Source organism: Pseudophryne corroboree, chromosome 2, assembly GCF_028390025.1.
Source record: "Pseudophryne corroboree isolate aPseCor3 chromosome 2, aPseCor3.hap2, whole genome shotgun sequence".
Lineage (NCBI taxonomy): Eukaryota > Metazoa > Chordata > Amphibia > Anura > Myobatrachidae > Pseudophryne > Pseudophryne corroboree.
This window is the reverse complement of record NC_086445.1, coordinates 520643116-520931473: the sequence shown is the minus strand read 5'-3', so window position 1 is coordinate 520931473 and position 288358 is coordinate 520643116. Positions and strand designations below refer to the sequence as shown.

At 45.9% G+C, this 288358-nt stretch overlaps 4 protein-coding genes across 8 annotated transcripts in view; 1 reads left to right on the top strand and 3 right to left on the bottom strand.

Annotated features, from left to right (window-relative positions):
* Nucleotides 1-41829, bottom strand: part of MACO1 (macoilin 1) — a 137328-nt gene extending 95499 nt beyond the window's left edge. The window contains exon 1 of one of the 2 annotated variants that reach the window (XM_063954170.1): nt 41514-41829. In XM_063954170.1, coding sequence (XP_063810240.1) covers nt 41514-41593 — 80 coding nt within the window. In that variant the 5' untranslated portion in view covers nt 41594-41829. The remainder of the gene's footprint in view (nt 1-41513) is intronic. The other variant, XM_063954169.1, reaches the window with a different exon arrangement.
* A 29499-nt stretch (nt 41830-71328) lies between these two features.
* On the top strand, nt 71329-229131 carry RHCE (Rh blood group CcEe antigens). Of its 3 annotated transcripts, none has more exons than XM_063954166.1 (11): nt 71329-71671; nt 97606-98006; nt 166570-166756; nt 176560-176710; nt 181205-181358; nt 188204-188370; nt 210484-210621; nt 211843-211973; nt 214892-214971; nt 226241-226314; nt 227820-229131. In XM_063954166.1, exons 2-11 carry the CDS (start codon nt 97868-97870, stop codon nt 227844-227846), a joined length of 1248 nt encoding a protein of 415 aa, XP_063810236.1. In that variant the 5' UTR covers nt 71329-71671; nt 97606-97867; the 3' UTR covers nt 227847-229131. The 3 variants fall into 3 exon arrangements, with proteins under 3 accessions (XP_063810236.1, XP_063810238.1, XP_063810237.1); XM_063954168.1 differs by lacking the exon at nt 71329-71671 and adding an exon at nt 99256-99306 and having other exon boundaries at nt 97919-98006; XM_063954167.1 differs by lacking the exon at nt 71329-71671 and adding an exon at nt 99256-99333 and having other exon boundaries at nt 97919-98006.
* A 1826-nt stretch (nt 229132-230957) lies between these two features.
* Nucleotides 230958-240570, bottom strand: LOC134999491 (uncharacterized). Its single transcript, XM_063951429.1, has 3 exons — nt 239811-240570; nt 231829-232232; nt 230958-231749 (listed from the first exon to the last, which is right to left on the bottom strand). The coding sequence occupies exons 1-3, from the start codon at nt 240568-240570 to the stop codon at nt 231174-231176; spliced, it is 1740 nt and encodes a 579-aa protein (XP_063807499.1). The 3' UTR covers nt 230958-231173.
* Nucleotides 240571-258847: 18277 nt separating this feature from the next.
* TMEM50A (transmembrane protein 50A) lies at nt 258848-283028 on the bottom strand. 2 transcript variants are annotated; one of them, XM_063954163.1, is made up of 7 exons: nt 282880-283028; nt 280370-280473; nt 269684-269796; nt 269374-269441; nt 262305-262397; nt 261887-261947; nt 258848-259139 (listed from the first exon to the last, which is right to left on the bottom strand). In XM_063954163.1, exons 2-7 carry the CDS (start codon nt 280460-280462, stop codon nt 259094-259096), a joined length of 474 nt encoding a protein of 157 aa, XP_063810233.1. In that variant the 5' UTR covers nt 280463-280473; nt 282880-283028; the 3' UTR covers nt 258848-259093. The 2 variants fall into 2 exon arrangements, with proteins under 2 accessions (XP_063810233.1, XP_063810234.1); XM_063954164.1 differs by lacking the exon at nt 282880-283028 and adding an exon at nt 281809-281881.
* Nucleotides 283029-288358: the final 5330 nt, after the last annotated feature.

The window sequence follows — 288358 nt, the reverse complement described above, 5'->3', positions numbered from 1 at the left end:
GCCAGAATAAGGTATTATACATTGCTGCCCAGGGCGCCCCCAGCAACGCCCTGCACCCTCCGTGACCGTTGGTGTGAAGTGTGTGACAACAATGGCGCACAGCTGCAGTGCTGTGCGCTACCTTCATGAAGACTGAAAAGCCTTCTGCCGCCGGTTTCTGGACCTTCAATCTTCAGCATCTGCAAGGGGGGTCGGCGGCGCGGCTCCGGGACGAACCCCAGGGTGAGACCTGTGTTCCGACTCCCTCTGGAGCTAATGGTGTCCAGTAGCCTAAGAAGCCAATCCATCCTGCACGCAGGTGAGTTGAACTTCTCTCCCCTAAGTCCCTCGATGCAGTGAGCCTGTTGCCAGCAGGACTCACTGAAAATAAGAAACCTAAAAACTTTTTCTAAGCAGCTCCTTAAGAGAGCCACCTAGATTGCACCCTGCTCGGACGGGCACAAAAACCTAACTGAGGCTTGGAGGAGGGTCATAGGGGGAGGAGCCAGTTCACACCACCTGATCCTAAAGCTTTAGTTTTGTGCCCTGTCTCCTGCGGAGCCGCTAATCCCCATGGTCCTGACGGAGTCCCCAGCATCCACTTAGGACGTCAGAGAAACACAGATAGTGGCGAGATTCATACCAGCTCACACAACACGGCAAATCCGGCCAACATGCTGGAAAACTCAGCAACAACTGAAACAGTAAAGAATGCAGAACTTACCTAGGAACCAGGCAGTACTGAACCAAACAACCACTGCTGGATAAAGAAGTGCTGGGCAGGCGCCCAGCATCCTCTACGGACTACGAGAAAAGGATCTACTGGTAGGCAATTAAAATCCTATTTATTCTTACGTCCTAGAGGATGCTGGGGTCCATATTAGTACCATGGGGATGTACCAAAGCTCCCAGAACAGGAGGGAGAGCACGCAGGCTCCTGCAGAACTGCTTGACCAAACGTGAGGTCAGAGGCCAAAGTATCAAACTGGTAAAACTTAAACGTGTTCAATCCAGACCAAGTAGCTGCTCAGCAAAGCTGTACAGCAGAGAAACCCTGGGCAGCCGCCCAGGAAGAACCCACCTTATAAGTAGAGTGGGCCTTAACAGATTTTGGACACGGTAATCCTGCCGTAGAATATGCATGCTGGATGGTGAACCTGATCCAGCGAGAAATCGACTGCTTAGAAGCAGGACACCCAAGTTTCTTGGGATCATAGAGGACAGTCCGATTTTCTGTGACGTGCCATCCTCTTCACATAAATCTTCAAAGCCCTCACAACATCCAAGGCCTTTGAAGCAACTTAGGAGTCAGTAGCCACTGGCACCACAAAAAGGTTGGTTGATATGAAAAGCCAACACAACCTTAGGAAGGAACTGTTGACGAGTCCAGAGTTCCACCTTACCTCATGGAAGGCCAGATGGGGGCTTTGTCCTGTAAAAGTCCCTAATTCCGACACACGTGGAGCCGAAGCCAAGGCCAACAAAGTTACCTTCCACGTGAGAAACTTTATTTCAGCCTCCTGTACAGGCTCAAACCAATCCGATTGTGGGAAATGCAACACCACATCAAGATCCCAGGGTGCCGTTGGCACCACAAAGGGAGGCTGGATGTGCAGAACCCTTTTCAAAAAGGTCTGAACCTCAGGGAGGACAGCCAATTGTTTCTTAAAGAAAATGGACAAAGCTGAGATCTAGACCTTGATGGAGCTCAATCTCAGGCCCATATCCACACCTGCTTGCAGGAAAAGGAGAACACGTCCAAGTTGAAACTCCACCACAGGAAATTTCTTAGATTCCCACCAAGACACATTTTTCCAAATTTGATGGTAATGTTTAGAAGTTACCCCCTTCCTAGCCTGTATCAGGGTAGGAATAACCTCGCTTGGAACACCCTTCAGAGCCAAGACCTGGCGCTCAACTGCCGTGCCGTCAAACGTAGCCGTGGTAAGTCTTGATAAGCGAATGGCCCCTGCAGTAGAAGATCCTCCCGAAGAGGTAGGGGCCTTGGATCTTCCAGCAGATCTGCGTACCAAGCCATCCCTGGCCAGTCTGGAGCAATGAGGATTGCCAGAACTTTTGTTTTTTTACAAGTTGTAGAACTCCTGGAATAAGAGGAAGTGGAGGAAATACATACACGGACGTGAACACCCACGGCGTTACTAGTGCGTCCACCGCCACTGCCTGTGGATCCCTCGACCTGGAACAGTACCTCCGCAGCTTCTTATTGAGTCGGGAGGCCATCATGTCTATGTGAGGTAAACTCCACCAACCGGTTACCTCCTCGAACACCTCTGGGTGGAGGCCCCACTCTCCTGGATGGAGATCGTGTCTGCTGAGGAAGTCCGCTTCCCAGTTGTCTACTCCTGATTGCAGACATCGTTACAGCGTGCCATTCTGCCCAGAGGAGGATTTTTGTCACCTCTGACATTGCAGCCCTGCTCTTCGTTCCGCCTTGTCGGTTTATGTAGGCCACTGTGGTCAAGTTGTCCGACTGCACCTGAACAGCCCGATCCTGTAGTAGGTGTGCTGCTTGAAGAAGGCCGTTGTATACGGCTCTTCGCTCCAGGATGTTTATCGGAAGAAGGGACTCCTGACTCGACCACCTTCCTTGGAAGGTCTCCCCTTGAGCGACTGCTCCCCAACCTCTTAGACTTGCATCCATGGTTAGAAGGATTCAGTCCTGAACTCCGAACCTTCGGCCCTCCAGAAGGTGTGGTAGTTGTAGCCACCAGGAGCGAAATCCTGGCTTCCGGAGACAAACATATCCTCTGGTGCATGTGTAGGTGAGATCTCGACCACAGGTCCAAGAGATCCAGTTGAAAGGATTGAGCATGAAACCTTCCGTACTGCAGAGCCTCGTAGGAGGCAACCATCTTCCCCAGAAGGCAGATGCACTGATGAACCGACACCCTGGCAGGCTTCAAAACATCCCGAACCATGGTTTGAATCACCAACGCTTTTTCCACCAGTAGAAACACCCTCTGCACCTCCATGTCGAGGATCATCCCCAGGAAAGACAGCCTCCTTGTCGGCTCCAGATGAGACTTTGGAAGGTTCAGAATCCAACCGTGCTCCTTGAGCAGATGCGCCGTGAGGGCAATGGATCTTAACAACTTCTCCTTGGACGATGCCTTGATCAGCAGATCGTCCAGATATGGAATTATGTTCACCCCCTGCTTGCGGAGGAGAACCATCATCTCTGCCATCACCTTGGTGAAGACCCTCGGTGCCGTGGAGAGACCGAATGACAGTGCCTGAAACGGATAGTGATCGTTTAACAGTGCAAACCTGAGATAAGCCTGATGCAGCGACCAAATAGGAATGTGGAGGTATGCATCCTTGTTGTCCAGGGACACCAGGAACTCCCCCCTCCATCAGTCCTGAGATAACTGCCCACAGAGACTCCATCTTGAATTTGAAGTCCCTGAGATAACGGTTCAAAGATTTCATGTTCAGAATTGGCCTTACTGAACCATCCGGCTTCAGAACCACAAAAAGGTTAGAATAGTAACCTTTGGTCAACTGATGAGGTGGAACTGGAACAATGACCTCGGACACTATCAATTTTCGGATAGCGTCCAGTATAATAGCTCTGTCTGCCGGCAAAGCCGGCATGCCCGATTTGAGGAATCTGTGAGGTGGGAGAGTTTGAAACTCCAGCCTGTACCCCCGGGACACAATATCCTGTATCCAGGGGTCCAGGCCAGACGACACCCCGACGTGGCTGAAATACCAGAGTGTTGCTCCCACCTGACCTTCCTCCAGGCTTTGCGGTCCACCGTCATGCTGAGGACTTTGGGAGGTACCAGAAGCAAGCTTCTGGTCCTGGGAACCTGCGGGAGCAGGCTTTTTGGATTTGGCACAACCACCTCTAAAGAAGGTGTGAGAGGGCTTGTTCTTTCTAGGCCTAGTGGGCCGAAAGGACTGACGTGTTGGGAGTAAAAGGCTTCTTCGTAGCCGGTGCAGCTGTGGGGAGAAAAGGAGACTTACCCGCAGTAGCCGTGGCAATCCACGCATCCAGCACCTTCCCAAACAGAGCCTGACCTGTATAGGGTAGGCTCTCCACACTTTGTGGATTCCGCATCCGCAGACCATTGGCGCAGCCATGGACCCCTGCGAGCCGAGACGGCCATGGATGAGAACCCCGCAGCCATGAAACCCAGATCCTTCATGGATTCTACCAGGAACCCTGCAGAATCCTGTATGTTACGTAAAAATAAATCAACGTCACCTTTATCCATCGTAGTCAAGTCCTCCTGCAGAGTGACTGACCACTTTGTTATAGCTTTTGAAATCCATGCACAGGCAATAGTAGGCCACAGTATAGCCCCTGAAGCAGTGTATATGGATTTGAGCGTAGCATCCACTGCTATCTGCCAGGTCTTTCAACACGGTAGATCCCAGGACTGGTAAGACCACCTGTTTTGACAGCCTAGAGACAGGCGTCAACTATAGGCGGGGACTCCCATTTTTTTTTATCATCTTCTGGGAAGGGAAAAGCAACCAGAACCATTTTAGGGATCTGGAATTTTTTCTCCGGGTTTTCCCAAATATAGCATTTAATGCCAGGAATGTGAGAGGGGCTTTCTTACCGTCTGTGAAAAAGGCCTCCTCAACATGCTCAGGAGGTGTGTCAGAAATATGTAACACATCCCACATGGCCTCGATCATCAACTGCACCCCCTTAGCAAGTGATGCCGTCCCCCTCGACACATCCCCATCACAGTCTGCTGTGTCAGAATCGGTATCCGTGTCATCCTGCATAATTTGCGCAAGAGCACGTTTGTGAGAATGTACCGCAGGGGGTGCAGAGGGAGCTGTATCGGACCATACTGCCATAGAGGACTGCAATACCCGAGTTGCTTGCTCAGTCCTTGCAACCCTTTCTGAAATCGGAGAAATAGCACCCCTAAGAGAGGCTAACCACTCTGGTTCTCTAGCTGGGATCTGCGCTACAACAGTGCAATCCTGATTACATGGGATGGGATCTTCCTGTGAAGATAAATCCTCTGCAGCATATGAGACAGTCTCTAGACATGTTTGCTTGTATACCCCACACACACAGGGTACAGGGCAGACAGTTCCCCCCCCCCCCCCCCACCCACCCACCCAAAGAATAGCAGAAAGAGACAGATTAGAGCCAACCCACACACAGCGCTATATAGGTATAGGGAGAGCCTTAACCAGCGTTGACTGTGTCCCTTAATAGGTGACAGTCTTTACACAGCCTCCCCTGCCTTCTACAACCCACTGGTACCGTACAGATAGCTGGAGGTGCTCTGGAGGGACTGCTCTTCCACTGGCAGCGTGTCTGCAGGCAGGAAAATGGCGCTGAACGCTGCTGGGGCCGCTCTGAGAAGCTCCGCCCCCTTAATGGCATCGCCTTCACGCTCTTCCTAGATTATACTGGCCTGAGGATTTTGTGCTGGCTGAGATCCGCGGACCCAGACAGGCTTTCTGGTCAGTGTACAGTTAGGGTGCCCCACCAAGTACCGCTGAGTTCCCCGGAGCGCAGTTAGTACTGCGCTCCTACCCTGTAGCCGCCATCTTCACATCGGCTCCCTGCTTGTTAGGAAGCCAATGACTCACTCGCCACACTTCAGCTCTGTAATGGGGTGGCGGCATGCTGCTGGGGTGAGCATTCCCCTGTGGCGGGGAGCCATCTATCCCCTCTGGAGCTCAGTGTCCAGTCAGCGGAGACAGTGGCTCAGACCCCACAGGGCGGACACTGCTCAAACCCCCCCTCTCTCAGTTCCTCGATGCAGGGAGGCTGTTGCCAGCAACCTCACTGTAAAATAAACTCTAAAATAAACTTTTCTAAAGAAGCTCTGTAGAGCTCCCCTAGCTGTGACCGGCTCTTCTGGTCACATTTTCTAAACGGAGTCTGGTAGGAGGGGTATAGAGGGAGGAGCCAGCCCACACTGTTTAACTCTTAAAGTGCCAATGGCTCCTGGTGAACCGTCTATACCCCATGGTACCAATATGGACACCAGCATCCTCTAGGACGTAAGAGAAACTGCCGTCTTTTCGACAGACGGCAGCTTTCGACTTCAGTTGAATATTCCCCATATAGTGAAAACTCAGAGCTGATAATGGCAGCATAAACACAGGGCAAGCTGATGTTAATAGCTTCACTCAAATAGACTTTTTAACCATGCAAATAAAATAATAAGAATTTACTTACCGATAATTCTATTTCTCGTAGTCCGTAGTGGATGCTGGGGACTCCGTCAGGACCATGGGGAATAGCGGGCTCCGCAGGAGACAGGGATAGCGGCTCCGCAGGAGACAGGGCACAAAAAGTAAAGCTTTAGGATCAGGTGGTGTGCACTGGCTCCTCCCCCTATGACCCTCCTCCAAGCCAGTTAGGTACTGTGCCCGGACGAGCGTACACAATAAGGGAGGAATTTTGAATCCCGGGTAAGACTCATACCAGCCACACCAATCACACCGTACAACTTGTGATCTAAACCCAGTTAACAGTATGATAACAGCGGAGCCTCTGAAAAGATGGCTCACAACAATAATAACCCGATTTTTGTAACTATGTACAAGTATTGCAGATAATCCGCACTTGGGATGGGCGCCCAGCATCCACTACGGACTCCGAGAAATAGAATTATCGGTAAGTAAATTCTTATTTTCTCTATCGTCCTAGTGGATGCTGGGGTTCCTGAAAGGACCATGGGGATTATACCAAAGCTCCCAAACGGGCGGGAGAGTGCGGATGACTCTGCAGCACCGAATGAGAGAACTCCAGGTCCTCTTTTGCCAGGATATCAAATTTGTAGAATTTTACAAACGTGTTCTCCCCTGACCACGTAGCTGCTCGGCAGAGTTGTAATGCCGAGACCTCTCGGGCAGCCGCCCAAGATGAGCCCACCTTCCTTGTGGAATGGGCCTTAACCGATTTAGACTGTGGCAGGCCTGCCTCAGAATGTGCAAGTTGAATTGTGTTACAAATCCAACGAGCAATCGACTGCTTAGAAGCAGGCGCACCCAACTTGTTGGGTGCATACAGTATAAACAGCGAGTCAGATTTTCTGACTCCAGCTGTCCTGGAATATATTTTCAGGGCCCTGACAACTTCTAGCAACTTGGAGTCCTCCAAGTCCCTAGTAGGTGCAAGGCACCACAATAAGCTGGTTCAGGTGAAACACTGACACCACCTTAGGGAGAGAACTGGGGACGAGTCCGCAGCTCTGCCCTGTCCGAATGGACAAACAGATATGGGCTTTTTTGAGAAAAAACCACCAATTTGACACTCGCCTGGTCCAGGCCAGGGCCAAGAGCATGGTCACTTTTTATGTGAGATGCTGCAAATCCACATATTTGACTGGTTTTAAACCAATGTGATTTGAGAAATCCCAGAACTACGTTGAGATCCCACAGTGCCACTGGAGGCACAAAAAAGGGGTTTGTATATGCAATACTCCCTTGACAAACTTCTGGACTTCAGGAACTGAAGCCAATTCTTTCTGGAAGAAAATTTACAGGGCCGAATTTGAACCTTAATGGACCCCAATTTGAGGCCCATAGACACTCCTGTTTGCAGGAAATGCAGGAAACGACCGAGTTGAAATTTCTTTGTGGGGCCTTCCTGGCCTCACACCACGCAACAAATTTTCGCCACACGTAGTGATAATGTTGTGCGGTCACCTCCTTTCTGGCTTTGACCAGGGTAGGAATGACCTCTTCCGGAATGCCTTTCCCTTAGGATCCGGCTTTCCATCGCCATGCCGACAAACGCAGCTGCGGTAAGTCTTGGAACAGACATGGTACTTGCTGAAGCAAGTCCCTTCTTAGCGGGAGAGGCCATAAGACCTCTGTAAGCATCTCTTGAAGTTCCGGGTACCAAGTCCTTCTTGGCCAATCCGGAGCCATGAGTATAGTTCTTATTCCTCTACGTCTTATAATTCTCAGCACCTTAGGTATGAGAAGCAGAGGAGGGAACACATACACCGACTGGTACACCCACGGTGTTACCAGAACGTCCACATCTATTGCCTGAGGGTCCCTTGACCTGGCGCAATACCTGTCCCGTTTTTTGTTCAGACGGGACGCCATCATGTCCACCTTTGGTATTTCCCAACGGTTTACAATCATGTGGAAAAAACTTCTCAATGAAGTTTCCACTCTCCCGGGTGGAGGTCGTGCTGAGGAAGTCTGCTTCCCAGTTTCCATTCCCGGGATGAAAAACTGCTGACAGTGTTATCACATGATTTTCCGCCCAGCGAAAAGTCCTTGCAGTTTCTGCCATTGCCCTCCTGCTTCTTGTGTCGCCCTGTCTGTTTACGTGGGCGACTGCCGTGATGTTTTTCCCACTGGATCAATACCGGCTGACCTTGAAGCAGAGGTCTTGCTAAGCTTAGAGCATTATAAATTTACCCTTAGCTCCAGTATATTTATGTGGAGAAAAGTCTCCATACTTGATCACACTCCCTGGAAATTTTTCCCTTGTGTGACTGCTCCCCAGCCTCTCAGGCTGGGCTCCGTGGTTACCAGCATCCAATCCTGAATGCCGAATCTGCGGCCCTCTAGAAGATGAGCACTCTATAACCACCACAGGAGAGACACCCTTGTCCTTGGATATTGGGTTATCCGCTGATGCATCTGAAGATGCGATCCGGACCATTTGTCCAGCAGATCCCACTGAAAAGTTCTTACGTGAAATCTGCCGAATGGAATTGCTTCGTAGGAAGCCACCATTTTTACCAGGACCCTTGTGCAATGATGCACTGTTTTTAGGAGGTTCCTGACTTGCTCGGATAACTCCCTGGCTTTCTCTTCCGGGAGAAACACCTTTTTCTGGACTGTGTCCAGAATCATCCCTAGGCACAGCAGACGTGTCGTCGGGATCAGCTGCGATTTTGGAATATTTAGAATCCACCCGTGCTGATTGTAGCAGTATCCGAGATAGTGCTACTCCGACCTCCAACTGTTCCCTGGACTATGCCCCTATCAGGAGATCGTCCAAGTAAGGGATAATTAAGACGCCTTTTCTTCGAAGAAGAATCATCAATTCGGCCATTACCTTGGTAAAGACCCCGGGGTGCCGTGGACAATCCAAACGGCAGCGTCTGAAACTGATAGTGACAGTTCTGCACCACGAACCTGAGGTACCCTTAGTGAGAAGGGCAAATTTGGGACATAGAGGTAAGCATCCCTGATGTCCCGGGACACTATATAGTCCCCTTCTTCCTGGTTCGTTATCACTGCTCTGAGTGACTTCATCTTAATTTGAACCTTTGTAAGTGTTCAAAAAAAAATTATTTTTTTTTTAGAATAAGTCTCACCTAGCCTTCTGGCTTCAGTACCACAATATAGTGTGGAATAATACCCTTTTCTGTAGTAGGAGGGGTAATTTAATTGTCACCTGCTGGGAACACAGCTTGTGAATTTTTTCCCATACTACCTCCTTGTCGGAGGGAGACTTGGTAAAGCAGACTTCAGGAGCCTGCGAAGGGGAAACGTCTCGACATTCCCATCTGTACCCCCGGGATACTACTTGTAGGATCCAGGGGTCCTGTACGGTCTCAGCGCCATGCTGAGAACTTGTCAGACGCGGTGGAACGCTTCTGTTCCTGGGAATAGGCTGCCTGTTGCAGTCTTCTTCCCTTTCCTCTATCCCTGGGCAGATATGATCTTATAGGGACGAGAGGACTGAGGCTGAAAAGACGGTGTCTTTTTCTGCAGAGATGTGACTTAGGGTAAAAAACTGTGGATTTTCCAGCAGTTGCCGTGACCACCAGGTCCGATGGACCGACCCCAAACAAGTCCTCTTCCTTTATACGGCCATACTGTGCCGTTTGGAATCTGCATCACCTGACCACTGTCGTGTCCATAACATCTTCTGGCAGTTATGGACATCGCGTTTATTCATGATGCCAGAGTGCAAATATCCCTCTGTGCATCTCGCATATATAGAAATGCTCTATAGTCAATAAAATACTGTCCCTGTCAAGGGTATCAATATTTTTAGTCAGGGAATCCGACCAAGCCACCCTAGCTCTGCACATCCAGGCTGAGGCGATCGCTGGCCGCAGTATAACACCAGTATGTGTGTATATACTTTTTATTATATTTTCCAGCCTTGTCAGCTGGTCCTTGAGGACGGCCCTATCTATAGACGGTACCGCCACTTGTTTTGATAAGCGTGTGAGCGCCTTATCCACCTTAAGGGGTGTTTCCCAACGCGCCCTAACTTCTGGCGGGAAGGGGTATACCGCCCATAATTTTCTATCGGGGGGAACCCACGCATCATCACACACTTTATTTAATTTATCTGATTCAGGAAAAACTACGGTAGTTTTTTCACATCCCACATAATACCCTCTTTTGTGGTACTTGTAGTATCAGAAATACGTAACACCTCCTTCATTGCCTTTAACGTGTGGCCCTAATAAGGAATACGTTTGTTTATTCACCGTCGACACTGGATTCAGTGTCCCTGTCTGTGTCTGTGTCGACCGACTAAAGTAAACGGGCGTTTTAAAACCCTTGACGGTGTTTTTGAGACGTCTGGACCGTACTAATTGTTTGTCGGCCGTCTCATGTCGTCAACCGACCTTGCAGCGTGTTGACATTATCACGTAATTTCCTAAATAAGCCATCCATTCCGGTGTCGACTCCCTAGAGAGTGACATCACCATTACAGGCAATTGCTCCGCCTCCTCACCAACATCGTCCTCCTACCTGTCGACACACACGTACCGACACAGCACACACACAGGGAATGCTCTGATAGAGGACAGGACCCACTAGCTCTTTGGAGAGACAGAGGGAGAGTTTGCCAGCACACACCAAAAACGCTATAATTATATAGGGACAACCTTATATAAGTGTTTTCCCTTATAGCATCTTAATATATATATAAGCATATCGCCAAATTAGTGCCCCCCCTCTCTGTTTTAACCCTGTTTCTGTAGTGCAGTGCAGGGGAGAGCCTGGGAGCCTTCCCTCCAGCCTTTCTGTGAGGGAAAATGGCGCTGTGTGCTGAGGAGATAGGCCCCGCCCCTTTTTCGGCGGCCTCGTCTCCCGCTCTTAACGGATTCTGGCAGGGGTTAAATATCTCCATATAGCCTCCGGAGGCTATATGTGAGGTATTTTTAGCCAAAATAGGTATTCATTTGCCTCCCAGGGCGCCCCCCTCCCAGCGCCCTGCACCCTCAGTGACTGCCGTGTGAAGTGTGCTGAGAGGAAAATGGCGCACAGCTGCAGTGCTGTGCGCTACCTTTAGAAGACTGAGGAGTCTTCTGCCGCCGATTCTGGACCTCTTCTTACTTCAGCATCTGCAAGGGGGCCGGCGGCAAGGCTCCGGTGACCATCCAGGCTGTACCTGTGATCGTCCCTCTGGAGCTGATGTCCAGTAGCCAAGAAGCCAATCCATCCTGCACGCAGGTGAGTTCACTTCTTCTCCCCTAAGTCCCTCGTTGCAGTGATCCTGTTGCCAGCAGGACTCACTGTAAAATAAAAAACCTAAGCTAAACTTTCCTAAGCAGCTCTTTAGGAGAGCCACCTAGATTGCACCCTTCTCGGCCGGGCACAAAATCTAACTGGCTTGGAGGAGGGTCATAGGGGGAGGAGCCAGTGCACACCACCTGATCCTAAAGCTTTACTTTTTGTGCCCTGTCTCCTGCGGAGCCGCTATCCCTGTCTCCTGCGGAGCCCGCTATTCCCCATGGTCCTGACGGAGTCCCCAGCATCCACTAGGACGTTAGAGAAATATATTTGCACCCACTCTCTCAAAAGTGCTCGCTACTCTATGGGGTAGCAAACACTTTTGAGCAAGATCCTGCAGGTGGCATGGAAATACGGCCAAGCAAACAAATCGCTGGCCTTTAAATTCCCCCATAATATTTTAACTTTCTGCCCCATTAAGCAACTGAAGCACATCCAACATCTTTAGCATACTGATCTCATGGGCTCTCAAACCATCTAGCAGCTGCAGCTAGGTAAGAGTGCCTTGTCTGGGGCAAGGACATCTATCGAAATTTATAGCTGCAGGCGTCAGAATGGTTAAGGCCCATACACACTTGACGATAAAATGAACGACGTCGTTCATTTCAGCCCTCATCAACGACGTCGCTCATTATATCGTCAAGTGTGTATGCATCAGACGACCACCGATGCGCGGCCCCGCGGGACGTTAACGACCCTCGCTTATCTGTGGAGCATGTATGCTCAATTTCCACTATGGTCGTTACTGACCAGAGACGTCGTTGAATGTGTATGGTGTGAAAGACCAACGACCAAGCCACTGTTCACCAGCCCTGTTCCCAGCTCATTATTTTAATAAACTGTCTTGGTCTTTCGTCTTTGGTCGTTGGTAGTTTGTATGCTCATGTCGTTTGCTCAGCTGTTCAAGGGAAGTTCAAGGGAAGTCGTTAACGATGTGTGCATCGTCAAGTGTGTATGGGCCTTAATGCCACTGACCATACTTACATTGCCTTGCACACTGGCGCACTCTTACAGACTGCAGCCCCAATAATTACAGGGTTTGATTGGCACATGTGCGTAACCAGAAGCTCCGTGTTTAGTAGCGCAGAGTGAGCACTCAAAGTTCCGACTTATCGCAAATTTCAGCTCGCCACCTCAGGAGGCTGCAAGCTGAAATGCACTTTACCCAGGCCTGCTGAAGGCGCCCTGGGTCCCGCTGCCCCACTCCCCCCCATTATACACAGCGCCGACAGCTGGAGCAGGAAGAGAGAGGAGTGACGCTGCTATGTGCTTTGCTTGGGAAAGAGGTAGCTACAGAAGCAGTATCCCCTCTCTCCCTGTGTGATGTGCAGGGGTGGAGGGGGAGGAGAGGGGTGATCGATGCACCTGCCCGCTGCCCTCTTGGCTCCAAGTCAGACCCCAGTGTGGTGCCGATGGCCGCACAAAACGGATACTTTTTAGTACTTCTAATGGAGGGGGGCTGACAACACCCCCTCCCATTACCTTAACCCAGCACAACTGTCGGCACCCTGCCCACAGCTATTCTCACCTGAATGGAGCAACAATTGAATCGCTCTGTCAGGTGCCATATTTAACTACCAAATGTTCTTATTTCTTAGCTTTAGTTGCATTGCATAACTATTATGTATAAATATGTATTATTTAAAAAGGATTCAGATGGTTCAAAGTTCTATTCTAATGTAGAACTGGCAAATCCATGAACAAAGTATGATGAGGCATGCTCCAGCAATCTTCAACATAAGATTTAAAATGATCCTTCTGCAGTTGTGGGCAGGACAGGATGTTACATTGGAACCCACAGGCTGAAGTAGCTCAGTGACAGTGGATTTCAGACCACAAATGCTATTCTACTTGAAGAAAGTATTGTGAAACATTATATCATTAGTATGGGTAGTACCAGCATTAAAGTCAACTATTAGAACAATTTCAAATTCAGATCATTATGTTCTCAGAGAAATCTGTTAAAGTTATTGTAAAATTGATAGCAGAATAAGAATTTCTGCACGCATATTCATGCACGGTTTACTACTATATAGTCCATACCGGTAGTAAACATATCACATCGTGTGTATACAGCTTGCGTTGCCGATGCGCGCTCCCGCAGGGTCGGCATCGCAAGTAAAAATAGACTGTGCAGGTAGGTCAATTTTGACTAGAAAGTGTACAATCTAGTACATTGTATAGGCAAAATTGACCGTAGCAGAGCCAAAATCGTACCGTGTGTATAGTCAATGTCGGATTTTGGCTCTGGGGTGATGAAGGTAAATCATAGTATAAATCTGCCTATAGGCAGAATCGCACTGTGTGTATGCCCGTTTACAAAACACATTGTTAAAATATTATACACATAACAAAAATGATCTTGTGTTACTCACTTTAATAAACACTCTGGTTCCTGATTAGATTTGTAGGATTATTTCAACCCTGCCATGGATTAAAAAAAAAATAAAAAAAAAAATAAGATTTTAAACCTACCGGTAAATCTATTTCTCCTAGTCCGTAGAGGATGCTGGGGACTCCGTAAGGACCATGGGGTATAGACGGGCTCTGCAGGAGATAGGGCACCTAAAAAGAACTTTGACTATGGGTGTGCACTGGCTCCTCCCTCTATGCCCCTCCTCCAGACCTCAGTTAGAGAACTGTGCCCAGAGGAGATGGACAATACAAGGCAGGATTTAGAAATCCAAGGGCTAGATTCATACCAGCCCACACCAATCATACCATGTAACCAGGATCATACATAACCAGTTAACCATATGAACAACAACAGTAACGGTCCAAGACCGATTTCAACTGTAACATAACCCTTATGTAAGCAACAACTATATACAAGTCTTGCAGAGTTTCCGCACTGGGACGGGCGCCCAGCATCCTCTACGGACTAGGAGAAATAGATTTACCGGTAGGTTTAAAATCTTATTTTCTCTTACGTCTTAGAGGATGCTGGTGACTCCGTAAGGACCATGGGGTTTATACCAAAGCATCCAATCGGGCGGGAGAGTGCGTATGACTCTGCAGCACCGACTGAGCAAACGCTAGGTCCTCATCAGCCAGGGTATCAAACTTGTAGAATTTAGCAAAAGTGTTTGACCCCGACCAAGTCGCCGCTCGGCAAAGTTGTAATGCCGAGACGCCTCGGGCAGCCGCCCAAGAAGAGCCCACCTTCCTAGTGGAATGGGCCTTAACCGAATTTGGTACCGGCAATCCAGCCGTAGAGTGAGCCTGCTGAATCGTATTACAGATCCAGCGAGCAATAGTCTGCTTCGAAGCAGGTGCGCCAATCTTATTGGCCGCATACAGGACAAACAGAGCCTCTGTTTTCCTAATTCTAGCCGTCCTGGCTACATAAATCTTTAAGGCCCCGACTACGTCCAGGGATCTGGAATCCTCCAGGTCACTTGTAGCCACAGGCACCACAATAGGTTGAATCACATGGAATGCAGAAACCACCTTAGGCAAAAATTGCGGACGTGTCCTCAATTCAGCTCGATCCACATGAAAAATCAAGTAAGGGCTTTTGTGTGACAAAGCCGCCAATTCTGATACTCGCCTTGCCGATGCCAAGGCCAACAACATGACCACCTTCCAAGTAAGAAATTTCAACTCAACCTTGTTAAGCGGTTCAAACCAGTGTGATTTTAGAAACTGCAACACCACGTTGAGGTCCCACTGGAGGCACAAAAGGAGGCTGGATGTGTAGCACTCCCTTTACAAACGTCTGGACTTCTGGAAGAGAAGCCAATTCCTTCTGAAAGAAAATCGAGAGGGCCGAAATGTGAACCTTAACAGAGCCTAATTTCAGGCCCATATCCACTCCTGTCTGTAGGAAGTGGAGAAAACGACCCAGATGAAAATCTTCCGTAGGTGCATTCTTGGTCTCACACAGACACATACTTTCGCCAGATACGGTGATAATGTTTAACCGTCACCTCCTTCCTAGCCTTTATTAAAGTAGGGATGACCTCTTCCGGAATCCCCTTTTTCGCTAGGATTTGGCGTTCAACCGCCATGCAGTCAAACGTAACCGCGGTAAGTCCTGAAATACACAGGGCCCCTGTTGCAACAGGTCTTCCCTCAGAGGAAGAGGCCAGGGATCTCCTGTGAGCATCTCTTGTAGATCCGAGTACCAGGCCCTTCGAGGCCAGTCTGGGACAACGAGTATCGTTGTACTCTTCTTTGCCTTATGATCCTCAACACCTTTGTGATGAGAGGAAGAGGAGGAAACACGTAGACCGATTTGAACACCCACGGTGTTATCAGAGCGTCTACTGCCACTGCCTGAGGGTCCCGAGACCTGGCACAATACCTCCGAAGCTTTTTGTTGAGGCGTGACGCCATCATGTCTATTTGAGGAGTTCCCCAAAGACGTGTTATGTCTGCAAAGACTTCTTGATGAAGTCCCCACTCTCCTGGATGGAGATAGTGTCTGCTGAGGAAGTCTGCTTCCCAGTTGTCCACTCCCGGAATGAAGACAGCCGACAGAGCGCTTACATGATTTTCCGCCCAGCGAAGAATCCTTGTGGTTTCCGCCATCACGACTGCTTCTTGTCCCGCCTTGGCGGTTCACATGAGCCACTGCTGTGACATTGTCTAACTGAATCAGAACCGGTAGGTTTCGAAGAAGACTCTCCGCTTGTCAAAGGCCGTTGTAAATGGCCCTGAGTTCCAACACATTGATGTGTAGACCAGACTCCTGGTCTGACCAAAGTCCCTGAAATTTTTTTCCCTGTGTGACCGCTCCCCATCCTCGGAGGCTCGCGTCCGTGGTAACCAGGATCCAGTCCTGAATCCCGAACCGGCGACCCTCCAGCAGGTGAGCACTTTGCAACCACCACAGGAGAGACACTCTGGCCCCTGGGGACAGAGTTATTTTCCGATGTAAGTGCAGATGGGACCCGGACCACTTGTCCAGAAGGTCCCATTGAAAAGTCCTTGCATGGAACCTTCCGAAGGGAATGGCCTCGTAGGCCGCCACCATTTTTCCCAGAACTCGAGTGCATTGGTGAACTGACACCCTTTTCGTTTTAGCAGGTCTCTGACCATGTTCTGGATGTCCTGGGCTCTCTCTATTGGGGGGAAGACCTTCATTTGTTCCATATCCAGTATCATACCTAGGAACGGTAGTCGAGTTGTCGGAATCAACTGTGACTTCGGTAGATTTAGAATCCAACCGTGATGCTGGAGCACTCTCAGAGAGAGTGCCACACTGCTCAGCAATTTCTCCCTTGATCTCGCTTTTATCAGGAGATCGTCCAAGTATAGGATAATTGTGACTCCATGCTTGCGCAGGACCACCATAATTTCTGCCATTATCTTGGTGAAAATCCTCGGGGCCGTGGAAAGTCCAAACGGCAACGTCTGAAATTGGTAATGACAATCCTGTACAGCGAATCTCAGGTATTCCTGATGGGGGGCATATATGGGGACATGAAGGTACACATCCTTTATGTCCAGAGACACCATAAACTCCCCCTCCTCCATGTTGGCTATTATCGCTCCGAGTGATTCCATTTTGAATTTGAATCTTTTTATGTACAGGTTTAGGGATTTCAGATTCAAAATAGGTCTGACCGAACAGTCCGGTTTCGGGACCACAAATAGGGTTGAGTAGTAATAGTAGTAGTAGGGTTGAGTAGTAGGGTTGAGCTGGTGCAGGGGAACCTTGATTATCACTTGCTGTATACACAGCGTTTGAATTGCAGCTAACACTACATCCCTTTCCGATGTGGAAGCTGGTAGGGCCGATTTGAAAAATCAGCACGGGGGCACCTCCTCGAATTCCAGTTTGTACCCCTGGGAAACTATTTCCAACACCCAGGGATTCAGGTCTGATCTGACCCAGGCCTGACTGAAAAGTCGAAGACGTGCCCCCACCGGTGCGGACTCCCTCAGGGGAGCCCCAGCGTCATGCTGTGGGTTTTGGAGCAGCCGGGGAGGACTTTTGTTCCTGGGCACCTGCCGAAGCAGGTGCTCTTTTGCCTCTGCCCTTACCTCTGACGAGGAAAGAGGATCCCCGACCTCTTTTGGACTTGTGCGAATGAAAGGACTGCAACTGATAGGGTGTTACTTTCTTTTGCTGTTGGGGAATATAAGATAAAAAATTTGATTTACCTGCTGTAGCTGTGGAAACCAGGTCCGTCAGCCCATCCCCAAACAATACATCACCCTTATAGGGTAGTACTTCCATATGTTTTTTGGAATCCGCATCACCCGTCCATTGGCGAGTCCATAAGGATCTTCTCGCTGAGATAGACATGGCATTGGCCCTAGAAGCTAGCAATCCAATGTCCCTTTGAGCATCCCTCATAAATAAGACTGAGTCTTTTATATGGGCTAGAGTTAAAAATATAGTATCCTTATCCATATTATCAAATTGATCTGTCAGCTCATCTGTCCAAGCTGCAATTGCGCTACACACCCATGCCGACGCAATTGTCGGTCTTAGCACAGCCCCCGTATGAGAATAAATACACTTTAAGGTAGTTTCTTGCCTGCGATCTGCAGGGTCCTTAAGGGCCGTTGTGTCAGGAGACTGTAGCGCCACTTTCTTGGACAAGCGCGTCAGGGCCTTGTCCACAGTGGGGGATGATTCCCAAATCTCCCTGTCCTGCTTAGGGAAGGGGTATGCCATATAAATTCTTTTGGGGATCTGTGGTCTCTTTTCCGGAGTCTCCCAAGCTTTTCCAAAGAAATAATTTAATTCATGAGATGTGGGAAAATTAATAATCCGTTTCTTTTCCTTAAACATGTGTACCCTTGTGTCGGGGACCAAGAGTTCATCCTCAATATGCAACACATCACTTATTGCCACAATCATACACTGAATGGTTTTAGTCACCCTAGGGTGCAATTTTACTTCGTCGTAGTCGACACTGGAGTCAGAATCTGTGCCGGTAGTAGTGTCTTGTGTTAAGGGACGCTTTTGAGACCCCAACGGGCCCTGTGAGTCGGTCCAATCCGAGGATTGACCCCCTGATGTCCCCCCTAATTCAGCCTTATCAAGCCTTTTATGTAGAGATGCCACACTTGAATTCAACATATGCCACATGTCCATCCAATCCGGAGTCTGCACAACCGACGGGGACACACCACTCATTTGCTCCACCGCCTCCTTGGAGAAGCCTTCCGCCTCAGACATGTCGACACACACGTACCGACACCCCACACACACACAGGGATTAACCTATAAGAGGACAAAACCCCAACCAGGCCCTTAGGAGAGAGACAGAGAGAGAGTATGCCAGCACACACCAGCGCTTAAAAACACTGGAATATATATACCAGATAGCGCTTTTTATATATATAGCCTTAAATTCCCACTCACTGCGTCTCCAAAGTGCCCCCCTCCTCTTTTTTCCAGCCTGTGAAGTTCAGCAGGGGAGAGATCAGGGAGCCAGCTTTTCCTCGTGCAGTTTCTGTGGAGAAAATGGCGCTGGTTAGTGCTGAGGATCAAGCCCCGCCCACCCAACGGCGGGCTTCGGTCCCAGTAAACTTATATAAAAAATGGCGGGGGATTTGTGGATTTACTGTGCCACAGCCTAATCCTGCTTATATTGCCACAAAATGGGGAATATTGCTGCCCAGGACGCCCCCCCCCTGCACCCTTCAGTGCCTGCTTGTGTGTGTGTACTGGGAGCAATTGCACGCAGCGGCTTACCTAATGAAGATCTGATGTCTTCTTGCCTTCTCATACTCCGGGACGAACCCCAGGTGAGACCTGTGTTCCAACTCCCTCTGAAGCTAATGGTGTCCAGTACCCTTAGAAACAGTGCCCAACTTGACAAGCCAGCTCTGTTTCTCTCTCCTCAGTCCCACGATGCAGGGAGCCTGTTGCCAACAGGACTCCCTGAAAATAAAAAACCTAACAAAATTCTTTAAAACAGAAAACTCTGGAGAGCTCTCTGCATTGTACCCTTTCTCCTCTGGGCACAAGATCTAACGGAGGTCTGGAGGAGGGGCATAGAGGGAGGAGCCAGTGCACACCCATAGTCAAAGTTCTTTTTAGGTGCCCTATCTCCTGCGGAGCCCGTCTATACCCCATGGTCCTTACGGAGTCCCCAGCATCCTCTAGGACGTAAGAAAAATTTTTATCTGAGCTCTCTTGGGAGACGTGCTAATCAAAAAGGTTGGCAAGTAACGATGTAAACATTCAGTAAGCCAATACACTACAAATGTGGGGGGCGGGGGGAGATAAACTGTAGAAAACCTGAATTTTCTGATTCTAAAGACTATTTAGATAAGCTGTACTTTGTATGACCCGGAATAGCAGGCAACAATGAGACGAGTCTGGTGCATCACAGCTAGAGTATCTCAACAAATCCTAAAAGGAGACAAAGTGGTACTGGACCTCCTTGGTTTGATGAAGTCATTTAATAAAAATGTATTCGTAGCGCATACAAAAAAAAATAAGAATTTACTTACCGATAATTCTATTTCTCGTAGTCCTAAGTGGATGCTGGGGACTCCGTAAGGACCATGGGGAATAGCGGCTCCGCAGGAGACTGTGTGCCCAGTCTCCTGCAGAGCCGCTATTCCCCATGGTCCTTACGGAGTCCCCAGCATCCACTTAGGACGTTAGAGAAAAAAAGATGAATAATGGGCCCTACACACACCCCGCCGAGTTGCCGTCGGAAGATATGGCCAACCCGGCGGTGGGGGGCAAGTGGGTGATGGGGAAAGTGAAGTTTCTTCACTCCCCCCGTCACCACTGCCCTGCAACCAATATGGACGAGATTGTCCATATGGCATGCATGTATAAGCGACCCGGTACCAGTGATGAACGAGTGCGGGGCCGTGCATCGTTCAACGTTGGTGCCTACACACTGAACAATATGAACGAGAACGTTAGATCTTTAAGTGTGTAGGGCCCATAAGAACGGTTTTGTGAAAATGATAGAAACTGATTTTGTTTCCTCAGCCTTATAAAACCGAAAGCAAAGGTTTGCACAAGAACACTAAGGACCCGATTCAGAGATGGACAAAGATCGCTGCTAACATGCTGGGGGGCGTGCCCAGCACAGGGCAAGGCCGCCTCTTGATGCTTCCGCAATGCTGAATTAAGGTTGACCCCTGGCAGTGCCGACAGGTCATTTTTTTATTTATTTATTTTTAAATCGGAGCGGACGCCCCTAAAACGCTCCCGGATCACTAATTCCCCCCCCCCCTCCATCTCTGCGTCGCTTTCCCGTGAACGCCCGCCGCTGTCATCCTCCCCGGATGCAGCTGCAATGGGAAGTTATGCGCACGCGCATTGTGGCCAGTGCACAGACCAAATGGTCACGCGGCTGCAACCATCTCTGAATCGGCCCCTATGTACCGATTAAACTTTCATACAGTAGTCAAATCACTTGTTCACTCATAGGGGGAAATGCAATTCTGCGTAAGTGACACCTGGCATCACCACAATGCCTGGCTGCGCACATAATGGGCAATTACGGTAGAGCAGATATTGCAAGTATTTCCTCATTCCTCTACAGCAGGGCTTCCAAACTTCGGTCCTCAAGGACACCCAACAGTTCACATTTCCCAGATATCCTCATAGAATCACAAGTGAAATAATTAGCACAATCTGTGGATCTTTTAAAATGTGTGAGTAATGACTACACCTGTGCACCTGCTAGGTGACCTGGAAAACAAACTGTTGGGGGTCCTGGAGGATAGAGTTTGGGAAATACGGCACTACAGGTTGAAAGGGAAAACACAATGCGGTGTGCCTTTCCGGAACTGCACTATAGAAGTAAATGTTTATAAATTATTTCACAGTAAAATAAATAAATATACTCTTATTACTTATCAGTTTTTATTGTCAAGCTGGGGAGCAGGTAGGGCAATGATGTCATTGCATTGCCACACGACAAAAGGCATAATTCAGACCTGACCGCTCCTCTGTGTATTTGCAGAGGTCTGCTATCAGATAGCCTCCGCCCATTGAGTGAAAAACCGCCCTGTGCAAGTGTGCGAATGCATGCGTACGCCGTGCGAAAATTTCAGACAACTGATATCTGCAGATCCGTTCGCAACTGGCTATCTAATGATTTTTCCATTCTGTGCAAAAGAAACCGGCTGATCGGTGCCTGCACTGAAAACACTTGCCTGCGTTTTTCCCTGACACTCCCAGAAAACAGCCAGTTACCACCACCACCAAACGTCTGCTCCCTGTCAACTTTCGTACGTTTAGCAATCTAAATTATCGCACCATTCTATTGCTCTTTGGGCTCCCGCGTGCGCATTGTGGTGCATACGGAATCACTCAATCGCCCGCTGTGCGATTTCGCACAACAGCGACCAAGTCTGAATTAGGCCCAAAGTTAACAAGCTCCGCCACTTCTTGACCACTAAACCCAGAAAATTCTCTCGATACAGGTCATGGATGAGAGCACAGTGTCCCACCTCCCCTATACTGGTACCTAGAAACTCAAGCCACACTGTTTTTATAGAGGGTAGTTCCCTCTTTCAAATGAAGTGCCCAGCTTATTCGTTATTGTCTGGTGTAATCAGACAATATCTACCTTCAGAAACATTATGTCCATGGCTGTGAAACATTTAAAAACAATATTCAAACAGCAAGATGAATTTGCATACCAGATATAAAGAATAAGTTGCTCTAATAACACACAAGTTCCGGACATCTGCAGATGGCAAGCACAATGTTCTTTTGGTGCAGATGTCATTTAATATTTGTGTCATGATGTTTTAGGTTAGATACTTTGATCCTTTGCATGCATCAAAACATGTTTGAATATAGGTTTTTACATATTGAATTTGCCAAACTTCAACGTGTATTAAAAAGAAAGTACTTTTCATTCAATACTAAACATTTGTATTTGATTTTTTTACGCAAGTGACTGGTTCTGGTTGAAGAAAAAGTGTATAACAAAGATGTTGTTAAGTGTCTTAATGCCATAAATCTGGTCCTGTACAGAAAATAACACTAAGGGTATTCCATTGTGTTGGTGTCAGTTTGTGAATTCCAAAGAAGTTTGATCCTGACCACTACTTTTTCACCTGTGTACAAGGATGTTTTGTTCTAGGTTTACAGACTATACTATATTCTTACTGTTTTTTGCCATTTTCTTTTATATTTAGTGAATAACGACCAGTGACGTGCGGTCAGGTGAGGCAGAGCCTTTCCTGTCATATTCCAGTATAAGCCAGTTTTGACTACATATATTATACTGAAAACACAAAAAAATATATTATAAATATCTTTAGTATTATTCTAATTATTTTTATAGTAAAAATCTGAAGTAAGAAGTCAATGGGAACTATTCAATTCACAGAGAGTTACATAGTGCTGGGAATTAGCTCCAAGGGCTATTTAATACTGGTCTAAACAGGGTGTTTTGTTGGGAGAACCAGCATTCTCAGACTTAGGTGCCCGGCGCGATGCAATTCCCGCCGCGCTAAGGACAAATCAGCATTGCGCCGGCACTTTCAGCGGATTTCTACTAGCACCCCTCTGGGGGGTACGAGACGAAATCCCGTTGTCTGGCGTCACAGGGCGCTGTATTGAATAGCCCCCGGAAGCTAATTCCCGATGCTATTAAACTCTGAATTGAATCGTGCCCTATGACCGGTGAGGCTGTGCCTCTCCTGCCTACCTTTACTGTACATCTCTGATCATAAACTCACCACATTTCCAGCAGTATATACTGCTGCACGTGTATAATGCCCATATGAAGCCTCTGGCTTATAAAGGGGTATATTCAATAAGAGTCAGATCCATTCCGACATGCAGTTGTCGGAATGGATCCGACAACCCCTACTCAGTGGATGGTCAGATCGGCGGCCGGAGCTGGTTGTGGAGAGACACGTCTGCGGTGGCGGGGTGGGGAGGCGCTGCAGGGTGAGAAGTGCCTGGCCTTTCTCCCTGCAGCGCCTCCCACACCGGCCGCCAATCTCTGCTCCCTCCCCACCACGCCGGCAGCACCGCTAGTCTTCTCACCTCAATCCGACTGGTTTTCAAGTCGGATTGAGTTTGTTGGAAGGGGGGCCAAAACCTGTCGGATTTGGACCCATTTCCGACAGAATCTATTCCGCCGATCCACGTGTTTTCCGACAAGTCGGGTATTCCAGACTTGTTGGGGGAAAAAAAAAAAATCAGCCCCTATTGAATAGGTCAGAACCCCATCCGACCTATTTCTGTCAGAAGAAGCAGTCTTTCCGACAAGAGGGCAGCTTCCAACAGTTATTGAATACACCCCATACCGTGTAAATCTGGCTCTGGTACTAGCCAGTGCCTCTCCAGCAATTTACCTCACCACATGTCCCTGATAAACATGAAGGTAAGGAAAATAATTTTTGACCAGAGCACAGTGGAATATCACTTAACAGTGTTGCCATGAAAAAAAAAAAAAAAAAAAAAAATTTATATATATATATATATATATATATATATATATATATATATATATATATATATATATATATATATATATATATATAAACAGAAAGTATGAGCGCAAACAAACGGTAATATACTTTCTTATATATATGTATACATATATATATAAACACACATAGAAAGTCCCGTAGAACTGAAATGTCCACAGAATTGAATGAGAAGCAATGTTCCTTAGGTTCACTGACAGCCAATATCGTTTGGAAAGGAAGATTTGTCAGTGTGCACTTCTGGAGCTTCCAGCTGTCGCCTCCCCAATGTTACCCGATCCCGAACGGGTGATAGTCCTGACAAAAGATTGAAGAAGCAGGGAGCGCCAATAGTGCATTAAAAGAGTACAATGGTTTTTATTTTTTAAAAATCCAGATCGGTCACAAGTAAAAAACCCGTACCATAAAAGGCGGTCAAACCACCGCTTGTATAACCAGCATAAGATTTTACCCCACTGTGCGAAGCAGTATTCTCGATTTCAGATCCACAACGTCAGACCACGCCCAATAAATTATATATATATATATATATATATATATATATATATATATATATATATATATATATATATATATATATATATATATATATATATATATAAAGAATTTACTTACCGATAATTCTATTTCTCGTAGTCCGTAGTGGATGCTGGAAACTCCGTAAGGACCATGGGGAATAGCGGCTCCGCAGGAGACTGGGCACAAAAGTAAAGCTTTAGAACTACCTGGTGTGCACTGGCTCCTCCCCCTATGACCCTCCTCCAAGCCTCAGTTAGGATACTGTGCCCGGACGAGCGTACACAATAAGGAAGGATTTTGAATCCCGGGTGAGACTCATACCAGCCACACCAATCACACCGTACAACTCGTGATCTAAACCCAGTTAACAGCATAACAGAGGAGCCTCTAGAAAAGATGGCTCACTACAGCAATAACCCGATTTTTTTTTTGGTAACAATAACTATGTACCAGTATTGCAGACAATCCGCACTTGGGATGGGCGCCCAGCATCCACTACGGACTACGAGAAATAGAATTATCGGTAAGTAAATTCTTATTTTCTCTAACGTCCTAAGTGGATGCTGGGGACTACGTAAGGACCATGGGGATTATACCAAAGCTCCCAAACGGGCGGGAGAGTGCGGATGACTCTGCAGCACCAAATGAGAGAACTCCAGGTCCTCCTCAGCCAGGGTATCAATTTTGGAGAATTTTACAAACGTATTTGCTCCTGACCAAGTAGCTGCTCGGCAAAGTTGTAAAGCCGAGACCCCTCGGGCAGCCGCCCAAGATGAGCCCATCTTCCTTGTGGAGTGGGCATTTACAGATTTTTGGCTATGGCAGGCCTGCCACAGAATGTGCAAGCTGAATTGTACTACAAATCCAATGAGCAATAGTCTGCTTAGAAGCAGGAGCACCCAGCTTGTTGGGTGCATACAGGATAAACAGCGAGTCAGATTTTCTGACTCCAGCCGTCCTGGAAATATATTTTCAGGGCCCTGACAACGTCTAGCAACTTGGAGTCCTCCAAGTCCCTAGTAGCCGCAGGCACCACAATAGGTTGGTTCAGGTGAAACGCTGAAACCACCTTAGGGAGAAACGGAGGACGAGTCCTCAATTCCGCCCTGTCCGAATGGAAAATCAGATAAGGGCTTTTACAGGATAAAGCCGCCAATTCTGACACGCGCCTGGCCCAGGCCAGGGCCAACAGCATGACCACTTTCCATGTGAGATATTTTAACTCCACAGATTTAAGTGGTTCAAACCAATGTGACTTTTTGGAACCCAAAAACTACATTGAGATCCCAAGGTGCCACTGGAGGCACAAAAGGAGGCTGTATATGCAGTACCCCTTTTACAACGTCTGAACTTCAGGGACTGAAGCTAGTTCTTTTTGGAAGAAAATTGACAGGTCCGAAATTTGAACCTTAATGGACCCCAATTTCAGGCCCATAGACACTCCTGTTTGCAGGAAATGTAGGAATCGACCCAGTTGAATTTCCTCCGTCGGGCCTTACTGGCCTCGCACCACATTTTCGCCAAATGCGGTGATAATGTTTTGCGGTTACATCCTTCCTGGCTTTGATCAGGATAGGGATGACTTCATCCGGAATGCCTTTTTTCCTTCAGGATCCGGCGTTCAACCGCCATGCCGTCAAACGCAGCCGCGGTAAGTCTTGGAACAGACAGGGTCCTTGCTGGAGCAAGTCCCTTCTTAGAGGTAGAGGCCACGGATCCTCCGTGAGCATCTCTTGAAGTTCCGGTTACCAAGTCCTTCTTGGCCAATCCGGAGCCACGAATATAGTGCTTACTCCTCTCCATCTTATCAATCTCAGTACCTTGGGTATGAGAGGCAGAGGAGGGAACACATACACTGACTGGTACACCCACGGTGTTACCAGAGCGTCTACAGCTATTGCCTGAGGGTCCCTTGACCTGGCGCAATACCTGTCGAGTTTTTCCCAACGGTTTATACTAATGTGGAAGACTTCTGGGTGAAGTCCCCACTCTCCCGGGTGGAGGTCGTGTCTGCTGAGGAAGTCTGCTTCCCAGTTGTCCACTCCCGGAATTGCTGACAGTGCTATCACATGATTTTCCGCCCAGCGAAGAATCCTTGCAGCTTCTGCCATTGCCCTCCTGCTTCTTGTTCCACCCTGTCTGTTTACGTGGGTGACTGCCGTGATGTTGTCCGACTGGATCAACACCGGCTGACCTTGAAGCAGAGGTCTTGCTAAGCTTAGAGCATTGTAAATGGCCCTTAGCTTCAGGATATTTATGTGAAGTGATGTCTCCAGGCTTGACCATAAGCCCTGGAAATTCCTTCCCTGTGTGACTGCTCCCCAGCCTCGCAGGCTAGCATCCGTGGTCACCAGGACCCAGTCCTGAATGCCGAATCTGCGGCCCTCTAGAAGATGAGCACTCTGCAACCACCACAGGAGGGTCACCCTTGTTCTTGGTGACATGGTTATCCGCTGATGCATCTGAAGATGCGACCCGGACCATTTGTCCAGCAGGTCCCACTGGAAAGTTCTTGCGTGGAATCTGCCGAATGGGATTGCTTCGTAGGAAGCCACCATTTTACCCAGAACTCTTGTGTATTGATGCCCTGAGACTTGGCTCGGTTTTAGGAGGTTCCTGACTAGCTCGGATAACTCCCTGGCTTTCTCCTCCGGGAGAAACACCTTTATCTGGACTGTGTCCAGGATCATCCCTAGGAACAGAAGACGAGTCGTCGGAACCAGCTGCGATTTTGGAATATTGAGAATCCAATCGTGCTGCCGCAACACTACCTGAGATAGTGCTACACCGACCTCCAACTGTTCCCTGGATCTTACCCTTATCAGGGAATCGTCCAAGTAAGGGATAACTAAAATTCCCTTCCTTCGAAGGAATATCATCATTTCGGCCATTACCTTGGTAAAGACCCGGGGTGCCGTGGACCATCCATACGGCAGCGTCTGAACTGATAGTGACAGTTCTGTACCATAAACCTGAGGTACCCTTGGTGAGAAGGGTAAATTTGGACATGAATGTAAGCATCCTTGATGTCCCGAGACATCATGTAGTCCCCTTCTTCCAGGTTCGCAATCACTGCTCTGAGTAACTCAATCTTGAATTTGAACCTCTGTATGTAAGTGTTCAAAGATTTTAGATTTAGAAGAATCGGTCTCACCGAGCCGTCCGGCTTCGGTACCACAACAGTGTGGAATAATACCCCGTTCCCTGTTGCAGGAGGGGTACCTTGATTATCACCTGCTGGGAATACAGCTCGTGAATGGCTTCCAAAACTGTCTCCCTGTCAGAAGGAGACATCGGTAAAGCAGACTTTAGGAAACGGCGAGGGAGAGACGTCTCGAATTCCAATTTGTACCCCTGAGATATCACCTGAAGGATCCAGGGGTCTACTTGCGAGTGAGCCCACTGCGCGCTGAAATTCATTGAGACGGGCCCCCCACCGTGCCCGATTCTGCTTGTAAAGCCCCAGCGTCATACTGAGGGCTTGGCAGAGGCGGGAGAGGGTTTCTGTTCCTGGGAACTGGCTGATTTCTGCAGCCTTTTTTCCTCTCCCTCTGTCACGGGGCAGAAATGAGGAACCTTTTGCCCGCTTGTCCACGAAAAGACCGCCTGATAATACGGCGTCTTCTCATGTTGAGAGGCGACCTGGGGTACAAACGTGGATTTCCCAGCTGTTGCCGTGGCCACCAGGTCTGAAAGACAAACCCCAAATAACTCCTCCCCTTAATAAGGCAATACTTCCAAATGCCGTTTGAAATCCGCATCACCTGACCACTGTCGTGTCCATAACCCTCTACTGGTAGAAATGGACAACGCACTTAGACTTGATGCCAGTCGGCAAATATTCCGCTGTGCATCACGCATATATAGAAATGCATCTTTTAAATGCTCTATAGGCAAAAATATATTGTCCCTATCTAGGGTATCAATATTTTCAGTCAGGGAATCCGACCACGCCAACCCAGCACTGCACATCCAGGCTGAGGCGATTTCTGGTCGCAGTATAACACCAGTATGTGTGTAAATACATTTTAGGATACCCTCCTGCTTTCTATCAGCAGGATCCTTAAGGGCGGCCATCTCAGGAGAGGGTAGAGCCCTTACAAGCGTGTGAGCGCTTTATCCACCCTAGGGGGTGTTTCCCAACGCACCCTAACCTCTGGCGGGAAAGGATATAATGCCAATAACATTTTAGAAATCAGTTATCGGGGGAAACCCACGCATCATCACACACCTCATTTAATTTCTCAGATTCAGGAAAACTACAGGTAGTTTTTCCTCACCGAACATAATACCCCTTTTTGGTGGTACTCGTATTATCAGAAATGTGTAAAACATTTTTCATTGCCTCAATCATGTAACGTGTGGCCCTACTGGAAGTCACATTTGTCTCTTCACCGTCGACACTGGAGTCAGTATCCGTGTCGGCGTCTATATCCGCCATCTGAGGTAACGGGCGCTTTAGAGCCCCTGACGGCCTATGAGACGTCTGGACAGGCCCAAGCTGAGTAGCCGGCTGTCTCATGTCAACCACTGTCTTTTATACAGAGCTGACACTGTCACGTAATTCCTTCCAACAGTTCATCCACTCAGGTGTCGACCCCCTAGGGGGTGACATCACTATTACAGGCAATCTGCTCCGTCTCCACATAATTTTTCTCCTCATACATGTCGACACAAACGTACCGACATACAGCACACACACAGGGAATGCTCTGATAGAGGACAGGACCCCACTAGCCCTTTGGGGAGACAGAGGGAGAGTTTGCCAGCACACACCAGAGCGCTATATATATATATATATATATATATATATATATATATATATATATATATATATATATATATATACACAGGGATAACCTTATATAAGTGTTTTTCCCCTTATAGCTGCTGTATCTTTAATACTGCGCATAATTAGTGCCCCCCCTCTCTTTTATAACCCTTTCTGTAGTGTAGTGACTGCAGGGGAGAGACAGGGAGCTTCCCTCCAACGAAGCTGTGAGGGAAAATGGCGCCAGTGTGCTGAGGAGATAAGGCCGCCGATAAGGGGGCGGAGCCTATCTCCCATTTTTCTATGTATTTTGGCAGGGGTTAAATGCATCCATATAGCCCAGGAGCTATATGTGATGCATTCTTTTGCCATCCAAGGTGTTTATTATTGCGTCTCAGGGCGCTCCCCCCCCAGCGCCCTGCACCCTCAGTGACCGGAGTGTGAAGTGTGCTGAGAGCAATGGCGCACAGCTGCAGTGCTGTGCGCTACCTTGTTGAAGACAGGACGTCTTCTGCCGCCGATTTTCCGGACCTCTTCTGCCTTCTGGCTCTGTAAGGGGGCCGGCGGCGCGGCTCTGGGACCCATCCAAGCTGGGCCTGTGATCGTCCCTCTGGAGCTAATGTCCAGTAGCCTAAGAAGCCCAATCCACTCTGCACGCAGGTGAGTTCGCTTCTTCTCCCCTTAGTCCCTCGATGCAGTGAGCCTGTTGCCAGCAGGTCTCACTGAAAATAAAAAACCTAAACTAAAACTTTCACTAAGAAGCTCAGGAGAGCCCCTAGTGTGCACCCTTCTCGTTCGGGCACAGAGATCTAACTGAGGCTTGGAGGAGGGTCATAGGGGGAGGAGCCAGTGCACACCACATAGTCCTAAAGCTTTCTTTAGATGTGCCCAGTCTCCTGCAGAGCTGCTATTCCCCATGGTCCTTACAGAGTCCCCAGCATCCACTTAGGACGTTAGAGAAATTATATATATATATATATATATATATATATATATATATATATATATATATATATATATATAATGTAGAAGTGGCACACATAGTTGAGGGCAAATCAATTGTTTATGCACCCGATCTCCCATCTACAGCAGAGTTGGCCGTTTTAAACACCTTGGTTTAAAAAATAAAAAACAAAACACTTATTATGCTGTCATGGTCTATTTGGATGGTATCTGGAACCCAGCATGGCAGAACACCGGAAGCAACATCCTGACGTGCAGAACTCAGATGTCTGCTAGGCGAGTATTCTAACCCTTCCCCCTCTACCCGCCTTACCCTCGCAGCAGCCTAAACCTAACTACCCACCCCTTCCACAGCCTAACCCTAACCTTCCCTGAGGTCTATCCCTTACCAGCCGAAGCATAATTATGCTCGGAACGCTGGCGCCGGCATTGTGATTGATGTCCGGGATCCCGGAGAGACAGTGCTCTGACCAATGTCAGGATTCCGGCATCGGTATTCAGACTGTCGGCATCCCAAACGCAGGTATGTTAACCAAATCCCGTGTATCTACATATATTCAGATGCAATAGGAATAAAAAGCTGTAAAAATGTGTTTTATTAAAAGATGTAAAATATTCAAATCAAAGCTAATAACATTGTTAATGTTAGGAAGCATTAAAGCATGGTTGATCAAGGTTTCTAATACATGATTCATAAAAAATTAAATAAAACAAAAATAAAAAAAAATAAGCTGGTTTAAACCAAAGAAAAAGTTTTTTTTTTTCGTTTAAACCTGTATATTATTTCCTGCCCTGGACTAAAGCGATGGAAGATTGCGTAAAACATCTAAACCCGACAAGTGCTGGGCACAATGCAAAAAGTACCATTTGGGTCACTTTTCTACTCACAAATCCAGTGAGGGAGGGAGTAAGAGGCATTGAGGCTGCCAGTAGAAAAGCCGGCGATAGCTGCTGCCTCAACAGCCTAATTGCTTCATCAGGCACCCGGCATTGGCAGCTATGGCCAAACAATTCACCCCCCCCCCCCCCCCCCCAAAAAAAAAATCACTGCAACATTGTCTCTAGTGGCTTTTTCAAAAGGTTAGCGCTACAGTACACTGGGTGCACAGTAGCACACTGCTCATGAAGCAGTTTTTGAGTGTGATGCGCAGGCATTTCACCAACTAGACCTTTACTTTGTGTACAGTGCCTGTGTCACCACAGTTGACAATGCTGACATCGATCAAAATCCAACAGAGTCCTGTGTGCCATTCTCATGCCAAACCTGCACTGCAAGTTGCATTTGCAATCCAATTCCAAACGTACATAGCTTTATAGATCAAATCTGCATTTTTGCCTTCTGAGCAAATTAAAAGGGAGAGAGAGGGGGAGAGAGAGAGAGAGAGAGAGGGAGAGAGAGGGGGAGAGAGAGAGAGAGAGAGAGAGAGAGAGAGAGGGAGAGAGAGAGAGGGAGAGAGAGAGAGGGGGAGAGACGGAGAGGGGGGGAGAGAGAGAGAGAGAGAGAGAGAGGGAGAGGGAGAGGGAGAGGGAGAGGGAGAGGGAGAGGGAGAGGGAGAGGGAGAGGGAGAGGGAGAGGGAGAGGGAGAGGGAGAGGGAGAGGGAGAGGGAGAGGGAGAGGGAGAGGGAGAGGGAGAGGGAGAGGGAGAGGGAGAGGGAGAGGGAGAGGGAGAGGGAGAGGGAGAGGGAGAGGGAGAGAGAGAGAGAGAAAAGAGTCTTTATCTTAAGGTAGAAGTGTCAGGACAAAATGCAGAACTACATTCCTAAAAAATAATAATGCACTTGGAGAGGTTTAAATACAATCATTTGGCCATTAAAGATGTCAGTTTTCTTTTGGATTTCTATAAAAACTAAAATAAGAATTTACTTACCGATAATTCTATTTCTCGGAGTCCGTAGTGGATGCTGGGGTTCCTGAAAGGACCATGGGGAATAGCGGCTCCGCAGGAGACAGGGCACAAAAAGTAAAGCTTTAGGATCAGGTGGTGTGCACTGGCTCCTCCCCCTATGACCCTCCTCCAAGCCTCAGTTAGGATACTGTGCCCGGACGAGCGTACACAATAAGGAAGGATTTATGAATCCCGGGTAAGACTCATACCAGCCACACCAATCACACTGTACAACCTGTGATCTGAACCCAGTTAACAGTATGATAACAGCGGAGCCTCTGAAAGATGGCTCACAACAATAATAACCCGATTTTTGTAACTATGTACAAGTATTGCAGATAATCCGCACTTGGGATGGGCGCCCAGCATCCACTACGGACTCCGAGAAATAGAATTATCGGTAAGTAAATTCTTATTTTCTCTATCGTCCTAGTGGATGCTGGGGTTCCTGAAAGGACCATGGGGATTATACCAAAGCTCCCAAACGGGCGGGAGAGTGCGGATGACTCTGCAGCACCGAATGAGAGAACTCCAGGTCCTCCTTAGCCAGGTTATCAAATTTGTAGGATTTTACAAACGTGTTTGCCCCTGACTAAATAGCCGCTCGGCAAAGTTGTAAAGCCGAGACCCCTCGGGCAGCCGCCCAAGATGAGCCCACCTTCCTTGTGGAATGGGCATTTACATATTTTGGCTGTGGCAGGCCTGCCACAGAATGTGCAAGCTGAATTGTATTACACATCCAACTAGCAAAAGTCTGCTTAGAAGCAAGAGCACCCAGTTTGTTGGGTGCATACAGGATAACAGCAAGTCAGTTTTCCTGACTCCAGCCGTCCTGGAACCTATATTTTCAGGGCCCTGACCACATCTAGCAACTTGGAGTCCTCCAAGTCCCTAGTAGGCGCAAGACACCACAATAAGCTGGTTCAGGTGAAACACTGACACCACCTTAGGGAGAGAACTGGGGACGAGTCCGCAGCTCTGCCCTGTCCGAATGGACAAACAGATATGGGCTTTTTTTGAGAAAAAAAAACCCACCAATTTGACACTCGCCTGGTCCAGGCCAGGTCCAAGAGCATGTTCACTTTTCATGTGAGATGCTTCAAATCCACAGATTTGACTGGTTTTAAACCAATGTGTTTTGAGGAATCCCAGAACTACGTTGAGATCCCACAGTGCCACTGGAGGCACAAAAGGGGGTTGTATATGCAATACTCCCTTGACAAACTTCTGGACTTCAGGAACTGAAACCAATTCTTTCTGGAAGAAAAATCGACAGGGCCGAAATTTGAACCTTAATGGACCCCAATTTGAGGCCCATAGACACTCCTGTTTGCAGGAAATGCAGGAATCGACCGAGTTGAAATTTCTTCGTGGGGCCTTCCTGGCCTCACACCACGCAACATATTTTCGCCACATGTGGTGATAATGTTGTGCGGTCACCTCCTTTCTGGCTTTGACCAGGGTAGGAATGACCTCTTCCTGAATGCCTTTTCCCTTAGGATCCGGCGTTCAACCGCCATGCCGTCAAACGCAGCTGCGGTAAGTCTTGGAACAGACATGGTACTTGCTGAAACAAGTCCCTTCTTAGCGGCAGAGGCCATAAGTCCTCTGTGAGCATCTCTTGAAGTTCCGGGTACCAAGTCCTTCTTGGCCAATCCGGAGCCATGAGTATAGTTCTTACTCCTCTACGTCTTATAATTCTCAGTACCTTAGGTATGAAAAGCAGAGGATGGAACACATACACCGACTGGTACACCCACGGTGTTACCAGAACGTCCACAGCTATTGCCTGAGGGTCTCTTAACCTGGCGCAATACCTGTCCCGTTTTTTGTTCAGACGGGACGCCATCATGTCCACCTTTGGTAATTCCCAACGGTTTACAATCATGTGGAAAACTTCCCCATGAAGTTCCCACTCTGCCGGGTGGAGGTCGTGCCTACTGAGGAAGTCTGCTTCCCAGTTTCCATTCCCGGAATGAAACACTGCTGACAGTGCTATCACATGATTTTCCGCCCAGCGAAAAGTCCTTGCAGTTTTTGCCACTGCCCTCCTGCTTCTTGTGCCGCCCTGTCTGTTTACGTGGGCGACTGCCGTGATGTTTTATCCCACTGGATCAATACCGGCTGACCTTGAAGTAGAGGTCTTGCTAAGCTTAGAGCATTATAAATTTACCCTTAGCTATATTTATGTGGAGAAAAGTCTCCAGACTTGATCACACTCCCTGGAAATTTTTTCCTTGTGTGACTGCTCCCCAGCCTCTCGGGCTGGCCTCCGTGGTCACCAACATCCAAAACTGAATGCCGAATCTGCGGCCCTCTAGAAGATGAGCACTCTGTAACCACCACAGGAGAGACACCCTTGTCCTTGGATATAGGGTTATCCGCTGATGCATCTGAAGATGCGATCCGGACCATTTGTCCAGCAGATCCCACTGAAAAGTTCTTGCATGAAATCTGCCGACTGGAATTGCTTCGAAGGAAGTCACCATTTTTTTTACCATGGCCCTTGTGCAATGATGCACTGATTTTAGGAGGTTCCTGACTAGCTCGGATAACTCCCTGGCTTTCTCTTCCGGGAGAAACACCTTTTTCTGGACTGTGTCCAGAATCATCCCTAAGCACAGGAGACTTGTTGTCGGGATCAGCTGCGATTTTGGAATATTTAGAATCCACCCCTGCTGTTGTAACAGTATCCGAGATAGTGCTACTCCGACCTCCAACTGTTCCCTGGACTTTGCCCTTATCAGGAGATCGTCCAAGTAAGGGATAATTAAGACGCCTTTTCTTCGAAGAAGAACCATCATTTCGGCCATTACCTTGGTAAAGACCCGGGGTGCCGTGGACAATCCAAACGGCAGCGTCTGAAACTGATAGTGACAGTTCTGTACCACGAACCTGAGGTACCCTTAGTGATAAGGGCAAATTTGGGACATGGAGGTAAGCATCCCTGATGTCTCGGGACACCATATAGTCCCCTTCTTCCCGGTTCGTTATCACTGCTCTGAGTGACTCCATCTTGATTTGAACCTTTGTAAGTGTTCAAATTTTTTAAGATTTAGAATAGGTCTCACCTAGCCTTCTGGCTTCAGTACCACAATATAGTGTGGAATAATACCCCTTTTCTTGTTGTAGGAGGGGTAATTTAATTATCACCTGCTGGGAATACAGCTCGTGAATTTTTTCCCATACTGCCTCCTTGTCGGAGGGAGACCTTGGTAAAGCAGACTTCAGGAGCCTGCGCAGGGGAAACGTCTCGACATTCCAATCTGTACCCCTGGGATACTACTTGTAGGATCCAGGGGTCCTGTACGGTCTCAGCGTCATGCTGAGAGCTTGTCAGAAGCGGTGGAACGCTTCTGTTCCTGGGAATGGGCTGCCTGCTGCAGTCTTCTTCCCTTTCCTCTATCCCTGGGCAGATATGACTCTTATAGGGACGAAAGGACTGAAGCTGAAAAGACGGTGTCTTTTTCTGCAGAGATGTGACTTAGGGTAAAAAACGGTGGATTTTCCAGCAGTTGCCGTGGCCACCAGGTCCGATGGACCGACCCCAAATAACTCCTCTTCCTTTATACGGCAATACACCTTTGTGCCGTTTGGAATCTGCATCACCTGACCACTGTCGTGTCCATAAACATCTTCTGGCAGATATGGACATCGCACTTACTCTTGATGCCAGAGTGCAAATATCCCTCTGTGCATCTCGCATATATAGAAATGCATCCTTTAAATGCTCTATAGTCAATAAAATACTGTCCCTGTCAAGGGTATCAATATTTTTAGTCAGGGAATCCGACCAAGCCACCCCAGCTCTGCACATCCAGGCTGAGGCGATCGCTGGTCGCAGTATAACACCAGTATGTGTGTATATACTTTTTATGATATTTTCCAGCCTCCTGTCAGCTGGCTCCTTGAGGACGGCCCTATCTATAGACGGTACCGCCACTTGTTCTGATAAGCGTGTGAGCGCCTTATCCACCCTAAGGGGTGTTTCCCAACGCGCCCTAACTTCTGGCGGGAAAGGGTATACCGCCCATATTTTCTATCGGGGGGAACCCACGCATCATCACACACTTCATTTAATTTATCTGATTCAGGAAAAACTACGGTAGTTTTTTCACATCCCACATAATACCCTCTTTTGTGGTACTTGTAGTATCAGAAATATGTAACACCTCCTTCATTGCCCTTAACGTGTGGCCCTAATAAGGAATACGTTTGTTTATTCACCGTCGACACTGGATTCAGTGTCCCTGTCTGTGTCTGTGTCGACCGACTAAAGTAAACGGGCGTTTTAAAACCCCTGACGGTGTTTTTGAGACGTCTGGACCGGTACTAATTGTTTGTCGGCCGTCTCATGTCGTCAACCGACCTTGCCGCGTGTTGACATTATCACGTAATTCCCTAAATAAGCCATCCATTCCGGTGTCGACTCCCTAGAGAGTGACATCACCATTACAGGCAATTGCTCCGCCTCCTCACCAACATCGTCCTCATACATGTCGACACACACGTACCGACACACAGCACACACACAGGGAATGCTCTGATAGAGGACAGGACCTACTAGCCCTTTGGAGAGACAGAGGGAGAGTTTGTCAGCACACACCAAAAACGCTATAATTATATAGGGACAACCTTATATAAGTGTTTTCCCTTATAGCATCTTTTTTATATATTTCTAACGCCAAATTAGTGCCCCCCCTCTCTGTTTTAACCCTGTTTCTGTAGTGCAGTGCAGGGGAGAGCCTGGGAGACTTCCCTCCAGCCTTTCTGTGAGGGAAAATGGCGCTGTGTGCTGAGGAGATAGGCCCCGCCCCTTTTTCGGCGGCCTCGTTTCCCGCTCTTAACGGATTCTGGCAGGGGTTAAATATCTCCATATAGCCCCCGGAGGCTATATGCGAGGTATTTTTAGCCAAAAATAGGTTTTCATTGCCTCCCAGGGCGCCCCCCTTCCAGCGCCCTGCACCCTCAGTGACTGCCGTGTGAAGTGTGCTGAGAGGAAATGGCGCACAGCTGCAGTGCTGTGCGCTACCTTAAGAAGACTGAGGAGTCTTCATGCCGCCGATTCTGGACCTCTTCTTGTTTCAGCATCTGCAAGGGGGCCGGCGGCGAGGCTCCGGTGACCATCCAGGCTGTACCTGTGATCGTCCCTCTGGAGCTAATGTCCAGTAGCCAAAGAAGCCAATCCATCCTGCACGCAGGTGAGTTCACTTCTTCTCCCCTAAGTCCCTCGTTGCAGTGATCCTGTTGCCAGCAGGACTCACTGTAAAATAAAAAACCTAAGCTAAACTTTTCTAAGCAGCTCTTTAGGAGAGCCACCTAGATTGCACCCTTCTCGGCCGGGCACAAAAATCTAACTGAGGCTTGGAGGAGGGTCATAGGGGGAGGAGCCAGTGCACACCACCTGATCCTAAAGCTTTACTTTTTGTGCCCTGTCTCCTGCGGAGCCGCTATTCCCCATGGTCCTTTCAGGAACCCCAGCATCCACTAGGACGATAGAGAAATGGGTTAAACTATAGAGGACAGGTATTGTATTGACATGTGTTGTATTGACAGTAGGAGAGTTTTAGAAAAAAAAATAAAAAAAAGTGTTCATTCCAAGTTTATAAAAACTTTTTTTTTTTTTTAAACACTCAAAAATTACTATAGACATTTTTCTGAATCTCAAAATGCCGCAGAGACTTTAATTTGATCAGAAAACACTTGCTTACTATCATTCTTCAGCCAGTTATAAAAAAGGGCAGAAATCATCCATTTATAATCTTTTTAAAAACCTCCAATACTTACCTTATGATCCTGTTATCTCAGTTGTTACCTTTTGGGGGCCCATAATGGTTTCCACACTTTCATGCACTTCTGAGATTGCATTACGCAACCTCACAATGACTACCACAAATTATCATTTCTAGTTGGGTTTTGTAGCAATTATCTCACGTTGCTAATAGCAGTACTTTAAAGAGAGTCTAAAACACAATAATACTCTTCAGCTGCTGAGTGTTAATATGCTTGTGTAGGCATAAATTAACCGGGTCTCCAACCACATAGGAGAGCCAATTGAACAAAATCTTACAAGACACTCTGCGCTAATCTGATCTAACAGGCTTAAGAAATTAGAGTGAATTCACATGTGTATAAAAAACATTTATTCAATTAATTAATCATATATACCTTTAAATAAATATGTGTACACAAATACAAATAATTAAAAACTGTATACATGCACCATTAACCATATATGAGAACCTAATTGGATCCCGTTTCTAATAGCCGGCTATATAATGAAGATCTGTATGCAAGAGGATCAGATATTAAATATTAGATATAAACCATGTCCACAGTCTCAAGTGAAAAATATCCTCATCACTGATGTATTTTGTAAATGACCACAGATAATTCACTTTTCAATTGAGCAGAGACCATATATTAAGATAAAAAGTTCATCAATTGATATTTAAAAAGTCTCAAATTCCTTGTGAATGACAACAGGCTTCAAATAGTCTAGGCAGGCTTAGCTACAATGCGCTCACCCTCCGTCTCAATTTAGAAGACGGATCCAGCTGGACACTCACTGTGGGCGCCGTGCGGGTTCGGCTAGGAGGCTCCGGACGTCTCCGACCTTCCACATGAAATGAGCCGCTGCAGTTCCCAAGAATCTCACTGGTGAATTACCGCTGGTGTCAATTGTTTCTCTAACGCGTTTCGCTTGTTCCTGGAGCTTCCTCAAAGAGTGATTTTACAATAACTGACATCCTTTATACCTGCTCAAAATCTCCTATTGGTCTCTTTAATTGGCCCACCTGTTGGTGATTTTCACCTGTTTCTGTGAATCTGATCCACCTCCATTCCTCCATCCAAATCAACATGTTTATGCTGCTAGATATCTCTTTATATTACTCAGAAATCTAATATTATTCCTTGGTTAATCCATAATAAACTTACAAATCTTCATATATGTCTATCTCTCTATGTATAAATACAAAAGGATAATGCAACAATAAAATATAATCATTAAATGTTAATTCATCAAATACATGGATCCCTATTCGAATCTACAGACCCACAACCAATTCTAGACCAGAAGCCAATTAATATGGCCCTTTCCCTTATCATTTCTTGGAATTATTAAATAGAGACAAGATGTTTATTTTTATTTTAAAAATATGTTGGGTTTTGTATCAGGTGCACGCATTTCTGCAGTGTTTCATGACTTGCTTTCGCAAACTCGTCCCCAAATGGATTGACCCCACAGTATAGAAATGGCTTCAATGTAATTACAGGTTGAGTATCCCATATCCAAATATTCCGAAATACGGAATATTCCGAATTACGGAATTTTTTTCGTGAGAGTGAGATAGTGAAACCTTTGTTTTCTGAAGCTCAATGTCCACAAACTTTGTTTAATACACAAAGTTATTAAAAATATTGTATTAAATGACCTTCAGGCTGTGTGTATAAGGTGTATATGAAACATAAATGAATTGTGTGAATGTAGACACACTTTGTTTAATGCACAAAGTTATAAAAAAATATTGGCTAAAACTACCTTCAGGCTGTGTGTATAAGGTGTATATGAAACATAAATGCATTCTGTGCTTAGACTTGGGTCCCATCACCATGATATCTCATTATGGTATGCAATTATTCCAAAATACGGAAAAATCCGATATCCAAAATACCTCTGGTCCCAAGCATTTTGGATAAGGGATACTCAACCTGTAATACTTAATATTTGCTGTTCACACACTAGTTCATGTTTAACATTCATCGTACTGAGAATGCAACATACAAGTTTTAAATTGATGAGAAGCACTCAATTCAGTTTGTAATGATTTTTATTTATTTATTTTTTTGCTCCGTTACCTACTCCACCTATTTCATGTAGATATGAAAAATGCCGTTGTGTCCCTTATTTTGTCAATAAATATTCTCAACAGAAATTTTCTGCACTATACAATGCACTGCCAAACTAGCACGGCACATGACTTGTATGAATAAACACGTCTTACAAGGTATATTTACTTAAAAGGTAGTGAAAATAGGTGCAACTTTAAAGATGTTAGAAAATACCTCTATCTAGTATGTCTTATTTCCATATACCATATTACTCAAAATGACATTTTTACCAATTTTGTGAAATGTTACTACAGTGTACATCGTACAGCAGAATGGCCAGATAGAGTAGCTTTTGGTGGAGTATTATTCTCTGTACTGCAAACTAAAATGTATAAGCTAACAATATTTTAATGCCAGCTTTAAACACCTGCAAAACATTGCAACTACAATTACAAACAAATTAGGGAGAAATGTATAAAATCTTAGATAAAGAGGTATATTCAGTATTCTATTGCGGGCCGTTTCCCCGCTGATTCCGACAGCGGTGGGGTCGAAAACACATTGAGCAGAGATTCTACTGATCCGTGTGTTTTTCGGCATTTGGGAATTTGACAGGGCGGAAAACCCAGAACTTCAATTAAATACAGAAATGTTTAATAGTGCTGATTATCGGCGGAAAGTGATGTCTTTCCCCTGTCGAAAAATTCCTAAAATAATTGAATATTGCCCGAAGTGGAGTAGTTGCCAATAGCAACCTAGCAGCTTCTGACATTATTTTTCTAGTACAGCCTGTAAAATTACATTTAGGAGGTGAACACTTGGTACTCTTAAATCTCTTGAAGATTCGATAAATCTCCCTAATCAGGACATTGTTGTAAGACTCTTTTAACCACTGGTATTAAACCTAAGCATTTATGCCTATGGAAAAATAAAAGTTAAATCAGATAAGAGCAGTTTATATATTCCCTACTCACACATTACATTATAATGAATTACTTTGACTGTCCATCAGAGTTTCTTTGTTGTACATCAAAGCATATGGATAACCACATGTACAAACCCTGTCCATGAACACTGACAGGCTTATATTGCAGGTACGTATGCGCACCCATAGATTGCTACAAACCAATAAAACAGAGCAGGCTGTAACTTACACCAAGATGCGCACTGGATATTAAAGTCCCCTGTTGCAACCCTTCAAGTTAGTAAGTTTCAAAACTAGCAGCAACGAGCTGTGTAACTGTATGACAGCACTGGCTGAGGCACCATATGACAGCTACATGCTCAGGAAAGTGCACTGGAGTAGGCCACAAAGTGCCACCAGCTGTGACAAGTGACAGAAGATGACATCTTCCCCTGACCACAAGGAGACCTGAGGGAAAGGGAACCTCACACTGACAGAGGCATGCAATGCAAGTACTGTGCAGCCGGGCTAGGACGCTCTGTAGCCCAACAACAGGTCTCACTAAATGCCCCTAACACCTGTGCAACTGTGGTGTAACCGGAGGCCGGGCACATTGCACACGGACACCCCAGGCAACACATAGCAGACCACTGCAGCACTGCGAGTAGGAGGAGCAGCAGCTGCGGGGAGTACAGGCCTCTCACTGACACATAGCTGCAGCACAAGCAGGAAAGGCCGCGGCTTCATTTCCGGCCTATGTCTCCCGGATCTCGCCTGTGTACTCCGGGAAGCAGGTCTTGGCACTCACCTGCCGTAGATCCCATCCGTGATTCGGTTCCGTTTTAACGGGCGCCGGAGTTTGCTGCAGTCAGCATTCCGCCGCTTCATTCTCCCGGTGTCCGCCTCCTCCCGCCGCCTGAGGCCTTCCCCGTCCACCGAGGCACCACTCGCACCTGCTCCGGTGATCACCAGGGGCCGCCCGCCCGGAAGTACACCGGTACACACATGAAATGAATGGGGTTGTAACGAGTTTGAAGGATTTGAAACAAAGAAATAAAGATGGAGGCCCCTCCTCCTCCTCCCCTCAGCAGCGGCGCAGCCAGGGGCGGACAGCGCGCAGCCACGCCCACTCCCTGAATGATGGCACGTACAGCCAACCAGGGCTTGGGATACGTTAAGGGACAACTATAAGAGCCAATGGGAGACAAGGGCAAGCTGCCAATAATGACGCAGGGAGTTTTGGGGAGCTTTGCTGGCCTTAGAAAGAAAAGCCTAAAGAGTAGGCGCGGCCCTGTGATGAATGACAGGATGGACGACCAATAGGAGCAATCAGAAAGGGAATAGGGCAGAGGAAAGCTGTTGGCAAGTGCGGCGCGCGGGAAAGGGTGACAGCGGCGTAACCAATAAGGAGATGGGAGTGGAGGGGCGGAGCCAGTGCTGACCCTGCAAGCGTAGCATTGGGCGGGTTTGTTTTGGGTTCCACGTCCGCAGGATGGAGGGCCGGACCGAGGAGCCCGCCCACTGCGAGATCGGGGCCGAGCCTGGAGGATGCTCCTGGCAGCGGCGCAGCTGCGGCAGCCATGCCATTCGGCGCTGTCAGTGTCAGCAGCAGCCTGCCAGTGTGTCATCCGCAGCAGCTTGTCCCAGGCCTAGGCACTCTTGAGGAGGCGGCGACGTGTGAGGGCAGTGTGGGAGATAGGAGGAAGGCTGCACTAGGGCACTCTGTGTAGTGCGCACGTGCAGATGCAGCGCCGTAGGAAAGAGATGAAATTGATTAGAGCAATAGTCCCCTGTAATTGTCCCATACATGTGAGCACTGGGTGTCCTGGCTGTGCGTGCTGCAGATTTGGGTGTCATTTTGAGAAATAATGTTGGCATATGGGTGTGTCCTGCTCCGCAAGGGCTATGACCTGCACTGCGTGGGGGGTGGGTCACACAGCAGGTGGAAGCAATACCGCACACCACATACTGTAGCTGGGCTGAAGATTAGCTATGTTATTGCATAAGTTATGGGAGCTGGCAATGCTCCTGATTACTGAGCAGCACAGCAGTAGCATAGTTACTGTCTGATATAATGAGGTCTCCTGAATAATAAGGTCTCCTATACAGAAGCCAAGTAGCACAATGCAATAAAATAAACACAGTTCTAAACCTTTTATTGTATTGTCTTTATCGAAATATGGATTACCGATAAATTAAAATCTACTGGGTTTTTCTCTTTGCTGGATCAACCTGATGTGAGAAACTATTCAGTTTGTGTATATATGGAGATATATATATATTTATTTATTTATTCATATATATCTCTGGCATAAAGCACTCCCATTGTCCGTGACTTGGATGTTACTGTAAGGGCTCATTCCTGATATTGGCTCAAAATCTATCCATCACCTTTCACACAAGTCAGATTTAGCTGAAAAACATGCTATCTGCATACAACTTTAAAGCTGCACCCAACTATTGTTTTCAGAGTAGTAGGATTAAAACACACTCATACAAATGTACTTTGCACATACTCTGATATAAGAATTCACACACTAGCATTCAAAGGATTAACAGCCTTCTCTAACATGACACAGTCAAACTATGACAGGATTAGGACATTCAAGGCTTACAGATTTGTTAGAGTAACTAGGACAAAACCTATTACATTTCAGATTTATGATAGCTCTAGAAATGCTTCATATGGTCCACACTTATAGCAAGCTAAAAGGTTCGACGTCATTGAAAAATTGAGATTGGTTTCCGCCATCGACTAACCATATGGTAACTAACCATTGCATCAAAAGCATTCAATGTGAAATACATCATGATGGCTTGCGCATGTGCAATTAACCAGATTCGCCCATGCGCAATACTCCCACAGCGTGCAGCGTGGCTGGCTTGAGTGTGTGTAGTCATACTGTCTCACTGGAGGAGGTAGAGCAGGACTGGACAACAACTAGGGTTGTCACCTCATGCATCTTCAATTCCTGGAGATCCACCCCCCCCAATCCCAACCCCCCCCCCCCCGCTCTCCGCATTGCCCCTGCCCGGCCGGGGGGCACCTGTTGTCCTGGCTGTCAGTGCCTGTCACGTCAGTGACCTCCTTCAGAAATAACTTTTTCAATGCATTTATTAATTACATCACAGTTATTATTTAAATGTACTCACCTAGGCTAGTGCGGCACTAGTAGTGCCCAGTGTCACTCTCTGTCGTGCTGAGCGGCACTGGGCACTACTAGTGCCGCACTAGCCTAGGTGAGTACATTTAAATAATCTACTTAGTTTACAAATAACCCCCTTTAGAATACCTCCACAAGAGAGCACAAACAACAAATCCAAAACACACAAAATGTATCCCACTACACCAACACAAATGGTATAACCTTCCATAATCCAACTCCATGGGAGCAGCGAAATTAAGCCATTCACAACGGTCCCGCACACACCGCCGCTGCCCCCAGCAGTCCCACTGGTTTGTGGGCTGGTGGAGGCGGAGCTCTGCTAAGACTGACAGGTCTGTGTCAGAGCTTCGCCTCCACCAGCCCACAACCAGTGGGACTGCTGGGGGCGGTGCGTGCGGCTCACACATAGGGGACGGGACGATCGTGACTGACACAGACCTGCCTTCGCTCCCAGGTCCCCTTATTCCGCTCCCAGACCCGCCTCCGCTCCCAGGTCCCCTAATTTCGGGAGAATCCCGGAAGCCGGGTGAGGGGAAAAGCCTCCTGGAGGGTTGCCACCAAATCCTAGAGAATCCCAGAAATCCGGGAGAGGTGGCAACCATAACAACAACCCCGCCTCTCCTCCACTACACACATACATACATTATGTTTTATCCCAGTATGTGTATTGCATGGTAGGGATTCATATTTGTGCATCAGAGTAATCAGATATATGCTTACTAGTACTTTATGAGATGGGGGTTTGGTTGGAAACTAATTTCCTGATGCTGTAGACATAGGGGGTAATTCAGGCCTGAATGCTCGCTAGCGTTTTTTACAGCGCTGCGATCAGGTCAGAACTGCGCATGCATATGCACCGCAATGCGCATCGCATGGGTACAAAGTAGATCATTGCTGTGCGATGGGTTTTACGAAGAATCCATTCGCACAGCCGATCGCAAGGAGATTGACAGGAAGAAGGCGTTTGTGGGTGTCAACTGACCGTTTTCTGGGAGTGGTTGGAAAAACGCAGGCATGTCCAAGCATTTGCAGGGCGGGTGTTTGACGTCAATTCCGGCCCCGAACAGGCAAGTGATCGCAGAGGCTGAGTAAGCCCTGGGCAACTCAGAAACTGCACAAAACTTTTTTGTAGCGCTTGGCTGCACATGCGATCGCACACTTGCAAAGCAAAAATACAGTCCTCTATGGGTGGCAACTATCTGCTCGCAGCAGTGCAAAAAACCCCTAGCGAGCGATCAGGTCTGAATTAGGCCCATACTGTGACAGTATAGCTGGCTGCTGCTGCTGCAGGACTGAGGGCCTAATTCAGATCTGTTCGCTCGCTAGCTATTTTTTGCAGCGCTGCGAACAGATAGACACTGCCTATAGGGGAGTGTATTTAAGCTTTGCAAGTGTGCGAACGCATGTGCAGCCGCCCTGTACAAAAACAGCTCGTGCAGTTTCTGAGTAGCTCTGATCTTACTCAACCGCTGCGATCACTTCAGCCTATTTGAGCCCGGAATTGACGTCAGACACCCGCCTTCAAACGCATGGACACGCCTGCGTTTTTCCAACCACTCCCAGAAAATGGTCAGTTGCCACCCACAAACGCCCTCTTCCTGTCAATCTCCTTGCGAACGGCTGTGCGAATGGTATCTTCGCTAGAACCAGTGCACAACAACGATCCGCTTTGTAACCGTACGGTGCGCCTGCGCATCGTGGTGCATGCGCAGTAGTTACCTAACGCTAGCAAGCAAACAGATATGAATTAGGCTCTGAGAGCTGTGCTTTGATTGGCTTTCTGAGACAGTGAGAACCATCCAGAGCTAGCAATGTGCTCAGTTGCCTAGCAGCAGCACAGAGAGTGAAGGGACAGAGCAGGTCTTGTCTATTAAGGCAGAGACCACACACCCAAGGTTCCCTATACACACCTACTAGTACTTACTGTTGATGCCCCCCTCCAAGTCAATGTAGTAAAGTCTCATCACCACATTGTATTGTCTCTGGTTTATGCTGGCCATCACACTATGCTGGATCATATAATGCAGAGCAGATATAATGTGTCACTGGACCAATACGGTATATGAGGGTCTGTGTGATATATGTCTGTATTGAGAGGTCTGTACTACCTGCAGGCAAATAAGATAAATAACAAGCATACACTCTGATAAGGGCTGTCTGCAGACAATGGCCCTCATTCCGAGTTGTTCGCTCGGTATTTTTCATCGCATCGCAGTGAAAATCCGCTTAGTACGCATGCGCAATGTTCGCACTGCGACTGCGTCAATTAACTTTACTATGAAGAAAGTAATTTTACTCACGGCTTTTTCTTCGCTCCGGCGATCGTAATGTGATTGACAGGAAATGGGTGTTACTGGGCGGAAACACGGCGTTTCAGGGGCGTGTGGCTGAAAACGCTACCGTTTCCGGAAAAAACGCAGGAGTGGCCGGAGAAACGGTGGGAGTGCCTGGGCGAACGCTGGGTGTGTTTGTGACGTCAACCAGGAACGACAAGCACTGAAATGATCGCACAGGCAGAGTAAGTCTGGAGCTACTCAGAAACTGCTAAGTAGTTAGTAATCGCAATATTGCGAATACATCGGTCGCAATTTTAAGAAGCTAAGATTCACTCCCAGTAGGCGGCGGCTTAGCGTGTGTAACTCTGCTAAATTCGCCTTGCGACCGATCAACTCGGAATGAGGGCCAATATTGGTACACTGAGGTCAGGACTGCTTGCAAACATGCAATGGTGGTATACATTATATGGCCGGGGCTGGCAGCAGACAAGACCTTGTAATCAGAAACAGGTGATAACTAACAATAACAAGTTATAGGGCATTTAAAATATAAAATAACGTATAATGTATTCATAATGGACATTTGGGGAGGTCTGATAGCATGTATGGGGCATTTAATTCACCCTGAGTATACTCATGAAAATGAACCTGCCCTCTCCTGGGTCACTTCAGCCACCTGCTCATCTGACACTACAAAAAGACAAGCAGTCAGTTTCCTTTCCTATCCTGACCCACAGTCTACCCATGCAAATAATTCAGAACTCTCCCAGATTTCTACTACAAGCAGACTGCACTATCAGAAGGCACTTTAAATATACATTTGAATTTAATGCAGTTGCAGGGGCTCCAGAAGTGTTGTAATGAATCTTGCAAAAGCATTGCCTAGGGGGGTAGCAGGAAACTTAAGTTCTGGTGCTGTACTCTGATGATACATGATAATACATCATAGCTGCATCCCCAATGTCAACATTGAGGTGTGTGGTGAATCCGAGTTGTGAAATAAGGAGTCGGTGGTGCTTTTAAACAATAGCCGAGTCGGTCGTATAAAAGTCCTTTTCATAGGTTTATTAACAAGAAATACAATAGCCAGGCACAACTGAAAAGCCCCCGAAGGTCTACAGGCTGGGACGCTTGTGGCGTCACAAATACAGAGATCCAGTCTGTTACAGGAGTCTGGAGGGTGCAAGCGGTGTGGCAACGAGATGGAAGGTGTAGGTCTCACAGCAAGACGGAATTCACTCAAGAAGTTAGGCTGGACTAAGATCTCTGGAAGTTGTATCAGCTGCTGGGATGAGCTTTGAAGCACAGGACTGCAAAGGGACTAGGACACAGCTCCTTAAGGTAGACGATTGTCACGATCCGGGTATCTGGACGCCATTTCTTACCCATCAGATGCCTCCTAAGGCTGGCTCAGCGCTCCAGGACCGGATCCCATCTGTTATTCTAATGTTCACATTCCTGCATCCTCTCCTGTCTCTCTGAGACGCTGTCACAGTAACGCCTTATTACATCTGGCATGGCGTCTCCCGCGGCCTCCGCCGCCGTCCCTGAGCTTCTGCATGCAGAGTGTCAGAGTGGCGATTACGTCAGCCGCGGCCTCCGCTGTGTCCGCGTGGTTGGATGTGCACTTGTCAGCCTGGCGTCTCCTGTCTCCAGTGGCCGGCGCCGCCATTACTGTTTTCATTACCACATGGATTACAAACCAAACTTCCCTCCAAGTGTCTGCATGGGCGCAGCCATCTTGGATTCTGTCAGCTGATCATTTCCTCCAATCTGTTGTCAGTATTGTTAATCTGCATAATTGCCTAGCCAATCCCTTCCTTGCTGCAGGTATAAATACACTGTGCCTGAGCAAGGAAGGCGTCAGTGCTTTGGTTGTCAAACCTAGTTCCTGTTTGTCTCTCTCCTGTGATTGTCTTCCAGGTTCCAGCTCCTGTCTCAAGACTTCCACCATAGAGACCCGCACCAGCATTCCACCTGCGGTGTAGCCTGACTCTCCAATCCATTGTGGATTCATCTGTTTCCAGCTACAACATTACCTGCTTCCAGCTCAGCTTCCAGCAGAGTACAGCTTCCCTTAAAGGGCCGGTGTCCTTTCTACACTTTACCACTCTCCACCGGTATTATTATTTCTCCGCTCTCAAGTTCTACATTTCAGTTCATATTTCATCGCTCCCAAGTTCATTTATTATTTAACTGGTTCCAGCCAGTATCCACTCCGTGCTAACAACAGTCTGGTTCCAGCCAGTATCCACAGCAGCTGTTTTACCTTCAGCAACCCAGCTTTTCCTGGAACACCAGCTGGCACAATCCTGGGTTATCTCCATTGCTGCAGTCGGGCCTGGTAAGGACTTTCCATCTAGAAGATCATAAGAACTATCTCACACTACCAGTGCCCTGTGGCTCCTGCCATCCTGTAGTACCCAGGAACTGTATTTATTATTTGCTGACTTTTACGTTTTCTTTTACTGCTGCTGTGTTGCGGAGTTGTCATAATAAACATCATTGACTTTTATCTAAGTTGTCGTGGTCACGCCTTCGGGCAGTTATTATTCATGTTACTTACATGTCCAGGGGTCTGATACAACCTCCCAGGTTCCGGTACATCTCAGCCCCTACAACTGAGGCTGCCTCCCGTCAGATCAGGCCCTCAGTTGTGACAACGATGCAATAGTACTTGCTGCTTGAGCAGAGGCCAGCAAAATACCCCCTGATGTCTCCTGATTGGCCGGTGGCAGCTGCAGTCAACAGACAATTGGAGCAAACAAGTCACCTGAGGAAAATACAAAATAGCGGCAGCGGCACTTCCGGTTTTCAAACGGACCCCCTTCTTAGTCCAGAGACCCCTGACAGGCACTCTCGCCCGTTGCCAGTACCCCATGCCACCTCCAGATGGCCCCCGCTAGAGCATGCAAACCGGTAAGTCCATACACCGGAGCGTCCCTGCATCCTGGACCATGACACCCAGGATCTGATTCTCAACTTTCCGGTGCTGAATTTGGCACAGCAGTGACAGTAAACACCAGTGACAAAAAAATCCTGGGAGTAAATTAGGGCCGGGGCTAGGATGTACAGCGCCCCCCTGCAAACTGTAAATTTGCGCCTTACTATAGTCCACAAAGGATGGGGGGGGGGGGGGGGGGGGGGCGGACAATGACTGGGACAGAACAAAGGGGGGGGGTAAGGAACAGTGACAGAACACGGGGAGGGAGGTGAAATAGTAACAGAACTCATAGGGGGGAACAGTGGCAGAACACAGAGGGGAAGGGTGACACATTGGCTGCAACAGAACACAGAGGAGAGTATGAAATAGTGACAGAACACTGGTGGGGGGGGCGGTGACACAATGGCTGGGACAGCGCAAAGGGGGGTGAAATAGTAATAGAACACGGGGGGAGGGTAAAATAGTGACTGAACACAGGGGGGGGTTAAACAGCAACAGAACACGGGGGAGGTGAAATAGTGACAGAACACGGGGGAGGCGAAATAGTGACAGAACACTGGGAGGGTGAAATAGTGACAGAACACAGAGGGGGGGGAGTGAAATAGTGACATAACACAGGGGGGGGGGATAAATAGTGAGACAGAGGGTGGGTAAAACTAACAGAACACAGGGGGGGTGAAACAGTGACAACATGGGGGGATGACACAATGGCTGGGACAAAACACAAAGGAGGGGTGAAACAGTGACAGAACACAGATGTGGGGGTGACACAATGGCTGGGACAGAACACAGAAAAAGGTATGAAATAGTGACAAAACACGGGGGGGGGGGGGGTGACACAATGGTTGGGACAGTAGAAAGGGGGGTGAAATAGTGACAGAACACGGGGGGAGGGTAAAATAATGACTGTACACAGGTGGGGGTGAAATAGCGATAGAACACAGGGGGGAGGTGGAATAGTGACAGAACACAGGGGAGAGGCGAAATAGTGACAGAACACGGGGGAAGCAAAACAGTGACAGAACACAGGGGGGAGGCGAAAATAAGATTTTAAACCTACCGGTAAATCTTTTTCTCGTAGTCCGTAGAGGATGCTGGGGACTCCGTAAGGACCATGGGGATAGACGGGCTCCGCAGGAGACATGGGCACTTTAAGAAAGACTTTAGGTATGGGTGTGCACTGGCTCCTCCCTCTATGCCCCTCCTCCACACCTCAGTTAGAGAAACTGTGCCCAGAGGAGACGGACAGTACGAGGAAAGGATTTTTGTTAATCCAAGGGCAAGATTCATACCAGCCACACCAATCACACCGTATAACTTGTGATATACTAACCAGTTAACAGTATGAAAACAACATAGCATCAGTCCAAGACCGATGAAAACTATAACATAACCCTTATGTAAGCAAAACTATATACAAGTCTTGCAGAAGTAGTCCGCACTTGGGACGGGCGCCCAGCATCCTCTACGGACTACGAGAAAAGATTTACCGGTAGGTTTAAAATCTTATTTTCTCTAACGTCCTAGAGGATGCTGGGGACTCCATAAGGACCATGGGGATTATACCAAAGCTCCCAAACGGGCGGGAGAGTGCGGATGACTCTGCAGCACCGATTGAGCAAACAGGAGGTCCTCCTCAGCCGGGGTATCAAACTTATAGAACTTTGCAAAGGTGTTTGAACCCGACCAAGTAGCAGCTCGGCATAGTTGTAGTGCCGAGACCCCTCGGGCAGCCGCCCAAGACGAGCCCACCTTCCTAGTGGAATGGGCCTTAACAGATTTTGGTAACGGCAATCCAGCCGTAGAATGCGCCTTCTGAATCGTGTTACAGATCCAGCGAGCAATAGTCTGCTTTGAAGCAGGGACGCCAACCTTGTTGGCCGCATATAGGACAAACAGTGCTTCTGTTTTTCTGACTCTAGCCGTTCTGGCCACGTAAATTTTCAAAGCCCTGACTACATCAAGGGACTCGGAATCCTCCAAGTCTAGCGTAGCCACAGGCACCACAATAGGTTGGTTCATATGAAAAGATGACACCACCTTAGGCAAGAATTGAGGACGGGTCCGCAATTCTGCTCTATCCATATGGAAAACCAGATAGGGGCTTTTATGAGACAAAGCCGCCAATTCCGACACTCGCCTAGCCGAAGCCAAGGCTAATAACATGACCACCTTCCAAGTGAGATATTTTAACTCCACTGTTTGAAGTGGTTCAAACCAGTGCGACTTAAGGAAACTCAACACCACGTTAAGGTCCCAAGGCACCACCGGAGGTATAAAAGGATGCTGAATATGCAGCACTCCCTTCACAAAAGTTTGTACTTCTGGGAGAGAAGCCAATTCTTTTTGAAAGAAAATGGATAAGGCCGAAATCTGAACCTTAATGGAGCCTAATTTTAGGCCCAAATTCACTCCAGTCTGTAGGAAGTGAAGGAAACGGCCCAGATGGAATTCTTCCGTAGGAACATTCCTGGCCTCACACCAAGAAACATATTTTCGCCATATACGGTGATAATGTTTAGCTGTCACGTCCTTCCTAGCCTTTATCAGTGTAGGAATGACCTCATCCGGAATGCCTTTTTCCGCTAGGATCCTGCGTTCAACCGCCATGCCGTCAAACGCAGCCGTGGTTAGTCTTGGAACAGACAGGGCCCCTGTTGCAACAGGTCCTGTCATAGAGGAAGAGGCCACGGATCTTCTGTGAGCATTTCCAGCAGATCCGGATACCAGGTCCTTCGTGGCCAATCTGGAACAATGAGAATTGTTCTCACTCCTCTTTTTCTTATTATTCTCAACACCTTGGGTATGAGAGGAAGAGGAGAAAACATATAGACCGACTGGAACACCTACGGTGTCACTAGGGCGTCTACAGCTACCGCCTGAGGGTCTTTTGATCTGGCGCAATACCTCTGTAGCTTTCTGTTGAGGCGGGACGCCATCATGTCTATCTGGGGCAGTCCCCACTGACTTGCAATCTGTGCGAAGACTTCCTGATGAAGTCCCCACTCTCCTGGATGCAGGTCGTGTCTGCTGAGGAAGTCTGCTTCCCAGTTGTCCACTCCCGGAATGAACACTGCTGACAGTGCGCTTACATGATTTTCCGCCCAGCAAAGAATCCTGGCGGCTTCCGCCATTGCCACTCTGCTCCTTGTGCCGCCTCGGCGGTTTACATGAGCCACTGCGGTGATGTTGTCTGACTGGAACAGAACTGGTTGGTCGCGAAGTAAGGTCTCCGCTTGACGTAGGGCGTTGTATATGGCCCTCTGTTCCAGGATGTTGATGTGAAGACAAGTCTCTTGACTTGACCAAAGACCTTGGAAGTTTCTTCCCTGTGTGACTGCTCCCCAACCTCGGAGGCTCGCGTCCGTGGTCACCAGGATCCAGTCCTGAATGCCGAACCTGCGGCCTTCTAGAAGGTGAGCACTCTGCAGCCACCACAGGAGAGATACCCTGGCTCTGGGGTACAGGGTGATCAACTGATGAATTTGTAGATGTGACCCGGACCACTTGTCCAGTAGGTCCCATTGGAAAGTCCTCGCATGGAACCTGCCGAAGGGAAGGCTTCGTATGATGCCACCATCTTTCCCAGGACTCGAGTGCAGTGATGCACTGACACCTGTTTTGGCTTCAATAGGTTCCTGACCAGATTCATGAGTTCCTGAGCTTTTTCTATCGGAAGATAAACTCTTTTCTGGTCTGTATCCAGAATCATGCCCAAGAAGGTCAGACGAGTCATAGGAACCAACTGCTACTTCGGGATATTGAGAATCCAGCCGTGTTGCTGTAACACCTTCAGTGAAAGTGAGACGCTGTTCAGCAACTGCTTTTTTGATCTCGCTTTTATGAGCAGATCGTCCAAGTACGGGATAATTGTGACACCTTGCTTGCGCAGGAGCACCATCATTTCCGCCATCACCTTGGTGAAAATTCTCGGGGCCGTGGAAAGCCCAAACGGCAACGTCTGAAATTGGTAATGACAATCCTGTACCGCAAATCTCAGGTATGCCTGATGAGGTGGATAAATGGGAACATGAAGGTATGCATCCTTTATGTCCAGAGATACCATAAAATCCTCCCCTTCCAGGCTGGCGATGACCGCTCTTAGCGATTCCATCTTGAACTTGAACCTTTTCAAGTATAGGTTCAGGGATTTTAAATTTAAAATGGGTCGGGACTACAAACAGGGTTGAGTAATATCCCCTCCCTTGTTGAAGCAGGGGAACCTTGACCACCACCTGTTGAAGATACAATTTGTGAATTGCATTTAACACTATCGCCCTTTCCGGGGGAGAAGCTGGTAGAGCCAATTTGAAAAACCGGCGAGGAGGCACCTCTTCGAATTCCAGCTTGTAACCCTGGGAAACAATTTCTATTGCCCAGGGATCCACCTGTGAGTGAACCCAGATGTGGCTGAAAACTCGAAGACGTGCCCCCACTGGGGCGGACTCCTGTAGCGGAGCCCCAACGTCATGCGGTGGATTTTGTAGAGGCCGGGGAGGACTTCTGTTCCTGGGAACTAGCTGTTTTGTGCAGCTTTTTTCCTCTGCCCTTACCTCTAGCAAGAAAGGACCACCTCGTACTTTCTTGCTTCTTTGTGATCGAAAGGACTGCATTTGATAATGTGGCGCTTTCTTAGGCTGTGAGGGAATATAAGGCAAAAAATTTGATTTACCAGCCGTAGCTGTGGAGACCAGGTCTGAGAGACCTTCCACAAAAATTCCTCGCCCTTGTAAGGTAAAACCTCCATATGCTTCTTTGAGTCGGGATCACCTGTCCATTGCCGGGTCCATAGGACTCGTCTAGCAGAAATTGACATAGCGTTGATTCTAGAACCCAGTAGACTAATGTCTCTTTGAGCATCTCTCATATATAAGACAGCATCTTTTATATGCCCTAGGGTCAATAAAATGGTATCCTTATCTAGGGTCTCAATTTCCGCTGATAAGGTATCTGTCCAATCTGCTACAGCGCTACAAACCCAGGCCGACACAATCGCCGGTCTGAGTAAGGTACCAGAATGTGTGTAAATGGACTTCAAGATAACCTCCTGCTTGCGGTCAGCAGGATCCCTGAGGGTAGCCATATCTTGGGATGGCAGCGCTACCTTTTTGGATAAGCGTGCCAATGCTTTGTCCACCCTAGGGGAGGATTCCCACCGTATCTTGTCCGTTGGCGGGAAAGTATACGTCATAAGAATCCTTTTGGGAATCTGCAGTTTTTTGTCTGGAGATTCCCAAGCTTTTTCACATAATTCGTTCAACTCATGTGAGGGGGGAAAGGTTACCTCAGGTTTCTTTCCCTTATACATGTGTACCCTCGTGTCAGGGACAGGGGGTTCCTCTGTGATATGCAAAACATCTTTTATTGCAATAATCATATGTCGAATACATTTAGCCAATTTTGGCTGTAACTTTGCATCATCGTAGTCGACACTGGAGTCAGAATCCGTGTCGGTATCTGTGTCTACTATTTGGGATAGTGGGCGCTTTTGAGACCCCAAAGGTCCCTGCGACATAGGGACAGACATGGGTTGACTCCCTGGCTGTTCCCTAGCTTCAGCTTTGTCTAATCTTTTGTGCAATAAATTTACATTAGCACTTAAAACATTCCACATATCCATCCAGTCAGGTGTCAGCGTTGTTGATGGAGACACCACATTCATTTTCTCCTCTTCCTCCCCCTGAAAGCCTTCTACCTCAGACATGTCAACACACGCGTACCGACACACCACACACTCAGGGAATCCTCTTATCTGAAGACAGTTCCCCCACAAGGCCCTTTGGAGAGACAGAGAGAGAGTATGCCAGCACACACCCAGCGCTATATGACCCAGGAAAAAACACTATATAAATATATGTTTACCCAGTAGCGCTGTTTGTACATATATATGCGCCAAATTATGTGCCCCCCCCTTCTTCAAAACCTTCACTATGGAATAAGCAGGGGAGAGTCTGGGGAGCTTCCTCTCAGCGCTGTGCTGTGGAGAAAATGGTGCTGGTGAGTGCTGAGGGAGAAGCCCCGCCCCCTCGGCGGCGGGCTTCTGTCCCGCTCAAATATACTAAAAACTGGCGGGGGCTCTTTATATATACAGTGCCCAGCTGTATATATATATATTATTTTTTTTGCCAGAGAGAGGTTTATATACTGCCCAGGGCGCCCCCCTGCGCCCTACACCCTTACAGTGACTGCCGTGTGTGAGGTGTATGGGAGCAATGGCGCACAGCTTCACCGCTGTGCGTTACCTCAGTGAAGATCATGAAGTCTTCTGCCGCCTCTGAAGTCTTCTTTTCTTCTCATACTTACCCGGCTTCTACCTTCCGGCTCTGTGAGGAGGACGGCGGCGCGGATCTGGGACGGACGGCGAGGGTGAGACCTGCGTACCGATCCCTCTGGAGCTAATGGTGTCCAGTAGCCTAAGAAGGAGAGCCTTGAAACTCACAGAAGTAGGTCTGCTTCTCTCTCCTCAGTCCCTCGATGCAGGGAGTCTGTTGCCAGCAGGCTCCCTGAAAATAAGAAACCTAAGAAATATACTTTCTGACAGGAAACTCAGGAGAGCTCCCTGTAATGCACCCAGTCTCCTCTGGGCACAGTAGTAAAACAGAGGTCTGGAGGAGGGGCATAGAGGGAGGAGCCAGTGCACACCCATACCTAAAGTCTTTCTTAAAGTGCCCATGTCTCCTGCGGAGCCCGTCTATCCCCATGGTCCTTACGGAGTCCCCAGCATCCTCTAGGACGTAAGAGAAATAGTAACAGAACATGGGGGGGGGGGGGGTGAAATAGTGACAGAACACTGGGAGGGTGAAATAGTGATAGCATACAGAGGGGGCGGAGTGAAGTAGTGACAGAACACAGGGATAGGGGGTTTAAATAGTAACAGAACATGGGGAGGGTGAAATAGTTACAGAACACGGGGGGGGGGTGAAACTGACAACACAGGAGGGATGACACAATGGCTGGGACAAAACACAAAGGGGGGGTGAAACAGTGACAGAACACAGATGTGGGGGTGACACAATGGCTGGGACAGAACACAAAGGGCGGTGTAATAGTGACAGAACACGGAGTGGGGGTTAAAGTGACTGAACAAAGAGGGGGGGGGGATAAAAGTGACAGAACATGGGGGGGGTGACACAATGGCTGGGACAGAACACGGGGGGGGGATAGGGACAGAACACAGGGGGGTTTGAATAGTGACAGAACATGGGGTGGGGTTTATACAATAGCTGGGACAGAACATGGGTGAGGGGGGTTTGAAACAGTGACAGAACACAGAAACCACTGATGACAGTCACAGTGGTTATGCTAACCATTGCGGCTCCGTGCCCTCCCACAGCCCAGTGACCTGAAGTGCTGCACAGCTCAAAGCTGCGTCACCCACTCGGGATGCTGAGTTACTGGCTCCGGCGCTGCCTGTCTCACTGGGGCCCAGGAGAGCACGCTTCTTCTTATGCGCTGCTGATGAGGGACTCTGGGGGCTTCATGGTGACCGTCGCAGTGCAAGGCGTGGGTTGCCGCAGCAGCAATATGAGACGCTGCGGGGAATAAGGGGGCGGATCTTACTGGCATACCGCACTCTCCAGGGGGAGAGGAGGGGGTTTGCTGAAACCTGGGCCGCTCCACTGTAAGTGCTGGAGAGGAGCTGCAACTTTATATACACACAGCTGCCGGCATCCTGCACTCTCTGGGGGAAGATAAGGGTAGGGAGCTTGCTGAAGCCTGGGCCGATCCACTGTAGTTCCAGAGAGGAGCGGCAATTTGTATACACATAGCTACTGGCGCCGTTGCCTTTCATACAGGCTTAGCGGCAGCTGGCAGCATCAGTCATGTACAGCAGCAGGGTTGCAGAGCAGGGAGATCGCCTCTCCACCCTGGCGCCTACCAGAGACGTATCTAGGGTAGGGCGAGTGGGGCACGTGCCCTGGGCGCCTTGGCAAGCATAGGAGAGGGGGGCGCCGCCGGCGACCAGGGCATCATGCCCCACTCGCCCCCATCACGCCGAAATGTGAGGGGAGGAGAGCGCAGCGTCTCTCCCTCCCCTCACCGCCGCTGCCAGTACTAGCAGAGCTGCCAGCAGCGCTGCTGTGTCCGGTCTCCGGCGCTAGCCAATCAGAGCTTGCGGACCGGCTCCCGATTGGCTGCCGATCCGCGAGCTCTGATTGGCTAGCGAACCGGCGCCAGACAGCCGCCGGAGACCTGGAGCGGTGAGGGGAAGGAGAGGCGCTGCGCTGTGCTCTCCTCCCCTCACATAACAACAAGCGGTGCGGGGGTGGCGGCGGGCTTGGTGGCACAGTGGGGCATGTATCTGGCACCAAATGGGGCATATGTAACTAGCACTGAGTGGGGCCTGGCACTGTGGGGCATGTAACTGGCACTGTGGGGCATGTAACTGGCATTGTGGGGCATGTAACTGGCACTGTGAGGCATGTAACTGGCACTGTGGGGCAATGTAACTGGCACTGTGGGGCATGTATCTGGCACTGTGGGGCAATGTAACTGGCACTGTGGGGCATGTAACTGGCACTGTGGGGCAATGTAACTGGCATTGTGGGGCATGTATCTGGCACTGTGGGGCAATGTAACTGGCACTGTGGGGCAATGTAACTGGCACTGTGGGGCATGTAACTGGCACTGTGGGGCAATGTAACTGGCACTGTGGGGCATGTATCTGGCACTGTGTGGCATGTATCTGGCACTATGGGGCAATGTAACTGGCACTGTGGGGCAATGTAACTGGCACTGTGGGGCATGTAACTGGCACTGTGGGGCAATGGAACTGGCACTGTGGGGCATGTATCTGGCACTGTGGGGCATGTATCTGGCACTGTGGGGCATGTATCTGGCACTGTGGGGCAATGTAACTGGCACTGTGGGGCAATGTAACTGGCACTGTGGGGCAATGTATCCGGCACTGTGGGGCAATGTATCCGGCACTGTGTGGCATGTATCTGGCACTGTGGGGCAATGTATCTGGCACTGTGGGGCATGTAACTGGCACTGTGGGGCATGTAACTGGCACTGTGGGGCAATGTATCCGGCACTGTGGGGCAATGTATCCGGCACTGTGTGGCATGTATCCGGCACTGTGTGGCATGTATCCGGCACTGTGTGGCAATGTAACTGGCACTGTGGGGCAATGTAACTGGCACTGAGTAAGGCATGTATCTGGCACTGTGGGGCAATGTATCTGGCACTGTGGGGGCAATGTATCTGGCACTGTGGGGCATGTATCCAGCACTGTGGGGCATTGTATCTGGCACTGTGGGGCAATGTAACTGGCACTGTGGGCCATTTTCAGTAGCCACACCCCTTCTGGAGTGTGCATGCTTCTTTTTGTGTGTGTGTGTGTTTTTTTTTTGGTTTTTTTTTTTGGGGGGGGCACCATTTTCCAGCTTGCCCTGGGCTCCGAAAACCCTAGCTACGCCTCTGGCGCCTACCTGGTCTGCATCCCTTTGCTGAGCGGGATATTCCGGGCCTGGTCAGGGTTGTATTATCCATCAGGCTGGCTGAAGCCTAGGGGTCAGTCAGGTTTTTTTGCTGAGGCACTTACCTGCGCCCAGTGCCAGATTAAGGTCCAAATGGGCCTGGAGCTGAAATTTCCAAAGGGCCTATTATGCGCTGCTGCTGGGGGTGTGACTTATGATGTGGCGGCATGACCAGTGGTTTGGGGGAGTGGTCTGCGTCAATGGGCTGTGGCACGTGCCTTCCTTCAATCACCTTAATTGCCCTCTGTGCATCCATTAACCCATCTCTAACCAATTCATTATCAATCCCTTCTCACAGTAGCCATTAGCACATTCATCCACCCTATAAGCTCCCCACACACAGCAGCATCCATTACTACCACACTGCAGAAGCCATTACTACACACACCGCAGAACCCCTTACTACACACACCGCAGAACCTCAAACTATGCACATTGCAGCACCCCTTACTACATACACCGCAGAACCCCTTACTACACACACAGCTGCATCCCTTACTACACACCACAGCACCCGTTACTACACGCACACAGGGCCGGTGCAAGGTTTCGTGTCACCCTAGGCAAAACTTCAGCCTACTGCCCCCCCCCCCCCCACCCCAGGTGGCATCTAATAAGTACAGCTGCCGCTTGCTTGCATGGAATACATCAATACCCTTTTTTTTTTATTGCATTTTTTTTATTACCTAAATATAAATAAATGAGGGCAGTCTGGATACATCTTTTCTATGTGTGTAAATTGTGTCCAGTTCTATGAGTCCTGCTTAGGGGTTAATCCAATTAGCCACGATGATATCGCAGGAACAAATCATCACGGCAGCGGCCGCACTTTACAGTGGACCAAACTCGCTGAAAAGTGCTCGCTGTCCCATACGGTAACGAGCAATATATGCCTTAAATTTGATAATTTATGTGAGCATATTCGATTGGGTGTGCAAATTTTGCGTTAAAAATTACCACGGCTATCGCAACCTTTTTTTCGTTGCCGCAGGTATGAAAAACCTTGATACCTGTGGTATCCAATTGAAAAAAAAACTTGTGGTAATATTTACAGCAAAGATCCATGGGGGAATTTTTATTTTTTGAAGTCAGCCTGTACTTTCCCCACCCCAAAATAAATGAATAAAGAAAACATTGCTGCCCTCTCCTTGCTGACCCAGCTCCGTTTCATTCAATAATCAGATGCAGCACTGCCGGACCTGGAGAGGACCAATGCTGAATCCACCTGAGAGAGGAGGAATAGGGGAAGACAGTTGAGAGAGAGAGCAGGAATAGGGGGAGATGGGAGAGAGAGCGGAAAAATAGGGGGAGACAGGGAAGAGAGGAGGAATAGGGTGAGAACGGAAAGAGAGGAGGATGGGGGAAATAAGAAAGAGAGGAGGAACAGGGGGACAAAGGAAAGAGGAGAAATAGGGGGAGAAGGGAAAGAGAGGAGGATGGGGGAAATTAGAAAGAGAGGAGGAATAGGGGGAGAAGGGAAAGAGAGGAGGATGGGGGAAATAAGAAAGAGGAAAAATAGGGGGAGACAGGGAAGAGAGGAGGAATAGGGTGAGAAAGGAAAGAGAGGAGGATGGGGAAATAGGAAAGAGAGGAAAAATAGGGGGAGACAAGGAAGAGAGGAGGAATAGGGTGAGAATGTAAAGAGAGGAGGATGGGGGAAATAAGAAAGAGAGGAGGAACAGGAGGACAAAGGAAAGAGGAGAAATAGGGGGAGAAGGGAAAGAGAGGAGGAATAGGGGGAGAAAGGAGAGGAGAAATAGGGGGAGAAAGGAAAGAGAGGAGGAATAGGGGGAGAAGGGAGAGGAGAAATAGGGGGAGAAAGGAAAGAGAGGAGGAATAGGGGGAGTAGGGAGAGGAGAAATAGGGGGAGAAAGGAAAGAGAGGAGGAATAGGGGGAGTAGGGAGAGGAGGAATAGGGGGAGAAGGGAAAGAGAGGAGGAATAGGGGGAGAAGGGAGAGGAGGAATAGGGGGAGAAAGGAGAGGAGAAATAGGGGGAGAAAGGAAAGAGAGGAGGAATAGGGGGGAGAAGGGAGAGGAGAAATAGGGGGAGAAAGGAAAGAGGAGGAATAGGGGGAGAAGGGAGAGGAGAAATAGGGGGAGAAAGGAAAGAGGAGGAATAGGGGGAGAAGGGAGAGGAGAAATAGGGGGAGAAAGGAAAGAGAGGAGGAATAGGGGGAGTAGGGAGAGGAGGAATAGGGGGAGAAGGGAAAGAGAGGAGGAATAGGGGGAGAAGGGAGAGGAGGAATAGGGGGAGAAGGGAAAGAAAGGAGGAATAGGGGGAGAAGGGAGAGGAGGAATAGGGGGGAGAAGGGAGAGGAGAAATAGGGGGAGAAAGGAAAGAGAGGAGGAATAGGGGGAGAAGGGAGAGGAGGAATAGGGGGAGAAAGGAAAGAGAGGAGGAATAGGGGGAGTAGGGAGAGGAGGAATAGGGGGAGAAGGGAAAGAGAGGAGGAATAGGGGGAGAAGGGAGAGGAGGAATAGGGGGAGAAGGGAAAGAAAGGAGGAATAGGGGGAGAAGGGAGAGGAGGAATAGGGGGGAGAAGGGAGAGGAGAAATAGGGGGAGAAAGGAAAGAGAGGAGGAATAGGGGGAGAAGGGAGAGGAGGAATAGGGGGAGAAGGGAAAGAGAGGAGGAATAGGGGGAGAAGGGAGAGGAGGAATAGGGGGGAGAAGGGAGAGGAGGAATAGGGGGAGATGGGAAAGAGAGGAGGAATAGGGGGAGATGGGAAAGAGAGGAGGAATAGGGGGAGATGGGAAAGAGAGGAGGAATAGGGGGAAATAGGAAAGAGAGGAGGAATAGGGGGAGATGGGAGAGAAGTACAAGGAGGAGATGGCAGAGAGAGATACCAAGTCAGAGTAGAAGACAGGAAGCTATTTCTGTACCTTCCTGTCTTCTGTCTGTAGTGTATTTCTGTTTGAATGTAATGCACAGATAATGAAGTTACTTATAGTACAGAGATGAGTCCCTAGGTAGCAGATGCTATCTGGGATCCAAAACTTTCCTCCCTGCAGCTGCAGCCCCATCACTGCTGGGTGGAAATGTCCAGAAATTTGTGGAGCATCGATGGCTGTAACAGACGCAGTCGTGCTGGCCTCGGCAGCCATGTTTCAAAGGACATTCTGCTCTGCCATAGGGGGTGTCCGATAGTTGGACTGATGGTACATTGATACTGCAATTTGCATTGCGGGTGGGTCTCGCAGTAGGAAACTATAGATTGTGTCATTGGCATAATGTTGCAGTGTATACATATGTACAGTACATATATGTATATAAGGCCATAGTATGTAAAAAACAAACAAATTCTATATCCGCACAAGAAGGCCGGTCAATGAATGAATATATATATACACACACATACACCCCCCCCCCCCCAAATACATATGAGCGGCGGGAACCCCCCTTTTCCCATCCACAACAGTGGCAAGAGACATCCCACATTACACAGGAGTGGCGGCAACCCCCCCCCCCTCACCTTCCAGCAGCGGAAGTGGCCGGTGAATCTCCCTTGTCCCACCACACATGGAACATGAGCAGCAACGCCCAGGCACCCCCTCTCTCCATAGCTGCAGCAGCGGTGGCCAGTGCATCCCCCGTACCTGACAATACACATGAGTACCCGGCGCCGGCACACTCCTCCGTCCCCAGGGACACACTCAGCGGCATCTCTCTCCTATCCCGTCCGACAAGAGACACAGCAGATGGCATTTTCCCCTTACTTTCCTGCCCCGCAGCACACACTTACTTTGGCAGTCATCAGTAACCCCGCCTCCGAAGTAGTAGCTGGCCTCTCCCCCCTCCAGAGGAGAGCAGCGGTAGGTGAGCGGACACCCGCCGTCGCTCCCTTCTCCCTCCATCTCACTCGGCGGTAGCAGCCGTCAGTAACCCAAACCCCCCCCCCCCGCAACACTCTCCAAAAGCAGGGATCTAGTGACAGCGTGGCTGTGGATGGTTAGACCCACAGCCGTCGCTGGCAAGCGCAATCTGTGAAAGAAAGATTAATTTTTCAGTATGAAAGTTGTAGCGGCGCCCTCAAGTGGCCGGCGCCCATAGGCAGCTACCTAAATCTGCCTAGTGGTGGCGCCGGCCCTGCACGCACAGCACCTGTTAACTACCCCCACCTAGAACTCATTAACCATTCATTAATCAATTTCAACATCCCAGTGCCCACATATATACAGGTTGAGTATCCCTTATCCAAAATGCTTGGGACCAGAAGTATTTTGGATATGGGATTTTCTGTATTTTGGAATAATTGCATACTATAATGACATATCATGGTGATGGGGCCCAAGTGTAAGCACAGAATGCATTTATGTTTCATATACACCTTATACACACAGCCTGAAGGTCATTTAATACAATATTTTTAATTACTTTATGTATAAAACAAAGTTTGTGTACATTGAGTCATCAGAAAACAAAGGTTTCACTATCTCGCTCTCACTCAAAAAATTCCGTATTTCAGAATATTCCGTATTTCGGAAGATTTGGATATGGGATACTCAATATATATATATATATATATATATATATATATCTGGGTGGTCTTCAGTATGCCGGATCCCGCATGCCGACACATTTTCTCCCTCTTGTGGGGGTACTCGACCCCCCTGGAGGGAGAATAAATAGTGTGGCGCGCCTAGCGCATCACCGTGCCCGCAGCGCTTGCCACCTGGTTCTTATACATCGTGAGGAGGGAAGCGACAGCCCCACTCCAGAGGACCTTTTGCATTTGTGTGTGTGTGTATATATATATATATATATATATATATACACGCACACACACAAATAAAGTACACACACTCACCCACCACCACACACACACACACACACACACACACACACACACACACACACACACACACACTACATACACCACACATACAGTACATACACCACACATACAGTACACACACGCACACGCACACAGTATACACACATACAGTAGACACACACACACACACAGTACACACACTAATTGATTCCACTAAACAAGAAGCCATTAACCACTTGCCTGACATGGTGACATCAGATGCGACCATGCCTGCAACTGCTCTATCTGACCTGGAGGCACAGGATGCGACTAGTCAGATAGAGAGTGTTAGTAGCGGCAGGGAAGATAAACTTTCCTCCGCTGCTGCTGTCAGAGGGACCGGAAGGTCCCTCTGCCTCCCTCCACTCTGCCCCTGTGTCTGCCGTGCTGCCGATCACTGCAGGATCCCCCCCCCCCCCTTCCAGCGGCTGCAGACAATGGCAGCCACTGGGGAGAGTAAATTAACCCTCCCAAGCCACCCCCTGACCCCTCCCTGCATACCTGCAGGCTGCCTCAGCTTTCAGGACTGTGACAGGCTCAGGTCCGAGTGAGGGAGACACGATTTTGGCGGGACAGTCCCGTTTCTCACGGTCTGTCCCGCTGTCCCACCGTGGTGAAGGGGGGGCAGTTGAGAGATCCCCCCATGAAGGTCCCTATCCCTCTGTATTACGCTATATGCAGGTCCCTATCTCTCTGTATTACGCCGCACGCAGGATCCCCATCCCTCTATATTACAACACACGAAGGTCCCTGTGCCCACTTTTCTTCATTCTCTCTGCTCTTTGAAGCCCCTTTAGTCTTTATACTTTATTCTATTTAAACTTTATTCTTCCTTTCTTTTCTCTATATCTTACTCACATGGTTTCATTTCTTGTCTCTCACATAAGTGACTTCCTTTCTTATCTCTCACATAGAGCATCTTTACCTGCCATTTTCTCTCTATTACTTACTTTTCTTTGCTGCCTCAGGATCCTTACTCTTTCTTCTCACTCCACTCTGTTTCTCATTACTAGCCCACATTCATCTCTTTTCTCTCCCTCACCCCTTGCTCTACTTCATGTTTTACTACCTTGCACTGGTTTACCAGAGGCTGCTACTGTACCTCTTCTTCCTTCCTCTTCAGTCTGTGTTGTCAGTCACAGGCTCACAGCTCATGCAGGCTTCCAGCAGTGCCGAGAGATGGCCCCGCCCCCGCATGACGTCACGCAGGGCGGAGCTTGTAGAGTGAGGAAGTGCTGCGCGGACCTTACAGGTTGATTCTATTTCGGAGTGGGAGAAGGGACCTTCTGACGTATCTAGGGGAGGAGACACGTCACCAGGGGGAGGAGCTACGTGCGAACAGGGTACCCGAAAAGTACGCTCGCCACGCTTCGGGCTCGGTGGCTCGCTCCGCTTCGCTCACCACCTGATTACTAAAGGTAATAGTTGGTGGCGTGGACAGTAGAGGAACTATCCCGCTGGCCTAGCTCCTCCCCCTTATGTCGTAACTCCTCCCCCTTACGAAAAAGGTCCCTTAGCCCACTTGATTCTAGCATCTACCCTCCTGTGGGCCTATTTTCAATGAGGGGCCTGGAGCTGCAGCTCCATCCGCCCCATTGTTAATGCGGCCATGCCTGCGCCCTATGGCTACACTGGTTAAAGGCACTTTACACTGTGTTGTAGCAAGGCGCACTCATAGTCATCTGTGATTTGTTTTGAGACAATTGGATGGGGGGGGCAGCTGATCAATAGCACTCTGTTTCAAAAGAGAAAAGGAAGAATGCACTGTGAGAAAATAGATGAGCAGACTTTATTATAACTTGGTATCTGCGTCAGTGTGAATAGTGAAAGTGTAAATGATGGCATACAGTGCATCCAGAAAGTATTCACAGCGCTTAACTTTTTTCACATTTTGTTATGTTACAGCCCTATTCCAAACTGGAATACATTTTTTTCCCTCAAAATTTTACACACAATACCCCATAATGACAGCGTGAAAAAAAATTTTGTTTAGATTTTTGCAAATTTATAGAAAAAACAACAACTAAGAAATCACATGTACATAAGTATTCACAGCCTTTGTTCAATACTTTGTTGATGCACCTTTGGCAGCAATTACAGCCTCAAGTCTTTTTGAATATGATGCCACAAGCTTGGCATACCTATCTTTGGGCAGTTTCGCCCATTCCTCTTTGCAGCACCTCTCAATATCTATCAGGTTTGATGGGAAGCGTTGGTGCACAACCATTTTCAGATCTCTCCAGAGGTGTTCAATCGAATTCAAGTCTGGGCTCTGGCTGGGCCACTCAAGGACATTCAGAGTTGTCCTGAAGCCACTCCTTTGCTATCTTGGCTGTGTGCTTAGGGTCATTGTCCTGCTGAAAGCTGAACCGTCGCCCCAGTCTGAGGTCAAGAGCGCTCTGGAGCAGGTTTTCATCCAGGATGTCTCTGTACATTGCTGCATTCATCTTTCCATCTATCCTGACTAGTCTCCCTGTTCCTGTCACTGAAAAACATCCCCACAACATGATGCTGCCACCACCATGCTTCACTGTAGGGATGGTATTGGCCTGGTGATGAGCGATGCCTGGTTTCCTACAAACATGATGCCTGGCATTCACACCAAAGAGTTCAATCTTTGTCTCATCAGACCAGAGAATTTTGTTTCTCGTGGTCTGAGTCTCCTTTAGATGCATTTTGGCAAACTCCAGGTATTGTGTGTAGAATTTTGAGGGGAAAAAATAATTTATACCATTTTGGAATAAGGCTGTAACATAACAAAATGTGGAAAAAGTGAAGCACTGTGAATACTTTCCGGAGGCACTGTAAGTGCTGCTTCCAAAAACAGCTGCAGTGGGGTGAAAGATTAAAGTTTGGATGGGGGCACAGAATACCTGAATGCCTAGGGGCCCGTCCATCAGTTATTGTGGCCCTGATTGAGGTGCAGAATTTTAAGATTCGATTTCCCAGACTAAAGCTAGGTACGCACTATGGTCCTCATTCCGAGTTGATCGCTAGCTGCTTTCGTTCGCAGCGCAGCGATCCGGCTAAAAATAGGCACTTCTGCGCATGCGTATGCAGCTCATTGCGCACGCGCAACGTACTTTCACAAAAGCCGATGCAGTTTTACACAAGCTCTAGCGACGCTTTTCAGTCGCACTGCTGGCTGCAGAGTGATTGACAGAAAGTGGGTGTTTCTGGGAGGTAACTGACCATTTTCGGGGAGTGTGTGTAAAAACGCAGGCATGTCAGATAAAAGTGCAGGAGTGGCTGGGGAAACGTAGGCGTGGCTGGGCGGATGCAGGGCGTGTTTGTGATGTCAAAACAGGAACTAAACAGTCTGAAGTGATCGCTAGCTAGGAGTAGGTCTCGAGCTACTCAGAAACTGCACAATCTTTTTTTTTAACAGCGCTGCGAACCTTTCGTTCGCACTTCTGCTAAGCTAAGATACACTCCCAGAGGGCGGCGGCTTAGCGTTTGCACGGAACTCGGAATGAGGGTTTATATAATTATCTGGCAGATGATCTGCCAGATCTGGCTGGTTGTAATTAAAATCTGGTAATGGATGAGAGCAAATGACAATCGACCATTTGCTCCCAAACACTGGGAAAAAAAAAAAACCTGTCGTTCAGACATATTAGTTAAACGCAGATTTAACCAACTTATATGAACAACTGTTTTTGTCAGTTTTGCACTGTTTGGGAGCAAATGGTCGATTGTCATTTGCTCACATCCATTACCAGATTTCCATTCCAACTAGCTAGATCTGGCAGATAATCTGCCAGATAATTGTATAGTGTGTACCTAGCTTGAAGATGCATACACACACGGTGAGATATTAACTATAGTATGTGCCGATTTTGACTATGCGATTTCCCTTGAACTCCCCGAAGCCCAGAATCACTAATATTAACGGTCTTTACTTTTTACTATATACAATTTTGATACTAGAAACTAGATTGTACACAATATAACCAAAATTGCCTTGCCTGCAAAGTCTATTTTTCCTTGCAATATCGAACCCACGGGCGCGTGCATCGGTATCCCAAGCTGTGTACACACGGTGCGATATGTGCTAACTTTTATTACGATTTTGACTACATAGTCAAAATCGTAAGCAAACATTGCACCGTGTGTTTGCACCTTAATCAGTGCCAGCAGGAGACTGAGACCCCTGGGTTCTAGCATTAAAATAAAATGTATAAAAGGAGAGCTAGTAGCCCATTTAATCACATTTTTATGGTATATCTATATAGACTTCTAAGAGTTTATTATGAATTTAAATGCAATTATTATAAAGTTCCTTGTTCTTTTTAATCCCAGCGTACCTGAAACAGCATTCTTCAAGTTACATGACCTTACACAATAGGCACCACCTGCATATTGGGGATTATTCAGTAACGTGCAGAGAGATTTAGATTTGGGTGATTTATATTCTTTCTGTGCAGGGTAAATACTGGCTGCTTTATTTTTACGCTGGAATTTAGATTTCAGTATGAACACACTACATCCAAATCTAGCTCTCTCTGCACATGTTACATCTGGCCCACCTGCAGTGCAACATGGTTTTGCCCATTAGTGTGCTTTTTGGTTTGCTAACAAACCTGAATAAGGCTCTTTGGGTGTAATTCAGACCTGATCGCTAGGGTGCGTTTTTTGCAGCCCTGCGATCAGGTCGTCACCGCCTACAGGGGGAGGGAAAATGTTCTGTGCAGGTGTGGGTTCGCATTTGTAGCAGAGCTGCACAAACATCAGTTTGTGCAGTCTCTGCTCAGCCCAGGACTTACCCTGCCACTGCGATAGATTGCTGGTGATCGGGGCCGGAGCTGACGTCAGACACACTCAGACAGTCCTACAATATAGGAACAAGGGTGCAGGTGCACCATACACCATTAAAATTATTACAACCATAATATAATATTCGAGGTTCTTGGCATATATTGGCTAGTATATGAACCTGCCCACCTACTTCACAGTGACCTCATCAGACAGGTCCCTAACACTATAGGGGTTCACCTCTGGGGCACAGAGCACCCCCAGACTACCCCAGCCACACCACCCCAGGGCACCACACAGCAAAAGGATAGGAGTGAAAGATCAGTGTTAAGCAAACGAAAGTGGTTGCTGAATGTAAAAAAAAAAAAGAGGACAGCAGTAAAGTGTCAGAGTGTTAGAAAGTGAGGTTTAGCTGAGCAGTGTTACAAGTGTAAAAGATATTTGGGGTGTGGAGCTACCTGTATTGCTCTAGCTTGGCCACTTTGGGGCATCACCCCCTTGCATTTACTTTTAACACTTATATATCACATTGTGTTTGTTTTATATCTATGTAGCATTTTTCACATATCTTTTACACTTGTAACACTGCTCAGCTAAACCTCACTTTCTAACACTCTGACACCTTATTGCTGTCCTCCTTTTTTCTTTTTCTTTTACATTCAGCAACCACTTTCATTTGCTTAACACTGTGGTGGAATTGGAATTGTTTGTTAAAGATACTACAGCAGTGTTGCATAGTATAAAGGATTTAAGTTGGGAAGATGATTTTCTCTTGGTCACCGTAGATGTTCAATCCCTTTATACCTCTATAATGTATGAGAAAGAAATAAATTCATGTAGGGAATTTCTAAATAAAAATGACCCGATTTTGGAGAATGGACACAATGATTGTATTTGCCTTTTAATACACTTCATTCTTACTCACAATTATTTTAAGTTTTTAAATGATTTCTTTCTTCAAATTTGCAGAACCGAGTTGGGATCTGTTTTTGCACTCAGCTTCTCCAATTTACACATGGGGAGCTGGGAACAGAAATATATTTATAATAATAACATTTATCGCTCTAACATCGTCATATATCGTAGATACATTGACGATATTCTAATTGTTTGGAAAGGCAGTAAGGAATCTTTTTTAGACTTTTTTAAACTAATATCTATGAATGATTTTAATTTATCCTTTACTTATAAGATTGATGAAAAGGAAATAGAGTATCTTCATTCGATTCTGTTGTCGGAAGGAGGAAACATTTCCACTAAAAATTATATAAAAGATGTTGACTAGAACAGCTACCTCCATTTTAATAGTGGACACTTAGCCAAGTGGAAAATTAACATACCATTTTCACAGTTCTGTAGATTAAAAAGGAATTGTAATAAAGATAAAGACTTTCATGAACAGTTAAATATTTATTTGGGTAGATTTTTGGAAAGACGATATCCTCCTAAAATGGTAGAAACAGCAAGAATGAAAACTATTAATACCAAAAGAGATGATCTACTGACATATAGAGTGAAAAACTAAGAGGCTAATCAACATCTCAACTTTATTACCACCTATAAAGCAGGGGGATTATAAAATAGATGAAACTTTGAGGAGACATTGGCACATTTTAAAGTTAGATACTGTACTAGGTCCAATACTACCAGATCGACCGAACACAATTTACAGGAAGGCAAGGAACCTGAAGGATATTTTAGCTCCCAGTATGCTGCGACCCATTCAAATGCAAGAATCAGAAGGCTGGCTCAAAACTAGTGTTTTTTCAAATGTAATCATTGCTGCATCTGTAGGTATGTCCATAAAGATGGCAAACAATTCAGCACTTCTAACCACTCAAAGACATACAAAATCAAGGATTTGATAAATTGCTCCACTTACTATGTGGTTTACTGTTTGGAATGTATTGTGGGTACAAATACATAGGGAAAACCAAAAGGTCCCTTAGGTTAAGAATACAAGAACATATTAGAGCAATAAAAAACAAGTTGGAAAATCATTCAGTCGCCAAACATTTTAATACATTTCATAACTCCAATCCTGATCATTTAACCTTTAAAGCGATCGAACATGTGAAAGTAGGACACTTAGTACCCTCATTCCTGAAGGTCTTAAGTATTATGAGTTAGCCCCATTCCTGTAATTTTATTTATATATTTTACTTATTCTGCATAGTACAAATTGTATTACAGTATTAGGTATATTACGTGTTACCTTCTTCTGTAATATAATTTGTAGAACCTACCTGTAGAACCTATTTACTGATTCTAATTTCTTATAATTAATTTTAGAATTTATATAATTGATTTATGATTAATTTCTTATAATTAATTTATTTTAACAATGCTATGTAATTAATTTGATATATCTATTCTTATATATTATCTTATGTGTTCATGTTTATGTTTTTGTACCTGTTTATTTGTTTATTTATGTGGGAAGCTATGCATTAATTTATATTTTATCTCCGATGGGACTAATAAAAAATGGCCGCTGTATATTGAGACGTCTCAAATATGGCGACTGAGGAATGCCCTATGTGGCTGAAAAATGCTGAGACCCATTGCTTTGGTATGGTGGTGCTCTGTAACTCTAGCATCCCATGATGTCGTAGTGCTTTTATGCGTGCACGGTCCGTGCGCGTGCGCAATATAGTTTTTTTATCCATATTATTAACTATGGTCCTGCGAGAGTCCCCGCGAGACTTCCCGCACATGCGCAATACGGATGACCGAGTGCGCATGCGTGATGCAGACTTGTAGTTTATACTATCACTTGCGGTCATGCGAGATTACCGGAGTTCCCGCACATGCGCGGTGTGAATTTCTGGACGCCAGCCGCTATTCAGTTCTATTTTGAGTCCTCTCATTCTTTATAAATATTTTGTTAGTGCATAGCTTGCCATTATTAACCCCTGAGGAAGTCCCAATAAGTGTGACAGGATGAAACGCATTGGGTACCAATCTCTGGCTCTCCACTCTGACATATGATATGCAGATAAGCCTGTTTATTTTTCTAAAATTGTACGAGTCCATTTTAATGTCTATGTTTTGTTGTGTTCAATAAATGTGTAAAACATTATTACACTATCAGAAGCTTCTTCCCCTTTGGGAGCTTTTTTTTGTTTGTTTTAAGGGTCCCTGGTTGATAGATAGCTCTGAGGACTCCTTTTGGTCGTATGATACTCCTAAAAAGTGAGTGGTACCTCAGAGTTTTACCAGTTAAATTGTGGAGTGTTGTGTTTCACCTTATTGCTTGGTAAATAAATATACTACCACAAGGAGGCACCCATAACCCCCTTTGTTGCACTTTTTTGCACTATTGAGCACTTTAGCACATTTTTTTTGCACAATTTTGTTGCATGAAAGCACAGTCACTTTATATTACGAAGTGCACTTTATTGATACACTGTCTCCATCACCCTCCTATGTGAAATTTCACACAACGTCTGAATTATTATGGGAGGAGGAAGCCACTAAGGAAGATTATAAAGAAACTTCTACAAGCTATTACTCTTCCTCTGTCAGGTACGCATATTTGAATGTTACTACTGGATAGTATGAACAGTCACATTTCTTGATTTGTAAACACTGAAGGCGCAGCTGATTTACCACTAAAGAATATTTTAAATCTGTCTTATTGGTAATTGGACAAACTTGAAATCTGGCTGCTGCCACTATATACTATTGGAGTGTTTTATTGGTTAGCCACGATTAAGTGGTTGCCATCTATTTCACCTTGTTTGTTTTCTATATCATTTCATTCATTGAATTATTAGGTTTGAGCGCTAATTCCACCCCAAATACAATATATATATATATATATATATATATATATGACAAAAGATTGAAGAAGCAGGGAGCGCCAATAGTGCATTAAAAGAGTACAATGGTTTTTATTTTTTAAAAATCCAGATCGGTCACAAGTAAAAAACCCGTACCATAAAAGGCGGTCAAACCACCGCTTGTATAACCAGCATAAGATTTTACCCCACTGTGCGAAGCAGTATTCTCGATTTCAGATCCACAACGTCAGACCACGCCCATACGCGTTTCGTCATTCGACTTCGTCAGTAGGCTTGGTCTTTGTTAGTCACAGCACTCGCAATCACTTTAGCGGCCGACAATGGATGTCTCTCCCTCCGCTCTCTTCAGCGTTGACGAAACGCGTATGGGCGTGGTCTGATGTTGTGGATCTGAAATCGAGAATACTGCTTCGCACAGTGGGGTAAAATCTTATGCTGGTTATACAAGCGGTGGTTTGACCGCCTTTTATGGTACGGGTTTTTTACTTGTGACCGATCTGGATTTTTAAAAAATAAAAACCATTGTACTCTTTTAATGCACTATTGGCGCTCCCTGCTTCTTCAATCTTTTGTCAGGACTATCACCCGTTCGGGATCGGGTAACATTGGGGAGGCGACAGCTGGAAGCTCCAGAAGTGCACACTGACAAATCTTCCTTTCCAAACGATATTGGCTGTCAGTGAACCTAAGGAACATTGCTTCTCATTCAATTCTGTGGACATTTCAGTTCTACGGGACTTTCTATGTGTGTTTATATATATGTATACATATATATAAGAAAGTATATTACCGTTTGTTTGCGCTCATACTTTCTGTTCATATATATATATATATATATAATTTGCAGAGGTGCGGCACTCGTACCAAATAACCAGACTTCAGAAGCAAAGAAGCTATTGCATCAACGTTTCAATATTTATATATTGTCTTCAGGATACATAGTAAAAATACAACATACCTTATATACATGTCCACCACAAGTGAAATGCTGGCGTCAGGGCCGGGATTGCACACCCTCCCCGCCGTCGCACTGATTGGTGACGTCATCCCAAACGGGCCGTACACCTGTGAGTAAAGGCTTAACCGTTCACCATACAAAAAGAATCAAAGAGCAGCTACGGAAGTTTATAATGTAAATCATTATAGAAAAAACAAGTTATTATAACAGAGGCATAAGCAGCAGACGAATGCATGTGCAAAACAGCAAATAAATATAAAATATATTCTTAGTTAACTTAGCAATAAATCCTGACATAATATATACTTAGTTATCTAAACCATATGAGGGGTGATGTTATTTTAACACAATTAAAGAACAAAACTAGTTAAAGATATAAATCTAACGGAGTGCTGCATAAGAAATAGTGTCATTCAGCCCTTTGGGGTAGATGACATTTAAACGGTGGATCCATCGTGCTTCGCATCTTAATAACTGTAGCGATCGGTTCCCACCTCGTCTATTCAGTGGGACCGTATCGATCATCCTATATCTTATTGATTTATGGAATCATATTTATGAATATTAATATTTAATATATCATATATGGTATTTAATATATGGATATATTTCAATTAATATGCATTTATCATATATATCTGCAAATATATTATGTCAGGCTTACAAACTAATTGGCTGATACATATATGCAGTCCTTATACATATGACTTATGAAGTTATTAAGTTAAGATTCCTTAAAGAGAGTTCAAGCTTGAATATTACCGCTCTTTTTATATGATTCTTTATTTACAGGCAGATCAAATCGTACAGAATAAGATATACACAGTAGTGATATATATACTAATTATAATTATATATGCTTCCTTCGTTACATAACATAAAACAACATGACATAAGTTTCACAAACAGTTTCAATTGCTAACATAAAATGTATACTTGCAAGTTAAAGATTGCCATCCCAAGAATCATTCCTTCTGCATGTTCTCCATGACTTCTCCTCCTGACTGACTTCCTTCCTTCTAACTCCTAACTACAAGTCTGGTCCTTTTATCTCATATTTTACCAATTCAAACTATCATATTCTCATAGTTTCCAATGGAATAGGTAATTATAGGTTTGTCAGATTCCAAGGTGTAATAAAACAAACATTGAACTGGGCTGTCGTGTCCTGTTCACGGAGGCATGGTGTCATAAAAGTGTGGTGTCCACACTGCCTTAAGCAAGTATAGTATTGTAAAATCTGGAATGTCTTTTCATCCAAAGTTCTGTTGTATTGACAAGTTTTCCTGGGGTCGGTTACACAATGTTTTATCAATGGATGTGATCTCTTTTCATAGTAGTTAATTTATACTCCCTAGCTTTTAACCTTCACTGGACAATAGACAAACCAGTAGATTCTGATCTACTGTAAGCACACCTGTGAATTCCAATGACCAACAGAGCTCTGTCACATACCTATTATCATTTATGGCCTAATACCTTTTCTCTACAATGACTCTTGATCTTACTGTAACCTCTCTGGCCTTATTTATGACTAGAGCAGAATAAACCTGTTCCCTACACTATTTTTTACCATCTTGCTGTAAAACACAAATATACAGTATATCTATATAAACACATACACAAACCTAATCTCTTAAATCAGCTAAACATTACCTCATACATTCAAACTTATTTCATATCTATTCCTTACTATATATATCCAGTATACTGTCCACTATGGTAACATCGCCTATTTATAATGAATTATATTTTGATTCAGACAATATCCATTGCCCTAATATTATACTAAGTGCAGACAATTACCTATAAGGCAACAGTCGCCCCCTTGTGGCCATGAGAAATTCTTTTGATTGGCCACACATTAAACTAGCGTAATTGCTTCCAAATACATTTCAAAATATTCCTTCAAACATAACTTTCGTTGTAACCATAATATATACCATAAGTGTAATAATAATAACCATTATGATTTTAAAAATCTCTAAAAATTCTTAGCTTACCTAACCTTATTCTACTTTTAACTAAAGCAGACAAAACTGAGGTTTTTATTCAGTATTCATGAGGAAAACTAATTTCTACAGACATTTGGAATACCATAGCCCAATTGTAGACCTTTTTTCTGTATCTGGATCAGTACGTTTGGACATTTTTGCTGTTCTTGTATGTAGCAATTTACTGGGATAAGACTGTCATCTGCGTGGTTTGCTTGCAATTGGAGATGCCTTGCGTTTGCATTATGGCCTTGCGTTTGCAACATTTGCACCATTACTAGAAGTAGAATTCTTCGTAGCAGCTGCTCCTTTGCTTGCCATTTCGCTGTTTGAGGCAGAGGGCTGTGTACGTCGAGTGCTGTGTCTTGAACATTCAGTACTTGTGACGACCCTCAGTAATAGTAATAGTCTTTATACAGTCTTTAGCAGTTCTGTTTCCTTTGCGTTTATCCAATGCCGCAGTTGTGACCAGTGTCCATATTGCTTTTGCACAAACAGGTTGTGATTTTGAATAGAACAGGCATATATGAAACAGTCTTTTTTTTTTTTTTTCTTTCTTTCTTTCTTTCCTTGCTTGTTAATAGTAGGTCTTAATTGTCTTCGGGCAATAGTACCACAAATGGCTGTGAGTAGTACACCTACTCTGTTCTGTATTTCCTCACTGAATAAATTACCATGCAGTCTTAAATCTCCTTATTCTACCTTGTACCTATTTATACATCTCAATCTTACATAAACTTATACCAGTTTAACCCATATAAAGGCGTTTTCTATCCTACCTATATTTTGACTAATAATTATTTAAAATGCTTTTGATGTGTATATAGTAACATCCTATCAATACAATAAATGAATATAATTTTGCTTCAAACAGATATTAAATATCATTTAGGAATGGCTTTAAATATATCTAATTCCATCCAATATTATTTTATATGCAGCCATGTGCATATACAGTGACCCTGTTATGCTACAAATAATTATCTTAGACTTGTGACAGTCTTTATTAAGAGAATTATTCATCCCACTTAATAATCTCGGCCCAATTTGTTATAACGTGGTATACCATCCTGTATTAGATATTTAATTACTTTTGAAGCTTTTACGAAGGAAGCATAGGTAGTATCTATTGTGTAATATATAAAAAAAACATAAAATATTTACAAGGTATATATGCAATGATATAAAATATATCTCAGACAAATGTTTACATATATGTGATTAAGGTATATGAAGGGATGAGACAGTTCTGTATAATCACAGTGATGAGATGTGCTGTACACTGTTGTGGGAGTGTACATGTAGTTTGAAAGACAAGTAATGATTACTTGTGATGAAAGGGTTAATGAAAACCTTCCCCTTTCTTGTGAAACTGGAAAACTCCTTGAGGATTTGTCCATATATCAGTCTTTAGGGATGCTATGTAGATTTTGCTGGATAGCAGCGATGAAAGGGTTAATGAAGACCTTTTCCCTTGTAAATTGGAGTCTTTTTGGAGTCTTGCACCATTCTGTATACAGGTTGCCAGGATTACTATGAATCAAACAAAAATACATACAATGACTATCACAGATATTTATACAGTGATTTAACATAGCTTGCTATGCATTCTGTCCTATCTGCTGCATGTTATCAGGTACAGAATTTACAAATGTGTCTTTTAACGATTGAATAACAAACAAACAATTGTTTCTGGCCTGTGCCAATCTTTCCTGTCACATTGTGTGTCAATGACAGCACAATTGTCGCTGCAGATATGATGCAGGTTTAATTTGGAAACTGTGGCTGTTTGAACATCAAAGCAAACAATGGCTTCATTGGATCTAACAAGTAAAGGAATGATACTACCGTATTCACTTGTGACCATACTCCCTTGTGATGCAGCCTGGTCCCAGACTGTCTTTAACCATAGCGTTTGCTGCTTGGTGTGGCTCCTTAGTTTGGAAGAATCTTGGAGCTTCTGAAAAAACCTACTTTTGTGGGGAGAGAAACTTGTTAAACTTTGCCAAATATGTATTGCAGGTCCCAGGGCTTTCTGTCTTTCCACACCTGTAATAAAATGGTTATGGCACCAGGGCATAAAAACATTTTCATCCTGGTGATCCTTTTTGTCATTGTTAATTGGTGTGTGGTTTGCAGAATGACACTCTGCATGTGGTCTCTCTGAGAGCATGCAAACATTTGCACCATCACTAGAAGTCTCTGAGTGCTCTGTGGGGGTTACATAAGTTTGGGAACTTTGTTTGTAAACATGCATTCCTGAATTAATTTCATGGATTTTCCCTTTAAACATGTTTCCAGGTGAATACATTTCAAGGTTTGCAACTCTGGTTGCCATGGGAGTTTTCACCATGGGGAACTTCCCCACCCCTGTGTGCACTGTACTGCTGCTATCAGTGTTTAAATCTGCTGACAATTCACCTTTGCCTAAGGGCATAACAAATTCTTCATTTACATTGGGAACTCTGAGAGTGTATTCAGCAGAATACTCATAATCTGAGTTACAATGATCTTCCCCCTTACTAGACACAGTATAGGGGACATCTCCTATTGCTGCTACCTCCTTTACATTAATGTGCTGTCTGATGATAGACACATCCGGCACATTGCTACTTTCTTCCTTTACCACAGAGGCTGTTCTGCTGGTGGTCTGTGTGACCATAGCAGACTCCATGCGCTGCACATTGATGCAGTCCTGCAACATGTAACTTTCCTTAATTTTAGGATCTTGACTGATTAAGTCATTTCTGACTCCTGTAGACTCTGTGTACAGAGTTTCACATACCTCAACACTATTCCTGTTTGGTGTTTCTATCTCAGCTTGCTTGCTGGATGTTATCTCTTCATCAGAGATCTTGACAATTTGATTACAAACTGTCAGGCTTTTCGCTTCTGCCCCAAACTTTTTCTGTTTATTTTTCTGTTTAAGGGACTTAAATAACGAATGCATTTTTGCATTAATGGTCAGGCACGCCTTACGAAGACGTGAACCTGATTCTTCTTTACATTTCTGTTTGGCTTCTAGAGCCGCAGTTCTGCGCATTTTTCTAAATGCTACAGAAAACTTTTGCATTTTTAACATTTCAATGCTAAATTTATATATTCTTTGTTTTTAGTACTGAAGGTATCCTCTCCTTAAGATTGACCGGTGTCTTAAGGTTAAACTCTAATACCTGGTACATTTATACATTTATTTGGAAATACTCTTTTCCACTGTGCACATTTTCTATTCTAGGCCTTTAAATTCTTTATTCTCATTTGTAACCTATTCCACTGTGATCTTGTATTTTGCCAGCAGGCTTATAGCCTTTGGTGCTGCTTCCTAATAGATATTATGTTAGTTAAAATAACGTATATTGCACTAACACATTTATCCTAGGTTATACAGAATACAAAATTGACATTACACAATGGTAATAAATTTTCATAGATACATCCCCACCGTGATTCTGCAGATTTGGTAGCCAGCTTATAGCATCTGCTACTCCTCATAAATATTATAGATCAGATAATCAGATTCAGTAATAACAAGTCCAATTCGTGGTCGCCAATATTGATTTATGGAATCATATTTATGAATATTAATATTTAATATATCATATATGGTATTTAATATATGGATATATTTCAATTAATATGCATTTATCATATATATCTGCAAATATATTATGTCAGGCTTACAAACTAATTGGCTGATACATATATGCAGTCCTTATACATATGACTTATGAAGTTATTAAGTTAAGATTCCTTAAAGAGAGTTCAAGCTTGAATATTACCGCTCTTTTTATATGATTCTTTATTTACAGGCAGATCAAATCGTACAGAATAAGATATACACAGTAGTGATATATATACTAATTATAATTATATATGCTTCCTTCGTTACATAACATAAAACAACATGACATAAGTTTCACAAACAGTTTCAATTGCTAACATAAAATGTATACTTGCAAGTTAAAGATTGCCATCCCAAGAATCATTCCTTCTGCATGTTCTCCATGACTTCTCCTCCTGACTGACTTCCTTCCTTCTAACTCCTAACTACAAGTCTGGTCCTTTTATCTCATATTTTACCAATTCAAACTATCATATTCTCATAGTTTCCAATGGAATAGGTAATTATAGGTTTGTCAGATTCCAAGGTGTAATAAAACAAACATTGAACTGGGCTGTCGTGTCCTGTTCACGGAGGCATGGTGTCATAAAAGTGTGGTGTCCACACTGCCTTAAGCAAGTATAGTATTGTAAAATCTGGAATGTCTTTTCATCCAAAGTTCTGTTGTATTGACAAGTTTTCCTGGGGTCGGTTACACAATGTTTTATCAATGGATGTGATCTCTTTTCATAGTAGTTAATTTATACTCCCTAGCTTTTAACCTTCACTGGACAATAGACAAACCAGTAGATTCTGATCTACTGTAAGCACACCTGTGAATTCCAATGACCAACAGAGCTCTGTCACATACCTATTATCATTTATGGCCTAATACCTTTTCTCTACAATGACTCTTGATCTTACTGTAACCTCTCTGGAATCAATATTTATGAATATTAATATTTAATATATCATATATGGTATTTAATATATGGATATATTTCAATTAATATGCATTTATCATATATATCTGCAAATATATTATGTCAGGCTTACAAACTAATTGGCTGATACATATATGCAGTCCTTATACATATGACTTATGAAGTTATTAAGTTAAGATTCCTTAAAGAGAGTTCAAGCTTGAATATTACCGCTCTTTTTATATGATTCTTTATTTACAGGCAGATCAAATCGTACAGAATAAGATATACACAGTAGTGATATATATACTAATTATAATTATATATGCTTCCTTCGTTACATAACATAAAACAACATGACATAAGTTTCACAAACAGTTTCAATTGCTAACATAAAATGTATACTTGCAAGTTAAAGATTGCCATCCCAAGAATCATTCCTTCTGCATGTTCTCCATGACTTCTCCTCCTGACTGACTTCCTTCCTTCTAACTCCTAACTACAAGTCTGGTCCTTTTATCTCATATTTTACCAATTCAAACTATCATATTCTCATAGTTTCCAATGGAATAGGTAATTATAGGTTTGTCAGATTCCAAGGTGTAATAAAACAAACATTGAACTGGGCTGTCGTGTCCTGTTCACGGAGGCATGGTGTCATAAAAGTGTGGTGTCCACACTGCCTTAAGCAAGTATAGTATTGTAAAATCTGGAATGTCTTTTCATCCAAAGTTCTGTTGTATTGACAAGTTTTCCTGGGGTCGGTTACACAATGTTTTATCAATGGATGTGATCTCTTTTCATAGTAGTTAATTTATACTCCCTAGCTTTTAACCTTCACTGGACAATAGACAAACCAGTAGATTCTGATCTACTGTAAGCACACCTGTGAATTCCAATGACCAACAGAGCTCTGTCACATACCTATTATCATTTATGGCCTAATACCTTTTCTCTACAATGACTCTTGATCTTACTGTAACCTCTCTGGCCTTATTTATGACTAGAGCAGAATAAACCTGTTCCCTACACTATTTTTTACCATCTTGCTGTAAAACACAAATATACAGTATATCTATATAAACACATACACAAACCTAATCTCTTAAATCAGCTAAACATTACCTCATACATTCAAACTTATTTCATATCTATTCCTTACTATATATATCCAGTATACTGTCCACTATGGTAACATCGCCTATTTATAATGAATTATATTTTGATTCAGACAATATCCATTGCCCTAATATTATACTAAGTGCAGACAATTACCTATAAGGCAACAATCTAAGGCTTGTCAAGGGATGTCTAGCCTCTGCGAAGTGTCGTGCGACAGGCTGATCGCTGGTGCCCGACACTAAAGCTGCACGTATGGCAGCTCGATGGTTACCCATACGCTCCTTAAATTTAGATTCGGTCTTGCCGATATAGCAAAGACCACAGGGGCAGAGAATTTGGTAAACAACAAAGGACGAGTTACAGGTGAAATAATGTAAAATTTTATATTTTTTCCCTGAATGAGGGTGGTTAAAGAAATCACCTGTAAGCATGAATTGGCACGTAGTGCAAGTGCATTTAAAGCAGCCTACCCGATTGCTACTCAAAAAAGTGGCCTGTTTTAAAGATTTTCGTGTGGTATCAGTTTTGACCAAAATATCTTTTAAGTTGCGGCTGCGTGCATAGCTAGGTAACAGTCTGTAATCTTTCAAATTCAGTTTGGGGTCGCTCTGTAACATTGGCCATAGTGTTTTAGCTGTAGAAATAATAGCTGGAGTCGCCACATTAAACTTGTTCACCCATGGCAACACTTTAGGATTCCTATTATTAGTGGATTGAGCATTATTCACCAGCGAATCCCTGTTCAAAGATAGCACTTTTTGTTTACAAATAGCCAAGGTATGGGCATTATAGCCACGATCCAAAAATTTTTGAACCATCAAGTCAATCTGTTCGATGGCCTTGACGGGGTCACTATTTATGCGGAAAGCTCGCAACATTTGGGAATAGGGGAGGCCATTAATCAGAGACCTCGGGTGGCAGCTTTGTGCTTTCAATAGAGTATTTCTATCGGTGACCTTTGAGAACAGGCTAGTGTGTAAAACCTGATCTGAGACCGAAATGTGTACATCTAAAAAATCCAATGTGTCCTTGCTAAACATATAGGTAAACTTAATTGGATGGTCAGTTGCATTATGTGTCTCGAGTAGTGAGCGGAGGATGTTAATATCGCTCCTCCAAATCAAAAAAAGGTCGTCTATATACCTCAAAAACAAAATGATATGTTCACTAATCATAGCATCAGCAAAAAACAGCAGCTGTTCAACAGAAAACATTACTATGTTTGCATAGGCCGGTGCCATGGAGCTGCCCATGGCACAGCCTTGTACCTGCAGTTAAATGTCAGTTTCATACAGGAAAAAATTGTTATGCAAAATCAAATCAAACAGTTGTATGATATTATCAATTTTGTCACCAGAAAAAACACTTTTAGATTCTAAGAAACTACGTAGACTATGTAAACCGAATTGGTGTGGAATTGAAGTATACAGATTTATAACATCTATGCCTACCAACCAATAATCGTTACCAAATGTAGGGACAGTCTGCAATTTCCTCAAAAAGGTGGTAGTGTCCAATAGGAATGTCCTTTCGTTTTGGATTAGAGGTTGCAGGATGGAGTCCAAGAATGTGGCAACCGGCTGGAACAATGAACCCTGTGCCGACACAATGGGGCGTCCCGGAGGAGGGTCCAATCCCTTGTGTACTTTAGGGATTGTATAGAAAGTTGGCATGATGGGATCATCTGGATAGAGCACATCCTTCAATTTCTCTGTTATTAATCCCGTGTCCATGGCAGATAATAAAAGATTGCACAATTCCTTTCTACAGCTTTTGGTCGGATCTTTAGCTAATTTAACATACACTGTAGTGTCAGACAGTTGTCTTACAGCTTCTTGATGATAACTGAGATAGTCCTGGAGGACAATTGCTCCTCCCTTATCCGCCTGGCGGATTATTAAATCTTTGTTATTTGCTAAAGATTTTAATGCTTGCCGTTCCACTTGAGACAGGTTCGGATGAAATCGATCTTTATTCTTAATAGAAGAGTTTACCCCTTCATCTAGTAAACGTAGATAGGTCTTAATGGTAGAGTTATTGGAAGGAGGATCAAAATGGGAACGGGGGCAGAATTTCTTCAACTGTGGAGGTATCGGGGAGGTTATCCCGTCATCATCATTGCCAAAGTATTCTTTAAGTCTAAGACTTCTGGCTAACTCATATTTTTCAGATCCCCAAAGGAAACTGTCAAACCGTGAAGTAGGGACGAATGATAACCCCTTCGATAGGAGGCTAATTTCTCCATCCGATAAATCATGGGACGAGAGATTAAAAATTAGGTTTTTCTGGACAGAGGGGGACGACCCACTCTGCGTCTGCCTGTTTGACTGGCGGCCCCTCCGCGTGCGTCGCCTTTTTGACTTTCTTGGGGGTTGCCTTTGTTGGTTTTGGGGCGAGCCCCTAAAGGGGCCGACGCCGTATCTGATTTCTCCTGCTCGCTATTAGAACTATTATAATCATTAGAAGATTCTGTTTCAAAACGGGTGGTATTACGTTTGAAATGGTGTTTATTTCTCCTGAAAAACGGTTGATTGCGTTCTTGCGAAGGGTTTCCTGACAACCATTTGTATACGGTATGTTTCTCATAGTCGCCTTCCACCTTTATCAACTTCTCCTTCTTGAATTGAAGAAGCTCTCTTTTGTATGTGGCTAATTGTTGCTTTAATCGTTCCAACCAATCAGTACTCTCATCAAGAGTTAAGGTGGTAAGGTGAATAGCTTCAAATTGTGCAATCTTATCTTTAATCAGCAAAAATTCTTTATTGGCTTGTTCTATTACCAAAATCATGAGGTCAAATGAACAGCGGTTTAAAATACCTATCCATTTTTTGCAAAAGGAAGGATCGAATCTCCCTATTGTGGGGCAGTTACGTACGCGGAAACCGCGTGGAATTTTTTTGGCCTTATAATAATCACTTAAAGACAGGCCATGTAAGTGATAATCAATTTCCTTTTTTCTTAATCGCAAAAGATCTCTATAGATAATATCTGGTGCTGCAGCTTCAGCTTCATCACGCATCCCTTTATCATGTAGGATGGCCTCCACCTCAGATTCTGAAAAGGTGTGTGTATCCCCCACGGGGAAATGGAATAGTGCTGCCGCATCTTCAGCGTTCGTCACTGCATCCACCATAATAAAACACTGGGGTTGCCTATAGCAATAACCACCAAGTGCAAATATTCAACTCCCGTAGCAGGGAAAAAGTCCAGAACAGATACTGTTAAAAAAATTGTTTGCTATAAAAAGCAATACAAAGTCACTTCCACTGTGATAGACAATAATTGAAAGTTGCAGGGTGCCCTGACAGAGTACTCACTCCATGGTGTCTACTCTATGTAGGAATCGCAGGTCCGGCACTCCATGCTTGAATCAGCAGCTGCGGCGGTGCCCTCACAGGGAAAACAGTATAATTTGCAGAGGTGCGGCACTCGTACCAAATAACCAGACTTCAGAAGCAAAGAAGCTATTGCATCAACGTTTCAATATTTATATATTGTCTTCAGGATACATAGTAAAAATACAACATACCTTATATACATGTCCACCACAAGTGAAATGCTGGCGTCAGGGCCGGGATTGCACACCCTCCCCGCCGTCGCACTGATTGGTGACGTCATCCCAAACGGGCCGTACACCTGTGAGTAAAGGCTTAACCGTTCACCATACAAAAAGAATCAAAGAGCAGCTACGGAAGTTTATAATGTAAATCATTATAGAAAAAACAAGTTATTATAACAGAGGCATAAGCAGCAGACGAATGCATGTGCAAAACAGCAAATAAATATAAAATATATTCTTAGTTAACTTAGCAATAAATCCTGACATAATATATACTTATTTCTTATGCAGCACTCCGTTAGATTTATATCTTTAACTAGTTTTGTTCTTTAATTGTGTTAAAATAACATCACCCCTCATATGGTTTAGATAACTAAGTATATATTATGTCAGGATTTATTGCTAAGTTAACTAAGAATATATTTTATATTTATTTGCTGTTTTGCACATGCATTCGTCTGCTGCTTATGCCTCTGTTATAATAACTTGTTTTTTCTATAATGATTTACATTATAAACTTCCGTAGCTGCTCTTTGATTCTTTTTGTATGGTGAACGGTTAAGCCTTTACTCACAGGTGTACGGCCCGTTTGGGATGACGTCACCAATCAGTGCGACGGCGGGGAGGGTGTGCAATCCCGGCCCTGACGCCAGCATTTCACTTGTGGTGGACATGTATATAAGGTATGTTGTATTTTTACTATGTATCCTGAAGACAATATATAAATATTGAAACGTTGATGCAATAGCTTCTTTGCTTCTGAAGTCTGGTTATTTGGTACGAGTGCCGCACCTCTGCAAATTATACTGTTTTCCCTGTGAGGGCACCGCCGCAGCTGCTGATTCAAGCATGGAGTGCCGGACCTGCGATTCCTACATAGAGTAGACACCATGGAGTGAGTACTCTGTCAGGGCACCCTGCAACTTTCAATTATTGTCTATCACAGTGGAAGTGACTTTGTATTGCTTTTTAGAGCAAACAATTTTTTTAACAGTATCTGTTCTGGACTTTTTCCCTGCTACGGGAGTTGAATATTTGCACTTGGTGGTTGTTGCTATAGGCAACCCCAGTGTTTTATTATGGTGGATGCAGTGACGAACGCTGAAGATGCGGCAGCACTATTCCATTTCCCCGTGGGGGATACACACACCTTTTCAGAATCTGAGGTGGAGGCCATCCTACATGATAAAGGGATGCGTGATGAAGCTGAAGCTGCAGCACCAGATATTATCTATAGAGATCTTTTGCGATTAAGAAAAAAGGAAATTGATTATCACTTACATGGCCTGTCTTTAAGTGATTATTATAAGGCCAAAAAAATTCCACGCGGTTTCCGCGTACGTAACTGCCCCACAATAGGGAGATTCGATCCTTCCTTTTGCAAAAAATGGATAGGTATTTTAAACCGCTGTTCATTTGACCTCATGATTTTGGTAATAGAACAAGCCAATAAAGAATTTTTGCTGATTAAAGATAAGATTGCACAATTTGAAGCTATTCACCTTACCACCTTAACTCTTGATGAGAGTACTGATTGGTTGGAACGATTAAAGCAACAATTAGCCACATACAAAAGAGAGCTTCTTCAATTCAAGAAGGAGAAGCTGATAAAGGTGGAAGGCGACTATGAGAAACATACCGTATACAAATGGTTGTCAGGAAACCCTTCGCAAGAACGCAATCAACCGTTTTTCAGGAGAAATAAACACCATTTCAAACGTAATACCACCCGTTTTGAAACAGAATCTTCTAATGATTATAATAGTTCTAATAGCGGGCAGGAGAAATCAGATACGGCGTCGGCCCCTTTAGGGGCTCGCCCCAAAACCAACAAAGGCAACCCCCCAGAAAGTCAAAAAGGCGACGCACGCGGAGGGGCCGCCAGTCAAACAGGCAGACGCAGAGTGGGTCGTCCCCCTCTGTCCAGAAAAACCTAATTTTTAATCTCTCGTCCCATGATTTATCGGATGGAGAAATTAGCCTCCTATCGAAGGGGTTATCATTCGTCCCTACTTCACGGTTTGACAGTTTCCTTTGGGGATCTGAAAAATATGAGTTAGCCAGAAGTCTTAGACTTAAAGAATACTTTGGCAATGATGATGACGGGATAACCTCCCCGATACCTCCACAGTTGAAGAAATTCTGCCCCCGTTCCCATTTTGATCCTCCTTCCAATAACTCTACCATTAAGACCTATCTACGTTTACTAGATGAAGGGGTAAACTCTTCTATTAAGAATAAAGATCGATTTCATCCGAACCTGTCTCAAGTGGAACGGCAAGCATTAAAATCTTTAGCAAATAACAAAGATTTAATAATCCGCCAGGCGGATAAGGGAGGAGCAATTGTCCTCCAGGACTATCTCAGTTATCATCAAGAAGCTGTAAGACAACTGTCTGACACTACAGTGTATGTTAAATTAGCTAAAGATCCGACCAAAAGCTGTAGAAAGGAATTGTGCAATCTTTTATTATCTGCCATGGACACGGGATTAATAACAGAGAAATTGAAGGATGTGCTCTATCCAGATTATCCCATCATGCCAACTTTCTATACAATCCCTAAAGTACACAAGGGATTGGACCCTCCTCCGGGACGCCCCATTGTGTCGGCACAGGGTTCATTGTTCCAGCCGGTTGCCACATTCTTGGACTCCATCCTGCAACCTCTAATCCAAAACGAAAGGACATTCCTATTGGACACTACCACCTTTTTGAGGAAATTGCAGACTGTCCCTACATTTGGTAACGATTATTGGTTGGTAGGCATAGATGTTATAAATCTGTATACTTCAATTCCACACCAATTCGGTTTACATAGTCTACGTAGTTTCTTAGAATCTAAAAGTGTTTTTTCTGGTGACAAAATTGATAATATCATACAACTGTTTGATTTGATTTTGCATAACAATTTTTTCCTGTATGAAACTGACATTTACCTGCAGGTACAAGGCTGTGCCATGGGCAGCTCCATGGCACCGGCCTATGCAAACATAGTAATGTTTTCTGTTGAACAGCTGCTGTTTTTTGCTGATGCTATGATTAGTGAACATATCATTTTGTTTTTGAGGTATATAGACGACCTTTTTTTGATTTGGAGGGGCGATATTAACATCCTCCGCTCACTACTCGAGACACATAATGCAACTGACCATCCAATTAAGTTTACCTATATGTTTAGCAAGGACACATTGGATTTTTTAGATGTACACATTTCGGTCTCAGATCAGGTTTTACACACTAGCCTGTTCTCAAAGGTCACCGATAGAAATACTCTATTGAAAGCACAAAGCTGCCACCCGAGGTCTCTGATTAATGGCCTCCCCTATTCCCAAATGTTGCGAGCTTTCCGCATAAATAGTGACCCCGTCAAGGCCATCGAACAGATTGACTTGATGGTTCAAAAATTTTTGGATCGTGGCTATAATGCCCATACCTTGGCTATTTGTAAACAAAAAGTGCTATCTTTGAACAGGGATTCGCTGGTGAATAATGCTCAATCCACTAATAATAGGAATCCTAAAGTGTTGCCATGGGTGAACAAGTTTAATGTGGCGACTCCAGCTATTATTTCTACAGCTAAAACACTATGGCCAATGTTACAGAGCGACCCCAAACTGAATTTGAAAGATTACAGACTGTTACCTAGCTATGCACGCAGCCGCAACTTAAAAGATATTTTGGTCAAAACTGATACCACACGAAAATCTTTAAAACAGGCCACTTTTTTGAGTAGCAATCGGGTAGGCTGCTTTAAATGCACTTGCACTACGTGCCAATTCATGCTTACAGGTGATTTCTTTAACCACCCTCATTCAGGGAAAAAATATAAAATTTTACATTATTTCACCTGTAACTCGTCCTTTGTTGTTTACCAAATTCTCTGCCCCTGTGGTCTTTGCTATATCGGCAAGACCGAATCTAAATTTAAGGAGCGTATGGGTAACCATCGAGCTGCCATACGTGCAGCTTTAGTGTCGGGCACCAGCGATCAGCCTGTCGCACGACACTTCGCAGAGGCTAGACATCCCTTGACAAGCCTTAGATATAGGATGATCGATACGGTCCCACTGAATAGACGAGGTGGGAACCGATCGCTACAGTTATTAAGATGCGAAGCACGATGGATCCACCGTTTAAATGTCATCTACCCCAAAGGGCTGAATGACACTATTTCTTATGCAGCACTCCGTTAGATTTATATCTTTAACTAGTTTTGTTCTTTAATTGTGTTAAAATAACATCACCCCTCATATGGTTTAGATAACTAAGTATATATTATGTCAGGATTTATTGCTAAGTTAACTAAGAATATATTTTATATTTATTTGCTGTTTTGCACATGCATTCGTCTGCTGCTTATGCCTCTGTTATAATAACTTGTTTTTTCTATAATGATTTACATTATAAACTTCCGTAGCTGCTCTTTGATTCTTTTTGTATGGTGAACGGTTAAGCCTTTACTCACAGGTGTACGGCCCGTTTGGGATGACGTCACCAATCACTGCGACGGCGGGGAGGGTGTGCAATCCCGGCCCTGACGCCAGCATTTCACTTGTGGTGGACATGTATATAAGGTATGTTGTATTTTTACTATGTATCCTGAAGACAATATATAAATATTGAAACGTTGATGCAATAGCTTCTTTGCTTCTGAAGTCTGGTTATTTGGTACGAGTGCCGCACCTCTGCAAATTATACTGTTTTCCCTGTGAGGGCACCGCCGCAGCTGCTGATTCAAGCATGGAGTGCCGGACCTGCGATTCCTATATATATATATATATATATATATATAATGTGGGAAGGGGCATCATAGCATGGGCTCTCTCTGGGGTCAATCTTGTTATACCCTTTCCCACGAGGCATGTGCCTTATGTCACTATTGAAAAAAAGGGGGGGAGGGGGAGAGGAGGGGGGACAATCATAGCCAGATTAAGAGGGGGATGCAGGGCATACTGTACCCCAGGCCCCCCTTTGTCAGGGGGTCCCCCGGCCAGAGCACATTGACATCACTAGCTTTCCCTCTTAAGCAGCAGCAGAACCAGCAGCTAGAATGCGAGCAGTGCAGGCAAAGACACAGGTATATCATGATCACATTTCTTGATTTGTAAACGCTGAAGGCGCAGCTGATTTACCACTAAAATATATATATGTATATATATATACATACATTATTTATGCACACAAATCATCTATATACTTCATCATGCACGTAACTTGAGAGCTTGTTGTTATTCAGTTACAATACCCTTTATTAAAAAACACATTTCAATATACTTCTTTACCCAGGATTCAAACCTATAACCTGTTGAATTCTAATCAATTACCCTACTCATTGAGCTATTTGATCCTGCATAGAAACTATGAACACTATATGAAGCTACTGGTACTTTGTAAAAAAAATAATCATCATTGCAATTGAGCAGATCTATGTAGTGTGCAGCCAAACATCCAATCCCTTGCAGACACACACTACATAGTTCTCCTCAGCTGCAATGCTGATCATTTTTTCACAAAGTACAAGTTAGCTTCAAATAGAATTCTCTAGCTTAGAATTATCTACCTTGTCTGACTGCTATACTACAGTTAATGGGTTTGAATCCTGGGTATGTCAGCATCTTCAAATGTAATAAAGGACAGTGTGACTGAAAAACAAACCAAAAAATCTCAAGCTGAGTTCATGAATGTTTTATAGGTATTAGCGATGGAAAGGGTGAGAGTTTTAGACAGGGGCGGTCATGAGATGCTGGGCTTCAAAGAGGGGGAAAGCTGCAAGTGAAAGTAATTAAAACAGATCATTGACAAGTATCGCCAACAGTGCCCCCTAGCCTGCAGCTCTATGTGTGGTGCCCCCTCCACACACACCTAGCTATGGCCCTGCCACCAGAGTATGCCAAGGCACACACACAGATAAGTGGAGCTGGACCGCCAACCCAGTATGTGTGACACCCAGCATATAACAACAAGCAGTGTACACTCCTGATACATGAACAGTGATTATTTCTATGAAAGGTTGTAGCATTCACAGAGCAAAGTAGTGCTTGTGTCTCAGGAATTAAATGATTATTTTGCCGCAGTGGCGAAACTACTGCCGATGCAGCTGGTGCATTGCACTTGAGCCCGCGGCAGTGAGAGGGCCAACAACCGGTGATATTAGCAGTACTAATAAGTGTAAGTGTGTCATTATAGTATGCTGACCAGTTGCTGTGGGCCTGTAACCACGGAGGCGGAAGTCTGGTCGTAGCAGGGGGGAAGTGGGGTGGCGCGCCTTGGACAGATATTGCAGTACTAGGCACGACCTGTTATTTCCCTCTACGTTGCTTCCTCCCGTCCACACGGCCAGGCCCGCCCCTTTCTTCCCCTCAGCCCGCCCCCTTCTACCTTGCTCTCTCCTGTTTTTAAGACCAGACCCACCCCCTTCATTCCCTTACTTAGCCCACCCTCTTCTTCCCCTCTACCCTCCTCTCTCCTGACCAGTGGGCCAAGCCCGCCTCCTCCTTCCACTCCATGCGGCTGCCTGCTCAATCTGGTGATCCATTGCACTGAGATGTTTTAATTTTATTGGGAGGAATGTAGTGCAGTGTAGTAATGTGGTATGTCGTATTGGGGGGAGGGGTATAGTGTAGGTATGTAGTGCAGCATATGGGGGGGCTGTAGCATAGTGATGTAGTGTGGTATGTCTGTGGGATGTAGTGTAGTTACAGTATCTAGTGGGGACAGTGTATTTATGTAGTGCGGAGTATTGGGATGATGTAGTGCAGAGTGTAGGAGGATGCAGTGTAGTGATGTAGTGCTGCATGTAGGGGGGATGTAGTATAGTGATGTGATGTTCTGCGGCATGTAGGGGGTTGTGATGTAATGCGTTGTGTAGGGGTTGCAGTGTAGTTCAAAATACCAGGATCTCAGCACTTACACTGTCAGACATCATCACAAAAATGTGTGGTTAAAAAACAAGTTACTTTATTATGATATATATATTCTCAATTACTGCTAACAAGTGTTAAAATAATTCCTTAAGTTAAATGAGACTTCTAAATAAAGTCTTGTACCTAATACGGGTATACAACATGAATACAATAAAGACTTACAATGACAGCATATAACAGATCGGGGCAGTACAGATGGTGTAATGGTTAGCATTACTGCCTCACAGCACTGAGATATGGGTTCGATTCCCCCCATGGCCCTAATTGTGTGGAGTTTGTATATTCTCCCTGTACTTGCGTGGGTTTCCTCTGGGTACTCTGGTTTCCTCCCACAATCCAAAATATACTGGTAAGTTAATTGGATCCCAACAAAATTAACCCTAGTGTGAATGTGTGTGTGTGCACATCTGGTAGAGGACAATTCAGAGTTGATCGCAGCAGCAAATTTGTTAGCAGTTGGGTAAAAGTAAAACCATGTGTACTGCAGGTGGGGCAGATATAACATTTGCAGAGAGAATTAGATTTGGGTGGGATATATTGTTTCTGTGCAGAGTAAATACTGGCTGCTTTATTTTTACACTGCAATTTAGATTTCAGTTTGAACACACCCCACCCAAATCTAACTCTCTCTGCACATGCTGCATCTGCCCCCCCCCCCCCCCCCCTGCAGTGCACATGTTTTTGCCCAACTGCTAACAAATTTGCTGCTGTGATCAACTCTGAATTAGGCCCCAAGGTGGTCATTCCGAGTTGTTCGCTCGCTAGCAGTTTTTAGCAGCCGTGCAAACGCTATTCCGCTTCCCACTGGGAGTGTATTTTAGCTTAGCAGAAGTGCGAACGAAAGGATAGCAGCGCGGCTACAAAATAATTTTGTGCAGTTTCAGAGTAGCTTCAGACCTACTCAGCGCTTGTGATCACTTCAGACTATTCAGTTCCTGTTTTGACGTCACAAACACGCCCTGCGTTCGCCCAGCCACGCCTGCGTGTTTCCTGGCAGGCCTGCGTTTTTCCAAACACTCCCTGAAAACGGTCAGTTGACACCCAGAAACGCCCTCTTCCTGTCAATCACTCTGCGGCCAGCAGTGCGACTGAAAAGCTACGCTAGACCTTGTGTGAAATGACATCTTTCGTTGTAATAGTACGACGCGCGTGTGCATTGCGCCGCATGCGCAGAAGTGCCTTTTTTTTGCCTGATCGCTGTGCAGCGAATGAAAGCAGCTAGCGATCAACTCGGAAGACCCCCATAGATTGTAAGCTCTACTGGGGAAGGGACTGATGTGAATGGCCAAATATTCTCTCTGTTTATTACTAGCAATTTCTATAAAATAAAACTGGTAATATAAAACACAGCCTGTAACATAAATAACTGGTATAAATCATAAATAATAACATAGAGCAAACAGAAAGTCCTTATTCCAATGGGCGGCTGATAAAATGTCACTCTATATACAAGGTATGAGCCTAAGCGTATTACTCTCCATGCATCCATTCAGAGGGGTAGCTAGGTGCCATGGTGCCCGGAGCAAGGGTATGTCTTCGCGCCCCCTCCCCTATACTGATTTGGGGGCCTGGCCAACGTGTGATGGTAGGTTACATTTGAAAAGAAACAATATTTAAATTGGTGACAGGGTCAGTTCTAGACCTTGTAGAGCTTATTCCGAAAGTTACCTTTGGGTGCCCCCATGTACCAAATATGGATCGTGTGCGCCGAATGCGAGCAACTAAAATTTTGGGCGTGGCCACAGAATAGTACCAATTCACATTACACCGCACAGTACTGTCCGCTATTCACTTTACACCGCACATTAGTGTCCGCTATTCACATTACACCGCACAGTAGAGCCGCTTACACATGTTACGCCGCACAGTAGAGCCGCTTAAACACATTATGCCACAGTAGAGCCTCTTATACACGTTACACCATGGTAAAGCCCCTTATGCATGTATGCATGTTACACCACAGAAGAGCCCCTTATACATGTTACACCATGGTAAAGCCCCTTATACATGTTACACCACAGAAGAGCCACTATGGAAGAAGCTATATTCAATTATTTACTTTTTTAATTTAAATAAATTAAAAACATTGTGTATGCCCCTTGACTGACCTGATCTCAAAACCCCCCAATCCCTTAATGAAAATAATGCCCCAAATGTGACCTCCCACAGACCTGATAACCCCCCCAATCTCTCAATGAAAATAATGCCCCTAAACTGACCCCCTTCCCAGATCTGATAATCTCCCAATTTCTCAATGAAAATAATGTTCCAGAATTGCCTGAGGGGCAGAAATAGCCTCTCTGCAACAGCTTGAGGGGCAGAGAGAGCTCCAGCATGTGCCGGCTGTCATTGTCTCCTGCTGTCGCCTCTGCCTGTGCTGTTCACTACCTAGAATCAGAGTCCGAGCCAGTATGCACCTCCTCTGCTCCTCCTCCTCCTGCTCTGTGGTGCGCCCTCTAACTTTTCCGGCGCCTGGAGCTCGTGCTCCACCGAAGCCACCCTCGCTACACCCCTGCATCCAATAATAATGGTGAGTGTTTCCACATGCAAATTCAATGTCCTAATGATTAAAAGTCCCCCTGATAAGTTGTAGGTCAGAAGGTGATGAATATTTAAATCCGCCACCTGAGCTTATCATACAGTAACACGTCCTTCGTGGGTTCTACTTATAGGTGTACAAAGCTGTATGCGCTGATGTATATGTCCCACTGGATTGCATGTACATCAAGCAATCAATAGCGCAGGAAGCTTCTGCCAATGCATCTGAAGGGTATATGTGCACAGCGGGGCGATTACTTCTCTGTAGTGCCAGCTGCTCCGAGAGATGTCCAGGAGGCTCTGTCCAGTTCCCAGATGCTAGTCAGACACAGGCTAAAGGTCTGTCAGAAGACTCCCGTCGTATCGCTGGATGACTCACCAGAGTGGTGGATGACATTTTATCAACCGCCCATTGGAACAAGGACTTTCTATGGGCTTGCTCTATGTTATGTGCTGTCATTATAAGTCCTTATTGTAGTCCTATTGTATACCAGTATTAGGGTGATCCTTATACAAGACTGTATTTAGAGGTTTCATTTAACTTAAGGAATTATTTTACCACATAGCAGTGATTAAAAATATATAACTGTAGAATATAGTAACGTGTTTTTTAAATATATATATTTTTGTGAATTTTATTATTTCTGCAACTGTAAGCGCTAAGATCCTGGTATTTTTAATGTACACGATCTGTTGTGGAGCCACTTTGTGCATCCACTTTCTTATCAGCGATGTGCTAGAAGCATTTGACCCCTAGTGTGGATCAGTTAGGGGATTTATTGGGTTGTAGTGTAGTAATGTAGTGCATTGTGTAGTGAAGAGGCAGTGTAGTGATGTAGTGCGGCGTGTAGGGGGGTTGTAGTGTAGTGATGTTGTGCAGTGCGTAGGGGGGGTTGTAGTGTAGTGATATTGGACCTAATTCAAGGTTGATTGCAAAACAACATTTTCCTCTAATGGGCAAAACCATGTGCACCCAAATCTAACTCTCTCTGTACATGTTATATCTGCCCCACCTGCAGTGCACATGGTTTTGCCCATTAGAGGAAAATGTTGTTTTAGGCCTTGAATTAGGCCCATAGTACAGCATATAGGGGGGATGCATTGTAGTGATATAGTGTGGCATATAGGGGGGTTGTAGTGTGAAGTAGTGCAGCATGTAGGGGGGATGTTATGTAGTGATGTAGTGCAGGGTGTAGGGGGGATGTAGTGAAGGGGTGATATAGTGTAGTGCAGCATGCAGGAGGTTGTAGTGTAGTGATGGAGTGTACCGTGCAGGGTGTTGTAGTGTAGTGATATAGTGCAGCGTATTGGGGGTTGTAGAGCAGTGATGTAGTGCAGCATATAGATGTATGTAGTGTAGTGATGTAGTGTTGCCTATAGGGGGGTTGCAGTGTAGTGATGTAGGTCGGCGTGTATTGGGGTTGTAGTGGGGAGTTAGAGGGGATGTTGTGTAATGATGTTGTGCAGCATATGAAGGGGATGTAGTGCAGTGATGTACTTTTGTAACTTAGTACAGCATATTGGGGGATGTAGTGTAGTGTAGTGTAGTGTAGCCCTTCACTGGCTTCCCTTCCCTTTCAGAATCCATTTCAAACTTCTCACACTCACTTACAAAGCCCTCACCCACTTCTCTCCCATTTACATCTCTGACCTTATCTCCCTTTACTCTCCCACCCGTCCTCTTCGCTCTGCTAATGCACGTCGACTCTCCTGTCTTCTGATTACTTCCTCCCACTCCTATCTCCAATATTTTTCACGTGCTGCTACCTTTGTCTAGAATTCTTTACCTCTCCCCCTCAGACTCTCCACCTCTCTACAAAACTTCAAACGGGCTCTTAAGACCCACTTCTTGACCAAACCCAGCCAAATCTCATCCTAACCCTCTGTTCCACACTCTCTATGTATCCCATCTGTGTCACCCCTGTCTGTCTACCCCTCCCCTTAGAATGTAAGCTCTCATGAGTAGGGCCCTCTTCCCTCATGTGCTTATCCTTTTGTTACTTTAATAATCCTCAACTGCCCAAATCATGCAGTTTTTTGGCCACCTTGGAACTTATCTCTATGTCATTTACTGGTGTAGTTATGCTTAGTTACCCTGTACTTGTCCTTTATTGTCTTCAACTGTAAGTCACTGTTTTCCTGTTTTGATTATGTGCACATGTACTCTGTAATTGGGCGCTGCGGAACCCTTATGGCGCCATATAAATAAAGGATAATAATAATAATGTGGGGAACACACTGGTGCAGAGGGGGATTGTGAGGAAGATAATGGGGCACACAAGGAGGCTTGTGGGAAAAACGCTGCTGTGGAGGGGCACAACCTGATAGCAACGTGTTACTAACTGTCTCCTTTTCTTTAGGGAGCATATTTTTACACCTGGGTCCACCACTCACTAGTTCCGCCACTGTGTTGTGGGTAATTTACAGAGAAACAACTTAAAAACAGAGAGCCTAATTGCAATTTGTACTTTATTGCACTGCCTCAGGGAATATGCTGTGCAGTACACAACTAAAGTGCAAAGGGCGTCATTCCGAGTTGATCGCTAGCTGCCGTTGTTCGCAGTGCAGCGAACAGGCTAAAAATCGGCATTTCTGCGCATGAGTATGCACCGCACGGGTACAAAGACCTTTGTGGTTTTGCACAGGTTCTAGCGAAGCTTTAAGTCGCATGGCACAACGCAAGAAGACTGGCAGGAAGGGGGCAATTCTGGGTGTCAACTGACCGTTTTCAGGGAGTGTTTGGAAAAACGCAGGCGTGCCGGGGAAAACGCAGGCGTGGCTGGGCATACGCTGGGCGGGTGTGTGACGTCAAAAGCCAACCCTCCAACGTTAGAATCAACGCACACGAAGAGTAAGTCCAGGACTGGTCTTGTTTTGCACAAAATGTGTTTGCAGGCGCTCTGCTGCACAAGCGTTCGCACTTCTGCAAAGTGAAAATACACTCTCCGGTGGGCGGCGACAATGCGTTTGCACGGCTGCTAAAAACTGCTAGTGAGCGATCAACTCGAAATGACCCCAAAAATCAGTAGGAGGCAGGAGGAGCAGGGGACGCAGCATTGGATCTCCATCGCGACCATCAGTTGCAATGGTCGCAGCCCTCGGCCAGTCTGCATAAGCTAAAAGTTACACAGAATGGGCATTGGAAACTGGCCAGCCGGCTCCAGAAAGCCTGAGCTAAATGATGCAAACACTGGGCTTGGCATGCCTACAAAACGTGGGCGACATGTCCCTTTTTTGTACAATGGTCCCGGTAGCCCCCCTGTTAATCATGCTGCGGCGAAGGGGTGACTGCAAGCGATCATGCAGTACCTGTTCAGCACATGCGCAGTACCCGCACCATCGGATTTGTATGTAAACCTGAATTAGGCCCAGAGTTCCCTAGATTCATATTTATGGGTACATAATGTGCCTATATGCCATAAGCTTTATGGTATTGAATTTCACGGGGCCCCCACAGTAGTGGCATGGCTTGCTGTTGTGAGTATTCTTATGCTGCATTGGTGATACACGTAATAACCACAGCCCTCAGGCGCTCTTACAATTATGGCTTAATTAAGGCCATACTTCTGGATAGGCCCGAAGCCATGGCCTGGATTTCCAGATTCCCGAAACATCCTCTGCTGTGACCACACCAATGCTGCCGCCTGCTGGGCCTGTCTACTCCCCCCAGCCCCCTGCCTGCCGCTTCCCCCTTCCCCACTATCTGCTGCTTCTCCGAGGAGGCTCCTCTGTCGTTGTGGTCTGACTGTGGAGGTTGGTGTCCCTGCGGGTACCTCTTAGTGTATCTTTCACCTGGGAATGCCTCTGGATAGCATTCTGTACAGCTCCCGCCTCATCTTTTATTTTATGCTGTCATACTCCCTGTAAGATATGCCTAATACAATGACTATCTTTCTGCCTGTCTGTCTCCAAAACAATGATCTCCACAGTGACAATATCCTATCCAAAGATATGTAAAATAAATTATACTTTCCTGAAATATTATGTTGTTCTTCTGTTATTAATTACCACAATTTGTTTCTTTCATGCACTGCAGACTGCAGAAAAGACAGAAAAATGAAAGGGAACTACGAGCATCAATTTCTGGGTTAACAAGACACATTCTTCAATTGCTCTTCTTCGTTCCCAAGACTATCTAATACATTCAGTTGTTGACAAAGTATGGCACACTGATAACTGTAAAGCCTGCAACAAGATAAGCGCTCTCATCATTTGGTTAACACCCATCAGCCTCACTCCTCATATGTTCTTTATTATGCAGAGCAAAGGAACTTTTTTGTCCTGTGACAAACTGAAAAATGCCACCAAGATACTCAACCAGCTTGAGAGGACGCCTGCCATGGGTGCTTCTTATACTGGAGACAACATTTATATTGCTCTTTATGTTCTTTTTTTCACAAAACTACAAATTTGAAAATAATCTTCAGTGGTACCCAGGTAAGACTCTGTTCTCATATTGCATAAAATGTTACATTATACAGAAGCAGGATAGTGTGTTCATGTTTTAGCGGACGTCAATTTTTCCTGTTTTGTGTTAATTACCACATTTCTCAACTTCTAAAGATAGATAGATAGATAGATAGATAGATAGATAGATAGATAGATAGATAGATAGATAGATATACTGTAGTTTTCCGCTTGTCATGCTTTTTGATATTTGTTCATAGTAAGACTTTGAATTTATTATGAGCCCCTTCTTCTGTTGAGGTCTCTGTATTGCTTTATGTTAAATGAGAATATAGCTCAATGTACATTTGCCTTCTGTGTCCATTCAGGATCATGTACTATTGGAGCATATTTTAAAAACACGTTATATTTGTAGAGCCCTTTTTCTGTATATAATAATAAAGTGATCCTTATTTATTTGCAGAATAATTTTATGATATTATTACTGTGATTAACATTTGTTGAAAAATGAAGCGAATATACACACGCAAATAAACACACACATACACATATATTTATAATATAGTCAGAAATTTGTGATAGATTTGGATAAAGTTCTTTTGTGAGTCCATGACCCAGTATTTCCCAGCCAGATATGTTGGAGTGCCCTCAACAAGCCTGAAGAGACCTGTGAACTGACAGTGGTGTAGGCTAGTAATGACCGTTTTGCCTGGAATTAGGAGGAAGCCATTACAGCAGAGTGGCACTTATATTAGGTGTGGGGGTGGGGCGGAAGTCTCTATGTAATGTGTTGTTACAATCATCTTAGTTATTAGTAGTGTGGAGAGAATGAAATTATGCTAGGATGAAAAGAAAAAACGAAAATAACATTTTCAGGGGGTTGTTTTATTAGGTCAGAGCGCCATGGTTAAATACGGTAATTGTGGTTGCATTGATGTTAGTCAGGGGTCTATGGCCACATGCAGTATTTACCATCTTTGTCATGTCTGTCCTTTGGCAACACTTCTTTAGCATTTTCAGACATGCATGATAAAAAATAGTCTGGAAATCCATTATAAGCATAGAGCTTCATGGAAATTTTTTCAAAGCTTATTATAAAATTCCGGCCAGTTAATAGCTAAAAACAAAATTAAGAAAATATGTCCAGTCCTTCACTGTGCATTTAAAATGTATTTTACCATCTAACAAGCTGGCTGTGGTGTTTGATGCTTATGGAGATACTTATTTTATTAATTAATTAATTAATTACGTTATTTAATTTATCTCTTCCTGTTTCCAGAAGGAATTCTGAGAATTAAAATGTTTCAAAGCGTAACTGAATAAGCTGGAGGTATATAAGTAAATACACAAATGAAAGGTACCACTACTGCATACCACTGAATACACAAGAAAAAAAGCACTGGTCTTCTACCAGCTACCAGCTAGGGAAACTTCTTAGCTCCTGCACATCTTGCAGTTACACTGAAGAGCATGGACAGCAGGTGTGGTAGTACTGTACATGGGGCCTAATTCAGACTTGATCGTAGCCATGCAAAATTTTGCACAGCAACGATCAGTTACTCAGACATGTGGGGGGGGGGGGACCCAGCACAGGGCTAGTCCGCCCCGCATGTCATGCCCTACCCTGCCGCACAAGTACAAAAGCATCGCACAGCGGTGATGCTTTTGTACCTGAAGAGTAGCTCCCTACTAGCGCAGCTCTCTGGGTCGCATCGGCTGCGTGTGATGTCACAAAGCCGCCGCGGCCCGCCCCCTGCACGGTTCGGGCACGCCTGTGTTGCCCGTACCGTGCCTCTAAAACGGCGGGCAAACGCCGCCGGCCCGCCCCCTCCCGCCCAGCGACCGCCTCTGCCTGTCAACCAGGCAGAGGCGATCACAGGGCTAAGATGGCCGTTGGCATCTGGCATGCGCCGGCGTATGCGCAGTTCAGACCCGATCAGCTCTGAATTAGGCGTATTGCCTCCATCAGTTCCCTGCCTCCTTCCTATCATAAGTCATTACTGTTTACAGCTGGAATAGAGGGTCGGATTCAGCACGGATCGCTATTGCTACTAAAAGTGCAATGTTTTGCAATCTCAATTGCAAAGAATCGCACAGGTGGTTTTCACCCAGAAATGGTAAAAGACCCACTGCAGTGTTTGCGATGCACCGCAATCCATATGCAAAATCGGGCACATCGAAAAGGTAAATTCAATCTGTGCCAAGCCAGAGCATCCACAAATCTGCACATGCTGGGGGTAATTCCAAGTTGATCGCAGCAGGAAATTTTTTAGCAGTTGGGCAAAACCATGTGCACTGCAGGGGGGCAGATTTAACATGTGCAGAGAGAGTTAGATTTGGGTGGGGTGTGTTCTATCTGCAATCTAAATTGCAGTGTAAAAATAAAGCAGACAGTATTTACCCTGCACAGAAACAAAATAACCCACCCAAATCTCTCTCCGCACATGTTATATCTGCCTCCCCTGCAGTGCACATGGGGGGTAATTCCAAGTTGATCGCAGCAGGAATTCTATTAGCAATTGGGCAAAACCATGTGCACTGCAGGGGGGGCAGATATAACATGTGCAGAGAGAGTTAGATTTGGGTGTGGTGTGTTCAATCTGCAATCTAATTTGCAGTGTAAAAATAAAGCAGCCAGTATTTACCCTGCACAGAAACAATATAACCCACCCAAATCTAACTCTCTCTGCACATGTTATATCTGCCTCCCCTGCAGTGCACATGGTTTTGCCCAACTGCTAAAAATTTCCTGCTGTGATCAACTTGGAATTACCCCCATGATTTTGCTCAATTGCTAAAAATTTCCTGCTGTGATCAACTTGGAATTACCCCCATGATTTTGCTCAATTGCTATCCAAAATCCTGCTGCGATCAACTCAGAATTCCCCCCGCTATTGCATGCAAGTGAACACATATAATGTCAGAGACCCACCCGCCGAACTGCCATGACATGCCTGAATTTTTGCCACCACTCCTACAAAACGCCATATTACCACCCCTAACCGCCCACTTCCTGTCAATCACTGTGTGTTCGCCTCACTTTAATATTGTGAACGCACTGCAAAAGCAGTGCGGCTCTGGCACATGCGCATTGCGCACTTAGCGCATGTGCAGTCTTTCTATAATCAGCCAAATTGCGAAAAAGCACAATTGCAATCCATGCTGAATGAGGGCCAGTGTACTGTATATACTAGCTGCTCCCTTGTCCCTATGTTTTGCATTATCTAGGTCTAAGGGGACTATTTATTAATAGGGCTGTTTTTTTTACAGTTTATCCAGTAAAATATTGCTGCTACAGCTGGTCAATACTCAGGTGCCAGGGCACTATAAGCTTGGCATGGTATGCGTTAAGTCAGCCTTTCACCTGGCCAGTCTTTGCAAATATATTCAGCTTCAAAAATAGCTGAAACTTATTGAAATATTGAAAAACCTTTTAACATTAACATTTGTTATAATGGTTTTCATCTATTTTCAGCATCCTGAGCTGGCGATAACAATGATACAAGGTACCGCAGATAATGGCAAAGGGCCTGATTTCAGATGTGGTTGGAGTTGCTATCACTGCTGCTTACATGGAAGCAGCAGCAATGGCACTATTATGGTAATGCAGCAGGAGCCATCACACTTCCTGCATGCATTACTGATCCGAGCTAAGATCATCTGCGACACCATCAGCCGGCTGCGTGACCCGTTGGAGTCATGCAAGCTGCCCGCTGCAGCAGCAACAAAGAGGCCAGGAATTCTCCATCCCCAGACAGAGATTCTGGCCTTGTCCCTCCCACGCAACGTCTGCAACGCACCTCTGTTTTGAGAAATGGAGGCCGTTGCCGCCCCCTCCCCGCCCCCTAACACCATCTCACTGTCAATTACTGACAGTCTGATGCCGTAGTGCTACCGGCGTCACAGACCCATGCTGCAGATGTAACGAATATCAGTACTTTGCGGCATGTGCCACTACAACAACCCGATCTGAATCAGGCCCAATGTTTTTAATGGTGGTACCCCTTTGTTGTATAGAGTGAAGCAAGAAAAATCCCATGGCAACCATTTTTTTCATTGGCAATTATAGAAGGCTTTTGCCTTTTCATAAATCATCCCGCAAATACCTAATCGGTAGAGTAAACTAATGGGCCCTACACACTTGGCGATGTGTGCGGCCGATAAGAACAATCTCGTTCATTAATGAACGAGAAATTGTTCATATCGCTCAGTGTGTAGGGACCAACGATGAATGATGCGCGGCCCCGCAGTCGTTGATCGTTGGTGCCGGGTAGTTTATGCCTGCAAGCCAATATGGACATTATCGTCCATATTAGCATGCAGGGCTATGGGACCGGGTGACGTCAGAGAGTGAAGAAACTTCACTCCTTCAGTGAAACTACCGACCCCTCCCTCCCCCTGTGCCGCCGGGTCGTCCGACGCCCATATCGGCCGTCGGGCACCTCGGCGGCAAATTGTCAAATGTGTAGGGACTATATGGCAACAGTCTCAGCTAGCAAGATTTGGAAGATAGAAAAAACTTTACGGAATTAAAAATGTATAACTTTCAGGCTGTTTTACTGTAAAATAGTAGTTTCTTCCTTGTTTGTATATATTATTATGATGGAACTATTTTATGTCTTACAGAACACATTTCTCAAATATAAATGTTTTTGTTAATTTGTATAATGGAAAAGCGCTATTTCAATTGCAACCTTAATCAATGGTTCAACTCACCTTGAGGCTAACAAAATCCTCACTGATCTTATAGGGTATGGAGCAATGGGTCGGCAGTCAGAAGGCGACATTGTCTAGTTCGACACCAAATGGTCAACAGGGTTGACATGAAAAGGTCGCCATGAGTTTTAAATATTTTTTGGGGCGTCAAAATGTTCCTTTCAGCACTTTAGTGGTGCAATTAGTGCACCATGTTCCTTCGCATGGCCTGCTTTGCTCGGTTACTATTACCAATGTAGGTGGTTATTCCAAGTTGTTCGCTCGTTGACGTTTTTCGCAACGCAGCGATTAGGTGGAAAATGCGCATGCGCATGGTACGCAGCACGCATGCGCTAAGTTATTTAACACAAAACTTTGTAGATTTGCTGGTGTTCGTGCGACGCTTTTCAGTCGCACTGCTGATCGGTGAGTGATTGACAGGAAAGTGGCGTTTCAGGGAGGTAACTGAGCGTTTTCCGGGAGTGTGCTAAAAAACCCAGGCGTGCCAGGTAAAAACGCAGGAGTGGCTGGAGAAACGGGGGAGTGGCTGGCTGAACGCAGGGCGTGTTTGTGACGTCAAACCAGGAACTAAACGGACTGAGGTGATCGCAGTCTAGGAGTAGGTCTGGAGCTACTCAGAAACTGCAAGGAATTATTTGATAGCAGTTCTGCTAATCTTTCGTTCGCTATTCTGCTAAGCTAAGATACACTCCCAGAGGGCGGCAGCCTAGTGTTTGCAATGCTGCTAAAAGCAGCTAGCGAGCGAACAACTCGGAATGAGGGCCATAGTCCACGTAGATAGTAAGTCTGACCATATGCATGTCGACCATTTGCTGTCGACCTATTGCTAGTTGACTTTATCACTGTCGGCCTATCATCCAGATACCGATTATATAGATTAATTTATTTTATTATCAATGTTGATTTTTACAAGCATATCTTATTTGACTGGATTCTGAACCTACATAATGATTTTTTAAGTGCCAGCTTAGTGTTTTATTGTGCTGCATGTGTTTAAGCATGCAGTAATAAAAATATGTACTCTTACAATTTGTAAGGAGCATAGTAATTCAATTTAAGTATAAATTACCATATGATGTTCAAAACTCACCAAATATGCAGGAGAACCTAGTAACTTAGAACTATGCTGTCAAAGATAACCATATAATGCTATGCCGTGTTTGGTGTTGAACTCCAATGGCAGAGACTCGTTCTCCAATATGGCAATTTAGGAGAGTAACCTCAATATTAACAGTAAGGATATAACGCTCACCTGTCTAGGGGCTTTATTTACTAAGTGTCGTTTCTAAAACCTGTCGCTTCCTATCGTGTTTATGCCCGAATTTTAAAAGGCAATGATTTTACTAGCAAAACACAGCTATTAAAAGTATTGCTCTTTCAAACACAATTGGAAACACTGGTCTTAGAACCCAATGCTCAGAAAATAAACTCCTAGGAGTAAGTTGCATGTGGTCAGAAAGTCCAGGAATAGTACACAGAGGGGGTACCAGCAGACAAGGGGTTGGGTAAAGAGTTTAGTCTAGTAACAAGGGCAGGTATAGTATACAGAGAGAAGATTAGTTTACAGGGAGCTGGCAGAAGGGTAATCCAGTAACAAGGCAAAGTGTGATACACAGCACATAATAGCAACACTCTTTCCTTGGGTTCGATATGCTGGTGTTTGCAATGCCGGAGGTCAAAATACCAACTGCGGCATCCCGATGGTGAGAATCCTGACAGGGGCAAGGTACTTACCTTTCCTTGATGACCACCTAACCCTCCCTGGGGGTGCCTAAACCTAACCGCCTCCCTCCTCCCCACAGCCTAACCCTCCCCCTGCGGCCTAATCCTCCCCCTGCGGCCTAATCCTAACCTTCCCATCCCCCCCGTGGTTTACCTGTCCAGCGGCCCGGCAAACACTTGTAAGGGATTCTGGTGCCGGGATTGTGTCCCTAGTCGAGATGCCAGTGCCAGCATTGGGATTCTGGCGTCGGTATTTTGACTGCCGGGATCCTGACTGGATCCCCTTTCCTCTGGGAGAAGCCCAGAGGAGAGATGCAGCTGAATGGAGGTGGTGGTGGTGCCCAGCACTACGCATCTATAAGCCTTGCCCACTCACAGGGAATGCCACGAATCATGGTTTGATAGAAAGGGGATGGGGCCAAGAGGACATGATTTATATAGAAATGTCATATTGGCCCCACTTACCTACGATTCGCTGCATTATCATCATAGTGGTAATTTGCCAGGAAGTGTGCAGGATTCGGGAGGACTGCCTACTCTTCTGGAGGTCTGGGGGAATACCCAAATATATGAGTCTCCCGCACATATCATGAGAATAGGCAACTATAATCAGACAAGGATTAGTCACAAGGGTAATCCAGTAAACATGAATTTTCATCCAAAGCATAAATTCAACCTAGGATAATAATAATAATAATAATAATAATAATAATAATAAAAAGTAGCTGCAACAACAATAAATGTTACATAAATGAATGAATATTGATTCACTCATATCAGACAGTCACATGTCACATTAACTAGATTAGCAGATTACCTGAAAGTCAAATACTTTGGATGACCACACAGTAATAAAACATACCAGTGTTTATATTAGCGGACAAACTGCAGTGTGTCTATGAATTCCAAGAGCACTTGGGCATATTGAGGTGTATTGGTAAAGGAGGTTAGAAACAATAATATTCTGGCCAATATATTACTCATGTACAGGGCCAGACTGGCCATCGGGCAATTCGGGCCAGGACTGTCATCAGAAATTGTGGGGCCCAGGAGTGACAAGATTAGCAGAGACCCCCTTCCTGGGTGGCAATGCATTGCAGGAAGGTTGTTACACTAACTAGAGCAGGCATTCCATGCCTCCCAACATTCTGGATGACTAACTCAGGACTCCTGCCTGCCCGAAAAGTGGGCTTAGCCTCAAAAAAAGGGAGCATGGCTTTGCGGGGATGCCAATATTGTGAGCCACCCATTCTGTTTGTCGTCACTGTGGGGGCATGGCCAATGATCTGTAAGCTTCTGGAATGCCTCCTATCCCTCTTGCCCGTGAATAGATGCTGTGCGCATGTACACAGCCTCTATTCACAACTGCTCTGCTAAGCAGGGCAGCTAGTGACAAAGAGCCTCCCAACTTGCCTCCCACTGTGGGACACTGCGGCCCATGGGTGGGACAGCAGGACAGTGGCCAAAAATGGGACTGTCCTGTGAAAATCAGTACAGTTGGGATGTATGTGCATTCCCAACCTCGGTACTCATACATCAACAGTCTATCTATTGTGTCCCTTAACAATATTTTGAAGAGGATTTTCAAAACACTAAACACCTAGAATATCTGAAAATGGTGATGGGGCATCTGCATATGGGAGTGGTGGTCCACAACCAGCACACACTGCTTATTATTTCTCTGTAGTATAATACAGTATATAATATAATTATACATTATAATTCATAATGTATAGTTAACAATACTTGTGCTTATACAGAAACTTATTTTACAGATTATAATATATAAATATACATAAACAAGCTTATGTATTGTGGCAAGGTAACAGTGACTATCATATAAATTATAATATATAACATTATAAATTGATATAGACTCAGATTTCAGATTCAATAGAAACCATTAACATGGTATACGTGCTTGGGATGGAGGGGTTTAGTGGTAACCCCTGAACTTCCATCCATGCTGGAGTGATTCATGTCTCTAGCAGTACCTAGAATCTCCCGTAAATTCATATGGGGTGGTCGAGCTTTTAGCCATGCGGCTCCAACTCTGTGGAACTCACTTCCCCGCACTATTTGAGAGGCCCCCACTCTAGAATCCTTCAATAATAGACTCAAGACTTTCCTGTTTACTCAAACATTTCTGTAATGTTCCTTTAGTATCTCCATACTCTCTGTATTTTATGAAAAGATTTTCTGTACATCATTGTTAATGTACTGTATTATGTTCATTCTATCTGAGTCCTATTGGAGAAAGAGCGCTATGTAAATAAAATTATTATTAGGAGGCAATTGCACTGCAGGACCGTGTCAGAGAGGGGTCAGAAAGGAGGAGCCTGGGGTGAGACATGGAGAGGGGAGGAAAGGGCCCCTTCATCTCCTCTGCCCCTGGTGAACCACCTCCTCCCTCTTTATTACGGCCTGCGACGGTGTACTACAATTAGTCATTCTGATTCATTATAGTACCTGCTGATAATGCCGCTAGCTCCAGGCCCCTTCATTGCGGTGGGCACTGGTGCAATGCACCAGCTACACTGCTGCTAGTTCTACCCCTGTATGGTCAGGGCCCAGGACTCCAAACCCAGCAGTCCCCCGCTGATGGCGGCCCTGCTTCTGGCAACTGTCAGAAGGTCTGATGGGCACACAGAGAGCAGCTTCACCTTTCAGTGCTCTGCTTGGCTGACCAGCACACTGAGACATGGGCTGGCCGAGCAACTCTGCCTCCCGGGCTCTGTTTGGCTACCTGGCCCATTGAGACAGGGGCTGACCGAGCCGCTCTGCCTCCCGGTGCTCTGCTTGGCTACCCGGTGCACTGAGATAGGGGCAGGCCGAGCAGCTCCGCCTGCCAGTGCTTTGCTTGGCTGTTCAGCTCACTGAGACAGGGGCTTGGCGAGCAGCTCCACCTCCCGTTGCTCTGATTGGCCACCCGGTATACAGACACACGAGGGAGTGCCATGAGTCCCCCCCCCCCCCCCCCGAGACATGACCACACCCCCTTGTTTTGCGCACAGCCTCTGGTATTGCAGGGCTCTTTTAGAGCCACAGTCCGTCCCTGCTCATGTAGTAGGTGTGGAGTTCATGGTTTAGAAATGCAATATCTGATCGCCTAACAGGAGTGAATCAACATCAGTGCCGGTTTAAGGGCCACATGGACCAGGGAGTGAACATGTTCAAGGGTCTGTACTGAGAAGGGGAGGAGCAGCGACCAGTGTTGTGAGTTTAACCAGTGCCATGTGGTCCTGTACACACCTTACACTATCAAGCCACTGTCTCCCAAATATATGATAATAGAAAAATTACGTATTGTTGTGAGAAAACTAGAAAAACTATCGTAATATTTATTTACTTCTTGATATAATTCTTGATACATTATTGCTTCTCAATTATATTATTCTTGGTCTTCAGTGTCACAGTTATATCACTGTGACCTTCTGCACAACTTGCTTGTGTCATGTGTCAGTCTTTGACTGCATTGATACGGCCTTAATCGTAACCAGCAACAGAGCTGGGGCATTATAAGAATTTTATATGTTGCTCTTAGGGTGTGTGTATGCCTGTGCGTTTATCTTGTATTACATCATTGCTTGGCACTTTGGGGGTAATTCAGACAGGATCGCTGCAGGGGCAGGCTGATTGACAGGCAGAGGCGGTCGCGGGGTGGGAGGGGACGTGCCAATGGCATTAGAACGCCATTGCCGGGGTGCGGTCCAGACAATGAAGGCGTATTCGGACCGTTGGGGGGCAGGCGGCGACAGCTGCGTGATGTCACACGCAGCTGCTGCGACCCGAGATGTGACAAGTAGCTCCCTGCCAGAGCGCAGGAGCTGCGCAGGTGTGGAGCTACTTGTCAAGTACAAAAGCATCTCCCCAGTGCGATGCTTTTGTACTTGTGCGGGGGCGTGGAATGGGGGGTAGGGCCTGACATTCGGGGCGGACTAGCCCTGTGCTGTGCGTCACCCCGCATGTCAGAGTAATTGAGTGTAGATGTGCTGAATGTAGCACATCTACAACCATCTCTGAATTACCCCCTTTGTTTCTAAGCTTTGAGATGCGGTATAACCAGACTATACTTGTTTATTATTACAGTGACCTATTTGACTCTTTACTGGTTTAACCATTAGTTTTGCATACCCAGTTTATAATGCCAATCTTGCACACTGACACCCGTTACTCTCTTGCTGGGGCGCATATTGCACACTTAATTAGTGCATCGCCTGCCTTGCAGTCTAGTACAATGGGGTGATCGCAATATTCTGTGCTTGATACCTCTCAAGTTTCTCTTCTTTCAAGCCTGTTACCGGCTCCTCACTCTCTCATTCGCCGTCCTGCACTTTTGGCATCACAGACGAACAGCAGAGGTGAGAGGTCTTTCAGACACAGGGGCTAATTCAGTAAGGATAGCAAATTCTGCTAATCTGCAGAATTTGCTATCCTTTGGATCGCATGCTGGGGGCCATCCATCGCTGGGCAAGGCCGCACAGCATGCTGACCGCCGCCTTCCCTCCTTGATGAAGCAGAAATTGCAAGCGCCTCGCAATTTCTGCTTCATTGTAAAAAATCTTGGTGCCTTCTGCCAGCGCAGGAGACCCGGCGCCATCTTACCCATTGCGGCAGCTGCGTGTGATTTCACGCAGCTGCCGCGATCACGCCCATGACATGCCCCAATTTGTGACACCCCGCCTACCATTCGCGCCGCCCCCGCAACACTCCGTCTCCTTCCTGGAAATAGCGTTGCCAACCACTCTCCGCACCGCAACCACCTCTGCCTGATTGACAGGCAGAGGCGATCGCTTTTTCTGCGCACCCCCCACAGAAAGTGTGGGCGCATGCGCAGGACGGGCGTTGTGCATGTGCCCACAGGGCCATCGTAAAAATTCCGGTTGGATCGCGATTTACAATCCAACCTGAATTAGCCCCACAAGCTCTGTTGACACACCGTCTCTATTGCAAATCTCAGTGTCGCTCTCAGGGGGTAATTGAGAGTTGATCGCAGCAGCAAATTTGTTAGCAGTTGGGCAAAACCATGTGCACTGCAGGTGTGGCAGATATAACATGTGCAGAGAGAGTTAGATTGGGTGGGTTATTTTGTTTCTGTGCAGGGTACATACTGGCTGATTTATTGTTACACTGCAATTTAGATTTCAGTTTGAACACACCCCACCCAAATCTAACTCTCTCTGCACATGTGATATCTGCCCCCCCCTTCCCAGAGTGCACATGGGGGGTCATTCCGAGTTGTTCGCTCGCAAGTGAATTTTAGCAGATTTGCTCATACTAAGCCGCCGCCTACTGGGAGTGAATCTTAGCATCTTAAAATTGCGAACGATGTATTCGCAATATTGCGATTACACACCTCGTAGCAGTTTCTGAGTAGCTTCAGACTTACTCGGCATCTGCGATCATTTCTCTGCTTGTCGTTCCTGGTTTGACATCACAAACACACCCAGCGTTCGCCCAGACACTCCCCCGTTTCTCCAGCCACTCCTGCGTTTTTTCCGGAAACGGTAGCGTTTTTTCCCACACGCCCATAAAACGGCCTGTTTCCGCCCAGTAACACCCATTTCCTGTCAATCACATTACGATCGCCAGAACGATGAAAATGCCGTGAGTAAAATTCCTAAGTGCATAGCAAATTTACTTGGTGCAGTCGCAGTGCGGACATTGCGCATGCGCATTAAGCGGAAAATCGCTGCGATGCGAAGATTTTTACCGAGCGAACAACTCGGAATGACCCCCATGGTTTTGCTCAACTGCTAACACATTTGCTGCAGTGATCAACTCTGAATTACCCCCTCAATCTGTTTAAATGTGTGTCGTATACTTTGTGTGACTAACCAGCCACTGACATTACATACTAATTGGGGATATCTATTAGTATAGCGGGTATTTTCTATCTACCAGGGATAAGCTTTATTAGTTATAGCCATTATTTTGGACTTGTTAAAAGCCCGTCAAATTGACGGACACCAGGGCCGGATTTTATTGGGAGGGCGGTCGCTACTCACACAGGAGTTGCTGGGTTTCTGGAAGTGCTGCTGCTGGGAGCCGGGGCTATGTCATGCTAAGTGTAGGAGGTAAATGGCTCAGGAGGCACTGGCTAGTACCAGAGCCAGATTTACACACAATATATGAGCCCAAGGGTGCATGCGGGTATTATACACAGGTGCAGCAGTATATACTGCTGGAAATTTGGTGAGTTTTGATCAGAGATGTGCAGAAAAGATATAGACTACGTCAGAGTTTTGACTATAAAAATGGTAAGAATAATACAAAGAATATATTTCCAATATAATCTTTGTATTTTTCATATACTTTATATAGTCAAATCTCTGGCGTATACATTAGTACGACAGGAAAGACTCTGCCTCACCTCAATGCACGTCACTGGTGTGTGTAGCATTAACCTTTTTATAAATAGATGCTGTATATCTGTAATGTGCAGGCTATAATGATGCTGCACTATATACACCAGTACTGGCAAGTGTAAAGCCCAGTACCCACGGGCCGATGCAGGAGAGATGTGTGCTGAGCGAACCGCTCAGCACTCATCTCTCCTGCCGCTCAGCACAGTGCGATCTGTGCTGAGCGTGCGGGGGGAGACGGGGGGGGGGCGCTCACTTCACCCAGCGGGTGAAGTGAGCGACCCGCTAGATTGGCCTGCATGCAGGCCAATCTAGCAGCAGCGATAGCGATGTGCGGGGCCGCGCATCGCTATCGCTGAGGGGGCTACACACGGAGCGATCATGCTTATATTCTAAGCAATCTAGTCAGATTGCTTAGAATATCGCTCCGTGAGTACCCCCCTTAAGCTCATCAGTCCCCGCACAGCTCCCGGCCGGTCTGGGGGGTAGAGGACACCAGTAGCCACCAGCAGGTGGCGGAGGGATCTGGGCATGGCCTGTGCAGTACTTCGCCCCTCCATAGGCACGCTATATATATAAAGCAGCTGAGCTGGTTATCTGCCTCCTCACCCGTAGCAGCCACAGCACCGACCCTCTCCTCCTCTCGGTCACTGCACTAATTACCTGACACAGCATCTGACCTTTTCCTGCCAGACTGATTCACCTTCTCCCCCCACCGGTAAGTGGCCACACGTGTCCCTAAAGCCTCCGCTCTCTCCCCAGTCCACCCTCCCCCTCCTCCTAGTCCCTATCTGAGACAACCCTCCTGCCCTCTTTCTTTCTCCCCAGTCCCTATCAGCCGATACCCTACTCTCCATCCCCCAGTCCCTATCTGCCCCTACCCTCACTCTCTCTCACCAGCCCCCTTTTTCCATTTACAGCAAGTGTGAAACAGTCAGATCAGTATTATTAATATTACCAGCAGCAGGTTAGGAGGCTGTAACATCTCCCTGCAGTTTCACTTTCAGTATGAGCTGTGTCAGATTCTGGCACTCAAAGAAATAATTTGGTCTCTAGTGGCCGCCAGCTCACATAACAGAGGTGGGTAGCAGACTTGGCTTTTATTGTATAGGATAGTATTTATTTTATATAGACCCATAGACAGGATCAGGTACATTTTTTCTATATCAAATCTTTGTACTTGCAATTAGCACTGTGGATAAGGCTAAGAATTAAGACTTTAAATGTGACCCATGATTCAACGTCCACATATGTCCACATATCACTGAGCTACGTGTGGAATCGATGATGGTCATTTTGACAGGTTAGTGTCGTTAGAATAATTAGCAGGTTGTTGCCAGTACATTGAATTTTAGTCCTAGAACATTGTGGGTGTCCTTTTTTATTTTGCCTTATTGCAGGCAATACGTTTATGGTTGTGTCTATGTTTCCCTCGTGAAAAGGAACAGGAAGTGACAGCACAAGAGGGCAGAAGAGAACTTTTGCCCTTACAGCACGTTAATGTTTTATCCATTCTCCATTTGTTTTAGGTTATTTTGTTTTATTGCTGCACCATTGTCCCCTCACGCTCTTGCTTCGCTTGCCACGCTTTGGGCTCAGTGTCTCGCTCTGCTTCGCTCGCCACAGGTTACTATTCCAATAAGTTGGTGACATGGACCCATGGGATTATTGGAAAGGTCCTCTCCACAAAGGGTAACTAGACGCTACCATATACTTATTAGCTGCTGACTGATTGTTTTTTTGCACTTATCCAATTTCTGATATATCATAGCACTTTGCTATATAAACCTGATACATTGGTATTATTATTTGTGGGCTTTTTTGTGTTTTTAGAGCATAACTAATAAATTATTATGTTTTAGACAGTTCCCTTTGCTTTTTTGATGGCATCTCTGTTGAATAAGAGTGCCCCAAACAGAATCTCCATATAGAACTATAAACTTGTGTGGTAAGAGGTTTTGCTACAATTGGCTGGTATCTAGAATGTTGAGAGACACTTGAACTGACACTGAAAACAAATGGTTCCTGCTGTGTGTAGTAAAAGCACTGTAATGATCTGTTTGCAAGATAAGGGGTTCTCCCCTCAAGCACGCTGACACTGATCCATTGCCAGTGCTAGGAAGTTTGGAGCCCCCCTGCAAACTATACATTTGTGCACTCTCTGCAATACTTTACAAAGGGATAGTGTGCACCGAAGGCACAAAAATAGTACCCACTTTTCAAATTATGCCACACAGTAGCACAATCATATTCACATTACACCACACATAGTGCCCGATTCATATTACACCACATAGTAGTGTTCCTTATTCACATTACAACTAGTGATGTGCACCGGACATTTTTCGGGTTTTGTGTTTTGGTTTTGGATTCGGTTCCGCGGCCGTGTTTTGGATTCGGACGCATTTTGGCCAAACCTCACCGAAAATTTTTTGTCGGATTCGGGTGTGTTTTGGATTCTGGTGTTTTTTACAAAAAACCCTAAAAAACAGCTTAAATCATAGAATTTGGGGGTCATTTTGATCCCATAGTTTTATTAACCTCAATAACCATAATTTCCACTCATTTCCAGTCTATTCTGAACACCTCACACCTCACAATATTATTTTTAGTCCTAAAATTTGCACCGAGGTCGCTGGATGGCTAAGCTAAGCGACACAAGTGGCCGACACAAACACCTGGCCCATCTACGAGTGGCACTGCAGTGTCAGGCAGGATGGCACTTCAAAAAAATTGTCCCCAAACAGCACATGATGCAAAGAAAAAAAAGAGGCGCACCAAGGTCGCTGTGTGATTAAGCTAAGCGACACAAGTGGCCGACACAAACACCTGGCCCATCTAGGAGTGGCACTGCAGTGTCAGGCAGGATGGCACTTCAAAAAAATTGTCCCCAAACAGCACATGATGCAAAGAAAAAAAGAGGCGCACCAAGGTCGCTGTGTGACTAAGCTAAGCGACACATGTGGCCAACACAAACACCTGGCCCATCTAGGAGTGGCACTGCAGTGTCAGGCAGGATGGCACTTCAAAAAAATTGTCCCCAAACAGCACATGATGCAAAGAAAAATGAAAGAAAAAAGAGGTGCAAGATGGAATTGTCCTTGGGCCCTCCCACCCACCCTTATGTTGTATAAACAGGACATGCACACTTTAACGAACCCATCATTTCAGCGACAGGGTCTGCCACACGACTGTGACTGAAATGACTGGTTGGTTTGGGCCCCCACCAAAAAAAGAAGCAATCAATCTCTCCTTGCACAAACTGGCTCTACAGAGGCAAGATGTCCACCTCATCATCATCCTCCGATTCCTCACTCCTTTCATTGTGTACATCCCCCTCCTCACAGATTATTAATTCGTCCCCACTGGAATCCACCATCTCAGGTCCCTGTGTACTTTGTGGAGGCAATTGCTGCTGGTGAATGTCTCCACAGAGGAATTGATTATAATTCATTTTGATGAACATCATCTTCTCCACATTTTCTGGAAGTAACCTCGTACGCCGATTGCTGACAAGGTGAGCGGCTGCACTAAACACTCTTTCGGAGTACACACTGGAGGGAGGGCAATTTAGGTAGAATAAAGCCAGTTTGTGCAAGGGCCTCCAAATTGCCTCTTTTTCCTGCCAGTATACGTACGGACTGTCTGACGTGCCTACTTGGATGCGGTCACTCATATAATCCTCCACCATTCTTTCAATGGTGAGAGAATCATATGAAGTGACAGTAGACGACATGTCAGTAATCGTTGGCAGGTCCTTCAGTCCGGACCAGATGTCAGCACTCGCTCCAGACTGCCCTGCATCACCGCCAGCGGGTGGGCTCGGAATTCTTAGCCTTTTCCTCGCACCCCCAGTTGCGGGAGAATGTGAAGGAGGAGATGTTGATGGGTCACGTTCCGCTTGACTTGACAATTTTCTCACCAGCAGGTCTTTGAACCTCTGCAGACTTGTGTCTGCCGGAAAGAGAGATACAACGTAGGTTTTAAATCTAGGATCGAGCACGGTGGCCAAAATGTAGTGCTCTGATTTCAACAGATTGACCACCCGTGAATCCTGGTTAAGCGAATTAAAGGCTCCATCCACAAGTCCCACATGCCTAGCGGAATCGCTCTGTTTTAGCTCCTCCTTCAATGTCTCCAGCTTCTTCTGCAAAAGCCTGATGAGGGGAATTACCTGACTCAGGCTGGCAGTGTCTGAACTGACTTCACGTGTGGCAAGTTCAAAGGGTTGCAGAACCTTGCACAACGTTGAAATCATTCTCCACTGCGCTTGAGTCAGGTGCATTCCCCCTCCTTTGCCTATATCGTGGGCAGATGAATAGGCTTGAATGGCCTTTTGCTGCTCCTCCATCCTCTGAAGCATATAGAGGGTTGAATTCCACCTCGTTACCACCTCTTGCTTCAGATGATGGCAGGGCAGGTTCAGGCGTGTTTGGTGGTGCTCCAGTCTTCTGTACGCGGTGGCTGAACGCCGAAAGTGGCCCGCAATTTTTCGGGCCACCGACAGCATCTCTTGCACGCCCCTGTCGTTTTTTAAATAATTCTGCACCACCAAATTCAATGTATGTGCAAAACATGGGACGTGCTGGAATTTGACTAGATGTAATGCACGCACAATATTGCTGGCGTTGTCCGATGTCACAAATCCCCAGGAGAGTCCAATTGGGGTAAGCCATTCTGCGATGATCTTCCTCAGTTTCCGTAAGAGGTTGTCAGCTGTGTGCCTATTCTGGAAAGCGGTGATACAAAGCGTAGCCTGCCTAGGAACGAGTTGGCGTTTGCGAGATGCTGCTACTGGTGCCGCCGCTGCTGTTCTTGCTGCGGGAGGCAATACATCTACCCAGTGGGCTGTCACAGTCATATAGTCCTGAGTCTGCCCTGCTAAACTTGTCCACATGTCCGTGGTTAAGTGGACATTGGGTACAACTGCATTTTTTAGGACACTGGTGAGTCTTTTTCTGAGGTCTGTGTACATTTTCGGTATCGCCTGCCTAGAGAAATGGAACCTAGATGGTATTTGGTACCGGGGACACAGTACCTCAATCAAGTCTCTAGTTGGCTCTGAATTAACGGTGGATACCGGAACCACGTTTCTCACCGCCCAGGCTGCCAAGGCCTGAGTTATCTGCTTTGCAGCAGGATGACTGCTGTGATATTTCATCTTCCTCGCAAAGGACTGTTGGACAGTCAATTGCTTACTGGAAGTAGTACAAGTGGTCTTCCAACTTCCCCTCTGGGATGACGATCGACTCCCAGCAGCTACAACAGCAGCGCCAGCAGCAGTAGGCGTTACACTCAAGGATGCATCGGAGGAATCCCAGGCAGGAGAGGACTCGTCAGACTTGCCAGTGACATGGCCTGCAGGACTATTGGCTTTCCTGGGTAAGGAGGAAATTGACACTGAGGGAGTTGGTGGTGTGGTTTGCAGGAGCTTGGTTACAAGAGGAAGGGATTTAGTGGTCAGTGGACTGCTTCCGCTGTCACCCAAAGTTTTTGAACTTGTCACTGACTTATGATGAATGCGCTGCAGGTGACGCATAAGGGAGGATGTTCCGAGGTGGTTAACATCCTTACCCCTACTTATTACAGCTTGACAAAGGCAACACACGGCTTTGCACCTGTTGTCCGCATTTGTGTTGAAATAATTCCACACCGAAGAGCTGATTTTTTTTGTATTTTGACCAGGCATGTCAATGGCCATATTCGTCCCACGGACAACAGGTGTCTCCCCGGGTGCCTGACTTAAACAAACTACCTCACCATCAGAATCCTCCTTGTCAATTTCCTCCCCAGCGCCAGCAACACCCATATCCTCCTCATCCTGGTGTACTTCAACACTGACATCTTCAATTTGACTATCAGGAACTGGACTGCGGGTGCTCCTTCGAGCACTTGCAGGGGGCGTGCAAATGGTGGAAGGCGCAAGCTCTTCCCGTCCAGTGTTGTGAAGGTCAGGCATCGCAACCGACACAATTGGACTCTCCTTGGGTATTTGTGATTTAGAAGAACGCACAGTTCTTTGCTGTGCTTTTGCCAGCTTAAGTCTTTTCATTTTTCTAGCGAGAGGATGAGTGCTTCTATCCTCATGTGAAGCTGAACCACTAGCCATGAACATAGGCCAGGGCCTCAGCCGTTCCTTGCCACTCCGTGTCGTAAATGGCATATTGGCAAGTTTACGCTTCTCCTCAGATGCTTTTAATTTTGATTTTTGGGTCATTTTACTGAACTTTTGTTTTTTTGGATTTTACATGCTCTCTACTATGACATTGGGCATCGGCCTTGGCAGACGACGTTGATGGCATTTCATCGTCTCGGCCATGACTAGTGGCAGCAGCTTCAGCACGAGGTGGTAGTGGATCTTGATCTTTCCCTATTTTAACCTCCACATTTTTGTTCTCCATTTTTTAATGTGTGGAATTATATGCCAGTATCAATAGCAATGGCCTACTACTATATATACTGCGCACAACTGAAATGCACCACAGGTATGGATGGATAGTATACTTGACGACACAGAGGTAGGTAGAGCAGTGGCCTTCCGTACCGTACTGCTATATATAGTATACTGGTGGTCACTGTGTCAGCAAACTGCAAAACTAAAATGCACCACAGGTATAGAATGTAGATGGATAGTATACTTAATGACGACACAGAGGTAGGTACAGCAGTGGCCTTCCGTACTGCTATATATAGTATACTGGTGGTCACTGTGTCAGCAAACTGCAAAACTAAAATGCACCACAGGTATAGAATGTAGATGGATAGTATACTTAATGACGACACAGAGGTAGGTACAGCAGTGGCCTTCCGTACCGTACTGCTATATATAGTATACTGGTGGTCACTGTGTCAGCAAACTGCAAAACTAAAATGCACCACAGGTATAGAATGTAGATGGATAGTATACTTAATGACGACATAGAGGTAGGTACAGCAGTGGCCTTCCGTACTGCTATATATAGTATACTGGTGGTCACTGTGTCAGCAAACTGCAAAACTAAAATGCACCACAGGTATAGAATGTAGATGGATAGTATACTTAATGACGACACAGAGGTAGGTACAGCAGTGGCCTTCCGTACCGTACTGCTATATATAGTATACTGGTGGTCACTGTGTCAGCAAACTGCAAAACTAAAATGCACCACAGGTATAGAATGTAGATGGATAGTATACTTAATGACGACACAGAGGTAGGTACAGCAGTGGCCTTCCGTACTGCTATATATAGTATACTGGTGGTCACTGTGTCAGCAAACTGCAAAACTAAAATGCACCACAGGTATAGAATGTAGATGGATAGTATACTTAATGACGACACAGAGGTAGGTACAGCAGTGGCCTTCCGTACCGTACTGCTATATATAGTATACTGGTGGTCACTGTGTCAGCAAACTGCACAACTGAAATGCACCACAGGTATAGAATGTAGATGGATAGTATACTAAATGACGACACAGAGGTAGGTACAGCAGTGGCCTTCCGTACCGTACTGCTATATATAGTATACTGGTGGTCACTGTGTCAGCAAACTGCAAAACTAAAATGCACCACAGGTATAGAATGTAGATGGATAGTATACTTAATGACGACACAGAGGTAGGTACAGCAGTGGCCTTCCGTACTGGTATATATAGTATACTATATATATAGTATAGTATACTGTGTCAGCAAACTGCAAAACTAAAATGCACCACAGGTATAGAATGTAGATGGATAGTATACTTAATGACGACACAGAGGTAGGTACAGCAGTGGCCTTCCGTACCGTACTGCTATATATAGTATACTGGTGGTCACTGTGTCAGCAAACTGCAAAACTAAAATGCACCACAGGTATAGAATGTAGATGGATAGTATACTTAATGACGACACAGAGGTAGGTACAGCAGTGGCCTTCCGTACTGCTATATATAGTATACTGGTGGTCACTGTGTCAGCAAACTGCAAAACTAAAATGCACCACAGGTATAGAATGTAGATGGATAGTATACTTAATGACGACACAGAGGTAGGTACAGCAGTGGCCTTCCGTACCGTACTGCTATATATAGTATACTGGTGGTCACTGTGTCAGCAAACTGCACAACTGAAATGCACCACAGGTATAGAATCTAGATGGATAGTATACTTAATGACGACACAGAGGTAGGTACAGCAGTGGCCTTCCGTACCGTACTGCTATATATAGTATACTGGTGGTCACTGTGTCAGCAAACTGCAAAACTAAAATGCACCACAGGTATAGAATGTAGATGGATAGTATACTTAATGACGACACAGAGGTAGGTACAGCAGTGGCCTTCCGTACTGCTATATATAGTATACTGGTGGTCACTGTGTCAGCAAACTGCAAAACTAAAATGCACCACAGGTATAGAATGTAGATGGATAGTATACTTAATGACGACACAGAGGTAGGTACAGCAGTGGCCTTCCGTACCGTACTGCTATATATAGTATACTGGTGGTCACTGTGTCAGCAAACTGCAAAACTAAAATGCACCACAGGTATAGAATGTAGATGGATAGTATACTTAATGACGACACAGAGGTAGGTACAGCAGTGGCCTTCCGTACCGTACTGCTATATATAGTATACTGGTGGTCACTGTGTCAGCAAACTGCAAAACTAAAATGCACCACAGGTATAGAATGTAGATGGATAGTATACTTAATGACGACACAGAGGTAGGTACAGCAGTGGCCTTCCGTACTGCTATATATAGTATACTGGTGGTCACTGTGTCAGCAAACTGCAAAACTAAAATGCACCACAGGTATAGAATGTAGATGGATAGTATACTTAATGACGACACAGAGGTAGGTACAGCAGTGGCCTTCCGTACTGGTATATATAGTATACTATATATGTAGTATAGTATACTGTGTCAGCAAACTGCAAAACTAAAATGCACCACAGGTATAGAATGTAGATGGATAGTATACTTAATGACGACACAGAGGTAGGTACAGCAGTGGCCTTCCGTACCGTACTGCTATATATAGTATACTGGTGGTCACTGTGTCAGCAAACTGCAAAACTAAAATGCACCACAGGTATAGAATGTAGATGGATAGTATACTTAATGACGACACAGAGGTAGGTACAGCAGTGGCCTTCCGTACTGCTATATATAGTATACTGGTGGTCACTGTGTCAGCAAACTGCAAAACTAAAATGCACCACAGGTATAGAATGTAGATGGATAGTATACTTAATGACGACACAGAGGTAGGTACAGCAGTGGCCTTCCGTACCGTACTGCTATATATAGTATACTGGTGGTCACTGTGTCAGCAAACTGCACAACTGAAATGCACCACAGGTATAGAATCTAGATGGATAGTATACTTAATGACGACACAGAGGTAGGTACAGCAGTGGCCTTCCGTACCGTACTGCTATATATAGTATACTGGTGGTCACTGTGTCAGCAAACTGCAAAACTAAAATGCACCACAGGTATAGAATGTAGATGGATAGTATACTTAATGACGACACAGAGGTAGGTACAGCAGTGGCCTTCCGTACTGCTATATATAGTATACTGGTGGTCACTGTGTCAGCAAACTGCAAAACTAAAATGCACCACAGGTATAGAATGTAGATGGATAGTATACTTAATGATGACACAGAGGTAGGTACAGCAGTGGCCTTCCGTACCGTACTGCTATATATAGTATACTGGTGGTCACTGTGTCAGCAAACTGCAAAACTAAAATGCACCACAGGTATAGAATGTAGATGGATAGTATACTTAATGACGACACAGAGGTAGGTACAGCAGTGGCCTTCCGTACCGTACTGCTATATATAGTATACTGGTGGTCACTGTGTCAGCAAACTGCAAAACTAAAATGCACCACAGGTATAGAATGTAGATGGATAGTATACTTAATGACGACACAGAGGTAGGTACAGCAGTGGCCTTCCGTACTGCTATATATAGTATACTGGTGGTCACTGTGTCAGCAAACTGCACAACTGAAATGCACCACAGGTATAGAATCTAGATGGATAGTATACTTAATGACGACACAGAGGTAGGTACAGCAGTGGCCTACTGTACCGTAATGCTATACATTATATACTGGTGGTCACTGGTCAGCAAAACTCTGCACTGTACTCCTCCTATATAATATTATACTGGTGGTCCCCAGTCCCCACAATAAAGCAGCACACTGAGCACAGATATGGAGTTTTTCAGGCAGACAACGTATACTGGTGGTCACTGTCAGCAAAACTCTGCACTGTACTCCTGCTATATAATACAGCTGCTCCCCAGTCCCCACAGTTAAGCAGTGTGAGCACAGATATATGCAGCACACTGAGCACAGATATAGAGCGTTTTTTTTCAGGCAGAGAACGGATAACTGGTGGTCACTGATCAGCAAAACTCTGCACTGTACTCCTCCTATATTATACAGCTGCTCCCCAGCCCTCCCCACAATTAAGCAATAGTGCACAATCAAGTTCAACAATAACGGAGAGGACGCCAGCCACGTCCTCTCCCTAACATTTCCAATGCACGAGTGAAAATGGCGGCGACGCGCGGCTGCTTATATAGAATCCGAATCTCGCGAGAATCCGACAGCGGGATGATGACGTTCGGGCGCGCTCGGGTTACCCGAGCCATACGGGAGAATCCGAGTATGGCTCGGACCCGTGTAAAAAGGGTGATGTTCGGGGGGGGTTCGGTTTCCGAGAAACCGAACCCGCTCATCACTAATTACAACGTACAGTAATGTCCCTTATTCATGTTATGCTACACAGTAGTGCCCCTTATACACTTTATGCTACACGGTAGTAACTCTTATACGCATTATGCCACACAGTTGTGCCCCTTATACACATAATGCCCACAGTAGTAGTGCCCCTTATACAAGGCACTACACATGGCTCCTCTTCGGCTGCAGTGGGAGTGGACAGATGGAGGAAAGGGGAGAAACTGGAGTGTGTTCAGTGACATAAGGGGGGGGGGGGGGGTGCTTCCTTAGCCTGCTGCTGCTGCTGCCTGTCATAAAGCTTGACAGGTACAGTGGGGAGAAAAGGGGAGGGAGCGAGGGCCTTACTTGACACAGGAGATCAGCGTGACTGGAGACTGAATAGCACTTCATGTTGCTGCCGGCACCGCTGCCTGTCATACACTTTGACAGGCACAGCAGCAGCCAGTAGCAACAGTGAACAGCAGCATAGTAGCAGACCCGGGATAGTGCCTCTCCAGCCTGGCACCTCCCTGCTTTGCAGACTTTGCTGAGCGTGTTGCACTAGCAGCTTCTCTGATATAAGTCACAGTCTTTGACAGGTTATTGTGGCAGTTGTTCTGCCAATAGCTATTGAGAGGACATGAGATTCAAAATTCAGTCCCACTAGCCATTGACAGACTGGGAAAGAGAGTGCATGCCCTCCCAACCACCCTCTACCCCCTAATGGCATAAAACACCTCTCTCTCTCTCTCTCTCTCTCTCTCTCTCGACTTATGTCCCCTGATCTGACTTTTGCACAAATTTTTTAAGCTGTTTTTCAGCTTCAAACACTTCAACGCTCCTGTAAACACACTATACAATTATCAGACATTATAAGCTGATCGGCCTGTTAATGCCCAAAAATTGCATAGTGTATAACTAGTTTAACATCTCCCAGTGACCAGGATCCAAATCCCAGGCAGATGGGCTAGTTCTTTACCAGCTCTAAGGGACTGGCTCCATAATCCAGCATTCTCCTCTCAGCTCTCCTTACCCAGATAACAGGATGGGTTCTCCTCTTGAGTCTCCTCAATGTTTTAGCTGCCTTCTCTAGCAAGCATCTCTCAGCATCCTTTCTTCTGCATCTCATGAACTCGAAAGAGTTCAAAGGTGAGCTACTAAATTGATTAAAGGATTAGAGACACTGGAGTACGAGGAGAGGCTTACTAGGTTAAATATGTATCTAAGAGGAGACATTATTAATATCTTCAACTATGTAAAGGGTCATTACAAGGTGTTAGCAGGGGATTTGTTTATTAAAAGAACTCTGTATAGGACTAGAGATGTGCACCGGAAATTTTTCGGGTTTTGTGTTTTGGTTTTGGGTTCGGTTCCGTGGCCGTGTTTTGGGTTCGAACGCGTTTTGGCAAAACCTCACCGAATTTTTTTTGTCGGATTCGGGTGTGTTTTGGATTCGGGTGTTTTTTTCAAAAAAACCTAAAAAACAGCTTAAATCATAGAATTTGGGGGTCATTTTGATCCCAAAGTATTATTAACCTCAATAACCATAATTTCCACTCATTTTCAGTCTATTCTGAACACCTCACACCTCACAATATTATTTTTAGTCCTAAAATTTGCACCGAGGTCGCTGGATGACTAAGCTCAGCGACCCAAGTGGCCGACACAAACACCTGGCCCATCTAGGAGTGGCACTGCAGTGTCACGCAGGATGGCCCTTCCAAAAAACACTCCCCAAACAGCACATGACGCAAAGAAAAAAAGAGGCGCAATGAGGTAGCTGTGTGACTAAGCTCAGCGACCCAAGTGGCCGACACAAACACCTGGCCCATCTAGGAGTGGCACTGCAGTGTCACGCAGGATGGCCCTTCCAAAAAACACTCCCCAAACAGCACATGACGCAAAGAAAAAAAGAGGCGCAATGAGGTAGCTGTGTGAGTAAGCTAAGCGACCCTAGTGGCCGACACAAACACCTGGCCCATCTAGGAGTGGCACTGCAGTGTCAGGCCGGATGGCCCTTCCAAAAAATACTCCCCAAACAGCACATGACGCAAAGAAGAAAAAAAAGAGGCGCAATGAGGTAGCTGTGTGACTAAGATAAGTGACCCTAGTGGCCGACACAAACACCTGGCCCATCTAGGAGTGGCACTGCAGTGTCACGCAGGATGGCACTTCCAAAAAATACTCCCCAAACAGCACATGACGCAAAGAAGAAAAAAAAGAGGCGCAATGAGGTAGCTGTGTGACTAAGATAAGCGACCCTAGTGGCCGACACAAACACCTGGCCCATCTAGGAGTGGCACTGCAGTGTCACGCAGGATGGCCCTTCCAAAAAACACTCCCCAAACAGCACATGACGCAAAGAAAAATGAAAGAAAAAAGAGGTGCAAGATGGAATTGTCCTTGGGCCCTCCCACCCACCCTTATGTTGTATAAACAGGACATGCACACTTTAACCAACCCATCATTTCAGTGACAGGGTCTGCCACACGACTGTGACTGAAATGACGGGTTGGTTTGGACCCCCACCAAAAAAGAAGCAATTAATCTCTCCTTGCACAAACTGGCTCTACAGAGGCAAGATGTCCACCTCATCATCATCCTCCGATTCATCACCGTGTACATCCCCCTCCTCACAGATTATCAATTCGTCCCCACTGGAATCCACCATCACAGCTCCCTGTGTACTTTGTGGAGGCAATTGCTGCTGGTGAATGTCTCCATGGAGGAATTGATTATAATTCATTTTAATGAACATCATCTTCTCCACATTTTCTGGAAGTAACCTCGTACGCCGATTGCTGACAAGGTGAGCGGCGGCACTAAACACTCTTTCGGAGTACACACTTGTGGGAGGGCAACTTTGGTAGAATAAAGCCAGTTTGTGCAAGGGCCTCCAAATTGCCTCTTTTTCCTGCCAGTATACGTACGGACTGTCTGACGTGCCTACTTGGATGCGGTCACTCATATAATCCTCCACCATTCTTTCAATGGTGAGAGAATCATATGCAGTGACAGTAGACGACATGTCAGTAATCGTTGGCAGGTCCTTCAGTCCGGACCAGATGTCAGCATCAGCAGTCGCTCCAGACTGCCCTGCATCACCGCCAGCGGGTGGGCTCGGAATTCTGAGCCTTTTCCTCGCACCCCCAGTTGCGGGAGAATGTGAAGGAGGAGATGTTGACAGGTCGCGTTCCGCTTGACTTGACAATTTTCTCACCAGCAGTTCTTTGAACCCCTGCAGACTTGTGTCTGCCGGAAAGAGAGATACAAGGTAGGTTTTAAATCTAGGATCGAGCACGGTGGCCAAAATGTAGTGCTCTGATTTCAACAGATTGACCACCCGTGAATCCTTGTTAAGCGAATTAAGGGCTCCATCCACAAGTCCCACATGCCTAGCGGAATCGCTCAGTGTTAGCTCCTCCTTCAATGTCTCCAGTTTCTTCTGCAAAAGCCTGATGAGGGGAATGACCTGACTCAGGCTGGCAGTGTCTGAACTGACTTCACGTGTGGCAAGTTCAAAAGGTTGCAGAACCTTGCACAACGTTGAAATCATTCTCCACTGCGCTTCAGACAGGTGCATTCCACCTCCTATATCGTGGTCAGTTGTATAGGCTTGAATGGCCTTTTGCTGCTCCTCCAACCTCTGAAGCATATAGAGGGTTGAATTCCACCTCGTTACCACTTCTTGCTTCAGATGATGGCAGGGCAGGTTCAGGCGTTTTTGGTGTTGCTCCAGTCTTCTGTACGTGGTGCCTGTACGCCGAAAGTGTCCCGCAATTCTTCTGGCCACCGACAGCATCTCTTGCACGCCCCTGTCGTTTTTTAAATAATTCTGCACCACCAAATTCAAGGTATGTGCAAAACATGGGACGTGCTGGAATTTGCCCAGATTTAATGCACACACAATATTGCTGGTGTTGTCCGATGCCACAAATCCACAGGAGAGTCCAATTGGGGTAAGCCATTCTGCGATGATCTTCCTCAGTTGCCGTAAGAGGTTTTCAGCTGTGTGCGTATTCTGGAAAGCGGTGATACAAAGCGTAGCCTGCCTAGGAAAGAGTTGGCGTTTGCGAGATGCTGCTACTGGTGCCGCCGCTGCTGTTCTTGCGGCGGGAGTCAATACATCTACCCAGTGGGCTGTCACAGTCATATAGTCCTGAGTCTGCCCTGCTCCACTTGTCCACATGTCCGTGGTTAAGTGGACATTGGGTACAACTGCATTTTTTAGGACACTGGTGAGTCTTTTTCTGAGGTCTGTGTACATTTTCGGTATCGCCTGCCTAGAGAAATGGAACCTAGATGGTATTTGGTACCGGGGACACAGTACCTCAAACAAGTCTATAGTTGGCTCTGCAGTAATGATGGATACCGGAACCACGTTTCTCACCGCCCAGGATGCCAAGGCCTCAGTTATCCGCTTTGCAGCAGGATGACTGCTGTGATATTTCATCTTCCTCGCAAAGGACTGTTGGACAGTCAATTGCTTGGTGGAAGTAGTAAAAGTGGTCTTACGACTTCCCCTCTGGGATGACCATCGACTCCCAGCAGCAACAACAGCAGCGCCAGCAGCAGTAGGCGTTACACTCAAGGATGCATCGGAGGAATCCCAGGCAGGAGAGGACTCGTCAGAATTGCCAGTGACATGGCCTGCAGGACTATTGGCATTCCTGGGGAAGGAGGAAATTGACACTGAGGGAGTTGGTGGTGTGGTTTGCTTGAGCTTGGTTACAAGAGGAAGGGATTTACTGATCAGTGGACTGCTTCCGCTGTCGCCCAAAGTTTTTGAACTTGTCACTGACTTATGATGAATGCGCTGCAGGTGACGCATAAGGGAGGATGTTCCGAGGTGGTTAACGTCCTTACCCCTACTTATTACAGCTTGACAAAGGCAACACACGGCTTGACACCTGTTGTCCGCATTTCTGTTGAAATACTTCCACACCGAAGAGCTGATTTTTTTGGTATTTTCACCAGGCATGTCAATGGCCATATTCCTCCCACGGACAACAGGTGTCTCCCCGGGTGCCTGACTTAAACAAACCACCTCACCATCAGAATCCTCCTTGTCAATTTCCTCCCCAGTGCCAGCAACACCCATATCCTCCTCATCCTGGTGTACTTCAACACTGACATCTTCAATCTGACTATCAGGAACTGGACTGCGGGTACTCCTTCCAGCACTTGCAGGGGGCGTGCAAATGGTGGAAGGCGCATGCTCTTCACGTCCAGTGTTGGGAAGGTCAGGCATCGCAACCGACACAATTGGACTCTCCTTGTGGATTTGTGATTTCGAAGAACGCACAGTTCTTTGCTGTGCTTTTGCCAGCTTAAGTCTTTTTATTTTTCTAGCGAGAGGCTGAGTGCTTCCATCCTCATGTGAAGCTGAACCACTAGCCATGAACATAGGCCAGGGCCTCAGCCGTTCCTTGCCACTCCGTGTGGTAAATGGCATATTGGCAAGTTTACGCTTCTCCTCCGACGATTTTATTTTAGATTTTTGAGTCCTTTTTTTACTGATATTTTGTGTTTTGGATTTTACATGCTCTGTACTATGACATTGGGCATCGGCCTTGGCAGATGACGTTGATGGAATTTCATCGTCTCGGCCATGACTAGTGGCAGCAGCTTCAGCACGAGGTGGAAGTGGATCTTGATCTTTCCCTATTTTTGGAACCTCAACATTTTTGTTCTCCATATTTTAATAGGCACAACTAAAAGGCACCTCAGGTAAACAATGGAGATGGATGGATACTAGTATACTTATGGATGACGAGTGACTGACGACACAGAGGTAGCTACTGTTATGATTCCTGAACTCCAGACCGGAGGAGATCTTATGACAGGGATCTGAGTTCAGGAAAATAAGCTGGTTGTAGGAGCTGGAAGGCCTAGTAACCCCTGGCGCCCTAACTCCGTTGTCTCGCCCGTGTTATCAGAAATCCCCTGCGAGACTATGGTTGCTTGAGCCCATGGCAGCCGCGTTCGAAGGGCGGATTATGTCTGCCCAACCCCGATGCCCCCGCAGGTCTTAATGGGAGACAAGGGGAAGTCCGAGACAGGGTGATAACAAGGGGCCCTCTAACTAAGCAACACGGCCAGGGGTTACAAGCTGACTTAACTAAATCAAAAGGTATGTGCGGATTTGCCGCCAGGGAAAAGGACAACCAAAGATCCACTGATCCGACACTCCTATCCGGCACCGCTGGACACCAGAGTGGATCTGTGGAAGCGGAATCCTCCGCAAAACTCCAGAACACAATATAAACAAAATAATAAATAGTAGCGGACTAGCCGCAACACACGGCTGCGCCGCGACTCACGAACACCACCAGATGTTAAAGGTGCTCGGTCAGACTCCAGGAACAGATGGTAACTTCCGAGTACAGGATCTCTGAGAACAGGAACAACCAAATAGACCGGGACTGGGAACTCTCTGCAGCAGACAAGGCAAACAGGAAACTATCACCGGCGTCTGTAGGAAGTCCTGAGGATGCCTTTATTCAGGCACCCTCCAATCAAGATCCAGACAGGACAATCAAAAGAAATGCCGTGCAGCTTGCATGCTGCACGGCCAGTACATAATCAGGGCAATAGGATAGACCCAGCAACGGGGAACGCGGCTGCACGTGGCGTCCCCGTTGCTAAGGCCAGAGGCGGCTCCGTGCGCCCAGCGTCTCAGCGTTGCCAGGGAGCCGGCGGCTGAACGCGCCCGGCGTCCCTGGTTGCTAGGCGCCGGGCCGCACGGCCGAGCGGACCCCGGCGCCTAACAGTACCCCCCCCCTTGAGGAGAGGTCAAGGAACCCCCAAGGCCCGGTTTCCGAGGAAATTCATGAAAAAATGCCCTTTTCAGCCTCGGGGCATGAAGGTCTTCATCCAGGACCCACGACCTTTCCTCTGGCCCATAACCTCTCCAATGCACCAAAAAATAAAGCCGACCCCGGGACAACTTGGAATCGAGAACCTTCTCAACCAAGAACTCTTGCTGACCCTGTACATTAACTGGTGATCTCCCCTGAGATTTTTTACGAGGAAATCTGCTGGACGAAACATATGGTTTAAGCAAAGAGCAATGGAAGGTATTTCCGATCCGTAAAGTCTTTGGTAAACGTAACCGGAAAGCAACTGGATTGACTTTTTTGATAATGAGAAATGGTCCAATAAATCTAGGACCCAATCTGGCTGAAGTTTGTCGAAGTTTGATGTTGCGAGTCGACAACCACACCCTGTCTCCTACTTTAAAAGTGCACGGCCGCCGGAGCCTGTCAGAAAATTTCTTTTCCCGGAAAGCTGCTTTTCTGAGAGCCAGGTGCACTTTTTTCCAAATAAGTTTAAGATGAGAGGTCAGGGCCAGAGAGGAGACAGAGGAATGTTGAAAAAATGAATTAGCTCTGGGGTGGAAACCAAAAACTGCAAATAATGGAGACACATTGGTGGAGGAATGACAGGCATTATTATAAGCAAACTCCGCCAATGGAAGAAACTCAGACCAGTCATTTTGGAGTTTGGCCGAGTACAAACGCAAATATTGTTTTAGAGATTGGTTAACTCTCTCAGTCTGTCCATTGGATTGTGGATGATAGCCGGAGGTTAATGATAATTTCATCTTTAACGAAGCACAAAAAGATTTCCAAAATTGCGCAATGAATTGTGGACCCCTGTCAGAAACAATATCGGTGGGTAACCCATGGAGTCTGAAAACATGACGGAGGAATAAGACTGCCAATCCCTGGGCAGATGGCAATCGGGGAAGAGCGATGAAATGGGCCATTTTGCTAAAACGGTCCACTACTACCCATATGACTCGGCATCCTGCTGACAGAGGGAGGTCCACCACAAAATCCATGGAGATATGCGACCATGGCCTAAGGGGAACATTCAAGGGCATAAGTTGACCAATGGGCAAAGAACGAGGAACTTTATGCTGTGCACAGACCTGACATGAAAAAACAAACTCTTTAATGTCTTTGGAAAGACCAGGCCACCATACTGAGCGGGATACCAATTCCAAAGTCTTGGCGATTCCAGGATGCCCGGCAACTTTGCTATCATGGAACTCTGCCAAAACAGTTGCTCTCAAAAATTCAGGGACAAAAAGACGACCAGCAGGAGTATTTCCAGGAGCTTGATGCTGAAGCAGCTTTAATTGGGAAAATACATCCTGTGTGAGACCTGCCTGAATGACTGAAGACGGAAGTATGGGGGTAACAGGACTGTTGTCTTGAACCGGAAGGAAACTGCGTGACAGGGCATCTGCCTTGGTATTCTTGGAACCTGGTCTGAAGGTGATAATGAATTTGAAACGAGTAAAAAATAAAGCCCAACGAGCCTGTCGGGCATTCAGTCGTTTAGCCGATTCAATGTATTGAAGATTTTTGTGATCAGTCAAAACTGAAATGGTATGGGTCGCTCCTTCAAGCCAATGTCTCCACTCCTCGAAAGCCCATTTAATAGCCAGCAATTCCCGGTTACCAACGTCGTAGTTGGATTCTGCAGATGAGAATTTCCTGGACATATAGGCACAAGGATGTAACTCAAGGGAATCTGGATCCTTCTGAGACAGGATAGCCCCTACTCCAACCTCCGAGGCATCAACCTCAACAATGAAAGGTAATTCTGGGTTGGGATGTCTAAGGACAGGGGCTGAGACAAAGGCTTGTTTTAAGGCCTGAAAAGATAACTCAGCTTCACATGACCAATTGGTAGGATCTGCTCCCTTCTTAGTAAGTGCCACAATAGGAGCAACTAGGTCAGAGAAAGAGTGAATAAATCTTCTATAGTAGTTCGCAAACCCTAAAAAGCGCTGAATTGCTTTTAAATTGGTGGGTTGCGCCCAACTAAGGATGGCCTGGAGCTTTTTTGGTTCCATTCGGAATCCCCGAGGGGAAATAATGTACCCTAAAAAGGATACTTCTGTGACATGAAATTCACACTTTTCCAGCTTGGCATATAAGTGATTTTCACGAAATTTCTTTAGCACCTGACGCACCTGGGTAACATGCTGTTCCACGGAGTCAGAATATATCAAAATATCGTCTAAATAGACCACGACGAATCTTCCCAGAAACTCACGAAGCACATCATTAATGAGATCCTGGAAAACTGCCGGAGCGTTAGATAGGCCGAATGGCATGACCAGATACTCATAGTGGCCTGACTGAGTACTAAATGCCGTTTTCCATTCATCCCCTGACTTGATTCTGATGAGGTTATATGCTCCTCTCAGATCAATCTTAGAGAAAATAACAGCCGAACGTAGCTGATCAAAGATGACAGAGATCAGCGGCAGAGGGTAAGTATTCTTTACTGAGATTTTATTCAGAGCTCTAAAGTCAATGCAGGGTCTGAGTGAACCATCCTTCTTCTCTACGAAGAAGAACCCTGCACTTAAAGGGGATTTAGATGGCCTGATAAACCCTTTCCCAAGGCTTTCTTTCACATACTCATTCATGGCCACAGTTTCAGGACCAGACAATGCATATAACCTTCCTTTAGGCAACGTGGCACCAGGAATTAACTCAATGGTACAATCATAAGGCCTATGGGGAGGCAAAATATCTGCATTGCCCTTAGAAAACACATCAACAAAATCCTGGTATTCCCCAGGAATATGTGCGGAACCGGCGGCAGCTACTCGGATAGGAAGCGTAATACATTCTTTATCACAGATGGTACCCCATTGTAGGATCTCCCCGGACTGCCAATCTATGATGGGATTATGAAAGGCCAGCCAAGGGTGACCCAGAACCACAGGAACTGCTGGACAATGGGTAAGGAAAAACTCAATCTTTTCAGAATGCAAAGCTCCCACCGAGAGCAAAACTGGAGGTGTACATAGAGAAATAACCCCATTGGACAAGGGACTCCCGTCTAAACCATGCATGGTGATACACCTATTCAAGGTTAGCTGAGGAATACCTAAGGCCTTGGCCCATGTTAAATCCATAAAGTTTCCTGCAGCTCCACTGTCCACAAAAGCAGAGACCGAGGAACAGAGGCTGCCATAGGAAACTTTAACAGGAACCAACAGTGAATTATTTGAGGAGATGAGCTGCAGACCAAAGTGAACCCCCTCACAACTCACTTGGTCAGGAAGTTTCCCGACTTGTTTGGACAACTACGGGCAAAATGTCCCTTACCTCCGCAGTATAAACACAGACCAGAATTTTGCCTCCTGGTTCTTTCTTCCGGAGACAATTTGGAGAGACCTATCTGCATAGGCTCCTCTATGTCTACAGGAATGGAAGGAACCCAGGAAGAGGACCCGACAGATGCCCCTTTTTCAGCCCTCCGCTCTCTGAGCCGACGATCTATCTTAATAGAGAGCTCCATGAGGTTATCGAGGGTCGCAGGAGCGGGATACTGGAGGAGACTGTCTTTTATAGATTCAGATAAGCCGAGGCGAAACTGACTGCGCAGGGCTGGGTCATTCCAGCCACAGTCGTTCGACCAACGGCGAAACTCCGTACAATAATTCTCTGCGGGATTCCTACCCTGTCTAAGAGCACGCAACTGACTTTCTGCGGATGCCTCTCTATCAGGGTCGTCATACAATAGCCCTAAAGATTTCAAAAAGGCGTCTACAGACGATAAGGCCGGATCGTCTGTCTTTAAACCAAAAGCCCAGGTCTGAGGATCCCCCTGGAGCAGAGAAATAATAATCCCAACCCGCTGAGCCTCTGTACCTGAGGTAACTGGTCTTAAACGAAAATACAGTTTGCAAGATTCTTTAAAATTAAAAAACTGCTTTCTATCCCCAGAAAAACGGTCAGGCAGATGCATTTTTGGTTCAGGGACGACCCTCGGGGAGGTCCGTAACAGATCTTCCTGTGAGCTCACCCGGAGGGACAGATCCTGAACCATCTGAGTAAGTTCCTGAATCTGACTAACTAGAAACTGGCCAGGATTTGGCCCAACACCGGTGGGATTCATGAGGCCGACAAAAATTCTCCCAACTGAATAAGTGAAAAAATTAACTCTTGTTCAAATTTTTTCTTTTGTCTGGCCGGTGATAATGTTATGATTCCTGAACTCCAGACCGGAGGAGATCTTATGACAGGGATCTGAGTTCAGGAAAATAAGCTGGTTGTGGGAGCTGGAAGGCCTAGTAACCCCTGGCGCCCTAACTCCGTTGTCTCGCCCGTGTTATCAGAAATCCCCTGCGAGACTATGGTTGCTTGAGCCCATGGCAGCCGCGTTCGAAGGGCGGATTATGTCTGCCCAACCCCGATGCCCCCGCAGGTCTTAATGGGAGACAAGGGGAAGTCCGAGACAGGGTGATAACAAGGGGCCCTCTAACTAAGCAACACGGCCAGGGGTTACAAGCTGACTTAACTAAATCAAAAGGTATGTGCGGATTTGCCGCCAGGGAAAAGGACAACCAAAGATCCACTGATCCGACACTCCTATCCGGCACCGCTGGACACCAGAGTGGATCTGTGGAAGCGGAATCCTCCGCAAAACTCCAGAACACAATATAAACAAAATAATAAATAGTAGCGGACTAGCCGCAACACACGGCTGCGCCGCGACTCACGAACACCACCAGATGTTAAAGGTGCTCGGTCAGACTCCAGGAACAGATGGTAACTTCCGAGTACAGGATCTCTGAGAACAGGAACAACCAAATAGACCGGGACTGGGAACTCTCTGCAGCAGACAAGGCAAACAGGAAACTATCACCGGCGTCTGTAGGAAGTCCTGAGGATGCCTTTATTCAGGCACCCTCCAATCAAGATCCAGACAGGACAATCAAAAGAAATGCCGTGCAGCTTGCATGCTGCACGGCCAGTACATAATCAGGGCAATAGGATAGACCCAGCAACGGGGAACGCGGCTGCACGTGGCGTCCCCGTTGCTAAGGCCAGAGGCGGCTCCGTGCGCTCAGCGTTGCCAGGGAGCCGGCGGCTGAACGCGCCCGGCGTCCCTGGTTGCTAGCCGCCGGGCCGCACGTCCGAGCGGACCCCGGCGCCTAACAGCTACAGCCGTGGACTACCGTACTGCGTCTGCTAGTATAGAGATGGTAATGATATAAAAAATATATATATATATATATCATTACTGCAGGTATATATAATATAATGACGGACCTGCTGGACACTGTCAGCAGACTCCTAAACTACTAGTATGAAGAAGATAGAAAAAAAAACCCCACCACAGGTAGGTATACAATTATGGATGAGCACTGACGACACAGAGGTAGCTACAGCCGTGGACTACCGTACTGCGTCTGCTAGTATAGAGATGATAATGATATAAAAAATATATATATATCACTACTGCAGGTATATATAATATAATGACGGACCTGCTGGACACTGTCAGCAGACTCCTAAACTACTAGTATGAAGAAGATAGAAAAAAAAAACCCACCACAGGTAGGTATACAATTATGGACGAGCACTGACGACACAGAGGTAGCTACAGCCGTGGACTACCGTACTGCGTCTGCTAGTATAGAGATGATAATGATATAAAAAATATATATATATCACTACTGCAGGTATATATAATATAATGACGGACCTGCTGGACACTGTCAGCAGACTCCTAAACTACTAGTATGAAGAAGATAGAAAAAAAAACCCCACCACAGGTAGGTATACAATTATGGACGAGCTCTGACGACACAGAGGTAGCTACAACCGTGGACTACCGTACTGCGTCAGCTAGTATAGAGATGATAATGATATAAAAAATATATATATATCACTACTGCAGGTATATATAATATAATGACGGACCTGCTGGACACTGTCAGCAGACTCCTACACTACTAGTATGAAGAAGATAGAAAAAAAAACCCCACCACAGGTAGGTATACAATTATGGACGAGCACTGACGACACAGAGGTAGCTACAGCCGTGGACTACCGTACTGCGTCTGCTAGTATAGAGATGATAATGATATAAAAAATATATATATATATCACTACTGCAGGTATATATAATATAATGACGGACCTGCTGGACACTGTCAGCAGACTCCTAAACTACTAGTATGAAGAAGATAGAAAAAAAAAACCCACCACAGGTAGGTATACAATTATGGACGAGCACTGACGACACAGAGGTAGCTACAGCCGTGGACTACCGTACTGCGTCTGCTAGTATAGAGATGATAATGATATAAAAAATATATATATATCACTACTGCAGGTATATATAATATAATGACGGACCTGCTGGACACTGTCAGCAGACTCCTAAACTACTAGTATGAAGAAGATAGAAAAAAAAACCCCACCACAGGTAGGTATACAATTATGGACGAGCACTGATGACACAGAGGTAGCCACAGCCGTGGACTACCGTACTGCGTCTGCTAATATAGAGATGATAAAGATGATAGAGATGAACAAAAAAAATATAACACTACTGCAGGTAAATATTTATATAATATAATGAATGACGGACCTGCTGGACACTGTCAGCAGAATGCGTTTATAGAATAAAAAAAAAAAACACCACAGGAGTGTTTAACTTTTTCAGGCAGACAATATACTGGTGGTCACTGGTCAGTCACACTGGCAGCAAAAGTGTGCACTGTACTCCTGCTATAACTGCACCCCAGTCTCCCCCACAATTCAGCTGTGTGAGCAGTGAGCACTCAGCACAGTCAGATATACATAGATGATATTATCATGCAGCACACTGAGGCTGAACACAGATATGGTATGTGACTGTGTATCGTTTTTTTTCAGGCAGAGAACGGATTATATTAAATAATAAATAAAACTGGTGGTGGTCACTAGTAACTATCAGCAAAACTCTGCACTCTGAGTACTCCTAATGCTCCCCAAAATTACTAAGTTAGTAGTAAATCAACTCAAGTGTCTCTATCTATTCTAACGGAGAGGACGCCAGCCACGTCCTCTCCCTATCAATCTCAATGCACGTGTGAAAATGGCGGCGACGCGCGGCTCCTTATATAGAATCCGAGTCTCGCGATAGAATACGAGCCTCGCGAGAATCCGACAGCGGGATGATGACGTTCGGGCGCGCTCGGGTTAACCGAGCAAGGCGGGAGGGTTCGGATTCCGAGGAACCGAACCCGCTCATCTCTATATAGGACACGTGGGCACTCGCTGAGGCTAGAGGAGAGAAAATTCCGTATACAACGTAGGAAAGGGTTCTTCACAGTAAGGGCAATAAAGATTTGGGACTCCCTGCCGGAGAAGGTAATAATGGCGGACTCTGTAAATGCATTTAAAAACGGATTGGACAAATTTCTAACTGGAAAAAGTATCCAGGGCTATAGCATTTAACATACTGACATTAAATATCTGGGAGTGGTAAGAATCAAAGTTGTCAAATGGTACTAAACCAGGTGCAGTATAATATACATAGCTTAACACAGTATACAGGTTGAACCCGATGGGCATTTTGCATCTTTTCAACCTCACTAACTATGTAACTATGTAACTATGTCCTTTATCTTCTTTGAGGCACTGTTCAGCACACGCTAGCTCTCGCTCCCCATCAGCTTTACCCTGTGCCTCTCTCCTGGTGTTCACTGACTTACCTGGAGTTGGCTCCAGATCGCGGACTCCCTCCATATTGGTAGCGCATCCGATGTTTGTGGGCTGTCTGAGCTCCTGGGTTTCTAGGAGTTGTAGTTTTGAGACACCTGTGCATGCACGACCTGACTTCTGCACTAACAGCTTGGCCTCATCTTTCTATAGGCGGCTGTCACTCTCCTTCTGTTCTCATCTCTGACCTCCCTGCAGCTGCACGCAGTTCCAGCAGCGCCAGAGGTTACATCTTTTATACAGGCAAATGCAGGGGGTTTACAGTTTCCCATTAAACCCCCAGTTCAGCCAGAGGCTCAAATCATGACCACAGTAGCAGTAGTATATAGGACCACATTTATCAAGCCTTGGAGAGTGATAAATAGCACGGTAATAAAGTACCAGCCAATCAGCTCCTGTCATTTTTCAAACACAGCCTGTAACATGGCAGTTAGGAGCTGATTGGTTGGTACTTTATCACCATGCTATTTATCACTCTTTAAGGCTTGATAAATGGGGGCCATAATATGATCTCAGTAGAGCAGTGGTCGGGGAACAGGGGTAAATTACCCCAAATGGGGTAAAATTTAAATTCCTAGGGGTAATGGACGGTCGCGCTGCCAAGACACAGCCCCGTCCAGCACTGTCCGGTTCACACACCGCTCCCTCCTGCCCGCCCTGCGCTATACTCCTGGCCGCTCTGTGCTGTGGTCCTAGCCATGGTGTGACGTGCTGACGTCACACCGCGCTCCCTCACGCCTGCCCAACCTGCGCTGTCCTGTCCTCCCACTCACGGCCCGCTAACTCACACACAGAACTTGAAGTGTTCTGTGGCTGACCGCTGATGGAGTTCCGCAGGATCAGACAGTGGCCCACATAACAGTGGGAAATTCCCACTGACATTACTGAGGTGAGGATGTGACCATCTGTCTCCTAAAAGTCGGGCCCCTTCTCCCCCCCTTCCCCCCTCATTCATCTTTCTTACATTCATTCTGGTGTTTTGGGGAGAAAGTGTAAATTAACCCATTCATTGCCAAAAAATAATTGGCAAAATAATAAAAAACAAAACAAAAATAAATAAATAAATAAATATACAGTATATATATACATACATATATATATATATATATATATATACACAGTATCTCAGAAATGCCATATAAACAGTGATAACCAGTATATATGCACAATAATATATGATTTCCTTACTTTCAAATCAAGGGGGTAACATCGGCGTATCTAAATATATTTTGAGGTAAAAGGTAAAAAAGTTCCCTGACCCCTGCAGTAGGGTTGCCACCTCTCCCTGATTTCCTGGATTCTCCAGGATTTGGTGGCAACCCTCCAAGAGGCTTTTCCCTTCACCCAGATTCCTGGATTCTCCAGGAATAAGGGGACCCTGGGAGCACCAGCAGTGCTCCTTGGCAGCCGAGGAACTCTGTGAACTACAGTGACCAGTGGCGTAACTAGAAATTTTTCTCCCCCAAGCCAAAATTTTTTTCGCTCCCCCCCCCCCATATCCCCAATAATTGGCACTAGTAAAGGGACAAACATGCGCGCGCAGAAGTCGCGCGCCGCATGAAAGGGGTGTGGCTTTGTTGAAATGGGCGTGGCTTCACATAAAGGGGCGTGGCATTGCAGGAAAATACTTCCTTATACCCCAGTTTTGCAACCTGCACGCCCAGACGTTAGCCACCACAGGAAAGAAAAATAATCCTGATTCATGCCCCTTACATTATTTGTCATTTTTCCTCCTTATAGTAATGCCCAGTATACATTATGCCACATACTGCAAAGGCCCTTAGACATTATGCCATACACAATAATGCACATGACACAATATGCACACACCGTAATGCCCCCGACACATTATGCCACACACCGTAATGCCTGTGACACATTATGACAGGCATCGTAATGCCCGTTATATATTATGCTACACACTGCAATGCCCCTGATACATTATAGCACATACAATGCCTGTGACACATTGACACACACCGCAATGACCCTGAGACATTATACCACATACCACAATGCCCGTGATATAGTATACAACACACCGTAATGCCTGACACATTATGACACACACCGCAATGTCCGTGATACATTATGCCACACACTGCAATGTCCCTGAGACATTATACCACATATCACAATGCCCGTGATATAGTATACCATACACCATAATGCCTATGACACATACCGCAATGCCCGTTATACCCTATGCCACACACCGCAATGCCCGTTATACATTATGCCACACTGCAATACCCCTGAGACATTATACCACATACCACAATGCCCGTGATATAGTATGCCACACACCGTAATGCCTGTGACACATTATGACACACACCGCAATGTCCGTGATACATTATGCCACACACTGCAATGACCCTGAGACATTATACCACATATCACAATGCCCGTGATATAGTATACCATACACCATAATGCCTATGACACATACCGCAATGCCCGTTATACCCTATGCCACACACCGCAATGCCCGTTATACATTATGCCACACTGCAATACCCCTGAGACATTATACCACATACCACAATGCCCGTGATATAGTATGCCACACACCGTAATGCCTGTGACACATTATGACACACACCGCAATGTCCGTGATACATTATGCCACACACCGTAATGCCCATTACACATTAAGTTCTACAGTAAGGCTTCTAATTACTTTTAAATTACCTGCTCGTTGCCAGGGGTTTCATGCTCTTGGTTCCATGCACGGTGCCAGGGATTTTCATGCTCAGGGTGTCATGCTTGTTGCCAGGGGTTTCATGCACTGGGTGTCATGCTCGTTGCTAGGGGGTAGTGCATGTTGCTAGGGCCGTGCTCCCAGTGTCACATATGCCCCCAGTGCCAGGTATTCCCCCACAGTGCCAGGTACTCACATGCCCCCAGTGCCAAATATAGCCCCCCCATGTGCCAGGTACACATATACCCCCCCCCCCCAGTGCCACATATGCCCCCAGTGCCAGATAGTCCCCCACAGTGCCAGGTACTCACATGCCCCCAGTGCCAAATATAGCCCCCCCCATGTGCCAGGTACACATATACCCCCCCAGTGCCACATATGCCCCCAGTGCCAGATATTCCCCCACAGTGCCAGGTACTCACGTGCCCCCAGTGCCAAATATACCCCCCCAGTGCCACATATGCCCCCAGTGCCAGATATTCCCCCACAGTGGCAGGTACTCACGTGCCCCAGTGCTAAATATACCCCCCCAGTGCCACATATGCCCCCTCAGTGCCTGCCACATATGCTCCCCCAGTGCCGCGCTCCCCCGCTCTCCCCCCCCCCCTGCTCCTTGGTGTTGGAGGGACACGGAGGGCACAGCGCGCGCCTCTCCTGTGTCCCTCCTGGGTCTCCGGCGGGTCTGTTAAAGGAAGTGGCGGTTCGTGAGCCAATCGGAGCTCACGAACGGCACTTCCTTTATTAGACCCGCCGGAGACCCATGAGGGACACGGGAGAGGCGCGCGCTGTGCCCTCCGTGTCCCTCCTTACAGCAGCGGAGGGAAGGAGACCGCAGATTGACATGCGGACGCTCGTCCGCATGTCAATCTGCGCTAAATCAGTGGCGGCGCCCCCGCAGCCCCTCGCCCCCAAGCCACCGCGAGGGCTGCGGGGGCAGTAGTTACGCCACTGACAGTGACTGTCTCGCGTGATGATGACATCAAATCTCGCGAGACTGTGTTCAGCCCAGACTGAGCTGAAGCTGCCATCGGCAGCTCTTTCTCAGTGTTTCCCCGGGCTGCGCCTGCGGACTGCAGACTGAGCCGAAGCTGCCATGACGCTGCCAACGGCAGCTCTTCCTCAGTGTTTCCCTGGGCTGCGGTGGTGAAGTAACGCCGACCCTTCATGTGAGAAGAGCAACGAGAGCTGACAGGCATTTCACACGTATATTTATAATATAATGATCATGCATGAAACAAATAGAGGCTCAAGTTATATATAGATATATGTAGATTTTTTAATCACTAACAGATACCTTTTAGTAGTGCATTTGTTTGTTTGACCTGTTGAAGCGTGATATTGATTAGGTTATGTGCAACACTTATACTTCCATGGTTCTTCCCTCTTTCACACAATCTAGTTTTTTAAGGCACCAAATGCCTGTATTTTATCCAAGTTTCGACTATTATATTCCTATTTATATAGATACACTGTTTCATTTAGATGGTTTGTACGTAAAATATTTTATACTGTAAATATGGTACATCATTTCATTTACGTGAACATTGCTTGGTGCCGCAGGAAGGGGTAGGGGGGTTGGGATTGGGGGTGGATCTCCAGGAATCAATGATGCATGAGGTGGCAACCCTACCCTGCAGTAGAGCAACATGCAATATAAGGGACGGAATTCCCAGTGACAGCAGAATTTCCTACTGAATGTGAGTGGATCTGAGCATTCAGTCCTTGCACCATACCAGACAGCAGCTACCAGCAAGAAGCGTCAGGAGGGTAGATTTACTAAAGCTAAGAATGAAAAATAGTTGTGTTGTCCATAGCAACCAATCAGATTTAGCTATCATCTCTCTGTTGCATCCTAGAAAATGATGGAACACCATTTTTTTTTAGAAGCTTTAGTAAATCTACCCCAGCCTGTGGAGTGCATATGGAGGGAGGGGTTCATCCATCACAGACTGGGGAACTACATTCTTTTATCCCTAGTGTTTGGTGGACTCCATTGTATTGTAATCATCCGAATATGATCTATATCATACCCTCCAACATTTTACACATAAAAATCAGTACAAATTCGAAAAGGGGGCATAGCCACGGGTAAAGGGATGTGACCACGCCCCTTTTCTTATACTTTCAATTTAAGTTTGGAGAGCCAAAACATGGTACAGACCATAAAAAAAGGTACTGTACCTGCCAAAAAGGTACAGTTGGAGGGTATGCTATATTATATACTGTAATGGTTACTTGAATGCTCTATCATGTAGCATACTGCATATCAGCAAATGGAAAGCTCTGTTTTTTTAAATAGTTTTTTGAACACTCTATTGTATATTGGTTATTAGAATTGACCTTGCATTCAGTTTCTATCAGCTATGGCTTCATTTTGTTAGGGTTGAATATAAAACATGAATGGTCAAAATTCAGATAGACCAAACTGTACCTACAGGTTCTTTTATCTGCCACACTCAACTTTGCACACTGCTTAAGCCAGAGCCTCATTAATAGTCTGCTGTGGACTGAATTTCTCCACTTTATGATAAACTCTGGTGCAGCAGTGCCTTGTGATCTATTAATTTCTAAATACATTTTTGCCTCTTCATGATAAGACCTTGGCTCAGATGTACTGTTATAGCCTGGGAGTTTCAGGTAGCAGTGAGATTTCAGCAATTTAGCCGCTAGCTTTAAAGCATTAATTTTTAAATTGAATAGCCAAGTTGGACAATTATCACTCCAAAGCAAGCCACTAAATCAACATCTTGCAGGCTGTTAAACGCTCATATTTTATTATTTGGCTGCATCAGTTTACTGCATGTGTTATGCTGCTTTCACATCTCAATGCCAGGTTACACCCGGGAATTGGAAACGGGTCTTTGCCGGGTCGTTGTGCCATCGGGGAGGGGGGACAGCAGCGGCATCGGGGGCGGAGGTGGTACTTGGAGATGAGATCATCTCCGCGCAACTTCTGCCTATACTGTGAACGGGTCCTGTGTTGCATCGACCCAGCAACCCGTTCACACTGTACCTGACCCGGTAATAATCCGGGAATAACCCTTCTTTATTCCTGGGTTGAATTACTGGGTCAGGTGACCCGGGAATTCGGCAGTGGCCCCTTTCACACTGCACAGTCGAATATACCATATCGATACCGGATTAATTGTGCGGTGTGAAAGGGGTTTAAGCCTTGCTATAAAGTTTTGGTATGGGGACCATAATTCTGTAGATGAGTTTACTAATTTCCTTAACACCAACATTGTCATTTTAAGTTTACGCGTTATTTCAGTTTGGACATGGTTAACTTTTTGGATCTTTCCCTCCTATGAAAGTGGAGGGAAGTTAGTATCTACCAATGACTACATATCGATAGACTGATGTACCTATTTACACTATCAAAGTGGACACTATCAGCCCTCGGTACAAAATATAAAATGGACAAAATCAGAAGAATTTGTATGATTCAGACCAATAAAATGATTGATGAGTTTTCAAGATGATAGAAATGAATAATAGAAACCTCAGAATATGTTTTTAAACAAACGAGTTCCCTCATGATTCACACACACAGTAGCTGTAGGTGCAGGGATCCGCAGAAGCGTGATTACTGTCTTATGCTAATGCCAGTATGTGTTCAACTAATGCAGGGGATCACATTTGTACAAGCGGAAACCTGTGCCACCCATTGATTTTACACCAGCCACTGTCACCATGTAGGATATATGGGTTGGATATGCATGACCGGCGGTCATGAGACCGGCGGTTAGCATACTTCCGCCGGTATCCTTGCAGCGGAATGCTGGTGGTGGTGGTGGGGCGAGCGCAAGAAGCCCCTTGCGGGCTCAGTGGTGACCTATGGTCGCCACAGGTTCTATTCTCACTCTATGGGAACAGTCCCTGTTGGTCAGCATGCCGACCATTGGGATTTTCAGAGGGTGGGATGTAGGGGGAGGTGTTGTGACTGGCAGTCTCCTGACCGCCGGTCACATGACTATATCCTGGATATACGTATGAAACAGGCTTCCCTTCCTCTTACACATTACTTAATCACATAGAACTTTTGATATATGCCCACCATGACACTAAAATGAGAAAGGGACAGTTATATTCAATCACATTGTCACTTCCAAATTCCCGCCCAGTGAAGACCTATTTAAAGGAAAGACAGATTCGGTGAAGTTGCAACTGACTCTGAATAGGACGGACATAGGCAAAGATCTGCACGTGATATATGTAAAAAGTTGCCATTTCTACCCTTTAAGAGCGATCCATGTGAAGCACTTACTGTGATAGACCTACCCTTGGTATTGGGGAGTAAATCACTGCTGTATGGGTCCCATGGGTCTAAGTTCAAGATTCCGGCTGTCGGAACCCCGGCAGTCAAAATACCGATGCCGAAATCCCGAACCCGATAGAACAGTGACGCCAGAATCCCGACTAGGTCAGCATCCCAACGCCGGAATACTGGGGGGAGGGGGGTTATGGTTATGCTGTGTGTGTGTGGGGGGGTGGGGGGGTTAGGGTTAGACTGTGGGGGGTTAGGTGTAGGCACTAAGGGGGGAGGTTAGGGTTAGGCTGCAGTAAGGGAAGGTTAGGGTGGTGGTGAGGGTAGAATACTTACCTCAGCTTTGTCGGGATCGTGAGCATTAAGATGCTGGCATTTGTATTTTCTCTTCCATCTGTCCTACAGCAACGATTTATGTTTAAAGCTGGGTACACAGCAAACAATCAGCGGCAGCACCAGGGTAGGCGACACCTGATGCGGCCAAAAATAACCACGAAAAAGGGGGGGAGGTGACCTCAGCTAAAGGGGTGTGACCCCTCATGAATCCCCCACTGCCCTCACGGAGGGTCATGGCTTAGCGGGAAGGGCCCAACCCCCCTCCCCCCCCAGTATCCCCGGAAATGCTAGCCTGCTCCCCAGAGACTTGTGCCTGCAGTGACGCCTCAGAAGCTAGTTGCTGCAGGATAATGTCTCACTGCAGCACCCGACTCCTGTCACTGTGGAGGAGCTGGCATCCCCTACACAATCCTTGTGACGCCTGTGAATATGGTATATTGCTCTGATGCACATCAGAATAATATATCATAAGCATCGCTTAGTGTGAACCCCCAATCCGTTTTTCCCAGCTATACTTCATTGAATTGTCCCATTGAAAGTGCTGCACTTCCAAAGGGACAATTCCATGATCAACGCGGTGCAGATACATGCAGCATTCACAGTGGTTGAATTTAGATAAATTCATTTTGCAGGAGTAGTGTTTATGGTTCCTTCTCTATAAATTACAATTTGTAATTGAATATAAATTATTAGCTGCTACAGTACTAGCAATATGCCATGTTAGTTGTGATGAAAGCCATGTTGCCATGTTAGTTGTGATGAAAGCCATGTTGCCATGTTAGTTGTGATTAAATTCTTTTTTATAATGGAGAACAGCAGAAGTACATTTGGGGAGTAGGGGCCCGTAACTAGGGTAGTGTAGCCAGTGCCAGACACCTGCTGCTATGTATAATAGAAACAGTGCTCCTGGCTCCTTCACTGAGGTCCTGCAATGACCTCCACCACAGCCACCCCTGGCTTCAGTCCTGTCTTTAGAGAGAGGCGTCATATCTTTCTTCACACTCCATCAGTGATGCTGAGTGAGGAGCTGTGGCAGCAGAGTCGAAAGTCCTCCAGACACACCAGGTGAGATATGCATATAGGGTGATAGGAAGGGAGCGGGGGACAGTGGTGGGGCACCACTAATACATTGTGACATTATGTGTAAGGGGCACTACTACTACTACTACTGCTCTGTGGCATTATGTGTAAGGGGCACTACTGCTATGTGGCATTATGTGTGCTGGGAACTACTACTACTCTGTGACATTATGTGTAAGGGGCACTACTATTATTCTGTGCATTAAGGTGTAAGGGGCACTACTACTACTCTGTGGCATTATGTGCAAGGGGCACTACTGCTAAACTGTAACATTAAATGTAAGGGGCACCACTACTCATCTGTGACATTATGTGTTCTGTGGCATTATGTGTAAGGGGCACTACTACGATGTGACATTATGTGTAAGGGGCACTACTACTATTACTCTGTAGCATTAGGTGTAAGGGGCACTACTATGTGGCATTATGTGTAAGGTATAAGGGGCACTACTGCTACTCTGTGACATTATATGTTGGGGCACTACTACTATTCTGTGGCATTATGTGTAAGGCACTACTACTACTACTCTGTGGCATTAGGTGTAAGGGGTACTACTATTTTGTGGCATTATGTGTAAGAGGCACTACTACGATGTGACATTATGTGTAAGGGGCACTACTATTATTACTCTGTAGCATTAGGTGTAAGGGGCACTACTATGTGGCATTATGTGTAAGGTATAAGGGGCACTACTACTACTCTGTGACATTATATGTTGGGGCACTACTACTATTCTGTGGCATTATGTGTAAGGCACTACTACTACTACTCTGTGGCATTAGGTGTAAGGGGCACTACTATTTTGTGGCATTATGTGTAAGAGGCACTACTACTTTAATTATGTGTAAGGGGCACTACTACTCTGTGGCATTATGTTTAAGGGTCTCTACTACTACTCTGTTGAATTATGTGTAAGAGGCACTACAACTATGTGGCATTATGTTTAAGGGGCACTACTACTACTTTTATTATGTATAAGGGGCACTACTACTCTGACATTATGTTTAAGGGGCACTACAACTACTCTGTGGCATTATGTGTAAGAGGCACTACTACTAGTACTATGTGGCATTATGTGTAAGGGTCACTACTACTACTCTGGCATTATGTGTAAGGGGCACTATTATTACTGTGGCATTATGTGTAAGGGGCACTACTGCTACTCTGAGACATTATATGTAAGGGACACTACTACTACTCTATGGCATTATGTGTAAAGGGCACTACTACTATGTTGCATTATGTGTAAGGGTCAATACCACTACTTTGGCATTATGTGTAAGGGGCACTACTACTACTCTGTGGCATTATGTTTAAGGGGTACTACTACTACTCTGTGGCATAATGTGTAAGCAGCACTACTACTACTCTGTGGCATTATGTGTAAGCGGCACTACTACTACTCTGTGGCATTATGTTTAAGGGGCACTACTACTACTCTGTCGCATTATGTGTAAGGGGCACTACTACTACTATGTGGCATTATGTGTAAGGGTCACTACTACTTCTGTGGCATTATGTGTAAGGGGCCACTACTACTAGTCAGTGGCATTATATTTAAGGGACACTACTACTATTTTGCGGCATTATGTGTAAGGGATACTATTACTACTACAGTGTGGCATTATGTGTAAGGGGCACTACTACTCTGTGGCCAGATGTATAAGGGGTACCGTCAGCATTCGGAGTCTTACCTCCAGTTCTGGTCCCTGCGGCCTTCCTGTTAGCTGGCTGGTGTTTCTGCGGCAGATAGGAGCTGTGGCAGTGAGGTCCTCCGGTGCAGCTGCCAGGTGTCTGGAGGCCGAGTCCGGGTCCTCGGGAGCGGAGGATGGCAGCCGGAGGTGTCTGTTTCCAAGTGTCCTTTTCCTGGAGTGCAGTGTCTGGGAGGCTGAGGCCAGAGGTAGTGGTTGTGTGCTGGTTCCACATGTGTCCTCTGTGCAGGGAGCCACCATGTTGGAGACCAAGCCAAACTAATAGGTATCCAAGTTCGCATACAGCCAATCCAGTGCTGTTTTCCCTTATAAAAAGGGGTTGATGGTTAGCTATGGTGCAAGTGCTTCAAGTTACCAGCATCATTTACAAATCAAAAGTCATCTCCTCATCCAGTGTTCTTCAGCATCATTTACAAATCACAACTCATCTCCTCATTCAGTGTTCTTCAGCATCGTTCACAAATCACAAGTTATCTCTTCATTCAGTGTATTTCAGCATTGTTTACAAATCACAAGTCACTTCTCCATTTAGTATTCTTCAGCACTGTCTACGAGTTACGAACATTTTGATCTTCAGAACTCTCTCGGACTTATCTCCTAGTTGTGTGCATTATTGAAGTCTCATTGCTTACCCCTCTTCATCTTTGGGCCAACTCTTCAATCCATGAGTAAGAACTATATTCAGCCACTTTGTTTCCTTCCATTGCTGAAAGCTGCTCCCTCAGTCAATTGTCAGTCGTCAGATCCTCAACTGAAGCCGAGTGTGACAGTAAGCACTGGCCCCATGGATCCGTCGAGTGATCAGGCTTCTGGGGGTGACGCAGCCTCAGACATCCTGTCACATTTAAATAAGCAGGAAGCTACGCAAACTCAAATCGTGCAGTTTATGCAAAGTATGTCAGCCTGTCTCGACATGCAGTAATATCTGTACCTCAAGTGGCAGCTCCCATTCCTACCACTCCAGTTCTAGCAGCTCCTGTGCCAGTTCCTCTTCCATGGTTGCACTTACCTTCACCTAGTAAGTTTGACGGTACTTCAAAGCAATGCCACGGTTTCCTCAACCAATGTGAGACTCCGTTTGAGTTACAGTCTGTGAATTTCCCAACCGCCCGGACCAGGATAGCTTATACTATTTCTCTGCTGATCGGTCAGGCGTTAGAATGGGCATGTCCTCTGTGGGAGAGATCGGATCCCATTCTTTCAAATTACTCCAAATTTGTATTATCTTTCTGAAAGATTTTCGACGAACCAGGCAGGACTTCTTCATCTTCTTTGGAGATTCTGCGTTTGCAACAGGGAACTTGAACCGTCAGTCAATACGTAATCCAGTTTTATACCCTCTCTTCCGAACTTGGTTGGAACGAAGAAGCTCTCATAGCAGCTTTCTGGAATGGTCTTTCAGACAAGATTAAGGATGATCTAGCCACCCTAGACATTCCAGACAAGTTGGACAAACTAATCTCTCTGTGCAACAAGCTGGATCTGGGGTATAGAGACCGTTGCCTGGAAAGATCAACTGTCAGACTGTCCGAGACCTCGGGTTGCACCTCTTCCTAGACCATCTTCTCCATCCGCAGAGGAACCTATGCAGGTCCCACATCACTGATGAAGAACGACAAAGGTGGAGACGAGGAAACCTCTGTATGTATTGCGGAGCGGCTGATCACTTTGTCAAGTCCTGCAGTCATCGGCCGGGAAACTCCCGCTCCTAATTTACGCAGGAGAGGTTAAGTTAGGAGTCTCCTCGGAATTACCTTTCAGGAAATAATCTGTGCTTACCACTTGTCTAGAGCTCCCCTCTTCTTCTCTTTTTGTTTCTGCACTACTCGACTCTGGAGCAGCTGAGAGTTTTATCACCTTTGCACTAGTCAAGCGAATTGGAATTCAGACAGTGAAGTTGGATCGTCCTTTTTCAATCACTGCAGTTGATGGAAGTTACATCCCTAAAGGAATCATTACTCACCGCACTGTTCCTCTCAAATTAAAGATTGGAGCTCTTCACTCAGAAAACATCTCTTTCCTAGTAATTCCTAAAGCCTCTTAAGAATTAATTCTCAGACTCCCTTGGCTACAAAGACATAATCCCTGCATCGATTGGCAGACTATGGATGTGCTCGCTTAGGGTGAGTCTTGCTTCCATGAGTGTTTGGCGTCTGTGAAACCTCTTTGTAATTTTAATCCTGCTGAACTTCCGGTAGTCTATCGGGACTTTCAAGATGTCTTTTGCAAACAGGGAGCTGACATACTGCCTCCCCATCATAGTTGGGACTGTCCCATTGATTTGATACCTGGCAAGACTCCTCCAAGAGGTCGAATATACCTGTTATCCCTTCCAGAGACCCAGGCCATGTCAGACTACGCATTCATTCTGGAGACGAATGGACGACTGCCTTTAACACCCGGGACGGACATTACGAGTATCTAGTGATACCCTTCGGTCTCTGCAATGTCCCGGTGGTCTTCCAGAACTTTGTGAACGAGATATTCAGAGATCTTCTTTACATTTGTGTAGTGGTATACTTGGACGATATTCTCATTTTTTATAAAGATTTGAAGGTCCATCGTGAGCAAGTCAAAGAGGTCATAAGCCGTCTTAGGAAGAATCGTCCTTTGTGCAAGTTAGAAAAGTGCACCTCCGAGGTACCCTCCATCATCTTTCTCGGTTATGTCATCTCTGGACAGGAGCTACAGATAGATTCAACCAAGGTCCAAGCGATTTGTGATTGAACTCTTCCTACCACTCTAAAGAGGATCCAGCGATTTCTTGGCTTTGCCAACTTTTACAGAAATTTATCAAGAATTACTCCACTATTATCACCCCAATTACCATGTTAACCAGGAAAGGAGCCAATCCTTCTATTTGGCCACCCGAGGCTCTGAAAGCCTTCACGTACTTAAAAGAGTCCTTCATGTCCACTCCAATTCTTCACCAACCTGATCTCAATCGCCCCTTTCAGGTGGAAGTAGATGCTTCTTCGGTGGGAGTAGGGGCAGTTCTTTCTCAGCTCTTCAAAGATAAGAAAAGTCATCCTTGTGCATATTTTTTTCAAAGATTCTCCCAAGCAGAGCAAAATTATCCTATTGGGGAACAAGAACTATTGGCCATGAAATTAGCTTTTGAAGGGAGGCAATATTTATTAGATGGAGCTCAACACCCTATCTCTGTTATCAGGGATCACAAGAATCTTCTATACCTCCAGACAGCTCGTTGTTTAAACCCACGGCAAGACAGGTGGGTTCTCTTCTTCACTCGGTTCTCCTTCAAATTCCCTTACCGCCCAGGAACCTTAAATTGAAGAGCAGATGCACTTTCTCGTTCTTTTCAAATGGATGATTCACTCAACTCCTCTGAGAAACAATTTATTCTGAATCCGGCTTCATTTGCTTATACTGTTCCTCTTCCTCCTCCGGGGAGATCTTTTGTGGCACCAAAACTTCACAGGAAATTGCTTACGTGGGCTCATTCTTCACCTTTCATGGGTCGTGCTGGTGGTCTTAAGACTCTCAAGTTCATTCAACGATTCTACTGGTGGCATCATCTTAAAACGGATGTCTTAGAATTTGTAGCAGCCTGTTCCAAGTGTGCTCAACATAAAAGTCCACGAACATCTCCTTCGGGACTTCTTCATCCACTTCCAATACCTCAAAAGCCTTGGACTCACATATCTATGGATTTCATAACTGATTTGCCAGTCTGCAGAGGGCGCAACACCATTTGGGTCATTGTGGACCGATTTTCGAAGATGGCTCACTTCATACCCCTCACCGGTCTTCCCTCTACTCCTCAGCTATCCAAACTGTTTTTCTCAGAGATTTTCCGTTTGCATGGTCTCCCACAGGAAATTGTTTCTGATCAGGGTCCTCAATTCATGGCCAAGTTCTGGAAAGCTCTCAGCTCTGTACTTGGAATCAAGTTGAACTTCTCTACAGCCTATCATCCCCAGACTGACGGATAAACTGAAAGAGTCAACCAAGATCTAGAAACTTTCTTACAGATGTTCATGTTCCCTGCTCAGGATGACTGGATGGATTACCTCCCATTTGCTGAGTTCTCACACAATTACCTTTATCATTCTTCTCTCAATTCCACTCCTTTCTTCATTAACTACAGTTTTCTTCCATGAGTTCCTTCCTTCGAATTTCTCCCAGCTCTTGAGGTTCCTGCTGCTGAATCCGCTCTTCGTCAGTTCACTAAGACTTGGGGACAAATTCATAAGGCGCTACTTAAAACTTCCCAGAAATATAAGGCCTATGCCGATCGGAAACAGAGGGCTGTTCCTAGTCTCAAAGTGGGAGATCATGTTTGGATAGCCACCAGAAACCTCAGACTCAAAGTTCCTACCAAAAAGTTTGCTCCAAGATTCAGCGATCCGTATCCTATTGAAAGAGTGTTGAATCCTGTTTCTTACAAAGTGAAACTGCCTCCCTATTTGAAAATTCCCAATGCCTTTCACATTCCTCTGCTAAAGCCTCTTGTACTAAATAGTTTTCAGCAGCAGGGGGGGTACTGTCAGCATTCTTAGTCTTACCTCCGGTTCTGGTCCCTGCAGCCTTCCTGTTAGCTGGCTGGTGTGGCTGCGGCGGATAGGAGCTGTGGCAGCGAGGTTCCCCGGTGCGGCTGCCGGGCATCTGGAGGCCAGGGTCAGGGTCCTGGGGAGTGGAGCATGGCAGCCGGAGGTGTCTGTTTCCAAGTGTCCTGTTGCTGGAGTGCAGTGTCTAGGAGGCTGAGGCCAGAGGTAGTGACTGTGTGCTGGTTCCACATGTGTCCTCTGTGCAGGGAGCCACCATGTTGGAGACCAAGCCAAGCCAATAGGTATCCCAGTTCACATCCAGCCAATCCGGTGCTGTTTTCCCTTATAAAAAGGGGTTGATGGTTAGCTATGGTGCCAGTGCTTCAAGTTACTTGCTGCTGTAAGTTGCTCAAGCTCTGTGCTCCCAGGTTAACCCCTGGTATCCTGGTTCTGTGGAGGCCGCCAGGTGGTCAGTTCTATTATTGTAGTCCTTTGCTTCCAGTCCACCTTCCCTTGTGGTTTAACTGCTGGGTCCTCTATCTGGTAGAGGATCTCTGTTTGCTGTCAGTGCTCACAGTGATCCTCTCTTCAACATCGTTCTTCAAGTCATCTCTTCATCCAGTGTTCTTCAGCATTGTTTACAAACCACAACTTCTCTCCTCATTCAGTGTTCTTCAGCATCATTCACAAATCACAAGTCATCTCTTCATTCAGTATTCTTCAGCACTGTCTACGAGTCACACACATTTTGTTCTTCAGAACTCACTCGGACTTATCTCCTAGTTGTGGTGTATTATTGAAGTCTCATTGCTTGCCCCTCTTCATCTTCGGACCAACTCTTCAATCCATGAGTAAGAACTATATTCAGCCACATTGTTTCCTTCCTTTATCGAAAGCTGCTCCCTCAGTCAATTGTCAGTCGTCAGATCCTCAACTGAAGCCAAGCGTGACAGGTACTACTACTGTGTGGGCATAATGTGGAACGGGCATTACTACTGTGCTGCATAATGTGCAAGGAGAACTACCACTGTGTGGCTTTACATGCAAGGGTCACTACTACTGTGTAGCTTAACATACAAGTGCAACTACTGCTGTGTGGCTTAATGTGCATGGGGCACTACTACTGTGTAGCTTACCGTGAAAAACGGACTACTACTGTGTGATGTACCATGCAAGGAGCACTGCTTCTGTGTGGCGTACCATGCAAGGGGCACTACTACTGTGTGATGTAATATATATAAGGGACACTACTGTGTCCCTTCCCCACAAGACCATGCCCTATGGCATATCCTGTGAGGCCATATCCCTTTCTGGGAGTGAGTGCGCCAAAGACACATGCACACTATCCACCCCTCTTCCCCAATCATAGTGCCTCCCCACGCCCTCATCATTTTTTTCTGGATCTGCCCCTGTGTGTAGGTATGAACATTCTAAACAAACACTGTTAAAAAGATCAAAAACAGACAGAAAAGCTCTTCTCGATTATCAGATGGTTTAATATTTTCCAAAAGATATCTTACCAATGGTCCCTATACCATGCACTGTGTAGGCAGTGTGTAGGCATTCCAAATAATTCCTGAAAATCTACCCATATATCCTATGATATCTTGTGACTACATCCTCCTTCTGGGTAAGCTAAAGGGATTTTCTGACTTAGGACCAACTTAACGTATAGGCACACTGGACAGTTGCCCAGGGCCCCACAATTCTAGATGACTTCAAGCAGGGGCAGGTGGTGGTCACACAATCAGGCTGTGTGGGAAGCGTCGGCACAATAGATTAGGTTTCTATTTTTCACCTCTAAGCAGTGAGGGTGCCATTAATTTCTGCCATTGCCGCTCATCTTCCATAAGCTGTCATTGGGGCCGCCCCTAGTTTCAAGGGGGCAGGCCCCGTGTGTCACTAACACCCAGGCTAAGAGATGCAGGCAGCTAATAGCAGATCCAATGCTGTTAGCTGCGCTGGGTGGTTATTCCGAGTTGATCGCTCGCTAGCAGATTTTAGCAGCCGTGCAAACGCTACGCCGCCGCCCTCTGGGAGTGTATTTTTGCTTAGCAGAAGTGCAAACGAAAGGATCGCAGAGCGGCTACAAAGTTTTTTTTGTGTAGTTTCAGAGTAGCTCTAAACCTACTCAGCGCTTGCGATCACTTCATACTGTTCAGTTCCTGTTTTGACGTCACACACCCGCCCCGCGTTCACCCAGCCACGCCTGCGTTTTTCCTGGCACGCCTGCGTTTTTACGAACACTCCCTGAAAACGGTCAGTTGACACCCAGAAACGCACTCTTCCTGTCAATCACTCTGCGGCCAGCAGTGCGACTGAAAAGCTTTGCTAGACCCTGTGTGAAACTACATCGCCCGTTGTAATAGTACGTTTGTGCGTGCGCATTGCGCCGCATACGCATGCGCAGAAGTGCCATTTTTTTGCCTCATCGCTGCACACCGAACGAATGCAGCTAGCGATCAACTCGGAATGACCCCCCCTAGTGTGGTATTTACTGTCAGCTTGGTCTCGTGAGATTACCACATCTCACAAGATCAGGCTAAGCACAGAGACTGCACCTGCAGCTAACAGCATCACTTATGCTGCCGGCTGCCTGCTGTGAAGACCTACAGAAGTAAGAAGAAATACAATTTGTATCAGCAAACAATGGGGGTAATTCCAAGTTGATCGCAGCAGGATTTTTGATAGCAATTGGGCAAAACCATGGCCCTCATTCCGAGTTGTTCGCTCGTTAGTGGTTTTCGCAACGGAGCGATTTGTCGCAAACTGCGCATGTGCAATGTTCGCAGTGCGTCTGCGCCAAGTAAATTTGCCAAAAAGTTAGGTATTTTACTCACGGCTTAATGAAGAAATTTCTTCGTTCTGGTGATCGGAGTGTGATTGACAGGAAGTGGGTGTTTCTGGGCGGAAACTGGCCGTTTTATGGGTGTGTGCGGAAAAACGCTGCCGTTTCTGGGAAAAACGCGGGAGTGGCTGGAGAAACGGGGGAGTGTCTGGGCAAATGCTGGGTGTGTTTGTGACGTCAAACCAGGAACGAAACTGACTGAACTGATCGCAGTGGCAGAGTAAGTCCCGAGCTACTCAGAAACTGCAAAGAAATTTCTATTCGCAATTATGCAAATCTTTCGTTTGCAATTCTGCAAAGCTAAGATTCACTCCCAGTAGGCGGCGGCTTAGCGTGTGCAATGCTGCTGAAAGCAGCTAGCGAGCGAACAACTCGGAATGAGGGCCCATGTGCACTGCAGGGGAGGCAGATATAACATGTGCAGAGAGAGTTAGATTTGGTAGGTTAATTTATTTCTGTGCAGGGTAAATACTGGCTGCTTTATTTTTACACTGCAAATTAGATTGCAGATTGAACACACCACACCCAAATCTAACTCTCTATGCACATGTTATATCTGCCTCCCCTGCAGTGCACATGGGGGGTCATTCCGAGTTGTTCGCTCGTTATTTTTTTCTCGCAACGGAGCGAATAGTCGCTAATGCGCATGCGCAATGTCCGCAGTGCGACTGCGCCAAGTAAATTTGCTATGCAGTTAGGTTTTTTACTCACGGCATTACGAGGTATTTTCTTCGTTCTGGTGATCGTAATGTGATTGACAGGAAGTGGGTGTTTCTGGGCGGAAACTGGCCGTTTTATGGGTGTGTGTGAAAAAACGCTACCGTTTCTGGGAAAAACGCGGGAGTGGCAGGAGAAACGGAGGAGTGTCTGGGCGAACGCTGGGTGTGTTTGTGACGTCAAACCAGGAACGACAAGCACTGAACTGGTCGCAGATGCCGAGTAAGTCTGGAGCTACTCAGAAACTGCTAAGAAGTGTCTATTCGCAATTCTGCTAATCTTTCGTTCGCAATTTTGATAAGCTAAGATTCACTCCCAGTAGACGGCGGCTTAGCGTGTGCAAAGCTGCTAAAAGCAGCTTGCGAGCGAACAACTCGGAATGACCCCCATGGTTTTGCCCAACTGCTAACAAAATTCCTGCTGCGATCAACTTGGAATTACCTCCAATAACTGAATCTGTAGTACATTTTGACACATAATTACAGATTATTAGCTGAATATGAGCGAAAAAATTGGTGGGGGATAAGGGGGGGGGGGCACTTCTGTATTAGCCTAGGGCAGCTGGAACCCTTATTCAGGCCTTGCCTCTCACCTGCACCCAGACAGGGAATGGCTGTCAGCATGCTGATTGGTGGATGGCTGGAGCTATCCACCAGAGTGCTGACAGCCATGCACTGTCTGAAAGCATGTGGAGAGATAGCGTGGGACCACAGGAGGGTCAAGTGGTGATTTTTTATTAACTTGGCTCCCATAAGTGGGTGTGTAGGGGTCCCAGTTCATTGCTTTGCCCAGGGCCTACAATGCTGTTAAGATGACCCTGTTGTGACTACTTAAGAAGTATTCCAGAATTATTTATCTGTATTATTGCATAAATTGTTGTAATTTTCCTGGGAAAATAATTATGTTATGGAGAGGATTTTTAAACATCAGTTAATGAATTCAGCCCACATTACTACAATAGTAAAGTCATTGGGAAGTTCAGGAGCACAGTTGTTTCCTTGGAGTAGAGAGAGAATACCTAAGTGACTTTTATAAAATTAGCAAACTTCAACTTACAATGATATCCATGTTTTTTTTATTTAAGAAGTATGTGAGAGCCCTCCATGCTTTCCTGTGCTGTCACAATGGGGGTCATTCCGAGTTGATCGCTCGCTGCTGATTTTCGCAGCGCAGCAATTAGGTATAAAAACAGCAAAACTGCGCATGCACGGGTATAAACAGCATCGTTGCTGTGCAATGCTTCTAGCGACTATTCCATTCGCACAGTTGATCGCAAGGAGATTGACAGGAAGAAGGCGTTTATGGGTGTCAACTGACCATTTTCTGGGAGTGGTAGGAAAAACGCAGGCGTGTCCAAGTGTTTGCAGGGCGGGTATCTGATGTCAATTCCGGGACCTCCGTCGCTAGAATCATCGCGCAGGATAAGTAACTACAGGGCTGGTCTTGTTTTGCACAAAGTGTTTTTGTACCGCTCGGCTGCACATGCAATCGCACACTTGCAGAGTGAAAATACACTCCCTTGTGGGCGGCAACTATGCTTTTGCACGGCTGCAAAAAGTAGCTAGCGAGCGATCAACTCAGAATGATGTGCTTGATGTTGTTGTTGTTATTATTATTATCCTTTATTTATAGGCGCCACAAGGGTTCCGCAGCGCCCAATTATAAAGTACATATGCACATAATCAAAACAGGAAAACAGTGACTGACAGTTGAAGACAATATCGGACAAGTACAGGGTAACTAAGCATAACTAAGCATCAGTAGATGACACTGAGATAAGTATCAAGGTGGCCGAGAACTGCAGGATTTGGGCAGTTGAGAATTATTAAAGTAAGTAGGGATAATCACATGAGGGAAGAGGGCCCTACTTGTGAGAGCTTACATTCTAAAGGATTATAATATGATTATAATATGATTTTCTGTTGCTTTCCTGGCAACTTATGAATTTCAAAGTATGTTATATTTAAAAACTGTCATATTTTTTTGTTCCCCTGTACTTGTGCAAAACCTGAATATACTTTATTTTAGTAGTTTTATTACATACCGCCCAACATTGCTGGACAGTGGAGCAGGACCCTACGTGCGTCGAAGGTGCTGCTTACCCGCTGCTTTCTTGTGATCCCACCAACTTCCCCTCCCCCACCACAGGACACTGCGTCCAACAGGTGAGACAGCAGGACAGTCCTACTAAAATGGGAGTGTCCTGCAGTTGGGAGGTGTGTGATACAGGAGGCCAGTGGTTGGGATGCAGACGATCACATGACCGACACTGACATCCTGACAATTAGAATGACAACAGGGGACGGGGTAATTATTTTGACCCCGCAGCTAATGCCATCTTCGGAACCTTGCACAGCAGTGGTCGTTGCACATGCGTGGTCAGCAGACCACACATTCTTCACGATAGAGGAGTGAAGAAACCACTGATACATTCCAAACACATCACAAGGATGGGATCCTTTCCACGAATAGCAGAGCCGTAACTAGAGTTTTTGTTGCCCTGTGCCATGAAGAGAATTGGCGCCCCCCCTCATTTTTCCAATAGGGACATAAGGCACATGCCTCGAAGGGAAGAGGCATGACAAAAGTGATCCCAGAGAAAACCCATGCTATGGTGCCCCTTCCCCCCCATATATATATATATATATATATATTTATGAAACACAACAGTACCCTTATCTTGCGCCCAAACATAAGCTGCACTATGGGAGAGATCCCTGTTGACAGACCTCAATTTAATACACAATAAGACACAATTCCCAAGCGCGCTATATTAGACGTATTTATGGAGATTCTTCCAAGGAAACCCACATGAGTATGTAGTATTCTGGAGAATAGTAATAACTGGGGACCTGTAACAGATAAGCCCTCACCAAATAGTCACCCAAACAAGAGGCCAAAGGCCAATTAGTAAAATATATTGGTTTAATGTCACAAATTTGAACAGACAGATGTTATAAATAATTAATTTGCACAATATTTGCATATAAAATTATATATAATATTGTATAAAATACAATAAGACAAAGCCACAAAGACAAGTCCAGTATTTTCAATGTGTGATGTAAATTTTAGATACTCCCTCACCTTTTTCAAGGTGTGAGCTCAAGAAGGGTGTATCCTCACAAACTGGATTGATAACTTTTGACTGACAGACCCAACGCATTTCATCTTAACGACTTCATCAGGGGTAACTATACGTAAATGAAACCTATTTGAAGCTAATAAACTTTGTATATGAGGAACCAAACCTTAGGAATAAAAGTTCATAGCTTGTAAAGCTCCTAATGGGAATTTAAAATTGTAGCTCTTCTAGAGAGTATTGACAACCATGAGCCAGTGTTAAATTACGACCACCTGAGTATAGTACTCGACTCCTATAACCATAGAAATTTTGATTCAAGCTTAAATACGGAAATAAATGTGTCAAGTTAGTATAGCTGGTTTAACAGACATAAGCACTGAAACTTCCTCTATAAAGGTCACAAAAAGATCCCTAGTAAGTACAGCAGCAACCTTATGTGTGGAAGTAGCAGAATCATTCTGCTTTTAGGAGTCGAGTACTATACTCAGGTGGTCGTAATTTAACACTGGCTCATGGTTGTCAATACTCTCTAGAAGAGCTACAATTTTAAATTCCCATTAGAAGCTTTACCAGCGATAAACTTTTATTCCTAAGGTTTGATTCCTCATATACAAAGTTTATTCGCTTCAAATAGGTTTCATTTACGTATTGTTACTCCTGATGAAGTCGTTTAGACGAAATGCATTGGGTCTGTCAGTCAAAAGCTATCAATCCAGTTTGTGAGGATACTGTACTCCCTTCTTGAGCTCACACCTTGAAAAAAGTGAGGGAGTATCTAATTTACACCACACATTGAACATACTGGACTTGTCTTTTTGGATTTGTTTGTCTTATTGTATTTTATACAATTTTATATAATTTTATATGCAAATATTGTGCAAATGAATTATTTATAACATCTGTCTGTTCAAATTTGTGACATTAAACCAATATATTTTACTAATTGGCCTTTGGCCTCTTGTTTGGGTGACTATTTGGTGAGGGCTTATCTGTGACAGGTCCCCAGTTATTACTATTCTCCAGAATACTACATACTCATGTGGGTTTCCTTGGAAGAATCTCCGTAAATACGTCTCATATAGCGCGCTTGGGAATTGTGTCTTATAATATATATATATATATATATATATACTTGCTGATCTACTCATTCTTCACACGGGAGTTTCTGATTTTCACAGTTGTAAATATAAATTATAAATGAGTGTTAAAAAATTGGTAAATCTGTGGAGCTGTAAATTTGAGACGTCTTAATGTAAGTACGTATTGATCCATGGTTCGTGGCATTACCCGAGGAGCACCCATAGCAGATACAGTAAAAAGTGACAGGAGATACTGGCCTTCAAAAAGGAGGGAAGCTGCAAGTGAAAGTAATTAGATAATTCGTAAGTAACAAGTGCTGCCAACAGCACCCCCTAGCCTACAGCGCTATGTGTGGAGCACTCTCTGCACACACCTAGTTACGGCCCTGGCAAATAATGGCAATAAGAAATTACAATTATCAGTCTGAAACCCAAACACATGCCCTTTAATATGAAAGCATTAAGTGCATTTTTAAACTAGACCAGTCAATTTGGAAAATACTTTCACAGGCTGACTCTAATGATATGTGCAGCGCATATTATGTTAAAGTAAAACTCTAGCACAGTATAGAGGAAAAGTAAATTACTGGCATGGATGCTTGATAAAGTTCTGTTTTACACACAGCTCCGAAAGACCCTATTTAGCAGCTCTGCCCAGATTCCAGTGATAAGGCTAATTTATTAAACCCACTCATTGTTGCAGTTTAATAGTGTGATATATACTATATATTTTATAATTTTTCTATATTGAGAACTTTCATCCAGGTGATCAACTCAAGTGTATAAAAATAAATATCACAGTAATATTACAAGATCACAGTTGCTTCTTACATTTTATTTAGATTGGGTTAATTTTAGTTTAGTTCATTAGAAAGATGAACTGAGGTTTGTGTTGTCAATATAACTCATAACAATACAGACAAAGGAGAGAAAATGTCCTTATATACATAATTTTTGGAATGGACTTAACAGTTCTTAAACTATAATTCACTATAAGCACTTAATTCTTAGTGTCCTTTGCATACAATTTTTCCCAAATCATGTAACAATACAAGAAGTATCCTGCATATATAACCAGCAGTATCTCTTTGTATATCAACAATTCACGATATTGCATCATGTCTCATTCAGAAAAGTATGCAGTGTATGGAGTCACTTGTTTTTCATTGTACATCGCAGCAGGGATAATTATTTTTTACATGATTATCCCCACTATGTACACAGGGGCGTTTTAACAGAGAAGAGGGCCCGTGTCCAGACTCTGGGTGGGCCTCCTCATCTCCACAGAGCAGCAGGCTCTGGTAATGTGCTGTAGTCTCTGTGCAATCGCAGGTCTCCGGAAACATGGCTCCCGCCATGGTCTGGAGACTAATTATCTGCTGCGCACGCGCAGTGGCCATTTTGCACCCATGATAGAAACTCCTATGCAAGGACATGAGTAGCGATAACCTCTCTCCCTGCAAGCTACATCCCGTGGATAGCGAAAGAGTCACAGTGAGGAACCAGTCCCAGAGTGAGTAACAGGAAGAGGCCATATGGGGGAGGTAACAGGGTGCCTGAAAAAACGTAGGTGTGTTGTGACCATTTTTGGGGCTTATCACAGAGTGTGACTGCGATCGATCTCGTACACATAAAACATAGCGCCACAATTGCAGCTCGTGCGGCCATTCTGCATGGGCATTTAGACACTTAGGGAGTCACTGTTCCTCGCATCTGTGTCACTGTTCACTTGTGGACGGCTGCTACACTTGTGATGCCTCGCTGTTCTGTCACTGAAAAGATTGCGGCTGCATCAGCATTGCGACCGCATCTGAAACAGGGCCCATGTCAGTTTCTGGAGGCTGTGGGAGATGGATTGTAATAATATGCCTCCAAAGACATAAAGCAGTTTATGTCATTTAAGGATGGTGTAAACCAATAGCACCAAATTCCAAGGAGTATGGTACACTGAGGTCAGACTGCAGATGCCATTGACAATTGCTGCGTTAGTTTGCCTTTTGCAGATATCTATGATCATCTACTCTGACATGCACAGGGCTAGTCTGCCCCCCGCATGTCAGGCACTAGCCCCCCCGCACAGGTGCAAAATGCTTTTGCGGGGATGCTTTTGCACCTGGCGAGAAGCTCCCTGCCTGCGCGCTGGCAGGCTGCTACCCACTGCGTCCCGGGCTTCATCGGCTGCGTGTGACATCATACAGCTGATGCAGCTCGCCCCCAACGCCTGCATTGTCCGGACCGCACCCAGCCAACGCCCCCTCCCACCCCATGACCGCCTCTTCCTGTCAATCAGGCAGAGGCAATCGCAGCCCAGAGATGCTGTTAGCATCTAACTGGGCGCCCAGGGTGCGCACGCGGGCGCACTCCACATAGGGAATCAGGCTGCGATCGCTGCCGCTGCAGTGTTCCAGTCTGAATTAGGCCCATTATACACATATGTATATCAAATATATGTTGAGAATGTTTTATTTGCAATCTGTGATTTGAATATATTAAATTCAGAAACACAATTTGCTACTTATGTGCAAGACACTGTTTTACAATGTTCCATAGAAAGAGCCATACTGTCATATAGCGTATATGATTTAGAATGCAGGTGCAGACACAGGATTTGTCGATGGTGATTTCTAAGTAGTTCATTTTGAAAAAGTTATATAATAGGATTGACACTCGCAGTATACTTTCTGTTAAATTATATTGATTATCCAATATGGTAAATATCAATTCTCATATATTCTCATTATTTTCTAAGAGTGACTGCAATTTATTTTAACACAGGGGTAAATTTACTAAGGTGGGTTTTTTTTTTTAGAACTGGTGATATTGCCCATAGCAACCAATCAGATTCTATCTTTTATCTTCTAGAAGCAGCTAGATAAATGTTAAGTAGAATATGATTGGTTGCTATGGTCAACATTACCAGTTCTAAAAAAAAACCTCCCACTTTAGTAAATTTACCCCAATGACTGTGTGGCGAGAGTGTGTGCCCGCTCTTCCGGGTCCAGCTTTATTGCACACAGTTACAGGATATGGCAGCAGCTCCGCTGGCCAGGATTCCCGTGCCGTGCTCCGGCCTCTTCTAGTGGGGTGTGATGGCCACATGGTACTTGCTGTTTGGTGTTCGGGTCTGAGGAATTACACATGAGGAGCAGTGTAAATTGCTTCTTTTTGGATATTATTATTTATTATCTTCTAGAAGCAGCTAGATAAATGTTAAGTAGAATCTGATTGGTTGCTATGAGCAACATCACCTGTTCTAAAAGAACTCCCACCTTAGTAAATTTGCCCCATATTTTCTATTTTCTTACTGTACATTACACTACGTTTAAGGTAACTGAATTTTGTCAGCTTCCACTACTTGCTGGAATGGCAATTGCTCCAGCCATGTGTGTCAGGATGCCAGTGCAGGCCTCTGCTGACAGTAGCGGATTTACCGCTATGTTACCAAAGTGGCTGCTTATAGCACGATAGGACCTAGTGGACCCACTGACAGGGCTGATGGCGTCGGAGGAGCGGATGGGGTTTGTGCATGCAAAGTCTATCCTATAGAATAGCTAATAGTACCAGTAAGACCACCACAAAATGGTCACTGACTAATTGGAGCCAATAAGCAAAAAATATGTTACAGCGCATGAGGGTCCAATTTTAAAACAATTGATTAAAATAGATACTTGTACACATTAATACTAAAAAAGACTACCAGACGGTTTAGTTAGCATGGATTATACAATTTGTATTTTTCACACAAAACAAAACAATAAATATTAAGGATATATTCTACTTCAAAGATATATGTTGCAATATAGCAAGAAATTTCTCTCAGTCCGGATACTTAGTAGCACAGTATAAGCTGTAGAAATTGATGCAGTTGCCAATGTATCCAAAAGTTTCAATTAGCTGAACAGCCACGTGATAAAAAAAAGCTTTCCTATATAAAGTGCCTTAATTAAATCAGTGCTGTATTTTCTGCTCTGCCAACAGCAAGTTCCGTTTTTGAAATATAAATTTGTAGCTTCCAAATGACAGTGAACTGTCTATATTAATAAATAGAGTCCACACACATAGTCTGGCCGGACAGTGGGAAAATTAAACAATGCTCTCACCACTTCTTCCGTATTTCTCTAATTAGAGATAGACCTCCCCGGCTGCTGGTGCTAATCCATTTGATGCAGACATCTTTTGAAGGTGAGTATCGGGTAGCAAGGTGACGCAAGCTGTTCTTGGCACACAGCTCGTGATCCGTTCAGCCAAATGATATACAACAAATGTCCCGTGTTACATTCAATCGGACAGTAGTCAGCTATTATTTCAACACTTAATACGTTTCTCCGCCTCCGTAGGGTGTCAGCGGCTTCCGGTGACTTCCAGTGGCTTTTTATTATTATTCTATTAAATTGGGTAAATCTACTGTGCCTCTATGGCCCAGTCTGACATTGGTCCCCCTATCATGTACATTATAATGCTACTGAGTCTATAAAAAAAAGGATGATATAATAATAATAATAATAATAATAATAATAATAATACAATAATAATAATAATAATTATACTATGATTACTATTAGTACTGCTACTGATTATGCTACTACTACTACTACTACTACTAATAATAATAATAATAATAATAATAATAATTCAAAGGATACATTAATTTACTTTTAAAAATAAACACTGTAACTCACATTCTTTTGTACTGTTAATTCATCAGAAGAGTTAGTGTACTATTATTTGCTTCTCATTGTCCCATTATGAACATTGGAATTTATTTTTCAAAACAACAAATATTTTCAACATAATACTGTATGGACGTGAATCATGCTGCATAATGAAAGTTGAAAATTACCAAATGAGAAGCTATTGTTGCCTACAGTTCTAGTGCCCAAGCAGAGCCTGATATTAAGCAGCAGAACCCAGGGGCGTTTTAAGAGAGGAGGAGGCCTGTGTTCAGCCTCCTCCGTCGGGCCCCCTCCTCTCTGCCCAGAGCGCCGTAGAGTCTGAGCACTAGAGGGCTCAGACTCTACTGCGCATGCGCAGATCTCCGGGAAAATGGCGCGGTGGCCATTTTCCCTGAGATCTCTCTACTGCGCATGCGCAGAACGCTGTGAAACTGGCTGCTGGGCCATTTTCACTGTGTTCTAGCGGCGCTGCGGATGCTGGTGCTGGACTTCAGAGGGGTAAGTATTTTACAAATGGGTGCGGTGGGGGCCCCCTCTGGACTCAGGGGCCCATGTGCACCACACACACTGCACCCATTATAGAAACGACAGTGGCAGAACCCCTATTAATGCTCTGGGTGGGAGACCTAGAACTGTAGGCATCTTGCACTATCAGACAGCAACCAGCAGGAGGCGCTGTTGTCTATGGCTTGTCAACCTGTCATTTTTCCATCCGCTGACTACACTCCTTGGCTTGAGGGTGGGAGTTGGAGGCCGCTACATTTTACATCACCTCAGTGCCCATCTTCCATATAATCATCTTTCCAAAAAGACTGGGGCAGATGTACTAAGCCCTGCAGAGTAATAAAGTGGAGACAGGGGCAGATTTAGTGGTGAGGGTGCCCCGAGGCACAACTGTAACGGACGTCTGATTAATTTTATTATTTCTATTGATTTAGAATTATTATTCTGTTAATTTAACAGAATAATAATAAAAAGTCACTGACAATTTTTATTTATTTATTATGTATGCATATTTATTAAGTAGGACAGCTTATAGGGGCAGTATGTGCATATCCTACCCATTTACACCCCACTCAAGATGGCATATGTACAGTGGCAATATTTTGCAGTTATTGGTACTTTTTGGGCTGACAGTACCAACACAAGCATCCAAGTGCCACCCCTAGGCACGTGCCGCCCCTAGGCACGTGCCTTACATGACTAATGGGAAATTTGCCACTGGTGGAGGGTATTTGGCATACACTGACTGGTGGAGGGGTAGATTGTTTGAGGAAGAGGGGGTCAAAATTGGTGTCTTGCTTTGGGCCCCAGAAGGTTTAAATCCGCTTCTGTCTGCTGACACTTGCTGACACATTTCTCACCTTAATGGGCTCTACCAGCTGAGCTCAGCACTTCCCTGCATCCTCCTGAAGACTAACCCCATAGAAACACTCCCATAGTGATACTGTCCCCCACATAAATCAGGAAATGATACATGGTATAAGGGAAAGCGGCACTTTGGTGTGCCCATCAGGTAATTCAGTGTAAGGGTTTCTGGGCAACGGGAAACCTCCCCTAAGTGAATGCCCACAATTACTAGTTTTAGATACGCATCGAAATTTGCTAAGCATTAATTTGTCAGAACTACAGAACTTGTCATTTTGAATTGAGGATATTATACTGATAGATACTACTTTTGTATTTTAGCCTAATTTGGGAAAATATTATACAGTATGCACAACTGGATACTATAAATAATTTTTAATGAATTACCTATGTGCATACAAATTAAGTACTTCAACAGAATCATTGCTTTTGGACTGTTAAGTGTGCTTTACACTGAATGAGCCAGAAGAAGTGCAATGAATTTATTCATGTAAGGAAATGTTTGCCATACCCTCTTTTTAATGGACTATCTCAAAATAAACCCATTCAGTTATTTGGTAAAGCAATTAATAAAGGACAACATCAATAATAAATTACAGATCTCTTTTTTAGTTTTTTTTATTGGGGGTTTTATTTATTTTTAAACATTGGAGTTGGAGGCAGAGAAGTAGATGCAGAACCTAGCTTGATGTGCAGCTGCACACATATCATATTAATATAGGGGGAACACCTCCCTATGGGGATCCGGTCAGGATCCCGGCAGTCAAAATATTGATGCCGGATTCCCGATATTTCTTAAAATGTCAGCACCAGCATCCCAACTACGATCAAAGTCCCGGCACCGGAATCCCGACCGCCAGGATATGGAACGAGCATTTGCCGTGCCATCAGACAGGTAAGCCGGGGGAGTTAGGGTTCGGCTGCGGGGATAGGCTGGCCACCGGCATATCAATCACAACTTTGATGTCACTCCATTGCACATGAACAGAAACAAATGAGATTACCTAATATGAATGGCCATTATTATACAGATGAAACCTCCCTAGAACATGGTTGATACAAGATAAGAACATTTTTTAGATTCCCTGTTGAAGAAAAAATAAAACAGAGCAAGAAAACAGGACCATGGTTTAGTACAGGACTAATTAACTTTCCACTTTGTCTGCACTAGACACAAACACATGCATTTACTCGGATTCAGTATGATATCTCGGCTGACTAAATGCCGGCTGTCAGGATCACGCCAGCCATAATAGCGACAGAAAGGCCCTCACGAGCTTGCTGCGATTGCCACGCTGCATGGACCCACCATCCGAGTGGGAATATCGGGGAGCGGTCGGTATTCCGACCACCGGCATTTACTGGTATATTAACTACATCCCTTTTACACATACTGTATCAAAATAAACTACAGAGAATTTTCACAATATTTACCAATCTCCTGGGTCAAAACTTAAGGGCCCTACACACTTGCAGATGTGTGCGGCCGATACGAACTATCTCGTTCAGTAATGAACGATAAATTGTTCTTATTGCTCAGTCTGTATGCACCAACGATGAACGATGTGCGTCACCGTGGTCATTCATCATTGGTTTTCCCTCGTTCTGCATAGCTAGCCAATTTGGATGATGGTCGTTAATCGTTGAAATTGACCATCATCCAAACCGGAAACATCGGCAAGTGTGTAAGGTCCATTTAACTGCAGAATTACACAGATATAGCAGATATGGGTGATTTTCAGAATATAAGAGTAAAGTCCCAAATAAGAAAGGTTGTGTGTACCAGTGTAATGTGTTAATATTAATGGAATTAAAGGGGCAAATTTATGAATAAAGAAGCCCAGGTGTTCAAAAAATGTGCTGTAGACTTTTCTTTCATTTTGAAATGTGTACTACAAAGAACAACCTTATTAGTTGCTGTGTATCTCAGCACCTCTTCCCCAGTTACCTGTGCTCTCCTCCACTGTGCGTCAGCATTCATAACTGGCCCCATTCTGACAGAGAGAAATCATTCAAGAAATATATTTTGTGCATTTTCTGTTACAACACTGTAGTGCCATTTCTAACAGTAGTAATATGCTATCCATTTAATCAGTTTTATCCATTCAATGTTATGTTTGCTTTAGTGTTTCAAGAAATGATGTGTCTTTTGTCTCTTCCATTTCCAGCATTTCAAGATGTCAGCGCTATGATTGTCGTTGGATTTGGCTTCCTGTTTACATTCTTAAAAAAGTTTGGTTTTAGTGGAGTCGCTTTTAACCTTCTGATCACGGTAGTTGGACTGCAATGGGCCATCATTTTGGACTCTTTCCTATTTAATAAATCAACAGATATTCCAGTAGTTGGCATGACAAGGTATGCAGTAATTATACCTCTCCTCTCAAGGGGCCTAGGGTCTAATTTAGCAAGGATTGCAAATCATACTTGCCTACCCTCCCGGAATGGCCGGGAGGCTCCCGAAAATTGTGTGACCCTCCCGTCCCCTCAGAAAGGTGGGCAAGCCTCCCACTTTCCCTGCAGCCCCTCCATGACCCTCCTCGGCCGCCCGCAGCAGAGAACAAGTGGGCGGTCCGAGGGGGTCCGATGACGCGATTTGCGCTGTATTGCGTCATCGTAGCTCCGCCCCCACTATACAGCACCTCTTTTCTCAGCACTGCACAGCGGGGGGGCGGAGTCACGATGACGCAACCCTGATGCCGCACCCCCGGACGGTCCACTTCCCTGTCAGCCACGCCCCCGGACCGCCCGTCTTTCTGCTGGCCACGGCCCCATGCATCTACAACGCTGCTTCCTCCCGGGGGTGGGGGCAGCAAAGTAGGTAATTACGTTGCAAATTCTGCTAATTAGCAGAATTTGCCTTTTATTAGCATGCTGGGGACCGCCCATCACAGGGCAAGGCCGCCCAGCATGCTGACCACCGCCTCCCCCCCTTCAACAAGCAGAAATTGTGATTGCATCGCAATTTCTGCTTATTACCAGAAATTAAGGATGCCTCCTGCTGGCGCAGCTTGGCTGCGCCCGCAGGAGGCCAACCGCAATGTTCCCGATCGCAGCAGCTGCATGTGATGTCAGCAGCTGCGGCGATCACACCCCCGCCACGCACCATCCCGTTTGCCGGGCTCCGCCCCCGCAACGCTCCCACTCCTCCCTGGAAACGGAGCGTTGTCCGAACCCGCCCGGTGACCCAGGCAGAGCTGATTGCATTTTCTGCGCCCCCGCAGAAACAGTGCCGACGACAGGGGGGGAGGGGTCAAAAGGTACACCTGTACTGGGCCCAAAGGATCAGAGGGACCCCAAGGATATGCAGCTTAGTCCAGAAGGGATGTAAGCCATCTTGTCCAAGTAAGGCAGCGAGCTGTAGGCGATGTGGGTGCAGTCTCAGAGTGACAGGAGCCTCTCACACACAGTGACTGTGTGGTACAAGTGTGCATCCACTCTATCAAGTCCAGCTCTGTTGCAGGCATTTCCGGGACATGGCAGAAGCTCTGCTGCCGGGACTCCTGTGCCTTGGGCCGGCCTCTTCTGGTGCGGTATGAACGCCGTATGGTACCTGCTATGCGGTGTGAGGACCTGGATACTGGGGAGTGCAGCGCAGGTGTGGCTTGGTGAGGGGATACAGGGCTTTGGGATGGGGTGGGGAAGTTGTGAATGCAGCATCGAGTAATTGAGAGAGACAGACTTTGGGATGTGTGGGAGGAAGGAGAGAGGGAGACAGACTGTGGTGTGTATGGGGGATGAAGTAGAGCTATACATATTTATATATGTGTATAAATAAGTTTCTTATATAGCACAGCAAATTTAGAATTCACTATACATATATATGCCCTGACAAAAATGCTGCTGCATTGAAATGTTGGCTGAAAGTGGCTGTCATTGTGTGTTTTATTCCTGAGTGCTTCTGTTGAAACTTGTTTATTTATACTGTGTATAGAGTATTTAAAATCTAAGGGGGCTCCAGAGATATCACTGTACTGGGCCCCAAGATTTCTGTTGCCAGCCCTGGTTGCAATTACCTCTCTATCTGTCCCTACATCCCTGCTGTCTCTCTGTCTGTCCCTACATCCCTGCTGCCTCTCTATCTGTCCCTATGTACCTGCTGCCTCTCTATCTGTCCCTATGTCCCTGCTTCCTCTCTCTGTTTCTGTGCCCGCTTCCTCTTTCTGTCCCTACGTCCCTACTGCCTATCTCTGTCCCTATGTTCCTGCTGCCTCTCTATCTGTCCCTATGTCCCTGCTGCCTCTCTCTCTCTCTGTTTCTGTGCCCCTGCTTCCTCTTTCTGTCCCAAAGTCCCTGCTGCCTATCTCTGTCCCTACGTTCCTGCTGCCTCTATATCTGTCCCTACGTCCCTGCTGCCTCTCTATCTGTCCCTACGTTCCTGCTGTCTCTCTATCTGTCCCTACGTCCCTGCTGCCTCTCTATCTGTCCCTGTATCCCTGCTGCCTCTCTATCTGTCCCTACATCCCTGCTGCCTATCTGTCCCTACATCCCTGCTGCCTCTCTCTGTCCCTATGTCCCTATTGCCTCTCTATCTGTCCCTACGTCCCTGCTGCCTCTTTATATGTCCCTACTACCCTGCTGCCTCTCTGTCTGTCGCTATGTCCCTGCTGCCTCTCTTTCTGTCCCTATGTCCCTGCTGCCTCTCTCTCTGTTTCTGTGCCCCTGCTTCCTCTTTCTGTCCCAAAGTACCTGCTGCCTATCTCTGTCCTTTTGTCTTTGCCGGCACTCTCTCTCTCTGTGTCCCTTCTTCCAGTCGTTCTGTCTCTGTGTTCCTGCTGCCACTTTATCTGTCCCTATGTCCCTGCTGCCTCTTTATCTGTCCCTGCTACCCTGCTGCCTCTTTATCTGTCCATACGTCCCTGCTGCCTTTCTATCTGTCCCTTTGTCCCTGCTGCCTCTCTATCTGTCCCTATGTTTCTGCTGCCTATCTGTCCCTACATCCCTGCTGCCTCTCTATCTATCCCTATGTCCCTGCTGCCTCTCTATCTGTCCCTACGTCCATGCTGCCTCTTTATCTGTCCCTACTACCCTGCTGCCTCTATCTGTCCCTACATCCCTGCTGTCTCTCTATCTGTCCCTATGTTCCTGCTGCCTCTCTATCTGTCCCTACGTCCCTGCTGCCTCTCTATCTGTCCCTACTGCCTCTCTATCTGTCCCTATGGTCCTGCTGCCTATCTGTCCCTACATCCTTGCTGCCTCTCTGTCTGTCCCTACATCCCTGCTGCCTCTCTGTCTGTCCCTATGTCCCTGCTGCCTCTTTATCTGTCCCTACTACCCTGCTTCCTCTTTATCTGTCCCTACTACCCTGCTGCCTCTCTATCTGTCCCTGTGTCCCTGCTGCCTCTCTTTCTGTCCCTATGTCCCTGCTGCCTCTCTCTCTGTTTCTGTGCCCCTGCTTCCTCTTTCTGTCCCAAAGTCCCTGCTGCCTATCTCTGTCCCTATGTCTTTGCCGGCACTCTCTCTCTCTGTGTCCCTTCTGCCAGTCATTCTGTCTCTGTGTTCCTGCTGCCACTCTCTGTCCCTACGTCCCTGCTGCCTCTTTCTCTGTCCCTACTACCCTGCTGCCTCTTTATCTGTCCCTACTACCCTGCTGCCTCTCTATCTGTCCCCACATCCCTGCTGCCTCTGTCCCTATGTCCCTGCTGCCTCTCTCTCTCTCTGTTTCTGTGCCCCTGCTTCGTCTTTCTGTCCCAAAGTCCCTGCTTCCTATCTCTGTCCCTATGTCTTTGCCGGCTCTCTCTCTCTGTCCCTTCTGCCACTAGTTCTGTCTCTGTGTTCCTGCTGCCTCTCTATCTGTCCCTATGTCCCTGCTGCCTCTTTATCTGCCCCTACTACCCTGCTGCCTCTATCTGTCCCCACATTCCTGCTGCCTCTCTATCTCTCCCTATGTCCCTGCTGCCTCTTTGTCCCTGCTGCCTCTCTCTCTCTCTGTTTCTATGCCTCTGCTTCCTCTTTCTTTACCTAAGTCCCTGCTGCCTATCTCTGTCCCTATGTCTTTGCCGGCACTCTCTCTCTCTCTGTGTCCCTTCTGCCACTCGTTCTGTCTCTGTGTTCATGCTGCCAATCTCTCTGTCTCTATGTTCCCGTTGACTCTATTTGTTTCTACATACCTGCTGCCTCTCACTTTGTCCTAGCTGTATATCACCAAATCCCTGCTGACCCTCTATCTGTCGCTATGTCCCTGCTGCCTCTCTATCTGTCCCTATGTTCCTACTGTCTCTCAGTTTCTATGCCCTTGCTGCCTCTTCCTGTCCCTATATTCCTGCTGCCTCTCTATCTGTCTCTATGTCCCTGTTGCCTCTCTATCTGTCCCTACATCCCTGCTGTCTCTCTATCTGTCCCTTCGTCCCTGCTGCCTCTCTATCTGTCCCTGCATTTCTGCTGCCTCTCTGTCCCTGCATTCCTGCTGCCTCTCTATCTGTCCCTACGTCCCTGCTGCCTCTCTATCTGTCCCTACATTCCTACTGCCTCTCAGTTTCTATGCCCTTGCTGCCTCTTCCTGTCCCTACATTCCTGCTGCCTCTCTATCTGTCTCTATGTCCCTGTTGCCTCTCTATCTGTCCCTATGTCCCTGCTGCCTCTCTATCTATCCCTTCATCCCTGCTGCCTCTCTATCTGTCCCTGCATTTCTGCTGCCTCTCTGTCCCTGCATCCCTGCTGCCTCTCTATCTGTCCCTACGTCCCTGCTGCCTCTCTATCTGTACCTACGTCCCTGCTGCCTCTCTATCTGTCACTACTACCCTGCTGCCTCTTTATCTGTCCCTAGCACCCTGTTGCCTCTCTATCTGTCCCTATGTCCCTGCTGCCTCTCTTTCTGTCCCTATGTCCCTGCTGCCTCTCTCTCTCTGTTTCTGTGCCCCTGCTTCCTCTTTCTGTCCCAAAGTCCCAGCTGCCTATATCTGTCCCTATGTCTTTGCTGGCACTCTCTCTCTATCTCTCTCTCTGTGTCCCTTCTGCCACTTGTTCTGTCTCTGTGTTCCTGCTGCCACTCTATCTGTCCCTACTACCCTGCTGCCTCTCTATCTGTCCCTATGTCCCTGCTGCCTCTCTATCGGTCCTCACATCCCTGCTGCTTCTCTATCTGTCCTTACGTCCCTGCTGCCTCTCTAGCTGTCCCTATGTCCCTGCTGCCTCTCTTTCTCTCTCTCTCTCTCTCTCTGTTTCTATGCCTCTGCTTCCTCTTTCTGTCCCTAAGTCCCTGCTGCCTATCTCTGTCCCTATGTCTTTGCCGGCACACTCTCTCTCTCTCTGTCCCTTCTGCCACTCATTCTGTCTCTGTGTTCCTGCTGCCACTCTCTCTGTCTCTATGATCCTGTTGACTCTATTTGTTTCTACATACCTGCTGCCTCTCACTTTGTCCCAGCTGTATCTCACCAAATCCCTGCTGACCCTTTATCTGTCGCTATGTCCCTGCTGCCTCTCTATCTGTCCCTATGTTCCTGCTGCCTCTCTATTTCTATGCCTCTGCTGCCTCTTCCTGTCCCTACGTCCCTTCTGCCTCTCTCTCTCTGTTTCTATGCCCTTGCTGCCTTTTTCTGCCCCTAAGTCCCTGCTGCCTAATTATGTCCCTATGTTTTTTTGCCGGCACTCTCTCTCTCTGTGTCCCTGCTGCCACTCTCTCTGTCTCTATGTCCCTGCTGCCATTCTCTCTCTGGAGATCTGAGTTGGGGGGCCCCTTAAAAATGTTGCTATGGGACCCACAAAGTTCTAATCACGCCCCTGTCTCTATATAAATATTGGGCTGATACAGAGATGGACGCTAATGGCACCTCTGCAGAATTATGCAAAAGCTACATGAGGTGTATTAAGTAAAAAAGTAACCAAGAATTCTGTGATGCGCTGCTGCATCTGAAGGGGCAGCATGAGACCATCTGTGTGCACATAGGACATATAGTAACCCTGAGGTTACTCAGGATGTTGCGGCACCAGATCACTGCATGTGCAGTGTCATGCCTGCTCATGTGCAGATCATTAAACATCAGAGATTTATGTAAATCTCAGAATCAGGCTCTATATGTGTAACCAAATATCTACCCCTACTAGCTAATAACACTGTTCTGTAACATGAATTTTATCTTTTATCTTTGGCCTAATCTGAGCCATGCCAGGAACGCCAACGGCACATCATGTCCTACCGGCAACATGGAGGTGCGAGAGAAAACCTGAGATTTGGGCACTACCATAAGTGCCCGATATGTGCTCAGCTGGGCAAGGGAGAGATGTAGCAAACCTTCTAAAGAGTTTGTTGTCCATAGCATCCAATGAGCTTCTAGCTATCATTTATCAAATATATTCTATAAAATGATAGCTAGAACCTGGTTGGTTGCTATGGGCATTGTATGGTGGTCACTGGGGATGCTCCTTGTATTGAATATCTCTCACTGGAATGGTACACAGAGACATTGTGATTTATTTTTTATTTTACAACGCAAGGAAAAATGTAAGACCAGTGAGTGTTTAACAATGGATGAGACCCCAATCAGAATGATCTATTTTATAGTGATCTTTTACCAAGATGGTGCTAATCTTTGGAATTCCCTGCTGTTGGATTAATCATTTAATGTGTCTACTTGTCACCTTGGTGTGCTGCCTTGCAGTACAATGTCTCACCTACTGGTGTGATCACCCACTGTGACACAATCTTTCTGCTGAGGCCACTACATGAGGCCACTTTTCATATTTTTCCAGGGCCACTTTAAGTTCTCTATCTGCCCTTGTCTGGCATAGAAGAAACGTGAATGATAAATCAAAGTAAATGTACCAGGAGGGTATTGACAAGCCATTAGAAAGTTATTGGATGATGGAAACCCTTTTTAACATTATCTTAAACTGTGAATTTCTTACCCTGTTTCCAAGACAAAGACATTGGGGGTCATTCCGAGTTGATCGCTCGCTAGCAGTTTTTAGCAGTCGTGCAAACGCATTGTCGCCGCCCACTGGGGTAGTATATTTTAGCTTTGCAGAAGTGCGAACGCTTGTGCAGCAGAGCGCCTACAAAATCGTTTTGTGCAAAACAAGAGTAGCCCTGTAGTTACTCTTCGTGTGCATTTATTCTAATGACGGAGGGACGGCTTTTGATGTCACACACCCGCCCAGCGAACGCCCAGCCACGTTTGTGTTTTTTCTGCCACGCCTACGTTTTTCTAAGCACTTCCTGAAAACAGTCAGTTGACACCAAGAAAGGCCCTCTTTCTATCAATCTACTTGCGGCCGGCTGTGCGATTGGAATCGTCGCAAGAACCAGTGCAAAACCACAATGGACTTTGCACCCGTACGACGCGCATGCACATTGCGGAGCATACACATGCGCAGATTAGCCATTTTTTGGAGTGTTTGGAAAAACGCAGGCGTGACGGAGAAAACGCAGGCGTGGCTGGGCGAACGCTGGGCGGGTGTGTGACGTCAAAAGCCAACCCTCCAATGTTTAGATCAACGCACGCGAAGAGTAAGTTCAGGGCTGGTCTTGTTTTGCACAAAATGTTTTTGCAGGTGCTCTGCTGCACAAGCGTTCACACTTCTGCAAAGCGAAAATACACTCCCCGGTGGGCGGCGACAATGCGTTTGCACGGCTGCTAAAAACTGCTAGCGAGCGATCAACTCGGAATGACCCCCAAAGTTATGTATTTCCCCAAAGCAAATGATGCTTCTAACTACAGGTATAATTTCATGCACTGTGCTTGATAAGTGAGAGAAGATGATTGGGTGCTTTAGACATTTCCACTTTCTCTCTCTCCAAGTCTTGATACATCTCCTCAAGAGTGCTGTATATAAAATATATGTCTAGGAGCACCAGTGGGACAGTAGAGTAACAGTCATACCAGTAATAATTTGCAGACCCTGTGAAATCAGCATGAAATAAAGAACGGAGACTCAGTCAATATATACATAAAACATTTTTAGTTTATGCTAAAATATAAAAAATTATTAATGAAGAATATTTAACAAATAATATTTGCGAGACATCTCAGAAAACAGTACTTTTGGAGGCTGCCCACAAATATTAAACAGACCCTGAATGTATGTATTGGGGGCTGCAATAGATATTGAAGATATCTGCTGCATTCCCTTTACTGTGATTGCAAAGCAGCCACCAAAAGTTTCTACAGCAGTTGGTAAACTGCAAAACTCACCAAGCTCCAGAATGCGAAGCATTTCTGAGATTGGCCCGGCAGCTAATGCCATTTCTAAATGGCGTTTGTATCCCGTGGGCTACATTATGCAATTCTTCCCAGGAGAAGGATCCTTGGGATCCCTCTGCACTACTGTCTGCTCTCACATACGCGGTCTGACTAATGCACATGAGAAGTAGTGCAGCTGGGGTTTAAACCCAGAAGTAAAGTGATCGCATTAGCCATTATTTTACTTCTTATACATTGCAGGGACGGCATAAGATTAATACTCATTATGGCATAAAAACTACACCTCTGGATTCACAGAGTCATCCTTCAGCACTCAGTAGAGGAAAAACCCCCTTGGAGGGAAACCTCTGGGGAACCATGGCAATAGTATTGCCCTTCCCACTGGGCATTAAGAGGTGTACTAATGGGGGGATCAGTATGATAATCAGTATGATATCCCGGCACACGGGATCCTATTGGTCATTATACCGATGCTGGGATCCCGGTGCAAAAAAGGCTGACAGGGGTAAGGGGTGGTTTCCCCTCTCCCCACCCCCTTAACCCTCCCTGTCCGCAGCCTAACACTGACCTCCCTCTTTGTGCCTAACTCTAACCCTCCCGCGGAGGTGCCTAAACCTAATCTCTGTCCTCACTGCCTAACCCTAACCCAACCTACCCGCAGCCTAACCCTAACCTCACCCCACCTGCAGCCTAAATCTAACTCCCCTGGGAGCTATGGCTAATGGGAGGGTAGAATACTTAAAAAAGGGATAGAATACTTAAAAAAGGGATTTTTAATGCATAAAACGATAAAAAACACTTCACAGGACTAAGAATCCCGGCGGCTGACGGCTTCCAAAGCCGTCCTTCACTTAGATGCCAGGACTTTGAGTAACGGCGATTCGAATGCTCGGATACCTGACCTTTACCTGACTGCAGCCGGTTGTGTCACGTGCTTTTGTTCCATCAGCCGCCGGGATTCTTAGTCCTGTGAAGTGTTTTTTATCGTTTATGCATTAAAAATCCCTTTTTTGGAGACAAGTTTGCTGTAATCTCCTTACTTGGAAGCGTACCATTGAGAAAGATAAAGATACCTTTATGGGAACGCGAGAAAGAAAGTATATGTAAGTGTCCTTTATCTTAAGGGGTCTGTGTGGATGAAAATTAGAAGCCTGTTTGCTGTGTAAAGATACCTTTATGGATATGCGAGACTGAAAGATCCTGTAAGTGTTATTCTTAAGAGAGAGACAAAGCAGGAGTTCGTCTCACTAATAGCAGTTTGTCACCTTCAGCGCTGGTTCCTGGTTATATTTTGTTGTATGTGTATAGACTCCATTTGGGAAATTGTGGGTGTTTTCCCTCTACTTGGTTACCAGCAGCATTAATTAGCGCCAGGCTGCAATCTATTCCTTTTTTTTTCCTTATATTGTTGCAACGGCTTAAAATGTATTGCTTGTAATGTGTTAGCTGTTAGTGTGAAAGTGCTCCACACAGACGCAATGGTAGCAGTACTCTCAGATTGTACACTTGGAGGAACATATGACAGTAATAATGATAATAATAATAATAATAATAATAATATTCTAGATTTATTTATTACTGTTTATGCTAATTTGAGTCTAGCAATATTATTAGGAGCACATGCTTTACAATAATTTATGCCGTAACAATAACCAAAGTATTAACTTGATTATAATATTGATTCCTATATATCATGCATGTCCAAACTGCGGCCCTCCAGCTGTTGTGAAACTACATATCCCAGCATGCCCTGACACAGTTTTGCTGTCAGAGAATGCTAAAGCTGTGTCAGGGCATGCTGGGATGTGTAGTTTCTCAACAGCTGGAGGGCCGCAGTTTGGACATGCCTGCTATATATGCTTCTCCAAATGTTTATGGATACAATGTACATCTGGTGGTAATGAAAAAAGTAGAAGCAGAGTACCAACATATATGCTGCATGTACAGTGTAAAACATATTTTTATCAGATGAAAACATTGAAATGTCTGTAATTGCCACTTACTGCACCATCTTATTTTCAGCTTGAGAACAGGAATAATGAGCGTTTTTCCAGTCTTACTCTCATGTGGAGTTGTTCTAGGAAAAGTGAATCCACTACAGTTGGTAGTTATGACTGCCCTGGAATTGCCTATATTCACTGCAAACAGATACATTATGACAACGTATCTTATGGTAAGAATCAAATGAATGGTGAGAATGATAGAAAAAGCCATATTGATAAAATACACCTAACTGAAATAGTTTATTGCAATTGACAAAAGTCAAAACATTTTGGAAAGCAATTACATTTCTCTGAGAATGACGGAAGGACAGCGAGGAGGGTGAATGCAGGTGAGGCTCGGCTAGGTGACTGGTTGTTCTCGCTGTGGAATCCCGGACAGGTTCCACGGCGGCGAACCCCTTTCCCTAGATGCAAGATCAGGACGGCGCACAGAGCAGGCTCCCGGCTGGGTCCGAACAAGGACACACCGAGCGAGCAGGCCTTGACCGCTGCTTACTGGTCAGCTCAGTGCCCCTACAGATTCCCGGCGTGTACCCGCACCCGGACTTCTTTCGAACACGGCCGCAACGGTAAGAACTCAGTTATCCACTGGACCGCCCACAGAGATACGGGACGCCGGTCTCTGTCACTTGTATTAAGAATTTACGGACTCATTGGGGTATATTTACTAACATTCGTAATTCTCCCGATTTGGTGGGAGAATAATCACGAATGACATCGAAAGTGTAAAACTGCAACTTTTTGAATTTATTACGACTAATTTACTAAGCTGCCGTACTCTGCATTTTCGGGTTTTCCGATGTCGATGTCATTCGTTTTTTTAGGCAGTGTTTTACGTGAGTGACTTGTAAAACACTGCCGACTTTAATACAATGAATCTCGGCCGGATCTGAGAGATCCGTGCTGGGCTTCATTGTGCACTTTGTTTAAAAAAAAAAAAAAGTTTAAATGTTAAAAAAAATTGCGTGGGGTCCCCCCTCCTAAGGCAAACCAGCCTCGGGCTCTTTGAGCCGATCCTGGTTGCAGAAATATGGGGAAAAAATGGACAGGGGTTCCCCCATATTTAAGCAACCAGCATCGGGCTCTGCGCCTGGTCCTGGTTCCAAAAATACGGGGGACAAAAAGCGTAGGGGTCCCCCGTATTTTTAAAACCAGCACCGGGCTCCACTAGCTGGACAGATAATGCCACAGCCGGGGGTCACTTTTATACCGTGCCCTGCGGCCGTGGCATCAAATATCCAACTAGTCACCCCTGGCCGGGGTACCCTGGGGGAGTGGGGACCCCTTCAATCAAGGGGTCCCCCCCCCAGCCACCCAAGGGCCAGGGGTGAAGCCCGAGGCTGTCCCCCCCATCTAATGGGCTGCGGATGGGGGGCTGATAGCCTTTGTTGATAGTTATGAATATTGTTTTTAGTAGCAGTACTACAAGTCCCAGCAAGCCTCCCCCGCAAGCTGGTACTTGGAGAACCACAAGTACCAGCATGCGGCGGAAAAACGGGCCCGCTGGTACCTGTAGTACTACTACTAAAAAAATACCCAAAAAAAGACAATACACACACACACCTTGAAAGTAAAGTTTTATTACATCCATCCACACAAACATACATACATACTTACCTTATGTTCACACGCAGGTCGGTCCTCTTGTCCAGTAGAATCCATGGGGTACCTGTTGAATAAATTATACTCACCAGATCCAGGGTACCAGGCTCCTCGGATAATCCTTTTGTAATCCACGTACTTGATTAAAAAAATAAAACGGAGACCCGAGCCACGCACTGAAAGGGGACCCATGTTTTCACATGGGTCCCCTTTCCCCGAATGCCAGAAACCCACTCTGACTGATGTCTAAGTGGGTTTCTTCAGCCAATCAGGGAGCGCCACGTTGTAGCACCCTCCTGATCGGCTGTGTGCTCCTGTACTGTCTGACAGGCGGCACACGGCAGTGTTACAATGTAGCGCCTATGCGCTCCATTGTAACCAATGGTGGGAACTTTCTGCTCAGCGGTTGACCGAAAGTGACCTCACTGCTGACCACAAAGTTCCCACCATTGGTTACAATGGAGCGCATAGGCGCTACATTGTAACACTGCCGTGTGCCGCCTGTCAGACAGTACAGGAGCACACAGCCGATCAGGAGGGTGCTACAACGTGGCGCTCCCTGATTGGCTGAAGAAACCCACTTAGACATCAGTCAGAGTGGGTTTCTGGCATTCGGGGAAAGGGGACCCATGTGAAAACATGGGTCCCCTTTCAGTGCGTGGCTCGGGTCTCCGTTTTATTTTTTTAATCAAGTACGTGGATTACAAAAGGATTATCTGAGGAGCCTGGTACCCTGGATCTGGTGAGTATAATTTATTCAACAGGTACCCCATGGATTCTACTGGAGAAGAGGACTGACCTGCGTGTGAACATAAGGTAAGTATGTATGTATGTTTGTGTGGATGGATGTAATAAAACTTTACTTTCAAGGTGTGTGTGTATTGTCTTCTTTTGGGTATTTTTTTAGTAGTAGTACTACAGGTACCAGCGGGCCCGTTTTTCAGCCGCATGCTGGTACTTGTGGTTCTCCAAGTACCAGCATGTGGGGGAGGCTTGCTGGGCCTTGTAGTACTGCTACTAAAAACAATATCTTACACTTTTAAAAAAAGGCTATCAGCCCCCCATCCGCAGCCCATTGGATGGGGGGGACAGCCTCGGGCTTCACCCCTGGCCCTTGGGTGGCTGGGGGGGGGACCCCTTGATTGAAGGGGTCCCCACTCCCCCAGGGTACCCCGGCCAGGGGTGACTAGTTGGATATTTGATGCCACGGCCGCAGGGCACTGTATAAAAGTGACCCCCGGCTGTGGCATTATCTGTCCAGCTAGTGGAGCCCGGTGCTGGTTTTAAAAATACGGGGGACCCCTACGCTTTTTGTCCCCCGTATTTTTGGAACCAGGACCAGGCGCAGAGCCCGATGCTGGTTGCTTAAATATGGGGGAACCCCTGTCATTTTTTTCCCCATATTTCTGCAACCAGGATCGGCTCAAAGAGCCCGAGGCTGGTTATGCTTAGGAGGGGGGACCCCACGCAATTTTTTTTCAACAAATTAACACTTTCCCACCCCTTCCCACTGATATACATGCACGGATCTCATGGATCCGTGCATGCCTATCCAATCACGGCTCAAAAAAGCAGGTCTGTTTTTTTTTAGCACTTTTTTACGAGTTGTATTTTTTCACGGCAGTGTTTTTTTTTTTTTTGCTTTGCACTTCTTAGTAAATGACCGAGATTCATACTTAAACAGCCGCGTTTTGACCGATGGTGTATTCATTCGTATTTTTTTTGTGGGACTTGCAAAAAAATACGAATGGCCTCATCACTGCCGTGATTTCTGCTTAGTAAATTACCGAGATGACACTTTGATGAAAAAACGGCATCTCGGTCAAAATCGGGACCTTAGTAAATATACCCCATTGATTTTAGCATCTCCAGGATTAAGGACAGTACACAGGTATCCTACGTTCACTCCAAAAGGGCACCTCGACCCACAGGAGGCTAAAAGAACTGTATGAACTTTGCTTTTTGAAAAAGGACTGTTTAGGGTTCATATAAGGAGATACAGCTATATCTTATTGGCATTTAATAAATTAGTTGTTATTCTAATACATTTATTTATCCTAACTTTATTGACAAAAGCAAACACAAATATTACAGGCCACTGCTAGCAAATCAAGACAATTTTAGTAGGGGTTTGAGCGCAGTTAGGTACTACAATGTACTTTGCATTGTGTATCTTTATTTCTATAAGTAAAAAAAATGTCATGATAGCATGATATTGCAGGCCTGTAAGGTAAAGCTGGTAGTGGAAAAATCTGTGGAACGAAGAGCGTACGGTCCCCCCGATTTTCCACGAACCATCACTAAGCTTTGCCAGCCAGGGCTGGTGGCACTGCAGGAATGGGGGGGGGGGGGGGGGGGGGGGCACTCTGTGTGGGTCCCCCCACCATAGTGCCAATCAACACTTGGTCAGTCAGCACAAGGCTTAAATCTCTAGGAGAGTGGGGTTCAAGACAAAATGTGCCCCCTAGCACAAGGACTATTCCTCACATCCTTTGAACAGTGCTTTTGGGGTTAATATATTATAGTTAATAATAGAATTAATATTCTTCCTTACTAGCTACGGGTCCCCGCTTGCTCTGTCAGACCAATATTAAGTAATGTCATGCTGGCACGTGGAGAAACAGAAGTGCCAGCCTGCCCACTGGCACCTGTAATGCACTTGTAAAGAAAATATTACAAAATAATACAGTAAACTTCTCCAAATTGGAAAATCATTTCATAAATAATAGCACCTCAAGTCCCTTCTTTCACAAATATATTACTTAGAAATCCATTGAGAGGTCCTCTATGGTACAAAGTAGGCATTCACAAACTTGGCCAAAAAAAACCTAAACATTAGACTACACAATACCTTCGCCATGTAGGGCCCATCGCAGATGAGAGGACACTGCATTTGCAAACAATGGGAGCGATCTAATTGATAAGAGTGTAGGAGCTACCAAGATTTATGAGTGAAAAGATAACTATTCTGATATCAGATAGTAATATTGTTATGATCTTGTTGCGTCTCTGTATTAAAATAGTTTATTTTGTATTTCAATACTTTCTTTTGTATTTTGCAGATGAATGATCATGTTAGTATGATGTATGCTCATATCTTTGGGGCATATTTTGGACTGGCAGTATCATGGTCAATGATTCCACCTTTATTAGGTAACAAGGCTAGTGAGGAGAACGAGAAATCTGAAGCTACCTCAGATCTTTTTTCCATGTTAGGTAAGTGACAACCTACATATAAGAATGGGCAGCGAGGCATAACAATACCAATATAAAATGCAATTGCTGCAGTCTATGCAGGCTCAAGGGTCCTTGTGAACTACAGGCCCCTAAGACTAACCGTATATTTACATTATTCATGGGGACTATGCGGTTTTATACTGTGTTTTGCTGTACATAATGGCAGGGGCACATTAAGAGAGGAGGGGGCCCATGTGCAGTCTCCGTCTGGGCCCCCTCCTCTGTAGGCAGCAGCTCAGTAGACTCAGAGCACTGAGGTCACTGGGAGACCCTAGCACTTTACCAAAGTCTAGTGCACACATGCAGTGCTCCAGGGAATAGGGAGGGTGCCCATTTTCCTGGTGATTTTCATATTGTGTATAATGCCAGGAAAATGGTCGCTACTCCATTTTCCCGGTGCTTTGTGCAGCACTGCTGCCGCCAACATGGAACTCCGGAGGGTAAGTATTCAAGAAATGGGTTCAGCGTGTGCAGTGTGGGCCCCCCTGGACCAAGGGGCCAGGGGGGCCAGTGTGTACCACACCTTGCAACCATTTTATGTACACCACTGCACTATATCTGAATGTAAATGGTGCCAACATCATTCACAAAATGAATCAGTCAGGCTGGTTCAGAGGTGGATGCTAAAGGCACATTTCTTTGTACGCTGCAGCTGGGCTAAAATATGCAAAAGCCGCTGGAGACATCTTAAGTAGAAGGACGTCCATTGCAGGCTTCTGTGATTCGATGCTGCATCCAAATTCTTCTCATGAGACTTCCAGCGTCAGTAGCGGATTTACCGCTAAGCAATTTAAGCAGGTGCTGCCCACTGACAGGTCAGTTTATTGCCTCCTGCGGTGCAGCTAGGTGCCGGCATCCTCTCCCCTGCATACTCCCATGTATACCCGCGCATCCCTCTCCCCTCCCAGCGTCTAGAGTCAGACCCTGGCCCCGATACCGGAAGCAACGCGGACTGCTGCTTACCACGCTGGAGATGCAGGGCACACAATCAAGCACCCCGCTGATCATATGCACTTAATACCCGCACGGTACTGCAGCTCAGAGCTGTCTCACAGCCCGGGACCTGCTCAGGAGGTAGCCGGGCTGCTAGCTGCAGGAGAGGATCATGGGATGCCCAGAATGCTAGCGGCACAGTAAATTTGTGTAATCACTGGCTTCTGCAGTGATAGGAACATGCACATCGGACCTGGCGGGGGATCGCTAAGCTGGGGTGAACGGTGTGATGCAGGAGCTCCCGGCCACAGTATCCACTGCACTGCAGCACTGTAAAGTATATGGAGGAGGGAGCAGAAATTACTAAAACCCCCACAATCAATCCGCTGTGGCCAGCCAGGACAGCGCTGGGCACATGAAACACATGACAACGAGCAATACAAGGAAGTGGGGTAGTTGCACCAAAGAGCACCCAGCCCATACTTGCCTACCTGCAGGGCCGGTGCAAGGTTTCTCGGCACCCTAGGCAAAATCTCTGCCTACACCCCCCCCCCCCCGTCCTCCCGACCCTCCCCTTCCCCTGTTGCTTGGACAGTGGAGTGATCACGTTATCTAGAGGCTGTGTTAACGGTATGTTGATCCTCCTGAAGCAGCCAAATAACAGCAAAAGAAAACCTGACAAATATTATATTAAATGCACACAAGTTAAAAAGCATCCAGCCCCACATCCATATATAGTATAATACCACAGTCTGTAGTTTTATACAGTATTATAGATAGGCATCAGGGTTGTAACTAGAACTTTGTGGCAGTGACGTGCGGTGAGGTCATTGGATATATATATATATATATATATATATATATATATATAGTGTTCATTCTAGCACCCTGCACCTTTCAAATACTGTGCAGTTCCTCTTTCCTGCCCGGGGTGTCGCTCTCTGCTGTGGTGCTTCTCCGCACACTCTGATCTGTTACTCAGTGCTGTGATACAGACCTGTGTGTGCTGAGAAACACCAGAGCAGAGAGTGACACCCCAGGCAGGAAAGGGGAACTGCATGGATTTTGAAAGGTGCAGGGTGCTAGAATGAATACTATATATATATATATATATATATATACACACACACACACATACATATACAGTGGTCGAAGTAGACATTTTGAAGTGGGGGTATGGAAAAGTGAAGGTTGCAATTATGCGCGCGCCTCCGGGAGAGGGGGTGTGGCCACTCAAATGGGGACGTGTCCTTCAGTGTATTAGGACCCCTTATACTATCTAGAAATTCTTATACTATCTAGAAATTCACATTACAGCACACGGAATGAGCCGAAATTCACACTACAGCACATGGTATGAGCCAAAATTCACACTACAGCACATGGTATGAGCCAAAATTCATATTTTACCACACAGTATGAGCCAAAATTCACATTACAGCACACCGTATGAGCCGAAATTCATATTACAGCACACCGTATGAGCCGAAATTCACATTACAGCACACCGTATGATCCGAAATTCATATTTTACCACACAGTATGAGCCGAAATTCACATTACAGCACACGGTATGAGCCGAAATTCACATTACAGCGCACGGTATGAGCCGAAATTCACATTATAGCACACGGTATGAGCTGAAATTCACATTACAGCACACGGTATGAGCCGAAATTCACATTACAGCACACAGTATGAGCCAAAATTCATATTTTACTACACAGTATGAGCCGAAATTCACATTACAGCACACGGTATGAGCCGAAATTCACGTTACAGAACACGCTATGACCCAAAATTTCAGATTTTACCACACTGTATGAGCCGAAATTCACATTATAGCACACGGTATGACCCGAAATTCACATTACAGCATACTGTATGAGCCAAAATTCTGATTTTACCATATGGTATGAGACGAAATTCACATTATAGCAAACGGTATGACCCACAATTCAGGGACAGGAGAGAGAGTGACAGCAAGGACTGAGAGAGTGACAGCAGGGACTGAGAGCGTGACAGCAGGGACATAGGGTAACATTACCTGATATGTGCAGCGGAGGTGCGGAAGGGACTGTGGTTGTTGGTGGCCTATGAGCCCATGGTCTGCGGGGGATGCGGCGGTACTAAGCTGTCCTTCTTCGCTGCGGCGTTGATGTCCCTCTGACCACCGCCAGTTGTGGTCTGCGGTGGTCAGCTTTCAATGGCGGTGCAGCGTGCAGAAGTGAGCGCTGGTCAGCGGTGGGAGGCGGGCAGCTGTGATATAAATATATAATTTATTTACACTTATTTTATTTATTTTTCCCTGTCCCTGCGTCCAAGTGATCTGGGGGTGTGCTGCAGTCCAAGTGATCTTGCCCAGATCACTTGGCCTGCAGCTCACCCCCAGATCACTTGGACTGCAGCTCACCCCCAGATCACAAGGCGGGGAGCTGCAGTCCAAGTGATCTGGGGGTGAGCTGCCCAGACACTTGCCACCAAGCACAACTCCCCCACCCCTCGCCTTAGTGGTCCTGGTTCCTCAGTCCCGGAGAAAGCAGATGCTGCCGGAGATGCTGAGGGCACGGAAATAGAGGTAACAGCGCTGCCTGTTGTCTCCGGAGCTGCCGCTGCTGTAGGCAACTCCAACATCGGGAGGTGCGGGGCGGCAGGGAGGGAGGGGATAGGGAGACGTGGAGTGGGAGGGAGGGGATAGGGAGACGCAGGGCGGCAGGGAGGGAGGGGATAGGGAGACGTGGGGTGGGAGGGAGGGGATAGGGAGACGCGGGGTGGAAGGGAGGGGATAGGTAGATGCGGGGTGGGAGGGAGGAGATAGGGAGGCGCGGGGCGGCAGGGAGGGAGGGAGGGGATAGCGAGACGTGGGGCGGCAGGGAGGGGATAGCGAGACGCGGGGTGCGAGGGAGGGGATAGGGAGACGCGGGGCGGCAGGGAGTGAGGGGATAGGGAGGTGCGGGGCAGCAGGGAGGGAGGCGCGGGGAGGGAGGGGATAGCGAGACGCGGGGCGGCAGTTAGGGGATAGTGAGACGCTGGGTGGGAGAGAGAGGATAGGGAGACGCGGGGCGGCAGGGAGGGGATAGGGAGGCGCGGGGCGGCGGGGAGGGAGGGGATAGAGAGACTTCTCTTGTCTTTCAGATGTTCCAATTAAATATATTTTACACAAAAAAAAATATATTTTGATAAGTAAGCCCAGACCAGGGGCGGCCGCGGCGAGGGTCTAGCCTGTCACAGCCGTCAGTCACCTCACCTACGCCAGTGTGATTTCCCTGCGGCTGCTCCATGTCTCTAACAGAAATAGACGGAGCCGCGCGTATGAGAGAGCAGGTCAGGAGACGGGCGCCACACAAGCGCTGACGTTCGTGCTGACGGCGCCTAGCAGGATGCGTGTTAGGCTGTCAGTGTGGGCGGCGCCCGTCTCCTGACCTGCTCTCTCATACGCGCGGCTCCATCTATTTCTGTTTAGACATGGAGCAGCCGCAGGCCCGCAGGGAAAGCAATACACTGGGCTGGTGAGGTGACTGACGGCTGTGGCAGGCTAGACCCTCGCCGCGGCCGCCCCTGGTCTGGGCTTACTTATCAAAATATATATTTTTTTTTGTAAAATATATTTAATTGGAGCCTGCCGCCCTCCAGTGGCCAGCGCCCATAGGCAGCTGCCTAAAGCTGCCTAATGGTAGCGCCGGCCCTGCCTACCTGACCCTCTCCATGAGGGAGAAAATGCTCTGTTCCTGGACTTTCCTGGTAATGTATGATTGCCATCACCTGTGGTGAGCTAGGTAATTGATAAGAAAGGTGTTTCACCACAGGTGATGGCAATCATACATTACCAGGAACAGAGCATTTTCTCCCTCATGGAGAGGGTCAGGTAGGCAAGTATGACCCAGCCTGGTAACTATGAGGCTGCCATGCCTCTCTCTCTCGACATTTCTCCCCCCTCGCTTTCTCTTTTACATAACTCTTCCACCCCTCCCTCCCCATTCCTCTTCCCCACATGCCTCCCCCTCTCCCATCCTCCCCATGCCTCCCTCCCGATGCCTCTTTCTCCTCCCTCCCTCTTTCTCCCCCTCCCTCCCCATACCTCTCCCCACCCTCCCCATGCCTCTTCCCCCCTCCCTCACTCCCCATGCCTCTTTCCCCCCTCCCTCCCTATGCCTCTTTCCCCCCTCCCTCATGCCCCTTTCCCCCAATCCTCTCTTTCTCTCCATGCCTCTCCTCTCTCTCTCTCACTTTCTCCCTATACCTCTCTCTCTCAGCATGCCTCTTTCTGTCAACATGCCTCCTGATAAGTATGAGGCTGCCACGTGTAAGGGACATGATGGTGTAAGATGCAATGTGTAATAGGCATACAGTGCGGTGCGCAATGTGTAATGGACATTACAGTGTGTGGCGTAATGTGTAAAGGGCATTGCGGTGTAAGACAATGTGTAAGGGGCATTACGTGTGTGGCGTAATGTGTAAAGGTCATTGCGTTGTGAGATGTAATATGTAAAGGGCATTACTGTGCATTTTGTAATTGGCATTACGCAGTGTGCTGTATTGGGTATTACAATGTGTGGCATAATGTGTAAGGCATTACAGTGTGTATCATAAGGTGCTAGGGGCATTACAGTGTGTGGCGTAATGTATAATGGGCATTACACCATGTGTGTCATAATGTGTAAAGGGCATAAAGGTGTGAGACATAATGTGTATGGAGCATTACTGTGTGTTGCGTAATGTGTAAGGGGTATCGGTGTGTGTTGCATAATGTGTAAGGGGCATTACTGTGTGTGGTGTAAGGGGCATTACTGTGTGTGACGTAATGTGTAAAGGGCATTACAGTGTGAGACATAATGTGTAAGGCGCAATACCGTAAGGAGGAAAAATGCCAAATATAAGGGCATGAATCAGGAATGAAAATATATTGCTATAGATTGTTTGAGGGAGGGGGCCCCAAACCGGTATTATGAATTGGTATTATTTTGCGGCCACGCTACTTCCCCATGAAGCCACGCCCCTATTTTGTGGCACACGCATAAGGCGCGCACTGGCACCTCCGATTTGGGAGAGTGCTGAGGCCAAAATCTCGGTAGGCTTTCCTGACCTCTTCGTAGAAGCTGTGGAAGCCTGCTTGCATGTGTCACAGGTCTTCTGATGCTGTGTCTTAGGATGCATCACTGGATCACGAATGCATGCAGGAGTCATCTACTTATATTAGATGCTTCCTGCTGCGTTAATGCCTCCTGCTGCTTCCAAGTAAGCAGCAGAGATGCACAATCCAACCACATCTGAATTAGGTCCTAAGAGCCCAATTTCCACACCAGGGGGTAAATTTACTAAAGGCCAGTACTCACTGGCCGATGTGGGAGAGATAGATGTGTGCTGGGCGAACCGCTCAGCACACATCTTTCCCGCCGCTCAGCACAGCGCGATGTGTGCTGAGCGTGCGGGGGGAGACGGGGGGGGCGCTCATTTCACCCAGCGGGTGAAATGAGCGACCTGCTAGATTGGCACCAGCAATAGCGATGCGCGGGGCTGCGCATCGCTATCGTTGTGAGGGGTACACACGGAGAGATCATGCTTAAAATCTAAGCAATCTAGTCAGATTGCTTAGATTTTAAGCAGCGATCGCTCCGTGAGTATCCCCCTTAAAGCTTCTAAAACAAGCAATTGGTGTTGTTGTCCATGGCAACCACTCAGATTATATAATTTTTTTAGAATGCACTAGAGAAATGATAGCTCAAACCTGAATGGTTGCTCAAGGTAACACCACCGCTTGTCTGTTTTAGAAGTTTAGTAAATCCCCCCAAGTGTTAAAAGGTATTGTTGCAGTAAAATAAGTAATAGTCTTCATCACTGACTGAATTTGCAGTAACATTCTGTGGTAAAATATTGTGTTGTTTAATCTCCAGGAACGCTGTTCATGTGGATGTTTTGGCCATCCTATAACTCTGTATTGCTGAGTGATCATGCACAGTTAAGAAATGCTGTCTACAACACTTATTTTACATTGGCTGCTAGCACTGTGACTGTGTTTTCTGCATCCGCTTTCCTCAACCAGAAGGGGAAATTTAAAATGGTAAGTAGAGTTTCCAAATTGGCACAAGGTTGGACACAGGAAAGGACATAAACTTATGCATTGTACATACACAGTATATTATGATAGTGCTGGGAAATCCATACAAGGACTTAAAAAAGAAAAATGATACACATATTGCATGCTACATAAAATCACAATTGTAAGCATTAATGGAAGAAATGTTAAAATCTACAGATTTACACAGTAATACTCCTTTCACATGGCCAAAATATCCCGGGTTATATTGCTGGGTCGATTGACCCGGCATTTCAACTCGGAATTAAAAGAGGGTTATACACAGGTATGACCCTGGTTGAAGTGAAGTGTGAACGGGTACAGGGTCGATATGACCCCGGATCCATTCACACTATAGGAAAGTGCCCAGGGCCCCTCTAAGGCTCATCTCCAAGCGTCAGCCCAGGGCACGTGACCACTGACAGGGGTCTGAAATGGGCTAAAGACGAGGCTCACCTGTGTTGGTCCCGGTTACAAGGTCCTGGGTGCGTGCGTCCTGGCTTTGGCGATATGAAAGGGGTATCAGTTGCAGCAGATCACTATGACTTGACAACAATTTGCCAGTTTAATTCCCAGAGATTTACAGGATGACGCCCCAAACTAAATGCGATATTTGGCAGTATTAAACCAACACATATCCTGCTGCATCCACAGTTTATCCTAAAGGGAAGGGGGCACTATGAGGATCAACCAAAATACCAGCTACATACAATTGGCAGTACACCAACACTGACAACTGCATATTCTTTTTCACTTACTGCAATCAGCGCTTCTTCTAAAATTCAAGCCAACCAGGTTTAAGAGACCTCACCTGTATACAGCCTTTATGAATTCCTCGCTCCTGCCAATCGTTTCATGAGCAAATTTGGAATTGAATTTCTCAGCTGATGTTTCATAGGCTTGTTTTGTTGACTGTTTATCGACTTCGTACTCACGATTCTGCCTTCTCCACCCCAGCACAAAAATACAAGTTCTCTTTTAGTAGCAAACACCTCTTTTTTGTCGGAGCATAATTTATGTAGGAACTGGAGAAACCCAATGAATTTGTACAGTGCTGCCATAACTGTAGGCCTAAAGGATGACCATGAGATAGGTTGTTTTCTCCAGGTCTCATTGAGCAGTTACAAATAACACTTTCATATAATATTAGTATATGTCATTCTTTTTGAAAATTACAAAACTGATGCATTTTTTTTTACTCAGTACAGTTCCTCGGGGAGTTTTTTTTAAATGGTTATTACAAATAAATATTTTAATGTTACTATGTTACTAAAATTTAAATTAGTTGTTTTAAAATAAACTTCTCCAGCTTCATGTTTGTATAATATATTTGATCAATTATAAATGTGGTGGAAAAGCACTAGTAGTCATTTTTTAAGTGATCAGAATGATCCTTTAACGATATAAAAGAAAATAAATATATTCAGTGTCTTTAAATTATGTGATGCTGTAGAAGTTCTGGTACGAGAGGGGAAGTGTTTTAGAACATGTAAAAGCAAAACCGATGAAGTGAAATTCACTTACTGAAAGGTATAGATTTTACTCAGTTCCAACCTCATGCACCTCACTTCTGGTACCAATTTATTTGACCAGAAAAACACTTTTTTTTTTAACTTGCTAATAAATAGATTTTAACAATATTTTATTATTTACTAAATGTCATCCTTGAGTTTGCACCTTTCAATATTGCCACCTCCAGCTCCAAAACATTGGCAGAATTTTGCCCTTTCACACCACCGATGCCACCAAAACTCCCCACTTCGGTCTATTCTAAATGTTTCGGATAATCTAAATTTCCTCTCCCACATGCAGTATGTACCTCTCTACCTTTTTGCACCCTGCTTCACTGGCCTCCTGTCACTTCATTGATACAGAATTCTACTCATCCTCACTAAAACAGCCTTAAACCACTTTGTCTCTCCTGCGTCATCTCTTTCCACACTGTCTCTCTTCCGCTCTACTACTCCTCTGACAAGCACCTCTCATCTATGCTGGGCTTTGCTCAAGGTGCCCCCATCCTCTGGCACTCACTCCCTCATCCAATCATGCTCTACTACTTTCCACAGCTCTAAGTGCACCCTTAACATGCATCTTTTTATAAGAGTGCACCAGCCTTCTGGATAATTCAATACTGTTTTACTCCAATGGTTTTCCTAACTGGCATTCCCAGTTCACCTTTCCAACTGTTCACCTCTTCCTGTAAGTATGCATTGTAAACTCTTATTTACAAGGTCTCCACCCCCTTGGTCTTCCCCAGCACTATCTATGTCACCAGTATTCCACTCCCTTGTCCTTTTACCACTCAGTGGTCTATTTATCAATAATCACATCTCAATGTGACCTGGGCACCATATTAGCGCCCCAAATTCCATTGCAATATTAAATTATTCCACCCGGATGCATCACCTACACCCGCAGGGTATGGAGCCATCCCTGTGATGTGTTTGGACCTCTAGCAGGACTCTTGTGCATGCGCGGTCTGCGGACCACACATGTGAGGCGGCTAATGCTGGGGAGGGCTCCAGTTACTTTTTCAAAGTGTAGCCATAGGCTACAATGGAATACATGCATGACTGACCGTGGCATCCCGACACTGAAGATGCTGACATCGGAGGGGATAAGTATTTCTATCCCCTCATGTCCCTGACCCTAAACCTTGGTCGGTATCGGCTAGGGCTAACCCCTCGTGGGGTGTCGGCTAAAGCTACCACTTGGGAGGGTGATGGCTATTGTTAACCTCCCCAAGTGCCTAACCCTAACCCTCCTCCCAGGACCTAACCCTAAGCCTGAACCCCAATACTAACCTTCAGGATGTCGGCTGTCAGTGATCTGGCGCTGGTCTCCTGAGTGGTGTCAGGATTCCAGCGTCGGTCACATGACTGCTGGAATCCCGACGATGGGATGATCAACTCATCCCACTACAATGGGCTAATGCTATCTGAAGAGCTGCAGGGTCCAAACTTTGGAATGCTTCCGGAGCTTGGTAAATCTGACAGCACTGCATCCCCCATAGAAACCTATCAGAAATATCTGATGCGCACACTCTTTCTCCCACCTGGGTGATACTACATTTTTGCGCATATCCCCTGAAAAACAGGTGTTTTGGGGGAATATGCTTCAAATATTTAATGATAAATAGGCCCCTCAGACTGTTTGCTCGTCCTTTTGTTGCGCACGGCCTTCCCGGCTCTCTGTGTGACAGGACCAGCCCATCTGCCCTTCTGGCATTAGCCAGAAGTGCCAGATGGGCAGTCCGGCCCTGCATGTAGTTATTCTTTGATCTGCCTTTGCATATGGCTTATTGTATAAAGGCTCTATTTTCCTAATACTTCCTTTCCATGTTTACCCTGTACAGTGCTGCATACACCTTGTGCCGCCTTATAAATAAAAGTAATTGGTAATAATATTAAAGCACAATACAAATATAACAATACCAAGATTTATTTTGTGACCATGAGTAACTATATATTTTAGATTGCTTTCCCTCAGTACATAAAACAGCAGCTTATATGCATTAAAAAACATGTATTTACATAATTATTTCACAAATCCTAAACTTTATCAAAGAATAACATCATATTTTAGAAAAACATTTAATTAAAATATTAATAATTGTTGTATCAAACTCGCTTGTCTATATGAATCAATGTTGATACTACAGCACGTAGGTTAAAGAGATATATTTCTCTTACGTCCTAGAGGATGCTGGGGACTCCGTAAGGACCATGGGGATAGACGGGCTCCGCAGGAGACATGGGCACTTTAAGAAAGACTTTAGGTATGGGTGTGCACTGGCTTCTCCCTCTATGCCCCTCCTCCAGACCTCAGTTTACTACTGTGCCCAGAGGAGACTGGGTGCATTACAGGGAGCTCTCCTGAGTTTCCTGAAAGAAAGTATTTTGTTAGGTTTTTTATTTTCAGGGAGCACTGCTGGCAACAGCCTCCCTGCATCGTGGGACTGAGGAGAGAGAAGCAGACCTACTTCTGTGAGTTTCAAGGCTCTGCTTCTTAGGCTACTGGACACCATTAGCTCCAGAGGGATCGGTACGCAGGTCTCACCCTCGCCGTCCGTCGCAGAGCCGCGCCGCCGTCCTCCTCGCAGAGCCGGAAGATAGAAGCCGGGTGAGTATGAGAAGTAAGAAGACTTCAGAGGCGGCAGAAGACTTCAGATCTTCACTGAGGTAACGCACAGCAGTAAAGCTGTGCGCCATTGCTCCCACACAACACACACAGGCAGACACTGTAAGGGTGCAGGGCGCAGGGAGAGCGCCCTGGGCAGCAATAAACCTCGTTTTCTGGCAAAAGTATATATATACAGCTGGGCACTGTATATATAAAGAGCCCCAGCCAGGTTTTTTACATATTTGAGCGGGACAGAAGCCCGCCGCTGAAGGGGCGGGGCTTCTTCCTCAGCACTCACCAGCGCCATTTTCCCAACATGCACAGCGCTGAGAGGAAGCTCCCCGGACTCTTCCCTGCTTATCCACGGTGAAAGAGGGTTTTAAAGAAGGGGGGGGGGGGCACATATTTGGCGCAATATACAGATTACAGCGCTATCTAGGTCAACATATTGTGTTTTTTCCTGGGTCATATAGCGCTGGGTGTGTGCTGGCATACTCTCTCTCTGTCTCTCCAAAGGGCCTTGTGGGGGAACTGTCTTCAGATAAGAGGATTCCCTGAGTGTGTGGTGTGTCGGTACGCGTGTGTCGACATGTCTGAGGTAGTGATGAGCGGGTTCGGTTCCTCGGAAACCGAACCCCCCCGAACTTCACCCATTTTACACGGGTTCGAGGCATACTCAGATTCTCCCGTATGGCTCGGTTAATCCGAGCGCGCCCGAATGTCATCATCCCGCGGTCGGATTCTCGCGAGATTCGTATTCTATATAAGGACACCGCGCGTCGCCGCCATTTTCACTCGTGCATTGGAAATGTTAGGGAGAGGACGTGGCTGGCGTCCTCTCCGTTTATTAATGTTGCTGCAAATATTTGTGCTTATTGCTTAATTGTGGGGACTGGGGAGCAGCTGTATTATATAGGAGGAGTACAGTGCAGAGTTTTGCTGATCAGTGACCACCAGTTTTATCCGTTCTCTGCCTGAAAAACGCTCCATATCTGTGCTCAGTGTGCTGCATATATCTGTGCTCACACTGCTTTATTGTGGGGACTGGGGACCAGCAGTATTATATAGGAGGAGTACAGTGCAGAGTTTTGCTGACCAGTGACCACCAGTATTATACGTTGTCTGCCTGAAAAACGCTCCATATCTGTGCTCAGTGTGCTGCATATATCTGTGCTCACACTGCTTTATTGTGGGGACTGGGGACCAGCAGTATTATATAGGAGGAGTACAGTGCAGAGTTTTGCTGACAGTGACCACCAGTATATATAGCAGTACGGTACGGAAGGCCACTGCTCTACCTACCTCTGTGTCGTCAAGTATACTATCCATCTAGATTCTATACCTGTGGTGCATTTTAGTTTTGCAGTTTGCTGACAGTGACCACCAGTATATATAGCAGTACGGTACGGAAGGCCACTGCTCTACCTACCTCTGTGTCGTGAAGTATACTATCCATCTAGATTCTATACCTGTTGTGCATTTTAGTTTTGCAGTTTGCTGACAGTGACCATCAGTATATATAGCAGTACGGTACGGAAGGCCACTGCTCTACCTACCTCTGTGTCGTCAAGTATACTATCCATCTAGATTCTATACCTGTGGTGCATTTTAGTTTTGCAGTTTGCTGACAGTGACCACCAGTATATATAGCAGTACGGTACAGAAGGCCACTGCTCTACCTACCTCTGTGTCGTCAAGTATACTATCCATCTAGATTCTATACCTGTGGTGCATTTTAGTTTTGCAGTTTGCTGACAGTGACCACCAGTATATATAGCAGTACGGTATGGAAGGCCACTGCTCTACCTACCTCTGTGTCGTCAAGTATACTATCCATCTAGATTCTATACCTGTGGTGCATTTTAGTTTTGCAGTTTGCTGACAGTGACCACCAGTATATATAGCAGTACGGTACGGAAGGCCACTGCTCTACCTACCTCTGTGTTGTCAAGTATACTATCCATCTAGATTCTATACCTGTGCTGCATTTTAGTTTTGCAGTTTGCTGACAGTGACCACCAGTATATATAGCAGTACGGTACAGAAGGCCACTGCTCTACCTACCTCTGTGTTGTCAAGTATACTATCCATCTAGATTCTATACCTGTGGTGCATTTTAGTTTTGCAGTTTGCTGACAGTGACCACCAGTATATATAGCAGTACGGTACGGAAGGCCACTGCTCTACCTACCTCTGTGTCGTCAAGTATACTATCCATCCATACCTGTGGTGCATTTCAGTTGTGCGCAGTATATATAGTAGTAGGCCATTGCTATTGATACTGGCATATAATTCCACACATTAAAAAATGGAGAACAAAAATGTGGAGGTTAAAATAGGGAAAGATCAAGATCCACTTCCACCTCGTGCTGAAGCTGCTGCCACTAGTCATGGCCGAGACAATGAAATGCCATCAACGGCGTCTGCCAAGGCCGATGCCCAATGTCATAGTAGAGAGCATGTAAAATCCAAAAAACAAAAGTTCAGTAAAAAGACCCAAAATTGAAAGCGTCTGATGAGAAGCGTAAACTTGCCAATATGCCATTTACGACACGGAGTGGCAAGGAACGGCTGAGGCCCTGGCCTATGTTCATGGCTAGTGGTTCAGATTCACATGAGGATGGAAGCACTCATCCTCTCGCTAGAAAAATGAAAAGACTTAAGCTGGCAAAAGCACAGCAAAGAACTGTGCGTTCTTCTAAATCACAAATCCCCAAGGAGAGTCCAATTGTGTCGGTTGCGATGACTGACCTTCCCAACACTAGATGGGAAGAGCTTGCGCCTTCCACCATTTGCACGCCCCCTGCAAGTGCTGGAAGGAGCACCCGCAGTCCAGTTCCTGATAGTCAAATTGAAGATGTCACTGTTGAAGTACACCAGGATGAGGATATGGGTTTTGGTGGCGCTGGGGAGGAAATTGACAAGGAGGATTCTGATGGTGAGGTGGTTTGTTTAAGTCAGGCACCCGGGGGGACACCTGTTGTCCGTGGGATGAATATGGCCATTGTCATGCCTGGTCAAAATACAAAAAAAATCACCTCTTCGGTGTGGAATTATTTCAACACAAATGCGGACAACAGGTGTCAAGCCGTGTGTTGCCTTTGTCAAGCTGTAATAAGTAGGGGTAAGGACGTTAACCATCTAGGAACATCCTCCCTTATACGTCACCTGGACCGCATTCATCAGAAGTCAGTGACAAGTTCAAAAACTTTGGATGACAGCGGAAGCAGTCCACTGACCACTAAATCCCTTCCTCTTGTAACCAAGCTCCTGCAAACCACACCACCAACTCCCTCAGTGTCAATTTCCACCTTACACAGGAAAGCCAATAGTCCTGCAGGCCATGTCACTGGCAAGTCTGACGAGTCCTCTCCTGCCTGGGATTCCTCCGATGCATCCTTGAGTGTAACGCCTACTGCTGCTGGCGCTGCTGTTGTTGCTGCTGGGAGTCGATCGTCATCCCAGAGGAGAAGTCGGAAGACCACTTGTACTACTTCCAGTAAGCAATTGACTGTCCAACAGTCCTTTGCGAGGAAGATGAAATATCACAGCAGTCATCCTGCTGCAAAGCGGATAACTCAGGTCTTGTCAGCCTGGGTGGTGAGAAACGTGTGTCCGGTATCCACCGTTAATTCATAGGCAACTAGAGACTTGATTGAGGTACTGTGTCCCCGGTACCAAATACCATCTAGGTTCCATTTCTCTAGGCAGGCGATACCGAAAATGTACACAGACGTCAGAAAAAGAGTCACCAGTGTCCTAAAACATGCAGTTGTACCCAATGTCCACTTAACCACGGACATGTGGACAAGTGGAGCAGGGCAGACTCAGGACTATATGACTGTGACAGCCCACTGGGTAGATGTATTGCCTCCCGCAGCAAGAACAGCAGCGGCGGCACCAGTAGCAGCATCTCGCAAACGCCAACTCGTTCCTAGGCAGGCTACGCTTTTTATCACCGCTTTCCATAAGAGGCACACAGCTGACAACCTCTTACGGAAACTGAAGAACATCATCGCAGAATGGCTTACCCCAATTGGACTCTCCTGGGGATTTGTGACATCGGACAACGCCAGCAATATTGTGCGTGCATTACATCTGGGCAAATTCCAGCACGTCCCATGTTTTGCACATACATTGAATTTGGTGGTGCAGAATTATTTAAAAAACAACAGGGGCGTGCAAGAGATGCTGTCGGTGGCCCGAAGAATTGTGGGCCACTTTCGGCATTCAGCCACCGCGTGCCGAAGACTGGAGCACCAGCAAACAGTCCTGAACCTGCCCTGCCATCATCTGAAGCAAGAGGTGGTAACGAGGTGGAATTCAACCCTCTATATGCTTCAGAGGATGGAGGAGCAGCAAAAGGCCATTCAAGCCTATACATCTGGCCACGATATAGGCAAAGGAGGGGGAATGCACCTGACTCAAGCGCAGTGGAGAATGATTTCAACGTTGTGCAAGGTTCTGCAAACCTTTGAACTTGCCACACGTGAAGTCAGTTCAGACACTGGCAGCCTGAGTCAGGTCATTCCCCTCATCAGGCTTTTGCAGAAGAAGCTGGAGACATTGAAGGAGTAGCTAAAACAGAGCGATCCCGCTAGGCATGTGGGACTTGTGGATGGAGCCCTTAATTCGCTTAACCAGGATTCACGGGTGGTCAATCTGTTGAAATCAGAGCACTACATTTTGGCCACCGTGCTCGATCCTAGATTTAAAACCTACGTTGTATCTCTCTTTCCAGCAGACACAAGTCTGCAGAGGTTCAAAGACCTGCTGGTGAGAAAATTGTCAAGTCAAGCGGAACGTGACCCGTCAACAGCTCCTCCTTCACATTCTCCCGCAACTGGGGGTGAGAGGAAAAGGCTAAGAATTCCGAGCCCACCCGCTGGCGGTGATGCAGAGCAGTCTGGAGCGAGTGCTGACATCTGGTTCGGACTGAAGGACCTGCCAACGATTACTGACATGTCGTCTACTGTCACTGCATATGATTCTGTCACCATTGAAAGAATGGTGGAGGATTATATGAGTGACCGCATCCAAGTAGGCACGTCAGACAGTCCGTACGTATACTGGCAGGAAAAAGAGGCAATTTGGAGGCCCTTGCACAAACTGGCTTTATTCTACCTAAGTTGCCCTCCCTCCAGTGTGTACTCCGAAAAAGTGTTTAGTGCAGCCGCTCACCTTGTAAGCAATCGGCGTACGAGGTTACTTCCAGAAAATGTGGAGAAGATGATGTTCATCAAAATGAATTATAATCAATTCCTCCGTGGAGACATTCACCAGCAATTGCCTCCAGAAAGTACACAGGGATCTGAGATGGTGGATTCCAGTGGGGACGAATTAATAATCTGTGAGGAGGGGGATGTACACAGTGAAAGGGGTGAGGAATCGGAGGATGATGATGAGGTGGACATCTTGCCTCTGTAGAGCCAGTTTGTGCAAGGAGAGATTGATTGCTTCTTTTTTGGTGGGGGCCCAAACCAACCAGTCATTTCAGTCACAGTCGTGTGGCAGACCCTGTCGCTGAAATGATGGGTTTGTTAAAGTGTGCATGTCCTGTTTATACAACATAAGGGTGGGTGGGAGGGCCCAAGGACAATTCCATCTTGCACCTCTTTTTTCTTTCATTTTTCTTTGCATCATGTGCTGTTTGGGGACTATTTTTTTAAGTGCCATCCTGTCTGACACTGCAGTGCCACTCCTAGATGGGCCAGGTGTTTGTGTCGGCCACTTGTGTCGCTTAGCTTAGTCACACAGCGACCTTGGTGAGCCTCTTTTTTTCTTTGCATCATGTGCTGTTTGGGGACAATTTTTTTGAAGTGCCATCCTGTCTGACACTGCAGTGCCACTCCTAGATGGGCCAGGTGTTTGTGTCGGCCACTTGTGTCGCTTAGCTTAGTCACACAGCGACCTTGGTGAGCCTCTTTTTTTCTTTGCATCATGTGCTGTTTGGGGACAATTTTTTTGAAGTGCCATCCTGTCTGACACTGCAGTGCCACTCCTAGATGGGCCAGGTGTTTGTGTCGGCCACTTGTGTCGCTTAGCTTAGTCACACAGCAACCTTGGTGCGCCTCTTTTTTTCTTTGCATCATGTGCTGTTTGGGGACTACTTTTTTGAAGTGCCATCCTGTCTGACACTGCAGTGCCACTCCTAGATGGGCCAGGTGTTTGTGTCGGCCACTTGTGTCGCTTAGCTTAGTCACACAGCGACCTTGGTGCGCCTCTTTTTTTCTTTGCATCATGTGCTGTTTGGGGACTACTTTTTTGAAGTGCCATCCTGCCTGACACTGCAGTGCCACTCCTAGATGGGCCAGGTGTTTGTGTCGGCCACTTGTGTCGCTTAGCTTAGCCATCCAGCGACCTCGGTGCAAATTGTAGGACTAAAAATAATATTGTGAGGTGTGAGGTGTTCAGAATAGACTGAAAATGAGTGTAAATTATGGTTATTGAGGTTAATAATACTATGGGATCAAAATGACCCCCAAATTCTATGATTTAAGCTGTTTATGAGGGTTTTTTGTAAAAAAAAAAAACACCCGAATCCAAAACACACCCGAATCCGACAAAAAAATTTCAGGGAGGTTTTGGCAAAACGCGTCCGAATCCAAAACACGGCCGCGGAACCGAATCCAAAACCAAAACACAAAACCCAAAAAATTTCCGGTGCACATCTCTAGTCTAAGGTAGAAGGCTTTCTGGGGGAGGAGGAGGAGAAAATTAATGTGCTGTCTCCGTCGACAACGCCGACACCTGACTGGATGGATATGTGAAATGTTTTAAGTGCTAATGTAAATTTATTGCACAAAAGATTAGACAAAGCGGAAGCTAGGGAACAGCCAGGAAATCAACCCATGTCTGTCTCTATGTCGCAGGGACCTTCGGGGTCTCAAAAGCGCCCACTATCCCAAATAGTAGACACAGATACCGACACGGATTCTGACTCCAGTGTCGACTATGATGATGCAAAGTTACAGCCAAAATTGGCTAAATGTATTCGATATATGATTATTGCAATAAAAGATGTTTTGCATATCACAGAGGAAACCCCTGTCCCTGACACGAGGGTACACATGTATAAGGAAAAGAAACCTGAAGTAACCTTTCCTCCCTCACATGAGCTGAACGAGTTATGTGAAAAAGCTTGGGAATCTCCAGACAAAAAACTGCAGATTCCCAAAAGGATTCTTATGGCGTATCCTTTCCCGCCAAAGGACAGGATACGGTGGGAATCCTCCCTTACGGTAGACAAAGCGTTGACACGCTTATCCATGAAGGTAGCGCTGCCATCCCAGGATACGGCTACCCTCAGGGATCCTGTTGATCGCAAGCAGGAGGTTACCTTGAAGTCCATTTACACGCATTCCTTACTCAGACCGGCTATTGCGTCGGCCTGGGTGTGTAGCGCTGTAGCAGCATGGACGGATACCTTATCAGTGGAAATTGAAACCCTGGATAAGGATACCATCTTATTGACCCTAGGACATATAAAAGATGCTGTCTTATATATGAGAGATGCTCAAAGAGACATTGGTCTTTTGGGTTCTAGAATAAACGCTATGTCGATTTCTGCTAGACGAGTCCTATGGACCCGGCAATGGACAGGTGATGCAGACTCAAAAAGGCATATGGAGGTTTTACCTTACAAGGGTGAGGAATTGTTTGGAGAAGGTCTCTCGGACCTGGTCTCCACAGCTACAGCTGGTAAATCCAATTTTTTGCCTTATATTCCCTCACAGCCTAAGAAAGCGCCACATTATCAGATGCAGTCCTTTTGGTCACAGAGAAACAAGAAAGTACGAGGTGCGTCCTTTCTTGCCAGAGGTAAGGGCAGAGGAAAGAAGCTGCACAACACAGCTAGTTCCCAGGAACAGAAGTCCTCCCCGGCCTCTACAAAATCCACCGCATGACGCTGGGGCTCCGATACGGGAGTCCGCCCCAGTGGGGGCACGTCTTCGACTTTTCAGCCACATCTGGGTTCACTCACAGGTGGATCCCTGGGCAGTAGAAATTGTTTCTCAGGGTTACAAGCTGGAATTCGAAGAGGTGCCTCCTCGCCGGTTTTTTAAATCGGCCCTGCCAGCTTCTCCCTCAGAAAGGGAGTTAGTGTTAAATGCAATTCACAAATTGTATCTTCAACAGGTGGTGGTCAAGGTTCCCCTACTGCAACAAGGGAGGGGATATTACTCAACCCTTTTTGTAGTCCCGAAACTGGACGGTTCGGTCAGACCCATATTAAATTTAAAATCCCTGTACCTATACTTGAAGAGGTTCAAGTTCAAGATGGAATCACTCAGAGCGGTCATCGCCAGCCTGGAAGGGGGGGATTTTATGGTATCCCTAAACATAAAGGATGCATACCTTCATGTTCCAATATATCCACCTCATCAGGCGTACCTGAGATTTGCGGTACAGGATTGTCATTACCAATTTCAGACGTTGCCGTTTGGGCTTTCCACGGCCCCGAGGATTTTCACCAAGGTAATGGCGGAAATGATGGTGCTCCTGCGCAAGCAGGGGTCACAATTATCCCGTACTTGGACGATCTCCTCATAAAAGCGAGATCAAGAGAGCAGTTGCTGAGCAGCGTGTCACTTTCACTGAGAGTGTTACAGCAACATGGCTGGATTCTGAATATCCCGAAGTCGCAGCTGGTTCCTACGACTCGTCTGACCTTCTTGGGCATGATTCTAGATACGGACCAGAAAGAAAAGGGTTTATCTTCCAATGGAAAAGGCTCAAGAACTCATGACTCTGGTCAGGAACCTATTGAAACTAAAACAGATGTCAGTGCATCACTGCACTCGAGTCCTGGGAAAGATGGTGGCATCTTACGAGGCCATTCCGTTCGGCAGGTTCCATGCGAGGACCTTCCAATGGGACCTACGGGACAAGTGGTCCGGATCACATCTACAGATTCATCGGTTGATCACACTGTCCTCCAGGGCCAGGGTATCTCTCCTGTGGTGGCTGCAGAGTGCTCACCTTCTAGGGGGCCGCAGGTTCGGCATTTAGGACTGGGTTCTGGTGACCACGGACGTAAGCCTCCGAGGTTGGGGAGCAGTCACACAAGGAAGAAACTTCCAGGGTCTTTGGTCAAGTCAAGAAACTTGTCTTCACATCAACGTCTTGGAGCTGAGGGCCATATACAACGCCCTTCGTCAAGCAGAGACCTTGCTTCGCGACTTACCAGTTCTGATCCAGTCAGACAACATCACCGCAGTGGCTCATGTAAACCGCCAGGGTGGCACAAGGAGCAGAGTGGCAATGGCGGAAGCCACCAGGATTCTTCGCTGGGCGGAAAATCATGTAAGCGCACTGTCAGCAGTGTTCATTCCGGGAGTGGACAACTGGGAAGCAGACTTCCTCAGCAGACACGACCTGCACCCAGGAGAGTGGGGACTTCATCAGGAAGTCTTTGCACAGATTGCAAGTCAGTGGGGATTGCCCCAGATAGACATGATAGCGTCCCGCCTCAACAAAAAGCTGCAGAGGTATTGCGCCAGATCAAGAGACGCTCAGGCGGTAGCTGTGGACACCGTGGGTGTTCCAGTCGGTCTATGTGTTTCCTCCTCTTCCTCTCATCCCAAAGGTGTCGAGAATAATAAGACAAAGAGGAGTACAGACAATTCTCATTGTTCCAGATTGGCCACGAAGGGCCTGGTATCCGGATCTGCAGGAGATGCTCACAGAAGATCCGTGGCCTCTTCCTCTAAGACAGGACCTGTTGCAACAGGGGCCCTGTCTGTTCCAAGACTTACCGCGGCTGCGTTTGACGGCATGGCGGTTGAACGCCGGATCCTAGCGGAAAAGGGCATTCCGGATGAGGTCATTCCTACTCTGATAAAGGCTAGGAAGGACGTGACAGCTAAACATTATCACCGTATATGGCCGCAATATGTTTCTTGGTGTGAGGCCAGGAATGCTCCTACAGAAGAATTCCATCTGGGCCGTTTCCTTCACTTCCTACAGACTGGAGTGAATTTGGGCCTAAAATTAGGCTCCATTAAGGTTCAGATTTCGGCCTTATCCATTTTCTTTCAAAAAGAATTGGCTTCTCTCCCAGAAGTACAGACTTTTGTGAAGGGAGTGCTGCATATTCAGCCTCCTTTTGTACCTCCGGTGGCGCCTTGGGACCTTAACGTGGTGTTGAGTTTCCTTAAGTCGCACTGATTTGAACCACTTAAAACGGGGAATTAAAATATCTCACTTGGAAAGTGGTCATGTTGTTAGCCTTGGCTTTGGCTAGGCGAGAGTCGGAATTGGCGGCTTTGTCTCATAAAAGCCCCTATCTAGTTTTCCATATGGATAGAGCGGAATTGCGGACCCGTCCTCAATTTTTGCCTAAGGTGGTGTCATCTTTTCATATGAACCAACCTATTGTGGTGCCTGTGGCTACACGAGACTTGGAGGATTCCTAGTCCCTTGATGTGGTCAGGGCTTTGAAAATTTACGTGGCCAGAACGGCTAGAGTCAGAAAAACAGAAGCACTGTTTGTCCTGTATGCAGCCAACAAGGTTGGCACTCCTGCTTCAAAGCAGACTATTGCTAGCTGGATCTGTAACATGATTCAGCAGGCACATGCGACGGCTGGATTGCCGTTACCAGAATCGGTCAAGGCCCATTCCACTAGGAAGGTGGGCTCGTCTTGGGCGGCTGCCTGAGGGGTCTCGGCACTACAGCAGTGCCGAGCTGCTACTTGGTCGGGTTCAAACACCTTTACAAAGTTCTATAAGTTTGATACCCTGGCTGAGGAGGACCTCCTGTTTGCTCAATCGGTGCTGCAGAGTCATCCGCACTCTCCCGCCCGTTTGGGAGCTTTGGTATAATCCCCATGGTCCTTACGGAGTCCCCAGCATCCTCTAGGACGTAAGAGAAAATAAGATTTTAAACCTACCGGTAAATCTTTTTCTCGTAGTCCGTAGAGGATGCTGGGCGCCTGTCCCAAGTGCGGACTACTTCTGCAAGACTTGTATATAGTTTTGCTTACATAAGGGTTATGTTATAGTTTTCATCGGTCTCCGACTGATGCTATGTTGTTTTTTCATACTGTAAACTGGTTAGTTTATCACAAGTTATACGATATGAATGGTGTGGGCTGGTATGAATCTTGCCCTTGGTTTAACAAAAATCCTTTCCTCGTACTGTCCGTCTCCTCTGGGCACAGTTTCTCTAACTGAGGTCTGGAGGAGGGGCATAGAGGGAGGAGCCAGTGCACACCCATACCTAAAGTCTTTCTTAAAGGGCCCACTTCTCCTGCGGAGCCCGTCTATCCCCATGGTCCTTACGGAGTCCCCAGCATCCTCTACGGACTACTAGAAAAAGATTTACCGGTAGGTTTAAAATCTTATTTTTTGTATTAATACTTTTAAAGATAATATTTGCTGTATTAAAGAACGTAAGTGGCAACATATAAGAACCCCTTTCATAATAAATTAGATCAAGTGCTGTTCTTTTCTGGATTTTAGCTGAGTGGTTGCAGACTTCTCCCTACATACAGCTCCAAATCAGATGCTCATTCTCAGACATGACACATGAAAAGTGAGGTGTCAGTGTCTAGCATCATTTTGAACAGAACATTCAGTTGACTATGATAAATTCTAACCAGGGGCTGGCTGGCAACTTTTAGCCTGGGGACAAATGCAATAAAGTGGCCCCGGCTATTCTACGGTATCCGTTCACATGGTCGACCATGTTATGGTCGACAGTCATTAGGTCGACCACTATTGGTCGACATTGACATGGTCGACATGGACACATGGTCGACACATGAAAATGGTCAACGCATGAAAGGTCGACACATGAAAAGGTCGACATGAGTTTTTGAACTTTTTTTTCTTTTGGGGAACTTTTCCATACTTTACGATCCACATTGGACTACGATTGGAACGGTAATCTGTGCAAGCGAAGCGAAGGCACCATGCCCGAAGCATGGCGAGCGAAGCGAGCCATGCGAGGGGACGCGGTGCACTAATTGGGTTTCCCAGTCACTTTACGCAAAAAACGGCAAAAAAAAAGTTTTAAAACTCATGTCGACCTTTTCATGTGCCGACCTTTCATGTGTCGACCATTTTCATGTATCGACCATGTGTCCATGTCAATGTCGACCAATAGTGGTCGACCTAATGACTGTCGACCATAACATGGTCGACCATTCATACCGGAACCCTATTCTACCAGCACACGACAACGGCAAGATAGACGTGCAAAAAAAAAAAAAAAACTGCAGGAGTGGTTTCTCTAATGAGCATGTGTTTTAAAAGTGTTAAAAAAAATAATAAAAAATCATTATGTCTAAGAACTATAATTAAGTACATCACCTACATTACCTACTGTAGCAGCCTTGTATGACAAACAGGGGGGAATTCAATTGTTTTAAGCAACACATTTATTAAAGGGCTCCAACGGTGCAATTCAATTGTTGCTCCAATTAGGCGCAAATGCCACAGATGCACACATATCAGCTCACCAGAAATATGCAAAAAGTCCATAATTTTGGCTCGCTATCCGGGACTTTACGTGGCTAAACCCGGTCTATTTGAGCGCAACAAGCGCAATAATTAATGGATGGCAAAAAACAATTAAATTGGGCGCCCATGAATTAGTGTGTTGCATAAAACAATTTAATTCCCCCCCCACACACACACACACACACACACAGACTATTCTAGCGACTGATATAAAATATGGGAAGTAATCTACACCTCACAGCACCTCCTGACCTTCTCAATGTCCACCACACACCACTCCCCCTGGCCCCATTCAAGAATCACCTCACAGCACTCCCCACTTTCTCTCCACCACTGCCTGCTATTTTGAATAATGCTATGCCCAAATGCACTAATTTCTGCACTTTGGAATATTTGTAAATTACACTTGCCCACATTCAAAATTCTCAAAGCTGTATACAGGAAAGCTGCTTTGAACTGAGACCATTCTGGTTCCAAATTTTATAAGAAAATTGCTTTTGAAAACAAATGCATGATTTGATGGGGTTATTTCATAAGAAGGGCTCTGGATTATAAAGGGGGTGCACATGTAGCAATTTTGACTTAATTTCTAAGCAATCTGACTAGATTTCCTAGAAATTAAGCACACATCGCTCCGCATGTAGGGTGCCGGCAACAGTGATGCGCAGTCCCACGCTTTGCTATTGTCGGCTCTAGATTTGGCATACATGCATGCCAAATCTAGTCAGGTCGCTCACTTCACCGCTGTGTGAAGGGAGGGCCCCCCTCCTCTCCCTCGCTCAGCACACATTGCGCTGTGTGCTGGGCATCCTGAGACGTGTGCTGAGCGATCTTTGCTAGGTTGCTGAGCACACATCTCCGGGAGAAATCTCCCCGTGTGTACCCCCCTTTACTCTACAGTTCCTGTTATCATTTGAATCTAACTCAAATCTGTCTACATCCAGAGTTACTGTACTTAGAAGGAAAACAAACCTTAATACTTGGCTTTTATAAGCACACCATTGGTGGGTATCTGCTTCTGCTTGTGACAGCTTGTCAGACTGCAGACAGAGGGGGTTATTTAGAGTTGTTAGCAAACCAAAAAAGTTAGCAATTGGGCAAAACCACGTTGCACTGCAAGTGGGGCAGATATAACATGTGCAGAGAGAGTTAGATTTGGGTGGGGTGTGTTCAAACTAAAATCTAAATTGCAGTGTAAAAAAAAAACATGCAGTATTTACCATGCACAGAAACAATAAACCACAACCAAATCTAACTCTCTGCACGTTACATCTGCCCCCCGCGCAGTGCAATGTGCTTTTGCCCAGTTGCTTGATTTTTTGGGGGTTTGCCAACCACTCTGAATAACTCCTAGGGCCAGATGTACTAAGCCTGAAAAGTGATAAATATCACAGTGATAAAGTACCAGCCAATCGGCTCCTAACTGTCATTTTTCAAACACAGCCTGTGACATGACAGTTAGGAGCCGATTGGCTAGTGCTTTATCACAGTGATATTTATCACTTTTCAGGCTTAGTACATCTCCCCCCTAGTCTACTATACCACCAACAATTGTTTTATCCATCCAGTATGTGGTGTCACATACAGAGGAATAACTAGGGATGATGGAGCCCAGGGCAAAAACAAAAATGGCACCCCTTGAAAACCGTTCTTTAAAATACTGGCTAAATTCTTATATTCATACTCAAATAAACACACACTGTAAACCCAAATTAGGCGCGGGACTGCGGCCAAAAATGCCGTATTTTTAAAGCAGCAATCATTTACAAGGCAAAGCCAACCTGGTTTTGCCTTGTAAATAATTGCTACTTTATAAATATAGTCATTTTCGTCCGAAGTCCTGTACCTCCGGCAATTCGCACCCTATTACATTTACCCCTATATCACAGTGAGACAGTGAGAAAAGAGCATTATTGGGTCTAATCATGAAGCAGTGATAAGAGTGGAGAAGTGAGCCTGTGGAGAAGTTGCCCATGGCAACCAATCAGCTACTCCGCACAGTTGTATAGTATGCAAATTATAAATGTTACTTCAATGGCTCACTTCTCCACGCTTTTCACTGCTTCATGAATAGACCCCTATATATTTACAAAATAAAACTTCCTGTCTTCTTCCTGCTCTCTCCTAAGTCCCTGCTCCTATGTCAGGTTTCTCAGGCAACGTTGTGTCATCTCATCATTAGGTGTGCGATGCTGCCAGGAGCTGGGGACATCTGCTGTGTGCCTGATGCTGCTGATGCAGAGAAGACTTCAGAATAAAGTCTCAGCTGGGCATGACAGGAGGCCGCAGTGATCCGCCTCTGTACATAGAGAGTATGTGGGGGCGGCAAGGTTCCCCCGTGATCTTGTGGGCAAGGTCTCACCCACAGGGTACATGCACCGTTCGCCCCATCATTGTTACGCCACTGGTGACATGTTACATTGACAGGCCCATAGAATAGACAACTGTTCTTCAGCTGGGGGAGTCTGGCCAGGTGTGTGTATATGTGTAACGAGTTACACACAAGTCTGTCAGCTGGTCTGTCTATATTAGCACAAGAGAGACTAAGGGGCAGGGCCGGCAACAGAAATCTTGGGGCCCGGTCCAATTAGCTCTCTGGGGCCCCTCTTTCCCTCCTCCCTTAACACACACACACACACACACACACACACACACACACACACACACACACACACACACACACACACACACATATATACACACATACATATATATATATATCAGAATAAAATGAAACATACACTTACACTTAAAAACCACACAAGTGCACCCCGCCTCAGGGGTTGGAGAGGTCAACAGAGCAGACAGGTAGCTTCTTCTGCTTGCAGCCAAGTCGCGCTGCAAGCATGATCTCTCCTCCTGCTCTTTAACAGCCACAGGAGGCAGCGAGTCAGAAGAGCGGGTGCGGGCACAGTCAGCGCCGTCAGTCGTTACCATGGCGCATGTGCGGCATGTACATGGTAACGGGGGTTGTCGGGGCCGATAGGGAGGAGGTCACCGTGGGGTGATTACTTTGGCTAGATGGCTTGTTTGTTTTTTTAGGGCTGGCTGTGTAACGCTGCCCGACTTTCATGCAGGTCAAATGTAGGTGCTGCTGTCCTGTTTGGTTGTCTTTGAGCCTCGGGGCCCCTCTGAATCTCGGGGCCCAGGATGGCTGTCCCCTTTGAACCCCCCTGTCGCCGGGCCTGCTAAGGGGTACATTTACTAAGCAGTGATAAGAGCGGAGAAGTGAGCCAATGGAGAAGTTGCTCTATCAACCAATCAGCACTGAAGTAACATCTATAATTTGCATACTGTAAAATGATACAGAGCTGCTGATTGGTTGATGGGGAAATATCTCCACTGGCTCACTTTTCTGCTCTTATCACTGCTTAGTAAATGTACCCCATAGGCATACATCAGGTCCTCATTCTTATGCATGTAAAAGAGAAAACCAGCCACAACAGAGTTGTGAAGTTCAGATAATGAGCACATTTTGATGCCCCCCCTCAATGTTCACCTTACAACCCCCCACCTCAGATATTGAGCACATTTTGAGCCCCCTAAATGTCCAACTCATGGGTTTCCTGGCCCCTTCAATGTCCACCTTCCAGTTCCTCGCAGCCACCCGGCATAGCCAGCAAACTTATCTGTTACATGTCCTCCGTTCTGCAGATGTTTCATCAGTGGCTTGCTCCCCTGCACAATGGCACGCAGCCAGACGTCCTTGACATTAATGATGGGCTCATGTAGGCGGAGCTGCCTGGCCTCTTCTGCTATTGTGTAATATCACAGCAGCCAGGGAGCATCTGCTGCAGCCTCTGCTGTCCTCCTGCAGCCAGCCTAGCCAAGCCATTTACTCACAATGGGCTGCTGCAAGTGGCCCTGGATCATTAAAATTGTGCCGCCCAGGGGAAAGATGGCACCCTGCCCCCCGTCCCAGCCCGCCACTGATTCTAACATTAGTTAACTTAGGTCCTGATTCAGATACGGACGCAGCATCGCTGTTCCTGCAGTTGAGTCATTTATTTATACTGAGTATGCACGAAAAGTCTTGGAAACCCTGACAGCGCATGCATGAGCCCAAGTGCTGATGATGATTGCAAATACGTACGGTGTCCCGAACACTAATCCCTGTGCATTTCAGGGTGAAGACTGGGAGGTGACTTTAAGTGAGTGTAAATAAGGAACAATTCATGGGCATATTATGGGGGTGTCATAAGCGTGTCTGGGAACGCTGCTCTGTTCCCAGTCAGAAATCCAATGCTTCAGAGACTGTTTCCTTGTATTTCAGTAGACCAGAGATTTTCAACCTTTTACAACTCGCGGCACACTGAACAAGATTTAAATATTGCCAAGGCACATTCAAATATAATGGTGATGCATGGTGCAGTTACGTGTCCTAGGATGTCATGTCGCAGCTTCTCCCTAGGTAACGCCTGACACACATCTGAGAAAGCCAGAAGACCCCAACAATGCCCGGGCCCAAAATTAGAACTGGCTCTGCAACCACTAAACCCACCAGTATTGATCGTTCCAGGGCCTCAGCAGCGTCAAAACACTGATGGGCCTGGCTGTGCATCTATGGCGGCACACCTGGAGACTGCTCAGGGCACACTAGTGTGCCACGGCACAGTGATTTAAAAACACTAGACCCTAAGCTACTGCAAATGTCGGTGGTGTGGCCTATGTTGTGTCATTTTTTGGGGTCTTTACAATCCCCATCACAATGCATGGACCATGGAGCCTGAAAGTGGGCGTTTAGGCGCTCGTACACACCATCACACAATTTGGCAAGGTGTTGCTCTGTCGTTTTAGTTATTTATGTGATTTTACACCTTATTTGATAAGCTTGCTAAACATTCTCCACTCCCTGTAATATTACTTTAATGGGTCTCTCCTTCTGGAACTGATTATACCTTCCAATCAGATCTTCGTAACCCATGTAAAAGTACATTATTCTGAGTGGTAAATATGCAGGGGCAATCCAGCAGTTGCTAAGATTATTTGAGTTCAGATTGTAAGAGCTGACATTGATAACTGCCTGAGTAGGTTGTTGGAGCCATGAATCATGAGAAGTAGAACATCTTGGTGATGCTAACAATTGACAATGACTGATAAATGATTGAGTCAAATGCCATCTTCCCCTTGTGTAGAAGCTTGCAGTTGTCTAATAGCTAGACATTCTCTTACATTTCTATATGAAGCATTGCTCTTATCCTCTCTGAGAACACCAACTCTGGCCGGATTCCACAATGGAGTTGCTCACTTCCAAAGCAATTATTGTTGTTTTTAGTCTAAAACTAGAATTTACAAATGATGAGCCTATTATTTTCACCTTTACAGTACACTGTTTTAATATGCACTACAATATGCTGGAGCTATCTTGAGCTGAGTGGCAGGTGTCAGACTCCGTCCGCTCAGCTGCTTCTCAGCTTTAAACCTGATGTTATTCACAGGCTTAATTATGATGAGATTTACAAATGGACACTATCCAAATGTTCTATGTAATTATTTGCTGTCTTTTCAGATACATGTCCATAATGCTGTGTTGGCTGGAGGAGTTTCAGTTGGATTTACAGCTTACATGCTTCAGAATCCATGGATTGCACTGACACTGGGGTTACTGGCTGCATTAATTTCTACATGTGGTTTTGTTTACCTGCAGGTAACTTCTCTGTTCGTCTAATGGACAGTTGTTCAATATAAACCTTGATAAAACTATTACTATTATTATCCTTTATTTATTTGGCGCCACAAGGGTTCCGCATCGCCCAGTTACAGAGTACATAAACAAATCCTCAAAACTGGAAAATAGTGACTTACAGCTGAAGACAATATAGGACAAGTACAGGGGAAATAAACATAGCTACAGCAGCAGACGACACAGACATAATAATACATTGATATTTTTAGAGGAACTTAAGCACTAAACCACTTACATGAATCACTATATACATTTAATAGCCATGTTAGATGTATGATAAACATTTTATACAGCAGTACTTATCCCACATGCTGTATCTTGCAATTGAAAGTTACCTGTGTTCTTTTATGAATTGTGAACATTTGAGTACTCTGAGTGGGTTCGGTATATCTTATCAATGTGGTCACAATGCCAACAAGCAGCTTTCAGCCTAACCCTAGCGATAATCCTAATGCTAACCCTAACATCGACCTTTTTGCTATGTCGACATGCCATATGTAGTCATTTTGTTGACATGGATTTTGTCGTTTGTTACAATTCACATATTTTTTATAAAGATTATGTTTTTGTTTTATTTAAATTCTCAAAATTAAAGCGATGTATACACACAAATTTTATATTTACACAGCCAGTACAACTTTAATATATACATGGGCTGGATACAGAGACATAGGGGGTCATTCCAAGTTGATCGCTCGTAATCCTACATGTTACTAGACTGGCATATGAGTATATATATGCTACATAAAGGAGTATTGGGTGCCCGAGGCTACATTTTCACATCAACACACCCCACATAGAAAAGATGAGATCTGCACCTAAAATACTGTGACACTGCTGCCACTAGCCCTGTCAACACTGCATACTGTGTGTACAGGATGTGTCACCCTTGTGATGGTGCCAGTAAAGAAGTACATTCCTAATTGCATCCTATGAGACTATGATGACAACTGTAACCATAGCGTTGACTAGAAAATTTTAATTTACTTCAGGTATATCAGTCAGCTCTTTAATTAATACACTGCTCTTGAGATTATTTATCTTTTAGTGGAGAGATAGATAGATAGATAGATAGATAGATAGATAGATAGATAGATAGATAGATAGATAGATAGATAAGCAAGACCTTCTGCAACTACTGGAAGAGCCATAGTGTAACTAAGATACATTGTTGTTTTGCAGGGCACGTTGAATGTAACTGCGCTAGTACATGATACATGTGGCGTTCATTGTACTTTTGGGTTGCCAGGTCTTTTCGGTGGTATGGCCTACGCAATCATTATCCTTTTGGCAGATTACAGAAGCATTCACATGTAAGTATTCTCTCTAGGAAGCAGGCATCTCTAGATCATTTCTGCCAGTGTATAGATTTCCCATATAAATTATAATGTAATATGACTTGAGATTTATAAATTATTTAACATAAGAAACAATGTTCCAGGCTGATCTGCAAATCAGAGTTCTCATTCTTCTCTGGTCCTTTCCTAAACATAAGAAAGAATCCAGAACGGAATCAACGTTGATCAGTCTAAAATCTACTATTTATTAGATATGCATTAAAATAAAAGGAACAACACAGACACACATATAAATGAAAAAAGGAAAAACTATGTTCCCGTACAGCGAATAAATGCCGAATAGGTTTCAATAATTTATTGATTAAATCTGTGCAGGTACATTATAAATAATGCGTGGATTTTATGGCCCAAAATTTTATTCGGACTGTAATGAGTCTTGATAGTTAGATTAATTGCATGCACTTAGAGTGGACACTCCAATATTATGTAATAATCACTAGAACACCCATTGGGCTTGTTCAATATACACCACAGAAAAGAAGTCTCTGAAAATGCTATTTTGCAAATAAGATGCTGGCAGCGTTAAGGGGGGTACACACTGAGAGATCCGTGTTTAAAAGCTAAGCAATCTGACTTGATTGTTAGATTTTAAGCATGGATCTGTCGTGTGTATGCCCCCCAGCGATAGCAATGCGCGGCCCAGCGCATCGCTATGGCTAGTGCTAGATTGAGCCTGCATGCAGGCTCAATCTAGCGGGTCGCTCACTTCAGCACTGTGTGAAGTGAGCGGCCCCCCGTCTCCCCCCCCCCCCTCGCTCAGCACACATTGCGCTGTGCTGAGTGGGGGGAGAGATGTGTGCTGAGCGGTCTGTGATAAGATCGCTCAGCACACATCTCTCCCATCAGTACTGGCCTTTAGAGATGTGAACAAGCCCTCGGGTGAAACCGGTTATCTTACCACTAAATATGTGTTAATGCCGCTGTCAATTTGGATAAACAGGACCAGCATGCTTGAATGAAAATGCACACTCCACCAACTATTACACCCAGACAGAGGTAGCACTCCTTTCTCCTTCAGCCCTCTCTCATTTCTGAATTACTGCGTGACACCCTGCAATGTCATTTGATATCAGAGTGTCAGCCACGCTCTAACAGAAACAGCAGACGGGGCCTTTACTTTCCTTCATAAGAGCAGAGGTCCAGCTATACTCTAATCCACCCTCCGCTGATTTAACCTGATTTGTCAGGCGATCAAAAGGGTGAGAAAGCAGATATCAGCAGGGACAAGATCTGCTGGACTTTGATATTGCCTCGATTTGCATCAAGGTCGTTAAGTTTATATTGCTGGTGATATTATTTGCTGGATGCTCACATGATATTATTTGGACTATAAGCAATGCTATGAGAATTTTTTGAATTGATTAACATATGTGATACAGTGGTATTGATTTTCTACACAGCCACCAGGTTTGCAAATGATTTCTGTACTCTTTAATGCTCTATCATTCCAATTACTATTTGAGATCGCACTAGATAAGGGCCCAAAGAGGTACAGTGTCAGTTAAAGATTTTATGTTTCATACTGGTCATACTGTTCTGCTGTATCTTACATCCTGAAGGTTTATATGATACATTGCTGTTGAATTAGGAGCAGCGATTGCTCCGGATAAGTGCCTTAAGAGGTACAGTGTCAGATAAAGATTTTGTACTTTATACTGTTTTGCTGTACCTTACAACTTGATATACTTGGTATAATTGATACATTGTTATCTGATACAGGAGCAGTGATTCTGCTACTAAAGGGAATTATTCTCTGGCATTCAAAGAGTGAGACAATTTTGTCTCTGTGTTACTTATAGGGGATTTGACACTTTGTTTCTAAGCTGAATGTTGTTCTAGATGGGACCATAACAATACTCATTACATGTGTCTGATACTGGTAACGTTCCCCTATCTTATTTGCAAAATAGCAGTTTCAGGGACTTCTTTATCTGTGGTGTATATTGAACAAGCCCAATGGGCGTTCTAGTGATTATTACATAATATTGGAGTGTCCTCTCTAAGTGCATGCAATTAATCTAACAATCAGGACTCATTACAGTCTGAATAAAATTTTGGTCAATAAAATCCACTCATTACTTCATTATTTATAATGTACCTGCACAGATTTAATCAATAAATTATTGAAACCTATTCGGCATTTATTTGCTGTCCAGGAACATAGTTTCCCTTTTTTTATGTGTATGTGTGTCTGTGTTGTTCCTTTTATTTTAATGCATATCTAATAAATAGTAGATTTTAGACTGATCAACATTGATACCGTTCTGGATTTTTTTCCCCTATTATAGTTAAGAGTGACCCCAGTATAGAGTCTTCTTTTTTCCTCACACCGAAATACGTTTTTTCTGACTCTGGGGAGCACCACCAATCCCTGTATTATTGATTTTGCGTAACATCAGCCATCAAATGAAAGGAATTTGGTTATTCATTTTCATTTCTATCTCCTTATGCAATTCTAAGCATTCCTACTCACCCTAGAGGGTTAATAGGGCTAGGAGTGATCCTCTGCGGTAAAACGCACCCTGTTTTTTCTGCTCCTTTCCTAAACAGTCACCTCTGGAACATACTTGCCTACCTGACCCTCTCCATGAGGTAGAAAATGCTCTGTTCCTGGACTTTCCTGGTAATGTATGATTGCCATCACCTGTGGTGAAACACCTTTCTTATCAATTAACTAGCTCGCCACAGGTGATGGCAATCATACATTACCAGGAAAGTCCAGGAACAGAGCATTTTCTACCTCATGGAGAGGGTCAGGTAGGCAAGTATGCTCTGGAATAGTCTGCAATTTGAAGTTCTCACTCTTGTCTTATTGGTCAGGTTCTGCAGAGTGACATCTACAATGTGGATCTTCTCTTTTACTTTATTCATAGACTGAAATACCAAGCAGTTGTTGTTGTTGGATGTGTTCTTCTAACACTGACACTGAGTCTAGTTGGGGGACTTCTGACAGGTCAGTATCATTTTCAGTTCTGAAAACAGCTAAATGTCATACAAAGTTCCATAAATGGATATACAGTGCATGAATCTGAAAAAATGCAGTTTATTGAAAATCTAGTGTATGGTTTAATAAAACATTTATATATAGAACTGATTGCAAAATACTTTTCCTTGATTTATACTTTAAACACCAGTATGTCTGGTCCAAAATGTTAATTCCAAACACCTGCTATTCCTCCTGTACTTGACTATAGGCTACAATTGTCTGCAATCATGGGGACAAAAAAATGAAACAACACAGGGAGGCCATTTAGACACTACACCAGAGGTTCTCAAACTTGGCCCTCAAGGCTCCTGAACAGCCCAGATTTTAGGCATATCCATGGTTTAGCACAGATGGTTAAATCAAATTGACTGAGGGGCTAATTAAGTCAGCTGTTGCTAAGCATGGATAAACCGAAAACCTGAACATTTGAGTGCCTTGAGAACCGCGTTCGAGAACCTCTACACTACACTGATACATATACAAAAGCAGCACTATCGCAGCACATGACCCGCAATCAACATCATAATCAATTTGAAGTATAATTAGGCTTACTATACTATCCCTTTAAACCGGGATATTCATGAATTACACAGGTTCTGTGTCTGGCTTAATCCAAGACTTAATTTCACCTGGTTTTAATCAACCATTGAAACTGTGTAATTTATGAGTGTCCCATATTAAAGTGATAGTATGGTAGGCCTAAGTATAATTCCACTTTCAGACAGAAAGTGGAGAAATATAAGGAATTGTACTTGGCATTTAAGTGTTGACTTTTTTTTCCAGTCCCAGCCTTACCCACCTTTCACACAGAAAACCAAATTACTGGGTCAAGCATTTTTATCCAGTAATTTGTCGATTAACACGGGTATTTCTTTTGTGTGAAAGGGTCAACACGTGTTGCAATATCCCGGTACTTTGACCCTGCTTAAAGTTTAACCACTCGCTCAAGATCATTAACCACTTAACTAGGGCAGTACGGGTGGTGTAATCATAGGCAAACGTAGAGGGGGTTTCCGGTTGCCTGGAAATCCCCCTCCTCTTGGCAAATGCATACCTCCCAACATGACCCTCTCCAGGAGGGACAGAATGCTCTGCTCCTGGACTTCCCTATTAATTTATGATTGCCATCACCTGTGCTGAAACACCTTTCTTATCCATTAACCTGTTCAACACAGATGCTGCCAATCATACATTAAGAGTAAAGTCCAGAAGCAGAGCATTGTGTCCCTCCTGGAGAGGGTCATGTTGGGAGGTATGCAAATGTCTCAAATTATTACAAAAATAGCACTGGTATATAATACTTTTACTAAAGCTGCTGCCACATCACACAGTTTAAGGGACAGAGCATAGCTGCTGCACATGTCCGGTGGTAGCACTTTCTTTTAGCAAGTTTTCTGTGTGTGTGGATCTGAGTCCTCAATCAGTGCACTGGACCAGAGAGTAGCTACCAGGAAGAAGAGACAGGTGCCTTACCATGAGATGGGAGAATGTGTGCTTAGAATTTGCAATACTGGTTCTGTTATGTTGTGTATTTATTTATATGGTACTGTATGTTTAACATTTTCCTGACAACCATTTTATTTATATTAGTTAAATATGTTTGATACAGCCCATACCGGCCTAGACCATAAAAAAGAAGGGGCGTGGCCTTGCCGAAATGGGTGTGGCTTTGCATAAAGGGGCGTGGCATTACAGGAAAAGACTACCTTATACCCCAGTTTTGCAACCTGCACGCCCAGACGTTGGCCACCACAGGGAAAAAAATAATCCTGATTCATGCAACTTACATTATTTGTCATTTTTCCTCCTTATAGTAATGCCCAGTATACATTATGCTACACACCGCAATGGCCCTTAGACATTATGCCACACACAATAATGCCCATGACACAATATGCCACACACCATAATGCCCCCGACACATTATGCCACACACCGTAATGCCTGTGACACATTATGACAGGAATCGCAATGCCCGTTATACATTATGCTACACACTGCAATGCCCCTGAAACATTATAGCACATACAATGCCTGTGACACATTATGACACACCCCGCAATGTCCGTGATACATTATGCCACATACTGCAATGACCCTGAGACATTATACCACATACCACAATGCCAGTGATATAGTATACCACACACCGTAATGTCCGTGATACATTATGCCACACACTGCAATGACCCTGAGACATTATACCACATACCACAATGCCAGTGATATAGTATACCACACACCATAATGCCTGTGACACATACCGCAATGCCCGTTATACCCTATGCCACACAGCGCAATGCCTGTTATACATTATGCCACACACTGCAGTGCCCCTGAAACATTATACCACATAACACAATGCCAATGATATAGTATTCCACACACCGTAATGCCTGTGACACATACCGCAATGCCCGTTATACCCTATGCCACACACCACAATGCCCGTTATACATTATGCCACACACTGCAATGCCCCTGAGACATTATACCACATACCACAATGCCCGTGATATAGTATGCCACACACCATAATGCCTGTGACACATTATGACACACACCACAATGTCCGTGATACATTATGCCACACACCGCAATGCCCATTACACATTAAGTTCTACAGTAAGGCTTCTAATTACTTTTGAATTACCTGCTCGTTGCCAGGGGTTTCATGCTCTTGGTTCCATGCACGGTGCCAGGGGTTTTCATGCTCAGGGTGTCATGCTCATTGCCAGGGGTTTCATGCGGTAGGTGTTATGCTTGTTGCCAGAGGTATCATGTGCTGGGTTTCAAGCTTGTTGCTAGGGGGTAATGCTTGTTGCCATGGATTTCATGAGCTGGGCGTTGTGCTTGTAACCAGGGGTTAATGCTTATTGCTAGGGCTGTGCTCCCAGTGCCAAATATTCCCCTACAGTGCCAGGTACACATATGCCCCCAGTGCCAAATATGGCCCCCCAGTGCCAGGTACACATATTCTCACAGTGCCAAATATGCCCCCCCCCCCCCCCCCAGTGCCAGGTACACATATACCCTCCAGTGCCAAATATGCTCCCCCGTGCCAAATATGCTCCCCAAGTGCCAAATATGCCCCCCCCCAAGTGCCAAATATGCTCCCCCAGTGCCAAATATGCCCCCCCTAGTGCCAAATATGCTCCCCCAGTACCAGGTACCCCCTCCCCTGGCTCCCCAGCTGCTGTGCATTTTGGGAAGGTGGACATGGAGGGCACTGCGCATGCCTCTCCTATGTGTCCCTCCTGCGTCTCCGGCGGCAGCGGCGTGTCTGCTAAATGAAGTGTCCGTTCGTGAGCCACCAGTGACCCAATAGGGACACACAGGAGAGGCGCGCGCTGTGCCCTAGGGTACCCCACAGCCCTGCACGCCTCCAAGCGACTGCAGTGGCTGCAGACCCCTAGTTATGCCACTGCTCAGTGCACTGAGGTCCTGGTTTCGACTCTAAAAAAATTTGTTTTGATATTTATTTAAATTATTTATATTTAAATGTTTAAGTGAAATAAAAAAAAACACCTAAACACCTATAAAAAAAAAATCATCTAAAGGAGTCTAGCATCCCCCCACAGGTCCATATTTTCCCATTGAAACATTAACCCTGATTCCCCCAAGTGGCAGATTCCCAAGTAACAATAGATTCCCCAGTGGCTTTAACCCCATCCCCCTAATATTAATAGATCCTCCAGTGGTTTTGCAACCACCACCTTAGTAACTGTAGGTCCGTACGGAAGATCACCTCTTGCCCCTGTGGCAAAATTCAGGTATTAATATTAACCTCCCTCCCCATAGTGGCAATTAATTCACCACCAATGTTTTGTACCTATAAATCACCCCCTGTGGGTATGGTTGCACCCCCCACTCCAGGTTCCTATGGCAGTATTGGGTGCAAAAATCGACAGTGAGGTCTGCAGTCACAAATCACTGCCGGGAGGCCAGACCAGCAAAACATAATCTCCTTTTTAACTACATGAGATGCGACCATGCCAGTTAAGTAGTTGAAAAGGAAGGACTGTCAACTGAGGTAATCAGAAGCTCCATTTTCCAAAACCTCCCTCACAATTTCTAAGTAAAAGCAATTGTATACCACCCGCCAGAATTGTTTCCTGTGTGATATAATATCCACAAGAATTGGCGTCTTCATGAATTCACCAATTGGTATTTGCATTGTATACAATGGCTGATTACTCCCTCGTTACTTACATCTAAAGGGCCCTACACACTACCCGATCCCCGCCAACGCCGACATTGCATACACACATGCTGATGCCTGTGAGGAAGGGACCGACGATGGGATGGGGGGCTGCAGGGGGAACAACAGCTATGCTGCATCTGCAGCATGGCTGTCGTTAATGAGGACCTCTCTCGCCGCGCATCGTTAACGACATTTAGTGTACACACTGTACGAGATTGTGAAAGATCTCACTCAGATCGCCCATTCTGAGCGAGGTCTTTCAAAATCTTGTCTAGTGTGTATGGGGCTTTAGCTGTATTGTGTATTGAGAATTGTGGTGCTCTTTGTTACCTGTGTTCAATTTTTGTTATTTTTGTAAAAATTTTTTAATGTAATGTTAAGTTCTGTCTCCCTGTACTGTTCTATTGTATGCCCTTCGTGCAGCGCTGTGAAACACTTGTGGCATCTTAAAAATAAAATGTAATAATAACAGTAATATTATAGCCACTAGAAATGGGGTATGTATACCTTCTTTCACCTGAGGAACATAGCCAGAATCAAGCACTTAATTCCCTCAGATGATCTGCCAAAAGTCATCCACGCATTTGTATCATCTCGATTAGACTACTGTAATGCCCTCTACCGTGGTCTCCCAGCAAAAGAATTGCACCGCTTACAGCTGGTGCAAAACACAGCTGCCAGGCTGTTAACCAACCAGCCCCGTTCTAGCCACATAACACCCATCCTCTACTCCCTTCACTGGCTGCCTGTAAGATGGCGAATCATCTTCAAGATGGCTTACTGAGTTTCAAAACACTACATGACCAGGGCCCAAGGTACCTGAAGCAGTTTCTGACCCCATACTGCCCCACTCGATTACTGCGATCTATAGATGAAGGACTTTTAGCAGTACCTAGAATCTCCCGTAATTCATCTGGGGGTCGAGCTTTAGTCATGCGGCTCCGACTCTATGGAACTCACTTCCCCTCACAGTGCGAGAGGCCCCAACTATAGAATCCTTCAAAAGTAGACTCAAGACTTTCCTGTTTACTCAAGCATTTCCATAATGTCCCTTTAGTATCTCCATGCTTCTGTATTTTATGAAAAGCTGTTCTGTACTTCATTATTTTCTGTACTATATTATGCTATGTATCTGTTAAGTGCCTTGAGTCCTATTGGAGAAAGAGCGCTATATAAATAAAATTATTATTTCTCTGACGTCCTAGTGGATGCTGGGGACTCCGTCAGGACCAGGGGGATAGCGGCTCCGCAGGAGACAGGGCACAAAAGTAAAAGCTTTAGGATCAGGTGGTGTGCACTGGCTCCTCCCCCTATGACCCTCCTCCAAGCCTCAGTTAGATTTTTGTGCTCGGCCGAGAAGGGTGCAATCTAGGTGGCTCTCCTAAAGAGCTGCTTAGAGTAAAAGTTTTGTTAGGATTTTTATTTTCAGTGAGTCCTGCTGGCAACAGGCTCACTGCATCGAGGGACTTAGGGGAGAGAAGTGAACTCACCTGCGTGCAGGATGGATTGGCTTCTTAGGCTACTGGACACCATTAGCTCCAGAGGGAGTCGGAACACAGGTCTCACCCTGGGGTTCGTCCCGGAGCCGCGCCGCCGACCCCCTTGCAGATGCCGAAAAGTGAAGAGGTCCAGAAACCGGCGGCAGAAGACTTTTCAGTCTTCATAAGGTAGCGCACAGCACTGCAGCTGTGCGCCATTGTTGTCAGCACACTTCATAGCAACGGTCACTGAGGGTGCAGGGCGCTGGGGGGGGCGCCCTGGGCAGCAATGATAGTACCTTATTCTGGCTAAAAATACATCACATATAGCCCCTGGGGGCTATATGGATGTATTTAACCCCTGCCAGGTCTCAAAAAAACGGGAGAAGAAGCCCGCCGAAAAAGGGGCGGGGCCTATTCTCCTCAGCACACAGCGCCATTTTCCTTCACAGAAATGCTGGTGGGAAGGCTCCCAGGCTCTCCCCTGCACTGCACTACAGAAACAGGGTTAAAACAGAGAGGGGGGGCACTTATTTGGCGATATGACTATATATATTAAAATGCTATAAGGGAAAAACACTTATATAAAGGTTGTCCCTGTATAATTATAGCGTTTTTGGTGTGTGCTGGCAAACTCTCCCTCTGTCTCCCCAAAGGGCTAGTGGGGTCCTGTCCTCTATCAGAGCATTCCCTGTGTGTGTGCTGTGTGTCGGTACGTGTGTGTCGACATGTATGAGGACGATGTTGGTGAGGAGGCGGAGCAATTGCCTGTAATGGTGATGTCACTCTCTAGGGAGTCGACACCGGAATGGATGGCTTATTTAAGGAATTACGTGATAATGTCAACACGCTGCAAGGTCGGTTGACGACATGAGACGGCCGGCAAACCAATTAGTACCTGTCCAGGCGTCTCAAACACCGTCAGGGGCGTTAAAACGTCCTTTTACCTCAGTCGGTCGACACAGACACAGACACGGACACTGACTCCAGTGTCGACGGTGAAGAAACAAACGTATTTTCCTTTAGGGCCACACGTTACTTGTTAAGGGCAATGAAGGAGGTGTTACATATTTCTGATACTACAAGTACCACAAAAAAGGGTATTATGTGGAGTGTGAAAAAACTACCTGTAGTTTTTCCTGAATCAGATAAATTAAATGAAGTGTGTGATGATGCGTGGGTTTCCCCCGATAGAAAATTATTGGCGGTATACCCTTTCCCGCCAGAAGTTAGGGCGCATTGGGAAACACCCCTTAGGGTGGATAAGGCGCTCACACGCTTATCAAAACAAGTGGCGGTACCGTCTCCAGATAGGGCCGCCCTCAAGGAGCCAGCTGATAGGAGGCTGAAAAATATCCTAAAAAGTATATACACACATACTGGTGTTATACAGCGACCAGCGATCGCCTCAGCCTGGATGTGCAGCGCTGGGGTGGCTTGGTCGGATTCCCTGACTGAAAATATTGATACCCTTGACAGGGACAGTATTTTATTGACTATAGAGCATTTAAAGGATGCATTTCTATATATGCGAGATGCACAGAGGGATATTTGCACTCTGGCATCAAGAGTAAGTGCGATGTCCATATCTGCCAGAAGTTGTTTATGGACACGACAGTGGTCAGGTGATGCAGATTCCAAACGGCACATGGAAGTATTGCCGTATAAAGGAGAAAAAGACAACGTCTTTTCAGCCTCAGTCCTTTCGTCCCCATAAGGGCAAGCGGGCAAAAGGCCAGTCATATCTGCCATGGGATAGAGGAAAGGGAAGAAGACTGCAGCAGGCAGCCCATTCCCAGAAACAGAAGCCCTCCACCGCTTCTGCCAAGTCCTCAGCATGACGCTGGGGCCGTACAAGCGGACTCAGGTGCGGTGGGGGGGGTCGTCTCAAGAGTTTCAGCACGCAGTGGGCTCACTCGCAAGTGGACCCCTGGATCCTACAAGTAGTTTCCCAGGGGTACAGATTGGAAATTCGAGACGTCTCCCCCTCGCAGGTTCCTGAAGTCTGCTTTACCAACGTCTCCCTCCGACAGGGAGGCAGTAGTGGAAACAATTCACAAGCTGTATTCCCAGCAGGTGATAATCAAAGTACCCCTCCTACAACAAGGAAAGGGGTATTATTCCACACTATATTGTGGTACTGAAGCCAGACGGCTCGGTGAGACCTATTCTAAATCTGAAATAGTTGAACACTTACATACAAAGGTTCAAATCAAGATGGAGTCACTCAGAGCAGTGATAGCGAACCAGGAAGAAGGGGACTATATGGTGTCCCGGGACATCAGGGATCCTTACCTCCATGTCCCAATTTGCCCTTCTCACCAAGGGTACCTCAGGTTCGTGGTACAGAACTGTCACTATCAGTTTCAGACGCTGCCGGTTGGATTGTCCACGGCACCCCGGGTCCTTACCAAGGTAATGGCCGAAATGATGATTCTTCTTCAAAGAAAATGGACGATCTCCTGATAGGGGCAAGGTCCAGAGAACAGTTGGAGGTCGGAGTAGCACTATCTCAAGTAGTTCTACGACAGCACGGGTGGATTCTAAATATTCCAAAACCGCAGCTGTTTCCGACGACACGTCTGCTGTTCCTAGGGATGATTCTGGACACAGTCCAGAAAAAGGTGTTTTTCCCGGAGAAGAAAGCCAGGGAGTTATCCGAGCTAGTCAGGAACCTCCTAAAACCAGGAAAAGTGTCAGTGCATCATTGCACAAGGGTCGTGGGAAAAATGGTGGCTTCTTACGAAGCGATTCCATTCGGTAGATTTCACGCAAGAACTTTTCAGTGGGATCTGCTGGAAAAATGGTCCGGATCGCATCTTCAGATGCATCAGCGGATAACCCTGTCTCCAAGGACAAGGGTGTTTCTTCTGCGGTGGCTGCAGAGTGCTCATCTACTAAAGGGCCACAGATTCGGCATTCAGGACTGGGTCCTGGTGACCACGGATGCCAGCCTGAGAGGCTGGGGAGCAGTCACACCGGGAAAAAATTTCCAGGGAGTGTGATCAAGTCTGGAGACTTCTCTCCACATAAATATACTGGAGCTAAGGGCAATTTACAATGTTCTAAGCTTAGCAAGACCTCTGCTTCAAGGTCAGCCGGTATTGATCCAGTGGGACAACATCACGGCAGTCGCCCACGTAAACAGACAGGGCGGCACAAGAAGCAGGAGGGCAATGGCAGAAACTGCAAGGATTCTTCGCTGGGCGAAAAATCATGTGATAACACTGTCAGCAGTGTTCATTCCGGGAGTGAACAACTGGGAAGCAGACTTCCTCAGCAGGCACGACCTCCACCCGGGAGAGTGGGGACTTCATCGGGAAGTATTCCACATGATTGTGAACCGTTGGGAAAGACCAAAGGTGGACATGATGGCGTCCCGCCTGAACAAAAAACTGGACAGGTATTGCGCCAGGTCAAGAGACCCTCAAGCAATATCTGTGGACGTTCTGGTAACACCGTGGGTGTACCAGTTGGTGTATGTGTTCCCTCCTCTGCTTCTCATAACCAAGGTACTGAGAATTATAAGACGTAGAGGAGTAAGAACTATACTCGTGGCTCCGGATTGGCCAAGAAGGACGTGGCACCCGGAACTTCAAGAAATGCTCACAGAGGACTCATGGCCTCTGCCGCTAAGAAGGGACTTGCTTCAGCAAGTACCAGGTCTGTTCCAAGACTTACCGCGGCTGCGTTTGACGGCATGGCGGTGGAACGCCAGATCCTAAGGGAAAAAGGCATTCCGGAAGAGGTCATTCCTACCCTGGTCAAAGCCAGGAAGGAGGTGACCGCAAAACATTATCACCACATGTGGCGAAAATATGTTGCGTGGTGTGAGGCCAGGAAGGCCCCACGAAGAAATTTCAACTCGGTCGATTCCTGCATTTCCTGCAAACAGGAGTGTCTATGGGCCTCAAATTGGGGTCCATTAAGGTTCAAATTTCGGCCCTGTCAATTTTCTTCCAGAAAGAATTGGCTTCAGTTCCTGAAGTCCAGAAGTTTGTCAAGGGAGTATTGCATATACAACCCCCTTTTTGTGCCTCCAGTGGCACTGTGGGATCTCAACGTAGTTCTGGGATTCCTCAAATCACATTTTAAACCGCTCAAATCTGTGGATTTGAAATATCTCACATGAAAAGTGACCATGCTGTTGGCCCTGGCCTCGGCCAGGCGAGTGTCAGAATTGGCGGCTTTGTCTCACAAAAGCCATATCTGATTGTCCATTCGGACAGGGCAGAGCTGCGGACTCGTCCCCAGTTTCTTCCTAAGGTGGTGTCAGCGTTTCACCTGAACCAGCTTATTGTGGTACCTGCGGCTACTAGGGACTTGGAGGACTCCAAGTTGCTAGATGTTGTCAGGGCCCTGAAAATATAGGTTTCCAGGACGGCTGGAGTCAGGAAAACTGACTCGCTGTTATCCTGTATGCACCCAACAAACTGGGTGCTCTTGCTTCTAAGCAGATGATTGCTCGTTGGATTTGTAGCACATTTCAACTTGCACATTCTGTGGCAGGCCTGCCACAGCCTAAATCTGTCAAGGCCCATTCCACAAGGAAGGTGGGCTCATCCTGGGCGGCTGCCCGAGGGGTCTCGGCATTACAACTCTGCCGAGCAGCTACGTGGTCGGGGGAGAACACGTTTGTAAAATTCTACAAATTTGATACCCTGGCTAAAGAGGACCTGGAGTTCTCTCATTCGGTGCTGCAGAGTCATCCACACTCTCCCGCCCGTTTGGGAGCTTTGGTATAATCCCCATGGTCCTGACGGAGTCCCCAGCATCCACTAGGACGTCAGAGAAAATAAGATTTTACTTACCGATAAATCTATTTCTCGTAGTCCGTAGTGGATGCTGGGCGCCCATCCCAAGTGCGGATTGTCTGCAATACTTGTACATAGTTATTGTTACAAAAATCGGGTTATTATTGTTGTGAGCCATCTTTTCAGAGGCTCCGCTGTTATCATGCTGTTAACTGGGTTCAGATCACAGGTTGTACAGTGTGATTGGTGTGGCTGGTATGAGTCTTACCCGGGATTCAAAATCCTTCCTTATTGTGTACGCTCGTCCGGGCACAGTATCCTAACTGAGGCTTGGAGGAGGGTCATAGGGGGAGGAGCCAGTGCACACCACCTGATCCTAAAGCTTTTACTTTTGTGCCCTGTCTCCTGCGGAGCCGCTATCCCCCTGATCCTGACGGAGTCCCCAGCATCCACTACGGACTACGAGAAATAGATTTATCGGTAAGTAAAATCTTATTTATTCTGTAGTATACTATTCCAGAGGTTCCCAAACATGGTCCTCCAGGTTTTAGGTATATCCATGGCTCAGCACAGATGGTTAAATCATATTGACTTAGGTGCTACTTAAGACACCTGTGGCCATGTATGGATATACCGTACTTAAAACCAGGACCGTTAGGGTGCCTTGACTCAAGGCTTGAGGGCCACGTTTGAGAACATCTGTTGTACTGTCACTTACTGTAATAATCCATGTTTGTTTGTTTTTCTCAACAAACAGTAGTAACAATAGCACAGATTAACTCTGAGACCTTCTAAAACAGGTTTCCTGTTGAAATGTAAATTACTGAGGCCCCCCAAAGAATGGCATTTGTTCCATGATCAACCATACTGGGAGGTAAGATATAAAATTATCTAACTCTGTATCAATTAATTAAAAGCTCACTCTAAGATTTGTGACGTTTGTCCAAAACATAGATAACATTTAATGTACAGTATGTGAGATTCAACTTAAACACCTCAACAAGTCTCTAAAAGAGCTTGTTCACATTCACTTGGGGCCTGACTCAGATGTAGCTATAGCTGCTCCTTATATGGAAGCAGCAGAGATAACATTTATGCAGCAGGAAGCATCATGCGATGCTATCGGTCGGCCGCCGCATCTACTACAAAGAGGCCAGGAAATCTCCGTTGAAGGTTGAAGATCCTGGCGCCATCCCTCCCCACGGCGACAACACACCTCCATTTTGGGAAACTGAGGCCATTACTGCCCCTGCCCTACTACTGACAGTCTGATGCCATAGTGTGACTGACGTAGCAGATCTATACTGCACAAGCGCAGTACGGGTACAGAACATGTGCAGAGTACTGAACACCGCTACTTTGCTGCATGCACTGCAAGAGCGTTGGGATCTGAATCAGGCCCTTTATAAGTAAATCACTCATAATTGTGGTAAAGCACATCCAGAGCCTTATTCAGAGATGTATACTAATGCTGCTGTGCCAAAATATGAAAATGTCACAGCCGCCAGAATTTGTATTGAGATGCCCATTGGTAACATCTCTGAATCGTCGCTTGCACACAGTGTTGCAACCATGGGACGCACATCAGTCAAACATCGACCTGAGTGACTCTATGGGTGCGCAACATGGCTGCTGGCAGTAAGACGCCGGAGTCATTGTAACTGTGTATGGGATTGCAGTCACAATCTGTGACACGACTTCGAAACAGTCCCAATACTCCTGCGTTTGAGTAGCCACTCTCCCGTCACCTCCCACAAATGGTCCCTTACTGTCAATCACTTTGAATAAATCCTCACAGCGACCGCCATTGCAAGACCATTGTGGCACACGCGCAGTGCGATTTATATGCAGACACAGTGGCATCAACAACAAAAAATGCTCCAATATGTACAAATTGCACCCATCTCTGAATCAGGCCCCAAGTTTACAGAAGTGAAGCTCATATGAGCCTGGGAAAGTTGGCTGACAGGTAAGGAGGAATATGAACAGTTAGAGAAGTGAGAAGTAGAATCAGGTATTTGGTGTTTTAATACCTGTAGCTGTTACTTTTTGAAACATTAAGTAATCACGCTATTATCTTCCCTGTGCTAACCCCAAATCTGTCTGCATGCCCACCAATGGGAATCTGAGGCTCTCTCCTAGCTCCCATAATCCTCTCTCATCGCTCCCACAATCTCAGTACTGTGAATAATGCGATTTTGGGCAAGAGATCACTGGATTAACTATAACCAGGGGGTTAACTTTCAGTAGTTATATAGATTGTTGCTTTGTTTACTAGTCCAAACATGTGTACAGTATTTCATTTTATTAAATATATTAAGGAAATGTGTTACTTGCCAGTTTTACTGTATCTAGTTTATTGCTTTCTCTCTATTGCAGTTTCCTCATTTGGCCTCTCTTATCTAGGAAAGGACAACAGACGGATTCATAGCTGGTTATTTTACTCCCGGGATTATTCCTGTGTTTATGTAAAATGTAACAATATACTGCATGTGCTTTACTAAAGTAATAATCCATGACGAATAGTGCACTGTAGCCTTTGGCATGTAACCCAATCAGTAATGCCATGTTCTGAGGATTATTACAATTATAAATAAACTAATCAGCTATATCTATGATTTATCCTACAAAGATGCAAACCCCATTGTTTCCATCCTCCTCTAACACCCCGACAACTTCTGACACCGATGGATCCTGATCTCCCTCACTTTCCAGTTCAGGTGCCATTATCTCCATAGTTATAAGAACGCAGCCACCTACTCCACCTTCTCAAGAGCAGTGATCGAGAGCGCCCTAGATAATCCTTGGTCTCATGTTCCTAGCTGGAGTAGGCCGACGTGTGCAATTTCTTCTCCAAGTAAAAGGACAGGAGTAGGGTAATGTTAGTTTGCATACAGCTTAACGCATTCTTGTTTCATTGCAAAGTTGCCTGAAAGAGACAGCGAGTAAAAAGCAGGGTGTATAAAGTGTATTCAGCCAGTACAGCTGTCCTCACCTAAGGCCTAATTCAGACCTGATCGCAGCAGCAAAATTGTTCTCTAATGGGCAAAAACATGTTGCACTGCAGGGGGCGGCAGATATAACATGTGCAGAGAGAGTTAGATTTGGGTGTGGTGTGTTCAAACTGAAATCTAAAGGGGGGTACTCACGGGGAGATCCATGCTTAAAATCTAAGCAATCTGACTAGATTGCTTAGATTTTAAGAACAGATCACTCGTGTGTAGCCCCCTCAGCGATAGCTATGCGCGGCCCCGCACATCGCTATCGCCGCTGCTAGATTGAGCCTGCATGCAGACCAATCTAGCACGTCGCTCATTTCACCCGCTGGGTGAAATGAGCGGCTCCCCGTCCTCCCCCGCATCGCTCAGCACACATCGCGCTGTGCTGAGCGGCGGGAGAGATGTGTGCTGAGCGGTTCGCTCAGCACACATCTCTCCTGTGTATAGGGCCCTTAAGTTGCAGTGTAAAAATAAAGCAGCCAATATTTACCCTGAACAGTAAAGGCTCATACTCACGGAGAGATTTCTGCAAGAGATGTGTGCTAAGCAATTTAGCACGGGAGATGTCCCTTGAACATCCCGGTGTCTAGATCTCCCATACACACGTGAGATCTGTGCTGAGCAATCTGTGCTGAGCAATCTGTGCTAAACAAAAAAAAAGTCCTATTTAAATAGTGGGTTGGTATTATAGGGGGGGGGGTGTCTTTACCTAAACAAATAAAAAAGATCTATTTAAATAGTGGGTTGGTATTATAGGGGGGGGGGGGGGTGTGTGTGTGTGTATTTTTCTAAACAAAAAAAAAAGACCTATTTAAATAGTGGGTTGGTATTATAGGGGAGGGGAGAGTGTGTATTTTTCTGTTGTGGAGTTGCCCATTTTAAAATCAGTGCCTTCATTGCTCTGTGTATAGTTGGTTTGCCATCTGCACTGTGTTTTGAGAGTTTGCTGTTTATTTAAAAGTGCTTCCTGCCTTTTATCATGGATGAGTACCAGCTTAAGATATTGTACTGCCAGGCTGTTGCAGTGATTGATTTGGACAGAGAGAGAAGGATGAGGGAGAGGAGGGAGAGGAGACGTACTCGGTCTTGCTGGACCAAGCAATGGCTTTTGGAAAGGGACTCCATGTCTCATACACCGCTGCTACGTGAGCTTCGGTACAATAATCCTGAGGACTACAGGAATTACCTGCGCATGAATGATGACATGTTCCAGGAGCTGCTGCGACTGGTGACGCCTCTCATTGTGAAGCAGGACACAGTTATGCGCAGGGCCATTTCTGCTCAGGAACGGCTGGTCGCTACCCTGCGCTCTGCACGAGCACATCATGAAACCCTACCCACAAAGGAACTTATCCAAGGAGAAACGCATTTTCAATTATCGGCTCTCAAGGGCCCGCCGCATAGTTGAAAACGCATTTGGGATCTTGAGTAGTAGGTTCCGAATTTTCCACTCTGCTATTGGCCTAACGGTGGATAAAATAGACTGGGTTGCGTTGGCCTGCTGTGTTCTACACAATTATTTAAGGTGCAAGACTGGCCCAAAATGCCCCCCATCACCCTGATGTGGAATCTGCCAGGTTGCCTGCTCAGGCCGACAACTCTGATGTGGACTCTGCCAGGTTGCCTGGACTTGAAAGGCCACAGTCCACACCTAATCCCACTTTAAAGGCTAGAAAGGTCAGGGACAACTACCTGACCTTTTTTAGTGGAGTAGGTGCAGTGGATTGGCAAGACTCCTACATTTAACTGCTTTTAGGTTTGATAGACATTACAAATGCTTGATTGGTTTTATATTATTGTATTTTTTTTTTTTTTTCAAAATAAAAATGTATCTTGTTTTAAACTTCTGTTGTCAGAGTATGTACCTGTGTGTGTTTTGCATGTATATTAAAAAACAACGTAGCCATGAGGAGCTCTGGGGTCAAGTATACCCGGGACACTTCACGACTGCGTTGTTTTTTTTATGGGGGATAAGTGAGGACAAATGGGATACCTGTATGTGCCATCACCCCTGTGTTCCGTCCCAGTCACTGTATCACCTCTGTGTCTGAGGGAGGGGCGTAAATTTACAGTTTGCAGGAGGGCGCCGGACACCATAGCACCGGCCCTGGGAATCGGTATGATATCCCGGCGGCGGGCATCCCGACAGTCATAATCCCAACAACGGGATGGCGGCCACCGGAATGCTGGCAGTGGGTCAAGCGCAAAGAAGACCCTTGTGGCTCACTTTTCTCGCCACATTTTTAGTCTCCCTCTATGGGTGTCGTGGACACCCACAGAGGGAGAATATGTCGGGACTGTGGCTGTCGGGAACCCGGCGCAGAGATCTTTACCGCATCCCTCTGTAATAAATGTCCCCTTTAACAGTACCTTGAAGTTAGGATTGTCCTCAATTATCTCCCCTTAAAAAAAAAGTTTTTTTTAAGGGGGGATAAGTGAGGACAAATTTGGTCCAACAGCATTCCTATCATAACTCCCCCCCCCAAAAAAATATGATAACCCATAAAAAATACACACTTTTATTTTTTAAAATAATTTACTTATAAAAATCTATACATTTTTAACACTTATGCAACTGGATTCATCGATAAGAATGACCAATATCCCAACATTCAAAAGTCCAGGACAAAAAACCGACACTATGGTAACTATGAACAAGATAACAAGAGTCGAGGAAACATGGAACAATTTGTCCAACGGAAACTAAAAAAAAACGAATTAAAAAAATTATAATTTAATAATTTAAAAAAGTAGCCTCGTCCTCTGGGGGGAGCTGTGTACTCAGCATTGCTGAGTACAGTCCAGTGGACAAAGTGCTGGTGGGAGAAGTGGGCAGAGTGAGTGTTGGTGGGGGTCCCGGCGGAAAAAAAGGGCGCTGTGGAGGATTACCCGGCGTATAATAGTATGGTTGGGTATAAGGATACTGGGACTGTGGGGCATTTCGTGCGCGTCGCACAGGATTTGACATTAGATCCAGGTCATCGGATAGGTCATTATCCTCGGCCCTTCTTAATGCATCAAATACTATGCGCCTGAAAGTTCTAAAAACAGTTTCGGGCATTACACGTATCTGAGATGCTATCGTATTTGAAAATTGGCGAAAGAAGTCCGGTGGCCTATTAAGCATTTCCTCCGCCCGCTGGATAAATTGAACTGTGCTGGTGGATGCAGAATCGGAACTCAATGATGAAGTCTTTCGTCTCTGCCTTGGTGGTGCTGTTGACCGAGATGCTGCTGACTCCTCACCACTGAACTCCAGTTCTGTTGCCTCTGTTGCGGAAGTGTTCATTACCAGCTCCGGGGTAGATTCCTGTAAAAAAAGCAAAGAAAACATTAGGGCGTTGATTAAACAGTGATAAAGTTGAACATTTTAAAGTGTTTTAATTTACCGGATTAAGGGTCCCCTCTTCCTCTGGCGTCTTAGGAGACTCTTTATCCAGGCTACCCTGTCCATGTACCTTCGACTCTCTCTCCAAAAGGAACTTCATCTGTTCATAATACCATAGCGTCGGCTGGTAAACATCATCAGTTCCGGCTCCTGAACATTGAGACTCGATTACTGGTGTGTGTTCCTTCTTGAACACCGTCCGCAAGTTCGCTATCTTCTTCTTCACCCAAATTAGATCCGCATCACTGTTATGGGCTTTGCTGTACTCCACCAATTGTCTGTAGGCCTGATCCTTCTTCTGTCTGTTTGAAAAATCCTTTCTACGGACCTTCCACAGACATTCGCTGGCCCGATACACATCAATGAATCCAGTTGTGAACTCTCGGTCCATGTAAGAAGCCATTGCTGTGAGAAAAATAAAACACTATTTAAATAGCAAGCAAGCAAAAACTTCAAATAAAACATGTTGACTCTCACATTAAAAAAATCATGCCGCCTATACACGCGTTGCACCAGGAATTGTCGCTTATACATGCATTGTGCAAGGTAATGCCACTTATACACACGTTGCGCCAGGTAAAGCCGCTTATACACGCGTTGCGCCAGGTAAAGCCGCTTAAGGGGGTACTCACGGAGCGATCGCTGCTTAAAATCCAAGCAATCCGGCTTAGATTTTAAGCAGTGATATCTCCGTGTGTACCCCACAGCAATAGCGATGCGCGGCCCTGCACATTGCTATCGCTGGAACTAGACTGGCCTGCATGCAAGCTCAATCTAGCTGGTCGCTCATTTCACCTTCTGGGTGAAATGAGTTCCCCCTCTTCCCCGTCTCACCCCGCACGCTCAGCACACATCACGCTGTGCTGGGCAGGGGGAGAGATGTGTGCTGAGCGGTTTGCTCACCACACATCTCTCCCCAAACCGTGCCGTGAATACGGCCCTTTATACATGCATTGCACCAGGTAAAGCCGCTTATACACGTGTTGCGCCAGGTAAAGCTGCTTAAGCACCACAAAAATATAGTAACATCCCCCATCCCCCCCTGCCTGCTAATACAGCCTCAAAGCACATTAAGCACCATAAAAACTTAATAAGACCCCCCCATCCCTCCCTGCTGTTAATACAGCCTCATAGCAAACATAATAACACCAAACCCCATCCCCCCTGATGTTAATACAGCCTATCTAATCATACGGATACATCCATCTTCTCCTAGACCGCTATGAGCAGCCGCATCACACTCCCCCATATATGTATCGCTCGCTACACAGGACAGCCTCATAAAAACATAATTAATAACACCCCCCCCACACACACTCCCCAATATGATCATAGAGCATAATTCTTGCAGCCCCCCCCCCCTCGGCTGTTAATACAGCCCACACTCCAGAAACGTACGGTGAGGTAAGTGGCTGGTGAGGCACTACAGCCATAATGTCTGCCGATCCTGCCGATGACCCCTACTGCCGCCAAGCTTATGCACGCTACTGCTTCTGAGCCGATGCCCGCTGCCACCGCCAATGGCTTACAAACTCGCCCACTATCTACTGACCTAGCCCTCCGCCACTAATTTGTATCTGTCGGATGCCGCCAATGCCCGCTGCCTGCCTGCTCATCATACTTGTGATATATTGTACATTTTTATAGAAAAAAAAAATAGTGATTGGGAAGGGAGTGGGAGGAGGACATGAATGCAATTTTGTTGTCCAGGGCTTCCATTAACTTAATGGAGAAGGGTCTGAATGGGTTAAAAAAATGTAAAAAAAAAATGCGTGAGGTCCCCCTTCCTAAGTATAACCAGCCTCGGGCTCTTTGAGCCGGTCCTGGTTGTTTAAATACTGGGGAAAAAATTGGACAGGGGTACCCCGTATTTAGACAACCAGCACCGGGCTCTTAGTCCGGTCCTGGTTCCAAAAATACGGGGGACAAAAGATGTAGGTGTCCCCCGTATTTTTAAAACCAGCACCAGGCTCCACTAGCCAGGGACATAATGCCACAGCTGGGGGACACATTTATGTAGGTCCCTGCGGCCGTGGCATTACCCCCACAACTAGTCACCCCTGGAGGAGTGGGGACCCCTTAAATCAAGGGGTCTCCCCCTCCAGGCACCCAAGGGCCAGGGGTGAAGCCCGAGGCTGTCCCCAGCACCCCTGGGCGGTGGGTGCTGGGCTGATAGCCATAAGTGTGTAAAAAACAAAATATTGTTTTTGTTGTGGAACTACAAGGCCCAGCAAGCCTCCCCCGCTTGCTGTACTTGGAGAACCTCAAGTATCAGCATACGGGGAAATAACGGGTCCGCTGGTACCTGTAGTCGTACAACAAAAAAAATACCCAAATAAAAACACAACACACACACTGTGAAAGTAAAAATTTATTAAAAACACACTTACACACTCACACATACTTACCTACATCCCACGCCGATCACGTCCACTTGTCCATGTAGAATCCAATAGGGGTACCTGTAAAAATGAGAGAGAGATTACTTACCTACATCCCACACCGATCACGTCCACTTGTCCATGTAGGATTCCTACCCAGCCACCGCACACATGCGCCACAGGAGGAATGAGGGGGTAGCAGTGCCCCGAGTAGTTGTGATCCCAGTCACTGTGCCCCTTGTAGCTTTGCCCCCAGTAGCTGTGCCCCGAGTAGTTGTGCCCCCAGTCGCTGTGTGCCCTTTAGCTGTGCCCCCAGTCGCTGTGCCCCCAGCAGTTGTGACCCATAGCTGTGCCAGTGCCCCAAATACACACACACACACACACACACACACACACATTTAAAAAAAAATACACACACGGTGCCCCCTGTCTCCGGGCGCCGGCTCCTCTCTACTATGGGAGAGATGTCATGAAGTCTCTCCCATAGTAGCGCCGCTCAGACACTAGGCGTCAATTATGACCTCTAGTGTCAGCCAGTGATGCCGGCTGCAGCGGGAACCAACACAGCCCACGGCGCCTGCTGCAACCAGGGGGGAAAGGTATGCGGCTCGCTACTGATATGCGGCTCGCTACTGATTGGACAGCGGATCCAGCACTGGGTCCGCTGGGCCAATCACATCTGGGGGACTGACAGGGGCGTGCATTCATCGTGCACCGCCCCCACTTGGCTGTTAATACAGCCCACACAAGTGTACAGATGACATAAATATTAACGGTGTCACCCCCCCCCCCCCCCCGGCTGTTGATACAGCCCATACAAGGTCACAAATAACATAATTAATAATGGAGTAAACCCCCCCCCCCAGCAGCATAATTCTTGCAGCAGCCCCCCCCCCCCACCCCCACCCCGGCTGTTAATATATCGCCCACACAAGTGCAATAAAAACATAATTAATACGGGTGTCACCCCCCCATCCCACCCACCCGCCGCCCCTCACGGCTGTTAATGCAGCCCACGGCCCACCCGTTCCCCGTTGGCTACATATCGCTGGAGTTGCTGTTTGCTGCTGCTGCTGTCGGTGCGTGGCGCTATTTGGATGTGGCTGCCCGTGTGTGGAGAGGGAGGAGCCGGAGGCGGGACCAGGCAGAGGACGGAGAGGCAGAGGACAGATCAGGGGTGTGGTGAATGACATACATCGCTGTAGCACATCGCTCATTCTGTACACATGAGCGATGTGCTAAGCGATTGTACTAGATTTTGACTGCATGCAGGCCAATCTACAATCAACTATAGCGCATCGCTATCGCTGTATGGCATACACACTGAGAGATGTATGCTTAATTTCTAAGCAATCTAGTCAGATTGCTTAGATTTTAAGCATGGATCTCTCCATGTGTACCCCCCTTAACAATCTAACCCAACCAAATCTAACTCTCTCTGCACATGTTATATCTGCCTCCCTGTAGTGCACATGGTTTTGCCCACTATAGAAAATATTTGCTTCTGCAGTCAGGTCTGAATTAGGCCCCTAGTTATGTTACTGACATGATGCAAAACTGTGTGCTGGCTGGCAAGATTTCATGGATTACTAGCAGGGGTTAAAGTAATGGGGAATGAGGTGGAACGGAGTTCCACCACCTGTAATGGTAGAGGGATCTAGTTCCACCTCCTCCATTGTCCTGCACAGTAATTCCAACTGAAAAACCTGGCCCATCACCTACATCAATAGATGATGAGGGCGGCGCTAGTGTTACTGATGAGCTGCAGTCACCTCCCCCTTCCTCAGGTCCTGGTGGCTCCATGGTCCTCCTCCATCTACGGCCCACCCCTCCTGGTACTCACACACGCTGTGTCTGTTGGACAGAATTCATCCCCTCCTCAGGTCCAAGTGGCTTCATGTTCTAGCACGGCGTATGTTATGTTATGTTGTCACCACTGCTGAAGTGAAGAGGATCCATGAAGAGGAGCAGGCTGTGTGCATCTTGAAGACAAGATGAGAGGGGACAAAAGGGACAAGAGAGTGGGAAAGCTGTGTATAAGGGGCACTACTGTGGGCAATATGTTTATAATCAGCACGACGGTGGTCATTGTGTGTAAGGGGCTCTACTATTGTGGGAATTGTGTATAACGGGCACTACTGTGAGCATTGTATATAAGGAGCACTACTGTGTGGCATAACATGTATAGAGGGTACCATGGTGTAGTGCAATGTGAAAAAAGTGCACTACTAAGTGACATAACCTGAATAAGGGGCATTACTATGTGGTGTAATGTGAATAAGACTGTGCTCCTGTGGGGTGTCATTTGAATTTGGGGTACTATTATGTGACCACGCTACTTCTTTGTGAGATCAATGTCCCTTTATAAAGTATGGTATTTAGGGTACTAGTTTACAGTTTACAGGGGGGTGCAGAAAACACTAGCACTGGCCCTGGCTCCGCTTAATGTGTGTATGGTGAGGGGTGTGTGTGTGGGGTCGGTGTCCGGGTAAATGAATTCCCCCGCCTCTCCAGGACCACTTTTAGCCCTGATTACTATTAGAATAATGAGTTTGATTCAGAGGTAGGCACTGTAGCACGGGCGCTGCTTCTTTGTAAACAGCAGCTGTGTGAAAGCCACAGGAGGGCTGAGTAAAAAGAAACTCACTGGCGGCTTCTCTGATCCGCTTGTGCGTCTGAGAATGCAGCAGCAGATCAACTGCCTGGCAATCGGTCATCTGATTAACCCTCCGGTCACTTGGGATGTCTGGACAAATCACGCTGCCAGGACCTGTTTTCTGTAGCACTTCCTGTCACCGCCGCCAAACACCAGCTACATGTCAACCATGCTGCAGTGTTTTGGTCGACAGTGTCAAAAGGTCAACATTTTTTTTTTCTGGTGTTTTGTCACTTTTTTACCACAAACAAGCCCCATTAGTGTACTGCATTTGCTCGCAATGCTTCAGGCAAAGTGTTACTATTCCCAATAGTACTCCACATGGATGGTTAAGTATGAAAAAAATGAAAAATAAAGAAAAATCTTGTGTCTACCATATGTGTGTCGACCACTGTCATGTCGACCTTTTGACCCTGTCGACCTTGTAATCCTGTCAACCTACCTTTTAGATGTCGACCTTTTGACCCTGTCATCCTAATGCATGTCTACCATTAGTGGTAGACCTATTGACTGTAGTCCTTTTTAGTGTAGATCTTTAGTCCAGATACCCAATTAAACATACCAGATAAAATGACACAACAAATATTATGCGGAGGTTTCGCCAACAAGACTGGGAATGTGTGGAAAAATGGATTTTGGTACTTACCAGTAAATCCCTTTCTCCGGATCCACAGGGGATAATGGAAGGCTTAAGACCATGGGGTATAGATGGTGGTAGATGGAGTCAGCACTTTAAGAATTTAATGATGTGACTGACTCCTCCCCCTCTATGCCCCTCCAGACCTGTTAAAGAAACTAAGCCCGAGGAGAGACGGAAGACTAGACTACAGAGGAGGAGGTGAATTAAAGGTAACAGAACATGAAACCAGAAAAGGTAACAGAATCATAACCGGTAAACGGAGATATACTCACATGTAAATGTGTGTATAACAGGCACAATACTGATACAGAGAATTGTGAATAACAGTCACAACAAAATGCTAAGTAGCATACAATATGGCAGGAAAGAAGCGCTGGGTGAGCATCCAGTGTCCCCTGTGGAATCTGAGAAAGGTATTAACCGATAAGTACCAAAATCCAGTTTTCTCCTTCATCCACTAGGGGAGACTGGAAGGCTTAAGACCGTGGGGACGTCCCAGAGCTCTCGTCGGGTGGGAGAGCGCAGAGAACCCTGCAAAACCGCACAACCAAACTGAGAGGCCGAAGCGGCAAACCGGTAAAACTTAAGGAAAGTGATCCGGCCAGACTAAGTAGCTGCCCCAGGAGGTACCGACCGACCTAGTAGAGTGGGCAGAAATAGACGGTGGTGGCTGTCATGATGAGGCCACATAAGCTTGACGAATTGTAAAGCGAATCAAATGTGATAGCGTCTGCTTTGAGGCAGGCCAACCAAGCCGAGCAGCATCATAAAGAACAAACAAAGCGTCTGTTTTCTGCAGGAAAGAAGTTCTGTCCACGTAGATTCGTAAAGCCCAAACAATATCGAGTGACCTGGTGGAAGGGGAGTCCATAATGGGTTGGTTAATGTGGAAGGCGGAGACCACTTTTGGTAAAAAGGACATAAGAGTTCGCAATTCCGCCCTGTCGGAATGGAAGATAAGATAAGGTGGATTACTAGAGAGAGCTCCCAGTTCAGAGACTCGTCTGGAAGATGCCAATGCCAACAGCAAAACCACTTTCCAGGTGAAGTACTTGATATCCGTGGATTCCAATGGTTCAAACAGAGGATTGTAAAAAGGAAATAACCAACTCCAGGTCCCATACGGCCATAGGAGGCATTGTAGGTGGCCTTACTTGAAGAACACCCTGGAAAAAGATCTGTACTTCCGATATCTGGGCCAGCTTCTTCTGGAAAAAGATGGAAAGCGCCGACACCTGTACTTTTAACGAGTCCAAATGCAGGCCTGCTGTGTATCCAGAATGAAGGAATAGTAACACTCTAGACAGCTTGAAAGATGTAGATGACACCTTACGAGTCTCGCACCAAATAACATATGCTTTCCAGATCCAGTAATGGGGGGAAACCAGGCTGATTTTGCCATGTAAATGATTGCCTCTTTAAAAAAAAAACAGGAGAATTTGACCAAAATCTCTCACTTTCTGATTCTCACACCCTATTACATTTCCACCATAGTGTTGAGAAGAAACTTCCTTCCTGGCCCGAATCATGACAGGAACAACCACAGAGGGAATGCCTCTATCCCTCAGGATTGCCGTCTCAACAGCCAAGCCGTCAAACGTAGTCGCCCTAAGTCTATATAGATGAAAGGGCCTTGAAAGTGCAAATCCTCTTGTAGTGGAAGAGGCCATGGATCGGCCACGAGTAACCGATGAAGATCGGCGTACCAGGATTGGCGAGGCCAGTCTGGGGCCACGAGGAGTACTGTGGCCTCCTACCTGTTGATCCGCATAAGTAGTGGAAATGGGGGGGAATAGGTACACGTAGCTGTAAGTCCAGGGAGTTGTTAGGGCATCCACTGCCTCAGCCTGTGGATCCCTCGTCCGGGAGCAGTATAAAGGTAATTTGCGATTGTGTCTGGATGCCATGAGGTCTATTTGTGGAAGACCTCAACGATTCACCAGTTGTTGGAAAACTTGGTGATTGAGTTCCCATTCTCCCAGGTGGAGATCCTGGCGACTGAGATATTCTGCCTCCCAGTTGTCGATACCCAGAATGAACACAGCCGAAATCACCTCTGCAAAGGATTTGGCCTACTGTAGGATACGCGATACCTCTCTCATCGCCGCCCTGCTGTGAGTGCCTCCCTGACGATTTATGTAAGCCACGGCAGTGGCATTGTCTGATTGGACACATATTGCTTGATTCCGCAATAAAGGAAAGGCCATCTGCAGCACATTGTAAATTGCTCTCAGTTTGAGAATGTTGATATGTAATGCAGCCTCCTGCGGAGTCCATCAACCTTGGAACTGACGATCCAATGTCACTGCTCCGCAACCTCTTAAACTGGCATCTGTGGTGAGAAGGATCCAGTTCGATATAGCGAACCGTCTGCCCTGTGACAGGTTTGCTGATATGGTCCACAACAGAAGGGAACACTGTGTTTTGGGAGCCAGTTGTACTCTCTGTTGGAGAAACAGATACGATACCGACCATTGGGACAACAGGTCTAATTGAAAAGGCCTGGAGTGAAACCGTCCATATGGTAGAGCCTCGAGGGCGGCCACCATCCTTCCCAGAAGACATATGCACTAGTAAATTGACACTCTGCAATGTTGGAGGACCTGTCGTGTCACGGTTTGAATCGAGTGAATCTTGTCCTGAGGGAGGATAACCCGCTGCAGAACTGTGTCCAAAATCATCCCTAAAAATTGAATCCTCTGAGTAGGATGAAGTTGAGATTTTTGGAAGTTTAGTATCCACCCGTGTTGGATAAGTAAAAGATGAGTTGCAGCAATGTCCCTGATCAAGACATCTTTGGAATGAGCTTTGATTAGTAAGTCGTCGAGGGTGTGCAGTAATTCCATCATAACTGCCATCACTTTTGTAAATACCCTTGGCGCCGAGGATAGGCCAAAGGGTAAAGCTTGGAATTGGTAATGTGCATCTTGAATCGCAAACTTGAGATATTTCTAGTATGGGATCCAGATGGGAATGTGAAGATAGGTGTCCTTGATGTCTATGGACACCATGAACTCTCCTGCCTCCAGTCCAGCCATAACCGATAACCGATCGAAGAGACTCCATCTTGAAACACTCGCAAAAAGGGATTGAGAGACTTCAAGTTCAGGATAGGTCTGACGGAGCTATCCGGCTTCGGAACCATGTTTGAGTTGATGAGGGGGTACAGACAAAATTACTCCTGAAGCCAGTTGTTTTTGAATGGCCTCCTTCAAGACCCTTCGTCTTTCTGCCAAAACTGGCAAACCTTTTGTAAAGAAAAAGGGAGGAGGTTGGAACTGGAAGTCTAGTTTGTACCCCTGGGCGACTACCTCCCGAACCCAGACATCTGAGCAAGTCTTCCTCCAGACATCCCTGAAGTTCCGTAGACGGGCTCCCATCCCCCAGGAGGGAGGGAACCCCGTCATGAATTGGGTTTTGTGCTAGTCTTGTACTCCTGGTTGGGAGAGGCTGACGCAGCGGCACGACCTTTACCTCTATTACCTCTGGATCATCCAAGAAATTTGGTCGGGACTCGAAAGGACGGACCTGTGTACGGTTTACAAGGAGCCGCTGTGGCTGATGGTAGGAATGTAGATTTTCCTCCAGTTGCCTTGGAAATCAATTTGTCCAAATCTGGACCAAACAAAAACTCACCCTTGAATGGAATGGCCTTAACCGCCTTCTTGGATTGGATCTGCGCACTATTAGATTCTTCCACTTCCACTTGTTTTTAGCTGGATCTGCCTGCCATTGTCGTATCCATAAGGCTCTGCGAGCCAACACAGCCAACGCCAAAATCTTTGAACCAAGCGTTCCGGTGTTTCTAGAGGCTTCACTTAAAACAGCAGACTCACGGATATGTCCTGCCAACATAATGAGCTCTTCTACAGGCATACCTGATTGTAAGCCTACAGACAATTGTTCAGCCCAGGCTTCGACAGCCTTATTTACCCACGAACCGACGAGGGTAGGTCGAATCAGCACACGCAGCAGTGTATATTACTTTCAGAATAGTCTCTAGTCAACGGTCTGCTGGGTCCTTCAGGGCCGTCGCTCCTTCCACTGGCAGGATGGTCTTAAAACAGGCAAGAAAGGGAGGGATGCACCAACGGGGGGAGTCTCCCACTTCACCTTATTATCTGCTGGAAAAGGATAAGAGGCAAGAAAACTGCATGTAACCTGAAATTTTTTTTATCAGGGTTTTTCCACGGCAGGGCTAGATGATAATCTAATTCAGCTGAAACAGGGAAAGTGATAGCTGACCTGTGTTTCTTACTAAAGAAGAAAGGCTGAGCTGTATTTGTGATTTGTAGGACCTGACGCACTGCTAAAATAAGCGATTCTAGTTCTTCTGAGGCTACCTCTGACTCTTCCAGAGGTTGTTCACCTTCTGATTCTTGACCAACTTCTCACTCCTCTAACGGGGGCATGTCCTCAGTGTCCGATTCGCCAGACTGTAAAACTGCAGGTAAAAACCTCTTTTTTGAACCATTAGTTAAAACAGGAGGCTTAGGTGAACCCATGGCCTTGGTAAGTCCATCAACTGACTTAGCTAAGGCTTGTGCCCACACCGGTTCTGGCATGGACGGCAAAACTGGGCTTCTTGAACTAGTAGCCTCTCTATCCTTACGAGAAGCTACGAGTTCCACATAGAGATCCGACATAACCCCGGTTAACTGAGTTAACAACATTGGGGTGGACTCTTGTTCCGATGAAACAGGGTCTGATAAAGGAACCTGTTCACAAGCATCACAATATAGGGACATCTCTGACTGTCCCTGCGTAAATTTTGCATGACATTTCTTACAAGTATAATGCTTCTGAGAAGCTTTGGATGATGCACCCTTTCCTGCCATACTGTATACGCAGTGTTAATACAGAAAAGACAAGGAAAGTAGAGAAATATGGTAAGACACAGGACAAAACTGCGGAGGAGAGGATATAGAGGAGAAGGTACAGTCACATCAGCCTCTATATCGCTGTTATATATAAACTGCGCAGGCACTACAGAGTATCTCCCCAGTGAATGTAGGGAGAAGTGTGCCTTAAATGCCCCCACAATCTGTGCCTCCCACACTCCTGCCTCCCAGACCTCCGGTGTAGCTGCCTCTGTTTCCCGCTGCACGTGGTGAGGAGACAGGAGAGATGCTACACTATGCTGGTGCCGCCTCACACTGATGGCATAGCGTAAGGGCTATTACACACGCTCCAGTTTTCCCCAGATGGCAAAAAGCCAGACAAACGTTGTCCGGCTTTTTGCCATCCGGGAGGGTCTTTCACACACAACGGCTTTGAGCCGTGTGTAATGCTGTGAGCATGCGCAACGGTGGCGGCTAAAAAAACCGTTGTGTGTAAAAGCTCCCCTTCACACACACGGTTCACCGCCTACAAAGATGGCCGGACCTTCCAGGGGATATTTCCAGCTGCAACCCGGCAGCCGTGCCGTGTGAAAGGACACATTCCTCTGAATGTGTCTCAGCAGCACGGCAGCGTGAAAAAACCGTCCAGGATTTTGCTGGGCGGCGGGAGCCGGCGCGTGTGTTACAGCCCTAATGCCGCCGGGAGCTCCGCTGAATGGAGCAAAGTTTCGCCCCCTTCCTCTGTCCGCAGCAATGGCGCCTTTTTTAAAAAGCGTTTTTAAACTTTGTGCATCGGCGGGCTGCACGGCGCCCAGAACCGGAGATCACTTTGTACTGTCTTTTACCAGGGAGGATCACTCTACAGTGTGTGTAGTCACATCCGTAGCATAAACAATCCTGTGCTTTGTGTCACCAAGCGTTCTGCTAGTCAGAGCGCTGGGGTAACACTCACATAAAAACTGGACCCTGGCTCCAGTTTAGGGCAACTGTGACAGGGTCGCCCCGGTAGGTCCCTCGGTGCAGACAGGCAGGGGCAGTCATCTGCCTGTCTGTCCTCTTTGGAAAAATTCCTTTAGCTCTTGTTAAATAACTAAACTCTGGAGCAGCCAAGAGAGACATCTGGTTCCATCGGGCACATATCTAAAACTGGTCTGGAGGGGCGGCATAGAGGGGGTGGAGCCAGTCACATCATTACATTTTTAAAGTGCAGGCTCCATCTATCACCATCTACATCCCACGGTCTTAAGCCTTCCAGTGGATGAAGGAGAAATCACGTTCGATAACGTACCTCTAGGTGTTATAAAAAGATAATTATATCAGTCACAGCTGTTATAATGTAATAGTGCTAACCGGTATTTTGAGAAGGCCTTCTAATCCCATAGACTACAAGTGATTCACATTATAGGCATCCTTTGTATTTTCACGGTCATGTACGCTATATTGTTAGTGTGAAGATTCATTGCAAAGACTACCTTGTAAAAACATACTTACACATTGTTATCCTGCCTAAGACTGACTTATGTTGTTAAAGTTCTAAGTAAAGCTTTTTGGTGTGCACCATTTTCTCTCAGTTTTCCTTCTATAGTTCTCTGTGCAAATACACGTTCCAGAGCATTATGTCAAACATGAATAATAACATTTACAGTATCTAGACATGTAATCAGTAAAATATATGCACTTGCACAGCTGTTCAATGTGCAAATGTTTAGCTAAATAAAAATACTGTTGATAGTTTCTATGGGAATCAGGATATGTGGGTGGAAAGTTATTAATTAAATCAAGCTCTGTCATGGGCATCCTAAACAAATCTAGTTTAAGCTTGTTGATATATCATGAGCCATGCAGCGAGTTTGTTTTAAGACCCCTAGGAAGATAAGATTTTATATTACTCCTTATCATTGCAATAGATACAAATTTCAGGTAATTACCAAAGTTTCCGTTCCAGATTTCCCAAAAACTAAAACATAAAGAAAAAAATGCAGAATTGGTTGTTGCCCACAGACAACCCCATAAAATGAAGAGTTAAAAAATGCTTTATTTCTTTCAAGAACATACCAGAATAAGTTGTGAAAGTTTATTACCTACTGTCATTTTTAAAGGGAAAAATAAAATAACCATCAGAATGTAACCTAGAGCATACAGTTCTCAATTCAGTTCTTAGCCTTCAGCAACAGTACTTGTTTTAGGCTCTGCTGACATGACACAGATGACCGTATATGATATTAGCAGTGATTATACTCTTGTATTCCTGGAAGTACTCAAAAACAAACAGGGAAAAGGTATCTCTGGATGAGCCACTCACACGTATAAACTTTATTATAACCATGAATGCTGGTTATAATAACTCATTTATAAGTACAGTAAATAAACACGTTTTACATAAATATTAAAACTGAAAAAAAAAAAAAAGAAAATCATGTAAACAAGTCTATTAATAAAATATATAAAATGCATTCAAATGATTGGAATGTAACAAGTAGCATAGTCACCTCAGCTAATCTACGTAAAGTGCACCAATAAATAACTTAAACAAGGTCACTGTTAAAGATCAAGCAAAATTGAAGTCAATACCATCAGGTAGGTGTCTGATTGGCTCCAAATTTATTCTGTAGCAGGACAACAACCACAAACATACAGCCAATGTCATTAAGAACTATCTTCAGCATAAAGAAGAACAAGGAGTCCTGGCAGTGATAATATGCCCCCCACAGAGCCCTGATCTCAACATCATCTAATCTGTCCAAGATTACATGAAGAGACAGAAGGATTTGATCAAGTCTATATCCACAGAAGATCTGAGCTTAGTCCTCCAAGACGTTTGAAACAACCTCACTGCCAAGTTCCTTTAAAACCACGTATACAGTAAGTGTACCTAGAAGAACTGATGTTGTTTTGAAAGCAAAGGGTGGTCACACCAAATATTAGTTTGATCTAGATTACCTACAATGATCAGATCCTCAATATGTTGCCATACTGTACCATTTACATACTCAGACTATTATGTAAGTTATGTTAAAGGTTTTGAATTAGGAGTTTGAGCAAATAGTTAACAATGACACATTTCTCTTAATAGTGACACTTCTCACAAACTGCACTACAAATATTAATGTACAGTTAAACAATAATCCAGCGTAAAGAAAAAACAGTTATAGAACATATATATATCACTCCTTTAAATTCAAAACGTGCGTGGCATATGGATAAAGATTTATTAAAAAGAGTATTAGAAACAGGAGGCGCCCTCTGGTGGTTAGATGTCCAAATTATTACTGTATACCAGGGGTTCCCTAAAGTCATCCTTAGGTTTAGTTATGCGGTGGCAGACGGTGGTTGTGCACTGTTTTTTTCCTATCACAGACCATAAATAATTTAATGTGATCCTGAACTACCCAACCCATGGCAACCCTGTAAGTGCCCAATTGCCGTCAGTTTGGGAACCACTGCTATATACTGTAGCTACTAAATAAGAACTTATCAATTAAAATGCTTTATCCCTACATCCAAGTAGAGGATTTAGCTGTCCACATCTTTATCTTTATATAGGCATTATTTTTGGTAGGATTTCTCCAAACTTCAGTCTATGGTACTCCAAATACAATGAGTATACATAGATCAGGTAAGAAATATATAAATGTATAAGTGTGTAGTATTTTTTTTTTTTTAACAAGGTTTAGTAATAATCCATTTTAAAAATGAGTACATATAGGGGGTAATTCCAAATTGATCGCAGCAGGATATTTTTTAGCAGTTGGGCAAAACCACGTGCACTGCAGGGGATGCAGATATAACATTTGCAGAGAGAGTTAGATTTGGGTGGGTTATTTGTTTCTGTGCAGGGTAAATACTGGCTGCTTTATTTTTCCACTGCAAATTAGATTGCAGATTGAACTCACCACACCCAAATCTAACTCTCTCTGCACATGTTATATCTGTCCCCCCTGCAGTGCACATGGTTTTGCCCAACTGCTAAAAAATTTCCTACTGCGATCAACTTGGAATTACCCCCCTAGTAACATGAAGCAATTCTTAACTGTATTCTAGGTCATATTCAAAACCCTTTTTAAAGTTTCAGTTCCTGCTCATAGGTCACTCCAAACACACAAGGATGTAGGGGGCAAGATAACTCCATACAAACCGAATCTGCAGATGAAAGATAGCAGCACACCTTTCCTACCGCCTGGCCTTACAGCTTTACCAGTGCTATGTGCTGCTTCAGGACAATGGGAGGTTTTATACCATAAACAAAAATAGTGGCACAACTCCTAATGAATGATCAGTCATGAAAAACACGTTTGTAGGACAGGAGCACATAAATGTATCCCACTGACGAGCTCCAGATGATAGGTTAACAGTAAATAGGTTGAGCCCATATGGCCAACAGGTACAAAAGGTCAACAGTCAAAATGTCGACATATAAAAGGTCGACAGGACAATGGTCGAAATAATGTTTTTTCTTTCAACTTTTTCATCTTTTACCACCCACGTGGACTATGATTGGGAATAGTAACCATGCCAGAAGCAGCACACTAATTGGGTCACGTAGTTTAAATGGTAGTTGGCACCCCTCCAAAAAAAATTTTGCATCGACCTTTTGACTGTGTTGACCTTTTGTACCTATCACCCTTTTCAGGAGTCTACATTTTGCATGCTGATCTATTGACCCATATGGGGTCAACTATTGACCATTGACTTAATTATGGTTGACCCAATGAGTCACACCCCTTATTGACATAGTAGTAGTACATGTGATATTGATGTCATGTCACAATTCAGATCTGAGTGGATAGCTGGCTGCTCATGATGTCTCAGCAGCGCAGTAAGCATGCTACTGCTGCACATGGGCCAGTCGCACTCAGCAGATGCTTGGCTTCATGCAGGCTCGTTAAAAAGTGATTATAGAAGAAACAATAAACAGTCATAACATACAGTGACTATAAATAATAGGATTTTGGTACTTACCAGGTAAATCCTTTTCTTTGAATCCATAGGGGGCACTGGAGTACTCTTGGGATATGGACAGCTTTAGCAAGAACAGGGCACTGAATATTTAAATTTAGAACTCTCCTCCCCTCCATATCCCAGAGTACCTCAGTGTTTTTTACTGAGCCGAACAGGAGCTATAGAGAGGTTGACAATGGAGAATTACATATAACGGACAACAATAAAGTTGACACATAACGTTACTGACAACTAAACAGTTGACACCATAACCGATAGAACTTGAAACTTTGAACCAGTCGGTGAGAATGTGTTACCATAAGATCCCCTGAACTTACCACAAACCAGGTAAAACTGCTCTGGGTGGGCGTGCAGTGCCCCCTATGGATTCAAAGAAAAGGATTTACCTGGTAAGTACCAAAATCCTATTTTCTTTATCATCCACTAGGGGTCACTGGAGTACTCTTGGGACGTACCATAGCTTCCCTCGTGGGCGGGAGAGCTGTTTGGCACCTGTAACACTAGACGGCCAAAGCTAGACGCTGATACCGCAAACGTATCAAACTTGTAAAAGCGCACAAACGTGTGCACTGATGACCATGTAGACACACAGCAAAGCTGCGTCGTAGAAGCCCCACGACCAGCTACCCATGAAGTTCCCACAGAACGTGTGGAATGAGCTGTTACTGATGTAGGCGGCTGTAACCTAACATGAAGGTAAGCCTGACGTATGGTCAGTTTTATCCATCTGGATAAGGTCTGCTTAGAATCTGGCCAACCCATCTTGGCAGCATCATAGAGAACAAACAACGTATTCGTCATACGAACTGTAGACGTTCGGGATACATAAACGCGTAGTGCGCGTACCACATCCAAAGTTCCAGAATCTTCTGTTAACACAGGAACTACTATTGGTTGATTGATATGAAAAGATGACACTACTTTGTCAAGAAAGCGGATTTCGTCCGAAGTTCCGCTCTGTCATCATGAAACACCAAATACGGTGGCTTGCATAACAAGGCACCCAAATCTGAAACACGCCTTGCCGAAGCTAAGGCTAGGAGAAATTTTTTTTCCAAGTGAGAAACTTAATATCCACTTGTTGTAAGGGTTCAAAATATGAAGACTGTAAGAAAGCTAAAACCAGATTCAAGTCCCATGGCGCTGTAGGTGGAATGAATGGAGGCTGTACTCTGAGGACACCTTGCAGAAAGGTGTGTACAGACGACAATAGAGCCAATCGTCTTTGAAAGTAAATTGACAAAGCAGATACCTGCACCTTTAGTGTAGATAAATCCAGTCCTCCATCTAACCCCGTCTGTAGAAATAACAAAAGACGGGATAACTCGAAAGATGATGTCGGAAACTTCCGAGCTTCACACCAACCTATATAGGCACGCCAAATTCTGTAATAATGAGCTGCCGTAACTGGCTTCCTAGCTCGTAACATGGTTGGCATAACCGATTCTGGAATGCCCTCTCTTCTTAAGAAGGTTGTCTCAACAGCCACCCCGTCAAACGCAGCCGCGCTAAATCGGGGTAAAGGAACGGACCCTGTTGTAACAGGTCCGGACGTAGTGGGAGCGGCCAAGGATCGTCTGCGAGTAGTCCGCGGAGATCCGAGAACCAAGCTCTCCGAGGCCAATGAGGCGCCACTAGTATGACTGTGGCGGACTCTCTTTTGATCCGTTTTAGCAACAGAGGGAGCAGCGGAAACGGTGGAAACAGATACACGAGGCTGTACGGCCACGCGATTGTGAGAGCATCCACCGCCACTGGCATTGGATCTCGCGTTCTGGACACATACTGGGGCGTTTGGTGATTGTGGCGAGATGCCATCAGGTCCACTTGAGGGTAACCCCACCTCTGGACCAACATGTGAAACACTTCTGGATTTAAAGCCCATTCTCCTGGATGAAAATCCCGACGGCTGAGATAATCCGCCTCCCAGTTGTCCACTCCCGGAATGAACACTGCCGACAATATCACTTGGTGATGCTCGGCCCAATTGAGGATTCAAGCTACTTCCCGCATTGCCATGCGGCTTCTCGTTCCTCCTTGTTTGTTGATGTACGCGACCACCGTCACGTTGTCTGACTGCACCTGGACAGTCTGAGACTGAAGCATGTGCACTGCTTGTCGTAGCGCATTGTAAATTGCCCGGAGTTCCAGGACATTTATAGACAGCAATCTTTCGTGATCCGCCCAGAGACCCTGGAGCTGACAATCTTGAACTACAGCTCCCCAACCTCTGAGACTCGCGTCTGTCGTTAGAATTATCCAATTCCAGGCGCCGAACCGTTTCCCTGCGGTTAGATTGTGTACTTTGAGCCACCAGAGTAGAGATACCCTGGCCCGTGGCGACAACCTCACAGTGTGGTGAATTTGCAGATGCGAGCCCGACCACTGTGCGAGCACATCCAGTTGAAAAGGACGGGAGTGAAATCTTCCGAACTGAAATGCTTCGAAAGCCGCCACCATTGTGCCTAAGAGGCGAATGCACAAATGTACCGATACTGTGCGTGGCTTGAGCTCTAATTGTACTAGATGACGAATATTCTGTACTTTCTGTTCTGGTAGGTAAATTCTTTGATTTACCGTATCGAGAATCATACCTAGGAATTGAAGTCATTGAGACGGAATTAGATGTGATTTCTTGAAGTTGACAATCCAACCGTGCTGAACTAGTACATTGTACGTTAGCAACGCATGTTGGAGGAGCATATGTTGAGACGGAGCTTTGATGAGCAGATCGTCCAAGTACAGAACTATTATCACTCCCAGGGATCTGAAATGAGCTATCATCACAGACATCACTTTGGTGAATACCCGAGGCGCTGACGAGAGGCCAAACGGTAGAGCCTGAAACTGGTAATGGTTCTGCCGTATCGCAAAACGCAAGAACCTCTGATGAGGTGGCCAAATCGGAATGTGTAAGTACGCATCCTTGAGATCTAGCGCAATCATGAATTCCTGTGGTTCTAAACCTGCAATTACTGATCGCAGAGATTCGATTTTGAATCTGTAGTAAGTGGCGTACTGATTGAGACCCTTTAAGTTCAATATTGGCCTGACGGATCCATCCGGCTTTGGTACCACAAACAGACTGGAATAATAACCCTGACCTTCTTGGTGTACAGGGACCGGAATCAAAACTGCTGAATCCAGCAGGGACTGAATGGCAATTTGCAGAACCGCCCTCTTGTCGTCCGACAGAGGCAGTCCTGTCTTGAAAAACCGCAGTGGCGGGAGACAGTCGAACTCTATTTTGTAACCTTTTAACACTAAATTGCGGATCCACCCATCTGTGGATGTCTGGAACCACGCCAAATGGAACGTCTGAAGGTGTGCTCCCACAACTGGAGATCCGAGATGGGCTGGGAGCCCGTCATGCCACTGGCTTGTCGGTGACCTTAGCGTCCTGACGACTGGTGTTGGTTTGTTGAAAACCACGTCCTCGACCTCGTCTACCAGGCATGGCTGTTCTTCTACCACGGCCTCGAAAGGGCTGAGGTCTAAAGGATTTGAACGCCGGACCAGAGTATTTCCGTCTAGGTACCGTTGGAGGCAATGGCAGGAAAACAGACTTCCCTCCTGTGGCCTCAGAAATCCATTTGTCCAATTCAGGACCAAACAACTTCTCGCCACCGTAAATCAAAATCTTCACTATCTGACTTCTGGTCTAATTCGCCCTCCTCACCCTCATCTTGTGCAGTGAGGTCTGGCATAGAATCGTCAGAATGCAACATAGCAGAAACTGGTAAATCTTAAGACAAATTAAATTTATCCCTTCTACCCAAAGTGGACTTGGACCTTTGGCAAGGCTGAGACCCCTCCGGTAGTTCTGGCGGTCTCACCCGAGACTCAGATTTTGCCGCTTTCCCGCTCGTGTCGAGCGGCGGCCAATTTTGATTGCAACCCAGCTATTACATCTGCTAGCATTTTTGTAGCTGAGTTCACAAAACATACTGTACATGTGGTAGATCCATCCGGTAACACACTTACAGACATTGCAGTGAAACTGCTTTTTTGATTTTGCTGGTGCCTTACTCATTATGCAGACAGACAATACAACAGACAAGGACAGACAACTTGCACAACTCAGTAAAATTGTTACTACGGTGCGTCTATATATATATATATATATATATATGGCCAAACTGCAGTGCACGTGGCCAGACTGTATGAAACCTGATCCCAAATTCCCACTAACACCCCTGCGCTATCCGGTGGAGTAGTGTTGTAGGACAGGAATGTTCTGGAATCAGAAACAGAAAGAACAGGAAGCATGGTTAAAAATGGCCCCTATGCCATGCTTACAGTTAGAAACATAGTCTAGGTTATTTACACTGTAACTAACTCCCTGTTTAAAAAGCTGAACAGCCTATGACTTATTAACCCATGCAGCCTTGCTATATGGTGCTGCTGCTATGGGCATTTACTCCCCCTCACCCCCCCTGCAGCTTGTGAGGTAGCTTCTCCCCCCTACTGCTCCCCTCGTGTACCTCCAGTGGACGGGAGTAGGTGCAGGGAGCCGGGGAGCGCTATGCATAGCGCTGGGGAGCTGCGGTCCGGAAGAGCGGCCGGCGTCTCTGAGTGACGTGCGGCCGCTCCGAGCTGTGTCCCTGTAGACAGCGGCGGTGTAGAGTGGCTGCCTCGGGCGGCCTCGTACAGCGGTGGCCGGGTAATCAGCGGCGGGAGCGGGTGCCTGTAAACAGCGACGGGAGTGGGCGCCTGTAATCAGCGGCGGGCCGGCGGTAAAGGAGCACTTTCCCCACACAGCGGGGCGGCAGCGTGAGCTGACCGCCCTGACCCCCCCAGCATACCTTGCTCGTCGTGCCGTATGTAGTGAGGGCTATGACGGAGCTTCTTCTGTAAGCTCCGTCCAGCCTTTCTAGCAGGTGTGAGCTGCGTGTGGCTGTGAGGGTGCTCTTTGTGAGGACCGACACGCTATGCGCTGCCTCCGTGCAGCGGCACTATCCCGGACCCACATTTTTTTATAAACTGGGAAGGGATGTGCTAATTGCAAAAAGAAAAAATGAAAAAGTAAAAATGAAAAAATAAGAATTTACTTACCGATAATTCTATTTCTCGTAGTCCGTAGTGGATGCTGGGGACTCCGTCAGGACCATGGGGAATAGCAGCTCCGCAGGAGACAGGGCACAAAAATAAAGCTTTAGGATTAGGTGGTGTGTACTGGCTCCTCCCCCTATGACCCTCCTCCAAGCCTCAGTTAGGATACTGTGCCCGGACGAGCGTACACAATAAGGAAGACTTATACCAGCCACACCAATCACACCGTATAACTTGTGATCTGAACCCAGTTAACAGTATGACAAACGTAGGAGCCTCTGAACAGACGGCTCACAACAAATAACAACCCGATTTTTTTGTAACAATAACTATGTACAAGTATTGCAGACAATCCGCACTTGGGATGGGCGCCCAACATCCACTACGGACTACGAGAAATAGAATTATCGGTAAGTAAAATCTTATTTTCTCTAACGTCCTAAGTGGATGCTGGGGACTCCGTCAGGACCATGGGGATTATACCAAAGCTCCCAAACGGGCGGGAGAGTGCGGATGACTCTGCAGCACCGAATGAGAGAACTCAAGGTCCTCCTCAGCCAGGGTATCAAATTTGTAGAATTTTGCAAACGTGTTTGCCCCTGACCAAGTAGCAGCTCGGCAGAGTTGTAATGCCGAGACTCCCCGGGCAGCCGCCCAGGATGAGCCCACTTTCCTTGTGGAATGGGCCTTGACAGATTTAGGTTGTGGCAAGCCTGCCACAGAATGTGCAAGTTGAATTGTGCTACAAATCCAACGAGCAATCGTCTGCTTAGAAGCAGGAGCACCCATCTTGTTGGGTGCATACAATATAAGCAGTGAGTCAGACTTTCTGACTCCCGCCGTTCTTGAAATATATATTTTCAATGCCCGGACCACGTCCAACAACTTGGAATCCTCCAACTCATTAGTAGCCGCAGGCACCACAATAGGCTGGTTCAGGTGAAACGCTGACACCACCTTAGGCAGAAAATGAGGACGCGTCCGCAGTTCTGCCCTGTCCGTATGGAAAATCAGATATGGGCTCCTATATGATAAAGCCGCCAATTCTGATACTCTCCTGGCTGAAGCCAGGGCCAGTAGCATGGTTACTTTCCATGTAAGATACTTCAGCTCCACCGATTTGAGCGGCTCAAACCAATGGGATTTGAGAAAATCCAAGACTACATTAAGATCCCACGGTGCCACTGGGGGCACAACCGGGGGCTGTATATGTAGTACTCCTTTTACAAAAGTCTGGACTTCAGGAACTGAAGCCAATTCTTTCTGGAAGAAAATCGACAGGGCCGAAATTTGAACCTTAATGGACCCCAATTTGAGGCCCATAGACAATCCTGTTTGCAGGAAATGTAGGAATCGACCCAGTTGAAATTCCTCCGTGGGGGCCTTCCTGGCCTCACACCACGCAACATATTTTCTCCAAATGCGGTGATAATGTTGTGCAGTCACCTCCTTCCTGGCTTTTACCAGTGTAGGAATGACCTCTTCCGGAATGCCTTTTTCCTTTAGAATTCGGCGTTCAACCGCCATGCCGTCAAACGCAGCCGCGGTAAGTCTTGGAATAGACACGGTCCCTGCTGAAGCAGGTCCCGTCTTAGAGGTAGAGGCCACGGATCCTCCGTGAGCATCTCTTGAAGTTCCGGGTACCAAGTTCTTCTTGGCCAATCCGGAGCCACTAGTATCGTTCTTACTCCCTTTTGCCGTATAATTCTCAGTACTTTTGGTATGAGAGGCAGAGGAGGGAACACATACACTGACTGGAACACCCACGGTGTTACCAGAGCGTCCACAGCTATTGCCTGAGGATCTCTTGACCTGGCGCAATACCTGTCAAGTTTTTTGTTGAGGCGGGACGCCATCATATCCACCATTGGTTTTTCCCAACGGTTCACAATCATGTGGAAGACTTCTGGATGAAGTCCCCACTCTCCCGGGTGTAGATCGTGTCTGCTGAGGAAGTCTGCTTCCCAGTTGTCCACTCCCGGAATGAATACTGCTGACAGTGCTATCACATGATCTTCCGCCCAGCGAAGGATCCTTGCAGCTTCTGCCATTGCTGTCCTGCTTCTTGTGCCGCCCTGTCTGTTTACGTGGGCGACTGCCGTGATGTTGTCCGACTGGATCAACACCGGCTGACCCTGAAGCAGGGGTTTTGCCAGACTTAGAGCATTGTAAATCGCTCTTAGCTCCAGTATATCTATGTGAAGAGACATCTCCAGGCTTGACCATACTCCCTGGAAGTTTCTTCCTTGTGTGACCGCTCCCCAGCCTCTCAGACTGGCATCCGTGGTCACCAGGACCCAGTCCTGTATGCCGAATCTGCGGCCCTCTAACAGATGAGCACTCTGCAACCACCACAGAAGAGACACCCTTGTCCGTGTCGATAAGGTTATCCGCTGATGCATCTGCAGATGGGATCCGGACCATTTGTCCAGCAGATCCCACTGAAAAGTTCGTGCGTGGAATCTGCCGAATGGAATCGCTTCGTAAGAAGCCACCATCTTTCCCAGGACTCTTGTGCATTGATGCACAGACACTGTCCCTGGTTTTAGGAGGTTCCTGACAAGTTCGGATAACTCCCTGGCTTTCTCCTCCGGAAGAAACACCTTTTTCTGAACCGTGTCCAGAATCATTCCCAGGAACAGCAGACGTGTCGTCGGGGTCAACTGACATTTTGGAAAATTCAGAATCCACCCGTGTTGTTGCAGCACTAGTTGGGTTAGTGCTACTCCGTCTTCCAGCTGTTCTCTGGACCTTGCCCTTATCAGGAGATCGTCCAAGTAAGGGATAATAATACGCCTCTTCTTCGTAGAAGGATCATCATTTCGGCCATTACCTTGGTAAAGACCCGAGGTGCCGTGGACAATCCAAACGGCAGCGTCTGAAACTGATAATGACAGTTTTGCACCACGAACCTGAGGTACCCTTGATGTGAAGGGCAAATTGGGACATGCAGGTAAGCATCCTTTATGTCCAGGGACACCATAAAGTCCCCTTCTTCCAGATTCGCTATCACTGCTCTGAGTGACTCCATCTTGAACTTGAATTTTTGTATGTACAGGTTCAAAGATTTCAGATTTAGAATAGGTCTTACCGAGCCGTCCGGCTTCGGTACCACAAATAGCGTGGAGTAATACCCCTTTCCCTGTTGTAGGAGGGGTACCTTGACTATCACCTGCTGAGAAAACAGCTTGTGAATGGCTTCCAATACCGTCGCCCTGTCTGAGGGAGACGTTGGCAAAGCAGACTTGAGGAACCGGCGAGGGGGAGACTTCTCGAATTCCAACCTGTAACCCTGAGATACTACCTGCAGAATCCAGGGGTCCACCTGTGAGCAAGCCCACTGTGCGCTGAAATTCTTGAGTCGACCCCCACCGCTCCTGAGTCCGCTTGTAAGGCCCCAGCGTCATGCTGAGGGCTTTGCAGAACCCTGGGAGGGCTTCTGTTCCTGGGCAGGGGCTGCTTGCTGCCCTCTCTTACCCCTTCCTCTGCCCCGAGGCAGATATGACTGTCCTTTTGTCCGCTTGTTCTTATAGGACCGAAAGGACTGCGGCTGAAAAGACGGTGTCTTTTTCTGTTGGGAGGGGGTCTGAGGTAAAAAAGTGGATTTTCCGGCAGTTGCCCTGGCCACCAGATCCGATAGACCGACGCCAAATAATTCCTCCCCTTTATACGGCAATACTTCCATATGTCGTTTGGAATCCGCATCACCTGACCACTGTCGCGTCCATAAACTCCTTCTGGCAGATATGGACATCGCATTTACTCTCGATGCCAGAGTGCAAATATCTCTCTGCGCATCTCGCATATAAAGGAAAGCATCCTTTAATTGCTCTATAGTCAATAAAATACTGTCCCTATCCAGGGTATCAATATTTTCAGTCAGGGAATCCAACCAGACGACCCCAGCACTGCACATCCAGGCTGAGGCGATGGCTGGTCGCAGTATAACACCAGTATGTGTGTATATACTTTTTAGGGTAGTTTCCAGTCTCCTATCCGCTGGATCCTTGAGGGCGGCCGTATCAGGAGACGGTAACGCCACTTGTTTTGATAAGCGTGTGAGCGCCTTATCCACCCTAGGGGGTGTTTCCCAGCGCGCCCTAACCTCTGGCGGGAAAGGGTATAATGCTAATAACTTTTTTGAAATTAGCATTTTTCTATCTGGGTTAACCCACGCTTCATCACATACATCATTTAATTCCTCTGATTCAGGAAAAACTACAGGTAGTTTTTTCACCCCCCACATAATACCCCTTTTTGTGGTACTTGCAGTATCAGAGATATGCAAAGCCTCCTTCATTGCCGTGATCATATAACGTGTGGCCCTACTTGAAAATACGTTTGTTTCATCACCGTCGACACTAGATTCAGTGTCTGTGTCTGGGTCTGTGTCGACCGACTGAGGTAAAGGGCGTTTTACAGCCCCTGACGGTGTCTGAGACGCCTGGGCAGGTACTAACTGGTTTGCCGGCCGTCTCATGTCGTCAACTGATTTTTGTAATGTGCTGACATTATCACGTAATTCCATAAACAAAGCCATCCATTCCGGTGTCGACTCCCTGGGGGGTGACATCACCATTAACGGCAATTGCTCTGCCTCCACGCCAACATCGTCCTCATACATGTCGACACACACGTACCGACACACAGCAGACACACAGGGAATGCTCTTATCGAAGACAGGACCCCACTAGCCCTTTGGGGAGACAGAGGGAGAGTTTGCCAGCACACACCCAAGCGCTATAATATATATGGGAACAACCTTATATAAGTGTTGTTCCTTATAGCAGCTTAAATATATCCAATATATCGCCAAAAAATGCCCCCCCTCTCTGTTTTACCCTGTTTCTGTAGTGCAGTGCAGGGAAGAGTCCTGGGAGCCTTCCTCACAGCGGAGCTGAGCAGGAAAATGGCGCTGTGTGCTGAGGAGAATAAGCCCCGCCCCCTATTTCGGCGGGCTTTCCTCCCGTAGATTTAGATGACTGGCATGGGTTAAATACATACATATAGCCTTAATGGCTATATGTGATGTATTCTTTTGCCATAAGGTATTAAAATATTGCTGCCCAGGGCGCCCCCAGCAGCGCCCTGCACCCTCCGTGACCGCTTGGTGTGAAGTGTGTGACAACAATGGCGCACAGCTGCAGTGCTGTGCGCTACCTTCATGAAGACTGAAGAGCCTTCTGCCGCCTGTTTCCGGACCTTCAATCTTCAGCATCTGTAAGGGGGGTCGGCGGCGCGGCTCCGGGACGAACCCCAGGGTGAGACCTGTGTTCCGACTCCCTCTGGAGCTAATGGTGTCCAGTAGCCTAAGAATCCAATCCATCCTGCACGCAGGTGAGTTGAAATTCTCTCCCCTAAGTACCTCGATGCAGTGAGCCTGTTGCCAGCAGGACTCACTGAAAATAAAAAACCTAAAAAACTTTTCTAAGCAGCTCTTTAAGAGAGCCACCTAGATTGCACCCTGCTCGGACGGGCACAAAAACCTAACTGAGGCTTGGAGGAGGGTCATAGGGGGAGGAGCCAGTACACACCACCTAATCCTAAAGCTTTATTTTTGTGCCCTGTCTCCTGCGGAGCCGCTATTCCCCATGGTCCTGACGGAGTCCCCAGCATCCACTTAGGACGTTAGAGAAATTAATAAAATATTCAGCTAAGTGTGGGAGCTCCACACAAGCCTGTTAGTGCTGTGAGCACAGATAAAACACTGAGGTACTCTGGGATATGGAGGGGAGGAGAGTTCTAAATTTAAATATTCAGTGCCCTGTTCTTGCTAAAGCCGTCCATATCCCAAGAGTACTCTAGTGCCCCCTAGTGGATGATAAAGAAATACTGTACAATTATATGTTACTTGTGTAAATATACAGTAGCATACAGGTGACATTCACTTTGTTCATGGACAAAATGAAAATGTTTTATGAATAGTTTATTTTTGGTATGCTTTCTTGGTGTTTGCCAATTAGTTGTTACCAATTAGCTATTATATAATGATAAAAATGAAAGGAGATAGAGGTGCACAAGTCATTTAGGGTGTGTCCACTTGAAATGTTTAGGGCAGTACCAACGCTAAATGCAGCACTGATTCCATGACTCTGCCATGCATGTGGAGTAATCTTGTGCCAACCTGTCCTATACACAACATAAAACCATAAGAGTTTGCATATACTGCAACTTAAACCCTGTATATAATGGGTGCATAACGGACAAATCTCCATTTCATCACTTGAAGTATCTAAACACAGTATGAATTAACCAAGGATTATAATTCCACAGTTTGTTAATGCGCTAAAATCTGAAGACAAGCAATGTTCTGGGACTCACTTGCTAAGTTCGTAGAGGCAGACAAAGTTAATGTACACACAGACACTTAATACACAGACCTTAGTAGTAGTAACAGGTATTTTGTACACTGTTGGTATAAATTGAAACTTCCAAAATTTAAATTGAGTCCTCTCGATTTATCACAAATAAAAAAAATCTCAAAAACACACTTTAACATTAGTATTTATTTTTATTAAATGTTTATTCAACTTATAAAATCCATACATACAAATCCAAAAACATCTGTTTTAAGCTAAAAGTGCAATATCCTGTATTTTTTTATTAAGGTTTCACTGCTGTATTTATCCAACGTCCATGAATAACAAAGGTTTTGGTCTAATAACTCTGTTACATAGCATTACTAGGAGGAATGTGCATTAGAAAAGACGTAAGAAGACCTAGACTGCTGGTATATGCTACTGCCATAAAGCTTCAGTCCTGCCAAACTTGAAAACCAGTCCCCTATGGAATAAAAGAGAACCAGTCAGCATTATTAGAGTTACATATAAAGGACCAATCTGAATCCCATTATTTTCTAAAGGAACTGAAACTAGTTTTCTCGGACACAGTGCAACACTAATTACTCTATAGCACATAGGATCACAAGTAAAGAATAGAACAGTATTAGTATTAAACAGCGAACACCATTAATTATACAGGAACCACATTGACAGAATGTTTGGATCTTGAATTTGAAGAACTTCTGTGATGTAACATTTTCCCAAATCCTGACAGCCAGGCAAGCATTATATGACTGACACAATAATACAATAAAATATCTATTCCCACTAATTTTATTCATTAAGGCTAGGGCCACACATAGCGTTTTAGTGGGATTCGCTTAGCAGGAAGGAGCCTGCACATGGACTCCTATGTGGTCCTCTACACCGCCGCATCCAACCGCAGCATGATAGGACGACCGGATTTCAAGTCGAACACATACATTTGAATGTACAGTACTTGTTCACACAGTGCAGCTGTGCACTGTGTTTTACTTGAAATCCCATTGTGGCAGTGGATGGATCCTGTTCTTTGTGTGAACCCAAAACGCTCCTTTCTGCCAAGCGGGTCCTGCTGAACGGGACCTGCAAAAAAGCAGAGTGTGACCCTAGCCTAAGATGCAGCTGGAGTTTGCACTGTAGAATAAGTATTTCATGGTTCAAACTTGCAATTACCAAGACAATCAGTATTCTGGGAGAACCAGGATCCCTACGGCCAAATAAGCTTGTAGTCAGACACTACTGTGGTGTAAAGGGAGCGATGTTCACCTAATTTCTAAGCAATCTGTCTAGATTGCTTACAAATTAAAAACACATCGTTCCGTGTGTAGGGGTGCTGGCGACAGCGATGTGCGGTCACGCGCGTCGCTATCGCCGAAGCTAGATTGGCCAGCATGCAGGCACAATCTAGCAGGTCGCTTATTTCACTACTGGGTGAAATGAGCGTCCCCCCCCCCTCGCTCAGCACACATCATGTTGTGCTGAGCGCGGGGAGAGATGTGTGATGAGCGGTCTGTGCTAGATCACTCAGCACACATCTCCCTCTGAAGCTATCCCTACTGTGGGCAACACAATCAGTCATTGGGTGAGATTCAAATGACATATCATGCCCAATTTCCTTTCTAAATTGATCTCCGTTATCGCGCATATTGTGCCCATAGTGATCAGGTTTAGCTGTGTAAAGGGTTGGGTGCTTCCCTACTTTGGGGGTAGCGAGCTGAAATAATGATACCACGCCCCTGAGGGCAGAAACAGAAAGGGTGTGGAAAGGGGTGAAAAGAATTGAATCCCGCCCTTTATATGCAGCAGCTGGAGATATGTAACTGCAGATGGAATATGACTGCACACAGAGGTCAGCAACAGTTAATGTATCCTCCAACCATATGCACAATAATAATGTCATTTTAAATAAACTATTATTGAGTATAAGGGTCTTTATGTAGTTGCACATTACTACAAATCAGGGTAACTGGCAGCATTAGTGCTGTAGACAATATAAAGCCTTAAGGCTGGTCTTCAGCAGTAGAAGATCAGCTTATCAAGTGGCCAATATTCTAAATGTCAGCCTGGGACTGATGGTGTAAGAAAATAAAACAGTTTCCCCTCGGTAAACAAGGCTTTACCCTTTACCAGCCATATAACATATCCATCCATACAATACCATATTGTTTAGTTAAACCGTAGACTTTGTGTGCGCTATGAATGCAGGTGTTTAACTCATGTGATTTACAGGCAATACTGACAGCTCAAATTGGCCCCATTTAATAAAGAAACATAGGGTCATTTAATAAGACATTGGGATCTTTATTATAACATTTTTTTGTAATTATATAAAATGACTGTATATGTTGTAAAGAAAATATAAAAGGGTATATCCTATTAGAAGCGGTAATTTACCATTGCTAATACATTCGCCAGGGGCTATCCTATTAGAAGCGGTAATTTACCATTGCTAATACATTTGCCAGGAGCTATCCTATTAGAAGCGGTAATTTACCATTGCTAATACATTTGCCAGGAGCTATCCTATTAGAAGCGGTAATTTACCATTGCTAATACATTTGCCAGGAGCTATCCTATTAGAAGCGGTAATTTACCATTGCTAATACATTTGCCAGGAGCTATCCTATTAGAAGTGGTAATTTACCATTGCTAATACATTCGCCAGTGGCTATCCTATTAGCCCTGATGCGGCGTGCTGATCTCCTGATGCTGGCAGTTATCAGAGATTATGCATAATCCCTGAAAAGGAGTCCCGATTTTGTGGTGACAATACATGGGTCCAGGAACTTATCCTGGATCCCGTGTGTTATCGGCCGATAGCGGGTAGTTTACTGCACGGCAAAAAATGGGCTACAATAGAGTAGCACAATAATAACATCGGGCTAAAATCGCGACATTAGCCTGTTTTTTTGCTGTGCAGTGAACTACCGCCGGTAATAGGATACCCCCCAAAGGCTATTAGACGGCTGCTGAGTTACACAAATAATGTAATAAGTTTGAATAAAGGATGGGAGGGAAAATGATGTCTCTGGTGCACAGAATAGGTCATCCTGATCGACACCCATAACATTATACTGTACTGCTTTCCAAACATTTGTTGAAAATGACTGTTCTGCAGCACTAGCAGTAGCGCCAGGAAGACAGCCACTTTACAGTAACACAAGAAAGAATGTCAAATCTGTATACAGTAGATACATTTTTACTCACCCAAAAAAGATAAAAGCGTTTTGAAAAAATACGGCTAGCCCGGGATACACCACCTGGCTACCTGCAAAACACAATTAATGGATTTTTTTTGTAAAACATAGCTTGCAAAATAAAAAGTGCACTGTACAGTAAGAAAGCAAAACAAAAAAACTAAGAATGCAGAATTTACTGTGCACAGCTTAAATAAAGCAGGGATTCACCAAGACACATTGCCATATGCTAACCCATCCCTAGACCTGTGCCCTGGAAATGGAGGGATGTGAGAAGAAAGGCCCAGGATGAGTAGAGCTGTGGCCCCTGGGAAGAGGTGATGAAGGAAACAGTGATAGGTTAGGAAATAAATGTGAATCCATTGCCATGATGAACTTTATATTGCCATTAGGTGCAGTTAGCAAGTAATAGAGGAAATACTTCCTACCTTTAGCCACATAACCGCCAAACAATATCCACATAGATGCAATCAGAGAACCAAAAGACAACATGAAGCCGATGAACAGCCAAATACGAGCACCTGGAAAATGAAAACACTATGTATGTTACACATTATACAAGGAAAACATTCACGTTTGCTGTTCTCTTATGGGCCCTCATTCCGAGTTGATTGCTCGCTGACGTTTTTCGCAGCATAGCGATCAGGCTGTTCTGAGCATGCGTATTGGACGCAAGGTGCACGCGCAAAGTCATTTCACACAGGTCCCAGCGACGCTTTTCAGTTGCTCTGCTGATCGTAGTGTGATTGACAGGAAGTGGGTGTTTCTGGGCGGAAACTGACCGTTTTTCCGGGAGTGTGCTAAAAAAAGCAGGCGTGTCATGCTAAAACGAAGGAGTGGCTGGGGAAACGGGGGAGTGGCTGGCCGAACGCAGGGCGTGTTTGTGACGTCAAACCAGGAACTACACGGACTGAGGTGATCGCAATCTAGGAGTAGGTCTGGAGCTACTCTGAAAGTGCAGGAAAAGATTTTCGAGCAAATCTGCTAATCTTTCGTTCGCAATTCTGCTAAGCTAAGATACACTCCCAGAGGGCGGCGGCTTAGCGTTTGCAATGCTGCTAAAAGCAGCTAGCGAGCGAACAACTTGGAATGAGGGCCATGGTTAATGAGAGTTTTGAGAATGGCAAGACTGTGACAACATGCGGATCGTAGGACACAGTTTCCCAAACTCAGGGGGTCATTCAGACCTGATTGCTGGGCTGCTAACTTTGCTGTCCTGTGATCAGATAGTTGCTGCCTCCAGGGTGATTGTATATTTGTCATGTAAGTGTGCGATCCTCTGTGTACGCCGAGCTGCTAAACTCCCCTTTGTGCAGTTTCTGCGCAGCACATGACTTACTCCTCCAGTGCGATCACATCAGGCTGATTGGGGTCGGAGTTGACGTCAGAGACACTCCCTGAAAACCCTTGGGAATGCCTGCGTTTTTCCGGACACTCCCAATAAACGGTCAGTTACCACCCAAACACGGCGGGTTTTTCGCACCATCCCTTTGCTGACCGGAGATGCCCTTTGTTGCTGTCCGAAGCGGGTGCACATTGCGGTCCATACGCATGCGCCGTTAGTACCTGATCACCCGCCAGAGCTGATCCTAACCAATATGATGCCCTAGGCAAGTTTTCGGCTGGTGCCCCATCACCGCTCACCCATAGCAGTCCTCATTTTGGTGCTCTTACCTACTATATTTTAAATAGGAACAGTGTGCACATTTGGCGCACAGACCAAAACGGGGCATGTTCTTGCTGGGGAGGGGCATGGCCACACAATAGTAACCCCAATTCAAATTAGGCCACATAGTAGCTCAACTTTATTCACATTTTATCATGCGATAGTGTCCCTTATTCAAGTTACATCACAGAGTAGTACCACTTTTCTCTGACGTCCTAGTGGATGCTGGGAACTCCGTAAGGACCATGGGGAATAGACGGGCTCCGCAGGAGACTGGGCACTCTAAAAGAAAGATTAGGTACTATCTGGTGTGCACTGGCTCCTCCCACTATGACCCTCCTCCAGACCTCAGTTAGATTTCTGTGCCCGGCCGAGCTGGATGCACACTAGGGGCTCTCCTGAGCTCCTAGAAAGAAAGTTTATTTTAGGTTTTTTATTTTACAGTGAGACCTGCTGGCAACAGGCTCACTGCATCGAGGGACTAAGGGGAAAAGAAGCGAACCTACCTGCTTGCAGCTAGCTTGGGCTTCTTAGGCTACTGGACACCATTAGCTCCAGAGGGATCGACCGCATGGAACTGGCCTTGGTGTTGGTTCCCGGAGCCGCGCCGCCGTCCCCCTTACAGAGCCAGAAGCAAGAAGAGGTCCGGAAAATCGGCGGCAGAAGACTTCGGTCTTCACCAAGGTAGCGCACAGCACTGCAGCTGTGCGCCATTGCTCCTCATGCACACTTCACACTCCGGTCACTGAGGGTGCAGGGCGCTGGGGGGGGGCGCCCTGAGGGCAATATATGACACCTTGGCTGGCAAATCTACATCATATATAGTCCTAGAGGCTATATAGATGTAAAATTACCTCTGCCAGTATTCCAGAAAAAGCGGGAGAAAGTCAGTTGAAAAAGGGGCGGGGCTTCCCCTCAGCACACTGGCGCCATTTTCTCTTCACAGTGCAGCTGGAAGACAGCTCCCCAGGCTCTCCCTTGTAGTTTTCAGGCTCAAAGGGTTAAAAAGAGAGGGGGGGCACAAAATGTAGGCGCAATATTGTATATACAAGCAGCTATTGGGAAAAATTCACTCAATATAGTGTTAATCCCAAAATTATATAGCGCTCTGGTGTGTGCTGGCATACTCTCTCTCTGTCTCCCCAAAGGGCTGTGTGGGGTCCTGTCCTCAGTCAGAGCATTCCCTGTGTGTGTGTGCGGTGTGTCGGTACGGCTGTGTCGACACGTTTGATGAGGAGGCTTATGTGATGGCAGAGCAGATGCCGATAAATGTGATGTCGCCCCCTGTGGGGCCGACACCAGAGTGGATGGATAGGTGGAAGGTATAAACCGACAGTGTCAACTCCTCACATAAAAGGCTGGATGACGTAACAGCTATGGGACAGCCGGCTTCTCAGCCCGCGCCTGCCCAGGTGTCTCAAAGGCCATCAGGGGCTCAAAAACGCCCGCTCCCTCAGATGGCTCTGGAGTCTGACTCCAGTGTCGACGAGGTTGAGACATATACACAATCCACTAGGAACATCCGTTACATGATCCCGGCAATAAAAAATGTGTTACACATTTCTGACATTAACCCAAGTACCGTACCACTAAAAAAGGGTTTTATGTTTGGGGAGAAAAAGCAGGCAGTGTTTTGTTCCCCCATCAAATGAGTGAATGAAGTGTGAAAAAGCGTGGGTTCCCCCGATAAGAAACTGGTAATTTCTAAAAAGTTACTGATGGCGTACCCTTTCCCGCCAGAGGATAAGTTACGCTGGGAGATATCCCCTAGGGTGGATAAGGCGCTCACACGTTTGTCAAAAAAGGTGGCACTGCCGTCTTAGGATACGGCCACTTTGAAGGTACCTGCTGATAAAAAGCAGGAGGCTATCCTGAAGTCTGTATTTACACACTCAGGTACTAGACTGAGACCTGCAGATAGTGCTGCTGCAGCGTGGTCTGTAACCCTGTCAAACAGGGATACTATTTTGCGAACATAAGACGTCGTCTTATATATGAGGGATGCACAGAGGGATATTTTGCCGGCTGGCATCCAGAATTAATGCAATGTCCATTCTGTCAGGAGGGTATTAGAGACCCGACACTGGACAGGTGATGCTGACTTTAAAAGGCACATAGAGCCTTATAAGGGTGAGGAATTGTTTGGGGATGGTCTCTGGGACCTCGTATCCACAGCAACAGCTGGGAAGAAAAATTTTTACCTCAGGTTTCCTCACAGCCTAAGAAAGCACTGTATTATCAGATACAGTCCTTTCGGCTTCAGAAAAGCAAGCGGGTCAAAGGCGCTTCCTTTCTGCACAGAGACGAGGGAAGAGGGAAAAAGCTGCACCAGTCAGCCAGTTCCCAGAATCAAAATTCTTCCCCCGCTTCCTCTGAGTCCACCGCATGACGCGGGGGCTCCACAGGCGTAGCCAGGTACGGTGGGGGGGCCGCCTCAAAAATTTCAGCGATCAGTGGGCTCGCTCACAGGTGGATCCCTGGATCCTTCAAGTAGTATCTCAGGGGTACAAGCTGGAATTCGAGGCGTCTCCCCCCCGCCGTTTCCTCAAATCTGCCTTGCCGACAACTCCCTCAGGCAGGGAGGCTGTGCTAGAGGCAATTCACAAGCTGTATTCCAAGCAGGTGATAGTCAAGGTGCCCCTACTTCAACAAGGACGGGGTTACTATTCCACACTGTTTGTGGTACCGAAACCGGACGGTTCGGTGAGACCCATTTTAAATTTGAAATCCTTGAACACATACATAAAAAAATTCAAGTTCAACATGGAATCGCTCAGGGCGGTTATTGCAAGCCTGGACGAGGGGGATTACATGGTATCCCTGGACATCAAGGATGCTTACCTGCATGTCCCCATTTGCCATCCTCACCAGGAGTACCTCAGATTTGTGGTACAGGATTGCCATTACCAATTCCAGACACTGCCGTTGGACTGTATACGGCACCGAGGGTGTTTACCAAGGTAATGGCAGAAATGATGATACTCCTTCGAAAAAAGGGAGTTTTAATTATCCCGTACTTGGACGATCTCCTTATAAAGGCGAGGTCCAAGGAGCAGTTGTTGGTCGGAGTAGCACTATCTCGGGAAGTACTACAACAGCACGGATGGATTCTATACATTCCAAAGTCACAGCTGGTTCCTACCACACGCCTACTGTTCCTGGGGATGGTTCTGGACACAGAACAGAAAAAAGTGTTTCTCCCGCAGGAGAAAGCCAAGGAGCTGTCATCTCTAGTCAGAGACTTCCTGAAACCAAAACAGGTATCGGTGCATCACTGCACACGAGTCCTGGGAAAAATGGTAGCTTCTTACGAAGCAAAATTCCATTCGGCAGGTTCCATGCAAGAACCTTTCAGTGGGACCTCTTGGACAAGTGGTCGGGATCGCATCTTCAGATGCATCGGCTGATAACCCTGTCTCCAAGGACCAGGGTATCTCTACTGTGGTGGCTGCAGAGTGCTCATCTTCAAGAGGGCCGCAGATTCGGCATACAGGACTGGGTCCTGGTAACCACGGATGCCAGCCTTCGAGGCTGGGGGGCAGTCACACAGGGAAGAAATTTCCAAGGACTTTGGTCAAGTCAGGAGTCGTCCCTACACATAAATATTCTGGAACTGAGGGCCATTTACAATGCCCTAAGTCTGGCAAGGCCTCTGCTTCAAAACCAGCCGGTACTGATCCAATCAGACAACATCACGGCAGTCGCCCATGTAAACCGACAGGGCGGCACAAAAAGCAAGATGGCGATGGCAGAAGCCACAAGGATTCTCCGATGGGCGGAAAATCACGTCTTAGCACTGTCAGCAGTATTCATTCCGGGAGTGGACAACTGGGAAGCAGACTTCCTCAGCAGACACGACCTATACCCGGGAGAGTGGGGACTTCATCCAGAAGTCTTCCAACTGTTGGTAAACCGTTGGGAAAGGCCACAGGTGGACATGATGGCGTCCCGCCTAAACAAAAAACTAGATATTGCGCCAGGTCAAGGGACCCTCAGGCAATAGCTGTGGATGCTCTAGTGACACCGTGGGTGTACCAGTCGGTTTATGTATTCCCTCCTCTGCCTCTCATACCAAAGGTACTGAGAATAATAAGAAAACGAGGAGTAAGAACGATACTCGTGGTTCCGGATGGGCCAAGAAGAGCTTGGTACCCAGAACTTCAAGAAATTATATCAGAGGACCCATGGCCTCTACCGCTCAGACAGGATTTGCTACATCAGGGGCCCTGTCTGTTCCAAGACTTACTGTGGCTGCGTTTGACGGCATGGCGGTTGAATTTCCGGATCCTAAAGGAAAAGGGCATTCCGGAAGAAGTCATTCCTACGCTGATAAAAGCCAGGAAAGAAGTAACCGCAAACCATTATCACCGTATTTGGCGAAAATATGTTGCGTGGTGTGAGGCCAGGAAGGCCCCAACAGAGGAATTTCAGCTGGGTCGTTTTCTGCACTTCCTACAGTCAGGTGTGACTATGGGCCTAAAATTGGGTTCCATTAAGGTCCAGATTTTGGCTCTGTCGATTTTCTTCCAGAAAGAACTGGCTTCACTGCCTGGAGTTCAGACATTTGTAAAGGGAGTGCTACATATTCAGCCCCCTTTTGTGCCTCCTGTGGCACCTTGGTATCTCAACGTGGTGTTGAGTTTCTTAAAATCACATTGGTTTGAGCCACTTAAAACTGTGGATTTGAAATATCTCACGTGGAAAGTTGTCATGTTATTGGCCTTGGCTTCGGCCAGGCGTGTGTCAGAATTGGCGGCTTTGTCATGTAAAAGCCCTTATCTGATTTTCCATATGGATAGGGCAGAATTGAGGACTCGTCCCCAGTTTCTCCCTAAGGTGGTATCAGCTTTTCACTTGAACCAACCTATTGTAGTGCCTGCGGCTACTAGGGACTTGGAAGATTCCAAGTTACTGGACGTAGTTAGGGCCTTAAAAATGTATATTTCCAGGACGGCTGGAGTCAGGAAAACTGACTCGCTTTTTATCCTGTAGGCAAATACAAAGAATTCAGACTATTTTGGGAGCAAAGGAGGGGTCCTACCCAGTACTAGAAAGCGGAATCTAAAAATTAGCCACGGAGTGTATATGCGTATACCACTGTGGCCTTGAAGAGAGGAGACAGGAGGTTAATTTTAGTAGTTGTTTACGAATATTAATTAGTATTTAAATAGTACTTCTGGAAAAAATAACTTACAATTCAAAGTGATCACGGGACTAGATATCAGATACTTTCATTATCCCTATTTAATCATATGAGGACTTAACTGTATGCAAGTGGAATAGGCAAACACTGAAGAAAAAAAGGGAATTATTCAAACATACATAAGAGGGAATATAATTAAAAGAGAATAAACATAGGGAGCGAATAAACTGACGTTTTTCGCAGTGTTTCCCGATATTTATCCTGTATTTTTTTTAGGCAATCCATTTTGGCCGTCCAAAAAAACGAAACAAAACAAAAAACTTTTCTACTGAAAACACACAGGTTCTGAGAAACCTTCTTCGGGAGAAACAGTCCCGTTAAATTTGGCTGTTTACAGGGATTTGTTTCTCCTGCCTCTAATCCCTGATATGCAACGGATTACGCTGCCTTATCGGGGATAACTGACTAGCCCCTGGTGCGACAATTACCAGTGGTCACTGACTGCGGATAATTGAATTCCCCCCATAGTCCCTCAGATCAAGTGTAGGTAATTTTACTTCATGTATTGTACTTTTAATTCTAGGTAACTTGTATTTTGAGGTTATAGAATATAGCTTACATATACATACATTACTCAGTGTTAGTGGGAAAAAGAAAAAAAAAAAAGAGAGACACTTTGTTTTCTTACCTGTTTGACCCATACATCCTTCACTATAACCGTCACCGTGTACCTGTCCGTTGGACACTGCATTTATCCTGCAAAATAAAATTATGTAAAACAGTGCATGATAATTTCCGTGTTTAATTTAAACTGTCATGACCTTAGAGATGTGGTCTGTACTTCATAAGCCAACCTAAAGTTCTGCATCATGTATGAAAGCATTTCACCCATGACTTTGTACAATATACATCTAGGTTTTTACGATGATATTTAAACAGGTAGCTATCGGATGGACCTGTCAGATGTTTGGGAAGAAGAATTTGCAGAACATACTTACATTAAGAATGCTACAGTGGCTATCACCCCACAGGCATGATATGCGTGATTCAGCTGTGTTTGAGAGGGATAAATAACAGCAGCATCGATGATAATCCACCAGCCTGTGAAGAACTAAACAAACAATAAAGGTTTACCATCACTGTAGTTTCTGCTAGCCCTTCAGTAAAATAGATAAGACATTCTTCTATTAGCAATCATTATAAGACAAGGAAGGCCCCAACAGAGGAATTTCAGCTGGGTCGTTTTCTGCACTTCCTACAGTCAGGGGTGACTATGGGCCTAAAATTGGGTTCCATTAAGGTCCAGATTTCGGCTCTGTCGATTTTCTTCCAGAAAGAACTGGCTTCACTGCCTGGAGTTCAGACATTTGTAAAGGGAGTGCTACATATTCAGCCCCCTTTTGTGCCTCCTGTGGCACCTTGGTATCTCAACGTGGTGTTGAGTTTCTTAAAATCACATTGGTTTGAGCCACTTAAAACTGTGGATTTGAAATATCTCACGTGGAAAGTGGTCATGTTATTGGCCTTGGCTTCGGCCAGGCGTGTGATTCAGCTGTGTTTGAGAGGGATAAATATAGATTAGATTACTAATTTCATCTTGGTACTTAATGGGGCATAACAAAATTTGCATCGTTATCGCTATTTTCATCACATCGAATAACTACAGGACATGTGACATCTCAGAGGAATGTGCACTGGATGGAAGGGTGATCGGGCTATGTGCCAGGCACTCCTATAGAGTGCAATGGTAACTGGCAAATATTGAAGTTGCTGGCAGGATCTGAGCATTGGTGGCATATGTCATAGGGTCTGAGTTGGCCGGAAGTGCGGAATGGCGGCCGATCTTGGACGTTTTTTTTTAAATGGCCATCACTTACAAGGCAAAACCATGACTTGTAAATGACTGGCGCTTTAAAAATAATGTCTGAGATCGTGCGGCATCCTGCACCTCCAGTAAACTCGGATCCTATTACATATGCCCCTTGGAAATGTTGTGACTTGGTATCTTTGGATCAGCTATATACTAGTGTCACCATAAAAGCATTTTAAAAACAGAGAATGTAAATTAAAGTACCTCAAACACTGTTTAACTATTTCACTGGCTAATGTTTTTTATTTTATTTTTTTAGATCGGTCAGAAATTTACGGGATTTTTTTATAAATGAATTAGATCAAGAGCATCTATTTAAAAGTTATCCAACACGATTTTATATATTTATTTTAAAATTATATATATATTTTAGAAACACAGTTTACAAAAAATTTTTTATCTTCGAATGATTAACTTGAAACACTTTTAACCTATTTAAGATTTCTATAAATTTTCCATCCCTAACTGGCGGTCCTGTATCAATATTCTTGAATAAAGAAACTAAATATTAATACAATTTTGATACTATAAATATTGGAATTTACTACACATGCACAGTTGTAGTGTACAGGAGGTGTAGGGACAAGGCTGCTGTTCTGATATGAGATCTGGCCCGAGACCAATAGATCATAACGGAAGAATTGGTCCGTATGATATATTGGGTGAGCCGACATGGAAAATTTTTATTTTTATTACATACCGGTAAATCCTTTTCTCGTAGTCCGTAGAGGATGCTGGGGTCCACATTAGTACCATTGGGTATAGACGGGCCCACTAGGAGCCATGGGCACTTTAAGAGTTTAATAGTGTGGGCTGGCTCCTCCCTCTATACCCCTCCTACCAGACTCAGTCTAGAAACTGTGCCCGAGGAGACAGACAACTCAGAGAGAAGGATTTTACACAGATAGTGGCGAGATTCACACCAGCTCACGCATACAAGGTAAACCAAGCTAACTAGCTTGAAAACTCAGCAACAGCTGAATAACATTACTGAACCAAGTAATAACGCAGTACTTAACTAAGAACAAAACAGTACTGAATCAAGTAACCACTGCAGGATAACGAAGCGCTGGGCGGGCACCCAGCATCCTCTACGGACTACGAGAAAAGGATTTACTGGTAGGTAATAAAAATGCTATTTTCTCTTACGTCCTAGAGGATGCTGGGGTCCACATTAGTACCATGGGGATGTACCAAAGCTCCCAGAACGGGAGGAAGAGCGCGGAGGCTCCTGCAGAACTGATTGACCAAACTTAAGGTCCTCAGAGGGCAAAGTATCGAACCTGTAGAATTTCGCAAACATGTTCGACCCAGACCAAGTAGCCACTCGGCAAAGCTGTAAAGCAGAGACACCCCGGGCAGCCGCCCAGGAAGAACCCATCTTATGAGTAGAGTAGGCCTTAACAGATTTTGGACACGGCAATCCTGCCGTAGAATACGCATGCTGGATAGTAAACCTAATCCAGCGAGAGATTGTCTGCTTAGAAGCAGGACACCCAAGTTTCTTGGGATCATACAGGACAAAGAGTCCGATTTTCTGTGACGAGCAGTCCTCTTCACATATATTCTAAGCGCCCTTACAACATCCAAAGACTTTGATGGAATTGAGGAGTCAGTAGCAACTGGCACAACAATAGGTTGGTTGATATGAAAAACCGACACCACCTTTGGAAGTAACTGCTGACGTGTCCGGAGCTCAGCTCTATCTTCATGGAAGATCAAGTAGGGGCTATTACAAGACAAAGTCCCCAGCTCCAACACACAGCAGAAGCTAAGGCCAAAAGAGTGACAGCCTTCCACGTGAGAAACTTGACTTCAACCTCCTGTAGAGGTTCGAACCAATCCGACTGGAGGAACAGCAACACCACGTTAAGATCCCAGGGTGCCATAGGTGGCACAAAGGGAGGCTGGATGTGCAGAACCCCTTTCAAAAAAGTCTGAACCTCAGGGAGGGAAGCCAGCTGTTTCTGGAAGAAAATGGATAAGGCCAAAATCTGGACCTTTACGGATCCCAACCTCAGGCCCATATCCACGCCTGCTTGCAGGAAGAGGAAAAACCGTCCAAGTTGAAACTCCACCGTAAGAAACCTCTTGGATTCACACCAAGATATATTCTTCTTCCAAATGCGATGGTAATGTTTAGACGTTACTCCCTTCCTAGCCTGTATCAGGGTAGGAATAACCTTGTTCGGAATCCCTTCCGAGCTAATATCTGGTGTTCAACCACCATGCCGTCAAACGTAGCCGCGGTAAGTCTTAATGCCTTCTTGGCCAGTCTGGAGCAATGAGGATTGCCTGAACTCTTGTTCTCCTTATGAGTTTTAGAATCCTTGGAATGAGTGGAAGTGGAGGAAACACGTACACCGACTGGAATACCCCCCCTGGGGTCACCAGGGCGTCCACCGCCATTGCTTGTGGGTCGCTTGACCTGGAACAATACCCTGAAGCTTCTTGTTGAGGCGGGAGGCCATCATGTCTATTTGAGGAACCCCCCCAAAGATTTGTCACCTCTGTGAACACCTCTGGATGGAGGCCCCACTCTCCTGTTTGGAGATCGTGTCTGCTGAGGAAGTCCGCTTCCCAGTTGTCCATTCCCGGAATGAAAATTGCTGACAGCGCCAGCGTGTGTCTATCTGCCCAGAGGATGATTCTCGTTACCTCCGACATTGCAGCTCTGCTCTTCGTTCCGCCCTGTCGGTTTATGTAGGCCACCGTTCGACTGTACTTGAATGGCTCGTTCTCGCAGAAAATGTGCCGCTTGGAGAAGACCGTTGTACACGGCTCTTAGTTCCAGAATGTTTATTGGAAGACTGGATTCCAGACTTGACCACCTTCCTTGGAAGGTTTCCCCTTGAGTGACTGCGCCCCATCCCCGGAGACTTGCATCCGTGGTTAGAAGGATCCAATCATGAATCCCGAACCAGCGGCCCTCCAGAAGGTGAGGTATTTTCAGCCACCAGAGGAGTGAAATCCTTGCTTTCGGCGACAGACATATCCTCAGGTGCATATGTAGATGAGAACCCGACCACTTGTCTAGGAGATCCAGTTGGAAGGATCGAGCATGAAATCTTCTGTATTGTATAGCCTCGTAGGAGGCAACCATCTTCCCCAGAAGGCGAATGCACTGATGAACCGAAACCCGGGCTGGCTTCAGGACATCCCGGACCATTGTTTGTATCACCAACGCTTTCTCCTCCGGTAGAAACACCCTCTGCACTTCTGTATTGAGGACCATCCCCAGGAAAGACAGACAATCTCCTTGTCAGCTCCATATGTGACTTTGGAAAGTTCAGGATCCAACCATGTTCCCCGAGCAGACGAGTCGTGAGAGCAATGGACTGCAACGTCGTCTCCCTGGTCGATGCCTTTATCAGCAGATTATCCAGATATGGAATTATGTTCACCCCCTGTCTGCGGAGGAGAACCATCATCTCTGCCATCACCTTGGTGAACACTCTCGGTGCCGTGGAGAGACCGAATGGCAGTGCCTGAAACTGATAGTGACTGTCTAACAGTGCAAATCTGAGATAAGCCTGGTGCGGCGGCCAAATCGGAATGTGGAGGTACGCATCCTTGATATCCAGGGATACCAGAAACTCTCCCTCCTCCAGACCTGAGATCATCGCTCTCAGACTCCATTTTGAACTTGAACTCCCTCAGATAAGGGTTTAACGATTTCAAGTTCAAAATCGGTCTGACCGAACCATCCGGTTTTGGTACCACGAAAAAGTCTGAATAGTAACCCATGTGTTGCATGTGAAGTGGAACTGGAACAATGACCTCTGACTTTTCCAATTTTTGGATGGCTTCCTGTAGGATAGCCCTGTCTGTCAGTAGAGCTGACAAGCCTGATTTGAAGAACCGTTGATGCGGGATTTCTTGAAATTCCAGTCTGTACCCCTGGGACACAATATCCTGTACCCAGGGATCCAGGCCGGACGACACCCAGACGTGGCTGAAACGTCTGAGCCTCGCACCCACCAGTCTGTCCTCCAGGCTGTGCTGTCCGCCGTCATGCTGAGGCTTTTGAGGAACCAGAAGACGGCTTCTGGTCCTGGGAGCCTGCAGGTGCAGGCTTTTTGGATTTTGCACGCCCACCTCTAAAGAAGGTGGTAGGAGGCTTGGACTTTTTTGTCTTAGCGGTCCGAAAGGACTGCGATGCGGATGAAGAAAAGGGTTTATTCGTAGAAGGCGTAGCTGAGGGAAGAAACTGTGACTTACCCGCGGTTGCCGTGGAAATCCACGCATCCAACGCTTCCCCAAATAGAGCCTGACCTGTGTAGGGTAGGTTCTCCACACTTTTCCTGGATTCCGCGTCTGCCGACCACTGGCGTAGCCAGAGTCCCCTGTGAGCTGAGACAGACATGGAAGATATACCAAGAGGGTGTGACCGCGCGCTTATCAATTTAATTCCTGTGCTGCTAGTAATATAGGGGTTGCTCAACCCTAAGAAAAGTACTGAAACCCAAAAAAGAAAAGTTATTTCAGCTCTCAGGAATTAATAACCAATTTATTAAAATACTATGTCCCTAGAACACATAAAAAATTACATCCACCGACCGGTTTCCAAATTATACATGCTCCACAGTTTTCATAATTTAAAATGCAGTACACATATAAATATAAAAACATAAAAAATAAGTGAATGTCAGTTCCACATTTGATTGTAACAAGAATATTTCCTCTTTGTAGCCTTAAAGCTTGTAATTTGACACTCAGTGTTAATATACTGTAACACATAGGACGTAAACTTTGTTGCAAATGACCTCAACTCAGCTGTTAATAAATGATTACAGGCACTGCTGTAGCAGAATCAGATTGGTACACAGACTCCTCTGTAATCAGTGTCCACCATACGGGTCTGCTAGCAGGATTTTAAATAGACAGTTCGTATGTCTGGCCAGACAATAATTTAGCTTTTTGGTCTCACCAATCCTCAGTCTCCCAGGCTGCTGGTGCTATTAACCTTTATGCACAGACATCTCTGAGAGAACAATGGATGATACTGCAGACCACTTGTAGATGAGAGCTTCAGTACGGATGATGCTTTGAAGTGAATGTTGTCTAAACGCGTTTCTCCGCCTCCTCGCATTTTAAATTATGAAAACTGTGGAGCATATATAATTTAAAAACTGGCCGGTGGAGGTAATTTTTTATGTGTTCTAGGGACATAGTATTTTAATAAATTGGTTATTAATTCCTGAGCGCTGTAATAACTTTTCTTTTTTGGGTTTTAGACATGGAAGATATCCTTGCATTCAGCGTACCCAGGTCCTTCATGGATTCCACCATGAATCCCACAAAATCCTGTATGTTACGTAAAAACAGTTCAATGTCACTTCTATCCATTGTATCCAAGTCCTCTAGTAACGTGCCTCACCACTTTACTATAGCTTCTGAGATCCATGCACAGGCAACAGTAGGCCTTAACGCCACCCCTGAAGCAGTGTATATGGGTTTGAGCGTAGTGTCAATCTTACGATCAGCCAGTTCTTTTAACGCGGTAGATCCACGGACAGGTAAAACCACCTTTTATTGACAGTCTGCAGACAGATGCGTCAACTATGGATGGGTTTTCCCATCTTATTCTATCCTCCTCAGGAAAGGGAAAAGCAATCAGAACCCTCTTGGGGATCTGGAATTTTTTCTTCGGGGTTTCCCAGGATTTTTCAAATAAAGCATTTAATTCTTTAGACGCAGGGAAGGTTATCGAGGCTTTCTTATTATCTGTGAAGTAAGCCTCCTCAACCTGCTCAGGTGGTGTGTCCGTAATGTTTAACATCTCTAATGGCCTCAATCATGAGCTGTACCCTCTTAGCCAGGGATGCCACCCCCTCAGCACATCCCAGTCACTGTCTGCCGTGTCAGAGTCGGTATCCGTGTCATCCTGCATAATCTGGGCAAGTGCACGTTTCTTCGGGTATATGCTAGGGGGTTTAGAAGGAATAGGAACAGAACCTGACCAAACTGCAATAGAATTCTTTAAAACCTGAGTTTCAGTCTCAGTATGAGCTACCCTAGTAGAGATCTGAGAGATCATTGCCTTAATAGAAGTCAGCCATTCTGGCTCAGTAATAGGAATGTGAGACAATACATTACATTCCTGAGTACATGGAATGGATTCCTCTGGGGATGAAACGTCCTCTGCAGCATAAGACACAGAGTCCCTGGACATGGCTATGTGAGAAAACATACACCACACTCACACAGGAAAATGTCAGACAGTCCTCCCCCCCCCACCCCTCCCACTCCCAAGTACCTTCAGAGAAACACAGAGCTTGGAGCCAGCACACACACAGCGCTCAACTAGGTAGTATAACTAACCTAGCACTGACTGTGTACCTTAATAGACTGTACAGATAATACACAGCCTCCCCACCCTTCTACAACCCCCTGGTACCGCACAGGATAGCTGGAGTCGTGTGGAGGGACAGCACTCCCTGTCAGCGTCTCTGGAGCTGCATCTGCAGGGAGAAAATGGTGCTGAACACTGCTGGGTCCGCTCTGAGAAGCTCCGTCCCGTGGAAATGGCGCCTCTTCCTGCATTTTCAAAAGATTATACTGGACTGAGGATTTTGCTAGCGTTACCGAGGTCCCTGATACCCTACACTGGTCACTCAAGGCTATCTGCGCTAGCTCAGGGCACCCCTCATAGCACCGCACTGTGTACCGCTGAGCTCTCCAGAGCGCTGTGCTCCTACCCTGTTGCCGCCATTCACACCGACTCCCCGCTTGCCGGTGACTCACTAGCCACCGGAATCTTCCGGCTCTGTTAGGGGGTGGCGGCGGCATGCTGGGGGAGTGAGCAGTCACCTTGGGAGGCTAACTATCAACACCCTCAGGAGCTAAGTGTCCTGTCAGCGGAGATAGTGGCCATTATCCTCTCAGGGTTGGACACTACTCCCCCCCCCCCCCCTCCCCCGAAGCAGGCAGGCTGTTGCCAGCAGCCTCCCTGTGCCTAAACTCTATTGAAAAAAATAAAACTAGAAAAACTCCTATGGAGCTCCCCTAGCTGTGACCGGCTCCTCCGGGCACATTTTCTAAACTGAGTCTGGTGGGAGGGGCATAGAGGGAGGAGCCAGCCCACACTGTTAAACTCTTAAAGTGCCAGTGGCTCCTAGTGGACCCGTCTATACCCCATGGTACTAATGTGGACCCCAGCATCCTCTAGGACGTAAGAGAAATGTATTAATGGTATGTAGGTATTAGATTTTCGATACATCAGGAAAATCAATAAAACTTTAAAACGTGACAAGCTGGATGCTGCTACTCTCTGCGGGTGCCTTTCTGTTCACATTACTCTGGTAGTTGCTCCTCTCTGCAGGTGGCCAGAATATACATCGGGCAACGATTGATCAGTAGAAACACACTAGTGTAGGATCCAAGGGAGCAGAGAGGTTGTCAGTGAAAGCCTTGCCTAGCATTGTTGCATCTGATCGCCCATGCCAGGCAAGTGGTTAATAGACAATACCCATCTGTGCTTCCAGACAATTAGGTGGACATTTCTCCCCTCCTTAGGGTCTAGACGGCTTGTCTGCATTTCTTATTTTTTAGTGTGCTTTCAGTCTGCTCTATTTAAAATCCGGGTGGGATCAAACTTTAAGCCCCCACCTAAACAAAGGCTGGGAGAATATGTTTGGCACCATGCTACTATGATGGGGCAATTTCAACAGATTCAGCTTTATATTTTGCATAGGGTCTATACACAATTTAAAATGGATAAATTCAGGGACTGTATCTGCTAGTCTGAAGGGGGAATATATTTTGTGGGAAATCCCCCCCAAAACAATCGTATGTATCCATAGCATGTAACATTTCCATTAAGTTTCTATGGAGCTGCTAAACTCTAAGCTTTACCAAGCTCTGAAATGTGTAGAAGGCATAAACCCATAGTAACCTATGGGCTACTACATCCCATATTTATCCCGGAGAGGGATCCTCTAGAACAGACTCTACCTAAATTTTGATTGCGATCTACTGGTAGCTCATGGAGCATCTGCCCGTAGATGGCAACTAATTTATTAGCCTCTTGCCTCTAACAACCCACTGACGTCTTCTGGGGCCTTAGAAGCCCAGCTCCCAGAAGTGCAGTGCACAGGTGACATCATGATGTCACACTCTCTGCGAGGAGCCTACCGGTCTACAGATCCAGATCAGCAGGCACAGAGCGGGACTGAAGACTTGTCAGGTAGGTTATGTGTTTTGTGAGGGGAGAAGGGATGATGTTAGTAATGTGATGTCACTGGAAATAGGGAAGTGATGCTGGCAGTGTGTCAGTGGCTGTAATACCTGTGAAAGTAAGCTCCTAGGTGTGTCTTTTATAAAGCTTTTGTCTAAAAGCTTTACATTTTATATTAAGTATTAGCAGATGTTGAGTTTAATATTGTCCTCAAATAATGCAGTTTTAGAGGGCATTTCTACTGGGTGGGCGACTGGCACCTATTCCCTGCATACCTCTCAACCATTCCAATTTTGGCGGGCCAGTCCACTTGCCATAAAGCACGTACAAACGGCCCTGCTTGGTAGACTGCAAAATATTTTTGTCCTTTAGAGTATATCACAGAGTAGAAGTCTGGCCACCCCTGCTCTACAAGGCTACCTGAGATACATTTTCTTTTCTGTTGTATACTTCCGATTTACACTGTTCCCGCATTTATGTGTTGATGTTTTTAGTGGACAAGGAACGCCTAATGGTGCCCACACACTATGATGCAATCTCATTAATGATTTCCCTTGAACTCCCCGACAGCTCCGGACTCGCAATACACATAAAGCTGGAAACACACTGGGCAACCTCAGCTAGTTAGCAATCAACGCTATATCGCTGGTTGCTAATTAGGGGAGATCGCCAGTGCATACACACTGAGCGATATCGTTATACGATATTCAGTGATGTCATCCCTCTCACTCCCCATACATGCAGCCCAAGGATATAGTTAAAATTGAGCTGCATGTTTGGTAGATCGTGGATGAACGAGAACGACTCACGGGTGCGCGCATTGTTCATCCATACACAATGGACGACATGAAGGATAGATCTTTTAAAAAAGATTGTTATCGTTTATATAGTCCAGCGTGTCGCCCAGTATGTATGGGGCTTAAGATGTATCTTAAAGATCTTGCAAAAGATCTAGGAGTGGCCACATCCAGGAGCATGCTGTCATTAACAATAGCTTCAGATCTTGACTGCAGCAGGGAAGATCAAAGGATTCATCAAACGAACAGCAAAGACGCATCGGATCGTTATCGTTTGTGAACAACAAATGATTTGCACTTTTGTAAATGATGTATAGTTACGATGTATCCTTTTCAGACAAATCTGCCCTACAATCGCTCAGTGCGTGGGCACCGCAGGTCTATCATCAATACCACTATAATTATTGCAAAATACTAACAAGCCATTTGATCTTTCTTTCTAATTACAACCATGCTGACAATTAATTTTTTATCTTTTTACTAAGCAAAGAAAACTTACAGATCAAGTGTACTGTAGATATATACTTACATACAGTAAGTATACATTATACATATACTGTATATTACAGCTTACTAGGCACAATGTTATCAGACATTAATGTAATACCAGGTTGTTTCTTACTGTGTATATAAAACACAGCACTGGCGCTTAGGTGACAAATAAGACACTGAATGAGTGGCATTCTGTCACTCGTACAGTGTTTTTGCTACCCTCCACAACCTGGCACCTAGGATTGCCTAATGGCAGCATCAGTCATGCTTTATGAATGTACAGTCAAAGTGAAGATCACAACTATTTAGCAGCGGAGGTGCACAAACCCAACACCGGGCAACTTACAAGAACACCAGATGCAATGGATGCGATTGTGTTCCTCTTCTCACCCCAGTCTATACACTCTGAGCAGCGTAACGTCTCAAATAACCCAGACATCTTGACCAGTCCTACAAGCAGAACCAGAGAGCATTAGGTAATAACGCAAATCACACATAGCAAAGAAATTATACATGTAGTTTGGTAAGAAATCATAAAACTAATGTTAACGTAGTAACGTTTTGTATAACTACCCAGGCAATGATGACGTTATGGTTAAAGTTCTTAAACCATCTATAGTACAATCAGTGCAGTGAGCAGTGGTGTTCCAGGTCTGTTTTCAAGTCTGTGTTAATACAGTAGTAGTAGTAGTAAACATTTTACAATTCCATCTTTTGTACATTTTAGGTTTCATAAGATTGCATAGCTCATGGATCTGGTACATAATTTGCTATGGTGACCATGTCCATGATCCTCCACATTCACAGTAAAGCTGCCTGGCACATTACTACTACCCTACCCCCCGCCTAGGGGCGGCACTTGATGCTTGTGTTGGTACGGTCAGCCAAAAAGTACCAGTAACTGCTAAATATTTCCACTGTACTCTACCATGTGCCATCTTGAGTGGGGTGTAAATGGGACAGACATGCACATACAAATGGAGCCACACTCATCTAGTGCAGCTCCATCGCAGACGTGCACTTCTGGCGGGACTAGGCGATCCAGCCCCTGCCCCGCTACGGGAGAGCACAGAGACGCTCATATTGTTGTTAATGGAGCGCGTGTGCGTCTCACATGCATGCGCGTCCCATTCACAGCGATAGGCGCAACTAGGCGAGCGCGCTGAGGCTCAGACGGAGCCACGATTATATATATATATATATATATATATATATATATATATAAAAAAAAATAAAATCATCAGGGCCAGTTCTAGATAGACCTAGTGGCGCACAGGGCGAAAGTTTCCTGTGGCAACGCCCCCTCCCCTGGTAAAATACAGTTGGTGCACGCCGAGGGCGCGAGCCTCAAAATAGGGGTGTGACTTCTTCATAGGGATGGGGTGTGGCTTCTTCACAGGTATCCCCCTCTACCTGTGCCCCCAGTAGCTGTACCCCCCCAGCAGCTGTGCCCCCAGTTAATTTTCCCACAGTAGCTGTTCACCCTGTAGTAGTGCCCCCTGTAGTTGTGCCCCCTGTAGCAGTCCCCCCAGTATGTGCCCCCCTGTAGATTTGCCCCCAGTAGCTGTGCCCCCTGTAGCTGTGCCCCCAGTAGCTGTTCCCCCTGTAGTAGTGCCCCCTGTAGTTGTGCCCCTTGTAGCTGTGCACCCTGTAGCAGTCCCCCCAGTATGTGCCCCCCTGTAGATTTGCCCCCAGTAGCTGTGCCCCCTGTAGATCTGCCCCCAGTAGCTGTGTCCCCTGTAGTAACGCTGCTTTGAAACCCTAAAAAAAAACAACAATACTTACCAGCCTCCCTCCTGCTTCCGGACCGCTGCTGCTGTTGTCTCCGGGCGCCGGCTCCTCTCTATGAGTCATGATGTCTTTCCCATAGCAGTGACACTAGGGTAGATGCTAGAATCAAGTGGGCTAAGGGACCTTTTCCATCTGGGGGAGGAGGCACGACACAAGGGGGAGAAGCTAGGCCAGCAGGATAGTTCCTCTACTATCCACGCCGCCAACTATTACCTTTAGTAATCAGGTGGCGAGCGAAGCGAGCCCGCAAGGGTACTTTTAGGGTACCCTGTTCGCCCGTAGCTCCTCCCCCTGGTGACGTGTCTCCTCCCCTAGATACGTCAGAAGGTCCCTTCTCCCACTCCAATATAGAATCAACCGTGACACTAGGGGTCAATTTTGACCTCTAGCGTCAGTCAGCGACACTGCGCTCACTGCAGCCAGGGGCCGGGGAGGGAGGATTAGTACTGGCTCTTGTCATGGCGGCGGCGGCGCCCTCAGGGTAGTGGCGCCCCGGGCAAAAAGCCTGCTTGCCCGTGGCAAGAGCCGCTACTGACCCTCACGCCTAAATCCGGCCCTGCCTACCGCTGGAGGATGGGTAGCGGCCCCAGTGCACTGGATATATGGCATGCTGAGACCTGTAGTTCCACCATGGCAAAAGATCACTATGCAAATGCACCAGTCAGACGTAAGCAACGTGAGGGAATGACATATCGGGGTCACCGTCACCAAAGAGTATAGCGGTGATGAGCCGCAGTGGTGCTAACCCCGGGACAGTAGTGCCCCATAAGAGGTAACGGGACACTAGTGGTGCCAGGGTGCATCCCCCACCTACGATATATACGCTACATGCACATCATACGTCTATGCAATGCCCGAAGTGGGGGAAGAAAGCCAGCCATCATTAGAGCCCTCTATTCCCAGCAGCCTCTATTACCAGCCTTTCTCCCAATACACCGACCAGTTATGTGGGAGAGGCGAGGCTAGCCCCGGGCACCGCGATCACCGTAAGGACGGGTTATCTGCTGATAGCAGCGGATATAATACACCAACATCAACACAATAAACACGAATTCAATAACAAACCTCCGCTACAGCCGACTGGGAAAACAACAATGCAGCAGCTGACTCGGTGCCAGGGGCGCAGGCGCAATGCCCAATGCAGGAAGCTACAAGCCCGGTGTCGCCATGTTGGTTAGGGGAAGGTGCGCAGCAGCATCTCGTTTAATCGGAATGTATGATAATTGGATAGGTCTGTGCGATCAGTGCTATGTCGCTGCTGGTATCCCTGCTACATGCTGGGAAAGGTTATTTTAACCCAAACATGTACATTTGGTTGCCAAAGCAATGTCGTCCATTTTGGTAAAGGGCAGAAAAGGAAGTGTATGCAATATTAGGGTAGAGACTAGATCCCCCCTCTGTTTCAGTAACTGAAGAGGAACTAGATTATTAAACCCTCTATTTCCCCTTCTGTTTAAGTACGTTTTACGGAAGAGGAACTAGACACTACCGTTATATTAGCATCACATCTGGCAAGTTCCTCTCACATTTTGTTTTTGTTAAAGGGGCATTACAAATTTACAATGGAGCTAAACAGAAAGCATTTCTGGTGTAGTCTGAAGGACGATGTCCTGCATTGCTTTAGTTGCGAGGAAAAGAGTAGTTTGTTTCTCAGTGCAGGATTTTGTAATTCTTCCAACCACTTTCCTTATACTTGATTTTGTTGAAAGAATTTTCCTGGTCAAAGGTGTACTGTGAAAGACGAGGCTTCTTATTCGGCCAGCTTCTTATTGACTTCTTATTCGAGCTCCAGCTTCTTATTCAGATCATTCAGTTTTGCAAGGGTTAATGAGTCTTGGGCAACAAATTTGACACCTGAAATTCACAGAGTAGGGTCCCTTTCATATGACCCACATGTATTTTGACTTGCCCAATGCTGGTTTGGGCATGAAATACGCTGGCAAAGTGGGCACATACACTATAATTTACCATCTTGAATAAGTAGCTGTAGTTTTGCAAGGGTTAACGAGTCTCGGGCAACAAATTTGACACCTGAAATCAACAGAGTGGGTATCTTTTTAATAAGAAAATGGCAACATATATAAATATGGTAAAATTCATAAAACAAGACACACAATATACACTGAATTGTTGTCTAGCTAACCAAACAGAAAGCAACATAGCTTGTATGGCTGCACACACTGCCAGGGGCGGCCGGGCTCCCGGCGACCAGCATACCAGCAGCGTGGCAAGTGCAAATGAACCCCTTGCGGGCTCGCTGCGGGCACGGTGTCGTGGACCCCCACAAGGGAGAAAAAGTGTCAGTATGCCGGGTGTCGGGATTCCGGCGCCGGTATACTGTGCGCCGGGATCCCGACAGCAACCTGAAGACCACCCCACTGCCAGTACAGCTTAACACAAATCATCTAGACAAAACCAACCTACTATACAAACAATGCACATCATAACCACAAGCAATGAAAAAATGAATGAAACCTTTTAGCCAGATGTAAACCGTTTCAACAAAAAAACAGAAAAAGAAAATCTACGGGGAGGTGAAGAACAGAAAGCCAGAAGATGAACAAGAAAAGGATTTCTGCTACCCACTCAAGGGGGTTTCAAGTGGCGCCAGAGCCTGGACCACCCGACAGCATCCAACCTCCTCCTGTCCATATCCATCATCCTCCTAATCTCGTGTAGAATATTTCCCACAGAAACCAAGATTTATCCCGCACCAGACTATGATATAAATTATAATTAGGGGTAACCAACTAACCATAAATAAACCCCATTGGGAAACTATCTGTTATGTTGGAGGTGCTCCAGGAATTATGTAACAAATACACAATTATTTGATGTGTGTGGTAAGGCCCACTACTCACCAAAAAAAGAAAATTCCTTTGGAGCACTCTTTTGTATCATATGTATATATTGATGAGATATTTATTCAAAATTAAAACATAGCTTTTATTATTCAAGTTTGACTAAAATACAATTGAGGTATTATTCAAATACTAATTGATAATTCCCACTAGGGATATAATACTGGACGTGATATTCGTCCTTGTGGTGAAAATATCTGAGTAAGAGCTGTAGTATTAAAGCCTGCTAGGTGAGCAAGCCCAGGTGGTGAAACGTACGTTCAATCAGCAGCATGGACTCCCCACTGCAGGGGGAGCGGCGGCTAGCATCGTGAGCACACAACGGTTGAGCGGGTCAGATCGGCAGAACACGGTATCTCTCCATCTCCTCTCCCCTTCCCTCCCTTTTACGGACGGTAGTTTGGCTCCCGGTGGCGCATCCGGACCCTGCAAGGCCTCGCCGGCATCAGGGTCTGCCTAACACCACAACTGGTTCATGAGCCACCATCCTTCTCTCTATCCATTCCACGGCGCAGCCCGCGGTCCCACTCTCATCTGTCCTCCGCTCCCTGATGAGGTCAGACAGCAGATGGGATTAGTGGACTAGAGTGCCTATTGCTTTCTCTACTTTTCTTCAATTTACCAGGCACCCTGTCCACATGTTTTTCAGCATACTGGGTACTAACCATTAATTGAGATATGGCAACAATCAGAGCCTAACCAATACAATTTCTGCTTCTATTTATAGCAGGATCACTCGTAGGCCATTTTGGTCCTCCTCACTGTTTTCTCTCCCCCCCCCCCCCTTTTTTTTTTCAATTTCGGATATTGGCTCAGGTCCTAGTGGCGCATTTGGACCCTGCAAGGCCGTATGGCATCAGGGTCCATCTAACACCACGACGGGATCTGCAGCCGTTGTCCTCTCTTTCCTTAAATTCTAAGGCACAGTTTGCGGTCCCACTCTCATCTGTCCTCCGCTCACGGATGAGGCCAGACAGCAGATGGGTTTTGCTGACTAGAGTGTTTTACTGCTTCTTCCCTCATTTTTCACAATGTATCCCAACAATTTTTCGTGTATATGGCAATAATCCTACATGCATCTGAACAACTTAAAGCTGCAGACATTTGCTTTCCTGCATGGGATCAGTGACATATTTATAATGTCTTCATCTGATTATGTCTAGGGGGTCCTTGATAATATTATGACCATATATCATATACAGTGGTAATTCCTGCGCGAGCTCGTGGGACACATGTTAATTTACTGTATATCTAGGTGCAAACAAACAACAGTGGTTATATAATTGCTATATGTATCATAACTAGAATCTATTTAAGATTATATGGTTGTTGCTAAGGCTCCAGCACTTGTCATATAAATATATGGATACATAATATCAAATTGTTACACTTTTGCTCAATAATCTGGAATGGATACATGTGAACTAAAGTGCAGATGATGTGCCTAGCAATATGGAAAGACAGTTATAAATTTTTGACTCCAGTGAATAGTGACATTGTAACTAATTTTGATAAAGTTTTTAACACTTGGAAAAAGGGACTAATCATGAGTGCATTATTGTTTTGCTTCTGCTATATTCATAAAGGTGACACAACGAAGGGGATTTGCCGATCTTAATGACTTACAAATGTACTATTGATGCCGTCTGCTAGAATCTCATATATTTAATCTAATGATTTACAATTGCTAATGCCGCCTGCTAGAACCTAGACAGATTACTACTTTATTCTTAGAGCAAGATACTTCAATTTAATACTACAGCTCTTACTCAAATATTTTTGCCACAAGGACGAATATCATGTCCAGTATTATATCCCTAGGGAGATTATCAATTAGTATTTGAATTATACCTCAATTGTATTTTAGTCAAACTTGAATAATCAAAGCTATGTTTTAATTTTGAATAAATATCTCATCAATATATACATATGATACAAAAGAGTGTTCCAAACAAAGGAATTTTCTTTTTTGGTGAGTAGTGGGCCTCACCACACACATCAAATAATTGCGTAGAATATTTCCCACCACCACTTCACAGGGGAGGACCTTTGCTCTGAGAGAAACCTGACACCGTGCATTCCATGTGTGAAACCTAATTGCTAAACTAACTAAAAAAATTGTGGTTAAATCATATCCTTTATACCCTTTGAACGTCCCATAAACCCACTCAGGGTAACTATGCCCCGAAAGGCACGGGATGCGTAAGGCCCTTGAAACCGCTTTACAAACCTTTATATTGAAGGGACACTCAAGGAGGAAGTGGTCCATTGTCTCCTCCTCCCCTAGACATTCCTCACGTGGGCAACCACGATCATCGGCACTTGAGATTACCCCGCACATAAAGTTTCCCTTGGAAGGAAAGCCAGGCAATATCCCTGAACTTCAGTGGGATTCTCGAAGAATTAATCAGAGACAACCCAACTGAGCAGACACTGCCCAGGCAGTCCCTTAACGACAGCGGAGCATAGAAGTGAGTCTGTAAAATTCTTCTCTCCAACTCCCTTCTAGAGAAGTTTTTGACTTCACCCACCTCCAGCCCCCAAAGCCTCGTCATCTGCAAGCACAGTATAACGTAGATTGGGAGGTAGCCATGCCGGACTCCAAAGGTTTTTACTCGGCCACCATCCATCCATAACCCGAGGAAGGGAGACACCTAGGCCCTAAAACTTTCTACCCATCGAGGGGGAATTTCTAGAAACAAACTCCCTAGATTTAGCTTTAAAAAAGTTGTAGCGAAAAACACTACAGGGTTGACCATACTCAGCCCCCCTTGTTCCCTCGATCTGTAGGTAATCCCTCTCTTGACCAGATTTATTCCATTCCCCCATAACACCAGGAAGAATAAAGAATACATCCTGGTCCACAAAGATAGTGGCAAAAAGCACACATAACTGACATACAAGAAAAGCGGAACCAAGTAGGTTTTGCACAAATCAACCCTTTCCCTGAGAGAGAGCTGCCACCCTCTCCAGAACCGCACCTTTCTAGTAGCAACTTCCAGCCTCTTATCCCAATTTTGAGAGACATAATCACCACGACCAAATACATGTGGGCCATATGCAATTGACCCCACTCTGTTGATTTCAGGTGTCAAATTTGTTGCCCGAGACTCGTTAACCCTTGCAAAACTACAGCTATCTATTCATAATAGAAAATGATAGTGTTAAGGTGCCCACTTTACCAGCGTATTTCATGCCCAAACCAGTGTTGGGCAAGGCAAAATCCATGTGGCTCATATGCAAGTGACCCCAATCTATTGATTTCAGGTGTCAAATTTGTTGCCCGAGACTTGTTTACCCTTTCAAACAACAGCTACTTATTAAAAATAGGAAATCATAATATGGTGTATGTGCCCACTTTGGCAGCGTATTTCATGGCCAAACCAGTATTGGGCAAGGCAAATTCCATGTGGGTCATATGCAAGTGACCCGACTCAGTTGATTTCAGGTGTCAAAATTGTTGCCCGAGACTCGTTAACCCTTGCAAAACTACAGTTACTTATTCATAACAGAAAATGATAGTGTTAAGGTGCCTACTTTGCCAGCGTATTTTATGCCCAAACCAGTGTTGGGCAAGGCAAAATCCATGTGGGTCATCTGCAAGTGACCCAACTCTGTTGATTTCAGGTGTCAAAATTGTTGGCCGAGACTCGTTAACCCTTGCAAAACTACAGCTATTTATT

Coding starts and splice junctions, on each gene's coding strand:
- RHCE (XM_063954166.1), top strand. CDS start 97,868: ATGCCACCAAGATACTCAACCAGCTTGAGAGGACGCCTGCCATGGGTG. Junction 211,974..214,891: donor GATTACAGAAGCATTCACAT/GTAAGTATTCTC, acceptor CTTTATTCATAG/ACTGAAATACCAAGCAGTTG. Junction 226,315..227,819: donor ATGATCAACCATACTGGGAG/GTAAGATATAAA, acceptor TCTCTATTGCAG/TTTCCTCATTTGGCCTCTCT.
- LOC134999491 (XM_063951429.1), bottom strand. CDS start 240,570: ATGGAGTCTCTTCGATCGGTTATCGGTTATGGCTGGACTGGAGGCAGG. Junction 232,233..239,810: donor GTTTAAGAGGTTGCGGAGCA/GTGACATTGGAT, acceptor TTTTTCTCACAG/CAATGGCTTCTTACATGGAC. Junction 231,750..231,828: donor AAGAGGGGACCCTTAATCCG/GTAAATTAAAAC, acceptor CTTTTTTTACAG/GAATCTACCCCGGAGCTGGT.
- TMEM50A (XM_063954163.1), bottom strand. CDS start 280,462: ATGTCTGGGTTATTTGAGACGTTACGCTGCTCAGAGTGTATAGACTGG. Junction 262,398..269,373: donor AGGATGTATGGGTCAAACAG/GTAAGAAAACAA, acceptor TTCATTTTCCAG/GTGCTCGTATTTGGCTGTTC. Junction 259,140..261,886: donor AACGCTTTTATCTTTTTTGG/GTGAGTAAAAAT, acceptor TTTATTCCATAG/GGGACTGGTTTTCAAGTTTG.